General features: G+C 44.2%; 2 protein-coding genes and 2 long non-coding RNA genes across 8 annotated transcripts; 2 read left to right on the top strand and 2 right to left on the bottom strand.

Moving 5' to 3' along the window:
- Positions 1 to 125778: 125778 nt before the first annotated feature.
- On the bottom strand, positions 125779 to 246743 carry LOC311133507 (vitamin D3 receptor B-like). The gene is made up of 11 exons (XM_084167013.1): positions 246289 to 246743; positions 246092 to 246171; positions 177436 to 177583; positions 170104 to 170234; positions 167563 to 167759; positions 166328 to 166427; positions 140778 to 140961; positions 135656 to 135807; positions 134969 to 135085; positions 133988 to 134232; positions 125779 to 127634 (listed from the first exon to the last, which is right to left on the bottom strand). Exons 1-11 carry the CDS (start codon positions 246357 to 246359, stop codon positions 127611 to 127613), a joined length of 1449 nt encoding a protein of 482 aa, XP_084023139.1. The 5' UTR covers positions 246360 to 246743; the 3' UTR covers positions 125779 to 127610.
- On the top strand, positions 195290 to 201788 carry LOC311133510. Of its 2 annotated transcripts, none has more exons than XR_014613601.1 (3): positions 195290 to 199245; positions 199367 to 200682; positions 200964 to 201788. It is a non-coding gene; the product is annotated as an uncharacterized lncRNA (long non-coding RNA). The 2 variants fall into 2 exon arrangements; XR_014613602.1 differs by having other exon boundaries at positions 195290 to 200682; positions 200964 to 201159; positions 201267 to 201788.
- On the top strand, positions 202442 to 216616 carry LOC311133509. Of its 4 annotated transcripts, none has more exons than XR_014613597.1 (4): positions 202442 to 204020; positions 204347 to 207186; positions 214336 to 214372; positions 216252 to 216616. It is a non-coding gene; the product is annotated as an uncharacterized lncRNA (long non-coding RNA). The 4 variants fall into 4 exon arrangements; XR_014613598.1 differs by having other exon boundaries at positions 202442 to 204623; positions 204710 to 207186; XR_014613599.1 differs by having other exon boundaries at positions 202442 to 204964; positions 205034 to 207186.
- A 23973-nt stretch (positions 246744 to 270716) lies between the features above and the next one.
- LOC311133285 (E3 ubiquitin-protein ligase TRIM39-like) lies at positions 270717 to 277722 on the bottom strand. Its single transcript, XM_084166773.1, has 6 exons — positions 277081 to 277722; positions 274415 to 274510; positions 272463 to 272693; positions 272324 to 272346; positions 272106 to 272233; positions 270717 to 271616 (listed from the first exon to the last, which is right to left on the bottom strand). Exons 1-6 carry the CDS (start codon positions 277483 to 277485, stop codon positions 271114 to 271116), a joined length of 1386 nt encoding a protein of 461 aa, XP_084022899.1. The 5' UTR covers positions 277486 to 277722; the 3' UTR covers positions 270717 to 271113.
- Between the last annotated feature and the right edge of the window lie 7768 nt (positions 277723 to 285490).

Below are 285490 nucleotides of genomic sequence, written 5' to 3'. Positions count from 1 at the left end.
TCTCCTTCTGTCCTCTCTTTTTTTCTCTCTCTTCTTCTCTCGTGTTGTTTCTTTTCCTGGCCCAGTCAAGGCCCCCATGCTGAGGTCTGTGCCGGGACACACTAGAAAAGGGATAGCTGATCCCATGGAATAGTCTACACTTGTGTGATGAAAACATACCAATGATGGTACGCACCCGCACATGTACACACGCAAGCACACACACACACCATAATAAATAGCTGTATCCCACACCTGAGGGGTATACTACAAGTATTTAGAATGATTCAGGACAATGAACAACTAGATTAGATCAAAACAAAACATGGGCTGACGTCTCATTATACAATACTACAATACTTGCTTTATTGGTCCATTTGCACAGATATTCTTAGTTTTTTAACTGTCACAGTACCCAACCTGACACACTGCGAGCAGCACAGGGGCTGAGGAAGAGCAGCGCCCCTGGAGCACTTAAGGGTAAAGTGCCGTGCTCAAGGGCACAATGACGGTAGGTAGTATACAGGGCCATTGTCAGATAATGTGACTCAGTGTATGTAAAGTGTATGTGTTCATAGTTTGTATATTATGTAGAATAACAGGCATACTACATTCACATCATCCTGCTCAAAGGGACACGAAAGAAAGAAAAGAAAGAAAGAAAGAAAGAAAGAAAGAAAGAAAGAAAGAAAGAAAGAAAGAAAGAAAGAAAGAAAGAAAGAAAGAAAGAAAGAAAGAAAGAAAGAAAGAAAGAAAGAAAGAAAGAAAGAAAGAAAGAAAGAAAGAAAGAAAGAAAGAAAGAAAGAAAGAAAGAAAGAAAGAAAGAAAGAAAGAAAAAAAGAAAGAAAAAAAGAAAGAAAAAAAGAAAGAAAGAAATAAGTGAGGGGGAGAAAGGTGGATTTGAACATTGTGTGGCATTTGGGTCAGATACAGTACATTGATCTGTCACCTCAATCAAGTTTTTACCAGTAACAAGGCTACATTTAGCCAGAAAAAGTGAGACAATAAAACCATGTCCCGCAGCAATAGCCTCCTTTTATAGGTAGACTGGAGAAGAAATATTTCAGAGTCCTTTTCAGTCACGGGTTATCGAAGGAACATTTTGTGGGCATTGCAGTTAAAAATGCTTGTTGAAACATTGTGTTCATTTATCTGGGTCAGGAATAAGCCTACTCATGCCCAATTTGTCTGTAGTAAGTGTAGACCTATAACTAATGTAAATTGACCACATAACGTGTGTAGGGCATTGATGGAAGAGTACCTGGCTGTGAAAAATCATAACAAATATTGCACAATGCTCGTTACTACAGAGCCCGACTTTCCTCAAAAGTTCACGAGGCCATATTAGATTTGTTTACCGATTCAACTTACACCACCATGTCATGTTTAGGTGTCAAAAAGATTGATACATGAATCCTCCTCCAAGCAGTTTCAATGGCCTTGCATGGAATGTGATATTAAAGATACTGCAGATAGAAAGAAAGGACAGACAAGGAGGAAGGGAGGAGACATATTATTCCCCTCAGAGCAGGAGAGGACAATATGATGGAAATGTACCACGGTGTCTGAACGTCATGACAAACATTAGTCAGCAGCGTTACTCACATACTTACCGTCAAGGGCCTGTGTCCTCACACTGGTAAACCCTGTTCCACACTGCCCTGGCATGGACAGGTAAGGCTTAATGGCAGTAAAACAATATGAAATCCTTCATCATAATCCTTAATGAATTGTACAGTAGGTTAAGCACACAATGTTCTTAACTCCTTACCGTAATAACACTGTCTATGAGTCACCTGTTTATAATGCATTATGAATGTACTTAAAGTGCCTATCCCATGGTGCATTATAAGACTTGCTATAAGAATTCAAAACATAACACATAATAAAGTGTTAGCTACCCTATTTAGCATTGGTCAAATGAGAAAAAACAGTACTGCATCAAAAAAAAAAACAGCAAACTTCACTCAGCATACTTGCACACAGTACCACAGACAGACATTATATCATCAAAGATCCAAGCCCAATGTTTTTAAGGGATGAACTATAGTGCTGTCCAGGAACCATGTGAATTGACACCTTGCAGGTTTGATTGAACTCCACCCTGTATCTAAGCTGAGCTAAAGCGACTCAGGGTAGGAGATCTAGGATCCGATCCCCCCTGTCCAACTAATCTTATTCATTGAAAAACTGATCCAAGATCAACACTTCTATTCTGGGAAAACGTTATGAATATGGTCAATGAGTAGAGAAATTACTAAGAGAGAGAAATGTCTGCATGAGCGTTCAGTCAGACAGTACTCAGAGGGGAAACATACACACTTATTACTGTAGGTCAAATATGAATGACACTGCCCCATCACCAAACAACAGACTCCAGTACATCTGGAGAACTCTTTACAATGGCGGGTTGTGCAGTAAGATCGTACCACTGGGATAACTGATGCATTCTAGCATAATAGACCCTCATTACTAGCCTCATAATTACCAGACTGATTACCGTTGTGAAATCCGTGTAGCGAAACAGAATCTGGATGGTTGTATGAGATGACTTCATTCCATCGCCATGATAACTAATGAGCCATGACAGCTACGGTATGGACTGTCTAAAGTGTCCTTAACCTTGGTTCTATGTGTTTATATGTGTGTGTGTTTATGTGTGTGTGTGTGTGTGTATATGTGTGTGTGTATATATGGCTACACTTTGTTTTCCATCTCAAATTGTGGTACCCTAATGATATTTGAAGATGCAGGCATTTTATCTCTTTCTATCTATTTTTTTATTTAATAATGGAACATTAGTCACTATAATAATGTTTACATACTGCTTTACTCATTTCATATGTATATACTGTATTTTACTGTATTTTAATCAATGCCACTCCAACATTGCTCGTGCTAATATTTATATATTTCTTAATTGTGCATGCTAATATTTATATATTTCTTAATTCCATTCTTTTACTTTTAGATTTGTGTGTATTTTTGTGAATTGTTAGATACTACTGCACTGTTGGAGCTAGGAACACAAAAATTTCGCTACACCCGCAATAACATCTGCTAAACATGTGTATGTGACTAATAACATTTGATTTGATTTGATGTATTTAATATCCAGTGTGGTACTTCAGTATGGATAAATCTATTAACGTTGCCATTTCCCTTCATGTGTGAAAACAAAAAACAGCCACGGGAATTACCCAGAGGCAGCAGAACAGCATGTATTACCAGAAGAGTGTGTTTTCAGAGGAAATGGTGGGGGGCACACACACACACACACACACACACACACAAACACACACACACACACCTTGAAGAGACCTAAAGCGTATCACCATGACATCAAAGAGAAGGGGTGGGTTAGGACTCACTTGACAAAGCTAGCAAGGACACCTTACAACCACATTGAGACATGTATAGCATTTGTACCTATCTGATTTGCACTCATGTACTTCAGGTCAGTGACTCAAGGCCCCGAGGGCACAAATCAGGTCCCCCATCTTATTCATTATGATTTAAAAGGCAAAACTGATCATAGATCAGTACCCCTATTCTGAGAATCTTTGTGAATATGGGTTCTATATGGTAAAGGTATGCTGAAAGCTACTCATAACATTAAATCATAAGAATTACAATGTGTTTTAAGAATAGAGGGAAAAACAACGATGATATGAACTTCTCTGTTGATCTGAGTGTCTGTTGCTAAAAATAGACATGAGAAAAAACTTCTGTTGGAATCTTCACTTTCACAACCATCCTTATCCTCTCTAAGATGCTGCAACAGCCTACCACACACACACAGAAACAGAAACAGTGACATCCTCTTGCTAAAGTTAGTCTGCACAATTTACATCCTTCTGGTTAATTTAGGCAAGCAGATGCTGCCATTTCGGTTGAATGGGATCACTGGCCCATTTCTTGCATTATACTGTGTGTGTGTGTGTGTGTGATTGTGTGTGTGTGTGACTGTGCGTGCGTGTCTGTATGTTACACATGCCTGTTATTTATAACAACTCAACCTCACAATTGGGATATTGTTTAGTGTTGAGGGAGTGTCAACTGAAAGTAGCAGTGGAGTTGCTAGGTAAATTGGAGTTGCTAGGTAAATCACACAATACAAAATGTTCTGGTTACTGTACAGGATATGTGCAAACATTGGACATATTCTTCTGCACACTGATTGGTGCATGGCTTGATGGGCTGTGGTAGAGATTGTATAATGCACAGGTGCGATTGCGGTACACTGGTTAAGGATGCAGTCTCTAACCCACCACCGTGATGCTGCAACTGTATATTTAATCCCCCCCAAAAAAGAAATCTAATCAATAGGCATTTTATCTACTGGAGATTTTATTGAACAACTTGGTTTTTTAGACATTGAGAAGTTGGAAGGATGGTAGGAAGAAAAGGTAGGGAATGAATGAGTGTAATAAACGTATTGCCATTTTGCTTACGCCTATCTGACCATTTCGGGTCTTCGAGCGGCCATTTTGGATCGAGCGGTTGCGGTGGCCTGTGCCAGGGATCAGTCTTTAATCCAACCCAGCAGCAGCGTTCCCCACAGAACCCCCTGCTCAGTGACCCAGTCATTAACTTAGGCAATGATCTACGATCAGCTTACCCTCCCTCAAATCCTAACCTGCAGCATTAAGGTGAACGTAAACCTGACCTTGGATCAGCATCTAGTTACAACTTATTCCTACTCCTACGACAACAGTTATCACTTGGCCACTGTAGTGCAGCCTATAGAACCAATGGCAGATAAAAAGAGTCTAACTTGACATTTCTATAAAATTAGTTGTTTCACACTACACTCTTAGAAAAAAGGGTTCCAAAGGGGTTCTTCGGCTGTCCCCATAAGAGAACCCTTTTTGGTTCCAGGTAGAACTCTTTTGGGTTCCATGTAGAACCCTCTGTGGAAAAGGTTCTACCTGGAACCCAAAAGGGTTCCACCTGGAACCAAAAAGGGTTATTCAAAGGGTTTTCCTATGGGGACAGCCGAATAACCCTTTTAGGTTCTAGATAGCACCTTTTTTTCAAAGAGTATACTGAAAAAAACTAGGCTGAACCAAGATGTAAATATCAGAGTCAGCATGGTTTGGTTCTGGTTGGCATGGTTGGTAGTGTGAAAATGGTAAGAGAGACAATAAAAACACCTTCAAGAGGGCGCCAACCGGGCAACCGGGCGTCACCAGGGCGAAGGGATGGCTGTTTCTCTTGAGCCTAAGCAGCCACCTACCTAGGTCCCGTCCATCCCTCCCGCCGTCCATCTCTCCCTCCCTCAATCTCTCCCTCCCTCCATCTCTCCCTCCCTCCGTCCGTCCCTCCCTCCGTCCATCTCTCCCTCCCTCCCTCCCTCCATCTTTCCCTCCGTCTATCTCTCCCTCCATCCCTCCCTCCATCTCTCCCTCCATCTCTCCCTCCCTCCATATCTCCCTCTCTCCGTCCAGCTCTCCCTCCATCCCTCCATCTCTCCCTCCATCTCTCCCTCCCTCCATCTCCTTCACTACTGGAGGAATCCACAGCTGTTGGGGACATTCTGTCCCTCTTTGAACGCGAGAGATGAGTGTGGGTGTGTGTGTATGTGCGCGTGTCTAGTGCGTCTATGTATGCCAAGATTAATAGTGTGCATTTGTTACTTTGATATAGCAGTTCTTTGTGTTTGCATATACAGTGGGGAAAAAAAGTATTTAGTCAGCCACCAATTGTGCAAGTTCTCCCACTTAAAAAGATGAGAGAGGCCTGTAATTTTCATCATCGGTACACGTCAACTATGACAGACAAATTGAGGATTTTTTCTCTCCAGAAAATCACATTGTAGGATTTTTAATGAATTTATTAGCAAATTATGGTGGAAAATAAGTATTTGGTCACCTACAAACAAGCAAGATTTCTGGCTCTCAAAGACCTGTAACTTCTTCTTTAAGAGGCTCCTCTGTCCTTCACTCGTTACCTGTATTAATGGCACCTGTTTGAACTTGTTATCAGTATAAAAGACACCTGTCCACAACATCAAACAGTCACACTCCAAACTCCACTATGGCCAAGACCAAAGAGCTGTCAAAGGACACCAGAAACAAAATTGTAGACCTGCACCAGGCTGGGAAGACTGAATCTGCAATAGGTAAGCAGCTTGGTTTGAAGAAATCAACTGTGGGAGCAATTATTAGGAAATGGAAGACATACAAGACCACTGGTAATCTCCCTCGATCTGGGGCTCCACACAAGATCTCACCCCGTGGGGTCAAAATGATCACAAGAACGGTGAGCAAAAATCCCAGAACCACACGGGGGGACCTAGTGAATGACCTGCAGAGAGCTGGGACCAAAGTAACAAAGCCTACCATCAGTAACACACTACGCCGCCAGGGACTCAAATCCTGCAGTGCCAGACGTGTCCCCCTGCTTAAGCCAGTACATGTCCAGGCCCGTCTGAAGTTTGCTAGAGTGCATTTGGATGATCCAGAAGAGGATTGGGAGAATGTCATATGGTCAGATGAAACCAAAATATAACTTTTTGGTAAAAACTCAACTCGTCGTGTTTGGAGGACAAAGAATGCTGAGTTGCTTCCAAAGAACACCATACCTACTGTGAAGCATGGGGGTGGAAACATCATGCTTTGGGGCTGTTTTTCTGCCAAGGGACCAGGACGACTGATCCGTGTAAAGGAAAGAATGAATGGGGCCATGTATCGTGAGATTTTGAGTGAAAACCTCCTTCCATCAGCAAGGGCATTGAAGATGAAACGTGGCTGGGTCTTTCAGCATGACAATGATCCCAAACACACCGCCCAGGCAACGAAGGAGTGGCTTCGTAAGAAGCATTTCAAGGTCCTGGAGTGGCCTAGCCAGTCTCCAGATCTCAACCCCATAGAACATCTTTGGAGGGAGTTGAAAGTCTGTGTTGCCCAGCGACAGCCCCAAAACATCACTGCTCTAGAGGAGATGTGCATGGAGGAAGGGGCCAAAATACCAGCAACAGTGTGTGAAAACCTTGTGAAGACTTACAGAAAACGTTTGACCTGTGTCATTGCCAACAAAGGGTATATAACAAAGTATTGAGAAACTTTTGTTATTGACCAAATACTTATTTTCCACCATCATTTGCAAATAAATTCATTAAAAATCCTACAATGTGATTTTCTGGAGAAAAAAAATCTCGCATTTTGTCTGTCATAGTTGACGTGTACCTATGATGAAAATTACAGGCCTCTCTCATCTTTTTAAGTGGGAGAACTTGCACAATTGGTGGCTGACTAAATACTTTTTTTCCCCACTGTAGATGTAGGATATTCATTTGATCACTATTTAGTTGCTGATAATTATTTTCCTGCTCAGCAGGAAATGCAAACTTCTAGTGTATTCCGAGGTTTACATTTTTTAGTAATTTCCACTTTAAAATGTCAGACTCGATTTGCTCTAACAAAAAAATGATCAACTCCTATAAAAAAAAGTATATGAATTATAATCCACATAATAATTCAAATGTCCTGTTCTGCAGGATTATTTTCCTGCTGTACCAAACTGACTAAAATCCTAAATACTTTAAATCTGTGTGTGTGTCAGTCGAGTGTGTTTGGCATTGCGCATGGTGATCTTAGGATTGTGTGAGGCTGCTCGGCCATGGAAACCCATTTCATGAAGCTCCCGACTAAGAGTTTTTGTGCTGACGTTGCTTCCAGAGGCAGTTTGAAACTCAGTAATGAGTGTTGCAACCGAGGACAGACGATTATTACGCGCTATGCGCTTCAGCACTCGGCAGTCCCGTTCTGTGAGCTTGTGTGGCCTACAACTTTGCAGCTGAGCCATGTTGCTCCTAGACGTTTCCACTTCACAATAACAGCACATACAGTTGACTGGAGCTGCTCTAGCAGGGCAGAAGTTTTATGAACTGACTTGTTGGAAAGGTGGCATCCTATGACGGTGCCACTTTGAAAGTCACTGAGCTCTTCAATAAGGCCATTCTACTGCCAATGTTTGTCTATAGAGATTGCACGGCTGTGTGCTTGATTTTATGCACCTGTCAGCAACGGGTGTGGCTGAAATAGTTGAATCCACTAATTTGAAGGGGTGTCCACATACTTTTGTATATATAGTGTATTTATTTGGGCTCCCGAGTGGGGCAGCGGTCTAAGGCACTGCATCTCAGTGCTAGAGGCGTCACTACAGACCCTGGTTTGATTCCAGGCTGTATCACAATCCGGCTGTGATTGGGAGTCCCATAGGACGGCGCACAATTGGCCCAGCGTCGTCTGGGTTTGGCCGGGGTAGGCCGTCATTGTAAATAAGAATTTGTTCTCAACTTACTTGCCTAGTTAAATAAAGGTTAAATAAAAAAATATTATAGCATCACCCCACTTGCCATTTACACACATTTGTGTCTTTGTGAGTGTATGGCGTGTGTGTGGTATATATGCATGTCTGTCAATGTATTTATAGTGTCACGATTTGCATGCACACACTTCAGTACTTTGTGTGTGTGTGTGTGGCGTGTGTGCCTGTCAATATGTTCAGCCTCGTATGGAGTCCTATGGAGGGTGTATGTAGAAGAGTATGTTTACACAAACCATGCAATTGGCCATGTTATGCACATAAAACAGCATAGAGTGCATGTGTAAGCTGTACTTTCATAGCGTGTACACTAGACAACTATCAGTAGAAAAGCTATTTACCTTATTTTCAAAAGCCACAATGATGAAATAACAACTAACTTTGCAAAGGCAAAAGCCACACTTCCTCATACTTGACTACTGGGTGGCACAAAGACATTGTGCATGGAGGCGCGCTCTCTCTCTCAATCGCTCGCTCAATCATTCAGTCGCTGTCGTTCACTCTCCATTCAAGCGTTCTTTCTCTTTTACACTGTCTCTTTCAACCTCTCTCTCTTTCTATTTATCTCTCTTTCACTCTTTCACTTTCTATGTTAATTCTGTACTTCATCCTTTACAATGGTAACTGTGTTGGAACACTATTGGCCTATCAATCAAAAGGTCAGAGGTCAAAGTCATGGAGGCATCAAGTCCTTTCACGACGCCGATCCCCTCAGGGCTAAGGTGAGGGGTCGCTGACTCAGAGTTGAGAGACGCGAGAAAGAGAGAGAAAAACAGAGAAAAATAAATGAGAGAGAGAAAGAGAGAGAGATGTGAGAAAGAGAGACATGAGAGAGTGAAAAAGAGAGAAAAAGAGAGAGAGAGTCACAAGCTCACCAGTACTTAAATGTTTGACATTTTTCACAGCTAAAACAGACTCTAAATTGTTAAATGGTTTTGTTGCTGTTGTTTTTTCTCGGGAGACAGTTCAGAAGGTCATGAGAGCTACGTTTTGGGCTGTGAACATCGAAAAGTATGAAAAACAAGTGTAAAAACTGTGGTAACATGCTCAGAAGGAGAGGATCATAACAATGTCATGTAGGGTTGGCCGTTATTATGATAGTATCGGATATCGAAGATGATTGACAGCCATCGTCGATGGCAACGACATCGTGATCTGACAGACGATGTATAGCCTATTTCAACTTGACTGGCACCAAGCAATTAAGAGCTGACCGGGCAGCCCACAGCAGGGCCATGCCAAGTGGCCTATTCTAGGGATGGGCATGAGTAATTGAGTTCTTGAGTACTCGAACGGACGTCAAAGCTCGATCTTTAAGCAGAGCTCAATTTCTTTTCAAATACTGTAAAACTATTTGGTGGAATGTACTTTGTGATAAGGGCTTGGGAAATAAGAGCGTCTTGTCTGCTAAATTAACCAAGCAAGGCTATGCCATTGCACAGCCATAGACTTCTACAAGCAAGTGCCACTGCTGAGGTTACAGCCTTTTGGAAGATTGTGTTCCACAATATAATATAACCAGTTGATATTACGGTTTCAAAAAATGAATCTTAAATGGCATTTGCATTTTTAATTGACTGAACAAAAATATAAACCCAACATGCAACAATTTCAAAGATTTTACTGAGTTACAGTTCAAATAAAGAAATCAGTCAATTGAAATAAATTCATTAGGCCCTAATCTATGGATTTCACATGACTGGGAATAAAGATATGATCTGTTGGTCATTGTCCGTATCTTATATCTGCCCGTACCATAACCCCACCGCCACCATGGGGCACTCGGTTTACAATGTTGACATCAGCAAACCGCTCGCCCACACAATGCCATACACGTGGCCTGCGGTTGTGAGGCCAGTGGGACATATTACTAAATTCTCTAATGATAATGTAAAATTAACAGGTGTACAGAAAGACTCATGTGAAGGCGAAATTACAGAGGAGGAACTTGATGCAATTAAAGCCTTTAAGTCCGGGAAAACTCCAGGGCTGGATGGCATACCGAGGTATACCAAACCTTTTTTGATATACTCAAAGGACTGTTATTAGCATGTTTTAACCACTCCTATGTAAATGGTAGATTATCAGACACTCAACAAGAAGGTCTGATTTCATTATTACTGAAACAGGATACAAGTGGGGAATATAAAGACCCAGTCCATAAAAAAAATTGGAGGCCCCTTACACTTCAGTGTTGTGATGCAAAAATTCTAGCAAAATGTATAGCGCATAGAATTTAAAAGGTATTGTCGGACATTATTCATTCTAATCAGACAGGTTTTTTACATGGACGATACATTGGAGATAATATAAGGCAAGTACTGGAAACAATAGAACACTATGAAAAATCTGGGAAACCAGGCCTGCTATTCATAGCTGACTTTGAAAAGGCTTTTGATAAAGTACAACTGGAGTTTATATATAAATGCCTGGAACATTTCCATTTTGGAGAATCTCTTATAAAATGGGTTAAAATCATGTATAGTAACACTAGGTGTAAAATAGTAAATAATGGCTACTTCTCAGAAAGTTTTAAAGTGTCAAGAGGAGTAAAACAAGGTTGTCCACTATCGGCATATCTATTTATTATGGCCATCGAAATGTTAGCTATTAAAATCAGATCCAACAATAATATCAAGGGATTCGAAATCCAGGGCTTAAAAACAAAGGTGTCATTGTACGCTGATGATTAATGTTTTCATTTAAATCTACAACTTGGATCCCTCCACAGCCTCATAGAGGATCTAGATAATTTTCCTAACCTCTCTGGATTACAACCAAATTATGATAAATGTGTCCTATATTACGTATTGGATCACTAAAAAATACAACTTTTACATTACTGTGTAGTTTACCAATAAAATGGTCTGATAGTGATGTGGATATACTCGATATACATATCCCGAAATAAATAAATGATCTCACTTCAATAAACTTTAATAGAAAGTTAGCAAAAATAGATAAGATCTTTACCATTGAAAGGTAAATACCTGTATATTTATGGAAAGATCACCATGATTAACTCTTTAGTAATATCCCAGTTGACCTATTTGCTTATGGTCTTGCCAACACCTAGCGAACAGTTATTAAAATTATATGAGAAAAAAAATTCTATTTTATTTGGAACGGCAAGCCAGACAAAATTAAACGGGCCTATTTATATAATGAATATGAATTCGGAGGGCAGAAATGTTTAAATATTAAAGCATTAGATCACTCACTAAAGGCTTCAGTCATACAAAAGTTATACTTAAATCCGAACTGCTTCTCTAGCAGATTAGTAACAATGTCTCACCCTACGTTCAAGAATGGCCTTTTTAGGTTATAGGTTAAGAACTGTTGTGAAAGAGCACAGATTGAAAGATATGGCAAATAGAAATAAAACCAGATTGATATCAGAAATATATGGGAGGGGTTGAGGGTAGCGGAAGGACAGGAGTAAAAACAAACAAAATAGACTGTGTCCATAAAATGTATTTATTATGTACAGTGCCTTGCAAAAGTATTCATCCCCCTTGGCATTTTTCCTATTTTGTTGCATTACAACCTGTAATTTAAATGGATTTCAATTTGGATTTCATGTAATGGACATACACAAAATAGTCCAAATTGGTGAAGTGAAATGAAAAAAATTACTTGTTTCAGAAAATTCAAAAAAATAAATAACGGAAAAGTGGTGCGTGCATATGTATTCACCCCATTTGCTATGAAGCCCCTAAATGAGATCTGGTGCAACCAATTACCTTCAGAAGTCACACAATTAGTTAAATAAAGTCCACCTGTGTGCAATCTAAGTGTCACATGATCTCAGTATATATACACCTTTTCTGAAAGGCCCCAGAGTCTGCAACACCACTAAGCAAGGGGCACCACCAAGCAAGCGGCACCATGAAGACCAAAGAGCTCTCCAAACAGGTCAGGGAGAATGTTGTGGAGAACTACAGATCAGGGTTGGGTTATAAAAAAAATATCCGACACTTTGAACATCCCATGGAGCACCATTAAATCCATTATTAAAAAATTGAAAGAATATGGCACCACAACAAACCTGCCAAGAGAGGGCCGCCCGCCAAAACTCACGGACCAGGCAAGGAGGGCATTAATCAGAGGCAACAAAGAGACCAAAGATAACCCTGAAGGAGCTGCAAAGCTCCACAGCGGAGATTGGAGTATTTGTCCATAGGACCACTATAAGCCATACACTCCACAGAGCTGGGCTTTACGGAAAAGTGGCCAGAAAAGATTGCTGTACACCAGCAGAACCCATCCAACTTGAAGGAGCTGGAGCAGTTTTGCCTTGAAGAATGGGCAAAAATCCCAGTGGCTAGATATGCCAAGCGCATAGTGACATACCCCAAGAGACTTGCAGCTGTAATTGCTGCAAAAGGTGGCTCTACAAAGTATTGACTTTGGGGGGGGTGAATAGTTATGCACGCCCAAGTTTTCTGTTTTTTTGTCTTATTTCTTGTTTGTTTCACAATAAAAAATATTTTGCATTTTCAAAGTGGTAGGCATGTTGTGTAAATCAAATGATACAAACCCCCCAAATTCCAGGTTGTAAGGCAACAAAATAGGAAAAATGCCACGGGGGGTGAATACTTTCACAAGCCACTGTATAAGCTGGAAGTAGAGGCCTAAACATTGTTGTTCACTAGTTTACTCCAATTAGGGGAGGGGTGGTAGGGTTAGAAAGTAATAAAGGATATGTATATGTACGTATATGTATGTACAGTTGAAGTTGGAAGTTTACATACACTTAGGTTGGAGTCATTAAAACTCGTTTTCCAACCACTCCACAACTTTCTTGTTAACATACTATAGTTTTGGCAAGTCGGTTAGAACATCTACTTTGTGCATGACACAAGTAATTTTTCCAACAATTGTTTACAGACCGATTATTTCACTTATAATTCACTGTATCACAATTCCAGTGGGTCAGAGGTTTACACACTGACTGTGCCTTCAAACAGCTTGGAAAATTCCAGAAAATGATGTCATGGCTTTAGAAGCTTCTGATAGGCTAATTGACATCATTTGAGTCAATTGGAGGTGTACCTGTGGATGTATTTCAAGGCCTACCTTCAAGCTCATTGCCTCTTTGCTTGACATCATGGGAAAATCAAAAGAAATCAGCCAAGCCCTCAGAAAAAAAATTGTAGACCTCCACAAGTCTGGTTCATCCTTGGGAGCAATTTCCAAACGTTCATCTGTACAAACAATAGTACGCAAGTATAAACACCATGGTACCACGCAGCCGTCATGCCGCTCAGGAAGGAGACGCGTTCTGTCTCCTAGAGATGAACGTACTTTGGTGCGAAAAATGCAAATCAATCCCAGAACAACAGCAAAGAACCTTGTGAAGATGCTGGAGGAAACAGGTACAAAAGTATCTATATCCACAGTAAAATGAGTCCTATATCGATATATCCTGAAAGGCAGCTCAGCAAGGAAGAAGCCACTGCTCCAAAACCGCCATAAAAAAGCCAGACTACGGTTTGCAACTGCACATGGGGACAAAGATCGTACTTTTAGGAGAAATGTCCTCTGGTCTGATGAAACAAAAATAGAACTGTTTGGCCATAATGACCATCGTTATGTTTGGAGGAAAAAGGGGGCTGCTTGCAAGCCGAAGAACACCTTCCCAACCGCGAAGCACAGGGGTGGCAGCATCATGCTGTGGGGGTGATTTGCTGCAGGAGGGACTGGTGCACTTCACAAAATAGATGGCATCATGAGGAAGGAAAATTATGTGGATATATTGAAGCAACATCTCAAGACATTAGTCAGGAAGTTAAAGCTTGGTCGCAAATGGGTCTTCCAAATGGACAATGACCCCAAGCATACTTCCAAAGTTGTGGCAAAATGGCTTAAGGACAACAAAGTCAAGGTATTGGAGTGGCCATCACAAAGCCCTGACCTCAATCCTACCCAATTTATTGTGGGAAGCTTGTGGAAGGCTACCCGAAACGTTTGACCCAAGTTAAACAATTTAAAGGCAACGCTACCAAATACTAATTTAGTGTATGTAAACTTCTGATCCACTGGGAATGTGATGAAATAAATAAAAGCTGAAATAAATCCTTCTTTCTACTATTATTCTGACATTTCACATTTTTAAAATAAAGTGGTGATCCTAACTGACCTAAAACAGGGAACTTTTACTAGGATTAAATGTCAGGAATTGTAAAAAAAAATAAAAATTAGTTTAAATGTATTTGGCCAAGGTGTATTTTATTCTAAAAAGGATTAAATAGTTTTTTCCCCCCCTCATCAATCTACACACAATACCCCATAATGACAAAGCAAAAACTGGTTTTTAGAAATTTTAGCAAAACTGCTCCATTCATCGAGGGAAAGATGAATGGAGCAAAGTACAGAGAGATCCTTGATGAAAACCTGCTCCAGAGCGATCAGGACCTCAGACTGGGGCAACAGGACAACGACCCTAAGCACACAGCCAAGACAAGTCAGCAGTGGCTTCGGGACAAGTCTCTGAATGTCCTTGAGTGGACCAGCCTGAGCCCAGACTTGAACCCGATCGAGCATCTTTGGAGAGACCTGAAAATAGCTGTGCAGCGACGCTCCCCATCCAACCTTACAGAGCTTGAGAGGTTCTGCATCCTCCCCAAATACAGGTGTGCCAAGCTTGTAGCGTCACACCAAAGAAGACTCGAGGCTGTAATCGCTGCCAAAGGTGCTTCAACAAAGTACTGAGTAAAGGGTCTGAATACTTATGTAAAGGTCATATTTCAGTTTTTTTTGCAAAAATGTCTAAAAACGTGTTTTTACTTTGTCATTATGGGGTATTGTGCGTAGATTGTTGAGGGGAAAAAAACTATTTAAATCAATTTTAGAATAAGGCTGTAAAGTAACAAAATGTGGAAAAAGTCAAGGGGTCTGAATACTTTCCAAATGCATTGTAGTCCCGACACAAATATAGGGTTGTTACCCAAGCCGGCTGGTAGTTCGTTCTATCGGTTCGGTTGCCAGAGACTCGACCCAGTCGTTCAGTCTTTTTGTTCTGTATCTATGGACGCGACCCAGTCGTTCGTTCTAAATGTTCCATTGCCATACTGGCTGGCAGCGTTTTTATCCCTTGCTTGCTAGCTAGCCAACTACGGCTAACTTACAGTCACGTCAAACAGTGCAGACAGAATAACAACAGTAGCTGCATCTGCATAAGCTGTTTTCTAGTGACATTTATTTGGATACATCCATAACAATGAGCTAATGAGGCACGATTTCGCCTGGCATAGAAAATGTGCTCTCTCGTCAGAGGAGCTAGCCAACAACACGGCTAACACAATCACTTTAAACTGAAGCTGTAAAGACTGCAAACTAGCTGCAACTTGTTTTGTTTGACCTTTTTTCAATTGACATTTCTTTGTATATATCCATAAAAATGATGCCAGCTGATTCATGATTTCGACTGGCTGAGAAACGCTGCCTGCCTGTCTGTCTCGTCCCAACTCCCGACCATTACACTTTCATTACTATGGGACAGCTGGAGATCGAATTTGAAAATGTCGGAAAGACAGACAGCAAGGTTTATACAAATCTCCGCTGTTGAAAACGAAATGTTAGTCTAAAAGAAATGTGAGAAAATGTCTAGATGCTTTTTATAGTGGTTAAGTTATAGAAGTTAAGTTTATAAATTGCTTGGCTGGGCTGATGAGACAGTGGATTGTGCAGTTAGATGGAACGGAATAAATAGGCATTTTAACGTCATAGATTTAGCCGGTGGTAACTTGTGGAATAGACATTGGCTGGAACGTGGTTTTAACCAATCAGCATTCAGGATTAGACCCACACGTTGTTTAAAGCCTATTATTAGTAATGTATAGAACCTACCTACACATACAGAACCTAGACCTAATAAGAGATGGAGATTAGGCAGAAATGTGAATCATTGAATAATTATCCAGTTCTGGGGACAGCATAGTTGCTTGTTCTGGACAGGGCCGGATTACTGAACTGGCACGCAGGGCACGTGCCCCGGGACCCCCGACCTCCAGGTGGCCCCCAACCCCTAAGTAGGAAATTTGCTTTAAAACTACACATTTTTCTCTATGCATAAGGCAAAATGTGTTGAAATGCAGGCATTGGCACCAGAGCATATGAGCGGAGTGGAGCGGTGAGAATCTCAGCTCCTCGCTCACGGAGCTGTTCACCCCTCCGCTCCCCCCGCTCAAAGCCACATCAGGCCAGTCCGCTCATTATCGCTCAGCGCTCAACGCAGTTTGCATCGCACTCCACTCAAATCGCCCCCCGCTCACTCCAAAAAAGGAACAAAATCTGCATGTATTTCACTTTTAGCTTAAACCACAGCCTTACTTTATCTCCCCGAATTTGTTGCATACAGACTCATCTCGGATTATCCATTCTGTCTTGAAACGGGGATCTAACACTGACGCTAAAATGAGATGTTAATCAGTATAGTATATTCCATAGCGAATTGACACGTTGTTTGCCAATGTTTCTGCAAAAGCAGCGATGCCCATTGGAAGTGCAGCGTGAGTGTAATCGGTGAGCAGGGATTTGATTTCTGTGACAGCAGGGAGGATCATCCCCAGGTTCCCCAGCTCCTTCTGCATTTTGTCTGTGAGGTCTGCTAGTGGTGTCAGCACACTGACAAGGTGCGTCAGCTGCCGTACTTGATTCAGGGTGATGTTAGCAACATTAGACTTGAGTTTGTTTTGCCATAACGGGTCTTTTTGGAACAACCGGATGAACGACTGAATCATCCGCAGCTGGCTGCTCCATCGAATGGCGCAGGCATTTGTGGGGCGGACACCTAATTGGTCGGTTTCCTCTGTGCTCTTGCGTACACTTTTCACCAGGTGCCCGACTTTCACTAACAGCCTATTAATGTTGTCGTGCTTGTTAACGGCGTTTTTGATCGCCAGCTGAAGCATGTGAATGGGGCATCTCAGATGTAAATTTGACAAAGTAAAGTACTGATTTATCATAGTTTCTTGGGGGGGTGTAGCCCGGTTGAGCTGCGCTGGCGAAGTGTTGCATCCCTTCGCGTTCTCCTTTACTCAGCAGTTCATAGTCCATGAAAATCATTTTAAAAAATGCTACATCCAGCTCTCTTTTTCTCTCCCTTGTTATGGTTGGGCCTTTGTGTGCAGTGAATAAACTTTTGAATTCCTCAACCCTTTTCTCTTGTTGCTGCTGATGCTCCTTTCACTCTATAAAATACAAATTCATGGACGACACAAATTAATAATAATAAGCCATTTAGCAGACGCTTTTATCCAAAGCGACTTACAGTCATGCGTGCATACATTTTTGTGTATGGGTGGTCCCGGGGATCGAACCCACTACCTTGGCGTTACAAGCGCCGTGCTCTACCAGCTGAGCTACAGATGGATTCTGGGTCAGGCTTGAGCATGCTTCAGACTCGTGGTGTGAGCGAGCGAAATTGGAGCGGGACATAGGGCGACGCTCTGCGCTCTGTTCAAAATCCGTCCGCTCACACTCCACGCTCGCTCCCGCTCCACTCCGCTCATATGCTCTGATTGGCACACACAGACACACACCTCTTTCGTGCCACAGCTCCAACAGAGAGGAATAGGCTACTAAAAAGATTTGACTCCAAAATATATTTTGTCATGATTCCTCTCGACCCTCCTGTAGTATGCGAGCTAGCGGTCCTTTTTAGCTGTGTTTAATTTAATTTAATGAAATGTTATAAAGATTGGTTGGCCAATAGGGGGCGATACCATCGTCACTGTGGTTGTAAGCGTTTAGATTGGAATGTACAGGGGGTACTTATAGGACAAACGATAGGACAAAATTTGACATTGCACAACCCTAATGTCATGAGACTAGTCCTATTTGGCTCAGTTGGTAGAGCATGGCGCTTGCAACGCCAGGGTTGTGGGTTCGATTCCCACGGGGGGCCAGTATGAAAATGTATGCACTCACTAACTGTAAGTCGCTCTGGATAAGAGCGTCTGCTAAATGACTAAAATGTAAATGAGACTGACTTGATGCCTGTGCTAACTTGACGATAGTTACGGTATAACACTGGTGTGACACATTACACCGTCAAACTCAAAATCATGTCTCATGACAGCTCTGTGTCCATGGTGATAAGTAAAAGGTGATGCTTCATTCTAATGACAAGGTTGTGACATAATTACATTACAATATACAGAATTACATTACAATATACAAGTGGGAAACCAAAAGTAATCATTGTTGATGAGACATTTCAGGCATGTTTATATTTTATCTGAACGCACCTCTCAATAGCTAACAGTACATTTACGTGATTTAGCAGACGCTCTTATCCAGAGCAACTTACAGTAGTGAGTGCATACATTTTTCATACTTTTTTCTGTACGGTCCCTCGTGGGAATCGACTGCCACAACCCTGACGTTACAAGCGCCATGCTCTACAAACTGAGACACAAACTGAGCCACACGGGAATGTAGCTTTAGACACACACACACACACACGGTTACCTGTTAACCATGGTTACCTGCAAGGAAACATGTGCCGTCATCATTGCTTTGTACAAAAAGGGCTTCACAGGCAAGGCTATTGCTGCTAGTAAGATTGCACCTAAATCAACCATTTATCGGATCATCAAGAACTTCAAGGAGAGAGGTTCAATTGTTGAGAAGAAGGCGTCAGGGCGCCCAAGAAAGTCCAGCAAGCGCCAGGACCTTCTCCTAAAGTTGATTCAGCTGCGGGATCGGGGCACCACCAGTGCAGAGCTTGCTCAGGAATGGCAGCAGGCAGGTGTGAGTGCATCTGCACGCACAGTGAGGCGAAGACTTTTGGAGGATGGCCTGGTGTCAAGAAGGGCAGCAAAGAAGCCACTTCTCTCGAGGAAAAACTTCAGGGACAGACTGATATTCTGCAAAAGGTACAGGGATTGGACTGCTGAGGACTGGGGTAAAGTCATTTTCTCTGATGAATCCCCTTTCCGATTGTTTGGGGCATCCGGAAAACACCTTGTCCGGAGAAGACAAGGTGGGCGCTACCATCAGTCCTGTGTCATGCCAACAGTAAAGCATTCTGAGACCATTCATGTGTGGGGTTGCTTCTCAGCCAAGGGAGTGGGCTCACTCATAATTTTGCCTAAGAACACAGCCATGAATAAAGAATGGTACCAACACATCCTCCGAGAGCAACTTCTCCCAACCATCCAAGAACAGTTTGGTGATGACCAATGCCTTTTCCAGCATGATGGAGCACCTTGCCATAAGGCAAATGTGATAACTAAGTAGCTTGGGGAACAAAATATCGACATTTTGGGTCCATGGCCAGGAAACTCCCCAGACCTTAATCCCATTAATCCCATCTTCAAGAGGCGGGTGGACAAACAAAAACCCACAAATTCTGACAAACTCCAAGCATTGAATGGGATGCCATCAGTCAGGATGTGGCCCGAAGTTAATTGACAGCATGCCAGGGCGGATTGCAGAGGTCTTGAAAAAGAAGGGTCAACACCGCAAATATTGACTCCTTGCATAAACTTAATGTAATTGTCAATAAAAGCCTTTGACACTTATGGAATGCTTGTAATTATACTTCAGTATACCATAGTAAAATCTGACAAAAATATCTCATAACACTGAAGCAGCGAACTTTGTGAAGACCAATACTTTTGACCATGACTGTACATTCCAATGTAACCCTTACAACCACAGTGACAGGCAAACAGCATTAGAAAAGAGGATATAGGGCATACATGACATCAATAGATGCGTCAGTGGTAATCGTAAAACTCAATGGTCATCCAAACCACTTAAGTGTGTGTGTGGTCAACTGAGCTGATGTAAAACCAGGAAGAGGAAACAACGTGATCTTCACCTCTAGTCCTTTCCAGCCAACAACACTGTCCCAATTGTTAGCACTGCTCTCTCTCTCGCACAGCCGGGAAACACTGGGGATTTTTAAAGGTTAGCCAGTGGTTTTTCAGTAGAAAAAGGAGAAATACACACATACAATTGCAATAGCCTAATGTGTCAGGAGTTGTGAGATGTAGTATCCTAATGTGTCAGGAGTTGTGAGATGCAGTATCCTAATGTGTCAGGAGTTGTGAGGTGCAGTATCCTAATGTGTCAGGAGTTGTGAGGTGCAGTCTCCTAATGTGTCAGGAGTTGTGAGGTGCAGTAGCCTAATGTGTCAGGAGTTGTGAGGTGCAGTATCCTAATGTGTCAGGAGTTGTGAGGTGCAGTAGCCTAATGTGTCAGGAGTTGTGAGGTGCAGTAGCCTAATGTGTCAGGAGTTGTGAGGTGCAGTAGCCTAATGTGTCAGGAGTTGTGAGGTGCAGTATCCTAATGTGTCAGGAGTTGTGAGGTGCAGTAGCCTAATGTGTCAGGAGTTGTGAGGTGCAGTAGCCTAATGTGTCAGGAGTTGTGAGGTGCAGTATCCTAATGTGTCAGGAGTTGTGAGGTGCAGTAGCCTAATGTGTCAGGAGTTGTGAGATGCAGTATCCTAATGTGTCAGGAGTTGTGAGGTGCAGTAGCCTAATGTGTCAGGAGTTGTGAGGTGCAGTAGCCTAATGTGTCAGGAGTTGTGAGGTGCAGTAGCCTAATGTGTCAGGAGTTGTGAGGTGCAGTATCCTAATGTGTCAGGAGTTGTGAGGTGCAGTATCCTAATGTGTCAGGAGTTGTGAGGTGCAGTAGCCTAATGTGTCAGGAGTTGTGAGGTGCAGTAGCCTAATGTGTCAGGAGTTGTGAGGTGCAGTATCCTAATGTGTCAGGAGTTGTGAGGTGCAGTAGCCTAATGTGTCAGGAGTTGTGAGGTGCAGTATCCTAATGTGTCAGGAGTTGTGAGGTGCAGTAGCCTAATGTGTCAGGAGTTGTGAGGTGCAGTATCCTAATGTGTCAGGAGTTGTGAGGTGCAGTAGCCTAATGTGTCAGGAGTTGTGAGGTGCAGTAGCCTAATGTGTCAGGAGTTGTGAGGTGCAGTATCCTAATGTGTCAGGAGTTGTGAGGTGCAGTAGCCTAATGTGTCAGGAGTTGTGAGGTGCAGTAGCCTAATGTGTCAGGAGTTGTGAGGTGCAGTAGCCTAATGTGTCAGGAGTTGTGAGGTGCAGTATCCTAATGTGTCAGGAGTTGTGAGGTGCAGTAGCCTAATGTGTCAGGAGTTGTGAGGTGCAGTAGCCTAAATGGGACCCACTCTGTAATACTCCCCAGTGATTTGTATTTGGCAAGACAGCACAAACAGATCTGGGACCAGGCTAAAGTAACTTGATTTAATTCCCCCAAAGGTCTACTAAGAGACGGTACAACATGTTCAGTTGCTGGAGGGACACACACAAAAATAGCAACTAGCGCATTATTGAGTGAACAACAATCACTTCATTGATGCATATCAAATGACTAGCAACCAAATATTTTGGGGTGGTCTTCTTTCTAAAGAGAAAGGGTAATGGCCATCCATTTGATATTCATGAATGAATGTATTGTTAATGAATAACTTGGCACGTTTTGTTTGTACCCCATGTTCTTTTAAACAATAGAACATACATGTCGGAATCATGTGGACGATCAAACAAGGGTTTCAGACAAGCAGACAAAACACGAAGCAGACTTAATTCCATGTGGAAAACAGTCCTAGTATTGGAGACAAACCGCCTCCTGTTGTCACCCTGTCAAATGTATTAATTTTCCAAGCTATAGCACACAATACTTTACATAAAGCAAGTTCCTAAAAGACTATGGGCTGGTTTCCCGGACCGAGATTAAGCCCAATCCTGGGTTTAAAAGCTATTTCAATGGAGATTCCCCATTGAGTATGCTCTTTAGTCCAGGACTAGGCTTAATCTGTGTCCAGGAAAGCGCTGCCAAGAGTTTAGTCTGCATTGTGTCTTCCTTTATTCCATGTAGTGTACTAGTATGGTGATACCCCCCATGATTTAAAGTGTCATTCAAACCCTGTACACAAGACAGTGGCACTTAACAGGACAGGTGTGTGTGTGTGTGTGTGTGTGTGTGTGTGTGTGTGTGTGTGTGTGTGTGTGTGTGTGTGTGTGTGCGTGCGTGCGTGCGTGCGTGCGTGCGTGCGTGCGTGCGTGCGTGCGTGCGTGCGTGCGTGCGTGCGTGCGTGCGTGCGTGCGGCACCTAACAGAAGGTAAGGTGATAACATTTCACTTGAACCCTAAATCACAGACTCCTTTCCACTCTGACTTATCGCATTTGCACGACTAAGCACATGGCAGTCGCAACAACTGAGGTGGGCCTGAGGCTGTGACTAGCCCTTCGTAATGACACTTTCAGGTAAAGTGATACTAATACAACGTCACATTGTTTAGATCAATTGTTTTAATCTCATCTACACACAAATGCAGGCACGCAGACAGACACACACAGTGAATTAAGTTGGTTATCTGAGAGGAAGAGAAAGAGATCTAAATGGCCATACAGAAGGAGGAGTATTGTGGTGTCAATTCCTCTGGCATGGCACACGTGAAACTGTGTAACTATTTCCTCACACTATGACTATGACCTCATCCTGTCTAGTGTGTGTGTGTGTGTAATACTCTCATTTGTCCAGGTTGTTTCCTTCTCTGTCACACACACACACACACACACACACACACACACACACACACACACACACAGCTGCCCACCCATTGTTACAAAACATCAGCCATACTCATAAAGTACTGTATGTTACAGAACCACGTTTTTGCCCAGTGAATATGTCAACCTTTTCAATGATGTTACGGATATTAGTCAGCCTCATAGAAATGTAATACCTTCACTGACAATAAGGCTATTTTGTTAAGGTAATCCTGTAATTGCACAATTACATGATTACCGATTTTCTATATCAATTGTACTACTAATTAGGGCAAGCTTAACCTACAATACATTGTGTAGAATACAACCACACCACCATGCAGTTAGCTCACTCATTTCGGCAGGGAATTTAGCCTTCATTCGTTTACAGACGCACCTGACACAACATATACCTTGATATTGGTGAAATATGGAATCCTTTCTGTCACTGTCGAAAAACATATTTCAGGTCCGTCTGTCTCTATTTCAGGTCCATATTCTATAGGTTCATCTGTTAGAATGTAAGGAAAAACAATCATGCATTTTACAACATTTAGCACTGAGTGAGTTTGAGATGCATCCTTTAGGTGCATCATCACTTTCGAGTTAATTCTGATGCACAAGACAACACAACATGACTTAAAGAGGTTTGATTGTTTATAAATGCTTTATCAACAACGTTTGTAAACGCAAAAGCTCGTTGACATTTCACACGAACTAAAACATCGCCTCAATTCTCTCATTAACATGCAAACCAAGGATTCAAGATGATATTGCACATTCAAATTGTACAGAATACAAGAGTGGACCTACCTCAGTCACTAGGCTATTTCACACATTTGCGATCAGTTTTCTACCATCTTGACGAATGACGTCTTCCACGCTGATATTAATTAGCGAATAAAATGCAACAAGTGAGTAACATGTGCTCCAATTTTGCGATACATGTGTTCATCTTGAATGGTCCAAAAGCACTCTTGACAAAAAAGTTTTTTGACACAGGCTACTGTGACTAGCGAATGAAATATCTTGACAACTCCAACAAGATGGATAACTTCCCTTCGTCAAACCCGCCAGCGATGCGCGTCTATGAAGACAAGACTAAAAACTAAGCGAGAGTTGTTGACGTCATCTGTCTACCTATTGCATTGTTGAAGCTAACTTGAAGCGGAGTTGTTGTTGAGCGGCTCTGTCAATCTCACTCTCATCTCCTTTGAGGAACAGTAACATGAACCAGTTCGGTCTCAGGGCTCCACCTGCTGAAACCAACACGATACTTCGCTCGTGTGTCCGAGAGTGCGCGCGCCCATCTTATCACACATCGATCCACCTGTCTGAATCATGTCCAATTGATCCACCTGTCTGAATCATGTCCAATTGAGCTACAAGTGATCACACAGCGACACTGAAACAGCTCACTCTAAACATTGACACATACACGTGATACAGAAACAGCACATTCAAACACACACATGCTCTCTCTCTCTCTCTCTCTGTCTCACACACACACAATCTACAGATTGCATTACGATAATAACGTGTAGGCTATATAAAGGATGTGGTGTGTTGTGTTGATGAAGAGGATTTCGAGTTAACACACAGAAACAGAAAGTCATACTCAAGTAGTGATGAAAAAACTGCAGAAAAGCTGCAAAATCATTTTTTTTAAACAATACTGTGTTTGCTGTACTGTATGGTATCCTACTGCACTTTATTGTGTATGAATGTACAGTATAGCAATTAGCAAACAAACAAAAATAAACGAACTCACAAACACTATGCATACCAGTGCACTGCCCGGATTATCACATACAGTAGTTTGCATAGATAGACACTTGAGAGTGTGAGGGTAGGACAAGGAGCAGGGCAGGAAGGGAGATGAGATGAGGCCAGACAATTTACAGTGCCTGCCTCACCCTGCTGGAATAGACAACAACATGGAGGTGCCAAGCACACATACAAAACACTCCAACACAACTTTATTGAAAACAGATCATGACCTCATCACTGTTAAATGTCAAAGCTGGACATTATTTTTCTCTACTGAGCACAGAAGAGGGATAACCCCTTCAGCGTACAGTTTACTTTTAGTGTTAGTCAGATGTGCCAAAAGGATTTTCCCTTTTGAGTCTCTCTGTGTGTGTGTTTTATGTGTGTGTGTGTGTGCCTCTGTAAAAGCAAACCTCAGAAGGCCTGTGGCTGTATAGCAGTTTGTCTAAACAGCTTTTGCTGTGAAATCATGCACTGCTTATTTTAAAACACACTTTTCCTAACATCTTTTCAAAGATTACATTTAAATGACGAGAGAACAAATGGGGACCACAATTAATCAGAGGATGGACCGCAAACGGCCCTCAGGCCACAAACTTTAATATACATCATGCATTGATTAATGGGAAAAATCACTGTAAAAAATAAATAAATCAATAATAATAAGTAGTGCACTGGGCCTCTAATAGTCCTGTATTATTGGACCGATATAGCCGTCTGCAGCTCCAGCAAAAACTCCCCCCACCCCCAAACTACTTCCTGCGGCAATGACAAGCACATATCCCAAGTCAGGATTGGGGCCACAGTCAGACCCATGATTTAGGGCTGAACACCCTTGCCAAGAATACCAAAGGAGAGACACTAGCTGTGTTGTATTCCGGTTCTGATAAACTCGTTGATATCTGTTTGTTTTTAGTAGAATTGTATTTTCCCTACAGATTAATTTAGTAGAGCCAAAGTGTAAACTGTGCCAGACTGGGTCACACGATCCCAAAAGATGAACTGACCTAATTTGAGTCTTGGTAATTGGTTTAATCCTCCTTGCCTGGTTACCCATCCACATGGCTCTGGCCATACGCCACGCACACTAACGTTTCTTCTCCACCAAGAGTCTGGATTCATCTCCTCCCCAAAAACGTATCGAATGGGAACAAATTCAAACCGTTCTGATTGGTCCCAGAAACTGATGGGTTGGGCCAGAGCCTAAAGCGGTGTTTCGGAAATAGTAATTGGCTTTAATACTCTGATTGGTTAGAGACGATCCAATTCCTGATGACTTGTTTTGTACAACGCCCCTCACTTTGACGTCAGCAGAAAGGACTTCTACGATGACAGTCTCAGACTGAATGTATGTAGCGATAGATAGAGCAGAGGAATTAAATTCAGTATGATTCGTCAAGCAATAATGCCCCTATTTGACCCTTGAAATGGATCGTCCCAAATAACGTTAGAGTTATCTCCATGGGCCGGCCCAATGACATATTTTGTAGACAGGGTGGATTTGGCCAAATGGAGAACGTTTAAATCAAATCAAATCAAATTGTATTTGTCACATGCACCGAGTACAACAGGTGTAGACCTTACAGTGAAATGCTTACTTACACGCCCTTAACCAACAATGCAGTTTTAAGAAAGAATAACAAAAAAAAGCAGTAAAAATAACAATTGCGAGGCTATATGCAGGGGGTACCGGTACCGAGTCAATTTGCGGGGGCACCGGTTAGTCGAGGTAATTTAGTTAATATGTACATGTACAGTGAGGGAAAAAAGTATTTGATCCACTGCTGATTTTGTACGTTTGCCCACTGACAAAGACATGATCAGTCTATAATTTTAATGGTAGGTTTATTTGAACAGTGAGAGACAGAATAACAACAACAAAATCCAGAAAAACACATGTCAAAAATGTTATAAATTTATTTGCATTTTAATGAGGGAAATAAGTATTTGACCCCTCTGCAAAACATGACTTAGTACTTGGTGGCAAAACCCTTGTTAGCAATCACAGAGGTCAGACATTTCTTGTAGTTGGCCACCAGGTTTGCACACATCTCAGGAGGGATTTTGTCCCACTCCTCTTTGCAGATCTTCTCCAAGTCATTAAGGTTTTGAGGCGTTTGGCAACTCGAACCTTCAGCTCCCTCCACAGATTTTCTATGGGATTAAGGTCTGGCGACTGGCTAGGCCACTCCAGGACCTTAATGTGCTTCTTCTTGAGCCACTCCTTTGTTGCCTTGGCCGTGTGTTTTGGGTCATTGTCATGCTGGAATACCCATCCACGACCCATTTTCAATGCCCTGGCTGAGGGAAGGAGGTTCTCACCCAAGATTTTACGGTACATCGTCCCTTTGATGCGGTGAAGTTGTCCTGTCCCCTTAGCAGAAAAACACCCCCAAAGTATAATGTTTCCAACTCCATGTTTGACGGTGGGGATGGTGTTCTTGGGGTCATAGGCAGCATTCGTCCTCCTCCAAACACGGCGAAAGAAGATGGCTGCCGTTTTACAGCCCTCTAACCAATTGTACTATTATGTGTGTTTTTCCGCGTTATTTGTAATTTATTTTGTACATAATGTTTCTGCCATCGTCTCTTATATCCAAAGAGAGCTTCTGGATATCAGGACAGCGATTACTCACCTCGCATTGGACGAATATTTTTTCTTCAACGAGGCGTTCGCGAAGGATATCATACAGACACCCGACAAGGCCCAGATCCCCGTCATTCGCGTGAGGAAGAGACGGAGATATCGCGGACGCAGATCCGGGTGCCTCGTAAGGATCCGACGGCGAGCGAGTAAACTGCCTCTCCCATCAATCCTATTAGCCAACGTTCAATCTTTTGAGAATAAAATTGACGATTTAAGATTACGGTTATCCTACCAACGGGACATTAAAAACTGTAATATCTTATGTTTCACGGAGTCGTGGCTGAACGACAACAATGATAACATTCAGCTAGCGGGCTATACGCTACATCGACAGGACAGAACTGCAGACTCTGGTAAGACAAGGGGTGGCGGTCTCTGTATATTTGTAAACAACAGCTGGTGCACAAAATCAAATACCAAGGAAGTCTCGAGGTTTTGCTCGCCTGAGGTAGAGTATCTTATGATAAGCTGTAGACCACACTATTTACCAAGAGAGTTTTCATCTATATTTTTCATAGCTGTCTATTTACCACCACAAACCAATGCTGGCATTAAGATTGCACTGAATGAGTTGTACAAGGCCATTAATCAACAGGAAAACGCTCATCCAGATGCAGCGCTCCTAGTAGCCGGGGACTTTAATGCAGGGAAACTTAAATCCGTTCTACCTAATTTCTACCAGCATGTTAAATGTGCAACCAGAGGGAAAAAAACTCTAGACCACCTTTACTCCACACACAGAGACGCATACAAAGCTCTCCCTCGCCCTCCATTTGGCAAATCTGACCATAACTCTATCCTCCTGATTCCTGCTTATAAGCAAAAACTGAAGCAGGAAGCACCAGTGATTCGGTTAATAAAAAAGTGGTCAGATGACGCAGATGCTAAGCTACAGGACTGTTTTGCTAGCACAGACTGGAACATGTTCCGGGATTCTTCAGACAGCATTGAGGAGTACACCACATCAGTCACTGGCTTCATCAATAAGTGCATCGATGATGTCGTCCCCACAGTGACCGTACGTACATACCCCAACCAGAAGCCATGGATTACAGGAAACATCCGCACTGAGCTAAAGGGTAGAGCTGCCGCTTTCAAGGAACGGGACTCTAACCCGGACGCTTATAAGAAATCCCGCTATGACCTCCGACGAACCATCAAACAGGCAAAGAGTCAATACAGGTCTAAGATTGAATCATACTACACTGGCTCTGACGCTCGTCGGATGTGGCAGGGCTTGAAAACTATTACAGACTACAAAGGGAAGCACAGCCGCGAGCTGCCCAGTGACACAAGCCTACCAGACGAGCTAAACCACTTCTATGCTCGCTTCGAGGCAAGCAACACTGAAGCATGCATGAGAGCACCAGCTGTTCCGGACGACTATGTGATCACGCTCTCCGTAGCCGATGTGAGTAAGACTTTTAAGCAGGTCAACATTCACAAGGCCGCAGGGCCAGACGGATTACCAGGACGTGTACTCCGAGCATGTGCTGACCAACTGGCAAGTGTCTTCACTGACATTTTCAACATGTCCCTGACTGAGTCTGTAATACCAACATGTTTCAAGCAGACCACCATAGTCCCCGTGCCCAAGAACTCTAAGATAACCTGCCTAAATGACTACCGACCTGTAGCACTGACGTCTGTAGCCATGAAGTGCTTTGAAAGACTGGTCATGGCTCACATCAACAGCATAATCCCAGAAACCCTAGACCCACTCCAATTTGCATACCGCCCCAACAGATCCACAGATGATGCAATCTCTATCGCACTCCACACTGCCCTTTCCCACCTGGACAAGAGGAACACCTACGTGAGAATGCTATTCATTGACTACAGCTCAGCATTCAACACCATAGTGCCCTCTAAGCTCATCACTAAGCTAAGGATCCTGGGACTAAACACCTCCCTCTGCAACTGGATCCTGGACTTCCTGACGGGCCGCCCCCAGGTGGTAAGGGTAGGTAACAACACATCTGCCACACTGATCCTCAACACGGGGGCCCCTCAGGGGTGCGTGCTCAGTCCCCTCCTGTACTCTCTGTTCACCCATGACTGCATGGCCAGGCACGACTCCAACACCATCATTAAGTTTGCCGACGACACAACAGTGGTAGGCCTGATCACCGACAACGATGAGACAGCCTATAGGGAGGAGGTCAGAGATCTGGCCGTGTGGTGCCAGGACAACAACCTCTCCCTCAACGTGACCAAGACAAAGGAGATGATTGTGGACTACAGGAAAAAAAAGAGGACTGAGCACGCCCCCATTCTCATCGACGGGGCTGTAGTGGAACAGGTTGAGAGCTTCAAGTTCCTTGGTGTCCACATCACCAACAAACTATCATGGTCCAAACACACCAAGACAGTCGTGAAGAGGGCACGACAAAGCCTATTCCCCCTCAGGAGACTAAAAAGATTTGGCATGGGTCCTCAGATCCTCAAAAAATTCTACAGCTGCACCATCGAGAGCATCCTGACTGGTTGCATCACCGCCTGGTATGGCAACTGCTTGGCCTCTGACCGCAAGGCACTACAGAGGGTAGTGCGTACGGCCCAGTACATCACTGGGGCAAAGCTCCCTGCCATCCAGGACCTCTATACCAGGCGGTGTCAGAGGAAGGCCCTCAAAATTGTCAAAGACTCCAGCCACCCTAGTCATAGACTGTTCTCTCTGCTACCGCACGGCAAGCGGTACCGGAGTGCCAAGTCTAGGTCCAAAAGACTTCTCAACAGCTTCTACCTCCAAGCCATAAGACTCCTGAACAGCTAATCATGGCTACCCGGACTATTTGCACTGCCCCCCCACCCCATCCTTTTTACGCTGCTGCTACTCTGTTAAGTATTTATGCATAGTCACTTTAACTCTACCCACATGTACATATTACCTCAACTACCTCAACTAGCCGGTGCCCCCGCACATTGACTCTGCAACGGTACCCCCCTGTATATATAGCCTCCCTACTGTCACTTTATTTTACTGTATATATAGCCTCCCTACTGTCACTTTATTTTACTTCTGCTCTTTTTTTCTCAACACTTTTTTGTTGTTGTTTTATTCTTACTTTTTTTTGTTTAAAATAAATGCACTGTTGGTTAAGGGCTGTAAGTAAGCATTTCACTGCAATGTCTGCACCTGTTGTATTCGGCGCATGTGACCAATAAAATTTGATTTGATTTGATTTGATTTGATGCCAAAGAGCTCGATTTTGGTCTCATCTAACCACAACACTTTCACCCAGTTCTCCTCTGAATCATTCAGATGTTCATTGACAAACTTCAGACGGGCCTGTATATGTGCTTGTGTAGGTCTACAATCTTGTCCCTGACATCCTTGGAGAGCTCTTTGGTCTTGGCCATGGTGGAGAGTTTGGAATCTGATTGATTGTTTGCTTCTGTGGACAGGTGTCTTTTATACAGATAACAAGCTCAGATTAGGAGCACTCCCTTTAAGAGTGTGCTCCTAATCTCAGCTCGTTACCAGTATAAAAGACACCTGGGAGCCAGAAATCTTTCTGATTGAGAGGGGGTCAAATACTTATTTCCCTCATTAAAATGCAAATCAATTTATAACATTTTTGACATGCGTTTTTCTGGATTTGTTTGTTGTTATTCTGTCTCTCACTGTTCAAATAAACCTACCATTAAAATTATAGACTGATCATTTCTTTGTCAGTGGGCAAACCTACAAAATCAGCAGGGGATCAAATACTTTTTTCCCTCACTGTAGGTAGAGTTATTAAAGTGACTATGCATAGATAATAAACAGAGAGTAGCAGCAGCGTAAAATAGTGGGGGGGTGGGGGGAGGGGGGGGGGGGGGGGGCAATGCAAATAGTCTGGGTAGCCATTTGATTAGATGTTCAGGAGTCTTATGGCTTGGGGGTAGAAGCTGTTTAGAAGCCTCTTGGACCTAGACTTGGCGCTCCGGTACTGCTTGCCGTGAGGTAGCAGAGAGAACAGTCTATGACTAGGGTCTTTCTCTGGTATAGAGGTCCTGGATGGCAGGAAGCTTGGCCCCAGTGATGTACTGGGCTGTACGCATTACCCTCTATAGTGCCTTGCGGTCAGAGGCCGAGCAGTTGCCATACCAGGCAGTGATGCAACCAGTCAGGATGCTCTCGATGGTGCAGCTGTGGAACCTTTTGAGGATCTGAGGACCCATGCCAAATCTTAGTCTCATTCACCGGGAATAATCCTATTATCCAGGGCATTTGGTTTCTTCCAGACAGAGCTTAGGAGTGGCTGCTGATCTGACAGAGAATGACCAGGATTGTGAGAGCTGTGACTGTGGAACAATGGAGTCTCCTCAGAGGAGGAAGGGGAGGACCAAAAATAGTGAAACATTAAAAAAGTGATCCTTTTTAGATAAAACTATACTAAATATATTAATGTCACCAAATAATTGTTTGAAACACAATGTTTTGCAATAAAGGTCTACAGTAGCCTCAGCAGCACTCTGTAGGGTAGCGCCATGGTGTCGCCGGAGGACAGCTAGTTTCCGTCCTCCTCTGGGTACATTGACTTCAATACAAAACCTAGGAGGCTCATGGTTCTCACCCCCTTCCATAGACTTACACAGTAATTATGACAACTTCTGGAGTACGTCCTCCAAGCTATCAGAGCTCTTGCAGCATGAACTGACATGTTGTCCACCCAATCAAAGGATCAGAGAATAAACAAAAATATAAACGCAACATGCAACAATTTCATTGATTTTTCTGAATTACAGTTCATATAAGGAAATTAGTCAATTTAAATTAATTCATTAGGCCCCTAGTCTATGGATTTCACATGACTGGGCAGGGGCGCAGCCATGGGTGGGCCTGGGGGAGCCAGGCCCACCCACTGGGGAGACAGGCCCAGCCAATCAGAATTAGTTTTTCCCCACAAAAGGGCTTTATTACAGACAGAAATATTCCTCAGTTTCATCATCTGTCTGGGTGGCTGGTCTCAGACGATCCCGCAGGTGAAGAAGCCGGATGTGGAGTTCCTGGGCTGGCGTGGTTACACGTGGTCTGCGGTTGTGAGGCCGGTTGGACGTACTGACATATTCTTTAAAACGATGTTGGAGGCGGCTTATGGTAGAGAAATGAACATTAAATTATCTGGCAACAGCTCTGGTGGACATGCAGACAGCAAGCCATTTGCACACTCCCTCAAAACTTGAGACATCTGTGGCATTGTGTTGTGTGACAAAACTGCACATTTTAGAGTGGCCTTTTTTATTGTCCCCAGCACAAGGTGCAGCTGTGTAATGATCATGCTGTTTAATCAGCTTCTTGATATGCCACACCTGTCAGGTGGATGGATTATCTTGGCAAAGGAGAAATACTCACTAGCAGGGATGTAAATACATTTGTGCAAAATATTTGAGAGAAAGACAGTTTTGAACAACTTAATTTCTTCAAAAATGAAGGAGAAGCAAGAGAGAGAGAGAGATAGCTATATATTTGTATGTATTTTTTTTACTTTCACTTACTTAGCTAGCAAATGCAGCTAGCTAGCTAGTTTAGCCTACTCAAACACCCAGCTCAAACAGAGAGGGATACTATGTTACCTAGCTGGCTACAGCTATCCAACACTGGAACTCTTCCAAATCAAGGTAAGCTTTTGGTTTTATAAATGTATTGCCACCGGGGCACACCGGTGTAACTGCTAAACTGCTTGCTAACTGTACACTGTACTGCATGATTGTAGCGGGTTTACTAATGAGTTAGTTCTAGTAGCTATGTTGTTGACTTGACGTTAGCTAATATGGTGGCAATGATGTAGGCTGTGTGTAGAGGTTATGATGTGAAGGTTTGGCTTGGAAAGGTTTTTTCACCTGCTCACAGACAGCTGATGTTTTGTGCACTGAAGTCCACAAGCGGTCAGTCAATACAGTGATGGAGGGAACAGCAGTTACCGTACACACAGGGCAGAAAGATACATAGGGCACCTATCAGTGTTCAACACCATATTTTCTGTACTGTGTATACTTGTATGTACAGTACCAGTCAAAAGTTTGGACACACCTACTCATTCAAGGGTTTTTCTTTATTTTTACTATTTTCTACATTGTAGAATAATAGTGAAGACATCAAAACTATGAAAGAACACATATGGAATCATGTATTAACCAAAAAAAAAAGTGTTAAACAAATCAAAATATATTTTATATTTGAGATTCTACAAATAGCCAACCTTTGCTTTGATGACAGCTTTGCACACTCTTGGTATTCTCTCAACCAGCTTCATGAGGTAGTCACCTGGAATGCATTTCAATTAACAGGTATGCCTTGTTAAAAGTTAATTTGTGGAATTTATTTCCTTCTTAATGCGTTTGAGCCAATCAGTTGTGTTCTGACAAGGTGGGGGGGGGGGGGGGGGGGGGGGGTCTTTTACCTATTTAGTTGGGGGGGTTGTTTGGTCTTTTACCTATTTGGTAAAAGACCAAGTCCATATTACGGCAAGAACAGCTCAAATAAGCAAAGAGAAATGACAGTCCATCATTACTTTAAGACATGAAGGTATATTTTGATTTGTTTAACACTTTTTTTGTTAACTACATGATTCCACATGTGTTATTTCATAGTTTTGATGTCTTCACTATTATTATACGATGTAAAAAAAAAAAGTAAAAATAAAGAAAAACCCTGGAATGAGTCGGTGTGTCCAAACGTTTGACTGGTAGTGTATATGGCACCATTAAATATCAAATATAGATGATTCTATACAGATTATTATTATTAGCTATATGATATTGGAGGAGTCCTACTGTGGCTTCATACAGTGTTATGATTCCTGGGATATGTCATATTATCTCACTCACAGATTTCCTGGTAATGGGTGGAGGCCCGAGGGTATATCCCTGGGCAAACACCAATCTGTTGTTCCATCTCTGAGGGGCAATCCTCCCATACAGAGGCACAGGCTGTGTTCACCACCCTCATCTATCTATCTCAGTCTCTCTCTCTGTCTGTTCTGTTAAGTTCTGTTCTTTCAACATAGCCGCAGGAAGTAGGGGCGCTGAGGGTGCTGCAGCACCCCCTGATAAATCACAATATAATTATTATACACCATGTAACAACCCCCCAACTAAACCTCTACACCCTGTAAACACCCCCCTCCCCCAACTAAACCTCTACACCCTGTAACAACCCCCCAACTAAACCTCTACACCCTGTAACAACCCCACAACTAAACCTCTACACCCTGTAACAACCCCCCAACTAAACCTCTACACCCTGTAACAACACACCAACTAAACCTCTACACCCTGTAACAACCCCCCAACTAAACCTCTACACCCTGTAACAACCCCCCCTAACTAAACCTCTACACCCTGTAACAACCCCCCAACTAAACCTCTACACCCTTTAACAACCCCACAACTAAACCTCTACACCCTGTAACAACCCCCCAACTAAACCTCTACACCCTTTAACAACCCCCCAACTAAACCTCTACACCCTGTAACAACCCCCCAACTAAACCTCTACACCCTGTAACAACCCCCCCTAACTAAACCTCTACACCCTGTAACAACCCCCCAACTAAACCTCTACACCCTGTAACAACCCCCCCCCCAACTAAACCTCTACACCCTGTATGTCACGATCGTCTTCCAAAGGAGTAGACCAATACGCAGCGCGTTGCACGAACATGATGATTTATTAATATAAGCGTAACACGAAAACAACAAAACAAATGACGATACGTGAAGTCCACAGTGACAATGACTGACAAGGAACAAAAACCCACAACACTAAGGTGAACACTGACAGTTTAAATATGGCTCCCAATCAGAGATAACGAGCCGACAGCTGACACTCGTTACCACTGATTGGGAGTCACACGACCAAACAAGGAAACACAACCAAATACAACACAACCAATACCAAACAACCAAATGAACACACCCTGGCTCAAAATACACAGTCCCGGAGCCAGAGCGTGACAGTACCCCCCCCTAAAGGCGCGGACTCCGACCGCGCCTACACCCCAAATAGGGGAGGGCTGGGTGGGTGTTGCTCCTCGGAGGCGGCTCCGGCTCCGGGCTTGACCACCACCCTTCTTCAATCCCCCCGTAGCGCCCCCGGTCCGATCTGACCCAGCTGGTAGGATCTGGACTGACGACGCGCACCCCTGGCTTGGCGCGTGAGGCAGGAACGGACCGGACCTGGCTGACGATACGCACCCTAGGCTTGATGCGTGGAGCCGGAACGGGCCTCACCAGGCTGACGACTCGCATCCCTGGCTTGGTGCGAGTAGCAGGAATGGGCTGGATCAGGCTGACGGCTCGCACCCTTGGCTTGGTGCGAGTAGCAGGGACGAGCTGAACCAGGCTGACGACTCGCACCCTTGGCTTGGTGCGAGTAGCAGGAACGGGCTGGACCAGGCTGACGACTCGCACCCTTGGCTTGGTGCGAGTAGCAGGGACGAGCTGAACCAGGCTGACGACTCGCACCCTTGGCTTGGTGCGAGTAGCAGGAACGGGCTGGACCAGGCTGACGACTCGCACCCTTGGCTTGGTGCGAGTAGCAGGAACAGGCTGGACCAGGCTGACGACTCGCACCCTTGGCTTGGTGCGAGTAGCAGGAACAGGCCGAGTCGGGCTGGCGACGCACTCCGTCGGCTTTGTGCGTGGAGCAGGGACAGGCCGGGCTGGGCTGGCGACGCACCCCGTAGGCTTTGTGCGTGGAGCAGGGACAGGCCAGGCTGGGCTGGCGACGCACACCGTAGGCTTTGTGCGTGGAGCAGGAACAGGCCGGGCCGGGCTGGCGACACACACCGTAGGCTCTATGCGAGAAGCTTGGATGGGCCGGACTGGGCTGGCGACGCGCACCACAGACTCGGTGCGGAGCGCAGGAACGGGCCGGGCTGGGCTGTCGACGCACACCGTAGGTTTGGTGCGGGGAGCAGGAATAGACCGGACCGTACTGGGGACACACACCACTGGCTCCACACCGGGATCTGGAACGGGCCGGACCGGACTGGCAACACACGCCAGCACCTCTCGCCGTGCCTCCACACCTTCCATCCCCTCTTCTACCAGTGGCCCCCGTAACCTGGCGGCCTCCTCTGCAACCCCGCTGGACCGCTCCATAGCGGCCTCCTGCTGCCCCGACGTCGTGAGCCCCCCCCTAAAAATTCTCTGGGGGTCTCTCCTCCCCGTGGACCAGGCCTCCAACATTCTCTCCCACCTCTCGCTCCTCTGTCTCCAACCCTCTTCACTCAGCTCCTCCATGGGCTTGACCCAGTCGAAGCTGCCACGGAGATATATTTGCGATGGCTCCTGAACACGCTGCTTGGTCTGGTCTTGGTGGGTTTTTCTGTCACGATCGTCTTCCAAAGGAGTAGACCAATACGCAGCGCGTTGCACGAACATGATGATTTATTAATATAAGCGTAACACGAAAACAACAAAACAAATGACGATACGTGAAGTCCACAGTGACAATGACTGACAAGGAACAAAAACCCACAACACTAAGGTGAACACTGACAGTTTAAATATGGCTCCCAATCAGAGATAACGAGCCGACAGCTGACACTCGTTACCACTGATTGGGAGTCACACGACCAAACAAGGAAACACAACCAAATACAACACAACCAATACCAAACAACCAAATGAACACACCCTGGCTCAAAATACACAGTCCCGGAGCCAGAGCGTGACACTGTAACAACCCCCCCCCAACTAAACCTCTACACCCTGTAACAACCCCCAACTAAACCTCTACACCCTGTAACAACCCCCCAACTAAACCTCTACATCCTGTAACAACCCCCCCAACTAAACCTCTACACCCTGTAACAACCCCCAACTAAACCTCTACACCCTTTAACAACCCCCCAACTAAACCTCTACACCCTGTAACAACCCCCCAACTAAACCTCTACACCCTGTAACAACCCCCCCCAACTAAACCTCTACACCCTGTAACAACCCCCCAACTAAACCTCTACACCCTGTAACAACCCCCCCCAACTAAACCTCTAAACCCTGTAACAACCCCCCCCAACTAAACCTCTACACCCTGTAACAACCCCCCAACTAAACCTCTACACCCTGTAACAACCCCCCAACTAAACCTCTACATCCTGTAACAACCCCCCCAACTAAACCTCTACACCCTGTAACAACCCCCAACTAAACCTCTACACCCTTTAACAACCCCCCAACTAAACCTCTACACCCTTTAACAACCCCCCCCCAACTAAACCTCTACACCCTTTAACAACCCCCCAACTAAACCTCTAAACCCTGTAACAACCCCCCAACTAAACCTCTACATCCTGTAACAACCCCCCAACTAAACCTCTACACCCTGTAACAACCCCCCCCCAACTAAACCTCTACACCCTTTAACAACCCCCCAACTAAACCTCTACATCCTGTAACAACCCCCCCCAACTAAACCTCTACACCCTGTAACAACCCCCCCCCCCAACTAAACCTCTACACCCTTTAACAACCCCCCAACTAAACCTCTAAACCCTGTAACAACCCCCCAACTAAACCTCTACATCCTGTAACAACCCCCCAACTAAACCTCTACACCCTTTAACAACCCCCCAACTAAACCTCTACACCCTGTAACAACCCCCCTCCCCCAACTAAATCTCTACACCCTGTAACAACCCCCCCCCCAACTAAACCTCTACACCCTGTAACAACCCCCCAACTAAACCTCTACACCCTGTAACAACACACCAACTAAACCTCTACACCCTGTAACAACCCCCCAACTAAACCTCTACACCCTTTAACAACCCCCCAACTAAACCTCTACACCCTGTAACAACCCCACAACTAAACCTCTACACCCTGTAACAACCCCACAACTAAACCTCTACACCCTGTAACAACCCCCCAACTAAACCTCTACACCCTGTAACAACCCCCCAACTAAATCTCTACACCCTGTAACAACCCCCCAACTAAACCTCTACACCCTGTAACAACCCCCCAACTAAACCTCTACACCCTGTAACAACCCCCCAACTAAACCTCTACACCCTGTAACAACCCCCCAACTAAACCTCTAAACCCTTTAACAACCCCCCAACTAAACCTTTACACCCTGTAACAACCCCCCAACTAAACCTCTACATCCTGTAACAACCCCCCCCAACTAAATCTCTACACCCTTTAACAACCCCCCAACTAAACCTCTACACCCTGTAACAACCCCCCAACTAAACCTCTACATCCTGTAACAACCCCACAACTAAACCTCTACACCCTGTAACAACCCCCCAACTAAACCTCTACACCCCCCCAACTAAACCTCTACACCCTGTAACAATCCCCCCCTAACAAAATTTCTACACCCCCCTAACTAAACCTCTACGCCCTGTAACAACCCCCCCACCCCCCAACTAAACCTGGTAGCATACACATTAATTTACAAGTGTTTAGAAACATATTATATTCTTATTTACAGTAAAAGTGACTCCAAAATGACACAATACATTACTTACCATTAATTTCTATTGGGCACAAAATAATCTGAAACACAACCAAAACAAACAGCAAATGCAATCAACAAATTTGTAGTCACAAGCTTGATGTATTCATTGCGTGCTATGAATATGGGGCCAAATACTTCGCTTTTTACTACTTTAATACACATATAAGTGAATTTGTCCGAATACTTTTGTGCCCCTAAAATGGGGAAAATACGTACAAAAAGTGCTGTAATTTATCAACTGTTCACCTGATTTAAAGCTGACAGTCAGCACTTTAACCTCATAGTCATTGTATCATTTCAAATCTAAACTTTTGGAGTATGGAGCCAAAAGGAGAAAAATGCTTCACTGTCCCAATAATTAAGGAGGGCACTGTTGATCCATCTTGTCATTTTACATTTTCAATGGGAAATTTTACCTCACTATTTCTTGCTGTTAGCATTGCTACGGTATTGACATTCACACATTGTTACGGTATTGACATTCACATATGTAATGTTGTTAATGATCCATCAGACCCGTAATGCCTCCACTTCCCTCTCTGCATTTGACCTGGGGTCAAGGTCACTGCTATACTAAGACTGAGAGTCAACTACTGTCCCAGTAGGCTACTTCTAGCTGATAGTAACCTTTTGACATCTTAACCTCCACAGACTAAACAGTTGGACGATTTACCACTGTGACAGAAACACTGGCCATAAGTCATTAAAATGGAGGCCGATTGCCCAGTCTGGCATTTCACAGGGAGAGTTTTTGTTCCACTAAAATGTTATTAAATTGATTTGATTTTATTGAATTTAAATGAATATTATATTCTGAGAACTCATAACATAGGTCCAAGAAGCATAACACATGGTGCAACCTGAGTGCAATCATAGTCGTTAATACGCAAACGTTATCGATTTTAACTTTTTATAACTATGTACCGAGGACATTTCGTGAAACATCACTGTTTCATGAATGCATGCTATTTTCTGTAATTCTGGAAGAGTTGATCTGGAATGAGAGACCATTTCTGTTATGGAAGTACTGCATTGGTGTGTTATATGCGATACATTCTCTCTCATCTACTGTATGTCTCGTATAGCTTCAATGGTGAGAAGTGAGCATCTATCAAAGGGTGCACATCTACAATATGAATTTTTCAGTCTTCTTAGGTCCAGTAAATTTTTTCTGGCTGCTCTAGAGTAGAGATGTATTTTGGTATAGATGACATTTTTACATTTTACATTTTAGTCATTTAGCAGACGCTCTTATCCAGAGCGACTTACAGTTAGTGAGTGAGTGCATACATTATTTTATTTTTAATTTTTCATACTGGCCCCCCGTGGGAATCAAACCCACAACCCTGGCGTTGCAAACGCCATGCTCTACCAACTGAGCTACATCCCTGCCGGCCATTCCCTCCCCTACCCTGGACGATGCTGGGCCAATTGTGCACCGCCCCATGGGTCTCCCGGTCGCGGCCGGCTACGACAGAGCCTGGATTCAAACCAGGATCTCTAGTGGCACAGCTAGCACTGCGATGCAGTGCCTTAGACCACTGCGCCACTCGGGAGCTTTCAACTCTCCAGCTCTGAGTTCAAACTAACGACAACTCCTTGGACTGTAATTTGAGTTTGTCACTTCCAAGTCCGAGCAAAAAAACCTGTGAACGTCATCATTATGGACCATTATTGTCAAAAAGGGCATAAAACTCTGATTTAGGAGCTCAACACACCATAAAGACATAGGTCTACATACAGAGTAGTCCTGGGGAGTGTAAAAATAGAGAGGAACTTTAGTGTTTTGGGCGAGAGAGTGAGCAAAAGGCTGAGCCAATCATTTAATCATGTGTTTTTATCTAAATAGATTTATGTGTGGTGTACTGTAAAATCAAGGAGGATCAACAAATCAAGAGCTGGGAATGCTCTGCACTCTATTTTTGTGTTTTTGATGGCGTTTTGTCTCGTTTAAGATTAATTTACATTTTCAACTTTCGGTTGGTTGCCTGAAGATCGGCCCACACCATAGGATTACAACCAGTGGTTGTACACAAGTACACACATGTTCAACTATACAACTAAGAAAAAGTTTGTTTCATTACCGTTTTTTGTCATTACTGTTACAATTTCAAATTGTGATATGGCTGTCATAAAGATAGTTTTTTTTAAGGAATAAGGAGACGTGTGTCAATGTAAGGGAAGGGAGTGAGGGGGGAAATTATATGGACAAATTGCAAGCACATTTAGTTGATTTGTTCATTTTCCCTGCTTAGGGACCTGTAGGGCAGTGATCAGGGCTATGAGACACATGGAAAGACATTGGCCGGATTATGAAAGCAGCCCAATTCACTCAATAGCTATCTCTTTCTCCCCCTCTCACTCTGCAAGCTCTACTAACATATGGGGGGAAGGAGCACATCAGAGTTATCAAAACAAACCGGACCATTAGGAAAATCCCCCTTACCCTGTGTACTCTCACTCTTTCTGTTTCTCATACACACACACACACACACACACACACACACACACACACACACACACACACACACACACACACACACACACACACACACACTGGTGTTTTGTGTTTCCTCATTCTGAGTGGACTGACTCCCAGGGGTGGGTGGGTCTGTTTTCAATTTTCTCCCCTCTCACCGTGCCGAGTCGGAAAAAGGAGGGGTAAAACAATGATGATCTTTTCCTCTGAACACCTTTTAGTTTTTTTGTATGTTGTGTGGTATTATTTAGCACTAACAACAGCACGAGTGTGGGAAGCTATGCAAAGAGAGGAAAAACCAAGCCAAAGCCATTCATGCACCAGAAGCGCACAACGAGAGACTCGGCACGTGAACATTTGCTGGTGATGTCAGAATGCGGGGAGCTTGAATCAAACAAAAAAAATGACAACAATAAAGCCAAACTTTATCAGCTTAAATAAACACAACAACAACACCTCTCCTCATCCTCAAACTTGTCGCCCAATGTCCTTACTCTCTAACTTGAGCATGTCAAGTTAAGTACAGTGACAATTAAAGTGACATCTCATTCTCTCGTCACCCCATCTTTAATAACATAGATAAACCTATGAGAAACACAATAGTACCAAATCTGAAACATACTGTAACAGTGAAGGTATTTTTGCTTACCAGTATTAGGTTTGGTCATTCAGGGTTAGGTCCAACACGGTCAGCAGGTCAATCTCATAGCCGGTCCCGGGACAGGGGGGAGTGGGTGGGTGGATGTGAATTCAGATCTGTGCTGGACAGCGGAGTGGGGAGATAGTGAGGTTGTATGTTGAAGGAGAGAGAGGGAAGAAGTGCTTGACACAAGGGGCTTGCTCTGACTTTTTAGCCACTTTCTCCTCCTCTCTCTCTCTCTCTCTCTCTCTCTCTCTCTCTCTCTCTCTCTCTCTCTCTCTCTCTCTCTCTCTCTCTCTCTCTCTCTCTCTCTCTCTCTCTCTCTCTCTCTCTCTCTCTCTCTCTCTCTCTCTCTCTCTCTCTCAGACTCACACAGTTGCTCAGCTCTATCAGTCTGCTGTAAATGTTGTCATTGTAGCCCCTGAGCCAGAAGCTACGAGGAGAGGAAGAGAAAAAAAGAGAAAGTGTGTATGTGTGAGAGAGAGAGAGACTGTAGCAGCCAGAGGCAGACATAGACAATGGCAGGAAATGTATCAGGATGCACTGTACGGAAATACAAACAGTGAAATCAAATAACACCCATAAAAACAACTTAACTGACATATATCCTTTAGGAAGGTAGTGTTTTGACAGTTACTGTAAGTTCTTAACTTGGCATTACAGTGTAATATCCCTTGGGCATAACAGTGTATTATTATAAACTGGGTGGTTCGAGCCCTGAATGCTGATTGGCTGACAGTCGTGGTATAGCAGACCGTTTACCACGGGTATGACAAAACATTTATTTTTACTGCTCTAATTACATTGGTAACCAGTTTATAATAGCAATAAGGCACCTCGGGGGTTTGTGGTATATGGCCAATATACCACGGCTAAGGGCTGTATGCAGGCACTCCGTGTTGCGTCGTGCTAAGGACAGCCCTTAGCCATGGTATATTGACCATATACCACACCCCCTCTGGCCTTATTGCTTAAATATCCCTTGGGCATAGAAGTATAATATCCTTTGGGCATAGCAGTGTAATATCCCTTGGGCATGAAAGTGTAATATCCCTTGGGCATAGCACTGTAATATCCCTTGGGCATAGCACTGTAATATCCCTTGGGCATAGCAGTGTAATATCCCTTGGGCATGACAGTGTAATATCCCTTGGGCATGACAGTGTAATATTCCTTGGGTATGACAGTGTAATATCCCTTGGGCATAGCAGTGTAATATCCCTTGGGCATGACAGTGTAATATCCCTTGGGCATGACAGTGTAATATCCCTTGGGCATGACAGTGTAATATCCCTTGGGCATAGCACTGTAATATCCCTTGGGCATAGCAGTGTAATATCCCTTGGGCATAGCAGTGTAATATCCCTTGGGCATAGCAGTATAATATTCCTTGGGCATGACAGTGTAATATTCCTTGGGCATGACAGTGTAATATCCCTTGGGCATGACAGTGTAATATCCCTTGGGTATGACAGTGTAATATTCCTTGGGCATGACAGTGTAATATCCCTTGGGCATGACAGTGTAATATCCCTTGGGCATAGCAGTGTAATATCACTTGGGCATAGCAGTGTAATATTCCTTGGGCATGACAGTGTAATATCCCTTGGGCATGACAGTGTAATATCCCTTGGGCATGACAGTGTAATATCCCTTGGGCATGACAGTGTAATATCCCTTGGGCATGACAGTGTAATATTCCTTGGGCATGACAGTGTAATATCCCTTGGGCATAGCAGTGTAATATCCCTTGGGCATGACAGTGTAATATCCCTTGGGCATGACAGTGTAATATCCCTTGGGCATAGCAGTGTAATATCCCTTGGGCATAGCAGTGTAATATCCCTTGGGCATGACAGTGTAATATCCCTTGGGCATGACAGTGTAATATCCCTTGGGCATGACAGTGTAATATCCCTTGGGCATTACAGTGTAATATCCCTTGGGCATGACAGTGTAATATTCCTTGGGCATGACAGTGTAATATCCCTTGGGCATAGCAGTGTAATATCCCTTGGGCATAGCAGTGTAATATCCCTTGGGCATAGCAGTGTAATATCCCTTGGGCATGACAGTGTAATATCCCTTGGGCATGACAGTGTATGTTGTAGTAGACTATCACTATTGGTTTGCTATAACTATTCCCCAGGTCTTTGCTGTAAATGAGACTGTGTTCTCAGTCAACTTACCTGGTCAAATAAGTGTTAAATAAAACAATTTATTAATATATAAAGTTATTATTTATTTATAATCAATGGCTAAGGGAGGTATCTCATAACCATGATCAATAAGTTAACCAGATAACTTTCTTACTGAAAAGCCTGATCTGTCCTAGTTCATAGAGAAATATTAACTTAAAATGGTCATGGCAAAGTTTCTGGCTAACTTATTGATCCTGCTTTCTGAAACGCAACCCAGGAACGTAACTATGGCAGTGTAAAGACACAAATGGGTCATTCTGTGTAATCACAACCACGAGGCAACATCTTTCACTTCGCTAATTACATTTAATAATGAGTGAAAGTTAACAATAGGGAAAATTGAGAGGGTGTGGGTGATAGGGAGAAAACGATGGTGGCAGGAGTTAGTAGTAGTGGTTCAGAAAAGGAAATATCTTGTTGGATCTGGAATTGTTGAAATTATGTGCTTTACTGGTTTATGAAGAAATCTTTGCCTCTAAGTCAGTCTAAAATACTTTTAGAGTGGCAACTGAGGAAATGTTGGAAGTTCATGGAGGAATAGACCTCTCTCGATTGGGTTACTACTGTAGATTATCTTCAAAAGGTTACTACTATAGATGATCCTCAAAAGGTTATTACTATAGATGATCCTCAAAAGGTTACTACTATAGATGATCCTCAAAAGGTTACTACTATAGATGATCCTCAAAAGGTTACTACTATAGATGATCCTCAAAAGGTTATTACTATAGATGATCCTCAAAAGGTTACTACTATAGATAATCCTCAAAAGGTTATTACTATAGATGATCCTCAAAAGGTTACTACTATAGATTATCCTCAAAGGTGCTCTGGTTATGGATTTTGATGGACAAAGATCGACTCAGTAGCACACACGTGTACGCATACACACACAGTAATACATCTCTGCATGCACATACACTCTTGCATTGAGAAACAGTGCACACCAAGGACAACACCCCAAATGTAAACACTAGGCCACCTGTATTTTTCCTATTATTTTATTAAATCAACATTATGCTTTCATCTCACCTATCAAAACAACTCTAGCCCCACCAGACATAACTCAAGGACAGAACCAGTCAAAACAAGTCAAACAACAACTACCATGCTAAGGCTACATTAGACAATGCTAGGCTAATTAACACCAGGCACGTTGCTAATGCTAACATTAGCTGTGTTATTGTGGATTTTGGAATTTTATTGTGTTTTTTTGGAAGGGAGCACGTGACATTGGACTTCCTCTGTCAGTCGATTAAAACAGCAAACACTCCCCTGGAGAGATGAGAGGAACAGCGGTGAAGGTCAAGAACTCGCCTGACCTGGGCCTCTGTGTGGTCTGGCTCGCTGCGCTATGGCGCTAACCACCGTGGATTAAATGTAATCTTTTGGGAAAACATGCCAACCAAAGGCAACCCGTGTTTGTGGGTTCTGACCTTTTGTCCTCTTGGTGAAGCAAAATTATTATTGGTTAGGCTTCCCCCCGGTTTCAAATTCTCCCAAAACAAAAAAGTTCCATGTTTGAAATAGCAGAATGTTGACTACAGTAGAAACGTGTCCAGGGTGAGCTATAAAATAATACATTTTTTGGGTGGGTTTTATTTTTTATTTTATTTCACCTTTATTTAACCAGGTAAGCCAGTTTGAGAACAAGTTCTCATTTACAACTGCGACCTGGCCAAGATAAAGCAAAGCAGTGCGATAAAAACAACAACACAGAGTTACATATGGGGTAAAAAAAAAACATAACGTCAAAAATACAAAAGAAAATATATATACAGTGTGTGCAAATGTAGCAAGTTATGGAGGTAAGGCAATAAATAGGCTATAGTGCAAAATAATTACAATTAGTATTAACACTGGAATGCTAGATGTGCAAGAGATTATGTGCAAATAGAGATACTGGGGTGCAAAAGAGCAAAATACAGTGGGGAAAAAAAGTATTTAGTCAGCCACCAATTGTGCAAGTTCTCCCACTTAAAAAGATGAGAGAGGCCTGTAATTTGCATCATAGGTACACGTCAACTATGACAGACAAAATGAGAAAAAAAATCCAGAAAATCACATTGTAGGATTTTTAATGAATTGATTTGCAAATTATGGTGGAAAATAAGTATTTGGTCAATAACAAAAGTTTCTCAACACTTTGTTATATACCCTTTGTTGGCAATGACACAGGTCAAACGTTTTCTGTAAGTCTTCACAAGGTTTTCACACACTGTTGCTGGTATTTTGGCCCATTCCTCCATGCAGATCTCCTCTAGAGCAATGATGTTTTGGGGCTGTCGCTGGGCAACACGGACTTTCAACTCCCTCCAAAGATTTTCTATGGGGTTGAGATCTGGAGACTGGCTAGGCCACTCCAGGACCTTGAAATGCTTCTTACGAAGCCACTCATTCGTTGCCCGGGCGGTGTGTTTGGGATCATTGTCATGCTGAAAGACCCAGCCACGTTTCATCTTCAATGCCCTTGCTGATGGAAGGAGGTTTTCACTCAAAATCTCACGATACATGGCCCCATTCATTCTTTCCTTTACACGGATCAGTCGTCCTGGTCCCTTTGCAGAAAAACAGCCCCAAAGCATGATGTTTCCACCCCCATGCTTCACCGTAGGTATGGTGTTATTTGGATGCAACTCAGCATTCTTTGTCCTCCAAACACGACGAGTTGAGTTTTTACCAAAAAGTTCTATTTTGGTTTCATCTGACCATATGACATTCTCCCAATCCTCTTCTGGATCATCCAAATGCACTCTAGCAAACTTCAGACGGGCCTGGACATGTACTGGCTTAAGCAGGGGGACACGTCTGGCACTGCAGGATTTGAGTCCCTGGCGGCGTAGTGTGTTACTGATGGTAGGCTTTGTTACTTTGGTCCCAGCTCTCTGCAGGTCATTCACTAGGTCCCCCCGTGTGGTTCTGGGATTTTTGCTCACCGTTCTTGTGATCATTTTGACCCCACGGGGTGAGATCTTGCGTGGAGCCCCAGATCGAGGGAGATTATCAGTGGTCTTGTATGTCTTCCATTTCCTAATAATTGCTCCCACAGTTGATTTCTTCAAACCAAGCTGCTTACCTATTGCAGATTCAGTCTTCCCAGCCTGGTGCAGGTCTACAATTTTGTTTCTGGTGTCCTTTGACAGCTCTTTGGTCTTGGCCATAGTGGAGTTTGGAGTGTGACTGTTTGAGGTTGTGGACAGGTGTCTTTTATACTGATAACAAGTTCAAACAGGTGCCATTAATACAGGTAACGAGTGGAGGACAGAGGAGCCTCTTAAAGAAGAAGTTACAGGTCTTTGAGAGCCAGAAATCTTGCTTGTTTGTAGGTGACCAAATACTTATTTTCCACCATAATTTGCAAATAAATTCATAAAAAATCCTACAATGTGATTTTCTGGATTTTTTTTCCTCATTTTGTCTGTCATAGTTGACGTTTACCTATGATGAAAATTACAGGCCTCTCTCATCTTTTTAAGTGGGAGAACTTGCACAATTGGTGGCTGACTAAATACTTTTTTCCCCCACTGTAAATAACAATATAGGGATGAGGTAGTTGGGTGGGCTAATTTCAGATGGGCTGTGTACAGGTGCAGTGATCGGTAAGGTGCTCTGACAACTGATGCTTAAAGTTAGTGAGGGAGATAAGAGTCTCCAGCTTCAGAGATGTTTGCAATTCGTTCCAGTCATTGGCAGCAGAGAACTGGAAGGAATGGCGGCCAAAGGAGGTGTTGGCTTTGGGAATGACCAGTGAGATATACCTGCTGGAGCGCAGACTACGGGTGGGTGCTGCTATGGTGACCAATGAGCTAAGATAAGGCGGGGATTTGCCTAGCAGTGATTTATAGATGGCCTGGAGCCAGTGGGTTTGACGACGAACATGTAGTGAGGACCAGCCAACAAGAGCGTACAGGTCACAGTGGTGGGTAGTGTATGGGGCTTTGGAGACAAAACGGATGGCACTGTGATAGACTACATCCAATTTGCTGAGTAGAGTGTTGGAGGCTATTTTGTAAATGACATCGCCGAAGTCAAGGATCGGTAGGATAGTCAGTTTTACGAGGGCATGTTTGGCAGCATGAGTGAAGGAGGCTTTGTTGCGAAATAGGAAGCCGATTCTAGATTTAACTTTGGATTGGAGCACCAACACGGTTTAAATTAATCTTAGATTAGACCTAATCTAGAATTATTATTTTTTATTTTTTTATTTCACCTTTATTTAACCAGGTAAGCCAGTTGAGAACAAGTTCTCATTTACAACTGCGACATTTGTAAATCTAGGTTTGTAATTAATCAGAGATGTGTTACACCACTTAATTTAAAACCTGGATTAGTTAATGTAAGGTCAAATCACTAAACTATGATTAGTGACACATGTCATAATGGATTTACCATAGCAATACAGTGGGGGAAAAAAGTATTTAGTCAGCCACCAATTGTGCAAGTTCTCCCAGTTAAAAAGATGAGAGAGGCCTGTAATTTTCATCATAGGTACACGTCAACTATGACAGACAAAATGAGAATTTTTTTTCCTGAAAATCACATTGTATGATTTTTAATGAATTTATTTGCAGATTATGGTGGAAAATAAGTATTTGGTCAATAACAAAAGTTTCTCAATACTTTGTTATGTACCCTTTGTTGGCAATGACACAGGTCAAACGTTTTCTGTAAGTCTTCACAAGGTTTTCACACACTGTTGCTGGTATTTTGGCCCATTCCTCCATGCAGATCTCCTCTAGAGCAGTGATGTTTTGGGGCTGTCGCTGGGCAACACAGACTTTCAACTCCCTCCAAAGATTTCCTATGGGGTTGAGATCTGGAGACTGGCCACTCCAGGACCTTGAAATGCTTCTTACAAAGCCACTCCTTCGTTGCCCGGGCGGTGTGTTTGGGATCATTGTCATGCTGAAAGACCCAGCGACGTTTCATCTTCAATGCCCTTGCTGATGGAAGGAGGTTTTCACTCAAAATCTCACGATACATGGCCCCATTCATTCTTTCCTTTACACGGATCAGTCGTCTGTCACGATCGTTAGACGGAGTAGACCAAGGCGCAGCGTTGCAGGCAAACATATTTATTTAAAGAGAGTAAACCCTCGAACAAAACAACAAACGATACGTGCAGTCCTACGGTACAGACCAAAAGGAACAAACCAACTGGAACACACCGAAAGGAACAAGATCCCACAACTATTGTGGGAAAACAGCCTCTATAAATATGGCTCCCAATCAGAGACAACCAGCAACAGCTGACACTCGTTGCCTCTGATTGGGAACCACTCTGGCCAACACAGAAATACAATACATAGAATATACACACCCTGGCTCAACATATAGAGTCCCCAGAGCCAGGGTGTGACAGTACCCCCCCCTAAAGGCGCGGACTGCGACCGCGCCTCAACATAGACCAAACAGGGGAGGGCTGGGTGGGCATTCCTCCTCGGAGGCGGTTCCGGCTCCGGGCTCGCCCACCACCCTCCAATAATCCCCCCGTCGCGCCCCTGGTCCAGTCTGGCCCCGCTGGCTGGCGCTGGACTGGACATCGTAGGAGCGGATTGCTTAAGCTCCGGTGTGGAGCAGCTGACCGGTACCTGACCAGGCACCGGTGACCCAGGCACGGGTTGTGCCGGACTGACGACGCGCACCCCTGGCTTGGTGCATGGAGCAGGAACGGGCCGGACCGGGCTGACGATGCGCACCCCTGGCTTGGTGCGTGGAGCAGGAACGGGCCGGACTGGACTGACGATGTGCACCCCTGGCCTGGTGCGTAGAGCAGGAACGGGCCGGACCGGGCTGACGATGCGCACCCCTGGCTTGGTGCGTAGAGCAGGAACGGGCCGGACCGGGCTGACGATGCGCACCCCTGGCTTGGTGCGTGGAGCAGGAACGGGCCGGACCGGGCTGACGATGCGCACCCCTGGCTTGGTGCGTGGAGCAGGAATGGGCCGGACCGGGCTGACGACTCGCACCCCTGGCTTGGTGCGTGGAGCAGGAACGGGCCGGACCGGGCTGACGACTCGCACCCCTGGCTTGGTGCGTGGAGCAGGAACGGGCCGGACCGGGCTGGCGACGCACACCGTAGGCTTGGTGCGAGGAGTAGGAACAGGCCGGACCGGGCTGACGACGCACACCGTAGGCTTGGTGCGAGGAGCAGGAACAGGCCGGGCCGGGCTGGCGACGCGCACCGTAGGCTTGGTGCGAGGAGCAGGAACAGGCCGGGCCGGGCTGGCGACGCGCACCGTAGGCTTGGTGCGAGTGGCAGGAACAGGCCGGGCCGGGCTGGCGACTCGCACCGTAGGCTTGGTGCGAGGAGCAGGAACAGGCCGGGCCGGGCTGTGGAGACGGATAGGAGACCTGGAGTGAAGAGCTGCCACAACCCGTCCTGGCTGAATGCCTACCGTCACACACTCTGTGTGAGGCATCAGCACAGGACGTGCAGGGCTGTGTACCCGTACTGGCATAACAATACGTGACACTGGCGCAGGATATCCGGGACCGAGGAGAGGCACTGGAGGCCACGAGCGCTGAGCCGGCACACTCCGTCCTGGCTGCATGCCCACCTTCGCACGACACGTGCGGGGTGCTCGCACAGGACGTACCGGACTATGCCGGACCACTCGTGGCACATTACGCAGCTCCGCATACCCCGGAACCTGCCCAGTCTCATGCTGCCATGCCTGAGTATGGGGAGTTGGCTCTGCTCTCCATCCAGGCTCCGCCAACCTGCCTTCTGGCCCCCCAAACCCGGTGGCCTCCTCTCCTAATCTCCCAAAACGCCCTGTGGCAGCCTCCTGCTGCCCCGTCGCCCATGCCGTGTGCCCCCCCCTAAAAAATTATTGGGGGTGCCTCTCGCCTGTCCGACCACTGCTCGGTCGACGCCGCTTCTCCTCTCCTGCCTGGGTCTCCCCCTTCATAGCCTTCCGGTACCGGACGGCCTCCTCCTCTGTAATCTGCCCCCAACCGAGGAGGTCATCCACAAGAGTTACCTCCTGCGTGTGTTCCTGGGCACGCTGCTTGGTCCTGGTATGGTGGGATCTTCTGTCACGATCGTTAGACGGAGTAGACCAAGGCGCAGCGTTGCAGGCAAACATATTTATTTAAAGAGAGTAAACCCTCAAACAAAACAACAAACGATACGTGCAGTCCTACGGTACAGACCAACAGGAACAAACCAACTGGAACACACCGAAAGGAACAAGATCCCACAACTATTGTGGGAAAACAGCCTCTATAAATATGGCTCCCAATCAGAGACAACCAGCAACAGCTGACACTCGTTGCCTCTGATTGGGAACCACTCTGGCCAACACAGAAATACAATACATAGAATATACACACCCTGGCTCAACATATAGAGTCCCCAGAGCCAGGGTGTGACATCGTCCTGGTCCCTTTGCAGAAGGGACACGTCTGGCACTGCAGGATTTGAGTCCCTGGCGGCGTAGTGTGTTACTGATGGTAGGCTTTGTTACTTTGGTCCCAGCTCTCTGCAGGTCATTCACTAGGTCCCCCCGTGGGGTTCTGGGATTTTTGCTCACCGTTCTTGTGATCATTTTGACCCCACGGGGTGAGATCTTGCGTGGATCCACAGATCGAGGGAGATTATCAGTGGTCTTGTATGTCTTCCATTTCCTAATAATTGCTCCCACAATTGATTTCTTCAAACCAAGCTGCTTACCTATTGCAGATTCAGTCTTCCCAGCCTGGTGCAGGTCTACAATTTTGTTTCTGGTGTCCTTTGACAGCTCTTTGGTCTTGGCCATAGTGGAGTTTGGAGTGTGACTGTTTGAGGTTGTGGACAGGTGTCTTTTATACTGATAACAAGTTCAAACAGGTGCCATTAATACAGGTAATGAGTGGAGGACAGAGGAGCCTCTTAAAGAAGAAGTTACAGGTCTGTGAGAGCCAGAAATATTGCTTGTTTGTAGGTGACCAAATACTTATTTTCCACCATAATTTGCAAATAAATTCATTAAAAATCCTACAATGTGATTTTCGGGTTTTTTCCCCCTCAATTTGTCTGTCATAGTTGACGTGTACCTATGATGAAAATTACAGGCCTCTCTCATCTTTTTAAGTGGGAGAACTTGCACAATTGGTGGCTGACTAAATACTTTTTTTCCACACTGTATGTTCTAATTCTATTTATATGGAAACAAACCAGCACTGGTCATTGCTAGCTTGCTTGCTAGCTAGCTAGCAACATTTGTTTTCACTTTGGGCTAAATTTGTCACGGTTTTCTAAGCCAGAACCCAGAAGCAGACCAGGACAAGGTGAGTTGAAACGAAGGTGAGTATTTATTAACAGATTCAAAAAAACGATGCAGAATAATCCAGGGGACAGAGCGGGCGGCGGAGATGAGTTGGTGGAGGTGCAGTGGCAGATCCAATAATGGCTCGGCAGCCGCCGACAACCAGGCAGGGGTTGGGTGAAGGTTCCGGGAGATTGATGTTCATGGCTAACGATCCGGCAGGGAATGGATGTCAGGTCAGAGCTTATGAAGGGTGATGATCAGGACCAGGTGTGCAGATCGCTGATGAGATGCAGGTGCGGGAAATCGGGAGATCTCCCGCCTAGCAACGTCGCCCGGCAACCAGGCAGGGAGCGTTCAAGAACCTTCAGGAACAGGAGATTCAGGGCAGAAAACTGGCAACACAGGCAGGAACCGACTCAGGACGCAGGGTTCATGACAGTACCCCCCCTCCGACGAACGCCACCGGGCGGACTACCCGGAGCGCCAGGATGGAGGCGGTAGAAGTCACGAAGGAGGTCAGCATCAAGGATCTGACGCCGAGGAATCCAACTCCTCTCTTCAGGCCCATACCCCTCCCAGTCCACGAGATACTGGAAACCCCGGCCCCGCTGTCTGGAATCCATAATGCGGCGCACCGTGTAGGCAGGACCACCTCCGATCATCCGAGGAGGAGGAGGAGGAGGCGGAGGGGGCAACAGAGGACTGAGGAGAAGAGGCTTGAGGCAGGAGACATGAAAGGTGGGATGGACTCTGAGCGTTCTAGGTAACTTGAGTCGAACCGCAACAGGATTGATCACATTCTCCACCACAAACGGACCAATGAACTTCGGTGACAGTTTCTTAGACTCAGTCCGCAGAGGAAGATCCCGTGTGGCCAACCAGACCCTATCTCCGATGGTATAGGTGGGGGCGGGAATCCGGCGACGATTCGCCTGGAGCTGATACCGGTCAGAAACTCTAAGGAGGGCCTTTCTGGCCCGATGCCAGGTCCGGTGGCAACGACAAATGTGGGCCTGAACAGAGGGCACTGAGAGATCCCTCTCCTGAGAAGGCAATAAGGGAGGTTGGTAGCCATACAGGCACTGGAAGGGAGACATCCCAGTGGCAGATGTAGGGAGAGTATTGTGGGCATACTCAACCCAAGGCAACTGAGAGACCCAGGCGGTGGGGTTGGAGGAGACAAGGCAGCGTAGCGTGGATTCCATCTTCTGGTTGGCTCTCTCCGCCTGACCATTAGATTGGGGGTGAAAACCAGATGTGAGACTGACTTTAGCTCCAATGGCCAAACAGAGGGACTTCCAGACAGCAGAGGTAAACTGAGGACCACGGTCGGAAACTATGTCACTGGGCAACCCGTGGACCCTGAAAACCTCCCTAACCAGGATCTCGGACGTCTCAGAGGCAGAGGGAAGCTTGGAAATGGGCACAAAGTGGGCGAACTTGCTGAATCTGTCCACGATAGTCAGAATGACCGTGTTCCCCTCAGAAGAGGGCAACCCAGTGACAAAGTCCAATGCCAGATGCGACCATGGTCGCCGGGGAATAGGGAGGGGATGAAGTAGTCCAGAGCTGGGCCGATTGGCACTCTTATTCTGCGCACACACTGGACAGGCAGCAACAAACCTCCGAGTATCTTCTCCCATGGCAGGCCACCAAAATCGTCTGCGAAGTAACGCCATCGTCCGAGCCACGCCAGGGTGACAAGCCATCTTGCTGGCGTGGGACCATTGGAGGACAGCAGAACGAACCGACTCAGGCACAAACAACTGACCGGGTGGACCGTTACCGGGACCGGGCTGCGTCCGAAGGGCCGCCATAACGTCCTCCTCAATCCTCCACATAACTGCTCCCACGACACAGTTCCGGGGAAGAATCGTCTCGGTCTTGGCCCCACTCTCCTCCGTCTTGGAGAACATCCGGGACAAGGCGTCCGCCTTGCCGTTCTTAGACCCAGGTCGGAACGTCAGGGAAAAATTAAAGCGTCCGAAAAACAAAGCCCACCTGGCCTGACGGGAGTTGAGACGTCTAGCCGATTGCACGTAAGCAAGATTCTTGTGGTCAGTCCAGACAATAAACGGTTGCTCCGCCCCCTCCAACCAGTGGCGCCACTCCTCCAAGGCAAGCTTCACTGCGAGAAGCTCCCGGTTACCCACATCGTAGTTCCTCTCCGCAGACGAAAGACGACGAGAGTAGTAGGCGCAGGGATGGAGTTTACCGTCAGTGGAGCATAGCTGGGACAGGATTGCGCCAACCCCCACATCAGATGCATCCACTTCAACGACGAACTGACGGGCCGTGTCAGGTTGAGAGAGAATCGGTGCGTTGGTGAATCGCCTCTTCAAATCCAGGAACGCTCGGTCCGCCTCAGGATTCCAACTGAAGGTCCTGGTACTGGAAGTCAGGGCAGTTAAAGGAGCGGCCACACGGCTGTAATCCCGGATGAATCTGCGATAGAAATTCGCAAACCCCAGAAACCTCTGGAGCTGCAATCTCGTACCGGGCTGGGCCCAATCCAGAACCACCCTAACCTTCTCCTGGTCCATCCTAATCTCTCCCCTGGAGATGATGTACCCGAGGAAGGATGTAGTGTGGGCGTGAAACTCACACTTCTCGGCCTTCACGAACAGGCGATTCTCCAACAATCGCTGCAGAACCTGCCTGACATGCTGGACGTGGCTGGAAGGTTCCTTCGAGAAGATAAGAATGTCATCCAGGTAAACAAACACAAAGAGACCGATCATATCCCTCAGGACGTCATTCACCATACTCTGGAACACTGCTGGAGCATTGGTCAGTCCAAACGGCATCACCTGATACTCGAAGTGACCCATCGGTGTATTGAAACCCGTCAACCACTCGTCCCCCTCTCTGATCCGGACCAGGTGAAACGCATTGCGTAGGTCCAGCTTGGTGAACACAGTAGCACCCTGTAAGGAGTCGAAAGCAGAGCTCATCAAGGGCAGGGGATACTTGTTCTTGACCGTGATATCATTCAACCCCCGATAATCAATACACGGTCGAAGAGAGCCATCCTTCTTACCCACAAAGAAGAATCCTGCCCCCAGGGGTGATGACGAGGGAAGAATGAGACCAGCAGCTAGGGACTCCTTGATGTAGGTCTCCAAAGCCTCACGTTCAGGTCGGGAGATGCTGTATAACCGTCCCTTGGGATAGACAGCTCCAGGGAACAGGTTTATGGCACAATCATATGGTCGGTGGGGAGGGAGTGACAGAGCCCTCTGCTTACTGAACACTTCCCCCAAATCGTGATATGTCTCGGGAACCAGGGACAAATCTGGCGGTTTAGCCTCAATCACCTGACTGGGAACAGAATGGGAACAGGCAGTCTTGAGGCAGTTAGCATGACAATCAATGCTCCAACTAGTTACCTTGCCAGTCACCCAATCAAACGTGGGATTGTGTTCTTTCAGCCAGGGGTATCCAAGGACCAGAGGAACATGGGAAGAAGGCAGAATGAAGAATGAGATAACCTCAGAATGATTCCCTGACAACAGCATCTTAACCGGTTCAGTCCTCATCGTGATACGTGCCAGACTACTGCCGTTCAGAGTGGTAGCTTCAATGGCTTCCGGTAATCGCTTCTTGGAAAGCCCCAGCTGTTCCACCACGTCGGCATCAATAAAGCTTCCATCGGCACCTGAATCGACGAAAGCGTTAATCGCTAAACTCTGATTCCTGTTCATGAGGGTAGCCGGGAAACGGGGTCTGACAGAGGTATTGAGAGGTTGAAACTGGCTCGCTAAAAGTCCTCCCAACCTTAGCGAGCCGAGCAGTTTGACGACCGCCGGGAACAAGTGGAGATGTAATGTTCCGAACTACCACAGTAGAGGCAGCGGTTGGTCTTACGTCTATGTTGGCGCTCCTCCTTGGTTAACCCGTGCCGCCCCACTTGCATGGGTTCAGAATCTGGAGGCAGGACCTCTCCACTAATCCTGTGTGGTGGACAATGATCTACGCATTCTGGTCCACCCCCTGACCCGACTGGAAACTGAGAAGCTGATTGATTGGACGGGCCCCATTGCTTCTCCCTCCTTCTCTCTCGAACTCTGTTATCCACCCGAATAGACAAGGCTACCAAGCTGTCCAGGTCACTAGGCTCCGGATAGGAGATCAACTCATCCTTGAGTTGCTCCGACAGCCCCTGGTAAAAGGCCGCTTGCAGTGACTCCTCATTCCACCCACTCTCCACAGCCAATGTCCTGAATTCGATAACGAAGTCGGCAACGCTGCGAGTTCCTTGGCGAAGAGAAAACAGGCGCTTAGCTGCGTCCTTACCTCGGACGTGATGGTCAAACAGCTTCCTCATCTCGGCCGTGAACTCCTGGTATGAAGCCATGCAGGTGTCCTGTTGTTCCCATACGGCTGAAGCCCACTCCAGAGCTCTACCACGCAGCAATTCAATGACAAAGGCTATCCTAGCCTTGTCTGTGGCATAAGAGTGGGGCTGTAGATCGAATACTAATCCACACTGCATAAGAAAAGAACGGCATCTTCCCAACTCCCCCTCATATTTATCAGGCGTCGGAACCTTGGGCTCACGGAAGGGCACAGCTCCAGAAGCGGCAGGCGAGATGGGTGAAACCGGTAGTGGATTCTCCACCGGCAAACTGAGCTGAGCCTGGATCTTCGTCAGACTGGTAGAAAAGTTCCGAACTGACAACGCTATCTCCTGTAGTGCCGTGCTATGTTGTCCCAACATCTTCTCCTGATGGGTAATGGCATGGCGAACAGAGTCCAGGTCCGCTGGGTTCATTTCTGGCCGGATCGTTCTGTCACGGTTTTCTAAGCCAGAACCCAGAAGCAGACCAGGACAAGGTGAGTTGAAACGAAGGTGAGTATTTATTAACAGATTCAAAAAAACGATGCAGAATAATCCAGGGGACAGAGCGGGCGGCGGAGATGAGTTGGTGGAGGTGCAGTGGCAGATCCAATAATGGCTCGGCAGCCGCCGACAACCAGGCAGGGGTTGGGTGAAGGTTCCGGGAGATTGATGTTCATGGCTAACGATCCGGCAGGGAATGGATGTCAGGTCAGAGCTTATGAAGGGTGATGATCAGGACCAGGTGTGCAGATCGCTGATGAGATGCAGGTGCGGGTAATCGGGAGATCTCCCGCCTAGCAACGTCGCCCGGCAATCAGGCAGGGAGCGTTCAAGAACCTTCAGGAACAGGAGATTCAGGGCAGAAAACTGGCAACACAGGCAGGAACCGACTCAGGACGCAGGGTTCATGACAAAATTATGCAATTAATTGTACTTTTTTGTCAAATTTGTTAGATGGCTAGTTGAGTGTTACAAACATGACAAGCCACAGAAGCTAAAATTGTTAATCACACCAAAAATACAGCACATACACTGACATTTGATTAACTTAAACCTCCTCAAGTGGCAGTTTAGATTTAATACCTAAACTAAATTGAAATGAGATTTTCAAACAATGGAGCAACAAGATTACATTTGATCTTGGTTTAAAGTCAAAATTAAACTTAGTTTAGAAGAAGGTTTAACTACAATTAATTTAAAACTATGTTTAGGAGCCTCCCGAGTGGCGCAGCGGTCTAAGGCACTGCATCACAGTGCTAAAGGCGTCACTACAGACCCGGGTTTGATCCGCGACCGGGAGACCCATGCACAGTTGGCCCAGCGTCGCCCGGGTTAGGGGAGGGTTTGGCCGGCTGGGATGTCCTTGTCCCATCATGCTCTAGCGACTCCTTGTGGCGGGCCGGGCACATGCACGGTGACTTCGGTCGCCAGCTGTACTGTGTTTCCTATGATACATTGGTGCGGCTGGCTTCCGGGTTAAGCGAGCAGTGTGTCAAGAAGCAGTGTTGCTTGGGTAGGGTTGTGTTTCGGAGGACGCATGGCTCTCGACCTTCGCCTCTCCCGAGTCCGTACGGGAGATGCAGCGATGGGACATGACTGTAACTACCAATTGGATATCATGAAATTTGGGAGAAAAAGAGGTAAAAGGTAAAAAAAAAACAAGGTTTAAAGTTTGGTGCAACAAGATTTATAGATAAACTTTGATTTAACCCAGTTCAAAAGTTAATCGATGTTGGTGCAACTAATTAATTAAGATATAATTGTACTACAGAACAAATAATGTAAAACTATAGTCTACAACATAGACCAATTGTAATAAGGAGTAACTTTATGAAATAAATGTTTATTATGGTATACATTGTATTACTCTAAAATACTATTAATAAAGAAACATGGGTGTTTACATAGTGGAAAAACCTGCCCCAGTTGCTGGGGAAATGTGTGAACATTGGTGAGGATGTGGTTAATGTGGCTAGTTGAGTTAAAGCAGCTGTGTTCTGAATACCCATAACCACATTCACAAGATTACTGTAAGTATGCCAGCATGGGGAAATTAACTCTACCATACTGTACCTGCACCATACTCTACCTGCACCATACTGTACCTACACCATACTGCACCATACTCTACCTGCACCATACTGTAACATACTATACTATACTGCACCATACTGTAAATAGACCATACTGTATCATAATGTACCGTATTCTACTTACACCATACTGCATCATACTCTACCTACACCATACTGTAACATACTATACTATACTGCACCATACTGTACCATACTCTACTATACCTACACCATGCTGTACCTGTACCATACTGAACCATACCATACCATACTGTACCCCACCATACTGTACCATACTGCACCATACTGCAATATACTGCACCATACTCTACCATACCGTACCATACTGTACCCCACCATACTGTACCATACTGCACCATACTCTACCATACTGTACCTGCACCATATTGTACCATACTCTACCTGCACCATACTGTAAATAGACCATACTGTATCATACTGTACCATACTCTACCTACACCATACTGTACCTGTACCATACTGCACCATACTGTACCCCACCATACTGTACCATACTGCACCATACACTACCATATTGTACCATACTGTATCTTCACCACACTGCACGATACTGTACCTGCACCGTATTGTACCATACTGTACCTGAACCATACTCTACCTGCACCATACTATACCTGCACCATATTGTACCTGCACCATACTGCACCATACTCTGGCTGCACCATATTGTTCCATACTCTACCTGCACCATACTCTGCCTGGACCATGCTGTACCATACCCTACCTGCACCATGCTCTACTTGCACCATACTATACCAGCACCATACTGTACTTGTACCATATTGCACCATACTGAATCAGCACCATACTGTACCATACTCTACTTGCACCATACTATACCAGCACCATACTGTACCTGTACCATACTGCACCATACTGAATCAGCACCATACTGTACCATACTCTACCTGCACCATATTGTACCATACTGTACCATACTCTACCTGCACCATACTGCACCATACTTGCACCATACTGTACCTGCACCATACTCTTGCTGCACCATACTGTACCATACTCTACATGCACCATACTGTACCTGCACCATACTGTACCATATTGTACCATACTCTACCTGCACCATACTCTACCTGCGCCATACTGTACCTGCACCATACTGTACCATACTCAACCTGCGCCATACTGTAAATATACCATACTGTTTCATACTGTACTCTACTTACACCATACTGCATCATACTCTACATACACCATACTCTACTATACTGCACCATACTGTACCACACTATACCTGCACCATACTCTACTTGCACCATACTGTACCTGCACCCTACTGCACCATACTGCACCATACTGTGACTACTGTACTTGCACCATATTGTACCATATTGTACCATACTGTACCTGTACCATACTGTAACTACACCATACTGCACCATACTGTACATACACCATACTGTACCATACTCTACCTGCACCATACTGTAAATAGACCATACTGTATCATACTTTGCTGTACTCTACCTACACATACTCTACTATACTGCACCATACTGTACCATACTCTACCATATTGCACCATACTGTAACATACTGTACTTGCGCCATACTGTACCATATTGTACAATGCTCTACATGCACCATACTCTACCTGCACCAGACTCCACCTGCACCATACTGTACCATACTCTACCTGCACCTTACTGTACCTTCACCATACTGCACAATACTTTACCTGCACCATACTCTACCTGCACCATACTGTACCATACTCTACCTGCACCATACTGCACCATACTCTACCTGCGCCATATTGCACTAAACTATATCTGCACCATACTGCACCATACTCTACCTCAACTGGTGGCCCTTCCCTTTTGAAGGCCCTCAGATGAATAAAGAAAAGTAGAATACACAAGGTGCAATTTTGAAATGTAGTTGTGCTTCAGCAGTTTTTCTCTTGTTATGTAAGTCACTGATAGTCTGTCTAAACTTGTTATCATGGTCGAATTACCTGCTGGGTGTGACACGTACTGAGTATACGAAGAGGCAGGACGCAGACGCAGGAATTAACAAGGTCAAGGTTTACTAAACAATGACAAAGAGAAATAACAAAGATAGAGTAAATGACACGAAGCTAAACAATCACACACAACATCATGTAGTCCTCTGTAGCTCAACTGGTAGAGCACGACGCTTGTAACGCCAAGGTAGTGGGTTCGATCCCCGGGACCACCCATACACAAAAATTTATGCACGCATGACTGTAAGTCGCTTTGGATAAAAGCGTCTGCTAAATGGCATATTATTTATTATTATCATACAGAGCAGTCCAGGGCTAAATAGGGGTGGTGATGAGATGATGAGGTGCAGGTGCGCTGGAGGTGATTAGAGTGCGTTGGGTTTCCATTCCGGTGTTGCTAAGGTGGTTGACTGGAGACTGATGAGTAGAATCAGTTGACTGGAGACTGATTAGTTGATGAGTAGGATCAGTTGACTGGAGACTGATCAGTATAATCAGTTGACTGGAGACTGATTAGTTGATGAGTAGAATCAGTTGACTGGAGACTGATGAGTAGAATCAGTTGACTGGAGACTGATGAGTAGAATCAGTTGATTGCAGACTGATTAGTTGATGAGTAGGATCAGTTGACTGGAGACTGATCAGTAGAATCAGTTGACTGGAGACTGATCAGTAGAATCAGTTGACTGGAGACTGATGAGTAGAATCAGTTCACTGGAGACTGATGAGTAGAATCAGTTGACTGGAGACTGATGAGTAGAATCAGTTGTGCTACTGCCTGGCTGGAACAAAAGCCTGGAGCAACGCTTCTTGCTGGGTATTGCCAACCCCTGCCCTAAACTATAGCCCAAATATTGTTTCGGAAAGTATTCAGACCCCTCTACTTTTTCCACATTTTGTTACGTTACAGCCTTATTCTAAAATTTATTAAATTGTATTTCCCCTCAGCAATCTACACACAATACCCCATAATCACAAAGCGAAAACAGGTTTTTAGAAATTTTTGCAAATGTATTAAAAATAACAACAGAAATACCTTATTTACATTAGTATTCAGACCCTTTGCTATGAGTTTCAAAATTGAGCTCAGGTGCATCCTGTTTCCATTGATGATCCTTGAGATGTTTCTACAACTTGATTGGAGTCCACCTGTGGTAAATTCAATTGATTGGACATTATTTGGAAAGGCACACACCTGTCTATATAAGGTCCCACAGTTGACAGTGCATGTCAGAGCAAAAACAAAGCCATGAGGTCGAAGGAATTATCCGTAGAGCTCCGAGACAGGATTGTGTCAAGGCACAGATCTGGGGAAGGGTACCAAAAAAGTTTGGAACCACCAAGACTCTTCCTGGAACTGGCCGCCCGGCCAAACTGAGCAATCGGGGGAGAAGGGCCTTGGTCAGGGAGGTAACCAAGAACCTGATGGTCACTCTGTCAGAGCTCTAGAGTTCTTCTGTGGAGATGGGAGAACCTTCCAGAAGGACAACCATATCTGCAGCACTCCACCAATCAGGCCTTTATGGTAGAGTGGCCAGACGGAAGCCACTCCTCAGTAAAAGGCACATGACCGCCCGTTTGGAGTTTCCAAAAGGCACCTAAAGACGCTCAGACCATAAGAAACTAGATTCTCTGATCTGATGAAACCAAGATTGAACTCTTTGGCCTGAATGCCAAGCGTCAAGTCTGGAGGAAACCTGGCATCATCCCTACGGTGAAGCATGGTGGTGGCAGCATCATGCTGAGGGGATGTTTTTCAGCGGCAGGGACTGGGAGACTAGTCAGGATTGAGGCAAAGATGAATGGAGCAAAGTACAGAGAGATCCTTGATGAAAACCTGCTCCAGAGTGCTCAGCAGACTGGGGTGAAGGTTCACCTTCCAACAGGACAATGACCCTAAGCACACAGCCAAGACAACGCAGGAGTGGCTTAGGGACAAGTCTCTGAATGTCCTTGAGTGGCCCAGCCAGAGCCTGAACTTGAACCCGATCGAACATCTCTGGAGAGACCTGAAAATAGCTGTGAAGCAACGCTCCCCATCCAACCTGACAGAGCTTGAGAGGATCTGCAGAGAAGAATGGGAGAAACTCCCCAAATACAGGTGTGCCAAGCTTGTAGTGTTATACCCAAGAAGACTCAAGGCTGTAATCGGTGACAAAGGTGCTTTAACAAAGTACTGAGTAAAGGGTCTGAATACTTACGTAAATGTAATATTTCAGTTTTATGTTGGATCTGCATAATCTGGATATATGAGGCAAGCGTAGGTTGTTACAAGACCCTAAAGAACATTGGGAGGAAGAGGAGGAGGAAAGGAGGAAGAGGAGGAGAGGAGTATGAGGAAGAGGAGGAGGAGGAAAGGAGGAGGAGGAAAGGAGGAAGAGGAGGGAGAGGAGTATGAGGAAGAGGAGGAGGAGGAAATGAGGAGGAGGAAAGGAGGAAGAGGAGGGAGAGGAGGAGGAGGAAGAGAAGGAGGAGGAGGAAAGGAGGAGGAGGAGAAAGGAGAAGGAGGAGGAGGAGAGGAGGAAGAGGAGGAATAAGAGGAGCAGGATGGTGGCTTGATCTGTAGGATAAAGTTGGGATATATGTTTGTTGAAAACTCTGGAAATTGTACTTTATTCCCTAAGAATCATTACTTTGTGATCCACACAGTGGTGTAAAGTACTTAAGTAAAAATAATTGTAAGTACTACTTAAGTAGTTTTTATAGGTACAGTGGGGAGAACAAGTATTTGATACACTGCCGATTTTGCAGGTGTTCCTACTTACAAAGCATGTAGAGGTCTGTAATTTTTATCATAGGTACACTTCAACTGTGAGAGACGGAATCTAAAACAAAAATCCAGAAAATCACATTGTATGATTTTTAAGTAATTAATTTGCATTTTATTGCATGACATAAATATTTGATACATCAGAAAAGCAGAACTTAATATTTGGTACAGAAACCTTTGTTTGCAATTACAGAGATCATACGTTTCCTGTAGGTCTTGACCAGGTTTGCACACACTGCAGCAGGGATTTTGGCCCACTCCTCCATACAGACCTTCTCCAGATCCTTCAGGTTTCGGGGCTGTCGCTGGGCAATACGGACTTTCTGCTCCCTCCAAAGATTTTCTATTGGGTTCAGGTCTGGAGACTGGCTAGGCCAATCCAGGACCTTGAGATGCTTCTTAGGGAGCCACTCCTTAGTTGCCCTGGCTGTGTGTTTCGGGTCGTTGTCATGCTGCAAGACCCAGCCACGACCCATCTTCAATGCTCTTACTGAGGGAAGGAGGTTGTTGGCCAAGATCTCGCGATACATGGCCTCATCCATCCTCCCCTCAATACGGTGCAGTCGTCCTGTCCCCTTTGCAGAAAAGCATCCCCAAAGAATGATGTTTCCACCTCCATGCTTCACGGTTGGGATGGTGTTCTTGGGGTTGTACTCATCCTTCTTCTTCCTCCAAACACAGCGAGTGGAGTTTAGACCAAAAAGCTCTATTTTTGTCTCATCAGACCACATGACCTTCTTCCATTCCTCCTCTGGATCTTCCAGATGGTCATTGGCAAACTTCAGACGGGCCTGGACATGCACTGGCTTGAGCAGGGGGACCTTGCGTTCGCTGCAGGATTTTAATCCATGACTGCGTAGTGTGTCACAAATGGTTTTCTTTGAGACTGTGGTCCCAGCTCTCTTCAGGTCATTGACCAGGTCCTGCCGTGTAGTTCTGGGCTGATCCCTCACCTTCCTCATGATCATTGATGCCCCACGAGGTGAGATCTTGCATGGAGCCCCAGACCAAGGATGATTGACCGTCATCTTGAACTTCTTCCATTTTCTAATAATTGCACCAACAGTTGTTGCCTTCTCACCAAGCTGTTAGCCTATTGTCCTGTAGCCCATCCCAGCCTTGTGCAGGTCTACAATTTTATCCCTGATGTCCTTACACAGCTCTCTGGTCTTGGCCATTGTGGAGAGGTTGGAGTCTGTTTGATTGAGTGTGTGGACAGGTGTCTTTTATACAGGTAACGAGTTCAAACAGGTGCAGTTAATACAGGTAATGAGTGGAGAATAGGAGGGCTTCTTAAAGAAAAACTAACAGGTCTGTGAGAGCCAGAATTCTTACTGGTTGGTAGGTGATCAAATACTTATGTCATGCAATAAAATGCAAATTAATTACTTAAAAATCATACAATGTGATTTTCTGGATTTTTGTTTTAGATTCCGTCTCTCACAGTTGAAGTGTACCTATGATAAAAAATTACAGACCTCTACATGCTTTGTAAGTAGGAAAACCTGCAAAATTGGCAGTGTATCAAATACTTGTTCTCCCCACTGTATCTGTCATTAACTATTTATATTTTTGACAACTTTTACTTTTACTTCACTACATTCCTAAAGAAAATAATGTACTTTTTACTCCATACATTTTCCCTGACACCCAAAAGTACTCGTTACATTTTGAATGCTTAGCAGGACAGGACAATGGTCCAATTCACGCACTTATCAAGAAAACATCCCTGGTCATCCCTACTGCCTCTGATCTGGCGGACTCAGTAAACACACATGCTTCATTTGTAAATGATGTCTGAGTGTTGGAGTGTGTCCCTGGCTATCTGTAAATAAATAAAAAACAAGAAAATTGTGCCGTCTGGTTTGCTTAATATAAGGAATTTGAAATGATTTATTGATACTTAAGTATATTTTAGCAACTACATTTACTTTTGATACTTAAGTATATTTAAAACCAAATACTTTTTTACTTTTACTCAAGTAGTATTTTACTTGGTGACTTTCACTTTTACGTGAGTCATTTTCTATTAAGGTATCTTTACTTTTACTCAAGTATGACAATTGGGTACTTTTTCCACCACTGAATCCACATCATCTGGAAATACGGCGTAGGCTGTAACAAGACCCTAATGATCAGTGGGAGGAGGAGGAGTAGGGGGAGAGGAACAGAAGGACGAGGAGATGAAGTTGACTTTATCTGGAGGACGAGCTGAGACACAGTACATCACCGATGAAAAATCTAAAAACACAGAAAAATGAAACTTTGAGTTTGCTTATGTTATCATGATCCAGTGAAAGTATTTTTGCCTTCAATCAGCCATCTGGCCCAGGGAGCTGACCTCTCCAGCGACGACAACGGGACAGACAGGAAGTGGAGGTTTCCTGAAAGGTCAGGGGCCGTCCAGCCAGACAAAACAAGACGCCAGCTTTCTATGTTGCCACTTTTCCTTTGTTTAGAATTCCCAGTATGTTACCTGAAGCCTGTAGAAGGATTTGGGAGGAGGGTGAGGGAGAGGGAGCGAGAGGAGAGAGCGAGAGGAGGGAAGGAAGGAAAGCATTTACTGAGAATTTGAGGCCAGCGGTTGCAGTGGTTGTCGTGATTGGTCCTAATGGGGTTGCTCTCCTTCTCTCTTTTCTCCTTATTTCCCTCTTTCCCTCCCCCTCTCTCGCCTACATCTTGTCTGGATATATCTAAAAATAGACAGAGCAGGAAGATGCTTATGGGAGGGGTACGGGGCAAAATAAGTGGGCATTGCAGTAATTGGCCAGAGACTAACAGCTGGTGGACATGGCGTGTGTGTGTGTGTGTTAGGCCCCCCCAACACACACACACACACACACACACACACACACACACACACACACAGTAGGAAAGAGAGTAATGGGTCCCTGACAGCCAGAGCTCTAAAGAATTAAAGAATGTGTAACATGAGGCATAGGAACAGCTGTATAGGGAAGAAGGTTTAAAGTAGGGCCTAGACAATACCAGTATCGCGATACTTGTTAGCATGGTGGTGAGGAAACAAAACACAAAGCGGATTGAACTTCTTTAGGAAAACAACCTTAATGTTGGAAACACAATATTTTACATACAGCAGGTTTTCAAAGGACCAAAGAGTTTGGTCTGCTTTGTGTTTAAATCACAGCCCTAGTTTAAAGTGAGAGAGAGAGAGGGGGGGGGGGGGGGGAGAGAGCGAGAGGGAGAGAGGGGGAGAGAGAGGGAGAGAGGGGAGAGAGAGAGGGAGAGAGGGAGAGAGAGAGGGGAGAGCGAGAGGGAGAGAGGGAGAGAGAGAGGAAGAGAGAGGGAGAGAGAGAGAGGGAGTTGAAGAGGAAGTGATGGGGAGTTTAAGAACATTGTTAGACAGAGGGAACGACTGAGGGAGGTAAAAGTACATGAAACAGCCTGCAGAACAAAACAACACACACACACACACACATTTTTACATTTTACATTTTAGTCATTTAGCAGACGCTCTTATCCAGAGCGACTTACAGTTAGTGAATGCATATTTTTATTAAAAAAAAAAAAATTCATACTGGTCCCCCGTGGGAAATGAACCCACAACCCTGGCGTTGTGTTCCCACAGTTCCCTATGTGGGTGGGTGTGCTGGAAATAAAATGGTGTCATCATGGTAAGGTGGCATTACAAGCATTTTGGGGCCACGATCAGTGTACTACATGAGTTCACACTGTAACCTGGAAAAACTGATACATGCACAAAGCCATATACTTGTGGTACATTTATGAGCACACACACACACACTCTCAGACGCACAGCATGCACACACACACTCCGCTACACTATTGCATAGGAGCAACGACATACGAATACTAGTGAAATAACTAATTACAGTGCCTTGCAAAAGTATTCATCCCCCTTGGTGTTTTTCCTATTTTGTTGCATTACAACGTGTAATTTACCACCTATTGTACACCGGCAGGCGAGGTGAGTAGTCATGCTGTACTTCATGCTGTACTTCGCTCCGCAGGTAATATGACACATTACATTACAATGGAACGATTTGATTAGTGTAATGTTGGCTAGCTACATAGTTGTATTTGTATCAAAGATAAAGGTGTAGTATAGAGTAACTATCGAGGTTAGCTAGCCAGCTACATTCGTTCGCAGCGACGCCGTTTTTCAAATAAAGTCAACACCGCAGCCATTGCTAGCTAGCCAACACTACCAGCTACCAGCTAGCAGTACTGTAGCAACTAAATACAATATCCTTTTAGCCAGCTACATTCGTTCGCAGCGACGCCGTTTTTCAAACAAAGTCATCACCGCAGCCATTGCTAGCTAGCCAATGCTACCAGCTAGCAGTACTATAGCAACTAAATACAATATAATTTTAGCCAGCTACATTCGTTCGCAGCGACGCCGTTTTTCAAACAAAGTCAACACAGCAGCCATTGCTAGCTAGCCAACACTACCAGCTAGCAGTACTGTAGCAGCTAAATACAATATCTTTGTGCTAGCTAGCCAACGTTTAATTATTGCTGCGTTATGAAAGGAACTAGACACGGACACGAATTATCTGTTTAGTGTGTTAACACACTATTGGTAGTTTGTTGTAACCAAGTATTGGTGCTAAACCGTGTGTTATTGGATGCTAGCATGCTAGTTAGCTATGGCGTCATAGTTAGCTAGCTGAATAAAGTAAGTTGAGTCTATTTCTTGAAACATTGAACCGCTGTAGTTTACAACAATTCTAATTTCTAAAGTGGAAGTTGGGAGAGTTTTATTCGGGTGTTTCAGTGAAACAATTATAGTCTCTGAGGTGGAAGTTGGGAGAGTTATATTTGGGAGTTGTGGTGAGGGAGGCCCCGCTCTCTCCTTTCCCTGATGTTTAGTTCATTTCATTCCGATCTCCTCTGCATTATTGTAGCCATTTGCTACAGCCTGTCAACTATGCCTCTGCCTATCCCTGTTCTCTCCTCTCCGCACAGGCTACACAAACGCCTCACACCGCGTGGCTGCTGCCTCTCTAACCTGGTGGTCCCTGCACGCACCACACACCTGGAGTTCCAGGTCTCAGGCAGCCTCTGGAACTGCCGTTCTGCTGCCAACAAGGCTGACTTCATCCCAGCCTATGCTACCCTCCAGTCCCTCGACTTCCTGGCGCTGACGGAAACATGGATTACCACTGAAAACACTGCTACTCCTACTGCTCTCTCCTCGTCTGACCATGTGTTCTCGCATACCCCGAGAGCATCTGGTCAGAGGGGTGGTGGCACAGGAATCCTCATCTCTCCCAAGTGGACATTCTCAATTTTTCCCCTAACCCATCTGTCTATCTCCTCATTTGAATTCCATGCTGTCACAGTCACTAGCCCATTTAAGCTTAATATCCTTGTCATCTATCGCCCTCCAGGTTCCCTTGGAGAGTTCATCAATGAGCTTGACGCCTTGATAAGCTCCTTTCCTGAGGATGGCTCACCCCTCACAGTTTTGGGGGATTTCAACCTCCCTACGTCTACATTTGACTCATTTCTCTCTGCCTCCTTCTTTCCACTCCTCTCCTCTTTTGACCTCACCCTCTCACTGTCCCCCCCTACTCACAAGGCAGGCAATACGCTTGACCTCATCTTTACTAGATGCTGCTCTTCTACTAATCTCACTGCAACTCCCCTCCATGTCTCCGACCACTACTTTGTATCCTTTTCTCTCTCGCTCTCCTCCAACACTACTCACTCTGCCCCTACACAGATGGTAATGCGCCGCCGCAACCTTCGCTCTCTCTCTCCCACTACTCTCTCCTCTTCCATCCTATCACCTCTTCCCTCTGCTCAATCCTTCTCCCTCCAATCTCCTGATTCTGCCTCCTCAACCCTCCTCTCCTCCCTTTCTGCATCCTTTGACTCTCTATGTCCCCTATCCTCCCGGCCGGCTCGGTCCTCCCCTCCAGCTCCGTGGCTTGATGACTCATTGCGAGCTCACAGAACAGAGCTCCGGGCAGCTGAGCGGAAATGGAAGAAAACTAGACTCCCTGCGGACCTGGCATCTTTTCACTCCCTCCTCTCTACATTTTCTTCATCTGTCTCTGCTGCTAAGGCCACTTTCTACCACTCTAAATTCCAAGCATCTGCCTCTAACCCTAGGAAGCTCTTTGCCACATTCTCCTCCCTGCTGAATCCTCCTCCCCCCCCCCCCCCCCCCCCTCCTCCCTCTCTGTGGATGACTTCGTCAACCACTTTGAAAAGAAGTTTGACGACATCCGATCCTCGTTTGTTAAGTCTAATGACATTGCTGGTCCTGCTCACACTGCCCTACCCTATGCTTTGACTTCTTTCTCCCCTCTCTCTCCAGATAAAATCTCGCGACTTGTGACTGCAGGCCGCCCAACAACCTGCCCGCTTGACCCCATCCCCTCCTCACTTCTCCAGACCATCTCCGGTGACCTTCTCCCCTACCTCACCTCGCTGATCAACTCATCCTTGACCGCTAGCTATGTCCCTTCCGTCTTCAAGAGAGCGAGAGTTGCACCCCTTCTCAAAAAACCAACACTCGATCCCTCTGATGTCAACAACTACAGACCAGTATCCCTTCTTTCTTTTCTCTCCAAAACTATTGAGCGTGCTATCCCTTCTTTCTTTTCTCTCCAAAACTATTGAGCGTGCCGTCTTTAGCCAACTCTCTTGCTATCTCTCTCAGAATGACCTTCTTGATCCAAACCAGTCAGGTTTCAGGACTGGTCATTCAACTGAGACTGCTCTTCTCTGTGTCACGGAGGCTCACCGCACTGCTAAAGCTAACTCTCTCTCCTCTGCTCTTGTCCTTCTAGACCTGTCTGCTGCCTTTGATACTGTGAACCATCAGATCCTCCTCTCCACCCTCTCCGAGCTGGGCATCTCCGGCGCGGCTCACTCTTGGATTGCGTCCTACCTGACCGGTCGCTCCTACCAAGTGGCGTGGCGAGAAGCTGTCTCCGCACCACGTGCTCTCACCACTGGTGTCCCCCAGGGCTCAGTTCTAGGCCCTCTCCTATTCTCGCTATACACCAAGTCACTTGGCTCTGTCATATCCTCACATGGCCTCTCCTATCATTGCTACGCTGACGATACACAACTAATCTTCTCCTTTCCCCCTTCTGATAATCAGGTGGCGAATCGCATCTCTGCATGTCTGGCAGACATATCAGTATGGATGACGGATCACCACCTCAAGCTGAACCTTGGCAAGACGGAGCTGCTCTTCCTCCCGGGGAAGGACTGCCCGTTCCATGATCTCGCCATCACGGTTGACAACTCCGTTGTGTCCTCCTCCCAGAGTGCGAAGAGCCTTGGCGTGACCCTGGACAACACCCTGTCGTTCTCCGCTAACATCAAGGCGGTGACCCGATCCTGCAGGTTCATGCTCTACAACATTCGGAGAGTACGACCCTGCCTTACACAGGAAGCGGCACAGGTCCTAATCCAGGCACTTGTCATCTCCCGTCTGGATTACTGCAACTCGCTGTTGGCTGGGCTCCCTGCCTGTGCCATTAAACCCCTACAACTCATCCAGAATGCCGCAGCCCGTCTGGTGTTCAACCTTCCCAAGTTCTCTCACGTCACCCCGCTCCTCCGCACACTCCACTGGCTTCCAGTTGAAGCTCGCATCTGTTACAAGACCATGGTGCTTGCCTATGGAGCTGTGAGGGGAACGGCACCTCCGTACCTTCAGGCTCTGATCAGTCCCTACACCCAAACGAGGGCACTGCGTTCATCCACCTCTGGCCTGCTGGCTCCCCTTCCTCTGCGGAAGCATAGTTCCCGCTCAGCTCAGTCAAAACTATTCGCTGCTCTGGCACCCCAATGGTGGAACAAGCTCCCTCACGACGCCAGGACAGCGGAGTCACTCACCACCTTCCGGAGACATTTGAAACCCCACCTCTTTAAGGAATACCTGGGATAGGATAAAGTAATCCTTCTACCCCCCCCCCCCCCCCCTAAAAAAATAAAATAAAAAATTGTAAAGTGGTTATCCCACTGGCTATAGGGTGAATGCACCAATTTGTAAGTCGCTCTGGATAAGAGCGTCTGCTAAATGACGTAAATGTAATGTAAATGTAATTTAAATGGATTTTTATTTGGATTTAATGTAATGGACATACAGTGGGGAAAAAAGTATTTTGTCAGCCACCAATTGTGCAAGTTCTCCCACTTAAAAAGATGAGAGAGGCCTGTAATTTTCATCAACTATGACAGACAAATTGAGAAGAAAAAAATCCCGAAAATCACATTGTAGGATTTTTTATGAATTTATTTGCAAATTATGGTGGAAAATAAGTATTTGGTCACCTACAAACAAGCAAGATTTCTGGCTCTCACAGACCTGTAACTTCTTCTTTAAGAGGCTCCTCTGTCCTCCACTCGTTACCTGTATTAATGGCATCTGTTTGAACTTGTTATCAGTATAAAAGACACCTGTCCACAACCTCAAACAGTCACACTCCAAACTCCACTATGGCCAAGATCAAAGAGCTGTCAAAGGACACCAGAAACAAAATTGTAGACCTGCACCAGGCTGGGAAGACTGAATCTGCAATAGGTAAGCAGCTTGGTTTGAAGAAATCAACTGTGGGAGCAATTATTAGGAAATGGAAGACATACAAGACCACTGATAATCTCCCTCGATCTGGGGCTCCATGCAAGATCTCACCCCTTGGGGTCAAAATGATCACAAGAACGGTGAGCAAAAATCCCAGAACCACACAGGGGTTCCTAGTGAATGACCTGCAGAGAGCTGGGACCAAAGTAACAAAGCCTACCATCAGTAACACACTACGCCGCCAGGGACTCAAATCCTGCAGTGCCAGACGTGTCCCCCTGCTTAAGCCAGTACATGTCCAGGCCTGTCTGAAGTTTGCTAGAGTGCATTTGGATGATCCAGAAGAGGATTGGGAGAATGTCATATGGTCAGATGAAACCAAAATAGAACTTTTTGGTAAAAACTCAACTCGTCATGTTTGGAGGACAAAGAATGCTGAGTTGCATGCTGAGAAGCATGGGGGTGGAAACATCATGCTTTGGGGCTGTTTTTCTGCAAAGGGACCAGGACGACTGATCCGTGTAAAGGAAAGAATGAATGGGGCCATGTATCATGAGATTTTGAGTGAAAACCTCCTTCCATCAGCAAGGGCATTGAAGATGAAACGTGGCTGGGTCTTTCAGCATGACAATGATCCCAAACATACCGCCCGGGCAACGAAGGAGTGGCTTCGTAAGAAGCATTTCAAGGTCCTGGAGTGGCCTAGCCAGTCTCCAGATCTCAACCCCATAGAAAATCTTTGGAGGGAGTTGAAAGTCCGTGTTGCCCAGCGACAGCCCCAAAACATCACTGCTCTAGAGGAGATCTGCATGGAGGAATGGGCCAAAATACCAGCAACAGTGTGTGAAAACCTTGTGAAGACTTACAGAAAACGTTTGACCTGTGTCATTGCCAACAAAGGGTATATAACAAAGTATTGAGAAACTTTTGTTATTGACCAAATACTTATTTTCCACCATAATTTGCAAATAAAATCATAGAAAATCCTACAATGTGATTTTCTGGAAATGTTTTTCTCATTTTGTCTGTCATAGTTTGACGTGTACCTATGATGAAAATTACAGGCCTCTCTCATCTTTTTCAGTGGGAGAACTTGCACAATTGGTGGCTGACTAAATACTTTTTTCCCCACTGTACACAAAATAATCCAAATTGGTGAAGTGGAATGAAAAAAATAACTTGTTTCAAAGAATTCAAAAAAATAAATAACGGAAAAGTGGTGCGTGCATATGTATTCACCCCCTTCACTATGAAGCCCCTAAATAAGATCTGGTGCAACCAATTACTTTCAGAAGTCACATAATTAGTTAAATAAAGTCCACCTGTGTGCAATCTAAGTGTCATATGATCTGTCACATGATCTCAGTATATATACACCTGTTCTGAAAGGCCCCAGAGTCTGCAACACCACTAAGCAAGGGGCACCACCAAGCAAATGGCACCGTGAAGACCAAGAAGCTCTCCAAACAGGTCAGGGACAAAGTTGTGGAGAAGTACAGATCAGGGTTGGGCTATAAAAAAATATCAGAAACTTTGAACATCCCACGGAGCACCATTAAATCCATTATTAAAAAATGGAAAGAATATAGCACCACAACAAACCTGCCAAGAGAGGGCAGCCCACCAAAACTCATGGACCAGGCAAGGAGGGCATTAATTAGAGAGGCAACAAAGAGAGCAAAGATAACCCTGAAGGAGCTGCAAAGCTCCACAGTGGAGATTGGAGTATCTGTCCATAGGACCACTTTAAGCCGTACACTCCAGAGCTGTGTCACGTTCGTTGTGTAAAGGATCGAACCAAGGTGCAGCGTGGTATGCGTACATAGTTGTTTATTATATTACACACTGACAAAATAACAAAATCCAACAGAATGTGAAGTTCAAAAGGCTAAACATACAACAAGCCAAACTGAAACAAGATCCCACAACATAGGTAGCCAACATGGCTATCTAAGTATGATCCCCAATCAGAGACAACGATCGACAGCTGCCTCTGATTGGGAACCACACCGGGCCAACATAGAAATAGATAACATAGATCTACACATAGATATTCACACACTGACCAAACCAACTAGAGATCTCTATGTCAGGTCGTGACAGTACCCCCCCCCCCCCCCCCCCAAGGTGCGGACTCCGGCCGCAAAACTGACTCATTAGGGAAGGGTCCGGGTGGGCATTTAGCTCGGTGGCGGCTCCGGCTCCGGGCGCGACGTCAACTTTACTGTCCTCTCCTTTTCTGGCTCCCCGTTGCACACCTGGTCCGGTCTGGACCCCGGCGCGATGCTTCCCCTCTCAGTCCTCCCACGATATACCAAGCCCTGTCTGGACCCTGGTGTGGGAGGCCCCGACCTTGGAGAGGGGTTGACGTCTGGTTCTGGCTCTGCAGTCCTCCCGCGATGCACCAAGTCCTGTCTGGACCCTGGTGTGGGAGAGTAGACGACCGGACCCGGACTAGGCACCGGTGGAGCGGACTGCTCTGGCACTGGAGTGGAACCGCTGACCGGAGCTGAACTGGTCCCCGGTGGAGCGGACTGCTCTGGCTCTGGACTAGAGCAGCTGACCAGGGCTGGACTAGGCACCGGTGGAGTGGCCTGCTCTCGCATTGGACTGGAGCAGCTAACTGGAGCTGGACTGGCCACCGGTGGAGCGGACTGCTCTGGCACTGGAGTGGACCGTACCGGGCTGGGGACACGCACCACTAGTCTGGTGCGAGGAGCAGGCACGGGCCGTACCGAGCTGGGGACACGCACCACTGGTTTCGTGCGAGGAGCAGGTATGGGGCGTACCGGGCTGGCGACACGCACCACTGGTTTGGTGCGAGGAGCAGGTACGGGCCGTACAGGACTGGAGACACGCACCACTGGTTTGGTGCGGGGAGCAGGTACGGGGCGTACTGGGCTGGCGACACGCACCACTGGTTTGGTGCGAGGAGCAGGTACGGGCCGTACAGGACTGGAGACACGCACCACTGGTTTGGTGCGAGGAGCAGGAATGGGGCGCACCGGGCTGGAGACACGCACCACTGGTTTGGTGCGAGGAGCAGGTACGGGCCGTACCGGACTGGAGACACGCACCACTGGTTTGGTGCGAGGAGCAGGCACGGACCGTACCAGGCTGGGGACACACACCACTGGTTTGGTGCAAGGAGCAGGAACAACCCATCCTGGCTGAACGCTCATTTTAGCCCGGCAAGAGCGGGGCGCGGGCACCAAGCACACCGGGCTGTGAATACGCACAGGAGATACAGTGTGTATCACAGCATAACAGGGTGCCTGTATGGTCCCACACTCCTTAACACGAATGCGGGGAGTTGGCTCTACTCTGAAACCTTGCTCCGCCAGCCTCTGCTCTAAGGACTGCGTTCTCCTTTTCTCTAGGGTTAATTCCTCACTCAGCTCCTCCTGTTGCCTAGCCAGCTCCTCTCACCGTGCATCCACTGACTCCTTCTCCCTGTGGGCCTCCTGCAGCACCTCCTTCTGAATGGAGAGCTCCTGCTCCCTCTTCTCTATCAGCCCCCGTAAGGTGGTGGTCTCCTCTCTCTGAGCTGCAGGTCTTTCAGGGCTTCCTGCTGCTTCGCCCACCACCCCGTGTGCCCCCCAAAAATGTGTTATTGGGGCTGCCTCTCGGGCTTCCTTAGTGATCGGGACCTTTTGAGTCGGCGTTTCTCCGCCCTCGCTGTCTCCGTCTGCTCCCAAGGAAGGTGATCCATACCTGCCTGGATCTCTTCCCAAGTCCAGGATCCCTTACCGTCCAAAATATCCTCCCATGTCCATGTTGTCTGCTCTTCCTGTTCACACTGCTTGGTCCGTTGGTGGTGGGATCTTCTGTCACGTTCGTTGTGTAAAGGATCGAACCAAGGTGCAGCGTGGTATGCATACATAGTCGTTTATTATATTAAACACAGACAAAATAACAAAAACCAACAGAACGTGAAGTTCAAAAGGCTAAACGTACAACAAGCCAAACTGAAACAAGATCCCACAACATAGGCAACATGGCTACCTAAGTATGATCCTCAATCAGAGACAACGATCGACAGCTGCCTCTGATTGGGAACCACGCCGGGCCAACATAGAAATAGATAACATAGATCTACACATAGATATTCACACCCTGACCAAACCAACTAGAGATCTCTATGTCAGGGCGTGACAAGCTGGGCTTTACGGAAGAGTGGCCAAAATAAAAAAATAAGCAAACATGTTTGGTGTTCGCCAAAAGCCATGTGGGAGACTCCCCAAACATATGGAAGAAGATGAGACTAAAATTGAGCTTTTTGGCCATCAAGGAAAACGCTATGTCTGGCGCAAACCCAACACCTCTCATCACCCCGAGAACACCATCCCCACAGTGAAGCATGGTGGTGGCAGCATCATGCTGTGGGGATGTTTTTCATCGGCAGGGACTGGGAAATTGCTCAGAATTGAAGGAATGATGGATGGCGCTAAATACAGGGAAATTCTTGAGGGAAACCTGTTTCAGTCTTCCAGAGATTTGAGACTGGGATGGAGGTTCACCTTCCAGCAGGACAATGACCCTAAGCATACTGCTAAAGCAACACTTGAGTGGTTTAAGGGGAAACATTTAAACGTCTTGGAATGGCCTAGTCAAAGCCCAGACCTCAATCCAATTGAGAATCTGTGGAATGACTTAAAGATTGCTGTACACCAGCGGAACCCATCCAACTTGAAGGAGCTGGAGCAGTTTTGCCTTGAAGAATGGGCAAAAATCCCAGTGGCTAGATGTGCCAAGATTATAGAGACATACCCCAAGAGACTTGCAGCTGTAATTGCTGCAAAAGGTGGCTCTACAAAGTATTGACTTTAGGGGGGTGAATAGTTATGCACGCTCAAGTTTTCTGTTTTTTTGTCTTATTTCTTGTTTGTTTCACAAAAAAATATATTTTGCATCTTCAAAGTGGTAGGCATGTTGTGTAAATCAAATGATACAAACCCCCCAAAAATCCATTTTAATTCCAGGTTATAAGGCAACAAAATAGGAAAAATGCCAAGGGGGGTGAATACTTTCGCAAGCCACTGTACATTGCAACAGGCTAGTAGGCTAAGTCCATGCAGTTATGCAGTACTCATCACTTTATTTGTCTTTCCTTGGACAACAGATTTAGCAGCAGTAAGTACTTTGTAGCTACATGTACTGACATGGTGCACTTAGTACAGTCTTACATCAGTAGTTCCCTTACAGTTGCCCTGGAATGATGCCTATGCACTGTAGTACAGTGTTGCCTCGTTTTTTCATCAAGCCCCTTCTAACGTTTTGAGTCACTTGGAGCTCGTTCTCGTTACTTCTGTGTTGCTTTGCCTTTTCCTCTCGTAGTGGAGATAAGAGCAATAGAGAGCACCTGTATGTCTGTGGTTGACAGTCTAACTCTTAGCAACATTACCAAGAAAGCAGCAGTGAATAACTTGTGAAAAGCTACAAACCCACACACACCAAGCATTCAAAAGACCTTTTGGTTTTGAGCCCTCCTCTTGTGAAATCCCCCCTACGGTTGTTGTACTGAACCACCAATGTCGCCTACAGCGGTAGCTGCAACTTTATCACAGTATGTGTGTGTGTTTGTGTGTGCGTATGTGTTTGTGTGTGTGTGTGTGTGTGTTGTTGAGAGGGAACAGGGGCGACACATTGACACACCTGCATACTGCCAGAAATGCACCCCCCACCTCACCGCACACACACACCACCTGCAACACTATTCTGTCCCTCTTGCTGTCTCTGAACTCTCCCACTGTTACTCTATTATAGACAGCATTACCATCGGCAGTTATGTCATTCAAGCAATGGACACACAGAAGTAAAGCTTAAATATAGCCACTTGTGTGACACATTCCTTTTTAAGTAGCCTCACGGTGATTGAGTGTGTGTACGTGTGTGAACGTGTGTGTGTGTGTGTGTGTGTGAGTATAGGATGGAAAGTATAGAGGACAGTGGAAGACACTGTGAAAGGGTGAATAAAGAGAATGGAAATGTTTAGTAATAATTCTTCCTGAAGAGAAGTCTGGATGGGATCAAGTAGACTTTATATTCAGTCAACTGAAGTACAACAATTTGCCATGGCAATGAGGCGTTGACAAAAGGTGTCTCATCTGGGATGTGTTCAATAGGGCATAACGTAGCAAAACATAAAAATAAAAAATAGACATTGGTGTTGTTATTTGACAAGTTCAGATAGCACCTCAGTTTCACCGTTTTGAAACGTTTTTTTTTCTCCTGTTTTGTGCCTACTGAACATGACACAGGCAGTCAGGTCAGGGGTCATGGATCAGGTCAGGTGTCATGGATCAGGTCAGGGGTTATGGAGTCAATTGAAACTGGCAATATTCCTTTGATTAGGTGAAGGACACCGGTCATAAGCCTTTCTCTCTTTGCATGTGTCTGTCTGTCTGTCTGTCTGTCTGTCTGTCTGTCTGTCTGTCTGTCTGTCTGTCTGTCTGTCTGTCTGTCTGTCTGTCTGTCTGTCTGTCTGTCTGTCTGTCTGTCTGTCTGTCTGTCTGTCTGTCTGTCTGTCTGTCTGTCTGTCTGTCTGTCTGTCTGTCTGTCTGTCTGTCTGTCTGTCTGTCTGTCTGTCTGTCTGTCTGTCTGTCTGTCTGTCTGTCTGTCTGTCTGTCTGTCTGTCTGTCTGTCTGTCTGTCTGTCTGTCTGTCTGTCTGTCTGTCTGTCTGTCTGTCTGTCTGTCTGTCTGTCGCTCTCTCTGTCTCTCTCTCTGTCTCTCTCTCTCTCTCTCTCTCTCTCTCTCTCTCTCTCTCTCTCTCTCTCTCTCTCTCTCTCTCTCTCTCTCTCTCAAGTCTATGTAGGTCAGTGTAACCACAGGGCTGGAGTGGAGCTCTACAGGTGTCCTGGTCCACAGCTGTGAAGCACAGGGAGGCCTGTGGTTTTTATACAGAAACACCCTGCTACACAGCCAATACACACATGCATACATATGCATATACAGACGCACACACACAGGCGTGAACGCACGCACATGCACACACTAGTGCAAAGGCCTTCCCCTCTCTCAGCCACAGTGCTGTTGCAGGGAAAACCTCATTACGACCTGGACACACACACACACCATGCGGACACAGAGAGAGAGAGAGAGTGAGAGAAAGAGAGAGAGAGCGAGAAAGAGAGAGAGAGAGAGAGAGAGAGAGAGAGAGAGAGAGAGAGAGAGAGAGAGAGAGAGAGAGAGAGAGAGAGACTTAGTTCACACACTTGAACACAAATATCCATGGTTTACCATAATGTTCTGGGGTTTTCTAGGTCCTGCCTAGGGCTTCTGGAAACCACAGAGGTGCAGCTTGAGTACTTGACAGTAACATTCACAGGCCTGAGTGCTACACATCTTTTACATCTTTCTTTCTATCCCTAAATGTCCTCCGATCTGTTTCTATGGTTATAGTTAACAATGTACAGTCGGGAAAAATAGTATTTAGTCAGCCACCAATTGTGCAAGTTCTCCCACTTAAAAAGATGAGACAGGCCTGTAATTTTCATCATAGGTACACGTCAACTATGACAGACAAATTGAGAATTTTTTTTCCAGAAAATCATATTGTAGGATTTTTAATGAATTGATTTGCAAATTATGGTGGAAAATAAGTATTTGGTCACCTACAAACAAGCACGATTTCTGGCTCTCACAGACCTGTAACTTCTTCTTTAAGAGGCTCGTCTGTCCTCCACTCGTTACCTGTATTAATGGCACCTGTTTGAACTTGTTATCAGTATAAAATACACCTGTCCACAACCTCAAACAGTCACACTCCAACCTCCACTATGGTCAAGACCAAAGAGCTGTCAAAGGACACCAGAAACAAAATTGTAGACCTGCACCAGGCTGGGAAGACTGAATCTGCAATAGGTAAGCAGCTTGGTTTGAAGAAATCAACTGTGGGAGCAATTATTAGGAAATGGAAGACATACAAGACCACTGATAATCTCCCTCTATCTGGGGCTCCATGCAAGATCTCACCCCGTGGGGTCAAAATGATCACAAGAACGGTGAACAAAAATCCCAGAACCACACGGGGGGACCTAGTGAATGACCTGCAGAGAGCTGGGACCAAAGTAACAAAGCCTACCATCAGTAACACACTACGCCGCCAGGGACTCAAATCCTGCAGTGCCAGACGTGTTCCCCTGCTTAAGCCAGTACATGTCCAGGCCCGTCTGAAGTTTGCTAGAGTGCATTTGGATGATCCAGAAGAGGATTGGGAGAATGTCATATGGTCAGATGAAACCAAAATAGAACTTTTTGGTAAAAACTCAACTCGTCGTGTTTGGAGTACAAAGAATGCTGAGTTGCATCCAAAGAATACCATACCTACTGTGAAGCATGGGGGTGGCATGGACGTGTACCTATGATGAAAATTACAGGCCTCTCTCATCTTTTTAAGTGGGAGAACTTGCACAATTGGTGGCTGACTAAATACTTTTTTTCCCCACTGTAGATGCAAATACACTAAGTACATAAAGCAAATGTAATAATGTGTTTATCACGTTGTATAAGGATTTGAAGACAGGCGCAGGAATACATAATAGGGGTTTTATTTTCTCCACCCAACACAAGGTATGCCATGTATGTATGTGTGTGTGTGTGTATGTGTGTGAACTGATGGTCAGGAGAGCAGTTTTAAAGTGGAAAACTACAGCCCGCCTAAAGAGGGGAGGGATTTTTGTATGACGTGTGAGTATAAAAGATGGACTCTGAAATTGTGATGGCAGAATTCTCAATGAATAAACATCTCTGACTATGCAGACCGGGACTCTGTCCGTTTCTTGATTTTGGGAGACGCACAGAGACACTGAGATAGTTTGTTAAATATTCACATAACAGCTTGGTCCTTCTGAGCCGGAATCCAATACCTGCCTCTGTCATTCCAGGTAACTCTGAAAACCGTCGACGGGCGAATGATACATTCGTAAATAGAAAGTCCTGCCCTTTGACATTAAGGGTTAAGACAGGCCAGAGGATACCTGATTAATGACAGAGACGGTGACGGAATCCAAACCTACATTGAATCTCGGCTGCAAGGATAAGGTCAGAAGTCTTCATTCATTACTTGGTGAAATTGATTTGAGAACTTGCTAAAATATTGAAAAGTAGTAAATTGATCAATGCGTAGCCATTTTAAGTGAAATGTTGGTGGGTCCGTAACGATTCACAGTAATAGGCCGTTACCAAAAGAAACTACCCGGTGTTGAAATAGAACAAACTATTAAAAGTACACCTATGGGATGTAACCTGTAAGAGATTATAGAACAGTCAACAAATAATCCGGGTTAAACAAATACAAAAAGAAAAGAGAGGATATAATTGAGTACATTTTGACAGTTAAGATCACCAGGAGAGGGAGAACCCATTCCTGTTGTATGGGGCTGTCAGGAATTATCAAGATTACATTGTGGGGATAAATTCCTCCGTAGAGTAGGAGATAATTCTGAGGGACTAGTACCTATACAGGAAGGGGTGATTCCAGGTGTGGTGTAAAACTGTTTTAACTAACTTGTTATATAGAAGAAGTGGCTAGAGGAGGGAGAACCCATTCCTGTTGTATGAGACTGTCAGGAATTATCAAGATTACATTGGGGGGATGAATTCCTCTGTAGAGTAGGAGATAATTCTGGGGGACTAGTACCTATACAGGAAGGGGTGATTCCAATTGTTGTGTGAAACTGTTTTGAATAACTTGTTACAGTGAGGGGAAAAAGTATTTGATCCCCTGCTGATTTTGTATGTTTGCCCACTGACAAAGAAATTATCAGTCTATAATTTTAATGGTAGGTTTATTTGAACAGTGAGAGACAGAATAACAACAAAAAAATCCAGAAAAACGCATGTAAAAAATGTAAAAAATTCATTTGCATTTTAATGAGGGAAATAAGCATTTGACCCCCTCTCAATCAGAAAGATTTCTGGCTCCCAGCTGTCTTTTATACAGGTAACGAGCTGAGATTAGGAGCACACTCTTAAAGGGAGTTCTCCTAATCTCAGCTTGTTACCTGTATAAAAGACACCTGTCCACAGAAGCAATCAATCAATCAGATTCCAAACTCTACACCATGGCCAAGACCAATGAGCTCTCCAAGGATGTCAGGGACAAGATTGTAGATCTACACAAGGCTGGAATGGGCTACAAGACCATCGCCAAGCAGCTTGGTGAGAAGGTGACAACAGTTGGTGTGATTATTCGCAAATGGAAGAAACACAAAATAACTGTCAATCTCCCTCAGCCTGGGGCTCCAAGCAAGATCTCACCTCGTGGAGTTGCAATGATCATGAGAACGGTGAGGAATCAGCCCAGAACTACACGGGAGGATCTTGTCAATGATCTCAAGGCAGCTGGGACCATAGTCACCAAGAAAACAATTGGTAACACACTATGCCGTGAAGGACTGAAATCCTGCTGCACCCGCAAGGTCCCCCTGCTCAAGAAAGCACATATACAGGCCCTTCTGAAGTTAGCCAATTAACATCTGAATGATTCAGAGGAGAACTGGGTGAAAGTGTTGTGGTCAGATGAGACCAAAATCGAGCTCTTTGGCATCAACTCAACTCGCCATGTTTGGAGGAGGAGGAATGCTGCCTATGACCCCAAGAACACCATCCCCACCGTCAAACATGGAGGTGGAAACATTATGCTTTGGGGGTGTTTTTCTGCTAAGGGGACAGGACAACTTCACCGCATCAAAGGGACGATGGACGGGGCACTATGTATCGTCAAATCTTGGGTGAGAACCTCCTTCCCTCAGCCAGGGCATTGAAAATGGGTCGTGAATGGGTATTCCAGCATGACAATGACCCAAAACACACGGCCAAGGCAACAAAGGAGTGGCTCAAGAAGAAGCACATTAAGGTCCTGGAGTGGCCTAGCCAGTCTCCAGACCTTAATCCCATAGAAAATCTGTGGAGGGAGCTGAAGGTTCAAGTTGCCACCGTCAGGCTCGAATCCTTAATGACTTGGAGAAGATCTGCAAAGAGGAGTGGGACAAAATCCCTCCTGAGATGTGTGCAAACCTGGTGGCCAACTACAAGAAACGTCTGACTTCTGTGATTGCCAACAAGGGTTTTGCCACCAAGTACTAAGTCATGTTTTGCAGAGGGGTCAAATACTTATTTGCCTCATTAAAATGCAAATCAATTTATAACATTTCTGACATGCGTTTTTCTGGATTTTTTATTTATTTATTCTGTCTCTCACTGTTCAAATAAATATACCATTAAAATTATAGACTGATTATGTCTTTGTCAGTGGACAAACGTACAAAATCAGCAGGGGATCAAATACATTTTTCCCTCACATAGAAGAGGTGGCTAAGGGATCTTTAACAGTACCAACCATGGGAGGCAAATCCTCACAAGAGGTCCCAGAATTTACTGGGGATGAGAAATACATGGGAATTAGAGACAAACGAAATGTGTATTATGGACCTAATTGAAAAAAAAAATGGCTTTACTGGGCGACTTGATGTAATTAAACTGGATTCCATGATTAAACAAATGCATGGAAATTGTGGTACTGATCTAAATTAAACAGAAAAGAGAGTAATTAAACTAGAGACCATGATTAAACAAATGCATGTAAATTGTGGTAATGATCTAAAGAAACAGAAAATAGAGGAACAGGAGGATTCAGAGCTAAGCTCAATAATGTGGTTATAGAAGTAACGTATAATATAGTAGAAAGCCAATATAGAGTTCCATTGAACTATTATGGTTTATTGGGCATTTCAATGGCATAAGGTGAAATCTGTATGTATGAGTGGAATTCAAAGGCTGGTATGGGTGGTAACCGGATACTACTGAGTATTTGGTTTGGTGATGTTAAATGGAAGATTTGTAGCGTGGTTTGGGTTAAATAGAAAGACTCACTTATTCAACAGGAATAGGTGCAGGGAGAGATAGTTTTTGTGTTGCTGAATGAGGTTAGAGCTAGTGCGGTTTTCATTTGGTGACGTCACTTGCTCTATGAACTGGAAGTAGTTGCTTTGAAAGGATCGCGGATTTTGTGGAGTGACTTGCAATGTATGTAGAGGGTCCCTGGTTCGAACCCAGGTAGGGACAGTGGGTAAAGCTTTCGCATTGGGGCTATGGACCTAGATTACTAGGTGGATTGGGAAATGTGAAAGGTTGAATTAGATAGCTTAAGTAGATGAGTATTCTAGAAAGGTCTATGAAAATATGTTATTCAGTAGTAATGGGTTGTGGTTACAAGTACTAATGACATGATTTCGTAAGAAGGAAGATGATTAGGGCAGGTCCCCGCGCCTCCCCCGTTGTGTAGGAAGGTGTCACGGTTCAGACAGACGACCAGAGGACCACAATTGCGTCACACCAGAAAGTTTATTAAACTTAAGGGAAAAGGGAAGTAGGGAGTGAATGAAGGCTCCAGGGGTAACAGGGATCCCGTCCAATGTGCTGGGTCTGTGCCCCCCCCAGTGGCAGCGATGCGTCCTATGAAGCCGGTGGTGGGTGGTCCAGAAGTCCTGGGGGGGGGAGACACAGACACAACAGGGCGGAATGAAACAAGGCAGCAGTGCAGTTCAAGGGAAATCCAAAATACGTAGTAGCAAGGCAGAAGGCTGGTCAGAGTTACCGGGATTGAAGAGTAGTCAGGAGTCGTAATGGCAGAAGCAGGTCTGGATCTCCTGAGGCAGAAGAGTATCCAAAAAACAGGCAGGTCCGGGGTCACAAAACCAGGGTGAGCCAGAAGCGCGAGCAAACAGGTTCCGGGTGTGAGCTTTGCAGACGATCTGACACCGGAGAGCTGAAAGACAGGGCCTTAAATACTGGGAGAGGTAGTGGGTAATGCAGCGCAGCTGGCAGAGTAATTAGAGCAGAGCAGAGCAGGGACAGGTGGAGCTAGTTAGGCTGAGTAGAGAGAGTGGTGAGCAGAGTGGAAGAAAATTAAGGTGGTAACCCGGTGGAGTGAGAGGCCCATGACAGAACCCCCCCCCCAAGGGACGGCCCCAGAAGTCCCAAGAGCAACACCACGCCGGGCGGGAGGAGGGGAGCCGGAGGAGGGCTAGAACTCCTCCGAACGGTCCGAGTGAACGTCCTCATCCTCGGAGGAAGCCGGAGGGCCGTGGTCGGGAGATGGGACAGGTCCCGAGACAGGATCAGGCACAGGACAGGAAGCCGAGCGGGCAGGACGGTTAGGGACCCCTCTGGGGCGGCCCCTACGGATTGCAGGTTGATCAGGATGCCGTTGGTGGAAAGCGGTGATGAGAGTCCTATCCACAATCCGACTAGCTGGCACCCAGGTCCTTTCCTCAGGTCCATAGCCCTCCCAGTCAATGAGGTACTGGAGACCCCTACCCCTCCGTCTGGACCGAAGCAGGCGGCGGACGGTGTAAACCAGACCACCATCGACGAGCCGTGGAGGAGGAGGACCAGGCGCAGCAGGGACCAGCGGACTCTCATGGATGGGCTTAATCTTAGACACATGGAAAGTGGGGTGCACCCTCAGGGAATTAGGCAGTTGGAGCCGGACAGCAGTTGGGCTAATCACTCTTATGATAGGGAATGGGCCAATGAACCGAGGTGCCAGCTTCTGCGACTCCACCCTGAGTGGCAGGTTCTTCGATGACAACCACACCCTTTGACCAACATGGTAGGTGGGAGCAGGAATTCTCCGACGGTTGGCCCCGGTAGTGTAGCTGGCAACGGATCTGAGGAGTGTGGCTCGGGCTTGTGACCAGGTGCGGCGACATCGACGGGCAAAAGCAAGTGCAGATGGGCAAGTAACCTCCTCTTCCTGGCTGGCAAATAGAGGAGGCTGGTATCCATAAACACATTGGAAAGGGGACATACCGATGGCAGAGCAGGTCAGAGAATTGTGTGCGTACTCCACCCATGTCAATTGCTGCGACCAGGAGTGGGGGTTGCGTGAAGTCATGCATCGCAGTGCCTTCTCGAGCTCCTGATTAGCCCGCTCTGACTGCCCATTGGATTGGGGATGGAATCCGGAAGTCAGACTGACTGTGGCTCCCAGCAGGTGACAGAACTCCTTCCAAAAAGCGGAGGAGAATTGTGGACCACGGTCAGAAACTACATCCTTTGGCAGTCCGTGGATCCGGAAGACGTGTTCCAGGACCACCTGGGCGGTCTCCTTGGCGGTTGGGAGCTTGGGGAGGGGAATGAAGTGTGCCATCTTGCTGAAACGGTCAACGATGGTGAGAATGACGGTCATGCCACTTGAAGGGGGCAGCCCCGTGACAAAGTCAAGGGCGATGTGAGACCAGGGACGTCTGGGCACAGGCAGGGGCTGCAGCAATCCGGCTGGGGGCTGGCAGGACGACTTGTGTTGGTTGCAGATGGGGCAGGCTTGGACGAATTCCCGTACATCCTTCCTCAGAGAGGGCCACCAGAACCTCTGGGCGAGCAGGTTGTAAGTGCGGGTGGAGCCAGGGTGACAAGCTAGGCGGGAGTCATGTCCCCACTGAACGACCTGGGACCTCAGGTCTTCGGGGACAAAAAGGCGGTCAGCTGGGCAAGTGCTGGGACCTGGCTGGTTACGGAGAGCCTCCAGCACCTGTTCCTCAACAGCCCAGGTCAGAGCTGCAACGATGCAGGGACTTGGCAGAATCGACACAGGGTCCTTGGAGGGGGTGTCATCCTTCTGGAATTGACGGGAGAGGGCGTCTGGCTTGGTGTTGCGTGATCCAGGCCGGTATGACAGAGTGAAATTAAACCTGGTGAAGAACAGGGCCCAGCGGGACTGCCTGGAGTTCAACCGTTTGGCCGTGCGGATGTACTCCAAGTTCTTATGATCGGTCCAAACGAGAAATGGAATGGTGGACCCCTCCAGCCAGTGACGCCACTCCTCCAAGGCAAGCTTCACAGCCAGCAGCTCACGGTTCCCTATGTCGTAATTGCACTCAGAGGGGGACAACCGACGTGAGAAAAAGGCACAGGGATGGAGCTTCCTATCCTCCGCAGCCCACTGAGAAATCACAGCACCAACTCCCACATCCGAGGCGTCCACCTCCACAATGAATTGCCGGTCCACATCAGGCATCTGGAGGATGGGAGCGGAGGTGAACCTCACCTTGAGGGTACTGAAGGCTTTGTCGGCTGCTGGGGTCCAGGTGAAGGGTTGCTTGGTGCTGGTTAGAGCAGTGAGAGGGGCAGCAACGGTACTGTAGTTCCGGATAAACTTCCTATAGAAGTTAGCAAACCCCAGAAACTGTTGCAGCTTCTTTCTGTTCTCCGGAACTGGCCATGAAGTGACTGCTGATACTTTGGCAGGATCCATTTGGATACTTCCCTCTGCCACTATGTACCCCAGGAAGGCCACTGTCTTGACGTGAAACTCACATTTCTCTGCCTTGGCGTAGAGGGAATTCTCCAGAAGACGATGAAGGACTTGCTGGACATGGCGGGTGTGTTCAGACAGGTTTCTGGAGTAGATTAAGATGTCATCCAGGTAAACGAAGACAAACTTGTTTAACATGTCCCGCAGTACATCATTCACTAGAGCCTGGAACACAGCAGGAGCATTGGTGAGGCCAAAAGGCATAACCAGATACTCGTAGTGGCCTGTTGGTGTATTGAATGCGGTTTTCCATTCATCTCCCTCCCGGATCCGCACTAGGTGGTAAGCGTTTCTGAGATCCAACTTGGTAAAAACAGTGGCTCCCTGGAGCAACTCAAAAGCAGAGGTGAGCAGAGGCAGAGGGTAACGGTTTTTCACTGTGATGTCGTTGAGTCCCCTGTAGTCGATGCAGGGGCGAAGAGATCCGTCCTTCTTCCCCACAAAGAAGAAGCCAGCACCAGCAGGAGATGAAGATGAACGGATTAATCCTGCGGACAGAGAGCCATTGATGTAGTCCTCCATGGACTTTCTTTCAGGAGCAGACAACGAATAAAGACGACCCCTTGGAGGAGCTGTTCCAGGGAGGAGGTCGATGGCACAGTCGTACGGTCGGTGAGGGGGCAGAGATGTGGCTCTTGCTTTGTTAAACACCTCTCTGAGACCATGGTAGCATTCTGGGACATTGGAGAGGTCAGGAGCGGAGTTAGTAGGTACTGGCCGAGGGGGTAGTGCGGCAGCAAGCAGGCAGGTTCGGTGGCAGTCCTCTCCCCACTCCCTGATCACCCCGGTCACCCAGTCGAGCTGAGGGTTGTGCCGGCGGAGCCATGGGTAACCCAGGATGAGGGGTTGGCCTGGAGAGGGGAGCAGGTGAAACTGGATAGTTTCTTGATGGTTTCCGGACAGACCCATCGAGACCGGGGCCGTGACATGAGTGACCGATCCGAGTAAGTGTCCGTCCAGTGCCCGGGCAGGAATAGGAGGTGTCAAACGGAGGTTCTCCAGTCCCAGTTGGCGTGCCAGCTTGATGTCCATTATGTTGGCTTCGGCGCCAGAATCCACCAGAGCAGCCAGGGTGTGAGTTGAGTCAGAGAGGCGGAGGTGAACTTGCAGCAGGGGTTTGCGGTCGGAGGACTGGATGGTCATTGAACTCAACCGGACTCCCCCTATGCCCGGTGAGCTTCGGCCCTTTAAAGGGCAGGTTACCACACGATGTCCATCACCTCCACAATAGAGGCAGAGGTTTGAGGTGAAGCGGCGCTGGCGCTCTGCAGGAGTGAGAGAGGCTCGCCCAATCTCCATAGGCTCAGACTGATCAAGCTGACCTGGGTGAGTGGCAGTAGATGACAGGAGCCCAGTCGGATCTCTCCGAATGCCGGTAGTAGGTGGACCTTGGCGCCCCCTCTCACGACGACGGGTCTGTATCCTTCTGTCGATCCTGACAGTCAGTGCGATGGCTTCATCAAGAGTGGAAGGCAGTTCATGGGAGACCAACTCGTCCTTGATATAGTCAGCCAAACTATGGAAGAACGCGTCCACCAACGATGGTGTGTTCCAAGAACTTCGTCTAGCCAGGGTTCGGAAGTCGATGGAATGGTCTGCGACTGTACGTCTGCCTTGTCGAATACTGAACAGTTCACGAGACGCCTCTGCGGTGGGTGAATCCAGGTCAAACACCTTCAGCATCTCCTCAGCAAACAGGTCGAAGGTTGCACATGCGGGGGTTTGACGTTCGAACTCTGCTGTTCCCCAGAGTCGAGCTCGGCCCGTCAGGTGAGTGATGGCATACCCAACTTTAGCCCCCTCCGTGGCGAAGGTCCTTGGCTGCAAGGAGAACTGAAGTCGGCAGCTAGTCAGGAATGGCCGGACCTGGGTTGAATCGCCGTTGAACCGCTCGGGGTTTCCAATCTTGGGTTCCGGAGCAGCGGCTGCAATGACCGGGGCAGGTAACTCGGGGGCAGGGCTGGTGGGCAGACTGGCTGGGGTAAGGTTGGTGAGGAGTTGAATGATCATGGCGAGTTGTTGTTGCTGCTGCTGGAACTGCTGCTCATGCTCATCGGTTTCCATGTCGGGGAAAGTGTGCGCTGAGTCCATAATGGTCAGATCGTACTGTCACGGTTCAGACAGACGACCAGAGGACCACAATTGCGTCACACCAGAAAGTTTATTAAACTTAAGGGAAAAGGGAAGTAGGGAGTGAATGAAGGCTCCAGGGGTAACAGGGATCCCGTCCAATGTGCTGGGTCTGTGCCCCCCCCAGTGGCAGCGATGCGTCCTATGAAGCCGGTGGTGGGTGGTCCAGAAGTCCTGGGGGGGGGAGACACAGACACAACAGGGCGGAATGAAACAAGGCAGCAGTGCAGTTCAAGGGAAATCCAAAATACGTAGTAGCAAGGCAGAAGGCTGGTCAGAGTTACCGGGATTGAAGAGTAGTCAGGAGTCGTAATGGCAGAAGCAGGTCTGGATCTCCTGAGGCAGAAGAGTATCCAAAAAACAGGCAGGTCCGGGGTCACAAAACCAGGGTGAGCCAGAAGCGCGAGCAAACAGGTTCCGGGTGTGAGCTTTGCAGACGATCTGACACCGGAGAGCTGAAAGACAGGGCCTTAAATACTGGGAGAGGTAGTGGGTAATGCAGCGCAGCTGGCAGAGTAATTAGAGCAGAGCAGAGCAGGGACAGGTGGAGCTAGTTAGGCTGAGTAGAGAGAGTGGTGAGCAGAGTGGAAGAAAATTAAGGTGGTAACCCGGTGGAGTGAGAGGCCCATGACAGAAGGAGCAGGGGAGGGGAGGGGTGAGAGACAGTACATAGTTCAAATGATAGAAATATAATTAAATGTATGCTTATCAACGATAGCAAGTATTTGTTTTATTAATTAGGGCCTAATCAGAGAGAACAGTTAAATAAATTGAATAGCGGACTGAAAATTGCTATAGAGTTGGGACAATGATTTGAATTGAGAACAAAGGAAAATAATTCATGGTTCTAGTCCGCGGGTAAAAGAGTTGTACTTACTTGACTGTATCGAGCAGAAGTTTGAATAGTTGAATGAACATCATTTCTTTGACAAATTCTAATGGTTATTACTTTATTGTATAGGTTGAGTAACACCAGTGGTGTATGAAAATAATTGGTGATTTCTAAAACGATAATCTGTTTATGGTACGATGAACAATGGGATATAGTTGTGACTATTAGGATGATGGATTGATACTAACTGTAAGTCGCTCTGGATAAGAGCGTCTGCTAAATGACTAAAATGTAAATGTAAATGTAATAAACATTGGTTATAAGTATGAAGTTATTAAACAATAGGTTTATATTTTAAAAACATCAATGCAACAGGTTGCGATGATTAAATTAATAGAAAGGGGTTATAGGTTTGAGAGACAGTACATAGTTCAAATGATAGGAATATAATTAAATGTATGCTTATCAACGATAGCAAGTATTTGTTTTATTAATTAGGGCCTAATCAGAGAGAACAGTTAAAGAAATTGAATAGCGAACTGAAAATTGCTATAGAGTTGGGACAATGATTTGAATTGAGAACAAAGGAAAATAATTTATGGTTCTAGTTCGCGGGTAAAAGAGTTGTACTTACTTGACTGTATCGAGCAGAAGTTTGAATAGTTGAATGAACATCATTTCTTTGACAAATTCTAATGGTTATTACTTTATTGTATAGGTTGAGTAACACCAGTGGTGTATGAAAATAATTGGTGATTGCTAAAACGATAATCTGTTTATGGTACGATGAACAATGGGATATAGTTGTGACTATTGGGAGGATGGATTGAATAAACATTGGTTATAAGTATGAAGTTATTAAACAATAGGTTTATATTTTACAAACATCAATGCAACAGGTTGCGAGGATTAAATTAATAGAAAGGGGTTATAGGTTTATATTAGAAGGTGTAGTGAACTTAATGAAACGTGGTATTATATAGTGTCTTCTAGGATTGCTGGAAGTCTCCTATAGCATTATGTTAAGGGGATGCCTGGGTTAAAATATAATGTCTTACTTACACGGAGTATGTGATTGTATTGGCTAATGAATGAAATATGACATTTACAGGGGCAACAGGAACAATAGAAGGGGAGACAGATTTTCCTATGGTGTTGATCAAATAATTGATAATGGATCATTTGATATGAGATCACATGGAGCAGATTTAGGGGTTCAATAATCATTGTGAGATTTAAAGAGGATATGATCTGAAAGGTAATCAATTAAACATAATCATTGTATGCTCGAGGAATTTTGAGTGGTTTTATGGATTAGTTATGAGGAATTAGATTGATACAAACAATTATTGATGGGTTAGGACTGGGGATATCTGTATCATGTTTTGTGTGTACTACCATCTTTAGATTACTGATGGTAATTGAAGGTTAACAAAATGTGTAACCAGGAGAAAGAGATTAGCTTATCTCATTGGAATGTTGCCCAGGGCTAGGGGGAGCAGTAGTGAAGTTAGGCAGTATTTAGGTCATAAAAGTGAGCTACCAAATTAAGTGGGGCCTGGCTATTTGTGGTTGTTGTTTTTCAAATTGGGTTTTTCAAATAAAAAACAACACACCTAGTATGATGGTTATAAAGGGTTGTTATGTTGAATTTAGGGGATTTTCAACAGTTCATAGGTGGTGTTCACTATGCTGTGGGATAGAACGTTTTGTTGGGTGATTTCAATGGCCTCTGGGCTCTGTTTTGACTTTCTGGTGTTGATTGGTCATCCACACTGGTGGTTCTGGGGGCATGAGAGGAGGACTTTGGGATGGTTTATTTTATCAAATTGAGGGTAATTTATAGTGCTGTGAAAAGTGTGAAGAAGATTATAATTTGGTAATAATAGGATTTGAAACATTAAAATAACAGAAGAGGGAGAGAGCTTTCCCTGAATAAAAGATACCTGTTGCTAGTCAATTGTACTAATCTTGGATTACTTTTACGGGATAGAAGTAAGTTGAGATATTATCAAATGTTGTCATTTACATTTCATTTTTATTATGCTTTAATAAACAACAAGTTGGTATTTGAAACTAAATTAATGTAATGAGCTGCAGTAATCAGAGGAAGGCACAATGTAATGCGAAACAGCTATTGCCTAGATCATTGATTTAGTAATAAGATCAGGAAGATAGTAATAATAGGAAGCTGGATAGGATAATTTAAGATAGGGACTAGCTGTCCAGAAATAGATGAAGAATGATGAGCTTTTTGGGAATGATAGACTGCTGTAAAGCTTGGGTACTCCATTATGTACTGCATACTGGTAAATTAAGTGATCTTATCTATGGGAAGGCAATGGCAGCCCATGGTAAAATCATTTGGAACTCTGAGGAGGAAGAACAATTTATGAAGAGGAAAAAGTTGCTCACTTCCCAAAAAGTCTTAGCTTTTCCTACATATAACAGGGATTTTACCCAAATGGTAGAGCGTATAGAGGGATATATGACATTGGTCGTGATTTAAAGATGGTGATGAGGGAGTTTTTTTTTAGTGGGCTATTAGATATAACTGGGTTAATCACGAACATAGAGTTTTTTTATTCTTTGTTGCTAGGCAGAAGACTTAGGTGACCTAGGGTCGAAGTGCTTGCTCTTACTTCAATCCATGGCTGTCTTTGGTCTCTCTTCAAACATTGTGAAGGGAGCGGCACCAGGGTTGAGCAGAGTTCAGGCTAAAACCTGTCTCTCCTTTGCTATCTTCTTGATTGATTACAGCATGAAGGGGGGTTTGTGTTAGGTTTGAAAGATTTTAGTATGGACCTGTCATGTCCAATCATCAGTCTTCAGGTCAAGCCCGGGAGAGCCGGGGTAGAACAGAGTTTGAACTAAACATGAATGTTTTTACAAGATAAGAGATTGATTGATTGGATTACTATTGATTCTGAACTGAATGAAAGTCGAATTTAGCTGCCATAAAAGACAAAAGAAGTGGGAGGAGCAATAAAGAAGCAAGGGACAGTCTCAAAAATAAATAAGGGATGGCAATTGGATGATAAATTACCAATATTACCTACAGTGAGGGAAAAAAGTATTTAGTCAGCCACCAATTGTGCAAGTTCTCCCACTTAAAAAGATGAGAGAGGCCTGTACTTTTCATCATAGGTACACGTCAACTATGACAGACAAATTGAGGAGAAAAAATCCAGAAAATCACATTGTAGGATTTTTAATGAATTTATTTGCGAATTATGGTGGAAAATAAGTATTTGGTCACCTACAAACAAGCACGATTTCTGGCTCTCACAGACCTGTAACTTCTTCTTTAAGAGGCTCCTCTGTCCTCCACTCGTTACCTGTATTAATGGCACCTGTTTGAACTTGTTATCAGTATAAAAGACACCTGTCCACAACCTCAAACAGTCACACTCCAAACTCCACTATGGCCAAGACCAAAGAGCTGTCAAAGGACACCAGAAACAAAATTGTAGACCTGCACCAGGCTGGGAAGACTGAATCTGCAATAGGTAAGCAGCTTGGTTTGAAGAAATCAACTGTGGGAGCAATTATTAGGAAATGGAAGACATACAAGACCACTGATAATCTCCCTCGATCTGGGGCTCCACGCAAGATCTCACCCCGTGGGGTCAAAATGATCACAAGAACGGTGAGCAAAAATCCCAGAACCACACGGGGGGACCTAGTGAATGACCTGCAGAGAGCTGGGACCAAAGTAACAAAGCCTACCATCAGTAACACACTACGCCGCCAGGGACTCAAATCCTGCAGTACAAGACGTGTCCCCCTGCTTAAGCCAGTACATGTCCAGGCCCGTCTGAAGTTTGCTAGAGTGCATTTGGATGATCCAGAAGAGGATTGGGAGAATGTCATATGATCAGATGAAACCAAAATATAACTTTTTGGTAAAAACTACACTCGTCGTGTTTGGAGGACAAAGAATGCTGAGTTGCATCCAAAGAACACCATACCTACTGTGAAGCATGGGGGTGGAAACATCATGCTTTGGGGCTGTTTTTCTGCAAAGGGACCAGGACGACTGATCCGTGTAAAGGAAAGAATGAATGGGGCCATGTATCGTGAGATTTTGAGTGAAAACCTCCTTCCATCAGCAAGGGCATTGAAGATGAAACGTGGCTGGGTCTTTCAGCATGACAATGATCCCAAACACACCGCCCGGGCAACGAAGGAGTGGCTTCGTAAGAAGCATTTCAAGGTCCTGGAGTGGCCTAGCCAGTCTCCAGATCTCAACCCCATAGAAAATCTTTGGATGGAGTTGAAAGTCTGTGTTGCCCAGCGACAGCCCCAAAACATCACTGCTCTAGAGGAGATCTGCATGGAGGAATGGGCCAAAATACCAGCAACAGTGTGTGAAAACCTTGTGAAGACTTACAGAAAACGTTTGACCTGTGTCATTGCCAACAAAGGGTATATAACAAAGTATTGAGAAACTTTTGTTATTGACCAAATACTTATTTTCCACCATAATTTGCAAATAAATTCATTAAAAATCCTACAATGTGATTTTCTGGATTTTTTTTCTTCTCATTTTGTCTGTCATAGTTGACGTGTACCTATGATGAAAATTACAGGCCTCTCTCATCTTTTTAAGTGGGAGAACTTGCACAATTGGTGGCTGACTAAATACTTTTTTTCCCCACTGTAAGTGATTGTTTAGGTAGGTGGTAATATTGACACATGAGCAGAACCATGTGTCAAGAGGGGGGAAGAGGCTAGTGGTAGGATTAAATAATATACGAAGGAGAGGACAAAATAATTTTTAAAAAATAATTTTTTTTTAGATACAGTCTAGAAAGAGAATACTGATGTGAGCGGTATGTCAGAGGTTTTGTGCCCCACATGTGAACTAAAGGAGAAGGTGACCCACTCTATCTAACCAGGTGACTGGTGAGCATCCAGTCCCTAAAGAAGAAAGACTGGAAACAGGCATGTTGGGTAAGGCCCTATCAGGTGATATTGGTCACTGCCTTTGCCATTAGAATAGCAGAAAGAGCAACCTGGGTCCACGTTACCCACTGCAAAAAGGTAAGAACACATACAAGCACCACTGAACACACGCAGAGTTAGAGAGAAGAACTGGACCAATAGGGTCTGGGGATTACCTCTGTTAACGAAAATCTCCTACCCCGACCTATCATCACTGTAGTGTGTTCTCAGGGTGTGAGTATGGGGTGATACCAAGCAGAAAGACTGAGGACAGGAGAGGGTTGGCGGTTTTTGGGAATAGGGGTAACTTGAGCTGCATCATAGTCTCGGCAATGGTCTTGATATGTCAAGATCCACCACCAATTACGCTATGGCCTTACCATTGTTAAGAAGTAAAAGAGAAGAGAAGCGACCCGACATACTGACCGTCAAGGACCAGTGGCCAACAAAATGGGAGTCAGAGAAGGGCAGACTGTCGGATTCAAAATAAGGGTTAGGGACGTAGCCAATGGGTGGGGTACATGTCAATAAGCAAGCAACGTGGGATTATAGAATCCCATTGTATTTATGTTCAGCTCCCTCGGCGGATTGTTTCTGGGCTCATGTGTTTAGACATACTGGGGGATGGAGATATGAGACAGGGGGGGGGGGGGGGGGGGGCTGGACATCCAGATGGAGGATAAGAAGGTATAATGACATCCCCACGGAGATGGTAGTAACAATAGTAAAGGTCACTAAAGAGGACATGAAAAGAACTTACTGGGCTTGCGCGGATGAATACGGACGCGATACCTGTCTACGATTACATTTGGTGGAGTCGAAAGAGATGGAGGGCCCAGGTCCTGTCATTAATCCATTAATAGCGATTGACCGAGTAAATCAGTCAAAGGATGATGGAGTCAATTCAACTAACCCGTCCACGATAAAAGATTTTCTCCTCCAAGAATGGAACCAAGGGGAAGTATAGGGAGTCCCGGATGAAAATCTCTGGTTAAAGTGGATGAAGTACATTGCTAGGGCCTTGGGGGAGACCAATTGTTATGCATGCTCCATTGGGCGACCGACAATGTTGACCGCCCCAGTGCCAAAGGAAATGTTTACCTGTGTATTAGACCTGGGGTCCAATCAAAAAGAGCACAATTGCACAGGAATTGGGCTAGCAAAGTTGACTTACTCGGCTAGCCCACCTAGGTTCACTTTAACTCCTGGCGAATACCAGTGTTACAGACATAGAAATGGCACCCGTAACTTGGGTGATTTTGATGGCTGTAAGGAGATAATTAATGTGACTGATTTAGATAGGGGAGGGGGGAAAAAATATTAACCTTACCATCCCTCTGACTGATGTGTGGTGGGCATGTACTAACAAAGGGAGCATTCGACAGACATTACCAGAAGGATGGGTGGGTACTTGTGCCCCAGTATTGTTGGTCGAACCTGTAAGAATTAGTCATCAAAGACCAGTGACAGGAAGAATAATCAGGAGGAGAAGAAATATAGGTCAGGAAGGAAATAACCCAATTTGGATAGATGGTATAGGCATCCCCAGGGGTGTTCCAGACGAATACAAAGCTATGAATCAAATATGGGAGGGTTTTACCACAACATTTTTCTGCTGGGTGACAATAAACAAGAATGTGGATTGGATTAATTATATCTATTACAACCAACAACGATGTATTAACCAGACTAGAGATGCAGTAAAGGGGATCTCCGAACAATTATCCACCATCCCACTCATGACTTAGTAAAAGAGGTTGGCTCTAGATCAGGCAGAAAGGGCCGGTGTCTATAGAATGATAAGCCATTGTTGCACATTTTATCCCTAACAACACCACACCGGATGGGACAGTCACCAGAGCTCTTGCAGAATTAACTGCACTAAGTGAAGAATGAGCTGAGAACTCAGAAGTTAGTACATCGTGGATAGGGTGGTTTGATGAAATGTTTGGTAAATGGAAAACCATAGCAGCCACCATCTTAGGGGCGTATTCTTGTATTATGTGGTTGTTGTCTTGTTCCCTGTGTCCGAGGATTGGTGAGTAAGGCGTTGGTGAAATGCAGTATCACAACAATGATGAGAGATGGACCGACTCCGGACTCTGACCAGGGGAATGTGAAAAACGATCCTCCAGGCTTGGTGGATGACGAGGATTTTGACCCTGAAAGACCGCAATTGGACGAAATGTTTATTAGTTCTGACGTAATCTCTGAGATTAATCATGCTTGTAAATACATTTATCCTGAATGTGAAAACATTTAGTCAAAGGGGTGGATTGATAGATTAATTTGTATTTTAAGAATAATGACTAAAGGATTTCACCCCAAATACAGTATAAATGTGTGAACGGTGTTAGAGTTATAATGTAGTGTCAACCCACTAACAGAGGGGGAGGAGTTAGAAACTGCTGAGCAAGCATTCCAGGGTGAAGGGGACTGAGGAGCTGTTTAAAGGTGGGCGGAGCAAAGTGCCTTTGTGTGTCAGGGGGTATAAAGGCTGTGTATGTATTTTTTGGCGCCAGAGCTCTCCATGATTAAAAATACAGATTATTCTTGCTGGTTGCGGACCTTTGTTTAATTCATGATTAAACCAGAGAATTTACACCCTCTGGGAATTATTCAGAGCATTAAGTTTGATTAATTAGAGATAGAAATTCTCGTGACAACCTATGCCTCAGACAATGTTCTCTTGTGTGATAGATTTGGGATCAAACCAAACCTCACCTAATTGTTCTGATATTAAAATAACCACTCTTAAAAAGGATAATATTAAGGCACCCCAATTCACCATGACCCCCGGAGATTATCAATGTTATAGACACCAAAGTAATGCGAATCACAGATAAAATTGGAGAAGGGTTTACAACAACGTTTTTCTGGTGGGTTACAATTGATTAAAATGTTGACTGGATTAATTACATCTACAAAGGTTTGTTAATTAGACAGGGGATGCAGTGAAGAGAATCTCAGGCCAACTATCTGCCACCTCACTCAAGACCTGCAGAATAGTTTGGTTCTCGAAATGCTTTTAGCAGAGAAGGGCGGATTTACAAGATGGTGGGAGGTTATTGTTGGATGTTTATCCCCAACAATACAGCCCCAGATGGTACAATAACTAGAGCACTGGCAGGTCTCACTGCATTAAGTAAAGAATGGGCTGAGAACTGGGGGGTGAATACATCAATGACTGGTTGGTTTGATAACATGTTTGGTAAATGGAAAACTATTGTTGTAACTATTTTAGGCGTGGCAATCGCGTCTATGGGTATGCTTGTTCTTTGTGGATGTTGTCTTATTCCCTGTGTCCGAGGGTTGGTGAGCAAGGCGATGGAGTATGCAGTTTCCCAACAGATGGTGAGATACGGCCCAATCCCAGACTCCGACCTAAGGAATGAAGAATATGACCCACCAGGCTTGGTGGAGGACCACGACGATTCAGATAGTTTGAGACTGGATGTTTTCCTAGAACTATAAATCTCTAGTTTAAAAGTTATTGTAATGATCTTTTGTGTATTAAAGTCTTGTTTTAAGTATGATGTACTAGTTAACCGATGTTGCAGGATGTGATGAAGCAAATGTTCTTCACTATAGGCTTAGACTGTTGTTTCCAGATAGTGGGTAAACAGGTTAGGTACCATTGCTAAAGAGTAACGTTATTGAATGAGACAATTTGTAATGTTTTTATATGCAAATCAACTTATATGCTTCAATGTGTGTGATTCATTTCTATAACAACATATATTTTGTGAGTATGTGTAATATTTAGTCAAAGGGTGGATTGATAGAATAATTATTAATGACTAATTATTACACCCTGAAACTGTGTGAAATGTGTTAGAATGTGTGAGTGTAGGACCAGTAAAGACTATGACATTGAGCTACTATTTAGCAATGTGAGCAAGAGTTAGACCAGACAACAAAGGACAAGGAGAACTGTCTACAGACAACTGAGAAACTAAGATAAAGAGGCCTCCCAATTTAGGGAGGAGAGAAACGGTTAGGCTTTTTAAGGAGTATGAGGACGGCGATAAGTAAGGAATGCATGTGTGTGTGTGTGTATGTATGTGTGTGTCTATGCATGTGTGTGTGTGTGTGTGTATGTACAGTGGGGGAAAAAAGTATTTAGTCAGCCACCAATTGTGCAAGTTCTCCCACTTAAAAAGATGAGAGAGGCCTGTCATTTTCATCATAGGTACACGTCAACTATGACAGACAAAATGAGAATTTTTTTCTCCAGAAAATCACATTGTAGGATTTTTTATGAATTTATTTGCAAATTATGGTGGAAAATAAGTATTTGGTCAATAACAAAAGTTTCTCAATACTTTGTTATATACCCTTTGTTGGCAATGACACAGGTCAAACGTTTTCTGTAAGTCTTCACAAGGTTTTCACACACGGTTGCTGGTATTTTGGCCCATTCCTCCATGCAGATCTCCTCTAGAGCAGTGATGTTTTGGGGCTGTCGCTGGGCAACACAGACTTTCAACTCCCTCCAAAGATTTTCTATGGGGTTGAGATCTTGAGACTGGCTAGGCCACTCCAGGACCTTGAAATGCTTCTTACGAAGCCACTCCTTCGTTGCCCGGGCGGTGTGTTTGGGATCATTGTCATGCTGAAAGACCCAGCCACGTTTCATCTTCAATGCCCTTGCTGATGGAAGGAGGTTTTCACTCAAAATCTCACGATACATGGCCCCATTCATTCTTTCCTTTACACGGATCAGTCGTCCTGGTCCCTTTGCAGAAAAACAGCCCCAAAGCATGATGTTTCCACCCCCATGCTTCACAGTAGGTATGGTGTTCTTTGGATGCAACTCAGCATTCTTTGTCCTCCAAACACGACGAGTTGAGTTTTTACCAAAAAGTTCTATTTTGGTTTCATCTGACCATATGACATTCTCCCAATCCTCTTCTGGATCATCCAAATGCACTTCAGACGGGCCTGGACATGTACTGGCTTAAGCAGGGGGACACGTCTTGTACTGCAGGATTTGAGTCCCTGGCGGCGTAGTGTGTTACTGATGGTAGGCTTTGTTACTTTGGTCCCAGCTCTCTGTAGGTCATTCACTAGGTCCCCCCGTGTGGTTCTGGGATTTTTGCTCACCGTTCTTGTGATCATTTTGACCCCAAGGGGTGAGATCTTGCATGGAGCCCCAGATCGAGGGAGATTATCAGTGGTCTTGTATGTCTTCCATTTCCTAATAATTGCTCCCACAGTTGATTTCTTCAAACCAAGCTGCTTACCTATTGCAGATTCAGTCTTCCCAGCCTGGTGCAGGTCTACAATTTTGTTTCTGGTGTCCTTTGACAGCTCTTTGGTCTTGGCCATAGTGGAGTTTGGAGTGTGACTGTTTGAGGTTGTGGACAGGTGTCTTTTATACTGATAACAAGTTCAAACAGGTGCCATTAATACAGGTAACGAGTGGAGGACAGAGGAGCCTCTTAAAGAAGAAGTTACAGGTCTGTGAGAGCCAGAAATCTTGCTTGTTTGTAGGTGACCAAATACTTATTTTCCACCATAATTTGCAAATAAATTCATTAAAAATCCTACAATGTGATTTTCTGGAATTTCTTTTCTCAATTTGTCTGTCATAGTTGACGTGTACCTATGATGAAAAGTACAGGCCTCTCTCATCTTTTTAAGTGGGAGAACTTGCACAATTGGTGGCTGACTAAATACTTTTTTCCCCACTGTATGTGTGTGTGTGTATGTGTGTGTGTGTGTGTGAACTGATGGTCAGGAGAGCAGTTTTAAAGTGGAAAACTACAGCCCGCCTAAAGAGGGGAGGGATTTTTGTATGACGTGTGAGTGTAAAAGATGGACTCTGAAATTGATGGACTCTCAATGAATAAACATCTCTGACTATGCAGACCGGGACTCTGTCCGTTTCTTGATTTTGGGAGACGCACAGAGACACTGAGATAGTTTGTTAAATAATTCACATAACAAAGTCGCTCTGGATAAGAGCATCTGCTAAATTACAAATATATATATATATATATATTGTGAAGTAATTACAATGTTGTTCATCCATCCTCAGTTCTCTCCTATCCCAGCCATTAAACTCTGTAACTCTTTTACAGTCACCATTGGCCTCATGGTGAAATCCCTGAGTGGTTTCATTCCTCTCCGGCAACGGAGTTAGGAAGGAATCCTGTATCTTTGTAGCGACTGTGTGTATTGATACACCATCCAAAGTGTAGTTAATAACTTCATGATGCAAAAAGGGATATTCAATGTCTGCCAATGGGTGCCCTTCTTTATGAGGCATTGGAAAACCTCCCTGGTCTTTGTGGTTGAATCTGTTTTTGAAATTCACTGCTCGACTGATGGACCTTACAGATAATTGTATGTGTGGGGTACAGAGATGAGGTAGTCATTAAAAAAATCATGTTAAACACTATTATTGCACACAGAGTGAGTCCATGCAACTTATTATGTGACTTGTTAAGCAAATTTGTACTCCTTTCTTTATTTAGGCTTGCCGTAACAAAGGGGTTGAATACTGATTGACTCCAGACATTTCAGCTTTTCATTTTTTATTTTTTTCATTTGTAAAAAAAAATCCCAAAACATAATTCCACTTTGACATTATGGGGTATTGCGTGTAGGCCAGTGACACAAAATATCAACTTAATCAATTTTAAATTCAGGCTGTAACACAACAAAATGCGGAAAAAGTGAAGGGGTGTGAATACTTACTGAAGGCACTGCAAGACATTACAAAGTAAATTTTTTATTATACAGTATTAACCAACTAGGTCTGCCAGGTCGCAGTTGTAAATGAGAACTTGTTCTCAACTGGCTTACCTGGTTAAATTAAGGTGAAAAAAATAAAAATAAAAATAAACTAGGATATCCCCTCAAGTTGACATAACATGTAGCCTACAGTTAAATATCATCACCATCCTGATTGATTCCTCTTGTATAAGTTTTATTGAACCTTTATTTTACAAGTTAACCTCTTAAGGATTGGACCCTTTTTTTCAATTTTCGCCTAAAATGACATAACCAAATCTAACTGCCTGTAGCTCAGGACCTGAAGCAAGGATATGCATATTCTTGATACCATTTGAAAGGAAACACTTTGAAGTTTGTGGAAATGTGAAATTAATGTAGGAGAATATAACACTTTAGATCTGGTAAAAGATAATACAAACAAAAAAACGTGTTTTCTAAAAAAAAATGTTGTTCTATCATCTTTGAAATGCAAGAGAAAGGCCACAATATAATTTTGCAGTTTAGGCGCAATTTAGATTTTGCCCACTAGATGGCAGCAGTGTGTGTGCAAAGTTTCTGATTGATCCAGTGAAGCATAGCAATACTGGACTATTCGATCGGGATCTACCGTTTGGTGACCACCGCTTTAACGTCTAGAGCTCAGTATCTTTATTTTTCTTGTATATGTCAAGCATCTCTTTTAGAAAGGATAATGGCACGACCAGACTATCTGTGTGTGATTGTACTACTTCTCCACGAGCAGGCTCAGATACATTTCAGGTTCTTGGTCTGACTCATCCCATTGTTGCAATGGCTGGCGATGACATTCTTCCCAGTTACCTCAAGGCCAACATCAGTACTGAGGACATGAGAGTGGACTGGTTTAGACTATATTTGACGAACACTTGAGTTAATCTCTATGAAAATGGCCAAGATAACAATGAGTATCAGATGCCTTCCTACAGGGGAAGGACAGCAGTGTTTAAACCTCTAATAACCTCTAAATTCCTGCAACAACAGAATGATCAAATTAAGTTACAGCATCTGTACGCATCAAAAGTCCCAATGCAAAGTTAAACCACTCACCTTTCTATTTTTGAATTATTAAGATAAGAACCGATCATAATTTCAAAGTCATGCCAGTTTTTTTTTTTTAGGGGTGATGCATCATACAGAGGACCTGGCAAACCAGCCTATTCCCTACAATGTTAACTCAGACAGAAATGTGACCTGTTCAGGAAGCTAGGCGTATGTCACACGTCACTACTTCACAGGAGAGGCATTTAAACATTTTCTTAATAAAAATGCGTTTTTTGGCAGAAATGCCTTCTGGAACATGTCAACTTTCATTTGCCTTAATAACAAATGTGTATTCCATCTGTAAATACGAATAAAATGTTAAATTACAAGCCTAGTTGGTTTTGCCACGGAAAAAGACAGGAACCTTCCTGCTAGCCATGATTGGCTGAGATAATGGATGGGCTGGACATGCTGGGAGATAAGGTTGGATTGGTCTGCTATGTAGCATGCTTCTGTCTATAACGTGAGCTGCTCCATATTTGTTGATAATCCTTTTTACCACTGCTTTATTTGAAAGAAATAACGTTAACCATCGAGAACTACAAAAGTTTTGCTACTTTTCTCAACAACATTGATGCCCTGAATTTAGCAGGCGCTATCGACAGATCAGTAGGAAAAAGTTGTGATGGGCTACTTTCTGCACACGCCACAGTGTGTGAACCGGAGTGACTTGACACAACGCTGGCCAAACAAGATGTAGCTACAAACAAAACGGAGTTAAATGGTTTCAGTCTGCCGTGAAGCGCTCATCCATGTATACGAGTAAAAGTCTAGCTACATTTTCAGATATTATAAGTTTCTAATTTTGTCAGAAAGTCATTTTCATTGCAAGTTAAAGCATACTGTTAGCTAGCTATGTACACATATTTCATGAACATGTGTACATGTCTAGACAATAGTGACCCATCCACTTAGCTAGATGTGTGTGGTGGGGGGGGGGGGGGGTTCCACCCCGAGTCTTTTCCTTCACATGACCCATTAATTTAGACAAGTGTGTCTGGGTAAGCATCATCTAATAATTATGAAATATTTATAAAGTATTTTTATCTGGACACTTTCTGTTTTTGATATTGCTAGTATGCAAATATGCAAGTAACCATTTCACTGTACCGTTTACACCTTCAGTATCCTGTGCATGTGACAAATAACCTTAGATTTATTTTATATAGTGTGTTTACCAGAGACGGTAATGTGAAGAACAACATGACCTGCACCAAAGTGAGCGCTTTGGTGCAGGTGAACTTTCACCAATTGAGTCTTGATCTTTGGTTCTTTACTACACTACTCACTCTGTTTAGCACATGGCCTCACATGTGAATCCTTAAAGAGATGGGTGGGGCTAAGGCTTAAGAGGGTGTGAACGATGCTGAATGGGTGTAGACAAAGAAGAGCTCTCCAGTAGGTGTACCAAAACATTCAAGGGCCATTTTCTCAAAAGTGGGGTTAGAAGTTTATCAACTTTCAAAGCAGAAATACTTTCCCATTGTTCCTCAACTGCAGTGTATGATATAGCATTTTCTAGCTCGGATAATGGCTGGTTTATACTACGTCTACCGACAATGTCTGTAGACAGTTGTCGCAGTGACATCATGAACATTCTATTGTCGTCCGACATCAAACTTGTCGTTGTCGTTATGAAAAAGTATGAACACAAAAACAACAGGTTGCATGACGTCAGCAGCCTGCTGGTCCAAAATAGCATAACTGGTGTATTTTAACACCAATAAACCCATCTGTTTAAAAATAAATGTAGTATGTCAATCTAGCTAACTAAAAGCAACTTTCTAAACAATGTTTTGGTTTGTTTCTAGCTTGTTAGCTAGCTAGCTAACGTTAAGTTAGCTGGCTAGCCAGTTCAAATAATGACCATATCATATAGCTGACAAAGTCTTAACTTTAGCTAATTTGTAGTGATTATTACAGGAAAATGTGAGAGTGTGATTTGAAGGAGTCAGGCGCAGGAGGGTAAATCACAGAAAACAAAGTTTATTCCGTAGTACACAGTTACGCTGGATAGCGTCAACAGCACAGGACGTAATACAGGCGCACTGGAACACAATACAGGCACACGGGGAGAAATAACCCCGGCAATACAAAGTACGGATAGTTCAACCAAGCTACACTCATCTTCACATAAAACAATCACTCACAAGGACAAGGAGGCAGAGGGAACATTTATACACGGACTAATGAGGGGATATGAACCAGGTGTGTGTAATTGACAAGACAAGACAAATGGAATGATGATATATGGAGCGGCAGTGGCTAGTAAGCCGGTGACGACGAAGTCGCAGCCTCGGCGGAAGTCGTGACAGTACCCCCCCTTGACGTGCAGCTCCAGCAGCGCGCCGACCCCGGCCTCGGGGACGGCCAGGAGGACGCGGAGCAGGGCGAGCCGGATGCCGATGGTGGAAATCCCCAACAGGGAGGGATCGAGGATATCCCTCACCGGGACCCATCACCGTTCCTCCGGACCGTACCCCTCCCACTCCACGAGGTACTGAAGGCCCCCCACCCAACGCCTCAAATCCAGGATGGAACAGACAGAGTACGCCGGGGCCCCCTCGATGTCCAGAGGAGGTGGAGGGACCTCCCGCACCTCAGACTCCTGAGGAGAGACACATGAAACGAGGGGTTAATATGGTAATCAGGGGGAAGTAATAACCTATAGGTGACCTCGTTGATTCTCCTCAGGACTTTGAACGGCCCCACAAACCGCGGGCTCAGCTTCTGGCAGGGCAGGCGTAAGGGCAGATTCCGGGTCGAGAGCCAGACCCGATCCCACGGTATGAAGACCGGGGCCTCACTGCAGTGGCGGTCAGCGTTGGCCTTCTGACGACGCACAGCGCGTTGGAGGTGAACGTGGGCAGCGTCCCACATCTCCTCTGCGCGCCGAAACCAGTCATCCACCGCAGGAGCCTCGGTCTGGCTCTGGTGACACAGTGCCAGAACCGGTTGGTAACCTAAAACACATTGGAATGGTGTTAGGTTAGTAGAGGAGTGGCGGAGAGACTTCTGGGCATATTCTGCCCATGGCAAGAACACTGACACTGACTACTCCCCCGGCCGGTCCTGGCAGTAGGACCGCAGGAACCTACCCACATCCTGATTTACCCGTTCCACCTGCCCATTAGACTCGGGGTGGAACCCAGAGGTAAGGCTGACCGAAACCCCCAGACATTCCATGAACACCTTCCAGACCTTGGATGTGAACTGGGGACCTCGGTCAGACACTATGTCCTCTGGTACCCTGTAGTGCCGGAAGACGTGTGTAAACAGGGCCTCCGCAGTTTGCAGGGCCGTGGGGAGACCGGTCAGAGGAAGGAGGCGGCAGGCCTTGGAAAAGCGGTCCCCTGTCCTCGGCCGTGCCCTGATTGTATTACTGCTGATGATATCTGGAAATGTGCATGTACACCCTGGCCCATCTACTGTTGCTAGCCCCAATTCTGACTTGTGCTCTGATATCTGCTTCACTGATTTCTGCTCTCGTAAAAGCCTGGGCTTTCTGCACGTTAACACAAGAAGCTTATTACCTAAAATTGATCAATTGAAAGTGTGGGTTCACAGCTCCAATCCAGATGTGTTGGTCATTACTGAGACGTGATTAAGAAATAATGTTTTGAACACTGATGTTAACCTTTCTGGTTATAACTTATTTCGGCAAGACAGATCTTCCAAAGGTGGTGGAGTAGCAATCTTTACCAAGGAACACCTTCAGTGCTCTTTGTTGCCTGTTGCTGGGTGTTATTGTCCACCATCAGCACCGGCCTGTACCCTACCTGCCCTAAGCTCTCTCCTGGCCCCTTACGCTAAGTCTGAATTTGTCCTGCTAGGTGACCTAAACTGGGACACGCTTAAACCACCTGACCAAGTCCTAAAGCAATGGGACTCCCTAAATCTTTCTCAGATTATTACCAATCCCACAAGGTATGACTGCAAACACCCAGAAAAGGCTACTCTCCTTGATGTTATCCTCACAAATAATCCCGATAGATATCAGTCAGGTGTTTTCTGTAATGACCTTAGTGATCAATGTTTACAGCCTATGTTCGTAATGGCTACTCAGTGAAACGACCTGTCCTGATTTGTCATAGACGCTTGCTAAAAAACTTGAATGAGCAAGCCTTCCTTCATGATCTGGCCTCTGTAAATTGGTATAGAATCAGCTTGATCCCCTCTGTCGAAGATGCTTGGACCTTCTTTTTTGATATTTTCAGTGGTATTGTTAACAAACACGCCCCCATAAAGAAAAATATAATTAAAAACAGGTTCAGCCCCTGGTTCGACCGTGATCTGGCAGAGTTACTCCACCTCAAGAATTCAATTTCGCGAAAGGCTTGGCACACGCTTACTCAGGCTGACTGGCTCTCGTCAGTCTATCCGGAAGGCTAAAGCTAGTTACTTTAAGGAGCAGTTCTCTCTCTGTGGGTCTAACCCCAAGAAGTTCTGGAAAACGATTAAAGACCTGGAGGATAAACCCTCGTCCTCACAGCTGCCCATGTCCCTTAATGTTGATGATGTGGTTGTTACTGACAAAGAGCACATGGCTGAGCTCTTTAATCACTACTTCATTAAGTCAGGATTCCTATTTGACTCAGCCATGCCTCCTTGCCCGTCCAACATTTCCTCATCTCCTAGTCCTTCTAATGTGACTAGCCCCGATGCTCCTCCCTCTTTTTCCCCTACCCCGCTACAAAGTTTCTCCCTGCAGGCAGTCACAGAGTCTGAGGTGCTAAAGGAGCTCCTTAAACTTGACACCAAAAAAACATCTGGGTCAGATGGTTTAGACCCTTTCCACTTTGTAGTAGTCCTCTGTAGCTCAGCTGGTAGAGCACAGCGCTTGTAACGCCAGGGTAGTGGGTTCGATCCCCGGGACCACCCATACACAAAAATGTATGCACGCATGACTGTAAGTCGCTTTGGATAAAAGCATCTGCTAAATGGCATATTATTTAAGGTTGCAGCCCCTATCATCGCCAAGCCTGTCTCTGACCTTTTTAACCTGTCTCTCCTCTCTGGGGAGGTTCCAATTGCTTGCAAGGCAGCCACGGTGCGTCCTTTATTTAAAGGGGGAGATCAAGCTGATCCTAACTGTTATAGGCCTATTTCTATTTTGCCCTGTTTATCAAAAGTGTTGGAAAAACTTGTCAAAATTCAGCTGACTGGCTTTCTTGATGTCTATAGTATTTTCTCTGGCATGCAATGTGGTTTCCGCTCAGGTTATGGATGTGTCACTGCAACCTTAAAGGTCCTAAATGATGTCACCATTGCCCTTGATTCTAAGCAATGTTGTGCTGCTATTTCTATTGACTTGGCCAAAGCTTTTGATACGGTAGACCATTCCATCCTTGTTGGCCGGCTAAGGAGTATTGGTGTCTCTGAGGGGTCTTTGGCCTGGTTTGCTAACTACCTCTCTCAAAGAGTGAAATGTATAAAGTCAGAACATCTGCTATCTCAGCCACTGCCTATCACCAAGGGAGTACCCCAAGGCTCGATCCTAGGCCCCACGCTCTTCTCAATTTACATCAACAATATAGTTCAGGCAGTAGGATGCTTTCTCATCCATTTATATGCAGATGATACAGTCTTATACTCAGCTGGCCCCTCCCCGGATTTTGTGTTAAATGCTCTACAACAAAACTTTCTTAGTGTCCAACAAGCTTTCTTTGCCCTTAACCTTGTTCTGAACACCTCCAAAACAAAGGTCATGTGGTTTGGTAAGAAGAATTCCCCTCTCCCCTCCAGTGTGATTACTACCTCTGAGGGTTTAGAGCTTGAGGTAGTCACCTCATACAAGTACTTGGGAGTATGGCTAGACAGTACACTGTCTTTCTCTCAGCACATATCAAAGCTGCAGGCTAAGGTTAAATCTAGACTTGGTTTCCTCTATCATAATTGCTCCTCTTTCACCCCAGCTGCCAAACTAACCCTGATTCAGATGACCATCCTACCCATGCTAGATTACGGAGACGTAATTTATAGATAGGCAGGTAAGGGTGCTCTCGAGCGGCTAGATGTTCTTTACCATTCGGCCATCAGATTTGCCACCAATGCTCCTCATAGGACACATCACTGCATTCTATACTCCTCTGTAAACTGGTAATCTCTGTATACCCATCGCAAGACCCACTGGTTGATGCTTATTTACAAAACTCTCTTAGGCCTCACTCCCCCTATCTGAGATACCTACTGCAGCCCTCATCCTCCATATACAACACCTGTTCTGCCAGTCACATTCTATTAAAGGTCCCCAAAGCACACACATCCCTGGGTTGCTCCTCTTTCCAGTTCGCTGCAGCTAGCGACTGGAACGAGCTGCAAAAAACACTCAAACTGGACAGTTTTACCTCCATCTCTTCATTCAAAGACTCAATCATGGACACGTCTTACTGACAGTTGTGGCTGCTTCGCGTGATGTACTGTTGTCTCTACCTTCTTGCCCTTTGTGCTGTTGTCTGTTCCCAATAATGTTTGTACCATGTCTTGTGCTGCTACCATGTTGTGCTGCTGCCATGTTGTGCTGCTGCCATGTTGTGTTGCTACCATGTTGTTTTCATGTTGGGTTGCTACCTTGCTGTGTTGTCGTGTGTTGCTGTCATGCTATGTTGTTGTCTTAGGTCTCTCTTTTAATGCTGTGTTGTCTCTATTGTTGTGATGTGTGTTTGGTCCTATATTTATATATATATTTTTAATCCCAGCCCCCATCCCCGAAGGAGGCCTTTTGTCTTTTGGTAGCTATCTAACATTAGGCTATAACTAGCAATGCAAATGGCTCTAAGATATGAATAATATTACTACACAGTTCATACACGTAACATTAGCTAGCGAGCCAGCCAGCTAACCTTAGCTAGCTAGCTAACAGTACGCTTTAACTTGCAATGAAAATGACTTTCTGACAAAATTAGAAATGTATAATATCTGAAAATGTAGCTAGCTAGACTCTCTTACCCGTATACATGGATGAAAGCTTCTCCCGCTCTGTCACAGATGCCATGGTTGCCGTTAGTTTGAAGATGTCATCTGGAGACAGGTGTTTTATACAACAGCATTCTGTGTGTTCTCTTTTCGACTCCCTCCTCATATTTGCAGTCAAATGCCAGAATTTTCTCCATCTCCTTAGCTATCAAACTCTGCTTCCACTGGACATTCCACTGATTTCAAAACTCGGTCCTCCAGAAAGTGGGGCGCATTAGCAACACTTTTGCAGTTCTTCGTGATATCTTTCAAAAAAGCAGGGTTAGAAAGGATTACCTACACATACTGATCAGCTCATGTTATAGACAGAAGCGTGATACATGGCAGACCAATCCGAACTCATCTCTCGGCATGTCCAGCCCATCCATTATCTCAGCCAATCATGACTAGCTGGAAGATTTTTCAGTGGCTAAACCAACTAGGCTCGTAATTTAACCATTTTGTTCGTATTTACAGATGGCATGCAAGTTTGTTATAAAGGCACATGAAAGTTCACATGTTCCAGAAGGCATTTCTGCCAAAAATGTGGCTTAGTTACAGTTTTGACTTAAATCGGCTTGAAAATCTATGGCAAGACATGAAAATGGCTGTCTAGCAAAGATCAACAACCAACTTGACAGAGCTTGAATAATGAAAAAAAGAATAATGTGCAAATATTGAACAATCCAGGTGTGCAAAGCTGTTAGAGACTTACCCAGAAAGACTCACAGCTGTAATCACGGCCAAATGTGATTGTAACATGTATTGACTCAATGGTGTGAATACTTACGGAAATGAGATACAGTCTTTCTGTATTTCATTTTCAATAAATTTGTGAACATTTCTAAAAACATGTCCATATACTTATGACATCTTCAAATGGGTGGACTAGATCTATAAAGTGCATTCATTTCTAAATTGTAAATCATACACTGTATGTATGAAAATACCATCAAATAAAAAGGTGACATTCTAGAGACAAATTAAGAAATGTAGCATCAATATCCAAATACAGTGTCTTCAGAAAGTAGTCATAACCCTTGACTTATTCCACATTTTGTTGTGTTACAGCCTGAATTCAAAATATATCAAATTGATTTTTTTTCTCACCCATCTACACACAATACCCCATAATGACAAAGTGAAAACATGTTTGTAGAAATCTTTGCACATTTATTGAAAAGGAAACGCCTAAATATCTAATTTACATAAGTATTCACACCCCTTTGCTATGACACTCCAAAATACGGTGAGCTCCAAAAGTATTGGGACAGTGACACATGTGTTGTTGTTTTGGCTCGGAAATGATTTTGCACAAATATCATACCACCCCCAAAATGCTAAACTCCCCTGTTATTGTAATGGTGAGGTTAGCATGTCTTTGGGGTATGATATTTTTGTGTTTAACTTTCTCACTCATCATCATTCACAATTCATTCAGCATTATCCGTAATCATGGTAGCATCCACTTTCATGTAGACGTGTTTAGAAACATATTTTATTCTTATTTACAATAAAAGTGACTCCAAAATGACACAAATTATTTACCATAAACTTCTATTGGGCAGAAAATAATCTGAAACACAACCAAAACAAACAGCAAATGCATCCAACAAATGTGTAGAGTCACAACCTTGTAGTCATTGCGTGCTATGAATATGAGACCAAATACTTAACTTTTTACTACTTTAATACACATAAGTTAATTTGTGCCAATACCTTTGGTCCCCTAAAATGGGGGGATTATGTAAAGAAATTGCTGGATTTCTAAACGGTTCACCCAATATGGAAAATACCCTCAAATTAAAGCTGACAGTCTGCACGTTAACCTCATATCATTTCAAATCCAAAGTGATGGAGTACAGAGCCAAACAACAAAAAATGTGTCACTGTCCCAATACTTTTGGAGCTCACTGTAGCTGCCCATCTAAATCAAATTGAAGGCACACAATGTTCTAATATGCTCAGATGAGATGCTGCATGGTTGCAATACATATTCGAGTCGTTTTCTTTTTAGAATTGTGTACATAGCATTGTTATTTCTTTTACGACAGTGTGTGGGGTCTTTATTTGATCTTACCTGTAGAAACCTGTGCACCTGTGACTGATACTGATAGGCCTATAGGCTTAGGCCTAGATAGCGTCTACTGTCTGTAGGCCTATGCTCAGAAACGCACTGTACAGTCGTGGTCAAAAGTTTTCAGAATGACACAAATATTGGTCTTCACAAGGTTTGCTGCTTCAGTGTTATGAGATATTTTTGTCAGATGTTACTATGGTATACTGAAGTATAATTACAAGCATTCCATAAGTGTCAAAGGCTTTTATTGACAATTACATTAAGTTTATGCAAAGAGTCAATATTTGCAGTGTTGACCCTTCTTTTTCAAGACCTCTGCAATCCGCCCTGGCATGCTGTCAATTAACTTCTGGACCACATCCTGACTGATGGCAGCCCATTCTTGCATAATCAATGCTTGGAGTTTGTGGGTTTTTGTTTGTCTACCCGCCTCTTGAGGATCGACCACAAGTTCTCAATGGGATTAAGGTTTCCTGGTCATGGACCCAAAATGTCGATGTTTTGTTCCCCAAGCCACTTAGTTATCACTTTTGCCTTATGGCAAGGTGCTCCATCATGCTGGAAAAGGCATTGGTCATCACCAAACTGTTCTTGGATGGTTGGGAGAAGTTGATCTCGGAGGATGTGTTGGTACCATTCTTTATTCATGGCTGTGTTCTCAGGCAAAATTATGAGTGAGCCCACTCCCTTGGCTGAGAAGCAACCCCACACATGAATGGTCTCAGGATGCTTTACTTTTGGCATGACACAGGACTGATGGTAGCGCTCACCTTGTATTCTCCGGACAAGGTGTTTTCCGGATGCCCCAAACAATCGGAAAGTGGATTCATCAGAGAAAATGACTTTACCCCAGTCCTCAGCAGTCCAATCCCTGTACCTTTTGCAGAATATCAGTCTGTCCCTGATGTTTTTCCTGGAGAGAAGTGGCTTCTTTGCTGTCCTTCTTGACACCAGGCCATCCTCCAAAAGTCTTCGCCTCACTGTGCGTGCAGATGCACTCACACCTGCCTGCTGCCATTCCTGAGCAAGCTCTGCACTGGTGGTGCCCCGATCCTGCAGCTGAATCAACTTTAGGAGACGGTCCTGGTGCTTGCTGGACTTTCTTGGGCGCCCTGACGCCTTCTTCACAACAATTGAACCTCTCTCCTTGAAGTTCTTGATGATCTGATAAATGGTTGATTAGGTGCAATCTTACTAGCAGCAATATCCTTGCCTGTGAAGCCTTTTTTGTGCAAAGCAATTATGCCGGCACGTGTTTCCTTGCAGGTAACCATGGATAAAAGAGGAAGAACAATGATTTCAAGCACCACCCTCCTTTTAAAGCTTCCAGTCTGTTATTCTAACTCAATCAGCACGACAGAGTGATCTCCAGCCTTGTCCTCGTCAACACTCTCACCTGTGTTAACGAGAGAATCACTGACATGATGGCAGCTGGTCCTTTTGTGGCAGGGCTGAAATGCAGTGGAAATGTTTTTTGGGGATTAAGTTCATTTTCATGGTGTAGTATCTGAACATTTATAGCTTTGGCTGAAGTTTTCATATTGTTGGTTAAATGAACTCTACTTTGCTTTGCTGAAACATCTGGAAAGTGTTACTATAGGGGCCCCCTAAGATGGTGGACATTGGGATATGTGGAGGCCAGGGATTGGTCTATTCAAAACACGCCATTTTGTGTTACATAGGATATATACCATGTTTGAACAAAGGGACGAGGAGAGTGATCATATTTGAGATTGGTTTGTTGCTCTCCAGATTCTGCAGAAATCTGTAAATTGATGCTGAAATCTTTTGATATAATAAACCTTTATAATCAAAGTACAGTGTCAGCGGATTCCTTGTCAACACAGCATCTCAGCATCGTTGTTCGGCCACCACAGAAATTGGCGATGAGGATTTTGGGACGTGTTGCGTCTGTTTCAGTGTTCCATCATGGGCTCCGGACTGACTCTCGCTCCAGAGGCCGGCAGATAAGGGTGAGCTTCTCACAACTTTGGGCGCTGGTTAGTTCGTGTGACTGTGTGTGCGTTGGGGGGACGCACCGTGAACAACCTGTGTGCTGTGCTGCTGTGTGATGACATTCCGTTCTAAATTTCTAAATTTAGACAGGGGGGAGTATGAATATAATACAAGATCTAAGGAAAAAAGGAATTGATAACACTGGGCCCAGGGAAATTTGGCTTGAATAAAATTAAAGGAAAAAGGAATAGAATGAAGAAATAAGGGAAAAGGAACTAAGGAAAAATGTATACTAATTAGGACGTCGCTGATCTACGGAAGCCCTCAAACGAGGCGATCATTAGATGGGCCACAAATCCTGTGAATTCACTAGGTAGATTTTCAGGTCAGTTCCAAGGGACTGTGAGTTTGTAGAATACACATTCAATTGTATGTTACCTCTCGGTATATAGTTGACGAGGTATATGTCCGAAGTAGCCTCTCATTGAATATCTGCAACTCAAGGTAGCAAAAATTTAGGAAGGAAAATAAGGAATAGGAGCGACGGAAGCATGCTTTTGGAATTGTATGAATGGATGCATTCTTGTTGATTTAATAGTTTTCATGTGTGTGTGAGAGAAAGAGAGAGTGTGTGTGTGCGCAAATAAAGATGTCTCTGCTGTGTTTGAGCTGTGTGGATTGTGCAGAGAATTATTTGCTCGACTCATGCTATGATAAGATTTTATGTTAGATATATATACATATATATGTTGTGGTTGAGAACAGGGGTTTTAGTTTTTTGTAAGGAAATCTGTTAATTACGGTTAAAACCGTATGAGTCTCCATTTGAGAGAACGTTTTCAAATTTGTTAAAATCTATGAGCCCCCGGGAGGATGTTATGATTGTATAGAGAGGATTTGTAATGGATAAGACAATAACTATAAATCTGTAGATTGGATTAGAATGGGTGAAGAAAGAGGAGAGAGAAAATAGACTAAAGTAAAGTTAAGTAACTTCGAAGTAGGATTTGTGTTCTATGTTTTGTGTTGGTTTGTGCGTTTTGTTCAGTGTTACTGTTGTCTGTGTGGTAAATGTGGTTTGTTGGAAAGAACGGAGAGACAGCTGGTCTGTCTGCTGTTTGACTTAGAGAAAAGTTACTTGCGGGAGAGCTCCTCTCACCCTGAAGTCGCACTAATAAATGAACTGCGCATGTGTGGAGTTTTAGGATTTTGCAGTTGCATAGAGCGAATATGCCACTCCCCTGCCTGCACTGAGCTGCTGGGAGACGCAGACTTATAGCTGAAAAAAGAAAGGGGGAGACTTTGAGTACACACGAATAAAGTGTTCTGTTTGTTAAGTGGCTGTTGCGTAACTATGAACCTATTTGATTGAGATTCATTGAATTTATAAATGAGAGCTATGTTGACAGATTAAAAATAAATAAATAAAATAAAATGTTATTGCGCTATTTATACTATTCTTGTTTGCTTATTTCTTAGCGCGAATGTGAACATAGGTATGCATAAAATACTAAATTCTTGTCTGTTTCTTTTGTTCTCCTGTGGTGTAAGAGACGAGAAGGAGGAGACAGAGAGAGAGGAGGTGCTGACCAGTGCGTCACACGACAGCGTGGGCTGTCCCGGATCCAGTCCAATTAAGGCCAGTACTGTTCTATCCACAAAACTTACTTTCCCTTACAGGATATTATAGATGAAGGGCATTTATCTGTTTGTGTATGCCTAAAATATTTCATGTTGTGACCATTTAGCAGGGACTTGGCAACAGACTGATGAATTGATGTAATTGAGAATTGCACATTGAACTTTTTTTGTGCATGGGTTGTTTTTATTAGAGTTGTGTTGGAAATCCAGCACTGAGATTATTCTGTAAAATTAAGGTGATTGGGTGCTTATTAAGCAATTGGTTTGTGGGTGCTGTAGTGTTGCTGGATTACAGGTCTTTCTTTTTTGATTGCTCTGAAGTTGACTAGTTTCCTTTACTTTTCTTTATCGGATGTGGTAAGATTGCCACTAATCAATAATTTGGTAGAAAAAAAAATAGGAGGGAATGATAAGCAACATAGCTTAAAGTATTTTTTGGTTTACAAATTAATTAGTTTAAAATAATAATAAATAAATAAATAATTCACAATAAAGGAATATAAAAGAGTTGTTACAATGGGGGAAAAGGACATCAAAACTATGAAAGTAATTACTCCTGTTGATGTAGTACAAAATAGTAATCCTTTAGTTAATGGTATTGCAAGGTTATCTGAAAAATGGAATAAACGTTGGCCTGACATTGAACAACCATGGCCAGTGGAAGGGACTCTTAACCCAGATGTAATTAAAATAATGCAAGTGCTTGTGTCCACATATAAGGCAGATCAAAAGAAGGGAAAAAAAGGGGAACAACGTAAAGAAAAGAGACAAAGAGAGCTGGGTGTTCTTACGTTTTTGAAAATGAGGGACAAAAACTGATAAAAGATACAAAAGATAAAAGAGACAGAGGTATAGAGAAAATGGCAAAAGAGGCGAAGGTAACAGAAAAACGAATGGCAGAAGTCAATACACCTTTCTCACATAAGGATTCAGCAAAAAGACCCCCACCTTACAAGGAAGAAGTAGAGTTTAAGGACGTCTATCCTCAACTTCCAGTGATCATTCAGGAGGGTGATTATTGCATCAGAGATGAAGATGAACAAATAATAGAGAGAGGACAAGCAGAAACGACCATAAAGATGAATCCAAACTCCAAAAGTAAGAAGAAAACGACATGTCTGGAAACTAAGGGGAGAGTGAGGTTCAGGAGGATGGAATTTGAAGATGATGATGATGATGATCAGAGTGATTCAGAAGAGATCATGGGTGGATATGACCCTGTGATCAGACGGAGGTTGGCCAGAGCGGAAAGAAGGGGTGATGAAAGTTGGAAGAAGAAGGATACAGGAGATTCGATCTCTGATGAAAGTGAAGATGGAGACAGCGATGAAGATTTGGAGATAAAAGGTGCTTCATGTTCAAGAAGATTTTATCCTACAATGACTAGCACAGAAGAAATAGAAAGAGATATGGATCGATGCATATCATGCTTGGATAAGGCGAATAATTTAGAAGAAGTAAGGGAATTGGAAGAACAACTCAAGAAGCTGAAGATACAGAAGGAAAAACTGCTGAAAAAAGAATCCCAAAAAATTGGAGAGGAAATATACATTGCGGACAAGAAAAGGGAGCACAAGTAAGAAGATGATGCCAGTGATAATTCGAGGACAGAATCTGGAGTATAAGCCTTTGAAGAATACCGATATGTCAGATATACTTGAGAAGCTGCCTACTCTTCAAGATGGAGCATATCCTTGGATTTCAAAGTTGGAAGAAATTATGGTGGGAACACAGTCTGCCATAGGAGACATTAAGAGACTTTTGGCTAATCTCCTTGGGATTCCAGGTATGGAAGAAATTTTTCAGAGAGCTGGACTTAATCGATATATGGGGACTTCAGTGAATGATCCTGAGTTGTTAGCTGCAAGTAGAAATCGGCTGTGGAGAGCACTGAAAGATATGTTTCCAACAAATGTGCATTCTGACAACATTCTGATTGACCCACTAGGACAACAAGAAAAGCAGAGAGCCTATGTGTCAAGAGCTCATCAAGTGTGGAGAAATATTACCGGAAATGATCCAGATGTGAGTCAAATAGAGCAGTCAATTTTGCGAGCTAAACTGCAGATGGTGCTGCCCTCACCAGTAAGGAGCAAACTGGCAGAGGTGGTTGGACTTGGAAGCATGGCAAAAGGTGTCTATATAGATCATATAGCCCATCAAGTGGATCTATACAGGAAAAAGGAACAAAACCAGAAAGAACAGGACCAAGAAACTCTCAGAAAACTCAATCAAATACAACTGGTGGAGAATAAGAAGAAGGAGAAGAAATAGGCTTTGGTTATGTAGAATCAGTGTTCACCAAATCAACAATCACTGCTACAGCTTCAACCGAACCAGTTCCAACCGCAATTGTCCTAGCCACCACTAGTGGGACCAGTTGTTTCATATCCACAGCCAGTTTCCGGACAGCCACAGAATTGGAGAGGAAGAGGACGAGAAGGTTTAGGAAGAGGAAGAGGAGGAACATTTAATCCATACTTCCAGCAATCTTCAGAAGTGTGTTATAATTGTGGAAAGGTTGGTCACTTTGCCCGTGAATGTAATGGGCCAGGAGGAAACACCAGAGGACATTTCAGAGGAAGATACAGGGGCCAGTCAAGATCATTTGGAGGACCGGTGAACCCTTATAGGGGCCCGGAGCCAGGATTCTAGAGGTGCCCAGAAGATCCGAAAGGGGGGTGTCAGCTGGTAGCATCAGGACCGGAAAAAGATCCAACAATTGAGGTGAAAGTAAACAACCGACCATTGTAAGTGATGGCGGATAGCGGAGCTGCTTTCACCTGTGTTCGGCCTGAAGATGCTACACATCTTCCTATGTCCAATCAACTGATTTGGACAATTGGGTTTGAGGGAGTGAAACAGCTGATTCCTCTTACGGAACCAATTGAGCTCTGCTATAAAAATCAGAAAACTACAATACCCATACTGGTATAGGAACATACACCTATTGCATTGTTGGGAAGAGATGCATTGTGTAGATTGAATTGTACAATAAAATGTACGCCAGACGGCTGTCTGGTAGAAGTGCCAACAGAAAAGGTTTACCAATTGTTGATTATAACAGAGATTGACTCTTCTTCAGTATTTTGGATTGGAAATCTCAGTGCAGATTTTTTGAAGCCGGCTAAAATATGGGAGAAATTAATTGTGGCAAACATGCCAGATGCGAGGCTTCCTGAATATCCATTTCATTGTACGCTCAAGTATTTCAAGAATGCTGCCCAATCGAACTCAGAGGAATGGTTGAGTCATCAACCAAAGAAAGTTCAACTCAACTCATGTTACATAATTTTAGGACCACAAGGAGCAGCTATGAAGATAAACACAGATGATTATCTGGATAAAGAATTTGAGATTGAGAAGAGTGTGCCACATGTGACCTTGTTGGTTTCTGAAGACTATGAGCAGAAGCATATAGGAGAAATTATGACAGAAGCAGAGAAAGCCATTTCATGTACCGATGAAAGAGAATTTGGCGATTTGGAGGAGTGAAGATCAGTGATTTCTCAAAATCATGATTTCGGCTCAAGGACAAGGACAGCCACAAGCTGTACGGATGACACATGAATCTATTTGCAGTGTGAAGATGGATTCAGACCCTATGAAAGAGGAGATGTTGCAACAAGTTCCAGAAGGTTTGTGGTCTCAACACAGTACCGATATTGGACTTGTGAAATCAGCCCAACCGGTGAAAGTTGAACTTCGACCAGGAGCCAGACCTCCTTGGAAGAATCAGTATCCATTGAAAGATGAAGCAATCCAAGGGATCGAACCACAAATTGAAGGACTTTCGAAAGCAGGTGTTTTGAAGACAATAAAAAATCCTCAGAGTAACACGCCTTTGTTGCCTTTGAAGAAACCCGATGAGACTTATCGTATGGTTCATGATTTGAGAGCAGTGAATGAAGTAGGGACCTTTTGAGAGCTATGGTTAAGGATACTGGGAATGGTCAACTCCATAGCAATCTTTCATGGACACAGGAAGGCCTTGTAGCATTTGAAACGATCAAATAGAGGTTACAAGAGGCACTAGCACTCTACTTCTACTGGAGGTAAATATGCTTGTGCAGTTCTTTGTCAGCCGACAGGTACAGGGACGAATCCTCAACCTATTTCCTACTACTCTACTGCCTATTCAGAAGTAGAACTAGGGCTCCCGCTGTGTTACAGAGCAATGGTGGGAGTATATTTAATGTATGACAAAGCATCATCTGTTACGATGGGTTACCCAGTAACAATTCTTACCCATCATAGTCTCAGAAAACTTCTGAACTATGGAAAATATACATTGACTATGCCTAGGCTCAGAGACTATCATAGGCTCTTAGAGCAGGAAGATGTCACCCTAGTGAGGTGTGATATGGTGAATCCAGCCGAGAATTTGCAAACTTCAGAGGATGGTGAGCCACATGATTGTGTTCAAGAAGCAGATAAATACTTGAGGCTTAGATCAGATTTGCAAGCCCTTCCATTATGTGAGGCAGACCTGGAGTATTGGACTGATGGGTCATGTTATCGTGTGGGAGATAAATTGTGTGCTGGCTATGCAGTAGTTAAAGCCCAAGGAACTGGATTTGTTGTTGAAAAGGCTGAAGTAATACCACAGCCTGCGTCTGCACAACTTGCTGAACTTGTGGGGCTAACAGAAGTGTGTTTGTTAGCAGAAGGAAAGCGAGTGACGATATATACTGATTCTGCATATGCACATAGTGTATGTCATTTGTTTGGAGCAGTGTGGAAAGGTTGAGGGTTTAAGAAAACGGATGGTTCTCCGATACAACATCATGCGCAAATAATGAAACTGTTGCATGCTATGATGAAGCCTAAAGAGATAGCGATAGCTAAGTGTGCAGCTCATAAAACAGATGTGTCAAAAGTCACACAAGGGAACAAAGCTGCTGATGAAGCTGCAAAAGCCGTCACAGGAGCGGACAAATTGGGCAAGGTTTTTCTGGTCACTCATGGACTTGGAAGAAAAAATTACGCTTAAGGATGTGATTTTGATGCAGGAAGCTGCTTCTACGATTGACAAACAGTTATGGCTAGACCGAGGTGCCGTCAAAGATGCTATGGGTCTTTGGAGAAACCATGAGGGGTTGATAGTAGCGCCTTTAGACCTATTAGGTTTGATGATTCAGGAAGCACATGGGTTAGCTAATGTTGCAAGGGGAAAGATCACAAAGGAGTATGGTTTTTGGGCACCATATTTGCTTGAAAAGGTTGACTATGTTATAGGCAGGTGCACAATCTGTCTGAAAAATAATGTTTGCAGGGGTGTGACTGTTCTTCCTGGTTACATTCCAACACCGAGAGGTCCTATGCGTGAGTTGGTTATCGACTTTGTTGATATGATAAAACCAATTGAAGGGAAAAGATATATGCCGGTGGTTGTAGATAGATTTTCACGATGGCCTGAGGCATGTGCAACCAAGCGAAAAGACGCTAAGTGGGTTGCCAAGTTTTTGTGTAAAGAAGTCATAAGCAGGTGGGGATTTCCCGATCGAAATATCCTCAGATAATGGGAAAGAGTTTTGTGGATATATCAGTGAAATAGATTTTTCAAAAAATGGGAAAAAAGTCTGACCAAAACGTTACGAAAACTAGGGTTGAAGTAACTCCAGGAAATGTTGAATATCTGATTGTGTGATAATTTTCACATTTCTTTGCATATTGTTGTGATATTTAGTGTTTTCTTATGAATCAAAGGGGGGAAATGGAATGTGATTCATTTATATACAGTGGGGAGAACAAGTATTTGATACACTGACGATTTTGCAGGTTTTCCTACTTACAAAGCATGTAGAGGTCTGTAATTTTATCATAGGTACACTTCAACTGTGAGAGACAGAATGTAAAACAAAAATCCAGAAAATCACATTGTATGATTTTTAAGTAATTCATTTGCGTTTTATTGCATGACATAAGTATTTGATCACCTACCAACCAGTAAGAATTCTGGCTCTCACAGACCTGTTAGTTTTTATTTAAGAAGCCCTCCTGTTCTCCACTCATTACCTGTATTAACTGCACCTGTTTGAACTCGTTACCTGTATAAAAACACCTGTCCACGCACTCAATCAAACAGACTCCAACCTCTCCACAATGGCCAAGACCAGAGAGCTGTGTAAGGACATCAGGGATAAAATTGTAGACCTGCACAAGGCTGGGATGGGCTACAGGACAATAGGCAAGCAGCTTGGTGAGAAGGCAACAACTGTTGGCGCAATTATTAGAAAATGGAAGAAGTTCAAGATGACGGTCAATCACCCTCGGTCTGGGGTTCCATGCAAGATCTCACCTCGTGGGGCATCAATGATCATGAGGAAGGTGAGGGATCAGCCCAGAACTACACGGCAGGACCTGGTCAATGACCTGAAGAGAGCTGGGACCACAGTCTCAAAGAAAACCATTAGTAACACACTACGCCGTCATGGATTAAAATCCTGCAGCACACGCAAGGTCCCCCTGCTCAAGCCAGCGCATGCCCAGGCCCGTCTGAAGTTTGCCAATGACCATCTGGATGATCCAGAGGAGGAATGGGAGAAGGTCATGTGGTCTGATGAGACAAAAATAGAGCTTTTTGGTCTAAACTCCACTCGCCGTGTTTGGAGGAAGAAGAAGGATGAGTACAACCCCAAGAACACCATCCCAACCGTGAAGCATGGAGGTGGAAACATCATTCTTTGGGGATGCTTTTCTGCAAAGGGGACAGGATGACTGCACCGTATTGAGGGGAGGATGGATGAGGCCATATATCGCGAGATCTTGGCCAACAACCTCCTTCCCTCAGTAAGAGCATTGAAGATGGGTCGTGGCTGGGTCTTCCAGCATGACAACAACCCGAAACACACAGCCAGGGCAACTAAGGAGTGGCTCCGTAAGAAGCATCTCAAGGTCCTGGAGTGGCCTAGCCAGTCTCCAGATCTGAACCCAAAAGAAAATCTTTGGAGGGAGCTGAAAGTCCGTATTGCCCAGCGACAGCCCCGAAACCTGATGGATCTGGAGAAGGTCTGTATGGAGGAGTGGGCCAAAATCCCTGCTGCAGTGTGTGCAAACCTGGTCAAGACCTACAGGAAACGTATGATCTCTGTAATTGCAAACAAAGGTTTCTGTACCAAATATTAAGTTCTGCTTTTCTGATGTATCAAATACTTATGTCATGCAATAAAATGCAAATTAATTACTTAAAAATCATACAATGTGATTTTCTGGATTTTTGTTTTAGATTCCGTCTCTCACAGTTGAAGTGTACCTATGATAAAAATTACAGACCTCTACATGCTTTGTAAGTAGGAAAACCTGCAAAATCGGCAGTGTATCAAATACTTGTTCTCCCCACTGTATATCATTTTTATATATTATTTTTGATATTGATGTTTTAATTTTCATGTGTTGCTTTGCAAAAGATACTGGTTGGTGTTTTCTTTTCTTTCAGAAGCATATGGGGAATGTGTAGAGTGGGATTCAAATACTCAAACATGGACAATATGAATGGACTGGAGGAAGTTGAACAAGGAAGGTGTGGAAATGTTCAGATTCCATCATCGATGTTGCATTGAAAGTCGACACTGCTGAGGAGCTGCAGTGTAGTGGACTACATTCCAGTGTCTGCAATAATATATATATATACATATTTGCATGTGTTATACATAATTTGTGTCATATTCTTTCTGTATTAATTTTTTGAAGAATGATGTTTTCTGTTGTTGGGTACATGTGGGGACCTCAGATGTTTTGGTTTCTTTGACGCTTAGGGATATTGGGTCTAGGCAGGGACAGAGAGAATCCACAGGAGGGTCCGATGGGTCAACCAGCCTGAATGTGGACGAGTTTTTGATTGTATTTTGTTTTCGGAGGCTTTCATGTGTATTCGATTGCATCATAGCTTAAAATGCATTGATAAAAGATTTATAAATTGATCGGGTGTATTTGGTGGTCGCCTGAGGCAGAGGGGCCGTGAGAGAATTTTACTGTCTTGGATATTTGGAAAGAAAGCTGCCAGACAGGTTATTCGCTCTTACACTCCATAACAATTTGTTTACACTCCATAAAAATTTGTTCACACTCCATAAACTTGGTTTTATTGCTAAAGTTACACAAGATTTGTCATAATCCTATTCTTTTTGTTTTCGAGACTTAATTAGTCTCGAAGGGGGGAAATATGTAGTATCTGAACATTTATAGCTTTGGCTGAGGTTTTCATATTGTTGGTTAAATGAACTCTACTTTGCTTTGCTGAAACATCTGGAATGTGTTACTATAGGGGCCCCCTAAGATGGTGGACATTGGGATATGTGGAGGCCAGGGATTGGTCTATTCAAAACACGCCATTTTGTGTTACATAGGATATATACCATGTTTGAACAAAGGGACGAGGAGAGTGATCATATTTGAGATTGGGTTTGTTGCTCTCCAGATTCTGCAGAAATCTGTAAATTGATGCTGAAATCTTTTGATATAATAAACCTTTATAATCAAAGTACAGTGTCAGCGGATTCCTTGTCAACACAGCATCTCAGCATCGTTGTTCGGCCACCACAATGGCAAAGAGGGACTTTGTAATTAATTGCAATTCACCTGATCACTCTTCATGACATTTTGGAGTATATGCAAATTGCCATCATCAAAACTGAGGCAGCAGACTTTGTGAAAATTAGTATATGTGTCATTCTCAAAACATTTGACCACGACTGTACAAAAGCCCAGTGGGTATGAATGCTTCGCTAGGAAAAGACAGTTTTAAGATAATGCTTCGCCTAGAAGATGGTCGCCTCATCCAACACTTATAGAGGTATAACGGTTCACCCTTCACCAAAAAGCACCATAGAATCAGAACAGCCCTGGAATTTGTATAATGCTTTTAAAGGGGAGCCATCCAGTGGGTTTTAGTTTAGCCACCACATTATAGCTAAGTGAGAACATTATAAACACAGTATACACACCTATTCCTCTGTTGAACTCAAAGCTGAAAAAGGGTCATAAGGTCAATGGATTTATTAAAAAGTCAACAGTAGGAGTGCCCTCTGCTGGACAATAGATTAAATGATACAGAGTACAGATGGAGATAGATACAGTGAAAAAAAGATAGTGAAAACACATCAGCAATGGAGGTAGTTTGTAACTTGACATTTACTCGTACCAAAGCTTTAAAGGGCCAATCTGCAGTTGAAACAATAAAGTGTCACCCCACCTCTTTTTTGGTAAAAAGCTGAGGGATGGGCCTGGATAAATGTAACCACTCTCAAATTCATAGGCAGAGCTATGGATGCCAGTACTGACCATCCAAGACATCAAAATAATAGTTTAACCATGTTTTTAGGCTATATAGTATTGGTTTGCATTTACTTTGTTTACTAAGATTGGCGTAAGCTTCTATTGTGGGTTCTGATGGGGTACGACAGTTGAACTAAGTGTATGAGGCATTTATCAGTTATATTCTTCAAGAATCAATGGGTATCTATAATGAATTTATAAGTCCAAAAATGGATGTAGCAACTGCAGATTGCCTCTAAAAAAAAGTCAGATATATTTTTTAAATATTCCAGATGTTGTAGATATGTTTTTACAAAAGCAACAACATAAGTAGTCTGTACAGTAATTCTGTCACCTTGCAGTCTTCAGACTTTCCCCATTAATCTTCGCTAAATCAAACACATTTTATCTGTTCCAATAATACTTAACAGTATGGTTTGCAACTGAAATGTGTATGTAGACTATTTAACTATGAGTTCCCCACATTGGTGCGATATCACTAAAACACTGGATAGAGTTGACACCACATCAGTTTGGTGGCCTGCTTGTATGGTATTTCACCACGAGAGCAGTTTTTCCATACTATTTTATTGAACTTTTTTGTGTTTGATAAAACATCTGTTTCGATACCACCCATTCAGTTGATAGTTCTCTGTGTTTATACTGTAATAGTATTTTAGTTAGACTGGCCAGACTATTCACTCATGTAGCATTGTCCAAGAAGTGTTGAAACCAATAAACATGGGTCTTTAATTTATATTAAATCGATCAAATATATATGTTATGCATACAGTAAACATCAAACAGACAAACCACTACACAGTTGTTTATTATTTGATTTGCAAAACATCTGACAAAAATAACATTACATAAACACCAATGTATGTCTGTTGTAATAGATGAAATAAAAACATATACATTGCAAGAAATTTGATGAATTACTTTGATAATTGCAGCCATATAATGCTGACATGGACAGGCAGTTATGGCGAGCATATTCATCCAAATGTATGCATTGTGTTACAAATAATACCTAAAGTGCTTCTGTTGTTTCTGGCTTTCCATCGAATGTGACGTGGTGCAGTGTCTTAAAAACAGGATTATTCATTTAACAATCTAACATTTTAGCATAACAATTCTTAAAACGACTAGATTTTCTTGCCCATAACGATCGGTAAAGTAGAATCCCAGTTAGTTGCTAGAATAATAGGTAAGGAAGTACAATTGACCAATCTTAAAAATTTGAATTGTTTTAAGATACTTGGAAAAGATACTTGGAAAAGCTAGCTTGCTAACTTTCTAATCCTGCTTCGCGAAACACTCTCCAGTCGTTAAAAGGTTCATATAGGCACTCAACTCAGGCCCTGAGGGACCACAGTGTCTGCTGGCTGTCAATATCTATAGCTAATACATAGGTAACACATAGCTAGCTAATCACTACTAATTCTGAACTCCTTTCACTCCCTGCCTTGTACTCCAAAGTGTAGAGTGAGGAGTACATGGGAGCCAATTCCCCCATTTTCATTGCGAAAAATTAATTATTTGTGCATGCAGGCCACTTTAAGATGCTCTTATTTGCGTTAGTTTATATCGATTTGATGTCTAGCGAGGTCTACATACAGTACCTCCAATAGCTAGCACGACGACTGATTATCAAACTGCCTGCTTTTGCTGGACACGTCTTTTTTTAAAGTTCTGAATACAAACTGTCAAAATTGAGACATTTAGTTGGAAAGATGGTAGGAAGCATTGCCAAAAAGTATTCAAAAACTGTATTCAAAGATATTAGTAGCAGTTACTCAACATCTTTAATTGGTACTTACTGAGCAATGTGGACCACATGGTGCATGTACATACAGTTCACCAGAGGGAGTATGCTCAAAGGATTAGACTAAAGGTTGGAAGATGGAGTAGCTGGTGATTAATATTACACAATACTTGCCGCTTCATTGATAGATTAAAGTGGTTTAATCAAAGTCAATAAATGGGCAACAACCTCAAGTCTACATTGTTCAAATAGGAACTTGCCCCATGCATGCTTTTCTAGAACCAGCTTGCCTGGCTTTATACCAACCTAAACTACTTGGCTTTAAAAAACTACATAACATGACAGACACTGTGGCCTCATGTCCTGGTTAGCATATTTCTGCTGGGCGATACCCAACCGTGCCAATGTTAGTAAGAATAACAACACACTGATCGATCTGTGATGCTCTTGATAAAAGCAGCATTAAATGGATACTGATCTTTGTCCTGTCAGAACTTCTGCCCTTTCCTGAAAATCTGAAGATCTATAGAGAAGAGTTTACTCTAAAAAGGTGGGTTGGGGGATATGAGAGTGGAGAAAACTTAGTAGCTGATAGAGGGAAAGAAGGAAAGAGAGATGGATAGGGGAAAGGGGAGAGAGTGAGAAACATCTAGTAAGGGCAAAGACCATGCCAACTGTACCAAGAGGAGCAGACGCACCAACTCTCCGACCGAAACCATACGACTCATGACCCCTCTATACAGAGGTCACAATTAAGTCTCTGGCTGCGTTTCATTCCAGGAAGTTGCTCCCTCCCTTCTGTCCTTGTTCACTGTAAGCTGAATATGGCGGAAACCAGGTGGAGGTATTCCTTACATACAACTACCCAGTTGTATCAGATGGGCGAAACGCGAGTGAACTAAGAGAAAAAGGGAGGAAACCACGTATTAGAATGAAACACAACCCCGGCCTACCCGAACCCAGCCTGGACCCCCATTGGTCAGAATTCAGGCACAATTAAAACACAACCTCTGGTGGATGTTTGTGCGTTACTTTAAAAAAAGGCTATGCTTTTAGTAAAAAACGACTGTAAAAAAAAAAATACCAATGACTTCATTAGCTGTATAGTCTCCCAGTCTGCATGATGAGACATCTTTGAGGTAATCATTGATTCATTAGACAGCAATAAATACCAACACATATTACAAAAGTAAAAACAGAGGAAACTGCTTTAATGTTAAAGCATAATCTGTAGCTAAAAGAGGTAGATCATTGTTGTGTACATCCATTGTGGGACACTCCTTTTAATGTTTGAAGAAAAGAAAACTCCACGTCAATATCAACGGTACTGTATATCGATCCCTTTTACATTCTGAAAATGAATTGAAAGGCAAATCTCACTCAATCAAAACAATTCATATTCTTTTTTTGTGAGTTACATTTCAATTCATTTTTCAAACTGGATTTGTAATTGCTTTGTACAGGAACACACTTTAAAAGTACAAAATGAGACCGTTAAGCTAGCTGATGCTGGTGTACCATAGGCTGTATTGTAGGTATTCGCCCCGTTTGATATAGATGAATAAACAAGTAATGAAAAGACAAAAAGCCTACTGTAATAAACTCAAAGTCCTAGTTGAATTTCATTTCATAAAATGGTTCCTATGTTCCAGTTTGGAGTTTGATCAAAATGTCAGAGCTAAAATTGAGATGTTCTAAACCGATTAATTAAAATTAAAAAAGCTTAACCGAGATTAATGACCAAAAATCGATTGAAATAACATTCTGATTTTTCTTTCGTTCTTCAACGTATAGTTAATGTTATTGAACAGCTTCCCAGGTGAAACGTCTGGAGTTGAAATCTACTGACTGCAGGTCATGAAGCCACATTAGGCCTTTTCTTCATCAAGCATTTTGGAATATCCACTTCGTTTGACTGAATATTGAGCAGCTGCAACTGTGCAAAACCAGACATGAGAGAGAGAGACCTCTCTTTACCCTGTACTTCTCTAAAGGGGAGATTTGTGACAACATCCTGCCCTGTGGCACTTACATGATAACCAAGTCTTATACATCCATACATAATGAAAATCAATACTGTATATTTATATCTCATGAAATGAAAACAATCAACTCTCTGCATCTATACAAAGAGATATGCATGAAGGAAATCAAAAACCAAAACCGCCCCAAATTCACAAGTCATCTTACAACCGAGACCTCAAAACACACCATAACCTTCACCTAATCGACTTGAACATGAGTGGTACTGAGTAAAAATAATCATGTAGCCTATCATCACCTTAATAAAACACATATCCTGGGAGAGAGTATCTCTTCGAGGAACTTGTCAATCATTCGTATGAACTAAAAACAATTCCACCAATCATCAGGTGCCTATGAAGTGAATCCCTCACACTATATATTAAGTGTGATTTGCAGAACAATATCACTTTATACAACTTATATAGCCTATTTTTCTGTAGTCAGCCAATGGAAAATGTGCTATGTTGGCTGGGAGGGGACATAACAAAATAATGAATGTCAATAATGGTGACAGTGATGGAGTGGGCTGTGGTCCATTTGTTGGCACTACTATCTGACGTCTTAGGGGGTAGGTACTCTGCTCACCGACAATGCCTTGATGGTGATGTTTTAACGCAATGACAAGGTTTACTGTATGCTAAGAACACTATGTTCTGATAAAGTTCCTTCAACAGTAGCAAGACCCATAGTACTTAGTTTTCCCCCACTATCTGCAAGAAGACCACATAATAACGCCCTCTGTATAGTGTTGAAGCAGCACAACTAAATGCCACGGTAGTTTCTGTTTGGCCAAACACAAGGTTAGTTGAAGCAGAAGTAGCACTCGGCAGCGAGCCTTGGCCAATCGCGTACAGGGACTGAAGGACAGAATGTACAAGAGACCGCAGTCTCACGCAATAATTTCCCCTCTTCTCGAGAATTTCCATTAGTGGGGAAAAAGCTAAACTGACCCAAGATCAGAATCTAAGGCCAACTTCACCCTACACAGAGATCTATCTCGCTATAGCCTCTTAGGGTCCGTTTCCTGGACACAGATCAGGCTAAACCTAGGCCTAGATTTAATCCGTACCTGCTGAAGATCTGCGCTATAGCCCGATTGAATTTAAAGGCAATGTTCCCGTGTTTGCGGAGACTGCTTTCACGGTAAACGCTGCATATAAACGGCTCAATCGGAAATTACCTTTACATTTCAATCACACAATAACGCGATCCAGATTGAATCTAGCCCCTAGGTTTGGACATTTTCCAACTAGGTTTAATAATCTGTGTCCAGAAAAGCGGTCCTCAGGTTCCATTCACTTGCTTTACAATATGATATACAGCAGGTTGTTTTGAACACTGGAATGGGTGATAGGACATTACTATTGTATCCATGACGCCCCTGCTTTTAATTTCTCTGTATAGTCGCCTAAATAGTTAATAATAATGGATTGGATTTAAGCGCTTTACATTGTATGGGTGAACTCAACTAATCCACACAGCCAACATGTTCTACCCACTTCAGTGTCCTTATCACACAAGGCTCTTGTATGGACAAGGGAATGAGATGATTGAAAGCATAGGAGTTGGTTCGACTGTATACATGTACAATAGAACATCTGAGCCAAACAAATACACATTCTAAATATATAAATCGTGTATCTCCAGCCCGATGAAATCAATAGCTACTACTGAATACGAGTTACATTTCTTTAAACTAGCTTTGTTCATTTTTCTCTCCCTCCATATGGCTTATATTAGAGAGCAGCTGTATATTTAGTGTGTAGAACATCCTCATTCTCCCAAATGACAAACCAAAGAGGCCAAACGTCCATCGATGACAACCTTTTAGTCAATGCGTCAATCAATTCGATTTTGAGATTAGGCCACCAGCGCATTGCCAAACACTCACTCATCTCCACCTAAACATAGATTATATAGATCCATCTATATATACTTAGAAAAAATATAAACGCAACATGTAAAGTGTTGGTCCCATGTTTTATGAGCCAAATAAAAGATCCCAGAAATGTTCCATACGCAGAAAAAGCTTATTTCTCTCAAATGCTGAGGAGTATTTCTGTCTGTAATAAAACCATTTTGTGGGGAAAAACTCATTCTGATTGGCTGGGCCTGGCTCGCCAGTGGGGCTTGTATTCCAAGTGGGTGGGCCTATGCCCTCCCAGGCCCACCCATGGCTGCACCCCTGCCTAGTCATATGAAATCCATAGATAAGGGCCTAATTTATTTATTTCAATTGACTGATTTCCTTCTATGAACTGTAACTCAGTAAAATCTTTGAAATTGTTGCATGTTGCATGCGTCTATATTTTTGTTCAGTAGAAAGTTGAGAAAGCATAGTGTTTCAGAGAGAGAAAGTGAGAATAAGTCGTAAAACACGGTCATCAATATCATGTTGTTTGCATATATAATCCAAGAATTTCCTTACTAAGAGTTAGTAGTAGTAATATCTACACTCAACGGCCAGTTTATTAGGTACACCACCTAGTTCATGAAAATGGATCGCTCCTACAGACAGTGGTCACATGGCCGTGGCTTGCTATATAAAGCTGGCAGACAGGCATCGACTCATTCAGTTACTGTTCGATTGAATGTTAGAACGGACAAACCAAGTGACCTAAGCGACTTTTAGTGTGGTATGATCGACGGTGCCAGGCATACCGGATCCAGTATCTCATAAACGGCCACCCTCCTGGGCTTTTCACGCATGACAGTGTCTAGGGTTTACCGAGAATGGTGTGACAAACAAAACATCCAGTCCTCGGCAGTCCCGTGGGCGAAAACAGCTCGTTGATGAGAGAGGTCGAAGGAGAATGGCAAGAATCGTGCAAGCTAACAGGCGGGCCACAAACAGACAAATAACGGCGCAGTACAACAGTGGTGTGCAGAACGGCATCTCGGAATGCACAACTCGTCGATCCTTGTCACGGATGGGCTATTGCAGCAGACGACCACACCAGGTTCCACTTCTATCAGCTAAAAACAAGAAGAAGCAGCTCCAGTGGGCACGTGATCACCAAAACTGGACAAGAGGAGAGGAAAAACATTGCTAGGAACATGACAGCGAGTTCAGTTTACTTGATTGGCCTGCGCAGTCCCCGGACCTCAACCCAATAGAGTATCTTTGGGATGAGCTAGAACGGGCTGTAAGCGCAGCATGAATGTACCGCCGTCCAATCTGCAGCAACTGCGTGATGCCATCGCGTCAGCATGGACCAACATCCCTGTGGAATGTTTCCGACAACTTGTAGAATGCCCCAAAGAATTCAGACTATTCTGGAGGCAAAGGGGGGGTCCGACCCAGTACTAGATGGGTGTACCTAATAAACTGGCCATTGAGTGTATGTAGCCCTATGTACAGCTGCGGTTACTGTATCGATACGTAGTATTTACAGGATGCAGCCACTGGAGGGCTGCGCAGCATACAACGTCAAACCGGAGGACTCGGACAGAAAACGGTCCATCCGCGTCCTCAAGTCATTCTTTTCAAATAATTCCACATTCCAGTCGGAAATTAAATGGGTGATATCTGTGGTGAGATTAAGAACAAGCAGCTTTGAAACACTCAACCTACTAAAAACTGTAGTCTACATTTGAGGAAAAAAAGGAACAATTCATGGAATTGTTTTAAGATCCTGTCCCAGATTACTCACATGGTTTGTGGCTATATAATACAAAAAGACGTGGACAGTAGAGTAACCGGCCTAACTATGCATTTCCAATCAGATTTTGGCATTGTAGCCCTTTGAAAACGGTGATAGAACTTAAACATAGACATACATTAATAGATACACTTGAGTACAGGTGGTCTAGCAGTGTTCGGGATACATAGAAGGTGTAGCTACATTTATTTACAGCTCTCATAATTCTTCCCCTGCCCCCTCTCCAAGAAACAAAGAAACTTACCAACCAGAGCTCTGGCTTGGTTTGATTGACAGCTTGTTTTAGTGGCTAAACAACCACAGCCCCTGCACACTACTCCACAACCAAACTACTTCCAGGTTACAAACAATATTATGTATGCTGTATAGTGTATACATTTCCTTCATCAATTCCTAGTTAGCGATGATAGCACAAATGGTGAATAGTGTGAGCATAGAAGGCGTCACGTGGCTATGCTCGTAGAAGACCGGAAGCTTTGAGAGCATCGACAATGGGCGCGTTCGACATTGCAGCCGACTCCAAAAGAAGTCGTGACTGACTGATCTACAAATCACCTTGCGTCATAAATAACTACTCAATATTATTTGTAGATCAGTCAGTCAGTCACAATTTACCCATGTCACATCACTGTTTTGATGCTCTCGAACACGGCCAATACCTTTGGCAGAGGTGAAGGGCGTGTGTTTTGTGGAGCATACACACACACACACACACACACACTTGCCCTTGAGGAAAGCGATTGAGCAGAATAACTAGAGATGAGAGAAACACATGGAAATGCTTTGCTGGCACTGTTCTCACTCCAGCGACGCTCTGGTATCTATTAGCTATCCTGGATTGAAATGGCGTCATGCGTTTTTTTTAAGGTTCTATGCTGTGTATTTGTGAATAGAAAGGTATTTGTGAATACAAAGACAAAATAAAATCCGAGGTAGCTCCAACGTAATGGCTGACTGTATTAGTGAGTGAGTAGGCTTGTGTGACTGTGTGTGATCATACACTGCCATGCATAAAAGCAGCACTTTCATGACACGCACAAAAAGCACACGGTGTACTGTATATACCGGTATACAAGTTGTAATGCTGTTTGTCAATATACTGTCCCTTAAATACGAAGTTAAGCATACATGTCAAATGTAGGCAGAATTACCATGTATGGTTCTGAAGTCAATTCTGCTGTTTGTATCATTCACTCCCCACCACTTGCATGTTCCAGTCAACAGCTCCTCAGGTACCCAGTCACAGGTCTCTGCGTCTGACCTACCCAAGCTATTCACACACATACACACTCACACACACACACACACACACACACACACACTTCCATAACCCCCCCACCAACACCCTTTCTTCCATCCATCCATCCACCCCTCAACACACACATACCATCGCTCTCCCTCAATCTCTCCTCACAAACTAACACTCACACCATCCATAACACGTCTAACCACGTTCCTATAGCTCCCACCTCATATCCTCCTCCCACCCCTCCTATGACCTTTCGTCCAACTCTCCACCTCCATGAAAGGTCAAAGATCACCAAAAAGAGTTAATTTAGGAGACCTCGCTGCCGAACACCTCTAGCACCAGCGGGGTGAGTTGCATGCTGTGCTCTGGCTGGAAGGACAGCGAGCGGTACTGCTTGGAGTGCTCCTCGTTCAGGCTGCGCAGGTCCGCCAGCTTCTGGATCATCCTAGCGTACACCAGGCAGCTGCCCGGGTGGTGCAGCCGGATGTAGGCCTGCAGCGTCTCCGACAGACGGTCCTGCAGTGCCTCGATGCGCCCGTGGTCCTGCACGCCAGGACGGTCTGCAGGGAGAGGAAGGGAAGGAGGGAGACACGGATGTTAAAACTTTAAAGCGCTACCTCATTCATTATCTCCAGCACCATACCAGTGTATATTATGTGAATGGAGGGAGGACATAGGAGGTAAGACTTTAAAAGGGACACTTCACCACTTTTGAACCTCATATTCATCACCTCCAGCACCATACCAGACAGTGTCTACATTTGAAGGGAGGGAGTAGACATGGCGGGTAACTTCTTTAAAGAGGCTATACATAACCTTTGCCTCTGAGGGGTGTTCGAGCTAAACGAGGTCCCCTAAATGGACAGAAATAATGGATGGCACACCTCCCCATATCCATGAGCAAAAGTGAATGTTATCCTAACATACGCCTAAAACTAAGCATATGTGTGGTTTCATGACAATCAATCAATTAGGCTACAATCAATTAGGCTAAAATTATGTAATGCACAAAAACAGGCATGCCACACTTGCATGTATATTTTAGCCAATGGTAAATGGGAATTATATGTCATGTGCAAACACAGGCATGCATGTATATGCACACGTTATCATCAACCCCACTGACGAAAATGGACAAGATACACACGTGCGTAAGCAGCCCCTGAGACTGGAGTGTGTTAACTTCAGCACAGACACACATTTTAACAGTCCACCACAAGAGAACTGATCCTCACAAAAACTAGCAGACTCACATAAACAATTCATGACACACACACACACAGTGTCAGTATGTACCTGGGGAGAGGAGGCAGATGGCCATGAGTAGCACATGTTCCTCCTCATGGAGGTTGAGTTTCTTAAGGCCCACCTGGAATTTGACCAGGGGCTCCAGCAGCTCCAGAGTGTGGCCCGCTGCAGGAGGCAACACAAATACACGTCGATCAGATCAGATTGCAATCACAATATCTCTTTATATACTTGCCTAAACCTAAGGATGTGTGGTTTCACGAGATAAGACATGTATTAATATTATACCATGAACTGTATATCATGTGTGTGATATCATATTTCTATGTAATTTATATGAACAGTGATTGTCATCAGCTAACAGTGATTGTCATCAGCTAACAGTGATTGTCATCTCAGAGTAGGATCCAGGATCAGCTCTCTTATTTGGGAAACGCTGCACTAGATGCTTTGTGAGAGAGTCTAGGTCAGGAGTGACATTCTTTGGTTGATCTGTAAAAATACCCTGAGCTTGTTTGAAACGCAAATGAAAGCCTCGAGGGTCTGTGGATTGGTCCGACTGGCTCTGCTGCTCGAGTGTGTTAGCGTGGCAGCACGTGAGTACGTACTCCTAGTTGGAAAATGTGTATCTGTGTGTGTTGTGTGGACGTACCTGTATGTGTTTGTTATCCTTTTTCACCTTCAGCAACATCGATTGTTGGAAAGGGTGTGTGTGTTAGCGTGCCTCAGTCTTACCTTTAGTGACGTCGTTGACGCAGTACTTGAAGTCGGGGCCACCACAGCTCCAGGACATATCCTCCAGGTTGAAGGACTGGTTTGAGCGCAGCATGATCACCTCAATGGCGCTTGACTTGAGCAGGGCGATCTGGTCCTCAGCCGTCAGCTCCCTGGGAGGATTACAACCAGGGGTGTATTCATTAGTGTATACCGTTGAAAAAAAAAAAAAAAAAGTGTTTCTCATTGGACAAGTTCAGGTAGTCCCCTCCCTGTTTCAGTCCGTTTCTTCCGTTTGGTACTTAATGAACGTGACCCAGAAAGATGGCCTCTGTGAAAAGAAAGACATTCCGTTTGACAGTGGCCATAAACAGTGGGCTTACGGTCGGCTTATGGTCAGACAAGGGTTTAAAGGGAAGAATGGGGTTGTAGATTTTTTTATTTAGGAGACTGGGCAAAACAAGTGACCTAAGTGACTTTGAGCGTGGTATGATCGTAGGTGCCAAGCGCCGGTTCCAGTCTCTCAAAAACGTCCAGCCTCCTGGGACTTTCACACACGACGGTGTCTAGGGTTTACCGAGAATGGCGCGACAAACAAAAAAACATCCAGTTAGCTCACAGGCGGGCCACAAACAGGCAAATAACAGCGCAGTACAACAGTGGTGTGCAGAACGGCATCTCGGAACGCACAACTCGTCGGTCCTTGTCAGGGATGGGCTATTGCAGCAGACGACCACACCGGGTTCCACTCCTATCAGCTAAAAACAAGAAGAAGTGGCTCCAGTGGGCACATGATCACCAATACTGGACAATTGAGGAGTGGAAAAACATTGCATGGTCCAACGAATCCCGGTTCCTGTGGCGTCATGCTGATGGTAGAGTCAGGATTTGGCGCAAGCAGCAAGAGTCCATGGCCCCATCCTGCCTGGTGTCAATGGTACAGGCTGGTGGTGGTGGTGTAATGGTGTGGGGAATGCCTTGTAGAATCCATGCCCCAGAGAATTCAGGCTGTTCTGGAGGCAAAGGGGGGTCCAACCTGGTACTAGATGGGTGTACCTAATAAACTGACTACTGAGTGTATGTCCATTAGTTTGAGAGTTTGTTGTGCAATCGAGAGAAATAGTTGTCTGGGCTTTGTAAGGCACTGTATCTCACACACACACAAAATTATGCACACACGGACACACACACACACTTTGGGTGGTTTGGGAGATTAGAGATCAGATCATAAGTGGGTAAACATTCCAGAGTTAATCCAGTAGCGTCCATCCTCATCATCCCAAAAGAGAGGAGAGAAGGGAATGATGATGGTCTGGAAAGACAGGCCATAGCTCGTATGGGCGTGCCCTATCCCTGACCTCTGTGACACTGAGCGATGGCCCCCGTCGGCAAACTCGACAAGAGTTAACACTGTTCAACAACAGAGCCCTTACGTCGTGGGGTGAAAGAAAACAATCAAAGAAGTTTCCCAAGAAACTCATGACATTCAGCACAGCAAGAGTTACGAGTTTCCCAAGAAACTCTGTCATATCCCCCACGGCAGGAGTTACCTGTCATATCGGTTACGGCTGATGCGGTGTGTTCAGTGGCCTTCAAGGGTTATAAAGAGATATTATAACCCTTGAAGGGATAAATAAAGTTGTATTGATGACATTTAATTGAAACATGTTGTATTACTTCAGGGTAAACGTACTTCTTTACTGACATACGACGATGACCTTTGACCTAGTCAACAAATCACATATTCTGTGTGATGTTAAAGGCACGAGCTGTAATTGCGACAGCCTGCCTCTGACACTTGGGACTGGAAAAACATAACCACTCAAATGCATAAACGTAGCTATGGATGCAAGGACTAGTTGTAAACATATTTTGAAGCTATACATTGTTTGTTTACAAACACTTAAAGACAAAAACAATTAAGTAATACAACCTTAGAATCAGTTGTAATAAGGCATTCATTATGTACATTATATTCTGCGAGAAGCAATGGCTATATAATGGCTATATAATTGTGCAGCACTGACAAGCCTCAATGCTCTTCTTTGGTCAGAAGACTTACGTGAACATTACTAACAATGCCTGACCGTATCCTCGACCTCACTTTGCCACTTTACTCTGTCAAACATCAATGTGTATGACAGATATTCTCTGCTGATGATGGCGCCGGAGAAGATGGCTGCCGTTTTACAGCCCTCTAACCAATTGTACTATTATGTGTGTTATTTGTAATTTATTTTGTACATAATGTTTCTGCCATCGTCTCTTATAACCAAAAAGAGCTTCTGGATATCAGGACAGCGATTACTCACCTCGTATTGGACAAATATTTTTTCTTCAACGAGTCGGACGCGAAGGATATCCTACAGACACCGGACGACGCCCAAATCCCCGTCATTCGCAGGAGAAAGAGACAGAGATATCGTGGACGTAGGTCGGGGTGCCTTGTATGGATCCGACGGCGAGCAAGTAAACTGCCTCTTCCATCAATCCTATTAGCCAATGTTCAATCATTTGAAAATAAATTAGATGACCTGCGATTATGGTTATCCTACCAACGGGACATTAAAAACTGTAATATCTTATGTTTCACCGAGTCGTGGCTGCACGACGAAATGGACAACATACAGCTAGCGGGCTATACGCTACATCGGCAGGATAGAACGGCTGGCTCCGGTAAGACAAGGGGTGGCGGTCTGTGTATATTTGTAAACAACAGCTGGTGCACAAAATCAAATACTAAGGAAGTCTCAAGGTTTTGCTCGCCTGAGGTAGAGTATCTTATGATAAGCTGTAGACCACACTATTTACCAAGAGAGTTTTCATCTATATTTTTCATAGCTGTCTATTTACCACCACAAACCAATGCTGGCATTAAGATTGCACTGAATGAGTTGTACAAGGCCATAAATCAACAGGAAAACGCTCATCCAGATGCAGCGCTCCTAGTGGCCGGGGACTTTAATGCAGGGAAACTTAAATCCATTCTACCTAATTTCTACCAGCATGTTAAATGTGCAACCAGAGGAAAAAAAACTCTAGACCACCTTTACTCCACACACAGAGACGCATACAAAGCTCTCCCTCGCCCTCCATTTGGCAAATCTGACCATAACTCTATCCTCCTGATACCTGCTTATAAGCAAAAACTAAAGCAGGAAGCACCAGTGACTCGGTTAATAAAAAATTGGTCAGATGACGCAGATGCTAAGCTACAGGACTGTTTTTCTAGCACAGACTGGAACATGTTCCGGGATTTTTCAGATAGCATTGAGGAGTACACCACATCAGTCACTGGCTTCATCAATAAGTGCATCGATGACGTCGTCCCCACAGTGACCGTACGTACATACCCCAATGAGAAGCTATGAATTACAGGCAACATCGGCAATGAGCTAAAGGGTAGAGCTGCCGCTTTCAAGGAGTGGGACTCTAACCCGGACGCTTATAAGAAATCCCGCTATGCCCTCCGACGAACCATCAAACAGGCAAAGAGTCAATACAGGACTAAGATTGAATCGTACTACACCGGCTCTGACGCTCGTCGGATGTGGCAGGGCTTGAAAACTATTACAGAATACAAAGGGAAGCACAGCCGCGAGCTACCCAGTGACACAAGCCTACCAGACGAGCTAAACCACTTCTATGCTCGCTTCGAGGCAAGCAACACTGAAGCATGCATGAGAACACCAGCTGTTCCGGATGACTATGTGATCACGCTCTCCGTAGCCGATGTAAGTAAGACTTTTAAGCAGGTGAACATTCACAAGGCCGCAGGGCCAGACGGATTACCAGGACGTGTACTCCGAGCATATGCTGACCAACTGGCAAGTGTCTTCACTGATATTTTCAACATGTCCCTGACTGAGTCTGTAATACCAACATGTTTCAAGCAGACCACCATAGACCCCGTGCCCAAGGACACTAAGATAACCTGCCTAAATGACTACCGACCCGTAGCACTGACGTCTGTAGCCATGAAGTGCTTTGAAAGGCTGGTCATGGCTCACATCAACACCATTATCCCAGAAACCCTAGACCCACTCCAATTTGCATACCGCAATTTGCATACCGCAACATTCTAAGTCTAATAAATACATTTCATATATGCTATCGGAAAAGTATCCTTTGGTTGTGTTTATGAAGGTCTTGGGTAACATTAGAATACGAAAATAAATGTATTTCAAAGAACACACTAGCATTTTCATTAGTTTATGTTACTGTAGTCAATCTGCTGCCGCATGCTCACGTGTGGAGTGCAAAGGTTATTCTTCGAAAAAGTGATATTTTGAAAGTTATTTGGTAAAGGTATGTGTTTTGGAGACCTCAGAATCTGCTCTGTCTGAAACTATATAAAAATCAAAACATCGTACCTGCATGTGACTCTGTAGGATGATTTGAAAAAGTCACTTTTTGGAGCTCAGGGAAAAAAATGACATGTCCTCCTTAATCAGCTTATAACACAAATTATATTTGTGATATCAAAATTCTAACAGCATACCTCTGCTAAAAAGACTTATTTAGGAAAAGTCAAGAACGGAGGGGGGCATGACTTAAGGAATTGCTGAGATATTTCAATTTGAACATGCAAATGCAGTCAAAATGACTACCTCGGCACTTCTAGTGTTAAACGAGTAAACCCACAAATAAGGCCTTGTTTATATTCGTGACGAATAGAGTTGATGAATCCATTATTGGAAATCCTGTAATTCAGGGAAACTGTTCATACACGCACAAACACACACACATGCAGGCACAACCACACACTCAGAAATATTGCACTATGACATTTTTGGTATTTAAATGTGGTGTACGGAATAGACACCGGCTGGAATGCGGTTTTAACCAATCAGCATTCAGGATTAGACCCACCCGTTGTATAATCAGGAATATTGCACTATGACATTTTTGTTATTTAAATGTGGTGTACGGAATAGACACCGGCTGGAATGCGGTTTTAACCAATCAGCATTCAGGATTAGACCCACCTGTTGTATAATCAGGAATATTGCACTATGACATTTTTGGAATTTAAATGTGGTGTACATTTAGAGTTCAACACATTTAAAAAAGCACATACTGTAAGAAAACACACATCCTTTACCCCCTCACCCCAACCACCCATTACCCCACACACACCCACCTGAAGCCGGGGATCATCTTAGCGAAACCAATGACCTTCTGGATGCTGTAGCTGACCAGGTCGGCCAGGTGGGGCAACATGGACAGCTTGGAGCTGTCGTCGTCGTTAGAGTCCGGGCTGCTACCCTGGTCCTGGTACATCATCAGCAGGTTACTGAAGTTCATCAGCTTAGTGTCCACAGACTCTATATGGAGGGACGGAGGGAGAGAGGATTGAAAGAGAGAGTTAGAAACTCATAGGAGAAAAACAACATTCCCGTCAGATTGTTATCCATCGATTCTATAGAAAAAGGGGAAGGGGAGTGAAAACACAGAGAGAGAAGGCTAGGGCGTGAAAACACAGAGAGAGAGAAGGCTAGGGCGTGAAAACACAGAGAGAGAGAAGGCTAGGGAGTGAAAACACAGAAAGAGAAGGCTAGGGAGTGTAAACACAGAAAGAGAAGGCTAGGGAAAGAAAAAAACGGAGAGAGAAGGCTAGGGAGTGAAAACACAGGGAGGGAAGGCTAGGGAGTGGAAACACAGAGAGAGAAAAGACTAGGGAGTGAAAACACAGGGAGGGAAGGCTAGGGAGTGAAAACAGAGAGAGAAGGCAAGGGAGTGAAAACACAGAGAGAGAAGGCTATGGAGTAAAAACACAGACAGAGAGAAGGCTGGGGAGCGAAAACACAGAGAGAGAGAAGGCTGAGGAGTGAAAACAGAGAGAGAGAAGGCTGGGGAGTGAAAACACAGAGAGAGAGAGAAGGCTAGGGAGTGAAAACAGAGAGAGAAGGCAAGGGAGTGAAAACAGAGAGAAGGCTAGGGAGTAAAAACACAGACAGAGAGAAGGCTAGGGAGTGAAAACACAGAGAGAAGGCTAGGGAATGAAAACAGAGAGAGAAGGCTAGGGAGTGAAAACACAGAGAGAGAAGACTAGGGAGCGGAAACACAGAAAGAGAGAAGACTAGGGAGTGAAAACACAGAGAGAGAGAAGGCTGGGGAGTGAAAACACAGGGAGGGAAGGCAAGGGAGTGAAAACAGAGAGAGAAGGCAAGGGAGTGAAAACAGAGAGAGAAGGCTAGGGAGTAAAAACACAGACAGAGAGAAGGCTGGAGAGCGAAAACACAGAGAGAGAGAAGGCTGGGGAGTGAAAACCCAGAGAGAGAGAAGGCTGGGGAGTGAAAACCCAGAGAGAGAGAAGGCTACGGAGTGAAAACACAGAGAGAGAGAAGGATAGGGAGTGAAAACACAGAGAGAGAGAGAAGGCTGGGGAGTGAAAACACAGAGTGAGAGAAGAATAGGGAGTGAAAACACAGAGAAGTAAGGTTAGGAAGTGAAAACACAGAGTGAGAGAAGGGAAGGGGGTGAAAACACATAGAGAGAAGGCAAGGGAGAGAAAACTGAGAGAGAAGGCTATGGAGTGAAAACACAGAGAGAGAGAAGGATAGGGAGTGAAAACACAGAGAGAGAGAAGGCTAGGGAATTAAAACACAGAGAGAAAAGGCTAGTGAGTGAAAGCACAGAGAGGGAGAAGGCTGGGGAGTGAAAACACAGCGAGAGAAGGTTATGGAATGAAAACACAGAGAGAGAGAGAAGGCTATGGAGTGAAAACACAGAGAGAGAGAAGACTAGGAAGTGAAAAAACAGAGAGAGAGAAGGCTACGGAGTGAAAACAGAGAGAGAGAAGGATAGGGAGTGAAAACACAGAGAGAGAGATGGATAGGGAATTAAAACACAGAGAGGGAAGGCTAGGGATTGAAAGCACAGTGAGGGAAGGCTGGGGAGTGAAAACACAGAGAGAGAAGGCTATGGAGTGAAAACACAGAGAGAGAGAAGGCTGGGGAGTGAAAACACAGAGAGAGAAGGCTATGGAGTGAAAACACAGAGAGAGAGAAGGCTAGGGAGTGAAAACACAGAGAGAGAGAAGGATAGGGAGTGAAAACACAGAGAGAGAGATGGATAGGGAATTAAAACACAGAGAGGGAAGGCTGGGGAGTGAAAACTCAGAGAGAGAAGGCTATGGAGTGAAAACAGAGAGAGAGAGAAGGCTGGGGAGTGAAAACACAGAGAGGGAAGGTTAGGGAGTGAAAGCACAGAGAGAAGGCTATGGAGTGAAAACACAGAGAGAGAGAAGGATAGGGAATTAAAACACAGAGAGGGAAGGCTAGGGAGTGAAAGCACAGTGAGGGAAGGCTGGGGAGTGAAAACACAGAGGGAGAAGGCTATGGAGTGAAAACACACACAGAGAGAGAAGGCTACGGAGTGAAAACACAGAGAGAGAGAAGGATAGGGAGTGAAAACACAGAGAGGGAAGGCTAGGGAGTAAAAGCACAGTGAGGGAAGGATGGGGAGTGAAAACACAGAGGGAGAAGGCTATGGAGTGAAAACACACAGAGAGAGAGAAGGCTACGGAGTGAAAACACAGAGAGAGAGAAGGATAGGGAGTGAAAACACAGAGAGAGAGAAGGCTAGGGAATTAAAACACAGAGAGAGAAGGCTATGGAGTGAAAACACAGAGAGGGAAGGTTAGGGAGTGAAAACACAGAGAAGGAAGGCTAGGGAGTGAAAGCACAGTGAGGGAGAAGGCTGGGGAGTGAAAACACAGAGAGAGAGAGAGAAGGCTAGGGAGTGAAAACAGAGAGAGAGAAGGATAGGGAGTGAAAACACAGAGAGAGAGAAGGCTAGGGAATTAAAACACAGAGAGAGAAGGGAAGGGGGTGAAAATACATAGAGAGAAGGCAAGGGAGAGAAAACTGAGAGAGAAGGCTATGGAATGAAAACACAGAGACAGAGAAGGCTAGGGAGTGAAAACACAGAGAGAGAGAGAGAGAGAAGGCTACGGAGTGAAAACATAGAGATAGAAGGCTATGGAGTGAAAACACGGAGAGAGAGAAGGGAAAGGAGTGAAATACATAGAGAGAGAAGGCTAGGGATTGAAAACACAGAGTGAGAGAAGGCTAGGGAGTGAAAACACAGAGAGGGAAGGTTAGGGAGTGAAAACACGGAGCGAGAGAAGGGAAGGGGATGAAAATGCATAGAGAGAGAAGGCTATGGAGTGAAAACAGAGAGAGAAGGCTATGGAGTGAAAACACAGTGAGAGAGAAGGCTAGGGAATTAAAACACAGAGAGAGAAGGCTAGGAAGTGAAAGCACAGAGAGGGAGAAGGCTGGGGAGTGAAAACACAGAGAACGAAGGCTATGGAGTGAAAACACAGAGAGAGAAGGCCAGGGAGTAAAAACACGGAGAGGGAAGGCTAGGGAGTGAAAGCACAGTGAGGGAGAAGGCTGGGGAGTGAAAACACACAGAGAGAAGGCTATGGACTGAAAACAAACAGAGAGATGGATAGGGAGTGAAAACACAGAGAGAGAGAACGACAGGGAATTAAAACACAGAGTGAGAGAAGGGAAGGGGGCGAAAATACATAGAGAGAAGGCAAGGGAGAGAAAACCGAGAGAGAAGGCTGGGGAGTGAAAACACAGAGAGGGAAGGTTAGGGAGTGAAAACACAGAGATGGAAGGCTAGGGAGTGAAAGCACAGTGAGGGAGAAGGCTGGGGAGTGAAAACACAGAGAGAGAAGGCTATGGAGTGAAAGCACAGAGAGGGAGAAGGCTGGGGAGAGAAAACACAGAGAGAGAGAAGGCCAGGGAGTGAAAACAAAGAGGGAGAAGGCTGGGGAGTGAAAACAGAGAGAGGGAAGAATAGGGAGTGAAAACACAGAGAAGGAAGGCTAGGGAGTGAAAGCACAGTGAGGGAGAAGGCTGGGGAGTGAAAACACAGAGAGAGAAGGCTATGGAGTGAAAACACAGAGAGAGAGAAGGCTGGGGAGTGAAAACACCGAGAGGGAAGGATAGGGAGTGAAAGCACAGAGAGGGAGAAGGCTGGGGAGAGAAAACACAGAGAGAGAGAAGGCCAGGGAGTGAAAACAAAGAGGGAGAAGGCTGGGGAGTGAAAACAGAGAGAGGGAAGAATAGGGAGTGAAAACACAGAGAAGGAAGGCTAGGGAGTGAAAGCACAGTGAGGGAGAAGGCTGGGGAGTGAAAACACAGAGAGAGAGAGAGAAGGCTAGGGAGTGAAAACAGAGAGAGAGAAGGATAGGGAGTGAAAACACAGAGAGAGAGAAGGCAAGGGAGAGAAAACTGAGAGAGAAGGCTATGGAATGAAAACACAGAGACAGAGAAGGCTAGGGAGTGAAAACACAGAGAGAGAGAGAGAGAGAGAAGGCTACGGAGTGAAAACATAGAGATAGAAGGCTATGGAGTGAAAACACGGAGAGAGAGAAGGGAAAGGAGTGAAATACATAGAGAGAGAAGGCTAGGGATTGAAAACACAGAGTGAGAGAAGGCTAGGGAGTGAAAACACAGAGAGGGAAGGTTAGGGAGTGAAAACACGGAGCGAGAGAAGGGAAGGGGATGAAAACACAGAGTGAGAGAAGGCTAGGGAGTGAAAACACAGAGAGGGAAGGTTAGGGAGTGAAAACACGGAGCGAGAGAAGGGAAGGGGATGAAAATGCATAGAGAGAGAAGGCTATGGAGTGAAAACAGAGAGAGAAGGCTATGGAGTGAAAACACAGTGAGAGAGAAGGCTAGGGAATTAAAACACAGAGAGAGAAGGCTAGGAAGTGAAAGCACAGAGAGGGAGAAGGCTGGGGAGTGAAAACACAGAGAACGAAGGCTATGGAGTGAAAACACAGAGAGAGAAGGCCAGGGAGTAAAAACACGGAGAGGGAAGGCTAGGGAGTGAAAGCACAGTGAGGGAGAAGGCTGGGGAGTGAAAACACACAGAGAGAAGGCTATGGACTGAAAACAAACAGAGAGATGGATAGGGAGTGAAAACACAGAGAGAGAGAACGACAGGGAATTAAAACACAGAGTGAGAGAAGGGAAGGGGGCGAAAATACATAGAGAGAAGGCAAGGGAGAGAAAACCGAGAGAGAAGGCTGGGGAGTGAAAACACAGAGAGGGAAGGTTAGGGAGTGAAAACACAGAGATGGAAGGCTAGGGAGTGAAAGCACAGTGAGGGAGAAGGCTGGGGAGTGAAAACACAGAGAGAGAAGGCTATGGAGTGAAAGCACAGAGAGGGAGAAGGCTGGGGAGAGAAAACACAGAGAGAGAGAAGGCCAGGGAGTGAAAACAAAGAGGGAGAAGGCTGGGGAGTGAAAACAGAGAGAGGGAAGAATAGGGAGTGAAAACACAGAGAAGGAAGGCTAGGGAGTGAAAGCACAGTGAGGGAGAAGGCTGGGGAGTGAAAACACAGAGAGAGAAGGCTATGGAGTGAAAACACAGAGAGAGAGAAGGCTGGGGAGTGAAAACACCGAGAGGGAAGGATAGGGAGTGAAAGCACAGAGAGGGAGAAGGCTGGGGAGAGAAAACACAGAGAGAGAGAAGGCCAGGGAGTGAAAACAAAGAGGGAGAAGGCTGGGGAGTGAAAACAGAGAGAGGGAAGAATAGGGAGTGAAAACACAGAGAAGGAAGGCTAGGGAGTGAAAGCACAGTGAGGGAGAAGGCTGGGGAGTGAAAACACAGAGAGAGAGAGAGAAGGCTAGGGAGTGAAAACAGAGAGAGAGAAGGATAGGGAGTGAAAACACAGAGAGAGAGAAGGCAAGGGAGAGAAAACTGAGAGAGAAGGCTATGGAATGAAAACACAGAGACAGAGAAGGCTAGGGAGTGAAAACACAGAGAGAGAGAGAGAGAGAGAAGGCTACGGAGTGAAAACATAGAGATAGAAGGCTATGGAGTGAAAACACGGAGAGAGAGAAGGGAAAGGAGTGAAATACATAGAGAGAGAAGGCTAGGGATTGAAAACACAGAGTGAGAGAAGGCTAGGGAGTGAAAACACAGAGAGGGAAGGTTAGGGAGTGAAAACACGGAGCGAGAGAAGGGAAGGGGATGAAAATGCATAGAGAGAGAAGGCTATGGAGTGAAAACAAAGAGAGGGAAGGTTAGGGAGTGAAAACACGGAGCGAGAGAAGGGAAGGGGGTGAAAATACATAGAGAGAAGGCAAGGGAGAGAAAACTGAGAAAGAAGGCTATGGAATGAAAACACAGAGACAGAGAAGGCTAGGGAGTGAAAACACAGAGAGAGAGAGAAGGCTACGGAGTGAAAACACAGAGAGAGAGAAGGGAAAGGAGTGAAATACATAGAGAGAGAAGGCTAGGGATTGAAAACAGAGAGAGAAGGCTATGGAGTGAAAACACACAGCGAGAAGGCTAGGGAGTGAAAACACAGAGTGAGAGAAGGCTAGGGGGTGAAAACACAGAGAGGGAAGGTTAGGGAGTGAAAACACGGAGCGAGAGAAGGGAAGGGGGTGAAAATGCATAGAGAGAGAAGGCTATGGAGTGAAAACAGAGAGAGAAGGCTATGGAGTGAAAACACAGTGAGAGAAGGCTAGGGAGTGAAAGCACAGTGAGGGAGAAGGCTGGGGAGAGAAAACACAGAGAGAGAGAAGGCTGGGGAGTGAAAACACGGAGAGGGAAGGCTAGGGAGTGAAAGCACAGTGAGGGAGAAGGCTGGGGAGTGAAAACACAGAGAGAGAAAAGGGAAGGGGGTGAAAATACATAGAGAGAAGGCAAGGGAGAGAAAACCGAGAGAGAAGGCTTTGAAAAGAAAACACAGAGAGAGAGAAGGCTAGGGAGTGAAAACACAGAGAGGGAAGGTTAGGGAGTGAAAACACAGAGAGGGAAGGCTAGGGAGTGAAAGCACAGTGAGGGAGAAGGCTGGGGAGTGAAAACACAGAGAGAGAGAGAAGGCTAGGGAGTGAAAACAGAGAGAGAGAAGGATAGGGAGTGAAAACACAGAGAGAGAGAAGGCTAGGGAATTAAAACACAGAGAGAGAAGGGAAGGGGGTGAAAATACATAGAGAGAAGGCAAGGGAGAGAAAACTGAGAGAGAAGGCTATGGAATGAAAACACAGAGACAGAGAAGGCTAGGGAGTGAAAACACAGAGAGAGAGAGAGAGAAGGCTACGGAGTGAAAACATAGAGATAGAAGGCTATGGAGTGAAAACACGGAGAGAGAGAAGGGAAAGGAGTGAAATACATAGAGAAGGCTAGGGATTGAAAACACAGAGTGAGAGAAGGCTAGGGAGTGAAAACACAGAGAGGGAAGGTTAGGGAGTGAAAACACGGCGCGAGAGAAGGGAAGGGGATGAAAATGCATAGAGAGAGAAGGCTATGGAGTGAAAACAGAGAGAGGCTAGGGAGTGAAAGCACAGTGAGGGAGAAGGCTGGGGAGTGAAAACACAGAGAGAGAAGGCCAGGGAGTAAAAACACGGAGAGGGAAGGCTAGGGAGTGAAAGCACAGTGAGGGAGAAGGCTGGGGAGTGAAAACACACAGAGAGAAGGCTATGGACTGAAAACACACAGAGAGATGGATAGGGAGTGAAAAAACAGAGAGGGAGAACGATAGGGAATTAAAACACAGAGTGAGAGAAGGGAAGGGTGCAAAAATACATAGAGAGAAGGCAAGGGAGAGAAAACCGAGAGAGAAGGCTGGGGAGTGAAAACACAGAGAGGGAAGGTTAGGGAGTGAAAACACAGAGATGGAAGGCTAGGGAGTGAAAGCACAGTGAGGGAGAAGGCTGGGGAGTGAAAACACAGAGAGAGAAGGCTATGGAGTGAAAACACAGAGGGAGAAGGCTGGGGAGTGAAAACAGAGAGAGGGAAGAATAGGGAGTGAAAACACAGAGTGAGAGAAGGCTAGGGAGTGAAAACAAAGAGAGTGAAGGTTAGGGAGTGAAAACACGGAGAGGGAAGGGAAGGGGGTGAAAATACATAGAGAGAAGGCAAGGGAGAGAAAACTGAGAGAGAAGGCTATGGAATGAAAACACAGAGACAGAGAAGGCTAGGGAGTGAAAACACAGAGAGAGAGAGAGAAGACTACGGAGTGAAAACACAGAGAGAGAGAAGGGAAAGGAGTGAAATACATAGAGAGAGAAGGCTAGGGATTGAAAACAGAGAGAGAAGGCTATGGAGTGAAAACACACAGCGAGAAGGCTAGGGAGTGAAAACACAGAGAGGGAAGGTTAAGGAGTGAAAACACGGAGCGAGAGAAGGGAAGGGGGTGAAAATGCATAGAGAGAGAAGGCTATGGAGTGAAAACAGAGAGAGAAGGCTATGGAGTGAAAACACAGTGAGAGAAGGCTAGGGAGTGAAAGCACAGTGAGGGAGAAGGCTGGGGAGAGAAAACACAGAGAGAGAGAGAAGGATAGGATATTAAAACACAGAGAAGGAAGGCTAGGGAGTGAAAACACAGAGAGAGAGAAGGCTGGGGAGTGAAAACACAGAGAGGGAAGGCTAGGGAGTGAAAACACGGAGAGGGAAGGCTAGGGAGTGAAAGCACAGTGAGGGAAAAGGCTGGGGAGTGAAAACACAGAGAGAGAAAAGGGAAGGGGGTGAAAATACATAGAGAGAAGGCAAGGGAGAGAAACCCGAGAGAGAAGGCTATGAAAAGAAAACACAGAGAGAGAGAAGGCTAGGGAGAGAAAACACAGAGAGAGAGAGAAGGATAGGGAATTAAAACACAGAGAAGGAAGTCTAGGGAGTGAAAACACAGAGAGAGAGAAGGCTGGGGAGTGAAAACACAGAGAGGGAAGGCTAGGGAGTGAAAACACGGAGAGGGAAGGCTAGGGAGTGAAAGCACAGTGAGGGAAAAGGCTGGGGAGTGAAAACACAGAGAGAGAAAAGGGAAGGGGGTGAAAATACATAGAGAGAAGGCAAGGGAGAGAAACCCGAGAGAGAAGGTTATGAAAAGAAAACACAGAGAGAGAGAAGGCTAGGGAGTGAAAACACAGAGAGAGAGAGAGAAGGCTACGGAGTGAAAACACAGAGAGAGAGAAGGATAGGGAGTGAAAACACAGAGAGAGAAGGCTATGGAGTGAAAACACAGAGAGAGAGAGAGAAGGCTACGGAGTGAAAACACAGAGAGAGAGAAGGATAGGGAGTGAAAACACAGAGAGAGAAGGCTATGGAGTGAAAACACAGAGAGAGAAGGCTGGGGAGTGAAAACACAGAGAGGGAAGGCTAGGGAGTGAAAACACGGAGAGGGAAGGCTAGGGAGTGAAAGCACAGTGAGGGAGAAGGCTAGGGAGTGAAAGCACAGTGAGGGAGAAGGCTGGGGAGTGAAAACACAGAGAGAGAAGGATAGGGAGTGAAAACACAGAGAGAGAAGGCTATGGAGTGAAAACACAGAGAGAGAAGGCTGGGGAGTGAAAACACAGAGAGGGAAGGCTAGGGAGTGAAAACACAGAGTGAGAGAAGGCTGGGAGTGAAAACACAGAGAGGGAAGGTTAGGGAGTGAAAACACGGAGCGAGAGAAGGGAAGGGGGTGAAAATGCATAGAGAGAGAAGGCTATGGAGTGAAAACAGAGAGAGAAGGCTATGGAGTGAAAACACAGTGAGAGAAGGCTAGGGAGTGAAAGCACAGTGAGGGAGAAGGCTGGGGAGAGAAAACACAGAGAGAGAGAAGGATAGGGAATTAAAACACAGAGAAGGAAGGCTAGGGAGTGAAAACACGGACAGAGAGAAGGCTAGGGAATGAAAACACAGAGAGTGAAGGCTGTGGAGTGAAAACACAGAGAGAGAAGGCTAGGGAGTGAAAACACGGACAGAGAGAAGAATAGGGAGTGAAAACAGAGAGAGAAGGCTAGGGAGTGAAAACACGGAGAGAGAGAAGGGAAAGGAGTGAAAATACATAGAGAGAGAAGGCTAGGGGGTGAAAAAAGAGAGAGAAGGCTATGGAGAGAAAACAAACAGAGAGAAGGCTAGGAAGTGAAAACACGGAGCGAGAGAAGGGAAGGGGGTGAAAATACATAGAGAGAGAAGGCTATGGAGTGAAAACAGAGAGAGAATGCTATGGAGTGAAAACACAGTGAGACAAGGCTAGGGAGTGAAAACACAGAGAGAGAGAAGGCTAGGGAGTGAAAACACAGAGAGAGAGAAGGCTACGGAGTGAAAACACACACAGAGACAGAAGGCTAGGGAAATAAAACACAGAGAGAGAAGGCTAAGGAGTGAAAACACAGAGAGGGAAGGCTAGGGAATTAAATTACAGAGAGAGAAGGCTAAGGAGTGTGTTACGAACCCCGTGGCTTTAAACGTCTAGGGTGATGGACATGAGACCCGTAACATAATTCATGTAAATTATAAGTGTGGCATGGAACAGTGAGAACAAATATGACACAACAACCATGAACTACCGTCAAACACAAATGGTTTATTTCTGAACACACGGTAAAGGGTTGGGAAAAAGGGCTGAGCAGGACCCAAGAAATGAAACAATAGTGTAAAACACCCCTAAACTGATCTTGCCTGCCTCAAGAACCGCTAGGCTACTGCTACCATACAAAAATACAGGGGGTGGTCCGCTCAGGTCTAACTAGTGTTTATAGACAGTTCTTTCTACGGGAAATGTATGCCCAAGGGCAGCTAGCTCAAACTCCCCTTTTCCCAGAAACACACAATAGTTACCAAACAGAGTAAGCAGCAAATTAATGAGCTCTCTAAACACAGGACATCACAGTATCCATTACTCACATACCAAACAGTGGTCTAACAAAATTACCAATCATAGTAAACAGCAACTTAGTGAGTAACCAAAAACAGGACACCACAGTGTCCATACTCACATACAGAAATATTCTCTCTCTCTCTACAAACACAAGTGACTGGTTTTTATATAATGGGATGTGTGATTGAAAAAAACGAGTAACAGGTGGTGCAATGCACAGGAATGTTCACTGATTGGTCCAATCAGCAGACACCTCAACGACCACCAATCAGGAACATACAGGACACCTGTGATTAGGGCAGAATGAGAGAAACACACAAAAACACAGGATACCTGTATCCGTAACAGAGTGAAAACACAGAGAGAGAGAAGGCTAGGGAATTAAAACACAGAGAGAGAGAAGGCCAGGGAGTGAAAACACAGAGGGAGAAGGCTGGGGAGTGAAAACACAGAGAGAGAGAAGGCTAGGGAGTGAAAACACGGAGAGAAAGATACGGGTAGGGAGTGAAAACACAGAGAGAGAAGGCTAGGTAGTGAAAACACTGACAGAGAGAAGGCTAGGGAGTGAAAACAGAGAGAGAAGGCTAGGGAGTGAACACACGGAGAGAGAGGAAAGGAGTGAAAATACATAGAGATAGAAGGCTAGGGAGTGAAAACACAGAATGAGAGAACGCTAGGGAGTGAAAACACAGAGAGGGAAGGTTAGGGAGTGAAAACATGGAGCGAGAGAAAGGAAGGGGGTGAAAATACATAGAGAAAGAAGGCAAGGGAGAGAAAACAGAGAGAGAAGGCTATGGAGTGAAAACACAGAGAGAGAAGGCTTTGGGGGGTGAAAACACAGAGAGATGGCCAGGGAGTGTAAACAGAGAGAGGGAAGGCTAGGGAGTGAAAACACGGACAGAGAGAAGGCTAGGGAGTGAAAACAGAGAGAGAAGGCTAGGGAGTGAAAACACGGAGAGAGAGAAGGGAAAGGAGTGAAATACATAGAGAGAGAAGGCTAGGGGTGAAAAAAGAGAGATAAGGCTATGGAGTGAAAACACAGAGAGGGAAGGCTAGGGAGTTAAAGCACAGAGAGGGAGAAGGCTAGGGAGTGAAAGCACAGAGAGGGAGAAGGCTGGGAAGTGAAAACACAGAGAGAGAAGGCTAGGGAGTGAAAACACGGAGCGAGAGAAGGGAAGGGGGTGAAAATACATAGAGAGAGAAGGCTAGGGAGTGAAAACACAGAGATAGAAGGCTAGGGAGTGAAAACACGGACAGAGAGAAGGCTAGGGAATTAAAACACAGAGAGAAGGCTAGGGAGTGAAAACACAGAGAGGGAAGGTTAGGGAGTGAAAACACAGAGAGAGAGAAAGCTAGGGAGTGAAAACACAGAGAGAGAGAAGGCTACGGAGTGAAAACACACACAGAGAGAGAAGGCTAGGGAATTAAAACACAGAGAGAGAAGGATAAGGAGTGAAAACACAGAGAGGGAAGGCTAGGGAGTGAAAAAACGGAGAGAGAGGAGGGAAAGGAGTGAAATACATAGAGAGAGAAGGCTAGGGAGTGAAAACACAGAGAGGGAAGGTTAGGGAGTGAAAACACGGAGCAAGAGAAGGGAAGGGGGTGAAAATACATACAGAGAGAAGGCTATGGAGTGAAAACAGAGAGAGAAGGCTATGGAGTGAAAACACAGTGAGAGAAGGCTAGGGAGTGAAAACACAGAGAGAGAGAAGGCTACGGAGTAAAAACACAGAGAGAGAGAAGGCTAGGGAATTAAAACACAGAGAGAGAATGCTAAGGTGTGAAAACACAGAGAGAAGGCCAGGGAGTGAAAACAGAGAGAGGGAAGGCTAGGGAGTGAAAACACGGACAGAGAGAAGGCTAGGGAGTGAAAACAGAGAGAGAAGGCTAGGGAGTGAAAACACGGAGAGAGAGAAGGGAAAGGAATGAAATACATAGAGAGAGAAGGCTAGGGGGTGACAACACACAGAGAGAAGGCTAGGGAGTGAAAACACAGAGAGGGAAGGCTAGGGAGTGAAAAAACGGAGAGAGAGGAGGGAAAGGATTGAAATACATAGAGAGAGAAGGCTAGGGAGTGAAAACACGGAGCGAGAGAAGGGAAGGGGGTGAAAACACAGAGAGAGAGAAGGCTACGGAGTGAAAACACAGAGAGAGAGAAGGATAGGGAGTGAAAAGACGGACAGAGAGAAGGCTAGGGAATTAAAACACAGAGAGAAGGCTAGGAAGTGAAAACACAGAGAGGGAAGGTTAGGGAGTGAAAACACAGAGCAAGAGAAGGGAAGGGGGTGAAAATACATACAGAGAGAAGGCTATGGAGTGAAAAAAGAGAGAGAAAGCTATGGAGTGAAAACACAGTGAGAGAAGGCTAGGGAGTGAAAACACAGAGAGAGAGAAGGCTACGGAGTAAAAACAGAGAGAGGGAAGGCTAGGGAATTAAAACACAGAGAGAGAAGGCTAAGGAGTGAAAACACAGAGAGAAGGCCAGGGAGTGAAAACAGAGAGAAGGAAGGCTAGGGAGTGAAAACACAGAGAGAGAGAAGGATAGGGAGTGAAAACACAGAGAGGGAAGGCTAGGGAGTGAAAGCACAGTGAGGGAAGGATGGGGAGTGAAAACACAGAGGGAGAAGGCTATGGTGTGAAAACACACAGAGAGAGAGAAGGTTAGGGAGTGAAAACAGAGAGAGAGAAGGATAGGGAGTGAAAACACAGAGAGAGAGAAGGCTAGGGAATTAAAACACAGAGAGAGAAGGCTAGGTAGTGAAAGCACAGAGAACGAAGGCTATGGAGTGAAAACACAGAGAGAGAAGGCCAGGGAGTAAAAACACGGAGAGGGAAGGCTAGGGAGTGAAAGCACAGTGAGGGAGAAGTCTGGGGAGTGAAAACACACAGAGAGAAGGCTATGGACTGAAAACACACAGAGAGAAGGATAGGGAGTGAAAACACAGAGAGAGAGAACGATAGGGAATTAAAAGACAGAGTGAGAGAAGGGAAGGGGGCGAAAATACATAGAGAGAAGGCAAGGGAGAGAAAACCGAGAGAGAAGGCTGGGGAGTGAAAACACAGAGAGGGAAGGCTAGGGAGTGAAAACACGGAGAGGGAAGGCTAGGGAGTGAAAGCACAGTGAGGGAGAAGGCTAGGGAGTGAAAGCACAGTGAGGGAGAAGGCTATGGAGTGAAAACACACAGAGAGAGAGAAGGCTACGGAGTGAAAACACAGAGAGAGAGAAGGATAGGGAGTGAAAACACAGAGAGAGAGAAGGCTAGGGAATTAAAACACAGAGAGAGAAGGCAATGGAGTGAAAACACAGAGAGGGAAGGTTAGGGAGTGAAAACACAGAGAAGGAAGGCTAGGGAGTGAAAGCACAGTGAGGGAGAAGGCTGGGGAGTGAAAACACAGAGAGAGAGAGAAGGCTAGGGAGTGAAAACAGAGAGAGAGAAGGATATGGAGTGAAAACACAGAGAGAGAGAAGGCTAGGGAATTAAAACACAGAGAGAGAAGGCTAGGGAGTGAAAACACAGAGTGAGAGAAGGCAAGGGAGTGAAAACACAGAGAGGGAAGGTTAGGGAGTGAAAACACGGAGCGAGAGAAGGGAAGGGGGTGAAAATACATAGAGAGAAGGCAAGGGAGAGAAAACAGAGAGAAGGCTATGGAATGAAAACACAGAGAGAGAAGGCTAGGGAGTGAACACACAGAGAGAGAGAGAAGGCTACGGAGTGAAAACATAGAGATAGAAGGCTATGGAGTGAAAACACGGAGAGAGAGAGAAGGGAAAGGAGTGAAATACATAGAGAGAGAAGGCTAGGGAGTGAAAACACAGAGAGGGAAGGTTAGGGAGTGAAAACACGGAGCGAGAGAAGGGAAGGGGGTGAAAATGCATAGAGAGAGAAGGCTATGGAGTGAAAACAGAGAGAGAGAGAAGGCTAGGGAATTAAAACACAGAGAGAGAAGGCTAGGAAGTGAAAGCACAGAGAGGGAGAAGGCTGGGGAGTGAAAACACAGAGAACGAAGGCTATGGAGTGAAAACACAGAGAGAGAGAATGGAAAGGAGTGAAATACATAGAGAGAGAAGGCTAGGGATTGAAAACAGAGAGAGAAGGCTATGGAGTGAAAACACACAGCGAGAAGGCTGGGGAGTGAAAACACAGAGAACGAAGGCTATGGGGTGAAAACACAGAGAGAGAGAAGGGAAAGGAGTGAAATACAAAGAGAGAGAGAAGGCTATGGAGTGAAAACAGAGAGAGAAGGCTATGGAGTGAAAACACAGTGAGAGAAGGCTAGGGAGTGAAAGCACAGTGAGGGAGAAGGCTGGGGAGTGAAAACACGGAGAGGGAAGGCTAGGGAGTGAAAGCACAGTGAGGGAGAAGGCTGGGGAGTGAAAACACAGAGAGAGAGAAGGCTGGGGAGTGAAAACACGGAGCGAGAAAAGGGAAGGGGGTGAAAATACATAGAGAGAAGGCAAGGGAGAGAAAACCGAGAGAGAAGGCTATGAAAAGAAAACACAGAGAGAGAGAAGGCTAGGGAGTGAAAACACAGAGAGAGAGAGAGAAGGCTACGGAGTGAAAACACAGAGAGAGAGAAGGATAGGGAGTGAAAACACAGAGAGAGAAGGCTATGGAGTGAAAACACAGAGAGAGAAGGCTGGGGAGTGAAAACACAGAGAGGGAAGGCTAGGGAGTGAAAACACGGAGAGGGAAGGCTAGGGAGTGAAAGCACAGTGAGGGAGAAGGCTATGGAGTGAAAGCACAGAGAGAGAGAAGGCTGGGGAGTGAAAACACAGAGAGGGAAGGCTAGGGAGTGAAAACACAGAGAGTGAAGGCTGTGGAGTGAAAACACAGAGAGAGAAGGCTAGGGAGTGAAAACACGGACAGAGAGAAGAATAGGGAGTGAAAACAGAGAGAGAAGGCTAGGGAGTGAAAACACGGAGATAGAGAAGGGAAAGGAGTGAAATACATAGAGAGAGAAGGCTAGGGGGTGAAAAAAGAGAGAGAAGGCTATGGAGAGAAAACAAACAGAGAGAAGGCTAGGGAGTGAAAACAGAGAGAGAGAGAAGGCTAGGGAGTGAAAACACAGAGAGAGAGAAGGCTACGGAGTGAAAACACACACAGAGACAGAAGGCTAGGGAATTAAAACACAGAGAGAGAAGGCTAAGGAGTGAAAACACAGAAAGGGAAGGCTAGGGAATTAAAACACAGAGAGAGAAGGCTAAGGAGTGAAAACACAGAGAGAGAGAAGGCTAGGGAATGAAAACACAGAGAGAGAGAGAAGGCCAGGGAGTGAAAACACAGAGGGAGAAGGCTGGGGAGAAATAAACACAGAGAGAGAGAAGGCTAGGGAGTGAAAACACGGAGAGAAAGATACGGGTATGGAGTGAAAACACAGAGAGAGAAGGCTAGGTAGTGAAAACACTGACAGAGAGAAGGCTAGGGAGTGAAAACAGAGAGAGAAGGCTAGGGAGTGAAAACACGGAGAGAGAAGGCTAGGGAGTGAAAACACGGAGAGAGAGGAAAGGAGTGAAAATACATAGAGAGAGAAGGCTAGGGAGTGAAAACAGAGAGAGAAGGCTAGGGAGTGAAAACACGGAGAGAAAGATACGGGTATGGAGTGAAAACACAGAGAGAGAAGGCTAGGTAGTGAAAACACTGACAGAGAGAAGGCTAGGGAGTGAAAACAGAGAGAGAAGGCTAGGGAGTGAAAACACGGAGAGAGAAGGCTAGGGAGTGAAAACACGGAGAGAGAGGAAAGGAGTGTAAATACATAGAGAGAGAAGGCTAGGGAGTGAAAACACAGAGTGAGAGAACGCTAGGGAGTGAAAACACAGAGAGGGAAGGTTAGGGAGTGAAAACACGGAGCGAGAGAAAGGAAGGGGGTGAAAATACATAGAGAGAGAAGGCTAGGGGTGAAAAAAGAGAGAGAAGGCTATGGAGTGAAAACACAGAGAGAGAAGGCTATGGAGTGAAAACACAGAGAGAGAAGGCTTTGGGGGGTGAAAACACAGAGAGAAGGCCAGGGAGTGTAAACAGAGAGAGGGAAGGCTAGGGAGTGAAAACACGGACAGAGAGAAGGCTAGGGAGTGAAAACAGAGAGAGAAGGCTAGGGAGTGAAAACACGGAGAGAGAGAAGGGAAAGGAGTGAAATACATAGAGAGAGAAGGCTAGGGGTGAAAAAAGAGAGAGAAGGCTATGGAGTGAAAACACAGAGAGGGAAGGCTAGGGAGTGAACGCACAGAGAGGGAGAAGGCTAGGGAGTGAAAGCACAGAGAGGGAGAAGGCTGGGAAGTGAAAACACAGAGAGAGAGAAGGCTAGGGAATGAAAACACAGAGAGAGAGAAGGCCAGGGAGTGAAAACACAGAGAGAGAGAAGGCTATGGAGTGAAAACACACAGAGAGAAGGCTAGGGAGTGAAAACATGGAGCGAGAGAAAGGAAGGGGGTGAAAATACATAGAGAAAGAAGGCAAGGGAGAGAAAACAGAGAGAGAAGGCTATGGAGTGAAAACACAGAGAGAGAAGGCTTTGGGGGGTGAAAACACAGAGAGAAGGCCAGGGAGTGTAAACAGAGAGATGGAAGGCTAGGGAGTGAAAACACGGACAGAGAGAAGGCTAGGGAGTGAAAACAGAGAGAGAAGGCTAGGGAGTGAAAACACGGAGAGAGAGAAGGGAAAGGAGTGAAATACATAGAGAGAGAAGGCTAGGGGTGAAAAAAGAGAGAGAAGGCTATGGAGTGAAAACACAGAGAGGGAAGGCTAGGGAGTTAAAGCACAGAGCGGGAGAAGGCTAGGGAGTGAAAGCACAGAGAGGGAGAAGGCTGGGAAGTGAAAACACAGAGAGAGAAGGCTAGGGAGTGAAAACACGGAGCGAGAGAAGGGAAGGGGGTGAAAATACATAGAGAGAGAAGGCTAGGGAGTGAAAACACAGAGATAGAAGGCTAGGGAGTGAAAACACGGACAGAGAGAAGGCTAGGGAATTAAAACACAGAGAGAAGGCTAGGGAGTGAAAACACAGAGAGGGAAGGTTAGGGAGTGAAAACACAGAGAGAGAGAAAGCTAGGGAGTGAAAACACACACAGAGAGAGAAGGCTAGGGAATTAAAACACAGAGAGAGAAGGATAAGGAGTGAAAACACAGAGAGGGAAGGCTAGGGAGTGAAAAAACAGAGAGAGAGGAGGGAAAGGAGTGAAATACATAGAGAGAGAAGGCTAGGGAGTGAAAACACAGAGAGGGAAGGTTAGGGAGTGAAAACACGGAGCAAGAGAAGGGAAGGGGGTGAAAATACATACAGAGAGAAGGCTACGGAGTAAAAACAGAGAGAGGGAAGGCTAGGGAATTAAAACACAGAGAGAGAAGGCTAAGGAGTGAAAACACAGAGAGAAGGCCAGGGAGTGAAAACAGAGAGAAGGAAGGCTAGGGAGTGAAAAAACAGAGAGAGAGAAGGATAGGGAGTGAAAACACAGAGAGGGAAGGCTAGGGAGTGAAAGCACAGTGAGGGAAGGATGGGGAGTGAAAACACAGAGGGAGAAGGCTATGGTGTGAAAACACACAGAGAGAGAGAAGGTTAGGGAGTGAAAACAGAGAGAGAGAAGGATAGGGAGTGAAAACACAGAGAGAGAGAAGGCTAGGGAATTAAAACACAGAGCGAGAAGGCTAGGTAGTGAAAGCACAGAGAACGAAGGCTATGGAGTGAAAACACAGAGAGAGAAGGCCAGGGAGTAAAAACACGGAGAGGGAAGGGTAGGGAGTGAAAGCACAGTGAGGGAGAAGTCTGGGGAGTGAAAACACACAGAGAGAAGGCTATGGACTGAAAACACACAGAGAGAAGGATAGGGAGTGAAAACACAGAGAGAGAGAACGATAGGGAATTAAAAGACAGAGTGAGAGAAGGGAAGGGGGCGAAAATACATAGAGAGAAGGCAAGGGAGAGAAAACCGAGAGAGAAGGCTGGGGAGTGAAAACACAGAGAGGGAGGTTTAGGGAGTGAAAGCACAGTGAGGGAGAAGGCTGGGGAGTGAAAACACAGAGAGAGAATGCTATGGAGTGAAAACACAGAGAGAGAGAAGGCTGGGGAGTGAAAACACAGAGAGGGAAGGATAGGGAGTGAAAGCACAGAGAGGGAGAAGGCTGGGGAGAGAAAACACAGAGAGAGAGAAGGCCAGGAAGTGAAAACAAAGAGGGAGAGAAGGGAAGGGGGTGAAAATACATAGAGAGAAGGCAAGGGAGAGAAAACAGAGAGAAGGCTATGGAATGAAAACACAGAGAGAGAAGGCTAGGGAGTGAACACACAGAGAGAGATAGAAGGCTATGGAGTGAAAACACGGAGAGAGAGAGAAGGGAAAGGAGTGAAATACATAGAGAGAGAAGGCTAGGGATTGAAAACAGAGAGAGAAGGCTATGGAGTGAAAACACAGAGTGAGAGAAGGCTAGGGAGTGAAAACACAGAGTGAGAGAAGGCTAGGGAGTGAAAACACAGAGAGGGAAGGTTAGGGAGTGAAAACACGGAGCGAGAGAAGGGAAGGGGGTGAAAATGCATAGAGAGAGAAGGCTATGGAGTGAAAACAGAGAGAGAAGGCTATGGAGTGAAAACACAGTGAGAGAGAAGGCTAGGGAATTAAAACACAGAGAGAGAAGGCTAGGAAGTGAAAGCACAGAGAGGGAGAAGGCTGGGGAGTGAAAACACAGAGAACGAAGGCTATGGAGTGAAAACACAGAGAGAGAGAAGGGAAAGGAGTGAAATACATAGAGAGAGAAGGCTAGGGATTGAAAACAGAGAGAGAAGGCTATGGAGTGAAAACACACAGCGAGAAGGCTGGGGAGTGAAAACACAGAGAACGAAGGCTATGGGGTGAAAACACAGAGAGAGAGAAGGGAAAGGAGTGAAATACAAAGAGAGAGAGAAGGCTATGGAGTGAAAACAGAGAGAGAAGGCTATGGAGTGAAAACACAGTGAGAGAAGGCTAGGGAGTGAAAGCACAGTGAGGGAGAAGGCTGGGGAGTGAAAACACGGAGAGGGAAGGCTAGGGAGTGAAAGCACAGTGAGGGAGAAGGCTGGGGAGTGAAAACACAGAGAGAGAGAAGGCTGGGGAGTGAAAACACGGAGCGAGAAAAGGGAAGGGGGTGAAAATACATAGAGAGAAGGCAAGGGAGAGAAAACCGAGAGAGAAGGCTATGAAAAGAAAACACAGAGAGAGAGAAGGCTAGGGAGTGAAAACACAGAGAGAGAGAGAGAAGGCTACGGAGTGAAAACACAGAGAGAGAGAAGGATAAGGAGTGAAAACACAGAGAGAGAAGGCTATGGAGTGAAAACACAGAGAGAGAAGGCTGGGGAGTGAAAACACAGAGAGGGAAGGCTAGGGAGTGAAAACACGGAGAGGGAAGGCTAGGGAGTGAAAGCACAGTGAGGGAGAAGGCTATGGAGTGAAAGCACAGAGAGAGAGAAGGCTGGGGAGTGAAAACACAGAGAGGGAAGGCTAGGGAGTGAAAACACAGAGAGAGAGAAGGCTAGGGAGTGAAAACACGGACAGAGAGAAGGCTAGGGAATGAAAACACAGAGAGTGAAGGCTGTGGAGTGAAAACACAGAGAGAGAAGGCTAGGGAGTGAAAACACAGACAGAGAGAAGAATAGGGAGTGAAAACAGAGAGAGAAGGCTAGGGAGTGAAAACACGGAGAGAGAGAAGGGAAAGGAGTGAAATACATAGAGAGAGAAGGCTAGGGGGTGAAAAAAGAGAGAGAAGGCTATGGAGAGAAAACAAACAGAGAGAAGGCTAGGGAGTGAAAACAGAGAGAGAGAGAGAAGGCTAGGGAGTGAAAACACAGAGAGAGAGAAGGCTACGGAGTGAAAACACACACAGAGAGAGAAGGCTAAGTAGTGAAAACACAGAAAGGGAAGGCTAGGGAATTAAAACACAGAGAGAGAAGGCTAAGGAGTGAAAACACAGAGAGAGAGAAGGCTAGGGAATGAAAACACAGAGAGAGAGAGAAGGCCAGGGAGTGAAAACACAGAGGGAGAAGGCTGGGGAGAAATAAACACAGAGAGAGAGAAGGCTAGGGAGTGAAAACAGAGAGAGAAGGCTAGGGAGTGAAAACACGGAGAGAGAAGGCTAGGGAGTGAAAACACGGAGAGAGAGGAAAGGAGTGAAAATACATAGAGAGAGAAGGCTAGGGAGTGAAAACAGAGAGAGAAGGCTAGGGAGTGAAAACACGGAGAGAAAGATACGGGTATGGAGTGAAAACACAGAGAGAGAAGGCTAGGTAGTGAAAACACGGAGAGAGAAGGCTAGGGAGTGAAAACACGGAGAGAGAGGAAAGGAGTGAAAATACATAGAGAGAGAAGGCTAGGGAGTGAAAACACAGAGTGAGAGAACGCTAGGGAGTGAAAACACAGAGAGGGAAGGTTAGGGAGTGAAAACACGGAGCGAGAGAAAGGAAGGGGGTGAAAATACATAGAGAGAGAAGGCAAGGGAGAGAAACCAGAGAGAGAAGGATAGGGAGTGAAAACAAAGAGAGAGAAGGCCAGGGAGTAAAAACACAGAGAGAGAGAAGGCTAGGGAGTGAAAACACAGAGAGGGAAGGGAATGAAAACACAGAGAGAGAGAAGGCTAGGGAGTGAAAACAGAGAGAGAGAAGGCCAGGGAGTACAAACACAGAGAGGGAAGGCTAGGGAGTGAAAGCAGAGTGAGGGAGAAGGCTGGGGAGTGAAAACACACAGAGAGGGAAGGCTAGGGAGTGAAAGCACAGTGAGGGAAGGCTGGGGAGTGAAAGCACAGTGAGGGAAGGCTGGGGAGTGAAAGCACAGAGAGAGAGAAGGCTGGGGAGTGAAAACACAGAGAGGGGAGGTTAGGGAAAGGGAAGCAGGTGAAAATACATAGAGAGAAGGCAAGGGAGATCAAAACCGAGAGAGAAGGCTATGGAGTGAAAACACAGTGAGACAGAAGGCTAGGGAGTGAAAACACACAGAGAGAGAGAAGGCTGGGGAGTGAAAACACAGAGAGGGAAGGTTAGGGAGTGAAAACACGGAGAGGGAAGGCTAGGGAGTGAAAGCACAGTGAGGGAGAAGGCTGGGGAGTGAAAACAGAGAGAGAGAAGGATAGGGGGTGAAAACACAGAGAGAGAGACGGCTAGGGAATTAAAACACAGAGAGGGAGAAGGCTGGGGAGTGAAAGCACAGAGAGGGAGAAGGCTGGGGAGTGAAAACACAGAGAAAGGCGGCTATGGAGTGAAAACACAGAGAGAGAAGGCTGGGGAGTGAAAACACAGAGAGAGAAGGGCAGGGAGTAAAAACACAGTGAGAGGGAGGTCTAGGGAGTGAAAGCACAGTGAGGGAGAAGGCTGGGGAGGGAAAACACACAGAGAAAAGGCTATGGAGTGAAAACACATAGAGAGAAGGCTGGGGAGTGAAAACACAGAGAGAAGGCTATGGAGTGAAAACACAGAGAGAGAGAAGGCTAGGGAGTGAAAACACAGAGAGAGAGAGAAGGCTACGGAGTGAAAACAGAGAGAGAGAAGGATAGGGGGTGAAAACACAGAGAGAGACGGCTAGGGAATTAAAACACAGAGAGAAAAGGCTAGGGAGTGAAAGCACAGAGAGGGAGAAGGCTGGGGAGAGAAAACACAGAGAGAGAGAAGGCTAGGGAATTAAAACACAGAGAAGGCTATGGAGTGAAAACACAGAAAGAGAAGGCTGGGGAGTGAAAACAGAGAGAGAGAAGGCTGGGGAGTGAAAACACAGAGAGAGAAGGCTGGGGAGTGAAAACACAGAGAGAGAAGGCTGGGGAGTGAAAAAACAGAGAGAGAGAAGGCTAGGGAATTAAAACACAGAGAGAGAAGGCTAGGGAGTGAAAACACAGAGAGAGAAGGCTGGGGAGTGAAAACACAGAGAGAGAAGGCTAGGGAGTGAAAACAGAGTGAGAAGGGTAGGGAGTGAAAGCACAGAGAGGGAAGGCAAGGGAGTGAAAACACGGAGAGGGAAGGCTAGGGAGTGAAAGCACAGTGAGGGAGAAGGCTGGGGAGTGAAAACACAGAGAGAGAAGGCTATGGAGTGAAAACACAGAGAGAGAGATGGATAGGGAGTGAAAACACAGAGAGAGAGAATGATAGGGAATTAAAACACAGAGAGGGAAGGCTAGGGAGTGAAAGCACAGTGAGGGAGAAGGGAAGGGGGCGAAAACAGAGAGAGAAGGTTATGGAGTGCAAACACAGAGAGAGAAGGCTAGGGAGTGAAAACACAGATAGAGAAGGCCAGCGAGTGAAAACACAGAGAGAGAAGGCTAGGGAGTGAAAACACTGACAGAGAAGGCTAGCGAGTGAAAGCACAGAGAGGGAGAAGGCTGGGGAGTGAAAACACACAGAGAGAAGGTTAGGGAGTGAAAACACGGAGCGAGAGAAGGGAAGGGGTTGAAAATACATAGAGAGAAGGCAAGGGAGAGAAAACAGAGAGAGAAGGCTATGGAGTGAAAACACAGAGAGAGAAGGCTAGGGAGTGAAAAAACTGAGAGAGAAGGCTAGGGAGTGAAAACAGAGAGAGAAAACTAGGCAGTGAAAACAGAGAGAGAAGGCTAGGGAGTGAAAACAGAGTGAGAAGGGTAGGGATTGAAAACACGGATAGAGAGAAGTCTAGGGAGTGAAAGCACAGAGGGAAGACTAGGGAGTGAAAACACAAAGAGAGAAGGCAAGGGAGTGAAAACACAGAGAGAGAGAGAAGGGAAAGGAGTGAAAAAACAGAGAGGGGAGGCTAGGGAGTGAAAACAGAGAGAGAAGGCTATGGAGTGAAAACACAGAGAGAGAAGGCTAGGGAGTGAAAACACAGAGTGAGAGAAGGCTAGGGAGTGAAAACAGAGCGAGAAGGGTAGGGAGTGAAAACACAGAGAGGGAGAAGGCTGGGGAGTGAAAACACAGAGCGAGAGAAGGCTAGGGAGTGAAAACACAGAGAGAGAAGGCTGGGGAGTGAAAACACAGAGAGAAGGGTAGGGAGTGAAAACAGAGCGAGAAGGGTAGGAAGTGAAAACACAGAGAGATAAGGCTAGGGAGTGAAAACAGAGAGAGAAGGCTAGGTAGTGAAAACAGAGAGAGAAGGCTAGGGAGTGAACACAGAGAGAGAAGGCTAGGGAGTGAAAACAAAGAGAGAAGGCTAGGGCGTGAAAACACGGAGAGAGAGAAAAGGCTAGGGAGTGAAAATACGGACAGAGAAAAGGCTAGAGAATGAAAACACGGATAGAGAGAATGCTAGGGCGTGAAAACATGGAGAGAAAGAAAAGGGTAGGGAGTAAAAACACAGAGAGAGAAGGCAAGGGAGTGAAAACACAGCGAGAGAAGGCTAGGGAGTGAAAACACAGAGAGAGATGGCTAGGGAGTGAAAACACTGAGAGAGAGAAAAGGCTAGGGAGTGAAAACACAGAGAGGGAAGGCTAGGGAGTGAAAACACAGAGAGGGAAGGCTAGGGAGTGAAAACACAGACAGAGAGAAGGCTAGGGAGTGAAAACACAGAGAGATATGGCTAGGGAGTGAAAACAGAGAGAGGGAAGGCTAGGGAAAGAAAAAAATGGACAGAGAAGGCTAGGGAAAGAAAAGAACGGAGAGAGAAGGCTAGGGAGTGAAAACACAGAGAGGAAAGGCTAGGGAGTGAAAACACAGAGAGGAAAGGCTAGGGAGTGAAAACACAGAGAGAGAAGGCTAGGGAGTGGAAACACAGAGAGAGAAAAGGCTAGGGAGTGAAAACAGAGAGAGAAGGCTAGGGAGTGAAAACACACAGAGAGAGAGAAGGCTAAGGAGTGAAAACACAGAGAGGGAAGGCTAGGGAGTGATCACAGAGAGAGAAGGCTAGGGAGTGGAAACACAGAGAGAGAGAAGGCTAGGGAGTGAAAACACAAGAGACACAACATCCCCGTCGGTGAGAGACATGATGTGGTAAACCACACACACACCCAAACACACACACCCACACACTTAAATCTAATGAATGAGCGAGGTTCGTTCATGGAGGAAGAGAACACGGTGACCGTAGAAAACAGCTTAGATGAGAGACAGAGGGAGAGAAAGAGAGGGAGAGAAAGAAATAATGATTGAGAGAGAAAGGGGGAAAAACTGTAGAAAAAGACATGACGCAGGCTGTGAGGGCCGTGCCTCTCTGTGTGTTCACGCCATTATGAGCGGATGTGTTAATGGTCTCTTGTTAACTACTGGGAGACAGTGGTCTGAAAGGTCTGCAGGGGGTCAAGAGAAACCTCTGGGGATTCTGAGTAAAACAGCATGTGGGATTCACACACACACACACACACACACACACACACGTACACAGGAAGCAGTCACTAATGGCAACTAACACCAATACATGTGTGAGATCTGTGAGATCTCCTTCATCCCCTCTCTGTGAGATCATTCTTCATCCCCTCTCTGTGAGATCTACTTCATCCCCTCTCTGTGAGATCTCCTTCATCTCCTCTCTGTGAGATCATCCTTCATCCCCTCTCTGTGAGATCTACTTCATCCCCTCTCTGTGAGATCATTCTTCATCCCCTCTCTGTGAGATCTCCTTCATCCCCTCTGTGAGATCTCCTTCATCCCCTCTCTGTGAGATCTACTTCATCCCCTCTCTGTGAGATCATTCTTCATCCCCTCTCTGTGAGATCATTCTTCATCCCCTCTCTGTGAGATCTCCTTCATCCCCTCTCTGTGAGATCTCCTTCATCCCCTCTCTGTGAGATCTATTTCATCCCCTCTCTGTGAGATCTACTTCATCCCCCCTCTGTGTGTCCGCTTTACCCTTTGATTCTTAATTTCTCACCTTTTGCAAATTTTTCTGTCTGTCTGTCTCTCTGTGTGTGTGTGTGTGCGTGCGTAACGGAGGTAAGAATGTGCCGTAAGCTCACTCCACAGCTAGCTTAAAATGTTGCAAATGGTGCTATCGTATTGGATCCTTTCCTATAGTACAACTATCGGTATGTTGTCAAGGAGGGCGGTCACGTGTGTTTGCGATCAGAGGACCACTGGTTTTGAGCCCAGTAAGGGGACAGGAACAGTGGAGGAGGCGGAGCTGTTAGGAGGCGGAGCTGCACACTGATGTCGGTTTCACTTGTGTGCGTGGTTTACCTGGAGAGTGGCTGAAGGAGTCAGATGAGGCATCAGACAGAGAGTGGAGAGAAGCAGCTCTGCTTGCACTGCGTGTCACTGGGCCTTCACGGACCGGAGGCTAAAGGAAAACACACACGTAATATAATATATATAATAATATATGCCATTTACAGATGTAGGATCTTAATTTGATCACTCTTTTGTTGCTGAGAATTTTCCTGCACAGCGGAAATGCAAACTTGTAGTGCATTTGAGTTCTAAAAAGGCTTCTGAAGTTTGTAATTTCTACTTTGAAATATCAGACTTGATTTGCCCTTACGAAAAATGTATCAATCCCTACGAAAATGTATATGAACTATAATTCACATTTCTTGTTACAGCAGGATTACTTTCCTGCTGTAGCAAACTGGCTTAAATTAAGATCCTACAGCTGTAGCATAGATGTTTACATATGGGTGGCCCAGGGAATCAAACCCACAATCCTGGTGTTGCAAGTGCCATGCTATACCAACTGAGCCATACAGGACCACGTGTACTCAATATAGTGTACATCATGACCATCGGACAATTAAATGCAGCGCTTTGCACTTCGGAAGGAGTGTCACACCAGGGTCTATCACCATTAGGAACAACTGTATGTAGCTTCCTCCTGTAGGTGTAGGTGTGGGGAACCATTCATGTCTGAATCTTACTGTTGTTTGTTTACTGCTGTGTTTGCTTTGTGGTTTGTGCATGTAATGTGTGAGGTGTGCTAAGATGTTCCTGTTCTAGGACAATAAACTTCAATCTAACTTTATGTACAGTGTGTACTTTCATTTCAAGGTCAGTTATTCCACTGGACAGAGGGCACACACGTTAGTTCACAACTCAATCCAGTCTAAATCTAAACTAGACGTTGAACTGACGCCTGTGCCCAGTGGGATTGAGTGGAGTATGTTAGAGTGGAGACTGGTGTTAGAGTGGAGACTGGTGTTAAAGAGTGGAGACTGGCGTTAAAGAGTGGAGACTGGCGTTAAAGAGTGGAGACTGGCGTTAAAGAGTGGAGGCTGGCGTTACGGAGTGGAGGCTGGCGTTACGGAGTGGAGGCTGGCGTTACGGAGTGAATACTGGTGTAAAGGAGGGGAGACTGGTGTTACAAATTGGAGGTTGGTGTAATGGAGTGGAAACGTGTGTTAGACTGGTGTTATAGAATGGAGACTGGTGTAACGGAGTGGACACTTGTGTTAGACTGGTGTTATAGAGTGGACACGGACCCTGAAGCGGTTGAAGTCGGAGTAGGAGTCGTCGTAGGTCTTGTGGTGTGCCTCCACCAGCGTGGCGATGACCTGGCTCTGCTCCTCGCTCAGCCGGGGTCGCTGAGCCTCCCGCTGCGCCTCCCTCTGCGCCTCCTCATCCTTCCTCCGCTGGATCAGATCCTTCTTCCTCTGCACCTCCTCATCTGTCAGAATGACTGGGAGGTAGAGAGAGAGAGAGAGGTTTAGAAAGAGAGTGAGGAAGAGGGGGATTGAGCGGGAAGAGATCAGAGGTCAAAGAAAGAGAGAGAAAGAAAAAGATCAGGGTTAGAAAAAGGAATAGAAAGAGAGAGAGTGTGAGAAATGGGTTAAAGAAAGAGAGAATGTGTTATTGAATGAGCAGAAAGAAGGCTTAAGGGGATTAAAAGAGGGAGGAGAGCCAAATAAAAAAGTGGTGCGACAGAGAAATGCAGATACCACACCATTACTATTTGAGACTGAAATGATTGGGACATAGGCAAAATAGAGATGTTAATGCTGATGCTGTGTGTGTGTTTGAACTAGCATATGTAAGTGTGTGTGTGTGTGTTTGAGAAAGTGAGCGTATTTAAGTTGTATGTGTGCGTGAGTGTGAGCCAGCGTGTGTTCTACAACATGACAAGGCTGTGCAGCGAACACATTGTGCTGTTGTCAACACAACGCATTGTCTCCGCTCCGTTCCGCCTGTTGTTCCAGCCACTGAATTAGCTCACACTCCGCTCCACACTACAACGTATTGTTGTCATAGCAGCAGCAGCATAAGTGCATTCCACTGGCTCCTATTCATGTACAGTGTTGGGAGCGCTGTGAATTACAGTGTTGGGAGCACTGTGAATTCACTCTCCGGGAATTCACAGTTAAATCTCAGAGGGAGAACAATATCCGGAAGCTGCCCCTGCTTCACCCGCCTGGACAATATCCGGAAGCTGCCCCTGCTTCACCCGCCTGGACAATATCCGGAAGCTGCCCCTGCTTCACCCGCCTGGACAATATCCGGATTTCACGGGGAAAACAAAAGAACGACCAAACCTTCTATTTACAGACTCTGACAACAGAGTCCATTTGAAGCGTAGCGAAAACATCAGCAGGTGTCTAAAGTTCAAAAGGGAGCATAATGTACAGGCTCTTCCAGAACGCTCTAGTACTCCTGGTGGATGTTATAAACATTCTTATGAGGGAAATGACCTAGAATGACATGACCGGGTCCAAATGCTACTATTGGTAAATATGGTGTGTGCCTTGCTCTCTACAGGCGCCACAGTTGGTCTTACATTTTACATTTTAGTCATTTAGCAGACGCTCTTATCCAGAGCGACTTACAGTTAGTGAGTGCATACATTTTCATACTGGTCCCCCGTGGGAATCGAACCCACAACCCTGGCGTTGCAAGCGCCATGCTCTACCAACTGAGCTACACGGGACTATGAGATCCGCAGGGTCGAACTAATAATTGGTTAGGTTTCCTCGCCGTTTAGTTTTTACTCAAACCACACGCGGGCAGGATTAGACTCCCCGCGGGCCGGATTGGACCCTCCCGCAGGCCGGATGTTTGACCCCTGGGTTAGATAGAGCTGTGATAAGAGTCCTGTTTCGATGTGGGTCATTTGTTCAAAGGTCAGTGGGTTTTTTCTGTGTGTGTGTGTGTAATTGTGTGCACACTCATGTGTGCGTGTTTGTGTGGGTGTTTGTTATTGGCAGGCTAATTTGTGTTTTAAAGCTGACACATACTGACTTCTAATAACAAAACATTGAAATGTTCCTCCATGAGAGTTGATGAATCTCCTGTTATTATCAGTGTCATTACACCCCATCAAGAGTTGCCTAACAGCAGACTGATAGAAGGTAATTTCTCTCTTTAGTGCTCTCTTTGCTCTTTTCAACACACACATCTTCATGGTTCAAAACATCATTCATATTTCAAGAGATCATTCAGCCACTCATGGGAGGAAAATGAGTGTATTTCTTATTAAAAACAGTTGCCTAACAATGGGATGAAAGTACATTTCTCCCTGTAGTGCTCTTCAGAGTAAAATTATATTTTCCTTTGTGTGTGCCTGTGTGTGTGTGTGTGATATCATTTTTATGTGTGATTTTACACCTTAGGAGGACAACACTGCATGATTCAATTCCTCTAATCCAGTGTTTCTTAATCCTGGTCCTTGATCCAAGGGGTCTACACACCAGATTAGCACTACACACCTGATTCCACTAGTCAAAGGTTTAATGCTGAGTTGATTGTTTGAATTAGTCGTGTAGTGCTAGGGCAAAAAATAAAACGTGCACCCCTTTGGGTCCCCAGGACCAGGATTAAAGAAAGACTGATCTAGTCTGCAAGGCTATCCTCTGACAGTCAAAAAGAAAAATAGCATTTCTAATGGAAGTGATGAAGAGGAAGGAGGAGTGGGATGACGTTGCCTCTAGGCACTGATCTACAGTCAGTTTTGCATTGTTCCCCCTAATGGCTGACATTAGGATTTGGGGAAGGGGAACCTAATCCTAGATCTGTGCAGAATGGACACTCACACTCCTTCATCATGCCGATGTCCACGCAGCGTTTGAGCCGGCAGGCCTGGCAGTGGCGGCGGTTGTCCTTGGTGATAGTGCAACTGCCATTGAAGGGGCATGTGAAGCTAGCCTTACGCTTCATACTGCGTCTGTAGAGGAGGGGAAAGAGAGAGAGAGATGTAGGAATGTGATGAATGTCCTTAAATCTGGTGCTGAATGTAGCGTGACCCTTTTGCCACACTTTATACTGCATGACCTATGACATTCCTTGTGGCTATCTGAGCTGAATTATTACAATAATGATAAATAGAACAATACATGTATAACATTCATGTGCATCACAGTTACTTAAAACTACTACAACAAATGTTATAGCTATCAATTGACAGTAAGCGCATATTAGCAGACGCATTTCATTTCAAACTTCACATTTCTCTAGTATAGACTGCTTATATTGAACAATATCAGCATAAGGTCCTCGATAAGTGGTCTGTTCGGTTGGTGTCGGTTATTTCCGGTTTATCGTCCCGGCTCTACTATCAATCAGTTAGAAGTGACCGAAATGTGTAATCACGGTGTCATTCTATAAACCTTGATGTCCTTCACCTCTTCTCTGGATCCTACTCAAAGAAGCACACACATGCACACATGCCAGTACAGGCAAAGAGAGAGAGAGGGGCATGCTAAAAAGAGATGCAAAGCATTTTGGGCAAAAAGGCAAATTCAGCTCCATCATTCATTGAATCAGATTGCTCATTCATCACAAAACCCACTGATATTGCCAACAACTTTAATGATTTTTTCATTGGCAAGATTAGCAAACTTAGGCATGACATGCCAGCAACAAACGTTGACACTACACATCCAAGTACATCTGACCAAATTATGAAAGACAAGCATTGTACTTTTGAATTCCGTAAAGTGAGAGTGGAAGAGGTGAAAAAAGTATTGTTGTATATCAACAATGACAAGCCACCGGGGTCTGACAACCTGGATGGAAAATTACTGAGGATAATAGCAGACCATATTCCCACACCTATTTGCCATATATTCAATTTAAGCCTACTAGAAAGTGTGTGCCCTCAGGCCTAGAAGGAAGCAAAAGTCATTCCGCTACACAAGAATAGTAAAGCCCCCTTTACTGGCTCAAATTGCCGACCAATCAGCCTGTTACCAAACCTTAGTAAACCTTTGGGAAAAATGGTGTTTGACCAGATACAATGCTATTTTACAGTTAACAAATTGACTTCAGTCCGGCTTTTGACAATATCGATCATAGTCTGCTGCTGGAAAAACATATGTGTTATGGCTTTTCACCCCCTGCTATATTGTGGATAAAGAGTTACCTGTCTAACAGAACACAAAGGGTGTTCTTTAATGGAAGCCTCTCCAACATAATCCAGGTAGAATCAGGAATTCCCCAGGGCAGCTGTCTAGGCCCTTTACCTTTTTCAATCTTTACTAACGACATGCCACTGGCTTTGAGTAAAGTATGTCTATGTATGCGGATGACTCAACACTATACACGTCTGCTACTAAAGCAACTGAAATGACTGCAACATTTAACAAAGAGCTGCAGTTAGTTTCAGAATAGGTAGCAAGGAATAAGTTAGTCCTAAATATTTAAACTAAAAGTATTGTATTTGGGACAAATCATTCACTAAACCCTAAACCTCAACTACATTTTGTAATGAATGATGTGGAAATTGAGCAAGTTGAGGTGACTAAACTGCTTGGAGTAACCCTGGATTGTAAACTGTCATGGTCAAAACATATTGATACAACAGTAGCTAAGATGGAGAGAAGTCTGTCCATAATAAAGCGCTGCTCTGCAGTCTTAACAACACTATAAACAAGGCAGGTCCTACAGGCCCTAGTTTTGTCGCACCTGGACTACTGTTCAGTCGTGTGGTCAGGTGCCACAAACAGGGACTTAGGAAAATTACAATTGGCTCAGAACAGGGCAGCACGGCTGGCCCTTAAAAGTACACGGGAGCTAACAGTAATGATATGCATGTCAATCACTCATGGCTCAAAGTGGAAGAGAGATTGACTTCATCACTACTTGTTTTTGTAAGACGTGTTGACAAGCTGAATTTACCGAGCTGTCTGTTTAAACTACTAGCACATAGCTCGGACACCCATGGATACCCCACAAGACATGCTACCAGAGGTCTCTTCACAATCCCATGTCCTGAACAGACTATGGGAGGCGCACAGTACTACATAGAGCCATGCCTACATGGAACTCTATTCCACATGAGGTAACTGATGCAAACAGTAGAATCTGATTTTAAAAAACAGGTAAAAATACACCTTATGGAACAGCGGGGACTGTGGAGAGACACACACAAAGGTACAGACACACGCATACGCACACAAGCGCTAGCACACGCACTCTACACACACGTACATTGTAATATTGTTGTATGGTGGTATTATACATGTAGTATTGTAGATATGTAGTGGTGTAATAATGTTATATGATGTACTGTTTTATCTTTTGTTTTATATGTAATGTTAAGTGCCTTAATGTGTTTGCACCCCAGGAAGAGTAGCTGCTGCCTTGGCAACAGCTAATGGGGATCCCCTAATAAATACAAATACCCAAAACATGATGCAGCCACCACTTTGCTTGAAAATATTGAGAGTGGTTCTCAGTAATGTGTTTTATTGGATTTGCCCCAAACATAACACTTTGTATTCAGGACAAAATGTTAATTGCTTTGCCAATTTTTTTCAGTATTATTTTAGTGCCTTGTTGCAAACAGGATGCATGTTTTCAAATATTTGTATTCTGTACAGGCTTCCTTCTTTTCACTCTGTCAATTAGGTTAGTATTGTGGAGTGAGTACAATGTTGCTAATATCAACCGCTATTATCCTCAGTAATTTTCCATCCTCAGTTTCCTCCTATCACAGCCATTAAACTCAAACTGTTTTAAAGTCACCATTGGCCTCATGGTGAAATCCCTGAGAGGTTTCCTTCCTCTCCAGCAACTGACTTAGGAAGTACGCCTGTATCTTTGTAGTGACTGGGTGTATTGATACACCATCCAAAGTGTAATTAATAACTTCACCATGCTCAAAGGGATATTCAATGTTTTACCCATCTACCAATAGGTGCCCTTCTTTGTGAAGCATTGGAAAACCTCCCTGGTCTTTGTGGTTGAATCTGTGTTTGAAATTCACTGCTCGACTGAGTGACCTTACAGATAATTATATGTGTGGGGTACAAAGAGGAAGTAGTCATTCAAAAATCACGTTAAACACCATTATTGCACACAGTGATTCCATGCAACTTATTATGTGACTTAAGCACATTTTTATTCCTGAACTTATCTAGGCTTGCCGTAACAAAGGGGTTGAATACTTATTGACTCAAGACGTTTCAGCTTTTCATTTTTAATTAATTTGTAAAAATTTTGAAATAACATTATTCCACTTTGACATTATGGGGTATGGTGTGGAGGCCAGTGACCAAAAAATCTCAAATGTAATCAATTTTAGATTCTGTAACACAACAAAATGTGAAAAAAAGTCTAAGGGTGGGAATACTTTCTGAAGGCACTGTATCTGCTTCCTTCTTCTCTGACACACACGCGCGCTCACAAACACACAGACGTATGCACGCACGCACACACCCAACACAAACACCCACACATGTAATTACTGTAAATATGTTAAGAAGTATCTGCTTCCTCCTTCTCTGACACACATACAGATGTAGGATCTTAATTTGAGCCAGTTCGCTACAGTAGGAAAATAATCCTGCAGCAAGAGGAAATGTGAATTATTACGTGGATTATAATTAATTGACATTTTTGTAAGGGTTGATGCATTTTTCGTAAGGGAAAATCAAGTCTGAAATGTCAAAGTGGAAATTACAAACTTCAGATGCCTTTTTAAATCTCAAATACACTACACGTTTTACATTTCCTGCATTGCAGGAACATTCTCCTGCAATAGGGTGATCAAATTAATATCCTACATCTGTAAACACGTGCACACACATACCTGCCGGAAAACAAAGTGTAAGGCAAGGGCAGCTGGGACATAAGTACGGAAAGAATCCTTATTTTTCACTCTTTCGGTCTTTACACATGAACTGTGTTGACGCAGGCTTGTCTGATGGAAGAACAGTACTGGCTCTCCACCAGCATGTATACACGCTGTGTCTGTTTGGAGTCTGAAGTCACTAGGGCAACGGGCCTGCCTGCTCTACTCGGAGAAGAGGTGTTACACACATAAGCTGTGGCAAAATGTACCCATGCAGGAACACAGACATGCACACATTCACACACATAGAGGAGAGGTCATTTGGCGCATCTTACTTTAAATATTTGAGTGTACAGTACGTGTATGTACTTGAGTGTGTGTGCTTCAGTGTGTGTTGGTATGTGTGATGAACTGTAAATGTATGCATGTCTGTGTGCTTGAACGAGCATGCATAGTATGACACAGTATGTTTGTGTGTGCTCTTATGTTAGCGTGGACGACTGTGCATAAAGTAGCTTTCTCTGTGTGTGTGTGTGTGGGGGGGAGGGAGGGAGGGAGGGAAGGAGAGAAAAAGCGAGAGAGAGATAAGGCTGTGTACCCACAACTAAAGGACTTGTTGTTGCCAGGAGTGTGTGTGTGTCAAATCAAATCTAATTTTATTTGTCACATACACGTGTTTAGCAGATGTTATAGCGGGTGTAGCGAAATGCTTGTGCTTCTAGCTCCGACAGTGCAGTAATATCTAATAAGCAATATCTAACAATTTCATAACATATACCCAATACATACAAATCTAGGAAGGAATAGAATTTAAGAATATATACAGTGAGGGAAAAAAGTATTTGATCCCCTGCTGATTTTGTACGTTTGCCCACTGACAAAGAAATTATCAGTCTATAATTTCAATGGTAGGTTTATTTGAACAATGAGAGACAGAATAACAACAAAAAAATCCAGAAAAACGCATGTCAAAAATGTTATAAATTGATTTGCATTTTAATGAGGGAAATAAGTATTTGACCCCCTCTCAATCAGAAAGATTTCTGGCTCCCAGGTGTCTTTTATACAGGTAACAAGCTGAGATTAGGAGCACACTCTTAAAGGGAGTGCTCCTAATCTCAGCTTGTTACCTGTATAAAAGACACCTGTCCACAGAAGCAATCAATCAATCAGATTCCAAACTCTCCACCATGGCCAAGACCAAAGAGCTCTCCAAGGATGTCAGGGACAAGATTGTAGACCTACACAAGGCTGGAATGGGCTACAAGACCATCGCCAAGCAGCTTGGTGAGAAGGTGACAACAGTTGGTGCGATTATTCGCAAATGGAAGAAACACAAAAGAACTGTCAATCTCCCTCGGCCTGGGGCTCCATGCAAGATCTCACTTCTTGGAGTTGCAATGATCATGAGAACGGTGAGGAATGAGCCCAGAACTACACGGGAGGATCTTGTCAATGATCTCAAGGCAGCTGGGACCATAGTCACCAAGAAAACAATTGGTAACACACTACGCTGTGAAGGACTGAAATCCTGCAGCGCCCGCAAGGTCCCCCTGCTCAAGAAAGCACATATACAGGGCCGTCTAAAGTTTGCCAATGAACATCTGAATGATTCAGAGGAGAACTGGGTGAAAATGTTGTGGTCAGATGAGACCAAAATCGAGCTCTTTGGCATCAACTCAACTCGCCGTGTTTGGAGGAGGAGGAATGCTGCCTATGACCCCAAGAACACCATCCCCACCGTCAAACATGGAGGTGGAAACATTATGCTTTGGGGGTGTTTTTCTGCTAAGGGGACAGGACAACTTCACCACATCAAGGGGACGATGGACGGGGCCATGTACCGTCAAATCTTGGGTGAGAACCTCCTTCCCTCAGCCAGGGCATTGAAAATGGGTCGTGGATGGGTATTCCAGCATGACAATGACCCAAAACACACGGCCAAGGCACCAAAGGAATGGCTCAAGAAGAAGCACATTAAGGTTCTGGAGTGGCCTAGCCAGTCTCCAGACCTTAATCCCATAGAAAATCTGTGGAGGGAGCTGAAGGTTCGAGTTGCCAAACGTCAGCCTCGAAACCTTAATGACTTGGAGAAGATCTGCAAAGAGGAGTGGAACAAAATCCCTCCTGAGATGTGTGCAAACCTGGTGGCCAACTACAAGAAACGTCTGACCTCTGTGATTGCCAACAAGGGTTTTGCCACCAAGTACTAAGTCATGTTTTGCAGAGGGGTCAAATACTTATTTCCCTCATTAAAATGCAAATCAATTTATAACATTTTTGACATGCGTTTTTCTGATTTTTTTTATTGTTATTCTGTCTCTCACTGTTCAAATAAACCTACCATTAAAATTATAGACTGATCATGTCTTTGTCAGTGGGCAAACGTACAAAATCAGCAGGGGATCAAATACTTTTTTCCCTCACTGTATAGATATGGACAAGCAATGACAGAGCGGCATGGACTAAGATACAGTAGAATATTATAGAATAGAATGCAGTATATACATATGAGATGAGTAGTGCAAGATATGTAAACATTATTAAAGTGACTGGAAACATTATTAAAGTGACTAGTGTTCCATTTCTTAAAGTGGCCAGTGATTTCAATAGGCAGCAGCAGCCTCTAATGTGCTAGTGATGGCTATTTAACAGTCTGATGGCCTTGAGATAGAAGCTGTTTTTCATTCTCTCGGTCCCAGCTTTGATGCACCTGTACTGACCTCACCTTCTGGATGATATTGGGGTGAACAGGCAGTGGCTCGGGTGGTTGATGTCCTTGATGATCTTTTTGCCCTTCCTGTGACATCGGGTGCTGTATGTGTCTTGGAGGGCGGGTAGTTTGTCCCCGATAATGCGTTCGGCAGACCGCACCACCCTCTAGAGAGCCCTGCGGTTGCGGGCGGTGCAGTTGCCGTACCTGGTGGTGATACAGCCCGACAGGACGCTCTCAATTGTGCATCTCTAAATGTTTGTGAGGGTTTTAGGTGCCAAGCCAAATTTCTTCAGCCTCCTGGAGGTTGAAGAGGCTCTGTTGCACCTTCTTCACCACACTGTCTACGTGGGTGGACATTTTTCAGTTTGTCGGTGATGTGTACGCCAAGGAACTTGAAGCTTTCCACCTTCTCCACTGCGGTCCCGTCGATGTGGATAGGGGGGTGTTACCCTCTGCTGTTTCCTGAAGTCCACGATCATCTCCTTTGTTTTGTTGACGTTGAGTGAGAGGTTATTTTCCTGGCACCACACTCCCAGAGCCCTCACCTCCTCCCAGTAGGCGGTCTCGTCATTGTTGCTAATCAAGCCTGTGTGTGTGTGTGTGTGTGTGTGTGTGTGTGTGTGTGTGTGTCCGTACCTGAAGAAACCCTTGCAGCCCTCGCAGGTCATGGCGTTGAAGTGGAATCCGGTGGCTTTGTCTCCGCACACACCGCAGATCCGCGGTGCATTCCTGTCAAACTCATCATTGGTCAGAGTGGAGGTACTCACAGCCGTAGTCTCCATCACTACAGAGAAAGAGAGAGAGAGAAGGAAGAAGAGACAGAAAAGGAAAGAGGGAAAAAGGAACATTAGCGACCATTGACCTGCAAGGTACACCTTGGGATTAGTCAGTATGTGATCTGTCCTATGACCTCCGATGGATTAGTCAGTATGTGATCTGTCCTATGACCTCCGATGGATTAGTCAGTATGTGATCTGTCCTATGACCTCCGATGGATTAGTCAGTATGTGATCTGTCCTATGACCTCCGATGGATTAGTCAGTATGTGATCTGTCCTATGACCTCCGATGGATTAGTCAGTATGTGATCTGTCCTATGACCTCCGATGGATTAGTCAGTATGTGATCTGTCCTATGACCTCCGATGGATTAGTCAGTATGTGATCTGTCCTATGACCTCCGATGGATTAGTCAGTATGTGATCTGTCCTATGACCTCCGATGGATTAGTCAGTATGTGATCTGTCCTATGACCTCCGATGGCTGCATTGTGGGTCCTGTATGTATACTGTTGAATGTGTACAGTCGTGGTCAAAAACGTTTTGAGAATGACACAAATACTAATTTTCAAAGTCTGCTGCCTCAGTTTTGATGATGGCAATTTGCATATACTCAAGAATGTCATGAAGAGTGATCAGATGAATCGCAATTAATTGCAAAGTCCCTCTTTGCCATGAAAATTAACTTAATCCCCAAAAAACATTTCCACTGCATTTCAGCCCTGCCACAAAAGGACCAGCTGCCATCATGTCAGTGATTCTCTCGTTAACACAGGTGAGAGTGTTGACGAGGACAAGGCTGGAGATCACTCTGTCATGCTGATTGAGTTAGAATAACAGACAGGAAGCTTTAAAGGGAGGGTGGTGCTTGAAATCATTGTTCTTCCTCTGTTAACCATGGTTACCTGCAAGGAAACACGTGCCGTCATCATTGCTTTGCACAAAAAGGGCTTCACAGGCAAGAATATTGCTGCTGGTAAGATTGCACCTAAATCAACCATTTATCGGTTCATCACGAAGAGGTTCAATTGTTGTGAAGGCGGCGTCAGGGCGCCCAAGAAAGTCCAGCAAGTGCCAGGACGTCTCCTACTGTTGATTCAGCTGCGGGATCGGGGCACCACCAGTGCAGAGCTTGCTCAGGAATGGCAGCAGGCAGGTGTGAGTGCATCTGCACGCACAGTGAGGCGAAGACTTTTGGAGGATGGCCTGGTGTCAAGAAGGGCAGCAAAGAAGCCACTTCTCTCCAGGAAAAACATCAGGGACAGACTGATATTCTGCAAAAATTACAGGGATTGGACTGCTGAGGACTAGGGTAAAGTCATTTTCTCTGATGAATCCCCTTTCCGATTGTTTGGGGCATCCGGAAAACACCTTGTCCGGAGAAGACAAGGTGAGCGCTACCATCAGTCCTGTGTCATGCCAACAGTAAAGCATCCTGAGACCATTCATGTGTGGGGTTGCTTTTCAGCCACAATTTTGCCTAAGAACACAGCCATGAATAAAGAATGGTACCAACACATCCTCCGAGAGCAACTTCTCCCAACCATCCAAGAACAGTTTGGTGATGACCAATGCCTTTTCCAGCATGATGGAGTACCTTGCCATAAGAAAAAAGTGATAACTAAGTGGCTCGGGGAACAAAACATCGAAATTTTGGCTCCATGGCCAGGAAACTCCCCAGACCTTAATCCCATTGAAAACTTGTGGTCGATCCTCAAGAGGCGGGTGGACAAACAAAAACCCACAAATTCTGACAAACTCCAAGCATTGTTTATACAAGAATGGGCTGCCATCAGTCAGGATGTGGCCCAGAAGTTAATTGACAACATGCCAGGGCGGATTGCAGAGGTCTTGAAAAAGAAGGGTCAACACTGCAAATATTGACTCTTTGCATAAACTTAATGTAACTGTCAATAAAAGCCGTTGACACTTATGGAATGCTTGTAATTATACTTCAGTATACCATAGTAACATCTGACAAAAATATCTCATAACACTGAAGCAGCGAACTTTGTGAAGACCAATACTTGTGTCATTCTCAAAACGTTTGACCACGACTGACACCAATGTGAAATAGGCTACATCTCACAGACAAGAACATCAAAGTTTGTGTGTGTGTGTGTGTGTCAGGGGCGTAGGCACGGGAGCCAGGCCCACCCAATCAGATTGAGCAAAACACACACACACACACATACATATATACAGTGGGGAGAACAAGTATAATATTCTACTGTATCTTAGTCCATGCCGCTCTGTCATTGCTTGTCCATATATGTACAGTGCGGGAAAAAAGTATTTGATCCCCTGCTGATTTTGTACGTTTGCCCACTGACAAAGACATGATCAGTCTATAATTTTAATGGTAGGTTTATTTGAACAGTGAGAGACAGAATAACAACAACAAAATCCAGAAAAACGCATGTCAAAAATGTTATAAATTGATTTGCATTTTAATGAGGGAAATAAGTATTTGACCCCTCTGCAAAACATGACTTAGTACTTGGTGGCAAAACCCTTGTTGGCAATCACAGAGGTCAGACATTTCTTGTAGTTGGCCACCAGGTTTGCACACATCTCACGAGGGATTTTGTCCCACTCCTCTTTGCAGATCTTCTACAAGTCATTAAGGTTTCGAGGCTGACATTTGGCAACTCGAACCTTCAGCTCCCTCCACAGATTTTCTATGGGATTAAGGTCTGGAGACTGGCTAGGCCACTCCGGGACCTTAATGGGCTTCTTCTTGAGCCACTCCTTTGTTGCCTTGGCCATGTGTTTTGGGTCATTGTCATGCTGGAATACCCATCCACGACCCATTTTCAATGCCCTGGCTGAGGGAAGGAGGTTCTCACCCAAGATTTGACGGTACATGGCCCCGTCCATCGTCCCATTGATGCAGTGAAGTTGTACTGTCCCCTTAGCAGAAAAACACCCCCTTAGCATAATGTTTCCACCTCCATGTTTGACGGTGGGGATGGTGTTCTTGGGGTCATAGGCAGCATTCCTCCTCCTCCAAACACGGCGAGTTGAGTTGATGCCAAAGAGCTCCATTTTGGTCTCATCTGACCACAACACTTTCACCCAGTTCTCCTCTGAATCATTCAGATGTTCATTGGCAAACTTCAGACGGGCCTGTATATGTGCTTTCTTGAGCAGGGGGACCTTGCGGGCGCTGCAGGATTTCAGTTCTTCACGGCATAGTGTGTTACCAATTGTTTTCTTGGTGTCTATGGTCCCAGCTGCCTTGAGATCATTGACAAGATCCTCCCGTGTAGTTCTGGGCTGATTCCTCACCGTTCTCATGATCATTGCAACTCCACGAGGTGAGATCTTGCATGGAGCCCCAGGCCAAGGTAGATTGACAGTTATTTTGTGTTTCTTCCATTTGCGAATAATCAAACCAACTGTTGTCACCTTCTCACCAAGCTGCTTGGCGATGGTCTTGTAGCCCATTCCAGCCTTGTGTAGGTCTACAATCTTGTCCCTGACATCCTTGGAGAGCTCTTTGGTCTTGGCCATGGTGGAGAGTTTGGAATCTGATTGATTGATTGCTTCTGTGGACAGGTGTCTTTTATACAGGTCACAAACTGAGATTAGGAGCACTCCCTTTAAGAGTGTGCTCTTAATCTCAGCTCGTTACCTGTATAAAAGACACCTGGGAGCCAGAAATCTTTCTGATTGAGAGGGGGTCAAATACTTATTTCCCTCATTAAAATGCAAATCAATTTATAACATTTTTGACATACGTTTTTCTGGATTTTTTTGTTGTTATTTTGTCTCTCACTGTTCAAATACACCTACCATTAAAATAGACTGATCATTTCTTTGTCAGTGGGCAAACGTACAAAATCAGCAGGGGATCAAATACTTTTTTCCCCCTCACTGTATGCTGAGCACTTAAATTATAGTCCCACTAAGCCCAAACCAGATGGGATGGCGTATCGCTGCAGAATGCTGTGGTAGCCATGCTGGTTAAGTGTGCCTTGAATTCTAAATAAATCACAGACGGCGTCACCAGCAAAGCACCCCCACACCATCACACTTCCTCCTCCATGCTTTACGGTGGGAACCACACATCCGGAGATCATCCGTTCACCCAGACCGCGTCTCACAAAGACACAGCGGTTGGAACCAAAAATCTCAAATTTGGACTCCAGACCAAAGGACACATTTCCACCGGTCTAATGTCCATTGGTCGTGTTTCTTGGCCCAAGCAGGTCTCTTCTTGTTATTGGTGTCCTTTAGTAGTGGTTTCTTTGCAACAATTCGACCATGAAGGCCTGATTCACACAGTCCCCTCTGAACAGTTGATGTTGAGATGTGTCAGTTATTTGAACTCTGTGAAGCATTTATTTGGGCTGCAATTTCTGAGGCTGGTAACTCTAATGAACTTATCCTCTGCAGCAGAGGTAAATCTGGGTCTTCCATTCCTATGGCGGTCCTCATGAGAGCCAGTTTCATCATAGAGCATGATGTTTTTTGCGACTGCACTTGAAGAAACTTCTTTAAATGTTCCGTACTGACTGACCTTCCTATCTTAAAGTAATGATGGACTGTCGTTCCTCTTTGCTTATTTGTTTGAGCTGTTCTTGCCATAATATGGACTTGGTCTTTTACCAAATAGGGCTATCTTCTGTATACCCCTCCTTCCTTGTCACAACACAACTGATTGGCTCAAACGCATTAAGAAGAAAAAGCCATATCCCAGACTGGCCAATAAAAATAAAATATTAAGATGGGCAGTCTGAGATATGGCTTTTTCTTTGCAACTCTGCCTAGAAGGTCAGCATCCCGGAGTCGCCTCTTCACTGTTGATGTTGAGACTGGTGTTTTGCGGGTACTATTTAATGAAGCTGCCAGTTGAGGACCTGTGATGCGTCTGTTTCTCAAACTAGACACTCTAATCTATTTGTCCTCTTGCTCAGTTGTGCACCAGGGCCTCCCACTCCTCTTTCTATTCTGGTTAGAGACAGTTTGCGCTGTTCTGTGAAGGGAGTAATACACATCGTTGTACGAGATCTTCAGTTTCTTGGCAATTTCTCGCATGGAATGGTTTACAGAGAATGGTGCGACAAACAAAAAATATTCAGTCAGCGGCAGTCCTGTGGGCGAAAATAGCTAATTGATGAGCAGTCAAAGGAGAATGGCAAGAATCGTTCAAGCTAACAGGCAGGAAACCAACTGGCAAATAACGGCGCAGTACAAGAGTGGTGTGCAGACCGGCATTTCGGGACACACAACTCATCGGCCCTTGTCACGGATGGGCTATTGCAGCAGACGACCACACTGGGTTCCACTCCTATCAGCGAAAAACAAGAAGAAGCGGCTCCACTGGGAACGCGATCACCAACACCGGACAATTGAGGAGTGGAAAAACATTTCCTGACGAATCCCGGCTCCTGTTGCGTCATGCGGATGTCAGAGTCAGGATCCTGCCTGGTGTCAACGGTACAGGCTGGTGGTGGTGGTGTAATGGTGTGGGGAATGTGTTCCTGGCACACATTAGGTCCCTTGATACCAAATGAGCAACATTTCCATGCCCTGAAGAATAGATGGGCGTACCTAATAAACAAAATAGACTGTATATTTTTTTATGCTCTTTATTTGTCAGTGTTCCAAATGGGACATTATTTGTATTTTTTTTACCTAAATATGCAAACACCATCAGATAGAATTCATAGCAAGCAGTGCACTGGGTTAGTCAGATTTGATGAAATATAACAGAACAGGTGAACTGGAATGACATTCACTCTCACGAGATGGGTTGCCAAAAATAACTAACTGAAAGCCACACCCCTAATAAGTCACGAATATGACTGCATTGAGGCATATGTCACTCTGCTTCTATGGCTATATGCATCATGCCACTGCCTATTTCATTTGTTCATTTGTTAATTATCCAGTGATTTTATCAGTCAACACCCCTATATTTTTAGCTTTAATTAGCTTTAAAACAGCAACATTTTCTCTCAGCCTCAGGGCAGAATGTGTAGAATAGCATGAGATTAGCTATAACACTGCACATTTTTGTCTTTGCCCCATGGCAAAATGTGTAAAATTGCAGGAAGTTAGCTGCTTTACCCATATTTCTGGCTACGCCACTGGTGTGTGTGTGTGTGGATGTGTTTAACTATACTTGTGGGGACCAGAAGTCCCCAAAAGAATAGTAAACAAACAAACATTTTACCAAGGTCAAATGCTATTTCTAGGGGGTTTAGGGTTAAGGTTAGAATTAGTGTTAGGGTTAGAATTAGGTTTAGGAGCTAGGGTTAGTTTTAGGGTTAGGTTTTCGGGTTAAGGTTAAGGTTAGGGTAAGGGTACGGGTTAGGGTTAGGTTTAAGGTTAGGGAAAATAGGATTTTGAATGGGACTAAATTGTGTGTTTTTGTGTGTCAGAGAAGGAAGTACATTTCCAGTTGCAAATTGTTTGACGTAATAAGTCTTATTTCTTGCCCAGAATCTTATGGTAAACGCAGAACAGTGTCACAGACCACCAGTTGCCAATATCCCACAGTCACCTTTGCCAGAAACCCAAATCCACATTTGGAAACATGATGGCCTAACCCTCAGTACCTTGAACCTCCACTCACATTTTTGAACAAATGTCATTTCCAGCTTTACTATGATGTGTGTAGATGGACATGACGCAAACATTTTTCAAAGGTCAAATCTTCATCCTCCAAATGAAGACTAAAAACAGGGTAAGAGGCCACTTTATGTAGACTGGGTTGACATTTTGTCAGTAAAACAGCCTGTATCTATAATGCCATTATCGTGGAGTCTTCGATTGACACAGTGGAGAGGTGAACTCCAGTGTCTTTGTCTGCCTGGGGGCTTAGAATATTACCCAATGGATTACATTACAAGGGTTACATTTGATTACATAGTGCGCAGAGTATCTATTTCACTTAAGAGTCTTCATGAGGGGAAAAAAGCATGTCACCGCAAGAGTAGCATCCCCACCGCATGGGTATCATTTCCTCCTCCACCACCACCGAGTGAAAAGAAAGCAGAGAAAGAGATGGAGGGATGGATGGAGGAGGGATAGAGGGGAGACAAAGGAGGCTGACAATCTCAATACTGTACCAATATGAATAGAAACAAACTTACATATCATGAGCAATGAGGTAAAGAGGCAAGCTGAATAATGTAAGCTGTTTTGACAGCGCTCTCCATCACCACTTGCTGCAAAGTGAATATGCCAGAGGTGTCTGAAAACCTGGGTGCTAAACCCCTTCAAAAACACATATTGGGCTATATGTATCAAGCATGACAGAGTAGGAGTGCTGGTTACGGATCAGTTTTGCCTTTTAGTTCACAATCAATAAGATTACATGGACAGGTGGGACCTGAGATGCTTCATACATACAAATGTAAAATGTGATAATATGTGTTTGATAAGGACATTTCATTAAAGCTGGATAGGACATTGCATCTTAAAGATATTTGAGAAACATCCATTGAATATTTGATTTTTTATTAGATTAATTAGGATCCCCATTAGCCGACGCCAATGGCAACAGATAGTTCCGACACATAACAAAAAAAGACATTACAGACAAAATACTTTACAATTTACATACACTTAAAAACATTACCATGTAGTGTGCATGTGTGTACGTCTATCAGTTACACATACATGTCAGTACATACACACAACAAGTAGGTCACATAGGGGAGAGGCGTTGTGCCGTGAGGTGCTGCTTTATTAGTTTTTTTAAACCAGGTTTGCTGTTCATTTGCACTATATACGATGAAAAGGGAGATCCATGCACTCATGGCTCTGTATAATACTGTACGTTTCCTTGAATTTGTTCTGGACCTGGGGACTGTGAAAAGACCCCTGGTGGCATGTCTGGTGCGGTATACAATATATACTGTATACCGGGGTATTTGGAAATAGCCACAGGATGGTTTTTCAATAACGTTGAAACTATTTATTTGAAGTTATTACATACATTTTAATATTTGTAGCTACTTTTTAAGTAAATACCTGGAGTCAACTTATGCAATATGTTAGAAGATAAAGCAGATTGCGTTCTTCATTCCACCGGTCACATTTTTTTACATTATGAAGCTTACCGTAGTTCCCCAGAACAGTTTAGTCAAAAATGACATTCGGTAGCTCCTACCTATATATGTATAACTTTATGAGCTGTATTGCTTGACTTTGCTATTTGTTTATTTTCGTTTGTGCTCATTGCATTTTTGGCACCCCCTTTTGTACTAAGCTGGTAATACCGTAGATCCCGGGGTGAGAGAAGGACGGTATGACGATACAGTGCATTCGAAAAGTATTCAGACCCCTTGATTTATTTGACATTTTGTTACATTACAGCCTTATTCTAGAATGGAAAAAAAATCTCATCAATCTACACACAATACCTTTGGCAAACTCCAAGCGGGCTGTCATGTGCCTAAGCACTGCATCTCAGTGCTAGAGGTGTCACTACAGGCCCTGGTTCGATTCCAGGCTGTGATTGGGAGTCCCATAGGGCAGCACACAATTGGCCCAGCATCGTCCGGGTTAGGCCGGGGTAGGCCATCATTACAAATAAGAATTTGTTCTTAACTGACTTGCCTAGTTAAATAAAGGTTACATTTTTAAAATGACAAAGCAAAAACAGGTTTTTACATTTCTTTGCAAAAAAACGGAAATGTCACATTTACTTTGTTGAAGCACCTTTGGCAGCGATTACAGCCCTGAGTCTTCTTGGGTATGACACAACAAGCTTGGCACACCTGTATTTGGGGAGTTTCTCTGCAGATCCTCTCAAGCTCTGTCAGGTTGGATGGGGAGCGTTGCTGCACAACTATTTTCAGGTCTCTCCAGAGATGTTTGATCGGGTTCAAGTCCGGGCTCTGGCTGGGCCACTCAAGGATATTCAGAGACTTGTCCCAAAGCCACTCCTACGTTGTCTTGGCTGTGTGCTTAGGGTCGTTGTCCTGTTGGAAGGTGAACCTTCACCCCATTCTGAGGTCCTGAGCGCTCTGGAGCAGGTTTTCATCAAGGATCTCTCTGTACTTTGCACCGTTCATCTTTCAGCACTCACAGTGCACACAGCCCCCCAGACAGGCAGTGTTGCTGCGCAAGGTGGGATAGCTATAACGTTAGGATTCTTATTTCTTTGTACATTAGCAGATATTAAGCAAAACGGCAGAAATACTTCGAAAACAGCTACTGCAGCATTTAACTCACACGTGGCCATACTTGACTGTTCACTATATTTATGAAATGCTCACACTGTAGAGCCCTGAGTGTGACCACCCGCCAACGTGGATGGTGAATTAGGAATTTTTAACCGCCAATGCCAAAATCTACCCGCATTTGGCGAGTGTTAATTTTAGGCCCTGAACACCACCAAACAGGGGTGACAGTTTGAATAAACACTGTGACGGTCTTGACAGCTGCACACAACAATTAACACCACTCTTTACGACATGAAATGTTGGTGCTGGATTTTCTCTGGGGCACTAGTATGGCCATGTCTATTGGATGTGACACTATAAAATCTAAAGTTGTGTTACGGTGGTGACAGGACTGGGCCTTAGGGTGGAACAGTTCCATCTTCTATTTTACCCAGATTGTTTTACCGTACAGATATTGTGACACTCATCATCTGTTGTTTGCCCCCACACCCAAGCTCAACTCCCACATAGCCCTCACCTTCCACGAGGGCAGAGGTAAAGTACACACAAAGGGTCAACGGTCACAGAGAACAACAACACGCTGGGTGCACAAGGCCACCGGGAGGCCATTTTAGGGCAGGTGACTAATCGGCAAATAGTGGGATCAAAGCCTATTTATCCTTCATTAAACATAAATATGTTTAAAGAGCATTAGCCTAGGTCTATTTGGCACCTTTATAATATGGCTTATCTGTGGCCAAATATAGATAAGGACAGTATTTAGCCTACAATATGATAATTTCCATGGATGTTATGAAACAACAACAATCAAAGCATATCATAGAAAAGTACACAGTAATATAGTCAAGTATAGCCTACTGTATAGACCTAGGCCTATAACAAAATAGTTTAAAGACTTAGGCCTTTATTATCTAGTTACAAAAATGATATTACCGATGGATTATGTGTAGTCCACATGAAGGCTCTGTTTAAAATATATTTAACCTCCAAAACAGGACATTCCCAATGCAAACAGGATGACAGAATGAAAATACAGTTTTGTGCAGATGAGGTTTACCAAGCTTCTTAAATATTACTTCTTAAATATCATTCTACTCTCAGAGAAAGTTCATCAATTGCGATTCCATTCAGCCTTGACAACCCATTACACTAAACTCACAGTAGCAAACAGAGCAGCTCTAAATAATGAATGAGTGCACTATTAGCGCGAATACACTGCCATTCGAGAGGCCGACACGAAACGGTGAATAACATTAAGACAAACCGGTGCCCCCATCATAACTTTCCCAGTATAGATTAATGAATATGCATATGATGTATGGTCTGGCCAGACATGGGGCCAGTATCAATCAAAGTTGGTAATATACACAGAGTATACCAAACATTAGGAACAAATTCCTAATATTGAGTTGCACACCATATTGCCCTCAGAACAGCCTCAATTTGTTGAGGAATGGACTCTACAAGGTGTCGAAAACGTTCCACAGGGATGCTGGACCATGTTGACTCCAATGCTTCCCACAGTTGTGCCATGTTTGCTGGATGTCCTTTGGGTGGTGGACCATTCTTGATACACACAGGAAACTGTTGAGTGTGGAAAAACCCAGCAGCGTTGCAGTGCTTGACATAAACCAGTGCTGACATAAACCAGTGCGCCTGGCACCTACACTGAACAAAAATATAAATGCAACATGCAACAATTTCAAAGATTTTATAAGGAAATCAGTCAATTGAAATAAATTAATTAGGCCCTAATCTATGGATTTCATATGACTGGTAATACAGATTTGCACCTGTTGGTCACAGATACCTTAAACAAAAGATAGGGGCGTGGATCAGAAAACCAGTCAGTATCTGGTGTGACCACCATTTGCCTCATGGAGCACGACACATCTCCTTCGCATAGAGTTGAACAAGCTGTTGATTGTGGCCTGTGGAATGTTGTCCCACTCCTCTTCAATGGCTGTGTGAAGTTGCTGGATATTGGTGGGATCTGGTATATGCTGTCGTACACATTGATCCACAGTATCCCAAACATGCTCCATGGGTGACATGTCTGGTGAGTATGCAGGCCATGGAAGAACTGGGACATTTTCAGCTTCCAGGAATTGTGTACAGATCCTTGCAACATGTGGCCATGCATTATCATCCTGAAACATGAGGTGATGGCGGCGGATGAATGGCACGACAATGGGCCATCAGCAAACCGCTCGCCCACACAACACCATACACGGTACAGTTGAAACCGGGATTGATCCGAGAAGAGCACCCTGCTCCAGCGTGCCAGTGGTCATCGAAGGTGAGCATTTGCCCTCTGAAGTCGGTTACATTTTTACATTTACATTTTAGTCATTTAGCAGACGTTATTATCCAGAGCGACTTACAGTTAAGTGAGTGCATACATTTTTCATACTACGCTGAACTGCAGTCAGGCAACAGCTCTGGTGGACATTCCTGTAGTCAGCATGCCAATTGAATGCACCCTCAACTTGAGACATCTTTGGCATTGTGTTGTGTGACAAAACTGCACATTTTAGAGTAGGGCTGGGCGGTATACCGTATTTTACAATATACCGGTATTGATGCATGGACCAATTTGGGTTTTTACTTGACCTTCTATAATGGTATTTGAATGTTTGGTTTGTTAAAATGTGATACGCCGTGTGTAACGTCCATTTTTATAATCTACTTTGCTACTTGAGTGATCTCTTTCCACACAGACCTAGCCCCGCCCCCTATCACTTAAGGAGCGCATTTGTCATGTCAAACAACACATCATTCTATTTCCATAATTCCAACAGTTCACCCAAGTGTTTTGCTCTCAATCGCAAGTCAAATCGCAATTGCAACATTTGGTAAAAAATAAGGCCTAGATTGTTTGCCCATATTGTGCAGCCCTACATGGCAGTGTGGAAATCATCTCAAATTAGTGCAGGAAATGCAGAAATGGATGAAAATGCCAAAAATTATTTTGTGTTGAAGTTGAATTTAACAGTATAAAACAATCAGAATGGAAAAAGACCCATTCAAATTACTTAGAATGTACAGCACCAGTCAAAAGTTTGGACACACCTACTCATTCAAGGGTTTTTCTTTATTTGTACTATTTTCTACATTGTAGAATAATAGTGAATACATCAAAACTATGAAATAACACATATGGAATCATGTAGTAATCAAAAAAGTGTTAAATCTAAATATATGTTATATTTGAGATTCTTCAAAGTAGCAACCTTGATGACAGCTCTGCACACTCTTGGCATTCTCTCAACCAGCTTCATGAGGAATGTTTTTCCAACAGTCTTGAAGGAGTTCCCACATATACTGAGCACTTGTTGTCTGCTTTTCCTTCACTCCGCGGTCCAACTCATCCCAAACCATCTCAATTGGGTTGAGGTCGGGTGATTGTGGAGGCCAGGTCATTGATGCAGCATTCCATCACTCTCCTTGGTCAAATAGCCCTAACACAGCCTGGAGGTGTGTTTTGGGTCATTGTCCTGTTGAAAAACAAATTATAGTCCCACTAAGTGCAAACCAGATGAGATGGCGTATCGCTGCAGAATGCTGTGGTAGCCATGCTGGTTAAGTGTGCCTTGAATTCTAAATAAATCACAGACAGTGTCCCCAGAAAAGCACACCCACCCCTCCTCCTCCATGCTTTACGTTGGGAACCACACATGCAGAGATTATCCGTTCACCTAACATGCATCTCACAAAGACACGGCGGTTGGAACCAAAAATCTAACATTTGGACTCATCAGACCAAAGGACAGATTTCCACCGGTCTAATGTCCATTGCTCGTGTTTCTTGGCCCAAGCAAGTCTCTTCTTATTATTGGTGATATGATATTTTGGCTATATCGCCCAGCCCTATTTTAGAGTGCCATTTCATTGTCCCTAGCACAAGGTGCCCCTGTGTAATGATCATTACACATTACAGCTTCTTGATATGCCACACCTGTCAAGTGGATGGATTATGTTGGCAAAGGAAAAATGCTCACTAACAGAAATTTAAACAAATATTTTGTGCATATGGACATTTTCTGGGATCTTTTATTTCAGCTCATTAACAATTACATGTTGTGTTTATATTTTTGTTCAGTATACTACCATACCCCGTTCAAAAGGCACTTAAATCTTTGAATGTCACACATACACAATCCATGTCTCTATTGTCTCAAGGCTTACAAAACCTTATTTAACATGTCTCCTTCCCTTCATCTACACTGATTGGAGTGGATTTAACAAGTGACATCGATAAGGGATAATAGCTTTCACCTGGATTCACCTGGTCAGTCTATGTCATGGAAAGAGCAGGTGTCCTTAATGTTGTGAACTCAGTGTCCTTAATGTTTTGTGTACTCAGTGTATGTTTATACAGTGGCTTTGCTTACACAACTACTGCCAACTCACAAACAGGTCGTAGTACTACTGTATGACATGTAGTCTAACTGTAATAGGAGTCTACCTGCTCTGTTTACAATACAAAGCCTTCTGGGATTTCCCTTGGGAGAACAACGTGTATGTTTATGCCAATGAAAGAGCAAATCTCACTGGATCCAATGCTGGACAGATAAGGGAATGGAGCCTGTCTTTAACTCTGTTATGCTCCCAGTCCCAACTGATTTATAGACAAGGCACATAAGATGTGGACGTTTGAGAACTGAAATACTGGTGGTTGTTGTTACTGCATATCCGTGGATATCCTGCAATATTTGGCTGTTGAGACTTCTGTTTTTATTTATTGCTGGGAATTCACTACAAATCTGTTGGAATCTTGGTCAGGATGTTGATGTGCTCTACCAACTGAGCTACATCCCTGCCGACGCTGGGCCAATTGTGCGCCGCCCCATGGGACTCCCGGTCACGGCCGGCTACGACAGAGCCTGGATTCTAACCAGGATCTCTAGTGGCACAGCTAGCACTGCGATGCAGTGCCTTAGACCACTGCGCCACTCGGGAGATCACTAATTGGGCTCTTGAACGTTACATTGCAGAGATGCACAGAAAGTGACACACTTACAGCGACTGCCTGGGATCTTGGCTTGAATCTAGGCCAAATAGCTACAAAAGATAAAGTAGCCTTACTGTCATCTATATAAAATGTGTCACGGTCACTTCGTGTCACACATTTTCTATTTGATTGGCGAGCTGCTCTGGGTTAGCTCAGGTATATCTACAGCTCTTTAATAGGTGGGCACTGGGTCTGTTGGAGACTAGACTGACACCAACCCAGTTTGAGAACAGCGTTAAAGACACACACTGTAGGATTTGATTCCCACAGAAGAGTTGGGCCGGATTCCACCAACAAAAACAATATTCCAAGATGCATTCGTAATCCCAACAAAGAATGTATAATTTCTGCCTGATAGACTTGCAGTATGTGGTTGGTTGGGTCTCTGAGCCTATAGGGAGGAGGTCAGAGACCTGGCCGTGTGGTGCCAAGACAAAGGAGATGATTGTGGACTACATGAAAAAAAGAGGACTGAGCACGCCCCCATTCTCATTGACGGGGCTGTAGTGGAACAGGTTGATAGCTTCAAGTTCCTTGGTGTCCACATCACCAACGAACTATCATGGTCCAAACACACCAAGACAGTCGTGAAGAGGCACGACAAAGCCTATTCCCCCTCAGGAGACTGAAAAGATTTGGCATGGGTCCTCAGATCCTCAAAAAATTCTACAGCTGCACCATCGAGAGCATCCTGACTGGTTGCATCACCGCCTGGTATGGCAACTGCTTGGCCTCCGACCGCAAGGCACTACAGAGGGTAGTGTGTACGGCCCAGTACATCACTGGGGCCAAGCTTCCTGCCATCCAGGACCTCTATACCAGGCGGTGTCAGAGGAAGGCCCTCAAAATTGTCAAAGACTCCAGCCACCCTAGTCATTGACTGTTCTCTCTGCTACCGCAAGGCAAGCGGTACCGGAGTGCCAAGTCTAGGTCCAAAGGACTTCTCAACAGCTTCTACCCCCAAGCCATAAGACTCCTGAACAGCTAATCATGGCTACCCGGACTATTTGCACTGCCCCCCCACCCCATCCTTTTTACGCTGCTGCTACTCTATTAATTATTTATGCATAGTCACTTTAACTCTACCCACATGTACATATTACTTCAACTACCTCAACTAGCCGGTGCCCCCGCACATTGACTCTGCACCGGTACCCCCCTGTATATATAGCCTCCCTACTGTTATTTTATTTTACTTCTGCTCTTTTTTTCTCAACACTTTTTTTGTTGTTGTTTTATTTTTACTTTCTTTGTTAAAAATAAATGCACTGTTGGTTAAGGGCTGTAAGTAAGCATTTCACTAATGTCTGCACCTGTTGTATTCGGCGCATGTGACCAATAAAATTTGATTTGATTTGAACACACTAGAAGAACCCAAATTGAAAAACAGCTGTTTATTTATTGCTTAACAAAAAACTGAGACAACATCTTGGAATCAATCACTTCCATTGCCATGAATAGTCACTCTCATGAATACCTTCGCCTCTCACTGGTGTGGTCAAAGTGGAGCGGTCAATGTGGCATCAATCATTTCACAGCCTAGTGGAGAATCCAAGATAACAACATGGTTGTGTACCAAATTACATCCCATTCCCTTTATAGAGCACTACTTCTGACCAGGGCCCATAGGGTTCTGTTCAAAGGTAGTGCACTATATGGGGAATAAGGTGCCATTTAGGATGTATTCCATCTCTTGCACCCCCTTGAGCTTGACAGTAGGATTTCCTCCCACACATAAACTGCATTGATCCAAACGTTAATTCATACCTCCATTCTCTAGAATCCCTTCATCTCATTACAAATGAATTGTGAATGAGACACAGGGACACAGTACTCCTCCGAACAACTCTACTATTACTTCAATGAGATATGAGATGACTTCTGGGTCTGCGTCCCAAATGACACCCTGTTTCCTGTATAGTGCACTACTTTTGAACAGCCAAGGACTGTTGTTTCTCTACAGGGACTATTGGCCTGAGCCTTCCACTTAAGCTGCTGCCCTCTAAATGGCCTCTCACTGTTGACAGCCAGGGAGAGGAAGTGGCGGCCCATGGACTGCAGCAAGGGCAGAGCTAGCGTAGGAAGGAGAGAGAGTGAGAGAGAGAGAGCTAGAAAGAGCTGAAGAGAGAGAGAGACCCACAAAGAACTTGAAAACAAATCACATTTTTTAAAACTCACATACAGTTGAAGTCGGAAGTTTACATACACCTTTTCCAAATACATTTAAACTCAGTTATTCACAATTCCTGACATTTAATCCTAGTAAAAATTCCCTGTCTTAGGTCAGTTAGGATCACCACTTTATTTTAAGAATGTGAAATGTCAGAATAATAGTATAGAGAATGATTTATTTCAGCTTTTATTTTTTTCCCCATCACATTCCCAGTGGGTCAGAAGTTTACATACACTCAATTAGTATTAGGTAGCATTGCCTTTAAATTGTTTAACTTGGGTCAAACGTTTCGGGTAGCCCATTCCTCCTGACAGAGCTGGTGTAACTGAGTCAGGTTTGTAGGCCTCCTTGCTCACACACGCTTTTTCAGTTCTGCCCACAAATGTTCTATAGGATTGAGGTCAGGGCTTTGTGATGGCCACTCCAATACCTTGACTTTGTTGTCCTTAAGCCATTTTGCCACAACTTTGGAAGTATGGTTGGGGTCATTGTCCATTTGGAAGACCCATTTGTGACCAAGCTTTAACTTCCTGACTGATGTCTTGAGATGTTGCTTCAATATATCCACATAATTTTCCTTCCTCATGATGCCATCTATTTTGTGAAGTGAACCAGTCCCTCCTGCAGCAAAGCACCCCCACAGCATGATGCTGCCACCCCCGTGCTTCACGGTTGGGATGGTGTTCTTCGGCTTGCAAGCTACCCCCTTTTTCCTCCAAACATAACGATGGTCATTATGGCCAAACAGTTCTATTTTTGTTTCATCAGACCAGAGGACATTTCTCCTAAAAGTACGATCTTTGTCCCCGTAGTCTGGCTTTTTTATGGCGGTTTTGTAGCAGCGGCTTCTTCCTTGCTGAGTGGCCTTTCGGGTTACGTCGATATAGGACTCGGTTTACTGTGGATATAGATACTTTTGTATCTGTTTCCTCCAGCATCTTCACAAGGTCCTTTGCTGTTGTTCTGGGATTGATTTGCACTTTTCGCACCAAAGTACGTTCATCTCTAGGAGACAGAATGCATCTCCTTCCTGAGCGGTATGACGGCTGCGTGGTCCCATGGTGTTTATACTTGCGTACTATTGTTTGTACAGATGAACGTGGTACCTTCAGGCGTTTGGAAATTGCTCCCAAGGATGAACCAGACTTGTGGAGGTCTACCATTTTTTTTTCTGAGGTCTTGGCTGATTTCTTTTGATTTTCCCATGATGTCAAGCAGAGGCACTGAGTTTGAAGGTAGGCCTTGAAATACATCCACAGGTACACCTCCAATTGACTCAAATTATGTCAATTAGCCTATCAGAAGCTTCTAAAGCCATGACATCATTTTCTGGAATTTTCCAAGCTGTTTAAAGGCACAGTCAACTTAGTGTATGTAAACTTCTGACCCACTGGAATTGTGATACAGTGAATTATAAGTGAAATAATCTCTGTAAACAATTGTTGGAAAAATTACTTGTGTCATGCACAAAGTAGATGTCCTAACCGACTTGCCAAAACAATAGTTTGTTAACAAGAAATTTGTGGAGTGGTTGAAAAACAAGTTTTACTGACTCCAACCTAAGTGTATGTAAACTTCCGACTTCAACTGTATCTATTAGGTGAAATATCACAGTGTCATCACAGCAGCAAGATTTGTGGCCTGTTGCCACAAGAAAAGGGCAACCAGTGAAGCACAAACAAAACTCATTTATTTTCTCTATTGTACTTCAACTGTTTAGATCAGAGTTTATTAGTCACATGCACAGGGTCGCAGATGTAATAGCATGGTACAGTGACATTCTGAAGCTCCAACAGGTCAAAGAGAAGGGGATGAAACAATAATACAAAATAATAATAATAATAATAATAATAATAATAATAATAAATGATCACCTTCCTAATATTGAGGGCGTGCCCAGCCTGGTTCTTCCTGAAGTCCACATTCAGCTCCTTTGTTTTGCTGACGTTGAGGGAGAGATTGTTTACCTGGCACCATGCCGTCAGAGTGCCTACCTCCTCTATGTAGGCCGTCTCGTCGTTGTTGGTAATCAGGCCTACTACTGTTGTCGTCAGTGAATTTGATGGAGTTGGAACTGTGTAAGGCCACGCAGTTGTGGGTATACAGGGAGTACAGGAGGGGACTGAGGACGCACCCTTGTGGGGTCCCCATGTTGAGGATCAGTGTGGAGGAAGTGGTGTTGCTTACCTTCACCACCTGGGGGCGGCCCATCAGGAGGTCCAGGACCCAGTTGCATAGAGAGGACTTCAGTCCCAGGGCTGTGTGAGCTTTGTGGTGAGCTTAGAGGGAACTATGGTATTAAAGGACGAGCTGTAGTCGATGAACAGCATCCTCACATATGCATTCCTTTTCTGCAGGTGGGTGAGTGCAATGGTGATTGCGTCGTCCGTGTATCTGTCGGGCGGTAGGCGAATTGGAGAGGGTTGAGTGTGTCGGGGAGGGAGGAGGGGATGTGGCCTTTGACTCGCATCTCAAAGCACTTCATGATGACGGAAGTGAGTGCTACGGGTCGGTAATCATTCAGTTCAGTTACTTTCCTTTTCTTTGGCACCGGAACTTCCCTCGAGTCTTTGTTTGCAGGAGGAGCAAAATGGTTGTGGTCCAATTTGCCGAAAGGAGGACAGGAGAGGGCCTTATACCCATGTTGAAAAGGTGATTAGCAGTGCTCAAGAGTGGAATTTCCCAAAGTTGGACAGTCAATGTGTTGATAGATCCAATGAAGATCCATGAGAGCATTTGTGGTGTCAACTTGGGGCGAGAAATACACAGCCGTGGCGATAATCTCTGAGAACTCTCGGAAGGTGAAAAGGGTGACATCTGATGACCAAGTATTCCAAGTTGGAAATGCAGAAGCTTGTAAGTTCATGTAAGTTTCCCCATCAACCCACTTATTGGTCATAAAGCAAAGCCCGCCGCCGTTGTTCTTCCCAGAGAGCCTGCTTCCTATCCGCTCGATGAACTGTAAAACCCATTGATTGTATATAATCTGTTTTGATGTCGGAGGAAAGCCAAGTCTCAGAAAAACAGAGTACGTTGCAGAATCTGATGTCCCTCTAGATGGAGATCCTCGCTCTGAGTTTGTCAAGTTTATTCACTAATGATTAAACATTGGCCAGTAGTATGGTAATGGAGGACAGAACGCCGGGTGTCTCAATCTCACTAAGACCCCCCCATGTCTGCCTCTCTGTCGGCGTCTTTGCTTCCTTCTCTCTGGTAGGACTCCCAGGCTACCCGGTGCCTCACCGAAGAGGCTAGACCATTGTTCCGCCATCTCCGGGAATTCGGGAAGGTCGGGTGGACGGTGAGTACACAGCGATTCATATTCCAATAGTTCTACCCGGGTGTATGAAGTAATGCACGAAAACAAACTGAGTGAGACAATTAGAGAAAAACACTGAAAAAAAACAATAGAAAAAGAAACCTGCAACATTTTGTAGGAGCTTGAGGCTTGGCTACTGTATTCGTCAGCGCATTCTTGCCATTGGTACAATACTGTAACAATGGCAAGATGTCTCTATTATTTTGAAACGTTTGAGAGTGTACTGTTCATTTTGGATTGTTTATTTCACTTTTGTTTATTATCTATTTCACTTGCTTTGTCAATGTTAACATGCCAATGAAGCCCATTCAATTGAATTGAGAGAAAGAGAGAGAGCTGAAGAGAGAAGGGGGAGAGAGATAGAGCGAGCGAGAGAGAGACTAAGAGCTAGAGAGAGAGAGAGAGAGACCAAGAGCTAGAGAGAGCGTCAGAAACAGAGTAAGAGAGGGAACTAGAGAGAGGTCAGATACAGAGTAAGACAGAGGGAGCTAGAGAGAGGTTAGAAACAGTAAGACAGAGGGAGCTAGAAAGAGGTCAGAAACAGAGTAAGACAGAGGGAACTAGAGAGAGGTCAGACACAGAGTAAGACAGGGGGAGCTCGCGAGAAGTCAGAAACAGAGTAAGACAGAGAGAGTAAGACAAAAGGGAACTAGAGAGAGGTGAGAAACAGAGTAAGACAGAGGGAGCTAGAGAGAGGTCAGAAACAGAGTAAGAGAGGGAGCTAGAGAGAGGTCAATAACAGAGTAAGACAGAAAGAGTAAGACAGAGGGAGCTAGAGAGAGGTCAGAAACAGAGTAAGAGAGGGAGCTAGAGAGAGGTCAATAACAGAGTAAGACAGAGGGAACTAGAGAGAGGTCAGAAACAGAGTAAGACAGAACGAGTAAGACAGAAGGAACTAGAGAGAGGTCAGAAACAGAGTAAGACAGAGGGAACTAGAGAGAGGTCAGAAACAGAGTAAGACAGAAAGAGTAAGACAGAAGGAACTAGAGAGGTCAGAAACAGAGTAAGAGAGGGAGCTAGAGAGAGGTCAATAACAGAGTAAGACAGATGGCGCTAGAGAGAGGTCAGAAACAGAGTAAGACAGAGGGAGCTAGAGAGAGTCCGAAACAGAGTAAGACAGATGGCGCTAGAGAGGTCAGAAACAGAGTAAGACAGAGGGAGCTAGAGCGAGATCAGAAAGAGTAAGACAGAGGGAGCTAGAGAGAGGTCAGAAACAGAGTAAAAGAGGGACCTAGAGAGAGGTCAGAAACAGAGTAAGACAGAGGGAGCTAGAGGGAGATCAGAAACATAGTAAGACAAAGGGAGCTAGAGATGTCAGACACAGTAAGACAGAGGGAGATAGAGAGAGGTCAGAAACAGAGTAAGACAAAGGGAGCTAGAAAGAGGTCAGAACAGAGTAAGACAGAAGGAATTAGAGAGAGTCCGAAACAGAGTAAGACAGAGAGGTCAGAAACAGAGTAAGACAGAGGGAGCAAGAGAGGTCAGACAGAGTAAGTTGAGAGAGGGGTCAGAAACAGAGTAAGAGAGGGAACTAGAGAGAGGTCAGTTACAGAGTAAGACAGAGGGAGCTAGAGAGATGTCAGAAACAGAGTAAGACAGAGGGAGCTAGAGAGATGTCAGAAACAGAGTAAGACCGAGGGAACTAGAGAGAGGTCAGAAACAGAGTAAGACAGAGGGAGCTAGAGAGATGTCAGAAACAGAGTAAGACCGAGGGAACTAGAGAGGTCGGAAACAGAGTAACACAGAGGGAGCTAGAGAGAGTTCAGAAACAGAGTAAGACATATAGAGTAAGAGAGGGAGCTCGAGAGAGGTCAGAAACAGAGTAAGACAGAGAGAGTAAGACAGAGAGAGTAAGACAGAGAGAGTAAGACAGAGAGAGGTCAGAAACAGAGTAAGACAGAGGGAACTAGAGGTCCGAAACAGAGTAAGACAGAGGGAGCTAGAGATGTCAGAAACAGAGTAAGATGGAACTAGAGAGAGATCAGAAACAGAGTAAGACAGAGGGAGCTATAGAGAGGTCAGAAACAGAGTAAGACAGAGGGAGCTAGAGATGTCAGAAACAGAGTAAGACAGATGGAACTAGAGAGGTCGGAAACAGAGTAAGACAGAGAGAGTAAGACAGAGGGAGCTACAGAGAGGTCAGACACAGTAAGACAGAGGGACCTAAAGAAAGGTCCGATACAGAGTAAGACAGAGAGAGCTATAGAGAGGTCAGAAACAGAGTAAGACAGAGGGAGCTAGAGAGGTCGGAAACAGAGTAAGAAAGAGGGATCTAGAGAGGTCGGAAACAGAGTAAGACAGAGGGAGCTAGAGCGAGATCAGAAACAGAGTAAGACAGAGAGAATAAGACAGAGGGAGCTAGAGAGAGGTCAAAAACAGAGTAAGACAGAGGGAGCTAGAGCGAGATCAGAAACAGAGTAAGACAGAGAGAATAAGACAGAGGGAGCTAAAGAGAGGTCAGAAACAGAGTAAGACAGAGGGAGCTAGAGAGATGTCAGAAACAGAGTAAGACAGAGGGAGCTAGAGAGAGGTCAGAAACAGAGTAAGGCCGAGGGAACTAGAGAGGTCGGAAACAGAGTAAGACAGAGAGAGTAAGACAGAGGGACCTAAAGAAAGGTCTGATACAGAGTAAGACAGATGGAACTAGAGAGAGTCCGAAACAGAGTAAGAGAGGGCGCTTGAGAGAGGTCAGAAACAGAGTAAGACAGAGGGAACTAGAAAGGTCGGAAACATAGTAAGATGGAGCTAGAGAGAGATCAGAAACAGAGTAAGACGAAGGGAACTAGAGAGACGTCAGAAACAGAGTAAGATGGAACTAGAGAGAGATCAGAAACAGAGTAAGACGGAGGGAACTAGAGAGACGTCAGAAACAGAGTAAGACAGAGGTAGCTAGAGAGACGTCAGAAACAGAGTAAGATGGAACTAGAGAGAGATCAGAAACAGAGTAAGACGGAGGGAGCTAGAGAGAGGTCAGAAACAGAGTAAGACAGAGGGAGGTAGAGACGTCAGAAACAGAGTAAGATGGAACTAGAGAGAGATCAGAAACAGAGTAAGACAGAAGGGAGCTAAAGAAAGGTCAGATACAGAGTAGGACAGAGGGAGCTAGAGAGAGGTCAGACACAGAGTAAGCTTGAAAGAGGTCAGAAACAGAGTAAGACAGAGAGAGTAAGACAGAGGGAGCTAGAGAGAGGTCAGAAAAAAGTAACAGAGGGAACTAGAGAGGTCGGAAACAGAGTAAGACAGAGGGAGCTAGAGGGAGATCAGAAACATAGTAAGACAGAGGGAGCAAGAGAGAGGTCGGAAACAAAGTAAGGCCGAGGGAACTAGAGAGGTCGGAAACAGAGTAAGACAGAGAGAGTAAGACAGAGGGACCTAAAGAAAGGTCCGATACAGAGTAAGACAGAGAGAGCTATAGAGAGGTCAGAAACAGAGTAAGACAGAGGGAGCTAGAGAGGTCGGAAACAGAGTAAGAAAGAGGGATCTAGAGAGGTCGGAAACAGAGTAAGACAGAGGGAGCTAGAGCGAGATCAGAAACAGAGTAAGACAGAGAGAATAAGACAGAGGGAGCTAGAGAGAGGTCAAAAACAGAGTAAGACAGAGGGAGCTAGAGCGAGATCAGAAACAGAGTAAGACAGAGAGAATAAGACAGAGGGAGCTAAAGAGAGGTCAGAAACAGAGAGTAAGAAAGAGGGATCTAGAGAGGTCGGAAACAGAGTAAGAGAGGGAGCTAGAGAGATGTCAGAAACAGAGTAAGACAGAGGGAGCTAGAGAGAGGTCAGAAACAGAGTAAGGCCGAGGGAACTAGAGAGGTCGGAAACAGAGTAAGACAGAGAGAGTAAGACAGAGGGACCTAAAGAAAGGTCTGATACAGAGTAAGACAGATGGAACTAGAGAGAGTCCGAAACAGAGTAAGAGAGGGCGCTTGAGAGAGGTCAGAAACAGAGTAAGACAGAGGGAACTAGGGAGAGATCAGAAACAGAGTAAGATGGAACTAGAGAGAGATCAGAAACAGAGTAAGACAGAGGGAGCTAGAGAGAGGTCAGAAACAGTAAGACAGAGGGACCTAAAGAAAGGTCCGATACAGAGTAAGACAGATGGAACTAGAGAGAGTCCGAAACAGAGTAAGAGAGGGCGCTTGAGAGAGGTCAGACACAGTAAGTCAGAGGGACCTAAAGAAAGGTCCAATACAGAGTAAGACAGAGGGAGATAGAGAGAGGTCAGACACAAAGTAAGCTAGAGAGAGGTCAGAAACAGAGTAAGACAGATGGAGCTAGAGAGAGGTCAGACACAGAGAGTAAGAAAGAGGGATCTAGAGAGGTCGGAAACAGAGTAAGAGAGGGAGCTAGAGAGAGGTCAGAAACAGAGTAAGACAGAGGGAGCTAGAGCGAGATCAGAAACAGAGTAAGACAGAGAGAGCTATAGAGAGGTCAGAAACAGAGTAAGACAGAGGGAGCTAGAGAGATGTCAGAAACAGAGTAAGACAGAGGGAGCTAGAGAGAGGTCAGAAACAGAGTAAGGCCGAGGGAACTAGAGAGGTCGGAAACAGAGTAAGACAGAGAGAGTAAGACAGAGGGAACTAAAGAAAGGTCTGATACAGAGTAAGACAGATGGAACTAGAGAGAGTCCGAAACAGAGTAAGACAGAGGGAACTAGAAAGGTCGGAAACATAGTAAGATGGAGCTAGAGAGAGATCAGAAACAGAGTAAGACGAAGGGAACTAGAGAGACGTCAGAAACAGAGTAAGATGGAACTAGAGAGAGATCAGAAACAGAGTAAGACGGAGGGAACTAGAGAGAGATCAAAAACAGAGTAAGACGGAGGGAACTAGAGAGACGTCAGAAACAGAGTAAGACAGAGGTAGCTAGAGAGACGTCTGAAACAGAGTAAGACAGAGAGAGCTATAGAAAGGTCAGAAACAGAGTAAGACAGAGAGAGTAAGAAAGAGGGATCTAAAGAGGTCGGAAACAGAGTAAGACAGAGGGAGCTAGAGCGAGATCAGAAACAGAGTAAGACAGAGAGAGCTATAGAAAGGTCAGAAACAGAGTAAGACAGAGGGAGCTAGAGAGGTCGGAAACAGAGTAAGAAAGAGGGATCTAGAGAGGTCGGAAACAGAGTAAGACAGAGGGAGCTAGAGCGAGATCAGAAACAGAGTAAGACAGAGGGAGCTAGAGAGACGTAAGAAACAGAGTAAGACAGAGGTAGCTAGAGAGACGTCTGAAACAGAGTAAGACAGAGAGAGCTAGAGAGAGGTCACACAGAGAGTAAGACAGAGAGAGTAAGAAAGAGGGATCTAAAGAGGTCGGAAACAGAGTAAGACAGAGGGAGCTAGAGCGAGATCAGAAACAGAGTAAGACAGAGAGAGCTATAGAAAGGTCAGAAACAGAGTAAGACAGAGGGAGCTAGAGAGGTCGGAAACAGAGTAAGAAAGAGGGATCTAGAGAGGTCGGAAACAGAGTAAGACAGAGGGAGCTAGAGCGAGATCAGAAACAGAGTAAGACAGAGAGAATAAGACAGAGGGAGCTAGAGAGAGGTCAAAAACAGAGTAAGACAGAGAGCTATAGAGAGGTCAGAAACAGAGTAAGACAGAGAGAATAAGACAGAGGGAGCTAAAGAGAGGTCAGAAACAGAGTAAGACAGAGGGAGCTAGAGAGAGGTCAGAAACAGAGTAAGGCCGAGGGAACTAGAGAGGTCGGAAACAGAGTAAGACAGAGAGAGTAAGACAGAGGGACCTAAAGAAAGGTCTGATACAGAGTAAGACAGATGGAACTAGAGAGAGTCCGAAACAGAGTAAGACAGAGGGAACTAGAAAGGTCGGAAACATAGTAAGATGGAGCTAGAGAGAGATCAGAAACAGAGTAAGACGAAGGGAACTAGAGAGACGTCAGAAACAGAGTAAGATGGAACTAGAGAGAGATCAGAAACAGAGTAAGACGGAGGGAACTAGAGAGAGATCAAAAACAGAGTAAGACGGAGGGAACTAGAGAGACGTCAGAAACAGAGTAAGACAGAGGTAGCTAGAGAGACGTCTGAAACAGAGTAAGATGGAACTAGAGAGAGATCAGAAACAGAGTAAGACGGAGGGAGCTAGAGAGAGGTCAGAAACAGAGTAAGACAGAGGGAGGTAGAGACGTCAGAAACAGAGTAAGATGGAACTAGAGAGAGATCAGAAACAGAGTAAGACAGAAGGGAGCTAAAGAAAGGTCAGATACAGAGTAGGACAGAGGGAGCTAGAGAGAGGTCAGACACAGAGTAAGCTTGAAAGAGGTCAGAAACAGAGTAAGACAGAGAGAGTAAGACAGAGGGAGCTAGAGAGAGGTCAGAAAAAAGTAACAGAGGGAACTAGAGAGGTCGGAAACAGAGTAAGACAGAGAGAGTAAGACAGAGGGACCTAAAGAAAGGTCCCATACAGAGTAAGACAGAGGGAACTACAGAGAGGTCAGACACAGAGTAAGACAGAGGGACCTAAAGAAAGGTCCGATACAGAGTAAGACAGATGGAACTAGAGAGAGTCCGAAACAGAGTAAGAGAGGGCGCTTGAGAGAGGTCAGAAACAGAGTAAGACAGAGGGAACTAGAAAGGTCGGAAACATAGTAAGATGGAGCTAGAGAGAGATCAGAAACAGAGTAAGACGAAGGGAACTAGAGAGACGTCAGAAACAGAGTAAGATGGAACTAGAGAGAGATCAGAAACAGAGTAAGACGGAGGGAACTAGAGAGAGATCAGAAACAGAGTAAGACGGAGGGAACTAGAGAGACGTCAGAAACAGAGTAAGACAGAGGTAGCTAGAGAGAGGTCAGAAACAGAGTAAGATGGAACTAGAGAGATATCAGAAACAGAGTAAGACAGAAGGGAGCTAAAGAAAGGTCAGATACAGAGTAAGACAGAGGGAGCTAGAGAGAGGTCAGACACAGTAAGACAGAGGGAACTAGAGAGGTCGGAAACAGAGTAAGACAGAGGGAGCTAGAGCGAGATCAGAAACAGAGTAAGACAGAGAGAGCTATAGAGAGGTCAGAAACAGAGTAAGAGAGGGATCGAGAGAGGTCAGACACAGAGTAAGCTAGAGAGAAGTCAGATAAAGAGTAAGACAGAGAGAATAAGACAGAGGGAGCTAGAGAGAGGTCAGAAACAGAGTAAGACAGAGGGAGCTAGAGAGAGGTCAGAAACAGAGTAAGACGGAGAGAGTAAGACAGAGGGAGCTAGAGAGAGGTCAGAAACAGAGTAAGACAGAGAGGTCAGAAACAGAGTAAGAGAGGGAACTAGAGAGAGGTCAGAAGCAAAGTAAGACGGAGAGAGTAAGACAGAGGGAGCTCGAGAGAGGTCAGACACAGAGTAAGACAGAGAGAATAAGACAGAGAGAGGTCAGAAACAGAGTAAGACAGAGGGAACTAGAGAGAGGTCAGAAACAGAGTAAGACAGAGAGAGTAAGACAGAGAGAGCTAGAGAGAGGTCAGAAACAGAGTAAGAAAGAGGGACCTAGAGAGGTCAGAAACAGAGTAAGAGAGGGAGCTAGAGAGAGGTCAGACACAGAGTAAGACAGAGAGAGTAAGACAGAGAGGTCAGAAACAGAGTAAGACAGAGGGAACTAGAGAGAGGTCAGAAACAGAGTAAGAGAGGGAGCTAGAGAGAGGTCAGACACAGAGTAAGACAGAGAGTAAGACAGAGAGAGGTCAGAAACAGAGAAAGAGTGGGAGCTCGAGAGAGGTCAGAAACAGAGTAAGACAGAGGGAACTAGAGAGGTCGGAAACGGAGTAAGAGAGGGAACTAGAGAGAGTCAGAAACAGAGTAAGACAGAGGGAGCTAAAGAGAGGTCAGAAACAGAGTAAGACAGAGGGAACTAGAGAGAGGTCAGAAACAGAGTAAGACAGAGGGAACTAGAGAGGTCGGAAACGGAGTAAGAGAGGGAACTAGAGAGAGTCAGAAACAGAGTAAGACAGAGGGAGCTAAAGAGAGGTCAGAAACAGAGTAAGACAGAGGGAACTAGAGAGGTCGGAAACAGAGTAAGACAGAGGGAGCTAGAGAGAGGTCAGAAACAGAGTAAGAGAGGGAACTAGAGAGTCAGAAACAGAGTAAGACAGATGGAACTAGAGAGAGATCAGAAACAGAGTAAGACAGAGGGAGCTAAAGAGAGGTCAGAAACAGAGTAAGACAGAGGGAGCTAGAGAGGTCGGAAACAGAGTAAGACAGAGGGCGCTAGAAAGAAGTCAGAAACAGAGTAAGACAGAAGGAATTAGAGAGAGGTCAGACACAGAGTAAGACAGAGGGAGCTAGAGAGTCCGAAACAGAGTAAGACAGAGAGGTCAGAAACAGAGTAAGTTGAGAGAGGGGTCAGAAACAGAGTAAGAAAGAGGGACCTAGAGAGGTCAGAAACAGAGTAAGAGAGGGAACTATAGAGAGGTCAGAAACAGAGTAAGACAGAAGTCAGAAACAGAGTAAGAGAGTGGGAGCGAGAGAGGTCAGACACAGAGGAAGCTAGAGAGAGGTCAGAAAAAGAGTAAGAGAAGGAGCTAGAGAGATGTCAGAAACAGAGTAAGACCGAGGGAAATAAAGAGGTCGGAAACAGAGTAAGACAGAGGGAGCTAGAGCGAGATCAGAAACAGAGTAAGACAGAATGAACTAGAGAGAGGTCAGAAATAGAGTAAGACAGAGGGAGCTAAAGAAAGGTCGGAAACAGAGTAAGACAGAGAGAGCTAGCGAGAGGTCAGAAACAAAGTAAGACAGAGGGAGCTAGAGATAAGGCAGAAAGAGAGTAAGACAGAGAGAGTAAGACAGAGGAAGCTAGAGAGAGTCAGAAACAGAGTAAGACAGAGGGAGCTAGAGAGGGTTCAGATAAAGAGTAAGACAACGGGAACTAGAGGTCAGACACAGAGTAAGACAGAGAGAGTAAGAGAGGGAGCTCGAGAGAGGTCTAAAACAGAGTAAGACCGAGGGAGCTGGAGAGAGGTCAGTAACAGAGTAAGACAGAGGGAGCTAGAGAGAGGTCAGAAACAGAGTAAGACAGAGGGAGCTAGAGAGATGTCAGAAGCAGAGTAAGACCGAGGGAGCTAGAGAGAGGTCAGAAACAGAGTAAGACAGAGGGAGCTAAAGAAAGGTCGGAAACAGAGTAAAACAGAGAGAGCTAGAGAGAGGTCAGAAACAGAGTAAGATGGAACTAGAGAGAGATCAGAAACAGAATAAGACGGAGGGAACTAGAGACGTCAGAAACAGAGTAAGACAGAGAGAATAAGACAGAGGGAGCTAGAGAGAGGTCAGAAACAGAGTAAGACAGAGGGAACTAGAGAGAGGTCAGACACAGAGTAAGACAGAGAGAGTAAGACAGAGGGAGCTAGAGAGAGGTCAGAAACAGAGTAAGACAGAAGGGAGCTAAAGAAAGGTCAGATACAGAGTAAGACAGAGGTAACTAGAGAGGTCGGAAACAGTAAGAGAGGGAGCTAGAGAGGTCGGAAACAGAGTAAGACAGAGAGAGTAAGACAGAGGGAGCTAGAGAAAGGTCAGACACAGTAAGACAGAGGGAGCTAGAGCGAGATCAGAAACAGAGTAAGACAGAGGGAGCTAGAGAGAGGTCAGACACAGAGTAAGCTAGAGAGAGGTCAGAAACAGTAAGACAGAGGGAACTAGAGAGAAGTCAGATAAAGAGTAAGACTGAGGGAACTAGAGTGAGGTCAGAAACAGAGTAAGACAGAGAGAGTAAGACAGAGGGAGCTAGAGAGAGGTCAGAGACAGAGTAAGATGGAACTAAAGAGAGATCAGAAACAGAGTAAGACAGAGGGAACTAGAGAGAGATCAGAAACAGAGTAAGACAGAGGGAGCTACAGAGAGGTCAGAAACAGAGTAAGACAGAAGGAGCTAGAGAGATGTCAGAAACAGAGTAAGACAGAGGGAGCTAGAGATGTCAGAAACAGAGTAAGATGGAACTAGAGAGAGATCAGAAACAGAGTAAGACGGAAGGAACTAGAGAGACGTCAGAAACAGAGTAAGACAGAGGGAGCTAGAGAGGTCAGAAACAGAGTAAGCTACAGAGAGGTCAGAAACAGAGTAAGACAGAGGGAACTAGAGAGGTCAGAAGCAGAGTGTTACGAACCCCGTGGCTCTAAACGTCTAGGGTGGATGGACATGAGACCCGTAACATAAATTATGCAAATTAGGAGTGTGGCATGGAGCAGTGAGAACAAATGTGACACAACAACCATGAACTACCGTCAAACACAAATGGTTTATTTCAGAACACACGGTAAGGGTTTGGGAAAAAGGGCTGAGCAGGACCCAAGAAATGAAACAATAGTGTAAAACCCCCTAAACTGATCTAGCCTGCCTGAAGAACCGCTAGGCTACTGCTAGTCATACAAAAGTACAGTGGGTGGTCCGCTCAGGTCTAACTAGTGTTTTTAGACAGATTTCTTCCTACGGGTAATGTACGCCCAAGGGCAACTAGCTTAAACTCCCCTTTTCCCAGAAACACACAAAGCTACCAAACAGGGTAATCAGCAATTAAGTAGTACACACTACACAGGACACAACAGTATCCGCACTCACATAACAAAACAGTAGTCTAACAGAATTACCAATCATAATAAACAGCAACTTTAGTGAGTAACCAAAAACAGGACACCACCGTGTCCATACTCACATCCGGAAATATTCTCTCTCTCTCTCAACAAACACAAGACTGGTTTTTATACAATGGGATGTGTGATTGAACAAACGAGTAACAGGTGGTGCAATGCACAGGAATGTTCACTGATTGGTCCAATCAGCAGACACCTCAACGACCACCAATCAGGAACATACAGGACACCTGTGATTAGGGCAGAAGGAGAGACACACAAAAACACAGGATACCTGTATCCGTAACACTCCCACCCTTAAAAGAGCAAACCACAATGGTTTGCGACACACGTACTATCACAACACCCAAATTCACAAATCATCCTATCGGGATAACAAAAAAAAAACCAAGATCATTACACACGAGACAAAGCATCTGCCAACACATTATCCAACCCCTTTTTGTGGCGGATCTCCAAATTATAATTTTGCACGACAAGTGCCCAACGCATAAGGCGTTGGTTCTGGTTGTACATCCGGTGGAGAAAAACTAAGGGGTTATGATCAGTATACACTATCACTGGTAATGCACTGGAACCAACATAAACTTCAAAGTACTGCAGAGCTAACAACAAAGCTAGAGCTTCTTGTTCAATGGTGGAATAGTTTGTCTGACATTTGTTAAATTTCCGTGAAAAATAACAGACAGGATGGTCCACTCCACTCTGGTCTTGCTGCAGTAGAACAGCCCCAGCACCTCTGGCACTTGCATCTACCTCCAGTTTAAACGGTCGTTCAAAATCTGGCGCAGCAAGAACAGGAGTACTACACAAGAGTGCTTTAGCAGTGTTGAAAGCAGTACAACAATCTTCAGACCATACAAATTTTCTCGCCGGACTGAGCAAATCCGTTAATGGAGCAACTACAGCAGAGAAATTTTTACAGAAACTACGGTAGTAGCCAACCATCCCTAAAAAACGGCGTAGCTCTCTTCTGGTGGTAGGTGCGGGAAATGCGTTTATAGCCGAGACCTTGGCATCTACAGGGCGCACCTGACCATGGCCGACCTGTTTACCAAGATACGTAACAGTGGCCTTCCCAAACTCGCACTTTGCTAAGTTCAGGGTTAGAGAAGCGGTTGCTAGACGTTCACACACTACCCTTAGAGTGTTAACATGATCAGACCACTCAGTTGAATAAATTACCAGATCATCAAGGTAAGCACTACAATTAGGAACCCCAGCCAATACTGTGTTAACCAGGCGTTGGAAAGTGGCTGGTGCGTTCCGCATCCCAAATGCCATGACAGCATATTGTAGGAAGTGATCTGGGGTCACAAAGGCAGAGATGTCGGAGGCACGTGGGGTTAACGGCACCTGCCAGTAACCTTTTAGAAGATCTAGTTTGGTTACATAAGTAGCAGCACCAACAGTATCAATACAGTCATCCAGTCTGGGTAACGGGAACGAGTCGGGCACTGTGACAGCATTGACCTTCCGATAGTCCGTACATAATCTGGATGTCCCATCAGGTTTAGGAACCAGAATGCACGGAGAACTCCAAGGACTTGAACTTGGCATAGCCAGGTTATTCTCCAGCAAATAACCGACCTCACCCCTCATTATCTTTCTCTTAGAGACGTTGACACGATAAGGATGTTGCTTGATAGGTGCAGCGTTTCCAACATTAATGTCATGTTCTAACACATTTGTACATGTAGGAACATCATTAAAAAGACATGGAAAGCTGTGTAATAGTCTCACAATCTCATCTGACTGTCTGTCCGTTAAATGAATCAGGCTTGACGGGAGAGACAGCAGCATCTCTGAATTGGGCAATCTAGCACACTGCTGCTGAGTATTGCGCAACTCCAAACCATCTCCGTCCACATCATTAACATGACCTCCCACTACAGCCGTAGCAGCCACAGAGACAGCCGACTCGGCCAGTTTCTCTGGACTGTCTACCTGAGTGACGGGTCTGGTGTGGTATGTCTTCAACATGTTAACGTGGCACACCCGAGATTGGCGTTTTCTATCAGGAGTCTGTATCACATAGTCAGTTTCACTTAGTTTCTTTTCAATGACATAAGGACCAGAGAAACGTGCTGACAATGACGCTCCTGGCACAGGCAACAATACAAGAACTCGGTCACCTGGCTGCAGTGAACGAGAAACAGCCTGTGTGTCATAGTGTCGTTTCATCCGTTTCTGTGAGGAAGACAGCGCTTCCTTTGCTAGAGCACAGGCAGCATGTAGGCGCTCACGAAAGCGACTAACGTAGTCCAACACATTTTCTTTCACACACAACTCTTGTGACAAAAACTGATCCTTAAGGACTTTCATAGGTCCTCTCATGGTGTGTCCAAACACCAGTTCAGCTGGGCTGAACCCTAGGGATTCCTGTACTGTCTCACGGACAGCAAACAACACTAGAGGAACTCCCTCATCCCAATCTTTCTCAGATTCCAAGCAATATTTACGGAGCATAGACTTCAGGGTCTGATGCCAACGTTCAAGCGCACCCTGAGACTCTGGGTGATATGCGCTTGACACACGGTGTGTAACTGACAAGGATTTTAACACTTGTTTGAAAAGTTTAGAAAGGAAATTCGTACCCTGATCAGTTTGTATCACCTTAGGTAACCCAAAAGTTGAGAAGAATTTGATCAACGCTTTACTCACCACCAGAGCAGTAATCCTTCGCAGAGGAATGGCCTCTGGGTACCTGGTGGCCACACACATAATTGTCAACATAAACTGGTTACCAGCTTTTGTTTTTGGTAATGGTCCAACACAATCAACCATCACATGTTCGAAGTGTTCACCTATGGCCGGTATGGGACAAAGAGGCGCGGGGGAAATAACCTGGTTCGGTTTCCCAACTACTTGACAGGTGTGGCAAGTCCGACAGAACTGAGCCACATCTTGTTTTAAGCCAGGCCAAAAGAAATGTCGCAAAACACGATCATAAGTCTTGGTGACTCCCAGATGTCCGGACCACTGGTGATCATGAGCGAGGGATAAAACATTTTGTCGAAAGGCTGTAGGAATCACTATTTGGTAAACAGCATTCCAATCTCCGCCAGCGTCAACATGGGATGTCCATTTACGCATGAGGAGATTACCATCAATGAAGTATGCCATGTTTTTCTTCTTTAGCTCCTCCTCTGAGACAACACTAGAAAAACATTTAGCCAGGCTAATGTCAACCTGTTGGTTAGCGATCAGCTGCTCACGAGTAACTGGTAACTGTATTGCCTCAGCAACAAGTTCCACATCCTTCTTCCTTTCTCTGGGCTGTTGGTCAGACTGCACCAGCTTACCAGAGGTAGCACCCGAACTATCCTCTGGGTCACACTCTCTGAATAGAATCGTGTCTGACAAATCTAACTCTTCACCCACTTGTCGTGCTTGAGCACGTGTGACAGCACAAGCGGGGAACACATCTGGATAACCCTGTGCCAGCTCCTCGGAGAGAGACTGGTCACTTTTATCCAATACCTCCAATATGGGTATTACCTTTCCTCCGGCAATATCGTTGCCCATTATAAATGTCACACCTTTTACTGGCAACATAGGACGTACACCAACTCTGAACAATCCACTGACTAACTCAGAGTGTACGTTCACAAAGTGCAATGGCACTGGGACGAAACCCATTTCAATTCCTTGTACTAACACACTGGAACCACAATATGTATTATTAGACAAGGGCAACACATCAGATAGTATGAACGACTGCGCCGCACCAGTATCTCTGAGGATTCTAACTGGACGCTGAGACGCTTCGTCATCTGATATAGAAACAAACCCCTCAAAAATGAACGGTTCATAACTGTGATCTGGGACAGGGACTTTCAAACCACATTCAGTATGAGGCCTCTGTCTTGATTCCGGCCTTACAACCGTACGAATCAGCCCAACACCCGTTGGCGGCCTGGCGTGCTGAGGCATCCCCGGTTTGCGTTTTAGCAGAAAGCAATCATTAACCATATGTCCCACCTTATGACAATAGAAACAGTGACGCACATCTTTTGGGCGTGCTGGATGTACTGCTGGTCGACTAGGATTAAAAGTTAGCAACTCCGCAGCCCTGCTCTCCGTACGAGCCGAAAACACGCTCTTATGCGTCAACACAAACTCGTCTGCCAATACAGACGCTTCCGACAGTGAGGATACTTTCTGTTCGTTCAGATAAACTACAATGCGTTCCGGTAAACCATTTTTAAACTCTTCTAACAAGATTAACTCCCGTAGAGAGTTAAAATCAGTTACCTTACTAGCACTGTGCCATTTGTCAAACAGATTTCCTTTGTCTCTAGCAAACTCCACATAAGTCTGAGTAGGAGACTTTTTATGAGACCTAAATCTCTGTCGATATGCCTCAGGAACAAGCTCATAGGCACGAAGAACAGTAGCTTTGACCACTTCATAATTCAAACTGTCTTCAAGAGGTAGCGCTGCCAGAACCTCTTGGGCTTTACCTGTTAGTTTACACTGAAGTAATAGGCACCATACCTCTTCGGGCCATTTCAATGCTACCGCTATACGTTCAAACACACTGAAATAGGAATCAACCTCTGACTCCCTGAACACAGGTACCAAGGTGATCTGCCTACTAATATCAAACGTAGCAGATGACACAGCTGGTGAGGATGGCTCACTAGCAGGCATAGTATTAGCAGAGACTAACCTCGCTGTTTCTGCCTCTAGTTCCATTTTACGCATCTCCAGTTCCATCTTACGCGTCTCCTGTTCTGCCTCTAGCTTACGCGTCTCCTGTTCTGCCTCTAGCTTACGCGTCTCCTGTTCTGCCTCTAGCTCCATTTTACGCATCTCCAGCTTGTCTTGCCTGATTTGTGCCCGCTCTTCCGCCTCCATTTGGAGCCGTGTCGAGCGGACATCCATCCTGGCATCACTGTCAGTCAGTGGGGAGAGTGGGTCATAACGGGGCAATGTGGCTGGAGCCTTAGTCTCGTCCTCAGACATTGATGGGCTTACAGGCGTAGCAACCACATCCCCTACAGGAGCAGCAGACTCAGGCGGCGGTAACTCAAGCACTCGCTCGTTTAACAATATCGCTAGCACTACTTCCCTAACTTCTGCTTTCACTAAACCCCTCGGTATGGGTACAGAAAAGTGGTCAGCCAAAGCCTGTAGATCCACTCTACGGCAATTATCAAAAACCTCCCACGTAGGGTTTTCCAAAAATGCCTCCAACTCAAAAGTAGCCATACTACTAGCAACACGAGCCGTCGACTACTGAACACAAAAAAAAACAGGTAGTACAGCTGCCAAGCTCAACACTGAACCAGACACTTGCTAATTTGCATGAGTAGCACGGGATGGATCCCGGACGAGCCCCCACTTTATGTTACGAACCCCGTGGCTCTAAACGTCTAGGGTGGATGGACATGAGACCCGTAACATAAATTATGCAAATTAGGAGTGTGGCATGGAGCAGTGAGAACAAATGTGACACAACAACCATGAACTACCGTCAAACACAAATGGTTTATTTCAGAACACACGGTAAGGGTTTGGGAAAAAGGGCTGAGCAGGACCCAAGAAATGAAACAATAGTGTAAAACCCCCTAAACTGATCTAGCCTGCCTGAAGAACCGCTAGGCTACTGCTAGTCATACAAAAGTACAGTGGGTGGTCCGCTCAGGTCTAACTAGTGTTTTTAGACAGATTTCTTCCTACGGGTAATGTACGCCCAAGGGCAACTAGCTTAAACTCCCCTTTTCCCAGAAACACACAAAGCTACCAAACAGGGTAATCAGCAATTAAGTAGTACACACTACACAGGACACAACAGTATCCGCACTCACATAACAAAACAGTAGTCTAACAGAATTACCAATCATAATAAACAGCAACTTTAGTGAGTAACCAAAAACAGGACACCACCGTGTCCATACTCACATCCGGAAAAATTCTCTCTCTCTCTCTCTCAACAAACACAAGACTGGTTTTTATACAATGGGATGTGTGATTGAACAAACGAGTAACAGGTGGTGCAATGCACAGGAATGTTCACTGATTGGTCCAATCAGCAGACACCTCAACGACCACCAATCAGGAACATACAGGACACCTGTGATTAGGGCAGAAGGAGAGACACACAAAAACACAGGATACCTGTATCCGTAACACAGAGTAAGACGGAGAGAGTAAGACAGAGGGAACTAGAGAGAGGTCAGAAACAGTGTAAGAGCGGGAGCAAGAGAGAGGTCAATAACAGAGTAAGACAGAGGGAGCGAGAGATGTCAGAAACAGAGTAAGACAGAGGGAGCTAGAGAGAGGTCAGAAACAGAGTAAGACAGAGAGAGCTATAGAGAGGTCAGAAACAGAGTAAGACAGAGGGAGCGAGAGAGGTCAGACACAGAGTAAGAGAGGGAACTAGAGAGAGGTCAGAAACAGAGTAAGAAAGAGGGAACTAGAGAGGTCAGAAACAGAGTAAGAGAGGGAACTAGAGAGGTCAGATACAGAGTAAGAGAGAATAAGACAGAGGGAGCTAGAGATCAGAAACAGAGTAAGACAGAGGGAGCTAGAGAGAGGTCAGAAACAGAGTAAGACAGAGGGAACTAGAGAGAGGTCAGAAACCGAGTAAGACAGAGAGAGTAAGACAGAGAGCGCTAGAGAGAGGTCAGAAACAGAGAAAGAGTGGGAGCTCGAGAGAGGTCAGAAACAGAGTAAGACAGAGGGAGCTAGAGGGAGATCAGAAACATAGTAAGACAAAGGGAGCTAGAGGGGTCAGACACAGTAAGACAGAGGGAGATAGAGAGAGGTCAGACACAGAGTAAGACAGAGGGAGCTAGAGAGAGTCCGAAACAGAGTAAGACAGAGAGCTCAGAAACAGAGTAAGACAGAGGGAGCGAGAGAGGTCAGAAACAGAGTAAGACAGAGAGAGTAAGACAGAGGGAGCTAGAGAGAGGTCAAAAACAGAGTAAGACAGAGGGAACTAGAGAGAGATCAGAAACAGAGTAAGACAGAGGGAGATAGAGAGAGGTCAGAAACCGAGTAAGACAGAGGGAACTAGAGAGGTCGGAAACAGAGTAAGACAGAGGGAACTAGAGAGGTCGGAAACAGAGTAAGACAGAGGGAGCTAGAGATAGGTCAGAAAGAGAGTAAGACAGAGGGAGTAAGACAGAGGGAGCTAGAGAGAGTTCAGATAAAGAGTAAGACAAAGGGAACTAGAGGTCAGACACAGAGTAAGACAGATGGAGCTAGAGAGAGGTCAGAAAAAGAGTAAGACAGAGAGAGTAAGACAGAGAGAGTAAGACAGAGAGAGTAAGACAGAGAGAGTAAGACAGAGGGAGATAGAGAGAGATCAGAAACAGAGTAAGACAGAGGGAGCTAGAGAGAGGTCAGAAACAGAGTAAGACAGAGAGAATAAGACAGAGGGAGCTAGAGAGAGGTCAGAAACAGAGTAAGACAGAAGGGAGCTAAAGAAAGGTCAGAAACAGAGTAAGACAGAGGGAACTAGAGAGAGATCAGAAACAGAGTAAGATGGAACTAGAGCGAGATCAGAAACAGAGTAAGACGGAGGGAACTAGAGAGACGTCAGAAACAGAGTAAGACAGATGAAGCTAGAGAGAGAGGTCAGAAACAGTAAGAGAGGGAACTAGAGAGAGGTCAGATAAAGAGTAAGACAGAGAGAATAAGACAGAGGGAGCTAGAGAGAGGTCAGAAACAGAGTAAGACAGAGCGAGCTAGAGAGAGGTCAGAAACAGAGTAAGGCCGAGGGAACTAGAGAGGTCGGAAACAGAGTAAGACAGAGGGAGCTAGAGAGAGGTCAGATACAGATTAAGACAGAGGGACCTAAAGAAAGGTCCGATACAGAGTAAGACAGATGGAACTAGAGAGAGTCCGAAACAGAGTAAGAGAGGGCGCTTGAGAGAGGTCAGAAACAGAGTAAGACAGAGGGAACTAGGGAGAGATCAGAAACAGAGTAAGATGGAACTAGAGAGAGATCAGAAACATAGTAAGACAGAGGGAGCTAGAGAGAGGTCAGAAACAGTAAGACAGAGGGAACTAGAGATGTCAGAAACAGAGTAAGATGGAACTAGAGAGATCAGAAACAGAGTAAGACGGAGGGAGCTAGAGAGACGTCAGAAACAGAGTAAGATGGAACTAGAGAGACGTCAGAAACAGAGTAAGATGGAACTAGAGAGAGATCAGAAACAGAGTAAGGCGGAGGGAGCTAAAGAAAGGTCAGATACAGAGTAAGACAGAGGGAACTAAAGAGAGGTCAGACACAGAGTAAGAGGGAGCTAGAGAGTGGTCAGAAACAGAGTAAGACAGAGAGAGTAAGACAGAGGGAGCTAGAGCGAGATCAGAAACAGAGTAAGACAGAGGGAGGTAGAGATGTCAGAAACAGAGTAAGATGGAACTAGGAGAGATCAGAAACAGAGTAAGACTGAGGGAGCAAGAAAGAGGTCAGAAACAGAGTAAGACAGAGGGAGGTAGAGAGGTCAGAAACAGAGTAAGACAGAAGGGAGCTAAAGAAAGGTCAGATACAGAGTAAGACAGAGGGAACTAAAGAGAGGTCAGACACAGAGTAAGAGGGAGCTAGAGAGTGGTCAGAAACAGAGTAAGACAGAGAGAGTAAGACAGAGGGAGCTAGAGAGAGGTCAGACACAGAGTAAGCTAGAGAGAGGTCAGAAACAGAGTAAGACAGATGGAGCTAGAGAGAGGTCAGAAACAGAGTAAGACAGAGAGAGTAAGTGGCAGGGCTTGAAAACTATTACAGACTACAAAGGGAAGCACAGCCATGAGCTGCCCAGTGACACAAGCCTACCAGACGAGCTAAACCACTTCTATGCTCGCTTCGAGGCAAGCAACACTGAAGCATGCATGAGAGCACCAGCTGTTCCGGATGACTATGTGATCACGCTCTCCGTAGCCGATGTGAGTAAGACTTTTAAGCAGGTCAACATTCACAAGGCCGCAGGGCCAGACGGATTACCAGGACGTGTACTCCGAGCATGTGCTGACCAACTGGCAAGTGTCTTCACTGACATTTTCAACATGTCCCTGACTGAGTCTGTAATACCAACATGTTTCAAGCAGAACACCATAGTCCCCGTGCCCAAGGACTCTAAGATAACCTGCCTAAATGACTACCGACCCGTAGCACTGACGTCTGTAGCCATGAAGTGCTTTGAAAGGCTGGGCATGGCTCACATCAACAGCATTATCCCAGAAACCCTAGACCCACAACAATTTGCATACCGCCCCAACAGATCCACAGATGATGCAATCTCTATTGCACTCCACACTGCCCTTTCCCACCTGGACAAGAGGAACACCTACGTGAGAATGCTATTCATTGACTACAGCTCAGCATTCAACACCATAGTGCCCTCTAAGCTCATCACTAAGCTAAGGATCCTGGGACTAAACACCTCCCTCTGCAACTGGATCCTGGACTTCCTGACGGGCCGCCCCCAGGTGGTAAGGGTAGGTAACAACACATCTGCCACACTGATCCTCAACACGGGGGCCCCTCAGGGGTGCGTGCTCAGTCCCCTCCTGTACTCTCTGTTCACCCATGACTGCATGGCCAGGCACGACTCCAACACCATCATTAAGTTTGCCGACGACACAACAGTGGTAGGCCTGATCACCGACAACGATGAGACAGCCTATAGGGAGGAGGTCAGAGACCTGGCCGTGTGGTGCCAGGACAACAACCTCTCCCTCAACATGACCAAGACAAAGGAGATGATTGTGGACTACAGGAAAAAAAAGAGGACTGAGCACGCCCCCATTCTCATCGACGGGGCTGTAGTGGAACAGGTTGAGAGCTTCAAGTTCCTTGGTGTCCACATCACCAACGAACTATCATGGTCCAAACACACCAAGACAGTCGTGAAGAGGGCACGACAAAGCCTATTCCCCCTCAGGAGACTGAAAAGATTTGGCATGGGTCCTCAGATCCTCAAAAAATTATACAGCTGCACCATCGAGAGCATCCTGACTGGTTGCATCACCGCCTGGTATGGCAACTGCTTGGCCTCTGACCGCAAGGCACTACAGAGGGTAGTGCGTACGGCCCAGTACATCACTGGGGCCAAGCTTCCTGCCATCCAGGACCTCTATACCAGGCGGTGTCAGAGGAAGGCCCTCAAAATTGTCAAAGACTCCAGCCACCCTAGTCATAGACTGTTCTCTCTGCTACCGCACGGCAAGCGGTACTGGATTGCCCAGTCTAGGTCCAAAAGACTTCTCAACAGCTTCTACCCCCAAGCCACAAGACTCCTGAACAGCTAATCATGGCTACCCGGACTATTTGCACTGCCCCCCCACCCCATCCTTTTTTACGCTGCTGCTACTCTGTTAATTATTTATGCATAGTCACTTTAAATCTACCCACATGTACATATTACCCAAACTACCTCAACTAGCCGGTGCCCCCGCACATTGACTCTGCAACGGTACCCCCCTGTATATATAGCCTCCCTACTGTTATTTTATTTTACTTCTGCTCTTTTTTTTCTCAACACTTTTTTTGTTGTTGTTTTATTTTTACTTTTTTTTGTTAAAAATAAATGCACTGTTGGTTAAGGGCTGTAAGTAAGCATTTCACTGTGATGTCTGCACCTGTTGTATTCGGCGCATGTGACCAATAAAATTTGATTTGATTTGAAGACAGAGGGAGCTAGAGAGAGGTCAGAAACAGAGTAAGACAGAGGGAGCTAGAGAGAGGTCAGAAACAGTAAGACAAAGGGAACTAGAGAGGTCGGAAACAGAGTAAGATAGAGGGAGCTAGAGCGAGATCAGAAACAGAGTAAGACAGAGAGAGCTATAGAGAGGTCAGAAACAGAGTAGGACAGAGGGAGCGAGAGAGATCAGAAACAGAGTAAGCTAGAGAGAGGTCAGAAACAGAGTAAGACAGATGAAGCTAGAGAGAGGTCAGAAACAGTAAGACAAAGGGAACTAGAGAGGTCGGAAACAGAGTAAGACAGAGAGAATAAGACAGAGGGAGCTAGAGAGAGGTCAGAAACAGAGTAAGACTGAGGGAACTAGAGTGAGGTCAGAAACAGAGTAAGACAGAGAGAGTAAGACAGAGGGAGCTAGAGAGAGGTCAGAAACAGAGTAAGACAGAGAGAGCTATAGAGAGGTCAGAAACAGAGTAAGACAGAGGGAGCGAGAGAGATCAGAAACAGAGTAAGCTAGAGAGAGGTCAGAAACAGAGTAAGACAGATGAAGCTAGAGAGAGGTCAGAAACAGTAAGAGAGGGAACTAGAGAGAAGTCAGATAAAGAGTAAGACAGAGAGAATAAGACAGAGGGAGCTAGAGAGAGGTCAGAAACAGAGTAAGACTGAGGGAACTAGAGTGAGGTCAGAAACAGAGTAAGACAGAGAGAGTAAGACAGAGGGAGCTAGAGAGAGGTCAGAAACAGAGTAAGACAGAGGGAGCTATAGAGAGGTCAGAAACAGAGTAAGACAGATGAAGCTAGAGAGAGGTCAGAAACAGAGTAAGAGAGGGAACTAGAGAGATATCAGAAACAGAGTAAGACTGAGGGAACTAAAGAGAGATCAGAAACAGAGTAAGACGGAGGGATCTACAGAGAGGTCAGAAACAGAGTAAGACAGAGGGAGCTAGAGAGTGGTCAGAAACAGAGTAAGACAGAGGGAGCTAGAGAGTGGTCAGAAACAGAGTAAGACAGAAGGAACTAGAGAGGTCAGAAACAGAGTAAGACAGAGGGAACTAGAGGTCCGAAACAGAGTAAGACAGAGGGAGCTAGAGAGAGTCCGAAAGAGAGTAAGACAGAGAGAGTAAGACAGAGGAAGCTAGAGCGAGATCAGAAACAGAGTAAGACAGAGAGAGTAAGACAGAGGAAGCTAGAGAGAGGTCAGAAACAGAGTAAGAGAGGGAACTAGAGAGAGTCCGAAACAGAGTAAGACAGAGAGAGTAAGACAGAGGAAGCTAGAGCGAGATCAGAAACAGAGTAAGACAGAGGGAACTTGAGAGAGGTCAGATGCAGCGTAAGATGGAGAGAGTAAGACAGAGGGAGCTAGAGAGAGGTCAGAAACAGAGTAAGACAGAGGGAACTAGAGAGAGGTCAGAAACAGAGTAAGACAGAGGGAACTAGAGACAGGTCAGAAACAGAATAAGACAGAGAGAGTAAGACAGAGGGAGCTAGAGAGAGGTCAGAAACAGAGTAAGAGAGGGAACTAGAGAGGTCAGAAACAGAGTAAGAGAGAGAGCTAGAGAGAGGTCAGAAACAAGGAATGGAACAAAATATAGTTAAAATCAGAGTAAGAGAGAGTGAAGGGAATAAAGCAAATCAGATTTAGAAACAGACAAACAGAGAAAGATAGGTGTCGGAGGCAAACAGAGCGAAATAGAGATTGAGTAGGATAGATAGAGTGAAAAAAGAGAGAGAAAATCCGAATCGGAGAGAGAAATGGAGAGCGAGAGGTTGAGGGAGCGGTGGCAGTGGTGACCTCCTTGTCTCAGTGACATTGTGTGTCACAAAGCCCCAGTGTGCCCGATGCGGATACAGAGCAGGAGCTGGAGGCAGCCCAGGAAAAGGACCAGAGGGCCAACAGCATAAGGAAACAGAGTAGTGAAGTAGTTTTTGAGTTATTTAAACGGCGGCTAAAAATATAGCTAGCTACACACAGCCTGTGGGCCGGGGAAAATAAAGGGCTAAAAATAATACGACAATTATTCATCTTCTTTAGATCTATCAGCGATACAATGAAAATGCTGCGGCCTGCGTTTGTATTCCAGAATTGATAGTGATGAAAAGGGAGGCTTTTACTTATTTTCTTCCAATTATTTCCTGAAATTGCCCTATAGCTGGTGGTGTGTGTATGATGTGTAGGACTTGTCATGCGGTGTCTGTCTAATGTGTGCGATGTGTGTTGACGGAATGTGATGGAGACAGAGGCCATCTTTTTTTTTTCCATACCCTGGACAATCCGGCCATTGTGTACATTGACTGTACAGGAAGGAGCTGGCCGATCTAGGGCACACAGGGGCCACGAAGGGGGCCAGGGCGACATATTATAGACCGACGGCGGCAGTGTCCGATATGCCCCTTCACGCAATGGGTCAGGGGGTCAAAGGTCACTCACTGTACAGTGTCACAATACGGTCTCAGGTAGGGCTGTGGCGGTCATTACATTTTGTCAGCCGGTTATTGTCATGCAATAGATGCTGGTCTCACGGTAATTGACCATTAATTAACATAAACATGTTTAGCATCTCCAGGCCTCCACGCATTCAAGCTGCTGATGCGGGTCTTTGGAACATCTACATTTAGAAAAGTTTAGTAAATCAATTTAATATACACCATCACAATAAATCCATTATTTATTTTAGTGAGATCTAAAGAAACATTATGATATGAAGAAAATGTATTTCAGAAGAACAGAATATGAGTTGGCCTACTGTATGTTATCTGGCTATGCTCCATGCTATAGGCTGCAGGCTTGTTCATTTAGCTGACAATATATGCTTATAAGTGCTGTGCCATTATTTTATATTATATGATTTTATAGTAAGAAGATTATTATTGAACTTAGCTGAATAAAATAGAAAGGATATTTTTCCCATTCCGGAGCAAGTGCGCATGTGAAGTGGTTATGTTGAGCGTAAAATTGATCATTTGAAACAGGTCCTATACGCTAGATTGAGTTATTTGGCAACTTAAGTTGTGAATGATACAAACCTTAGAATGTCTTAGAAATCAAAACATATATGGGCTGCATGATGCGACTATAGGCTATTGATGATTTGAGAAAGTCGCAAAAAAAGCTTGGGCTCTGCCTCTTCTTCCACTCTGTTGCACCCTGTTCTCTCATCAAGTGATCATATTTTCACCCATCTGATTTTTTTCAATTTAATCTTGTCTTTATTAATATGTAAAATTAGTTTCGATTTAGAATGGCCCATTATGAAATGGGCAGGAACAGGTGCAGAGGGGAAAATACATGTCATCCGTATGCACTCGAATAGCGACCAGGCTACTTCGGTTTTATAGCGGAACATGTGCTTAACATGACAAGCTGAGAAATAAATATAAGAACACTTATTTCACTACACACATCAACTTTGTATGCTATGGGCTCGCCAACCCTGTTCCTACAAAAAAATCATGTGGAATCTTACTAGGCTATTCCAAAGCAAATACAAATTCACAATAATTGTAGGCTAACTGTATGCCACCCTGCAAATGTTTTTATTTAACCTTTATTTAACTAGGCAAGTCAGTTAAGAACAAAATCTTATTTACAACGACTGCCTACCCCGGCCAAACCCGGATGACGCTGGGCCAATTGTACGCCACCCTATGGAACTCCAATCACGGCCTGTTGTGATACAGCCTGGAATCGAACCAGGGTCTGTAGTGATGCCTCTAGCACTGAGATGCAGTGCCTTAGACCGCTGCGCCACCTGGGAAGAATTAAATTAACCAAGAGCATCGCCTAGGGCTATATGTTCTCTCCCAGACTCGTGGATATACATTTTGGAGCTCTAATATACACAATTGTTTTGAATTAATCATCACCTTAGAAAGCGCTGTCCCATTCGTTGTGTTAGGCTTTGAAACATCATCCACAATGACCATGTTTTACTCAGTTTCAAACTGCTGTTGAACTTCTTCAAATTTATCATCACAGTGAGGTGAGTTTGATGTGATTTTGATGTGATTTTCGATTGCTTTTGCATCGATGTCAGAGTGGTTATAGGGACAATAGAGCGCTGAGTACCAGGCCATTAGCGACCTGATGGTCGTTAGCGAGTTGGGTACTACCAAAGCATATCCAGAGTGCATAAGAGGAGATTACCATGACTCAACGGTCACGTGGAATTTTGACTCATGACTGCCGGTGTGGCGGTAATACATCACCGCAACAACCCTAGACTCAGGTCAGGGATCTGATTGGTTGGAGGAACTAGTTCCCAATTCACACTATAGGGGCCAAACCGAGCCAAGCCAAGCTGTGCTAGTATGGCCTTGTAACTCACCCACCTGAGTTGTTGGAAAGGACAATGTGAAAAGAAAATATCCAGTCCTGCAACGTACAGTTCGGTTCGGCCCCATTTCAGGCTGAAAATATATAAGTTAGTCCCTAAGACACAGAAAATGAATTAATAACAGTTCTGCAAAAAACACACACACAAAGATGTAGGATCTTAATTTGAGCCAGTTTGCTACAGCAGGAAAATGAAAGCACTCCTGCAACAGGGTGATCAAATTAGGGTACTACATCTGTAGACAAATGAACAACAATGGCATACTTCATCATCAACTTTTAATCAGAGACTGAACTGATATGGAGAAAGTCAAAGTTACTCCAACCATATCGCTATAATAGTAAAGGTTAGGGTTGAAGGTAGGGTAATCTGATCCCAGATCTGTAGTCAGGGGTGACTAAAACCTGAATTCAACCTTGGTCACCACATGTGTGAAAATATGTCTGATAAATCAATTATTCTAACTGATCAATCAAGTGTCAAGGAGAAAGAAAAACCTAACCATGGAGCACTGGGGTTGCACAGCACTGGTATGGTCTAGTGAAATAACTTATGAGAGAAATAACGTGGGTTAGGATGAGCAAGTGGCGAGACTCACTATAATTATGTGCTAGACCCAGTGGCGGCTCCTGAAAAAATTCTCAGGGGGGGCAATTTTTCTGATGATTTAGGTGACCTACACACATTTTAAAAAAGATATGTCCAGCAACAACATGAAGACAGGGGCAGCATATAAGTCAATACCAGAAGCATTTATTGACTGATCTCAAAAGTGTTGGCTTACCAGGGTTGGTGGAGCCCTCAGTTTCATCTTTGCCTCGCAAAGCTAACTCAAACACTCCGCAAAACTTCACACACTGGATTAGCCGGCTGAGGATGTGGCGGTTCTTGCTAATGTCGTAGTAAATATATTTGTTATAGTGAATATGGAATATGATATGTTGAGTAAAATGTTGTGCTAAGATCTATTTAGGTCAGGAGCTGGTTATAAGTTCTGTTCCTATCCAATAACAATGGACAAAAGGGTCCTATCTTGTCAGCCTTGTCAGCAGGTGGCCAAGGACAACACCCACGCCATAGGCCTCTCAGTTCTTCCAACTCACGAGTTCTTGCTCTGAGGACACACACACACACACACACAAACACACACACACACACATCATCACTGTTAAACACACACACACACACACACACACACACACACACACACACACACACACACACATCATCACTGTTAAACACACACACACACACACACACACAAAAATCCCCTCTCTTAGGCTGAACATTTGAAGACAGAGAACCCGACTCAGAGCCAATGCAACAGTGACAGTAGCCTGGAGGGGACCTCGCCCAACTCATCAGGACCAATCAGAAGATCAGAACTACTAGATTCAACCTACTTCATTTATTGCATAAAATGTCTGCACACAATGTTTCGGGGCTCTCTTCAGATAATAATAATAATAATAATAATAATAATAATATGCCATTTAGCAGACGCTTTTATCCAAAGCGACTTACAGTCATGCGTGCATACATTTTTGTGTATGGGTGGTCCCGGGGATCGAACCCACTACCTTGGCGTTACAAGCGCCGTGCTCTACCAGCTGAGCTACAGAAAGTGGATACTCATGGATGCGCATCGCAATTGTAAAATGTCAACACAATTGGAGACACCACGTCATTTTTGGAGACATGTTATTGACAGTAAACTATTGTAGATGCGACTGCTAACTAAATAAAACATTTTAGCTGGCTAGCTAATCATCTTAGCTAAATGTGGGGCAAACAATTCAGTTATTTACCGTTAATTTGAGGGATTGGGGTGAAAGAAATCGAGTTACATAGTGATACTTTACGATATACTGTATTGACAATATCGCAATATTTTAGCGCTAGTTGGCTGTACCTGCACCAAAACACCATTATTGTTCCTTCATAGCTTGTTCTCAATCTTTTCACATTGGGAGCCAATTTGTTTTCAGCACTTTTATTTCCATGACTGATCAAAACTCGTTCTCATGGCTTTCTGATCCCTCTGCAACAGACATATGGTGCGCAATAAAATCACAGTATCGAATCGCAATACGTATAGAATCATGAGACTCGCAATGCATATATCTTATCGTGAGGTTCCTGGCAATTCCCAGCCCAAGTTCATTTGCCACAACAAATCTCTTCGCTAGCAAACGCGATGTCTTCTCCAAAACGGCAATGTGTCTCCAGCAATGTTTACTTTTTTGACGTTCTATGGCATCTCCACTTTCCAAGCATATATGACCACATGTAATATTTTGGTAAGTGATGCAAATAGTGAACTATGTAGGGCCAGGATGTAAAATATATGTAGCTGCAGCAATTTCTCTTATCTGATATGGTAAGTAATGGGGCTTAATGTATAGCTCCCTAAGAGTTTGACGAACGGGTCCGTGCACGCGATTCCAGATATCTTTACCTCTGAATAAACTGCCTTTATTATACCATATCCACCCTGTCCAAAGTCTCTACTTGGTCTCAGTTCTCCAGTAAACTTGTGATTATCAACACTAACCTCATCGTTGTGGCGGCGGACAGCTAGCCTGTATCCCTCATCCAGTTGAGTGGCAATGTTATTTTTTCGTTCGTACCAATTTTTGGAAAATCCTCGGGTGTAGGACTTTCCGCCTTTAGTAGAAACCTGTTGAATTATTAAATTTGGTCTGGGAGGTCCTAATTGTTTCGTTGCCAATTTATCTTCATTTGTTCGCCGACAAAAAGGAACTTCTTTCAAAGACACAATCCGCTCTTTTCTTAGTTACGTTCATGGTTACGTTACGTATGACGAAAGCGCGTAAGTGCAAGCCCTCAGACACCCATAGAGATTGTATTGAAAGCTCTGAAATTTGAAAAAAATAGATTTTACATGGGAGTCTATGACAGACTTCTGGGCGATTTTCAACCTGACTGAAATCGCCCCAAAAGGGGGGGGAGCCATTTGAAGCACGACTTTAGCCTGATTGGACATTACAACACTGATAACTACTGTTGCCGTGATATAATTGATTAGAAAAAAAATCCCTTCCTTTTCCCGTTTGGCAGTGCGTCGCCCATATCGCCCTATTGAACACACCGCCCCTGGCTAGACCCCAAAATCGTGTACAACATCAGATTTCAAGTGGGTGGTGAAAGCCACAAAATGAACGACATACCCAATCTGAAAAAAACAGGTGTCTGTTCAGAAGTGTGCAACATTCACATAGGAATATGTTTTGTAGAACAGACGTGATGTTCCATCGTGTAGAATTAGGCATAACATCAGGTCTATTCTTTCTATTTCTATGTGCAACATGCTGAGCAGCCAAGGTGGAAAAATCTTCCTTTCTACCCTTGAGCAAGGCATTTAACCCCAGTGGTGTAAAGTACTTAAGTAAAAATACTTTAAAGTACTACTTAAGTAGTTTTTTGGAATATCCTTGGTGTCCAAGATGGCGTAGCAGTGCGGTCGTGTCCTCTTGTGTGTCCGTGTAAATAGCCTGTTTTTTTCTTTTTTTGCATTTTTGTTGTATATATTCCCCTATCACACTTTTCATCCTTCTACTAAATATACTTTCCTGCAACACGCCTCACTCAATGTGGAATGGATTCTATAATTGACTTACCTTTTATCTAGAATCTCCAGTTGAAACTAGCTAGCCAGCTAACTAGCCAGCTAACTAGCTACTTACTATTAGCCACCGTTAGCGGTTTTTCACCCAGAACATCGAATTTTCTGCCGGAATAACTGAATCACTGGACCTTAACACCGGATCGCAACCAGCTAAACACAACCGAATGGATGTTGCTGTTGGATAATCACCACTGCCCCCGAAGCAAGCACCAGTTAGCCTTGAGCTAGCCTCGAGCCAGGACCATATCCCGGCTATCTACCTCTCTGTCTCCAGGACGGGAGTAGCCAGCTAACTAGCTACTTGCTATTAGCCACCGTTAGCGGGGGGGTTTTTCACCATTGTCCGTGGCCTGCACTAGCCAGCTCTAGCCTGGACTATTATCGGCCAGTCTGCACAGCGCGTTATCGACCCAGAACATATCGGATTTTCTGCCGGAATTACTGAATCACTGGACCTTTAACAACGGATCATTGCAACTAGCTAGCTGCTACCGAATGGATGTTGTGGTTGTCTAATCAGCCTTGAGCTAGCCTCGAGTCAGGCCCATCTCCCGGCTATCTACCTCTCTGTCAACTGGACGGGACCTCCTAGTGTCGACACGGAGCCCCGCCGATCCATCACGACTGGTCTGCCGACGTAATCGTCTGTGGTTTCAACAGGCTTCCCGTTGCGACGACCACGAAGATCCATCTGCTAGCCCCGGCCTGCTAGCACACCCAATTCAACAGCCGTGCTTCCTGATCGCCTGTGCTGTAGCACCAATTCGAACTGCTCTCGGACTCACATTGCTGCTCACTGGACCTTATGATCACTCAGCTGCACAGCTGATGCCTGCTGGACTGTTCCTTTACACGGTACCCTGTCCTGTTTTATCTGTTTAGCCTCAGCCCCAAACTTTATCGCCATTACCAGTTGTCTTAGCTCTCTCAAATAACACCTGTGATTGCTTTATGCCTCTCTCCCATGTCAATATGCCTTGCCTATTGCTGTTCCAGTTGGTTCTTATTATACAATTTCACTGTAGAGCCCCAAGACCCTCTCAAACTGCCTCAAATAGCTCATTTGTTCCACCCCCCATACACGCAGAGACCGGCTCAATCGGTGCCTCCAGTGATGCTCTCTTTCATTGTTACCCAACGCTTAGGTTTACCTCCACTGTACTCATATCCTTCCATATCCTTGTTGGTACATAATGCCCTGAATCTATTCTACAACGCCCGGAGAACTGCCCCCTTTATTCTCTGTACCCAACGCATTAGAAGACCAGTTCTTAAAGCCTTTAGCTGTATCCTTATTCTAGTCCTCCTCTGTTCCTCTGGTGATGTAGGCCCAGGCCCTGCAGCCCCCAGTATCACTTCTACTCCCCAGGCGCTATCATTTGTTGACTTCTGTAACCGTAAAAGCCTTGGCTTTTTGCATGTTAACATCAGAAGCCTCCTTCTTAAGTTTGAGTTATTCACTGCATTAGCACACTCCGCCAACCCTGATGTTCTAGCAGTGTCTGAATCCTGGCTTAGGAAGTTCAGAAATGTCCATCTACAACTACAACATTTTCCGTCTAGATAGAACTGCCAAAGGGGGTGGAGTTGCAATCTACTGTAGAGATAGCCTGCATAGCTCTATCATACTATCCAGCTCTGTGCCCAAACAGTTTGAGCTCCTACTTCTAAAACACCTTTCCAGAAATAAGTATCTCACTGTTGCCACTTGCTACAGACCCCCCTCAGCCCCCAGCTGTGCCCTGGACACCATATGTGAATTGATTGCCCCCCATCTATCCTCCGAGTTCGTACTGCTTGGTGACCTAAACTGGGATATGCTTAACACCCTGGCCATCCTACAATCCAAACTAGATGCCATCAATCTCACACAAATTATCAAGGAACCTACCAGGTACAACCCTAAATCCGTAAACATGGGCACCCTCATAGATATCATCCTGACTAACTTCCCCTCTAAATACAGTGGGGAAAAAAAGTATTTAGTCAGCCACCAATTGTGCAAGTTCTCCCACTTAAAAAGATGATAGAGGCCTGTAATTTTCATCATAGGTACACGTCAACTATGACAGACAAATTGAGAAAAAAAAATCCAGAAAATCGCATTGTAGGATTTTTAATGAATTTATTTGCAAATTATGGTGGAAAATAAGTATTTGGTCACCTACAAACAAGCAAGATATCTGGCTCTCACAGACCTGTAACTTCTTCTTTAAGAGGCTCCTCTGTCCTCCACTCGTTACCTGTATTAATGGCACCTGTTTGAAATTGTTATCAGTATAAAAGACACCTGTCCACAACCTCAAACAGTCACACTCCAAACTCTACTATGGCCAAGACCAAAGAGCTGTCAAAGGACACCAGAAACAAAATTGTAGACCTGCACCAGGCTGGGAAGACTGAATCTGCAATAGGTAAGCAGCTTGGTTTGAAGAAATCAACTGTGGGAGCAATTATTAGGAAATGGAAGACATACAAGACCTCCCTCGATCTGGGGCTCCATGCAAGATCTCACCCCGTGGGGTCAAAATGATCACAAGAACGGTGAGCAAAAATCCCAGAACCACACGGGGGGACCTAGTGAATGACCTGCAGAGAGCTGGGACCAAAGTAACAAAGCCTACCATCAGTAACACACTACGCCGCAAGGGACACAAATCCTGCAGTGCCAGACGTGTCCCCCTGCTTAAGCCAGCATGTCCAGGCCCGTCTGAAGTTTGCTAGAGTGCATTTGGATGATCCAGAAGAGGATTGGGAGAATGTCATATGGTCAGATAAAACCAAAATATAACTTTTTGGTAAAAACTCAACTCGTCGTGTTTGGAGGACAAAGAATGCTGAGTTGCATCCAAAGAACACCATACCTACTGTGAAGCATGGGGGTGGAAACATCATGCTTTGGGGCTGTTTTTCTGCAAAGGGACCAGGACGACTGATCCGTGTAAAGGAAAGAATGAATGGGGCCATGTATCATGAGATTTTGAGTGAAAACCTCCTTCCATCAGCAAGGGCATTGAACATGAAACGTGGCTTGGTCTTTCAGCATGACAATGATCCCAAACACACGGCCCGGGCAACGAAGGAGTGGCTTCGTAAGAAACATTTCAAGGTCCTGGAGTGGCCTAGCCAGTCTCCAGATCTCAACCCCATAGAAAATCTTTGGAGGGAGTTGAAAGTCCGTGTTGCCCAGCGACAGCCCCAAAACATCACTGCTCTAGAGGAGATCTGCATGGGGGAATGGGCCAAAATACCAGCAACAGTGTGTGAAAACCTTGTGAAGACTTACAGAAAACGTTTGACCTGTGTCATTTCCAACAAAGGGTATACAACAAAGTATTGAGAAACTTTTGTTATTGACCAAATACTTATTTTCCACCATAATTTTCTAATAAATTCATTAAAAATCCTACAATGTGATTTTCTGGATTTTTTTTTCTCATTTTGTCTGTCATAGTTGACGTGTACCTATGATGAAAATTACAGGCCTCTCTCATCTTTTTAAGTGGGAGAACTTAAACAATTGGTGGCTGACTAAATACTTTTTTTCCCCACTGTACACCTCCGCTGTCTTCAACATGGATCTCAGCGATCACTGCCTTATTGCCTGCGTCCGTAACGGGTCCGCGGTCAAACGACCACCCCTCATCACTGTCAAACGCTCCCTAAAACACTTTAGCGAGCAGGCCTTCCTAATTGACATGGCCCAGGTATCCTGGATGGATATCGATCTCATTCCATCAGTAGAGGATGCCTGGTTGTTCTTTAAAAAGTGCTTTCCTCTCAATCTTAAATCAGCATGCCCCATTCAAAAAATTCAGAACTAAGAACAGATATAGCCCCTGGTTCTCCTCAGACTTGACTGCCCTTGACCAGCACAAAAACATCCTGTGGCGTACTGCATTAGCATCGAATAGCCCCCGCGATATGCAACTTTTCAGGGAAGTTAGGAACCAATATACACAAGCAGTTTGAAAAAGCTAGCCTTTGCTTTCCTAACAGAAATGTGCATCCTGTAGCACTAACTCCAAAATGTTTTGGGACACTGTAAAGTCCATGGAGAATAAGAGCACCTCCTCCCAGCTGCCCACTGCACTGAGGCTAGGAAACACTATCACCACCGATAAATCTACAATATTCGAGAATTTCAACAAGCATTTTGCTACGGCTGGCCATGCTTTCCACCTGGCTACCACTACCCCGGCCACCAGCTCTGCAACTTGCCCATGCCCCACCCCCCCACCCCCCCCGCTTCTCCTTCACACAAATTCAGACAGCTGATGTTCTGAAAGAGCTGCAAAATCTGGACCCCTACAAATCATCTGGGCTAGACAATCTGGACCCTTTCTTTCTAAAATTAGCAGCCGAAATTGTCGCAACCCCTATTACTAGCCTTTTCAACCTCTCTTTCGTAACGTCTGAGATTCCCAAAGATTGGAAAGCTGCAGCGGTCTTCCCCCTCTACACTCTAGATCCAAACTGTTACAGACCTATATTCATCCTGCCCTGCCTTTCGAACGTTTTTGAAAGCCAAGTTAACAAACAGATCACCGACCATTTCGAATCCCACCGTACCTTCTCCGCTATGCAATCCGGTTTCCGAGCTGGTCATGGGTGCACCTCAGCCACGCTCAAGGTCCTAAACGATATTATAACCGCGATCGATAATAGACAGTACTGTGCAGCCCTCTTCATCGACCTGGCCAAGGCTTTCGACTCTGTCAACCACCGCATTCTTATTGGCAGACTAAATAGCCTTGGTTTCTCAAATGACTGCCTCGCCTGGTTCACCAACTACTTCTCAGATAGAGTTCAATGTGTCAAATCGGAGGGCCTGTTGTCTGGACCTATGGCAGTCTCTATGGGGGTGCCACAGGGTTCAATTCTCGGGCCGACTCTTTTCTCTGTGTATATCAATGATGTCGCTCTTGCTGCTGGTGACTCTCAGATCCACCTCTACGCAGACGACACCATTTTGTTTATCTGGCCCTTCATTGGACACTGGGTTAACAAACCTTCAAATGAGCTTCAATGCCATACAACACTCCTTCAGTAGCCTCCGACTGCTCTTAAACAATAGTAAAACTAAATGCATGCTCTTCAATCGAACACTGCTGGCACCCGCCCACCCGACTAGAATCACTACTCTCGGCGGGTCTGACCTAGAGTATGTGGACAACTACAAATACCTAGGTGTCTGGTTAGACTGTAAACTATCCGTCCAGACTCACATTAAGCATCTCCAATCCAAAGTTAAATCTAGAATCGGCTTCCTATTTCGTAACAAAGCCGCCTCCACTCATGCTGCCAAACATGCCCTCGTTAAACTGACTATCCTACTGATCCTTGACTTCGGCGATGTAATTTGCAAAATAGCCTCCAACACTCTACTCAGCAAATTGGATGTAGTCTATCACAGTGCCATCCGTTTTGTCACCAAAGCACCATATACTACCCACCACTGTGACCTGTACGCTCTTGTTGGCTGATCCTCACTACATGTTCGTCGTCAAACCCACTGGCTCCAGGTCATCTATAAATCACTGCTAGGCAAATCCCCGCCTTATCTTAGCTCATTAGTCACCATAGCAACACCCACCCGTAGTATGCACTCCAGCAGGTATATCTCACTGGTCATCCCCAAAGCAAACACCTCCTTTGGCCGCCATTCCTTCCAGTTCTCTGCTGCCAATGACTGGAACGAACTGCAAAAATCTCTGAAGCTGGAGACTTTTATCTCCCTCACTAACTTTAAGCATCAGTTGTCAGAGCACCTTACCAATCACTGCACCTTTACACAGCCCATCTGAAATTAGCCCACCCAACTATTTCATCCCCATATTGTTATTTATTTTGCTCATTTGCACCCCAGTATCACTATTTGCACATCATCGCTTGCATATCTATCATTCCAGTGTTAATACTATTGTAATTATTTTGCACTATAGCCTATTTATTGCCTTACCTCCATAACTTGCTACATTTGCACACACTGTATATATATTTTCTGTTGTATTTTTGACTTTATGTTTTTTTACCCCATATGTAACTCTGTGTTGTTTTTATCGCACTGCTTTGCTTTATCTTGGCCAGGTCGCAGTTGTAAATGAGAACTTGTTCTCAACTGGCTTACCTGGTTAAATAAAGGTGAAATAAAAATAAATAAAAATAAATCTGTACTTTACCATTTATATTTTTGACAAATTTTACTTCTACTTCACTATATTCGTAAATAAAATAAAATGTACTTTTTACTCCATACATTTTCACTGACACCCAAAAGTACTCGTTACATTTCGAATGCTTAGCAGGACAGGACAATGGTCAATTTCACGCACTTGTCAAAAGTGTTGGAGTGTGCCCCTGGCTATCCGTCAAAGAAATATATAAAAAGATTGTGCCATCTGATTTGTTTAATAAGGAATTTGAAATTATTTATCATTTTACTTTTGATACTTAAGTATATTTCAGCAAATACATTTACTTTTGATATTTAAGTATATTTAAAACCAAATACTTTTAGACTTTTACTCAAGTAGTATTTTAATGGATGACTATAACGTTTACTTGAGTCATTTTCTATTAAGGTATCTTTACTTTTACTCAAGTATGACAATTGGATACTTTTTCCACCACCGTTTAACCCCAAACAACTGCTCCTTGGGCGCTGATGACGTGGACATCAATTAAGGCAGCCACCCGCACCTCTGATTCAGCAAGGTTGGGTTAAATGCGGAAGACACATTTCGGTTGAATACATTCAGTTGTGCAACTGACTAGGTATCCTCTTTCCCTTCCATTTCCCACTTACGTGTTAGGCCGTAAATCTGACCACAACGTTCCATTTGGAGTGAGTGGTGAAAGCAATAAAATAAGACATACACATATGCAACATTCTGAACGTTTCAACTCCGTTGAATACACCCCAGGCCCAGTCAGTCGATCCGGCAGCACCAACTAACTGGTCGACAGTAAAGAAGGGCTTAGCATGCGACCGAGTGACTCATCCTCTCCACTTCTGATTTCTTCATTCAAATGACTGAAATAACATGCATGCGTCACAACCATAATGATGCATAATTATCTATGGCCAAGACTAAGGAATGGTATCCGGAAGCATATTAGGAACTGTATCCGGATCAGTTGGATGTAATCAAAGATGATCTGGGCCCGTATTGATAAAAACAGTCAGAGTAGAAGCGCTGATCTAGGATCTGGTCCTCCCTGTCCCTATAGCCTAATTTAATGAATTATATTCTAAAAGACTGATCCTAGATTAGCACTCTGCTCTGATACTTAGGGCTCTGGAGGACATGGGACTCACGGGACAGCTGACCCTAGACCAGCACTTAAACGCTGTTCATTACCAGCAACTGGGACTGTGAGAACCAATAATTTATTACATTATGTAAGCCATATTACTATAGAGCCTAATTATCGTACTGAATTACTGAACAACTACCTACTACATTATTCAACAACACCAGGTACTGGTAGTGTTTGTAAGAGGGAATTCTACTCTTGGAGGAAGTAAAGGGATCGTTCATCCCAAAAAAAATTATGAATCTTCGATTTTTTCATACCTCAAGAAAAGGTCCAGAAATTCCAAAATGAATTAGAAAGTTTGACACATTCTAATTAGATTAAATTAGAGATGGGGCCAACCTTTCACATTTCTTTTGTTTTCATTTCTCCTAATACATATAGCAACATCATATAGGCCTACACAACAGATGGCAAGGAACAGGTTAAGCATTCAGCTACACCCAGGACCAACTTTGTAAACATCTGACAAACTTTGACTAACTGGCAAACTATCCCTTTAAAACTCATGCAATCCCTTTAAAAAATGGTCAACTAATAGGCTTTAGGCTAGGTGCTGGATGAATGCTAAAACTGAAAAGTAGTATATCAAACACCTGAAGGCATTCAGTGAAACGGTACATTCCCTCCCACAATTCCATCCAATTTAACACAGTCAATAAATCAGGAGTGCATGGTGGTTTGAATCTTGTACGGAGGGGTCTACATTTCCAAACATTGCTGTTTGCTGTATCTTCTAGCCATTGGCCGTTGCAAGCTCCTATTGCAAAGAGGAGAGTGGTGCAGTTGTGGGCATGCCAAAAAACTGACCAACCCTCACAAAATACCTCCTTTCCTTGTCTCCTTATTGTTACTGACCATATAAAAGTGGACAGGTAAAGAGAAACTAGCCATTGGTTTCACCTATCCAGTCATTTCAGGATTGTGGTCAAGCAGTAAAGGAGTCAAGGAGGCAAGGAAGGGGCCACGCAAAAGGTTTGAAACCCACCCTAGAGGTTAGATCCACTTCCACGAACGTCAATAGAAGCTGAGAACGAGCGAGGCCGGGCATTCCTCAAACCTGATTAGGTGGTGATGTTAGAAACCTAGCATTACCGCTAACTAAAGGGTCATTATGGAATATCCTAATAGAGGGAGGATGAGAAGAAGGGAAGGAAAGGGGAAGAGGAAAAGGATGCAGACAGGATTTTCTAAAAGTGATAATTTGCCTTTAAGGGAAAATTGCAGAATTAGGTTGCTGTTAAACATTCTGATTGGTTTCATCCTTCCAACTAAAAGTCTCAATACAACATATCACTTTACATTTGTATTTTGGGAGAAATGTATATTTTATCAGAATTTGTGATGTCGAAAAGCGTTCGGAAAATGACATCAAGAGAAGAACACACGAGTGAAGGCACTGTCAACATAAAACAGTAAAGACTCACATCATACCAAGTCCTCAATGCTTTTGTAAAAATATTTTGGCAATCTGATTGGTTTCATCCTTCCAACTAAAAGTCTCAATACAACATGTGATTTCTTTATTCTGTATCAGCTAAAAATATCTGTATCACTTATACAGCGCACAGGCTTTTAGCATGGCCCCTTTTACACCCCTGCTGGCTTACCCATAGAAGCCTTTAAACACATCACTTATTAGCAGTTCAGCACATCAGCATTTCTCATACTGTTACACAAAATCAAGAAAAACCTTTCCCATCATAGAAGACATTGAACGTCTAACCAATCTGGCTAAAACTCTGTTGTTGGCCGATGGTAGCTATAGCTAGCCACATGCTAACCTGAATGCTAATGTTACTAGCAGCAGTAATAGTAAATCCAGGTATAATGGCTAAAACAAACATTGGCTACCACGATATCCTGCAAGTTATATTGGCAAATAAAGATCAGGCAGTTAAACTAAAATAAAGACATACCATGAAATAAACAATTACATTAATCCGATTTGTATTTGACCATTCATTTCTGCAAAACGTGCAATGTTGATGGAGTTGATGTAGCTTGCTAGCTAGCTTATTGCATCCCCAAACACCATGCTAGATCCGAGTGGGCCAGTTCGTTTTGCATGGCCCGTTGTCCTTAGATAGCTGGTCATCTACTAGCAACATAACATGACAAATCTCTTTGGGCACTTCAGTACCTACTTACCTTATTCACTCTATCACCGAAGCCACCAGCAGGCCGTTTATTTTTTCACGTCAAAGCCACAATGTATTGTTGGTACTGTATTTGAGTTTTTGATCAATGTAATTCAAAATGCGAAAATAGAAGTGTATAATTATTTTAACTTTTGAAAAAGTTTAGATGGAATATAATTTGTGGTATCTTGCAGCCTTTCTTTTAACTAAAGAAAAAGGGGAAAAGGATGCAGAGAGGATTTTCTAAAAGTTATAATTTGCCCTAACTTTATAAGAAGGGGAGGGGGAAAGGATGCAAACAGGATTTTCTAAATGTGATCGTTTGCCTTAACTACTCACAGACAAGCAGGAAAGAGGAGGAGTAGAAAAATTCATGGCATCATGTCTCAAGAATGTCAGCAATGAGCTTACGGACCACATCCCGACACACAAGAGTCAAGGCCGGAATTACATCCAGACCTATAACAAAGCTGGAAAAATTAGAGGGGACGGAATGCCGGTGGAGTGAGAGAGAAGGGGGCCTTCTCCAAAACGACGGAGCCCAATGAGCGGCTGGCTCCCTATCACATCACATGACGCAATACCAGAAATGGCTCGGAAATCGCTACCGACTGCCAAGATATTCGCAAAAGGAAAGAGAGCGAGAGAGCGACAGAACGAGAGAGAGAGAGAGAGAGAGAGAGAGAGAGAGAAAACACAAGGCAATGTGTTTTACTGCCTACTCTGGCTGGGTCACTACGAGTACAGAACAGACATAAAACAAATTAGACCTGGAATGACCCTCTCCATGGAAAGAGAGAGGTAAAGAGAGAGAGAGAGAGAGGTAGAGAGAAAGAGGTAGAGAGAGAGAGGTAGAGAGAGAGAGGTAGAGAAATTAGCAACTTTACAAGGCAAAGAGAAGTGATGGGAGGAGGGGGAGAAACTGAGGAGAAAAAAAGAGTCAGAAACAGAAGCATACAGAGAGGAAATAAGGGATAGATGTGTCAGAAAGAGGGATAGGGGATGCAGTAAAGAAACCCTAAAAAGACAATGATCGACTGATGGGGGGAAAAGAGAGAAAAATAACAATAGACAGAGAGAACCTAGAACAACAGAACAGGCCTGGATGGACACGAGTGAGTGAGTAACTGGCAGAGAAGACTAGTCCTGTCCTCTGATTTCACTCTCAATCCCCCTCTCCCTCCTTCATTTCCCTCTGTCATACTCCCTCCCATGTCCAATATCTGCAGTTTTAAAAGCTAATTTCCTGCAATTCTACACATTATTCCATTGAGCGAGGAGAAAATGTGCAGCCATTGTTCAGCCTATGGTTCACGCTCATGCCCGGTTAGTTACTGCTAGCTAGTGATAGTGATGCACAAGCTAGGCCTATTTGAAACATTGCCATCTTCTGGCAGCATTTACCCGCCAGATTCAGAAGCTCGAAAACCCCATTAGAAAAAAATGCTTGAAAACCCCATTAGATTTTTGCCCAAAGATTATTTATTTTAAAAATACTAAAACTAAACATAATTTATGTTTAATTTATTTTAGTTCATTTTCTAAGATAGTTATTCAAATGTTTTTTTAATTATTTTATTTTACTAAACTGTTTTCCCCCCAATTGTTTTAAATATTTTTTTCTTTTTAGTTTACTATAATAACCTTGGTCTCCACACACACACCCCTCTCCAGGAACCACAGCGAGGGGAGAAAGGCAGGGGCAGCCTGCCCTTTTGCTGGGCCCCTCGGAGGAAGAGGCCCGCTTGCACACACACACACAAATACACACAACCCCCCCCCCCACACACAAACCCCCCCCCGCCCCCCCCCCCCACACTCTGAACTAGCAAGGACAGGACCGGACAGACAACAGACATGTGGGTGACGTGGGTGTGTAAGCACTTAGCTCTGGTACCAGTTACATAACCTCAACCCAACGGCAACATGTACTATGTCTCAATCACCTGCAGGTAATGATGCCGTAACACCATGCTGACTTTGTATCATCATTATGGACAAATACTAAAGCATCCTATTTCCACTAACTCACTCATACCAAACAAAGCCAGGTGGGTCTCTTCTTTTCTCAACCCACTGGTGGTCCCTGCATGCAACACGTTTCCAAGAAGTCGTATAATTCTACATGACTAATCCGGCTATACTTACACACAGTATACATTACCTGTGACGTGTCGAGTGCTGGAACCATCGATCACTGGACATTTCAACGTGGGCCCAGCACTAATGGAGGAACTTAACGCGTCATTACTCCCAACAACAACGTAACACGTGCCCTATAGACAGCATACGGTACACACCCACACAAAACCCCAGCTTACTGCGTCAAGTAAAGGGTAGCTCTATAGAAGGCCTAAAGTGTTACACGTGGGCGAAGAGGAGGCAACCAACTACAGTGGTCACAGAGGGGGTGGGCTGAATGACTGTACTGCTGTCGCAGGGTGGACAGAACGCTAATAGACTGTACCAACACGACTGCTCAACCCTCGTACACAACCTGCCATTGTTGTGGCAGTGACTGGCTGGAACGTGAGCCTGCATTACAATGCCCTTGGCTACTGTTCTAGGTTCAGCTCTGGTTGTCCAGCTTTTTGGCTTACGACCCCATTTTGATATCTGAAAATTCTTGGGACCCCAACCATGAGAAAAAAAAAGATGTAATTAACAGCCAATGTTTACTTTTTTATTTGGGGCGATAGCAGTCAATTGAAAAATATTCTAACAGTATTTCCAATTGTCAACTCACTATCACATACTTTTAATGTGGGGCTACGACAGTTAATTGCAAATTAGTCTGACATAATGTATCTCACCTCCACTACTGAGATCGGTGTGCATGTCGCGTCGGAGCGTCTCAAAGTCAGGGGGCGTGGTTGACAGTGCGCACCTCATCTCTGTTGTCACATCCAACCTGGATCAATATTTGGTTTTAATGCAGACGAGAGCACTGATGGTGCTTTCAAAACAACTGGGTACTCTGAAAATTACGAGGTCAAATCATGACATCAGTGATCTTCAGGTCAGAAGTCGGGACTCTAGAAAGAGGCCAGAGTTCCCGAGTTAGAATTCCGAGTTGAATGACCATTCATAATTTTTTCCCCAGTCTGAGCTCGTTTTTTTTTTCCAGAGTTCCCAGTTGTCTTGAACGCACTGAAGTCGGAAGTCTGCGATTTCAGAGTTCCCATTTCCGAGATCCCAGTTGCTTTGAACGTGGCATTAATGCTCAGAGGGAGACGGCAGTGTACATTCCCTTTGAGTCAGGAACCAAAACTCCTCCGTAGTGACCCGTGAATGCATTCGGTCACATGACAGCTCGAGCAGCTGTTCGATTTCACTTGCCGGCATGTCCAACTGAGCCAGGATCACAGTCAAATGGATTGGGAAGTAGGTCCCAAAGTAGGGTTGGGCGTTATCCAGATTTTCATATCCTTATACCGTCCTTCTCTCACACCGGGATTTACGGTATTACCGGCTAAGTACACAAGGGGGCACCAACCCCCGCAAAAAAGGCCATTGGCAGTCTATCACAAGAATGCTAACAAAATTAGCACAAGTAATAGCGAATTTCCATGGAGGCTGCTAGCTAAATATGTTAACGAGCGCAAACAAAAATAAACAAATTGCAAAGCCAGACAATCCAGCTCATAAAGTTATACATATATAGGTAGGGGCTACCGAATGTCATTTTTGGTGAGTTAGGACATTTACAAGCGAATGTGAACGAGAGACATTGTGCAAATGAACAAAGTTTTGAGGCAAGCTTGTCTGAAGGAAGAACAGTACTGGGTACACACTGTGTCTGTTTGGACTCTGGGAGTCGTTAGGACAATGGGCCTGCCTGCTCTGCTCGAAGGAGATAGAGGAGGAGCAGATGGGCCCAGAACTGAGAGAAAAAACAACAAGGAAATCAAGCTGCAGTGGCAGCTGTACAGATAACTCATCCAAAGGTCTTTGACCTCTCAAACACAGCAGAAAGCTAACAAAATATGATGCCCCGTGACCTTATTAATTCAGCCACTTACTTAGATAACTAGCAGGTTAAACTTAGGGGTTGCGTTAACGTAGAATCCTTCATTCTTCACGCAGGAAAAAAAGATAAAACGCATCAAAAATATTTTGCTGCGTTTTGTAAACGCAGATCTAAAACGCTTCTTATCGTAAATTCTGCTCAGCATCAGACACATTTTGTGATTCAGTTGCACTTCTCCACTCGGATGAGAATTCACAAACGGGCATCTATCTGACTGATGTGGAGCTACTTTTCTCCAGTACTTTTCTCAGTGTAGCCAGCCTACATTTCTCCAGTAAAATGCAATAAATCTGTCATTCATTTTGACGTTTTTGCAGAGGAGATCTTAGTTTGGTGCAGTATTACTACCGACCTGTAGCACTCACGTCTGTAGCCATGAAATGCTTTGAAAGGCTGTTCTTGGCTTACATTAACACCATTATCCCAGAAACCCTAGACCCACAACAATTTGCATACCGCCCCAACAGATCCACAGATTATGCAATCTATATTGCACTCAACACTGCCCTTTCCCACCTGGACAAGATGAACACCTACGTGAGAATGCTATTCATTGACTACAGCTCAGCGTTCAACACCATAGTGCCCTCAAAGCTCATCACTAAGCTAAGGATCCTGGGACTAAACACCTCCCTCTGCATCTGGATCCTGGACTTCCTGACACGCCGCCCCCAGGTGGTAAGGGTAGGTAACAACACATCTGCCACGCTGATCCTCAACACAGGGGTGCGTGCTCAGTCCCCTCCTGTACTCCCTGTTCACCCATGACTGCTTGGCCAGGCACGACTCCAACACCATCATTAAGTTTGCCGACGACACAACAGTGGTAGGCCTGATCACCGACAACGATGAAACAGCCTATAGGGAGGAGGTCAGAGACCTGGCCGTGTGGTGCCAGGATAACAACCTCTCCCTCAACGTGACCAAGACAAAGGAGATGATTGTGGACTACAGGAAAACTGAGCACGCCCCCATTCTCGTCGACGGGGCTGTAGTGGAACAGGTTGAGAGCTTCAAGTTCCTTGGTGTCCACATCACCAACGAACTATCATGGTCCAAACACACCAAGACAGTCGTGAAGAGGGCACGACAAAGCCTATTCCCCCTCAGGAGACTGAAAAGATTTGGCATGGGTCCTCAGATCCTCAAAAAGTTATACAGCTGCACCATCAAGAGCATCCTGACTGGTTGCATCACCGTCTGGTATGCCAACTGCTCAGCCTCCGACCGCAAGGCACTACAGAGGGTAGTGCGTACGGCCAGTACATCACTGGGGCCAAGCTTCCTGCCATCCAGGACCTCAAAATTGTCAAAGACTCCAGCCACCCTAGTCATAGACTGTTCTCTCTGCTACCGCACGGCAAGCAGTACCGGAGCGCCAAGTCTAGGTCCAAAAGGCTTCTTAACAGCTTCTATCCCCAAGCCTTAAGACTCCTGAACAGCTAATCATGGCTACCCAGACTATTTGCATTGTCCTTTTTTTTTATTTTCTTAAAAACTGCATTGTTGGTTAAGGGATGTGTTAAGGGCTTGTAAGTAAGTATTTCACTGTAAGGTCTACACCTGTTGTATTCGGCGCATGTGGCAAATAAAATTTGATTTCAATATTTCTCAATGAAAAAATGTGCATGAAAATGAGTCGTCTCTCGTTGAATGACAACAAAGTATTTATTGAAAAATCCCTACTGTTGACCAATCACCAACGAAGGGGCGTAGACATCGGCTACCGACTTCGGCTTGCCTCAAGAAAAAATGTTGTGCCCAAAGAGCCGAAAAAACCCTTACCGAAGTCCATAACGAACAAAAACGTCGACATAATATATGCACAGACTCTTCTAAACAGTTTTTCGGCTGGGAAGCATGTGGACGCCTTTACACTTATCCACACAGTCAGATCTGGAAAAAATGAAGGAGTAGGGGCTAGGGGAAGGGGATAGGCCAAGGAGTTGTTTTCCTTCATCCTGCTTTCTTCTGATCCTATCATGTTTATCCAAGTCCTCCCATTCTCTAGACTACAGCTGCATGTACTGTACATTGATTCTACAGGTCTCAAAACATGTCCGTTAGGCGACTTGACTTCTCTACTTCCCTCATCATCACCTCTTTGACAGAGGAAGTGTGATTGAGCGAGGGAGTATGTTGGGGAGAGATTTGGCACCCCTACCAGGTTCAGATAATCTTATTACACGGTCTTGTACAGAGCAACCAGGAACTGCACGTTCCACAACAAGAGTGGCGGTTCCAAGTGTTGCTGTGTGCCACAGACTTAATTAAGGGCGCCGCAGTGTACGGTGCATCTTATCAGTATGTTATCATTCCAGTTTCAACTGTTCTGCCTGCGGCTACGAAACCCCTACCTGTCCCAGACCTGCTGTTTTCAACTCTAAATGATCGGCTATGAAAAGCCAACTGAGAGACCTGAGCCCTAGGACCATACGTCGGGACTACCGGCCGTGGTGACTCCTTGCTATCCCCAGTCCGCCTGGCCTTGCTGCTATTCCAGTTTAAACTGTTCTGCCTGCGGTTATGGAACCCCTACCTGTCCCAGACCTGCTGTTTTAAACTCTAATGATCGGCTATGAAAAGCCAACTGAGATTTATTCCTGATTATTATTTGACCATGCTTGTCACTTATGAACATTTTTGAACATCTTGGCATGGTTCTGTTATAATCTCCACCCGGCACAGCCAGAAGAGGACTGGCCACCCCTCATAGCCTGGTTCCTCTCTAGGTTTCTTCCTAGGTTTTGCCTTTCTAGGGAGTTTTTCCTAGCCACCGTGCTTCTACACCTGCATTACTAGCTGTTTGGGGTTTTAGGCTGGGTTTCTGTACAGCACTTCGAGATATTAGCTGATGTAAGAAGGGCTATATAAAATAAAATTGATTGATTGATGAGCTTATAAATGCTCACGATTGCCTTAAGATAGTGATGGCAGCCGATGGCACTGGCAGGAGGACCATTACATTAAAGGCAATTTCCACCTCCAAAATGGGTTACATATGATAGGACAAAACGTTATTGTCCCCGAGGAAGAAATGGTATTGGACACACAGTACTGCTGTATAAAACATAAACACTATTAAAAAACAACAAAAACTACATTTAAAGAATAGGCAAAAAATAAAGGAAATTCACATGAGCGCCACAATGCCTATTCCACCCATGCTCTACCAAGGTTTTCCAGCACACAGCTTTGACCTACTACAGTAGCTATGTTTGGTATTGTACTTCAAACTATGTATAGGCAGGTTACTTAGGATTCAAACTCGGGGTGTGCCGACATGGCCATACTCGTAATCGTATCCGCAAGTTGACAGTTAATAGTCGTGATCTGAAAAAACTGAAGTTTTTTAATATGCCTAAATAGATGTTGGCAAAATACCTCACTGCACATTTTCTCTGCAAAAAAAAGCTGCAGATTAGGAGCAGCGCGCGGAGAGGTGGGTCTGTGTGTCTTCAACTTGTAGCGGGCAGCCAAGTTTGTCACTCAGTCAGAATGTGCATCAGCGTTTCATATTTTTTCCCTACCCTTGCCCCACTTGTTAGATATTATGCACATTGATAGCTTCATAGCAAACGTCCTTGTCATGTGATTTATCAAAGTAGCAGCCCAATGTTCATCTCCCAGGACAAATTAGTTAGCAACAGCAAGCTAGCTAAATGTCCATTAATGTATGTTTCAACATGTCCCAAAATTAATATAGTTGGTTCACAGTTACTTTTGCTATTCTAACCTGCGTGTAATCAACGCGTCTCATGGGGATAGACAAAATCAACATGCACACAATACCGCACGGACGGGCCAGTTTCGTCAAGGTGTTACCCCTGTCATACACATCATAGAGATCTATCTCTAGGAGGTAACATAGAACTTTGGCCAGCAGTAGGCCTATCCCTTGAATTGATGATGCTGATGTCATATTGTGCATCATCAAGAAAACAGGGGGGGGGTCACACTTTACATTACAGTGCTCTTAGTTTTTATATTTAATGTTTTTTAACTAGGCAAGTCAGTTAAGAACAAATTGTTATTTACAATGATAGCCTACCCCAGCCAAACCCAGACGACGCTGGGCCAATTGTGCGCCACCCTATGGGACTCCCAATCACGTCCGGATTGTGATAGAGCTTGGAATCGAACCAGGGTTTGTAGTGACGCCTCTAGCACTGAGATGCAGTGCCTTAGACCACTGCTCCACTCGGGAGCTCTTATGACTCGGTGTAATTATTCACAGTAAGTGTACACACAGTACAGGGTAAATGCTATTGTCATGACTTATTGTTACAATGTACTTACACTGTAGGTAGGATTAAGGTATGGGTTAGATTAGGTATACTGTTTTAATACAGTAGAACAATGAGTAGGCCTAATGCTCTTTGCTTTACTGTACTTACAGAAACACGGTCATGTAAAGTGTTAACCAACAAGGACATACTAATTTGGTTGAAGTGGTTTACTGGTCTAAACCTTTTCAATCATCTAGGCCTGAGTAAAGATCTATCAGAGTCAGCATGAGAGGAATAACATAACACAAATCACAGAGAGCTCAAGCACACATACAGTACCCTGATATCGCTTCACAAATCTTAATAGCTCGGGGGCTGGATATCAAATTCACATTTTCGTTGGATTCATTTGAGCCAACGAAAGCGTGCTACCTACAATAACATGACCTGTTGGGTCAGTTGACTCAATTCCCTTCAACTCAGCATTGTGAGTAGCAATTAGAGAGAGGCAGTATTTTGAATTCTCATCATTCCTAATAGTGAAGACGTGTACGGCATCACTCGTCAACACCTTTGGTTACAAAGGCTGCGTAGAAGGAAAACAAAGGACACTACCCACTTCTAAATGGAAACCGGGGCCATGTTCAGTAGGAGCAAATGGGACAAAACGTTTTGAAACAGAAAAGGTGCTGCATGTGAACGTGTCCATTAAGAGCAGTGATTTGTTTTCAGTTTGAAATCGTTTTCCGACATTGTGTCCTACTGTGACTAAAAACACAACTATGACAAAAAAAAGAATGTGAGGTAAGGTTACTTACATGTCACCTATTTCCAGGATCGTTTTAGGCATATGGTGACACATTTATGAAGAAAAACAAATATAAGCCCTTACTGATTTGATTCAAACATCAGTGGCAGTGCTGTTTAAGTTCGGGAGAAAAACTTTTTTTTTTAATCAGCATGGTCTTATTTCTATTAAAGCATATTGAATGACTGTCATTCATATTCCATTCACCCAGTTCAATGTGCATCAATACGTTTAGGCTACTACATGATACTCAAATGTTCCCTATACCCATCATGAGGTTGCTACAACCTACGAATGAAAGTTTATAACGTAGAAACAAATCGAGAGACAAACAGTTGCAATCGAGAGTTTCTATTGGACAAATTCAGGTAGGTTTATCCCCGTTTCGTTCCATTTTGCAATGGTCATCTCAGTCTCTGGACTTGAACCCCGTTGAAAACCTGTGGTTTGAATTGAAGAGGGCAGTCCATAAGCGCAGACGAAGGATATCAAGGATCTGGAAAGATTCTGTACGGAGGAATGGTCTAAGATCCCTCCCAAAGTGTTCTCCAATCTCATAAAATATTTTAGAAAAAGGCTCAATGTCGTTATCCTCGCAAGGGGACGGTGCTGAAGTATTGGAAACAGGGGTCTAATAATTTTGACCCATATATATATATAATTTTTTTTTAATTACTTGTTAAACAAAATCTATTTTTCAGTGCAATAGTTTTTTTTTTGGTGCATACAATATATCTCAGTATTTGTATTATTTATTTTATACAGTATTTTTTGCTCATCTCTATCAACGGATTCAATAATTCCGCACCCCAGTGGATTTGATTTTACCTACGTATTAAACCCATTAAAAACATGGTAGACGTTCAATTGGAGAAAAAATTTGCCATTGTGAGACATGAGAGGCCCATTTTGATGGTCTAGTAACAGAAGCCTAAAATGTAACTCCTGATATGTCAAATAGTAGTAGTCTGGCACATTTGGGGCAAGGGTGTCTGCAATACACTCAAGCTTTTAATGAGCTTATCTAGCTATATTTTTTCTAAGCTGAGAGATAATAAATATTTCAAAATGTCGAGCTGAGCTTTATTGCATGAATGTATATGAATGCATGGATTTAAAATCAGATCAAAGTAACTTACCTGAGATTTTGGCATGCACTTGTTTGTAGATGGCGGATAAAGACTTGACAACTCTCTTAACCATTAATATATCTCTAATCCTGAAAAAGTAGAAGTTGGCTTAATCAATTCAGACTTTGTTTCAGACAGTTTGGTTGCATGAATAATACATTTCAGTTTTAGCTTTCAAATTCCTTCTCTACATGCGAGTTTCATACCTGTGTACAACTTTTCCCAAGACCAAGTTGCCCTTAATCCGTTTATCGTCGTCAATATCTAGAAAATACATTCCTCTCCATGTTGACTTGTAGCAAATAGGCTCGATACTGTGTAATAACTAGTTATACAAAGATCCGCATGTGATCGACTCGAAACGTCAAAACTATCACGCCCAAACGAAGGTTTTAAATGTTGGCTCGCGAGCTGATACTGTCGCTAGCGTGTAGCTGGCTGGTTTACAGTAATTGCGCGATGTATCAGTTGTATTCATACCGAACGCGACTGCAATGAACGAAAACGCCTAGTAATACAGGTTACGGTATTTACCTTGTTGGCATACTCTACAAAAGGCGAATTCTATAGAATAACTACGATAGTCGGACGACAAAATCCACTGCCTGGCCAGACCCTAAATTAATGGCCATTACTTTTTTGTTATGCCCCGCCCCTGGACGTCTACAGTATAGAATGTTGTCCCTAAGCCTCTCCAATAACCAATCAAAGGTGGAATTTGCGTTTATCCCGCGTTTTGGTTGGTGGCATTTTACACCAGCCCTGCTATGCTTGGTCGAGCCAAATGCTCGTAACGTGTGTGAGCTACTCCCTTTCCCCCAAACACAGGGGTGTGTCATGACGTCAGAGGTAACGAAGAGGTAAACAACTTTGACCGCGTGAGCTTTAAAGCAACATTGTTTCACCGCAAGCACTGATCTGATACAGTGCTACTATAACATTGTAACATGATAATATAATAATAGATGCACTGAAAAGGAAACGATATGATTATCTGCCACAAATATGTGCTATGTACTATCCTTTGTTATGTAGCCACATGGTTTGTGAGGTGGCAGCATTGTAATAAAGTATCGAGTTACAGGTTAGGAATTTAACATAGTAGTGTAGGGATATATGACACCGATAATTTCATCGTCTCGGTGTTTGTATTATTATTTGAATCTTCCTCAGCATTGTGCGTATGCAGAAGCGTGTGCGTGTGAGAGCGAGAGCAAGAGAGGGGTGTGTCTGCAGTGCGCTGCGGATGTCGTGTCAGCTGCCTAAAGTAGCAGAAACATGCTTTGATGCCAAGATTGTTATGTAAATGGTAAAACCATAGCTCACCTTGATATTCTCTCCCTCTCCTTTCAGACAGACCGGGATACCCACGGAAGGAGGGTACAAACAAATGAAATCCAACGTTACATCCTGCAATTTATATTTTTAGGTGGTTTCAGTTCGGTTCACTTGCATTTGCATTATTTATTGTAGGCTTTATATTGTGTCAGTGACATACACATTGTGTGTGTGTGTGTGTGTGTGTGTGTGTGTGTGTGACAGGATTGGGGGAGGCGGGTTCAGTTGAAGGTCTGGGGTGTGTGGACAGTGTAAACATAGTAAATGCGACAGAAATAAAGGAAAGAGCTTCGAATCTAAACTCCCTAGTCCTTACAAAGTCACCGGAATTAAAGGCAGGGCACGGAATACGGATTACTAGAATGTATGATTTGTTAAGGAATAGGGGGCTACATATTTAAGAAATGTTGGGAATGTTGTCTTTCAATGAAATGTGATTACATTTAAATGTCAGGTCAATGTAACAATACAGTAATATGTTGAAGCTTTCATGGACTAATCAAACTGGTTAGTATTTTTATTCTGGGGTCTATTTTGATTACCTATTCACCTAATCAAATAAGATATTGTGTCTTCATATTGTGTGTTTATTAATGCAATATACACTGAGTATACCAAACATTAGGAACACCTTAATACCTAATATTGAGTCGTCGTCACCCCCCCCCCCCCCCATTTGTTTTTCAACAGGACAATGATGGAGTGCTGCAGGAAAGTGATGGAGTGCTTTATCAGATGACCTGGCCTCCACAATCCCCCGACCTCAACCCAATTGAGATGGTTTGGGATGAGTCGGACCGCAGAATGAAGGAAAAGCAGCCAAGTGCTCAGAATATGTGGGAACTCCTTCAAGACTGTTGGAAAAGCATTCCAGGTGAAGCTGGTTGAGAGAATGCCAAGAGTGTGCAAAGCTGTCATCAAGGCAAAGGGTGGCTATTTGAAGAATGTCATATATATGATTTGTTTAATACTTTTTTGGTTACTACATGATTCCATATGTGTTATTTCATAGTGTTGATATCTTCACTACAATGTAGAAAATCATTTCTCAGACACACGTACACCCCATACACTCTTTTTAATGTAAATATACATTGAGTGTACAAAACATTAAGAACAGTTGCATCCCCTTTTCCCCTCAGAACAGCCTCAATTCGTCGGGGCATGGACTCTATCTACAAGGTGTCGAAAGCATTCCACAGGGATGCTGGCCCATGTTGACTCCAATGCCTCCCACAGTTGTGTCAAGTTAGCTGGATGTCCTTTGGGTGGTGGACCATTCTTGATACACAGGGGAAACTTTCACGATTGAAAAACCCAGCAGGATTGCAGTTGTTGACACAAACAGGTGCACCTGGCACCAACTAACATACCCTGTTCAAAGGCACTTACATTTTTTGTCTTGCCCATTCACCCTCTGAATGGCACACATACACAATCCATGTCTCAATTGTCTCAAGGCTTAAAAATCCTTCTTTAACCTGTCTCCTCCCCTTCATCTACACTGATTGAAGTGGATTTAACAAGTGACATCAATAAGGGATCATATCTTTCACCTGGATTCACCTGGTCAGTCTATGTCATGGAAAGAGCATGTGTTCTTAATGTTTTGTATTCTCAGTGTATATCAAATATATTTGACTATAATGAGATGGATATATTTAAAATGATAAAATGCATTGTGCTTGAAGCCAGTGTTTACCAGACATTGGTGGGGGGATTTTCCTCTAAAGAGGACAAAATGCAGCGATATCTTCTTTCAAATCTACTCGTGCCATATTGTGTTTCTCCAACGCCCATCAGGTATATTGCAGTCTCATCACCTTCCCACTTATCTCAGGATCGATCCAACCATCAGCACAAGGTCCGTGCTATCGGGGATCTTCGGGACATTCCTACCCCATTGAAGTTGAAATGTAAAATGGTTAGGGTTAGGTAAGAGTTTTGGTTAAGGTTAAGGTTAGGGTAAGGGTTTAAGGGTAGGGACGTCTGAAGGACCCCAGATAGCACTGACCATCAGCACAATGCTGGGGGCTCTCTGTCCCCTTCTCTTATGCTCCCCCCTGCTGCTTCGGCACCACTGACTGAAGGTTTTACTTCCATCTGGAACCTGGGACATTTTCTGCAACATATCAAATTCCATTAGATTCCACAGCCTCAGCCTGACATCTGTGTGGTTTAAAGTAAAGGGACATCACATCAATTCAAATCATACAATGGAATCAATCCATCCATAGATATAATTAACCTATGCCACAAGCAAAATGCCACCTAAATGCCAACCTGCTAGGCCTACAAGTAGGCACCGTGTCTAGGCTTACCTATGAATGTATTATTTTTAACCTCATCCAAAACATTAGAAATGCTGCATCTGGCATTGAGTGAGTGTGTTGATACATTAGGGTTTATCTCATAACTAAGTGTGAGTGTTAAAGTTTAGAAGCCTTGGTCGTGTGCAGTGGAGAGTTGATCCTTGTCCTGAGGCTTGGGTCGCCTTCAAACTGGCACCGGCTCAGGATCAAGCTATTCTGTTAATGGGGATTTATTTGGCTCCATGACACCTCTGTCAGACATATTTTCTGGCAAAGCCATTTTGTGTCCTCAAATGCTCAGGCAATCATCCAGTAGCCAGGTTGGCCGGTAACCAGGTTGGCAGGGAATAACCTAATGTGGAATGGAGTGATGAAATAAGCACTAGCTGGCCAGAGTTGAGTGGGTGGGGCTAGGGCTGGGGCACGTGTGACACGAAATATAAGTCAAGTCTGTTTCTGGAACTCACTTCCAGATCACTTCAAACTTCTACAAGATTTAGATACATTTTTCACGGGAAGAGGGAAAAAAAACTGTTTTTAAAGAACAGCAAGCATATGTGCCACTGTGAACCATTTGTTATCATGCTGTTTTGTTTTCTTCTTATTTGAAAGCCCATCTAGGGTACCATAAACTTATTTTTCAAAGTAATTTTAATTTAGGGACTGACTGGGAATTACTACAAAAGCATTATGGTGTTTTGCATCTTATGTTTCAACGTGTCAGTGTTTTAATTGTATCTGTCCCTATTCAAATACATGAGTATGAGAATATATAGCTCTGTATGTTGAGTCTCATCTCAATCATACAAAATTGGAATGTTAAAGTACAACCTCTGTCTTGCATTGGACATCATCAAAACCTCAAGAGAGGGGAATGATATTACATGAATGAACTGTATGAATTGAAGATCTATACTCCTATAAGCACCAACATGTAGACATTCATTGATTTGTCAACACTTGCGAAAAACATGAGCACATGACACGTTTACTAAGGTTAGATATCTCTCTAGGGTAATATCATTATGATATACAGTGAGGGAAAAAAGTATTTGATCCCCTGCTGATTTTGTACGTTTGCCCACTGACAAAGACATGATCAGTCTGTAATTTTAATGGTAGGTTTATTTGAACAGTGAGAGACAGAATAACAACAAAAAAATCCAGAAAAACGCATGTCAAAAATGTTATGAATTGATTTGCATTTTAATGAGGGAAATAAGTATTTGACCCCTCTGCAAAACATGACTGAGTGCTTGGTGGCAAAACCCTTGTTGCCAATCACAGAGGTCAGATGTTTCTTGTAGTTGGCCACCAGGTTTGCACACATCTCAGGAGGGATTTTGTTCCACTCCTCTTTGCAGATCTTCTCCAAGTCATTAAGGTTTCGAGGCTGACGTTTGGCAACTCAAACCTTCAGCTCCCTCCACAGATTTTCTATGGGATTAAGGTCTGGAGACTGGCTAGGCCACTGTAGGACCTTATTGTGCTGCTTCTTGAGCCACTCCTTTGTTGCCTTGGCCGTGTGTTTTGGGTCATTGTCATGCTGGAATACCCATACACGACCCATTTTCAATGCCCTGGCTGAGGGAAGGAGGTTCTCACCCAAGATTTGATGGTACATGGCCCCGTCCATCGTCCCTTTGATGCGGTGAAGTTGTCCTGTCCCCTTAGCAGAAAAACACCCCCAAAGCATAATGTTTCCACCTCCATGTTTGACGGTGGGGATGGTGTTCTTGGGGTCATAGGCAGCATTCCTCCTCCTCCAAACACGGCGAGTTGAGTTGATGCCAAAGAGCTCCATTTTGGTCTCATCTGACCACAACACTTTCACCCAGTTCTCCTCTGAATCATTCAGATGTTCATTGGCAAACTTCAGACGGCCCTGTATATGTGCTTTCTTGAGCAGGGGGACCTTGCAGGCGCTGCAGGATTTCAGTCCTTCACGGCGTAGTGTGTTACCAATTGGTTTCTTGGTGACTATGGTCCCAGCTGCCTTGAGATCATTGACAAGATCCTCCTGTGTAGTTCTGGGCTGATTCCTCACCGTTCTCATGATCATTGCATCTCCACGAGGTGAGATCTTGCATGGAGCCCCAGGCTGATGGAGATTTACAGTTATTTTGTGTTTCTTCCATTTGCAAATAATCGCACCAACTGTTGTCACCTTCTCACCAAGCTGCTTGGCAATGGTCTTGTAGCCCATTCCAGCCTTGTGTAGGTCTACAATCTTGTCCCTAACATCCTTGGAGAGCTCTTTGGTCTTGGCCATGGTGGAGAGTTTGGAATCTGATTGATTGATTGCTTCTGTGGACAGGTGTCTTTTATACAGGTAACAAGCTGAGATGAGGAGCACTCCCTTTAAGAGTGCGCTCCTAATCTCAGCTCGTTACCCGTATAAAAGTCACCTGGGAGCCAGAAATCTTTCTGATTTAGAGGGGGTCAAATACTTATTTCCCTCATTAAAATGCAAATCAATTTCTAACATTTTTTACATGCGTTTTTCTGATTTTTGTTGTTGTTATTCTGTCTCTCACTGTTCAAATAAACCTACCATTAAAATTATAGACTGATCATTTCTTTGTCAGTGGGCAAACCTACAAAATCAGCAGGGGATCAAATACTTTTTTCCCTCACTGTATGGATATATCTGTCTTTTCAGGGAAAACATCCTTAAAGAGATTCTCCGGTACTTTTGTATACATTTTAGCCAGTAGTTCAGAAAATAGCACTCACAAGCCAAAAGTGGTCCCCAGAAATTGCACGCTACATCACATATATGCACATTTGCACCACATCATTGCTCTCTCTCTCTCGCTGTGCTGTGTGTGCATCTTGCTAGCTCTCACTCGAAATGCTAGGGGGCTGGCCCACATGGGGGAAAATGTAGGGAAAATGGTGCAGCACAGCTTCCAGAAAAACATTCGCTTTCAAACTAGGGATTTTGTGGCTAATTGGGTAAAACAGTATGTTGTTTTATTAAATTGATAATTTGAAATATCATGGTAAATCCTTGTATGTAACAATGTCAAATGGATATTTTTATTTAATTTAGAAAAGCCTTTACTATGTTCAAATATTATTATTTGACTCTCGCAAAATTCGAATACTAATGTTGTTGGGATATTTCAATATTCAAATAACTGTGCACATCACTATCATTGACACATCCAGCCCAAAGCGGGAGGTTTAAAAATTACTAAGTAGTTGCCAAAGTTCCAGAGCATGTCTTTAAAACGTGACAGTGTATCATCACATGTTTTCTATGTTCAAAACAGAATGGTAAACACATATTGACTTTGTAGAAAAGGCATAGTTTTCCCTATAAAAATCTAATTCATTAACACAGCCACAGTATAATACTACCTTTATTGTGTTGCATGTCTTTAGTGAACTTGGGAGTGAAGACACTTCATTCCCAGATGGTTATAGGAAAGATTTATCTACAGTGCATTCGGAAAGTATTCAGACCCCTTGACTTTTTCCACATTTTGTTACGTTACAGCCTTATTCTAAACTTGATTAAATTGATTTTTTCCGTCATCAATCTACACACAATACCCCATAATGACGAAGCAAAAACAGGTTTAGAAATGTTTGCAAATGTATTAACAATAAAAAAAACTTTACTCAGTAATTTGTTGAAGCACCCTTGGCAGCGATTACAGCCTCGAGTCTTCTTGGGTATGACACTACAAGCTTGGCACACCTGCATTTGGGGAGTTTCTCCCATTCTTCTCTGCAGATCCTCTCAAGCTCTGTCAGGTTCGATGGGAAAGCGTTGCTGCACAGCTATTTTCAGGTCTCTCCAGAGATGTTAGATCGGGTTCAAGTCCGAGCTCTGGCTGGGCCACTCAAGGACATTCAGAGACTTGTCCCGAAGTCACTCCTGCGTTGTCTTGGCAGTGTGCTTAGGGTCGTTGTCCTGTTAGAAGGTGAACCTTAGCCCAATTATGAGGTCCTGAGCACTCTGGAGCAGGTTTTCATCAAGGATCTCTCTGTACTTTAGTCCTTTCATCTTTCCCTCGATCCTGACTAGTCTCCCAGTCCCTGCTGCTGAAAAACATCCCCAGAGCATGATGCTGCCACCACCATGCTTCACAGTAGGGATGGTGCAAGGTTTACTCCAGAGATGTTGCTTGGCATTCAGGCCAAAGAGTTCAATCTTGGTTTCATCAGACCAGAGAATCTTGTTTCTCATGGTCTGAGAGTCCTTTAGGTGCCTTTTGGTGGGCTGTCATGTGCCTTTTACTGAGGAGTGGCTTCCGTCTGGCCACTCTACCATAAAGGCCTAATTGCTGCAGAGATGGTTGTCCTTCTGGAAGGTTCTCCAATCTCCACAGAGGAACTCTGGAGCTCTGTCAGAGTGACCAGCGGGTTCTTGGTCACCTCCCTGACCAAGGCCCTTCTCCCCCGATTGCTCAGTTTGGCCGGGCAGCCAGCTCTAGAAAGAGTATTTTTGGTTCCAAACTTCTTCCATTGAAGAATGATGGAGGCCACTGTGTTCTTGGGGACCTTCAATGCTGCAGAAATGTTTTGGTAGCCTTCCCCAGATCTGTGCCTCGACACAATCCTGTCTCGGAGCTCTACGGACAAATTCCTTCAACCTCATGGCTTGGGTTTTGCTCTGACATGCACTGTCAACTGTGGAACCTTATATAGACAGGTGTGTGCCTTTCCAAATCATGTCCAATCAATTGAATTTACCACAGATGGACTCCAATAAAAGTTGTAGAAACATCTCAAGGATGATCAATGGAAACAGGATGCACAGTCTCATAGCAAAGGGTCTGAATACTTATGTAAATAAGGTATTTCTGCTTTTTACTTTTAATACATTTGCTAAAATTTCTAAAAATCTGTTTTCACTTTCTCATTATGGGGTATTGTGTGTAGATTTGAGGGAAAACATTTATTTAATCCATTATAGAATAAGACTGTAACGTAACAAAATGTGGAGAAAGTGAAGGGGTCTGAATACTTTCAGAATGCACTGTATAGCCTACTATCCATTTCCATATTAGCAAGATGTACCAGAGGGGTATACTACGTACCATGTTTGAGGAGTTAGCAAGGTAACTTTGGTCAACTCTGAGTTAAACTCGGGATAACCGGTAACACGAAAGTGGCTCCCCTTTAAGCCTGGTAAATTTCTATGTCAACAAATGCTTCAGAACTAACCCACTGGGCACAGACGTCAGTTCAACATCTAGTTTCAATTTACATTTGGTTGAGTGCCTTGTGCCTTGTTGCAAACAGGATGCATGTTTTGGAATATTTTGTATTCTGTACAGGCTTCCTTCTTTTCACTCTATCAATTAGGTTAGTATTGTGGAGTATGTACAATGTTGTTGATCCATCCTCAGTTTTCTCCTATCACAGCCATTAAACTCTGTAACTGTTTTAAAGTCACCATTGGCCTCATGGTGAAATCCATGAGTGGTTTCCTTCCTCTCCAGCAACTGAGTTACAAAGGATACCTGTAATCTGTGTTTGAAATTCACTGCGCGACTGAGGGACCTCACAGATAATTGTATGTGTGGGGTACAGAGATGAGGTAGTCATTAAAAAATCATGTTAAACACTATTATTGCACACAGAGTGAGTCCATACAACTTGTTAAGTACACTTTTACTCCTGAATTTATTTAGGCTTGCCATAACAATGGGGAAGAATACTTATTGACTCAAGACATTTCAGCTTTTCATTTTTAATTAATTTGTCAAATTTGGGAAAAATATAATTCCACTTTGACATTATGTGTAGGCCAGCGACAAAAACATCTCAATTTAATCCATTTTAAATTCAGGCTGTAACACAACAAAATGTGGAAAAAGTCAAGGGGTGTGAATACTTTCTGAAGGCACTGTATGTGGGCTCCCGAGTTGCGCAGTGGTCTAAGGCACTGCATCTCAGTGCTTGAGGCATCACTACAGAACCCCTGGTTCGATTCCAAGCTGTATCACAACCGGCCGTGATTGGGAGTCCCATAGGGTGGCGCACAATTGGCCCTGCGTCATCCGGGTTTGGCCGGTGTAGGCCGTCATTGTAAATAAGAATTTGTTCTTAACTGACTTGCCTAGTTAAAAAAGGAAGAAAAAAAAAGAATTTACACTAGTGAGAGAACATTCAATAATGGGGTTGTCATTGTTGGTTAGGATCTTAGGTTGATGTAATGGTATGGTTAGAGTCTACTGTTCCATTCTTAGGCAGAAAAATAAACTATACTGAACAAAAATATAAACGCAACATGTAAAGTATTGGTCCCATGTTTCATGAGCTGAAATAAAAGATTCCAGAGATTTTCCATACGCACAAAAAGCTTATATCTCTCAAATCCTGTGCACAAATTTGTTTATATGCCTGTTAGTGAGCATTTCTCCTTTGCCAAGATAATCCATCCACCTGACAGGCGTGGCATATCAAGAAGCTGATTAAACAGCATGATCATTACACATGTGCACCTTGTGCTGGGGACAATAAAAGGCAACTAAAATGTGCAGTTATGTCACACAACACAATGCCACAGATGTCTCAAGTTTTGAGGGAGCGTGCAATTGGCATGCTGAGTACAGGAATGTTCAACAGAGCTGTTGCCAGAGATTGTAATGTTAATTTCTCTACCATAAGCCACCTCCAACGTTGTTTTAGAGGATTTGACAGTACGCCCCTGCCCAGTCATGTGAAATCCATGGATAAGGGCCTAATTTATTTATTTAAATTGACTGATTTCCTTATATGAACTGTAACTCATTAAAATCTTTGAAATTGTTGCATGTTGCGTTTATATTTTTGTTCAGTATATATAATTTATATGCTTTAATTGTGGAATAAGGAATGACAGTTACAGTATGGTTTTGTATTTCCATGTAATTGATCAGCAGTCATGTACATGCCTGTAGACTACTCGAAACACAATAGGAGCAAATTATTAACAAACCCTTAACACACCTGGTGGAATTAAAAAATATACTGTATATAATAAACTCAGGAAACAGAATATTCCACTAAAACTAGGTGACAGCTCTTGTACTATCAACATTTTGAGCATGAAGTTCAATTAATTAAATCTCTTAAATATCCCTAACTTGTTTTACAAAAACAATTGGTTGATTCAACTTAATGGTTAGAGACGTTATCCACTCAAACGGTGCTGTTCTTTTACAGAGGCCATGGCAAGATCCTTATTTCTGTGAACGCCAGCCTCTATAAGAAAAGCAGGGAAAGGCTGTCTCAGTAATAGTTTGTGTGAATGTGTGTAGGTGTGTGTTATGAATAGGGTCAGAGAATGACAGCTCTCTTCTGTCCCAATCCAGCTGCACTCTGATCCTCTTTGGTCTCTATCTCACTGTGAGGGGAATCTTTGGGTTTGGTGGGGATTCTGCTGAGTATTCAGAATAAGCTCCACCAGGGCACAATGGCAGCATCGGATCAAAGTGTAGGGGAGGGGGAGAAGCCTGCCACAGAGGCCAAGGCCACAGAGGCCAAGGCCGCTGGGCCAACGCTAATCACCAAGGCCAAGGCAGCCGAGCCCAGCAGCAAAGGCACCTGCGCAACCGTCTTGCAGCCTGGTGACATAGGAGGTAACCAACCCGAGGAGGGGCCTGCAGCCGTCAAGACCGAACCTAGCAGCAGCACCGCCAGGATATTACAAGCACCGACACCTCCGTTAGTGCCTGACGACCTCGGTGATGAGGAGCCAGCGCAGGTTTGTCTGGGGAAATACCCAACCAGCCTATACTGTGGGAGAAAACATGCATTTTGTAGCGCGTGGTTCAAAGGCAGAGAGTGGCTGGAATATTCCTGCAAGGCAAATGCAACTTTCTGCTATCTTTGTCGAACATTTTACATCGGCTCCAATGCTAACGCCGATAAGGCATTCACCCAAACTGGATATAATAACTGCCGACATGCCATTGATAGCAAGAAGAGGCTGGGGAGGCACGCATCAAGCAAAGAACATTTTAAATGCATGGTACTTTGGACAGAAAGACAAGCAAGTAATGGACATTGAGCGGAGATTTCAACACTTATGAATTCTTGCAAGAAATCGTATGTATTTGTCATCGATTGTGTACATTGTGGAATTTCTTGCTGTCAACAAGCTTCCTCTCAGGGGAACTTTGGATGCGATGGATGCAAGAGGGGAGAGGGGGTGGACTATTCCTGGCAATGTTAGATTATACGCTCAGTAAAGACAAGGAACTTGCTAGTGCCTTAAGCACAATTCCCCGCAATGCCACATACACCTCTCATGACATCCAGAACAAAATAATTTGGCTCATGAGTGAGGTAGTCACAGAGGAAATTGTGAAGGAAGTAGGTGATTCATGGTACACACTTAAAGTGGATGGGACTAAAGACCCAACCGGGTGCGAGAACATTTCAATTGTACTCCGTTGCGTGGGCGAAAACAATCGTGTTTGTGAGCGGCTACTGTCAATAGCAACAAGTAAAGAATGTGATGCTTTATCGCTGACTAGGTCCTGTCAGAGCTAACAAATGTTGGCCTTAGCACCGAGAAGATTCTTAGTCAATGTTATGATGGGGCCAGTGTGATGTCTGGTAAACATGGGGGCATGCAAAAGGTAGTGCAGGACAAGCTGAATCAGGAAGTGCCGTATGTGCATTGATTTAACCAACAGCTGCATTTAGTCGTAGTGCACGCTATGTCCTCTGAGGGTGCATTTGAGGACTTTTTTAATGAGTGTAATTCCCTTTACAAGTTCTCAGAAAACCAATTGGCTGCGCAATATACAGGAGAGAAACGGCTGCTAGAGAAGCGATGGACTGGTCATCTAGCCACGGTGAGTGTCATTATAAAGTCTCTGGACAGCATCATCCACCTGCTCAGAGAAATCGAGAGTACCCGCACCTACGGTACAGAGGTGCGACTTGAGGCTGTGGGCCTATTGAAAGCTGTTTCCAAGCCGAGCTTCAGATTCATTGCCTTCATGGTCCACAAATTCCTCAGCCTGCTCGACCCCCCTAACAAGTTACTTCAGGCTGAAGCAACTGATCTGTACACTGGCATCCAAGTCGTCCGCAGTGCCCACAATTGCGTGGAAAAACTGCGACGTGACAGTGAGTTTGTTGAGTTATGGGAGAAATACAAGCACACAGACACCCCGACTCCAAGCAAATGGCAAAGAGTAGTGAGTAGTAATCTGAAAGAATATGTGGTGGAAACAACAATGGGCCAGCTAGAAGAGGATAATGAGAGGGAGTGCAACATACTGTTTTCAGCACTCTGGATGTTGTACTGGGAGAAATGTCAGCAAGATTTAATGAACGAAACAGCCAATTTGTTGAGGCCCTGTGTGCCTTGCACCCAGAGAATGAAACCTTTATGGATGTGGAAAAGGTGAAACCACTGCAGGAGACTTTGTGGAAGCTGAGTTTACTGTCGCACGGCAGTTTCTACAGACTGAAATCGCCCGATCTGGAGAAGACAAATGGACTACGCAGAGCATTTTGGATAGATACTCCGGGCCTCTAACAGCAATGCCTACTGTGATAATCGCATTGAAGCTGGGATTAACATTTGGAGCATCCACAGCAACTTGCGAGAACTCTTTTTCAACATTGAAAAACGTATTCAGTGAGCACAGATGGAGAACAGATGATTGAACTGGCATTTGAGAGGGATCTTACAAGCAAATTCCGTGGGAAGTGGAACGAGAGACTGCTAATGAGGTTCAACACAGCATCAAGGTGGCTGCAACTCTTTTGAATCTGGGTAAGAACAGGCATCCTGGCTGGGCTTGTATTATTTTGTTATTTGCTAGCTTTTGGAAATGCGTGGCAAATGTCAGAAATAGGTTTAGACGTGATTTTCTTTATTGGCGTTGCTGCCAAGTCTACTGCTTGATTTCTGTGATGTTATTGGATTGGAAATGTTTGGTTTATAATATAATCTGATTGTTTTTAATGTTGTTTTATATGGTAGAAGAGGTGTTTTGCATTACATTGATGAGGGTGGGCTGACCTTGACCAATGGTTGAGTAACGATGTACAGTGGGGAAAAAAAGTATTTAGTCAGCCACCAATTGTGCAAGTTCTCCCACTTAAAAAGATGAGAGAGGCCTGTAATTTTCATCATAGGTACACGTCAACTATGACAGACAAATTGAGAAAAAGAAATCCAGAAAATCACATTGTAGGATTTTTAATGAATTTATTTGCAAATTATGGTGGAAAATAAGTATTTGGTCACCTACAAACAAGCAAGATTTCTGGCTCTCACAGACCTGTAACTTCTTCTTTAAGAGGCTCCTCTGTCCTCCACTCGTTACCTGTATTAATGGCACCTGTTTGAACTTGTTATCAGTATAAAAGACACATGTCCACAACCTCAAACAGTCACACTCCAAACTCCACTATTTCCAAGACCAAAGAGCTGTCAAAGGACACCAGAAACAAAATTGTAGACCTGCACCAGGCTGGGAAGACTGAATCTGCAATAGGTAAGCAGCTGTGGGAGCAATTGTGGGAGCAATTATTAGGAAATGGAAGACATACAAGACCACTGATAATCTCCCTCGATCTGGGGCTCCACGCAAGATCTCACCCCGTGGGGTCAAAATGATCACAAGAACGGTGAGCAAAAATCCCAGAACCACACGGGGGGACCTAGTGAATGACCTGCAGAGAGCTGGGACCAAAGTAACAAAGCCTACCATCAGTAACACACTACGCCGCCAGGGACTCAAATCCTGCAGTGCCAGACGTGTCCCCCTGCTTAAGCCAGTACATGTCCAGGCCCATCTGAAGTTTGCTAGAGTGCATTTGGATGATCCAGAAGAGGATTGGGAGAATGTCATATGGTCAGATGAAACCAAAATATAACTTTTTGGTAAAAACTCAACTCGTCGTGTTTGGAAGACAAAGAATGCTGAGTTGCATCCAAAGAACACCATACCTACTGTGAAGCATGGGGGTGGAAACATCATGCTTTGGGGCTGTTTTTCTGCAAAGGGACCAGGACGACTGATCCGTGTAAGGAAAGAATGAATGGGGCCATGTATCGTGAGATTTTGAGTGAAAACCTCCTTCCATCAGCAAGGGCATTGAAGATGAAACGTGGCTGGGTCTTTCAGCATGACAATTATCCCAAACACACCACCCGGGCAACGAAGGAGTGGCTTCGTAAGAAGCATTTCAAGGTCCTGAAGTGGCCTAGCCAGTCTCCAGATCTCAACCCCATAGAAAATCTTTGGAGGGAGTTGAAAGTCCGTGTTGCCCAGCGACAGCCCCAAAACATCACTGCTCTAGAGGAGATCTGTATGGAGGAATGGGCCAAAATACCAGCAACAGTGTGTGAAAACCTTGTGAAGACTTACAGAAAACGTTTGACCTGTAACATTGCCAACAAAGGGTATATAACAAAGTATTGAGAAACTTTTGTTATTGACCAAATACTTATTTTCCACCATAATTTGCAAATAAATTCATTAAAAATCCTACAATGTGATTTTCTAATTTTGTCTGTCATAGTTGACGTGTACCTATGATGAAAATTACAGGCCTCTCTCATCTTTTTAAGTGGGAGAACTTGCACAATTGGTGGCTGACTAAATACTTTTTTTCCCCACTGTAGCTATAGTGTTGCCATAAACAACTCGTTGCTATGGAATACTAATTTCTCTGTTATCAAATGCAGCGTAGTACGGCACTCTTGTGGGAAGACAGCTTGGTAGCTGCGTCCAAGCTGCATTGTACCGATAAGTCGTGGTGGTACATTGTACATTATTGTTTGCTTTTTGCGATTGGAAATGCATTGTATTGGCATGGGGAAGTATTATTACGGTAATTAGCAACTGTTTTGCATTGCATTGATGGGTATTGTGCATGTAGCTCTGTAGTGTTGTCATAACAATGCAATTTCTCAAGCCGGTTATGAATTGTCCATTTTTGTAAAGCGGTGCAGTAGCCTGTATTCTTGCGGCAAGACAGCCGTGCGTGGCTGCAAATACATTGTGTGTAATTGTACTATCGATTATTATCCATCCTGTGTTATCAGCAAGCAAAAATAGTTGTGCCCCCTTAGTCATTTCTGATGCCCCCTTGCCAAGTTAATCCTGCCGCCGGGCCTGGTCCCATGACCAAGTCTCACACTGGTCAGATCCTCAGACAAGATGAGAGATGGGTGGGCAGTCTTGGGGTCCATTGTCACAGCAGCTAAACAGAGAGAACAGAGACTCTGTAGGGGGTTTTCACACTGCAAATGTTTTGGCTTAGGCCAGGGGCAAGCAACGTTTCATAGTTTCGCATAGGTGAACACTTAATACTGTAGGTGAATATCTTAGTTACATACAGATATTTCATTGTTCTGAACGACCTCCATTCCTGATGTGTTTTGTATTTCCGAGGTCCTACTGTATTTGATTTGTACTTATTTAAAGGGGAGGTTCAGGATTTAACAACTTGATGCGAGATGGTTCCTCACCCTGAAAGTAGTCTACGGGCCAGGAGAAACTATAGTCCATGGTTCAGTTTTCTTTTAACAGCCACTACAAAATTCAACTAAGTTTAGCTACTGCTAGCAGGGCTAATTGTTAAATCACCTTTAAGAAATGTTAAACCAAATATGGAGTTGACTTGGCCATAACATTTTCAAAATTGGACAGTTGTCCCTATCAACATTGACTTTTAGCTAGCGGTGGCTAAAGTTAGCTGAAGTTTGTAGTGTAGTGTTGTGGCTGTTTAAAGAAAACCGAGCCATGGATTACAGTTTCTCCTGGCCCATATACAACATACACTACTGTCAGGGTGAGGAACCATCTAACATCTAGCTGTAAAATTCTGAACTTCCCCTTTAATGTTTTGTAATTGAACTATACCCAATCAAAAAGTGAGGACCGTGTATGCATATATATAAAAAAAATTAAATAGTAAATTAATGTATTATCTTAGGTTAGTAAAATGAACATGTCCATTGTTGTTGCCATCTGATGCACATTCAAATGTCATAAGAAAACAACACTGCAGAGCTCTCCCTGTCCTCGGCCGTGCCCTGATTGTATTACTGCTGATGATATCTGGAAATGTGCATGTACACCCTGGCCCATCTACTGTTGCTAGCCCCAATTCTGACTTGTGCTCTGATATCTGCTTCACTGATTTCTGCTCTCGTAAAAGCCTGGGCTTTCTGTACGTTAACACAAGATGCTTATTACCTAAAATGTATCAATTGAAAGTGTGGTTCACAGCTCCAATCCAGATGTGTTGGTCATTACTGAGACGTGGTTAAGAAAGAGTGTTTTGAACACTGATGCTAACCTTTCTAGTTATAACCTTTTTCGGCAAGACAGATCTTCCAAAGGTGGTGAAGTAGCAATCTTTACCAAGGAACACCTTCAGTCCTCGGTTGTCTCCACCCAGTCTGTCCCCAAACAATTTGCTGGATTTAAGCATTAAACTTTCAAATAGCTCTTTGTTGACTGTTGCTGGGTGTTTTTGTCCACCATCAGCACAGGCCTGTACTCTACCTGCCCTAAGCTCTCTCCTGGTCCCTTACCCTAAGTCTGAATTTGTCCTGCTAGGTGACCTAAACTGGGACATGCTTAAACCACCTGACCGAGTCCTAAAGCAATGGGACTCACTAAATCTTTCTCAGATTATTACCAATCCCACAAGGTATGACTCCAAACACCCAGAAAAGGCTACTCTCCTTGATGTTATCCTCACAAATAATCCTGATAGGTATCAGTCTGGTGTTTTCTGTAATGACCTTAGTGATCACTGTTTTACAGCCTGTGTTTGTAATGGCTACTCAGTGAAACGACCTGTCCTGATTTGTCATAGACGCTTGCTAAAAAACTTTAATGAGCAAGCCTTCCTTCATGACCTGGCCTCTGTAAATTGGTATAGAATCAGCTTGATCCCCTCTGTCAAAGACGCTTGGACCTCCTTTTTTTATATTTTCAGTATTGTTAACAAACGCCCCCATAAAGAAAATGAGAATTAAAAACAGGTTCAGCCCCTGGTTTGACCGTGATCTGGCAGAGTTACTCCACCTCAAGAATTCCATTTGTTGAAAGGCTTGGCACACGCTTACTCAAGCTGACGGTCTCTCGTTCAGGCAAATGAGAAATAAGTGCACTCAAGCTATCCGGACGGCTAAAGTTAGTTACTTTAAGGAGCAGTTCTCTCTCTGTGGGTCTAACCCCAAGAAGTTCTGGAAAACCCTCCTCCTCACAGCTGCCCATGTCCCTTAATGTTGATGATGTGGTTGTTACTGACAAAGAGCACATGGCTGAGCTCTTTAAATCACCACTTCATTAAGTCAGGATTCCTATTTGAGTCAGCCATGCCTCCTTGCCCGTCCAACATTTCCTCATCTCCCAGTCCTTCTAATGCGACTAGCCCCAATGCTCCTCTCTCTTCTTCCCCTGCCCCGCTACAAAGTTTCTCCCTGCAGGTGGTCACGGAGTCCGAGGTGCTAAAGGAGCTCCTTAAACTTGACACCAAAAAATTATCTGGGCAGATGGTTTAGACCCTTTCTTCTTTAAGGTTGCAGCCCCTATCATCGCCAAGCCTGTCTCTGACCTTTTTAACCTGTCTCTCCTCTCTGGGGAGGTTCCCATTGCTTGGAAGGCAGCCACGGTGCGTCCTTTATTTAAAGGGGGAGATCAAGCTGATCCTAACGGTTACAGGCCAATTTCTATTTTGCCCTGTTTATCAAAAGTGTTGGAAAAACGTGTTAATATTCAGCTGACTGGCTTTCTTGATGTCTATAGTATTCTCTCTGGTATGCAATCTGGTTTCCGCTCAGGTTATGGATGTGTCACTGCCACCTTAAAGGTCCTAAATGATGTCACCATTGCCCTTGATTCTAAGCAATGTTGTGCTGCTTTTTATATTGACTTGGCCAAAGCTTTTGATACGGTAGACCATGTTGGCAGGCTAAGGAGTATTGGTGACTCTGAGGGGTCTTTGGCCTGGTTTGCTAACTACCTCTCTCAAAGAGTGCAGTGTATAAAGTCAGAACATCTGCTATCTCAGCCACTGCCTGTTACCAAGGGAGTACCCCAAGGCTCGATCCTAGGCCCCACGCTCTACTCAATTTACATCAACAATATAGCTCAGGCAGTAGGAAGCTCTCTCATCCATTTATATGCAGATGATACGGTCTTATACTCAGCTGGCCCCTCCCAGGATTTTGTGTTAAACGCTCTACAACAAAGCTTTCTTAGTGTCCAACTAGCTTTCTCTGCCTTAACCTTGTTCTGAACACCTCCAAAACAAAGGTAATGTGCTTTGGTAAGAAGAATGCCCCTCTCTCCACCGGTGTGATTACTACCTCTGAGGGTTTAGAGCTTGAGGTAGTCACCTCATACAAGTAATTGTGAGTATGGCTAGACAGTACACTGTCCTTCTCTCAGCACATACAGTTGAAGTCGGAAGTTTACATACACTTAGGTTGGAGTCATTAAAACTAGTTTTTCAACCACTCCACAAATGTCTTCTTAACAAACTATAGTTTTGGCAAGTCAGTTAGGAAATCTACTTTGTGCATGACACAAGTAATTTAACAATTGTTTACAGACAGATTATTTCACTTATAATTCACTGTATCACAATTCCAATGGGTCAGAAGTTTACATACACTAAGTTGACTGTGCCTTTAAACAGCTTGGAAAATTCCAGAAAAATGATGTCATGGCTTTAGAAGCTTCTGATAGGCTAATTGACATAGTTTGAGTCAATTGGAGGTGTACCTGTGGATGTATTTCAAGGCCTACCTTCAAACTCAGTGCCTCTTTGCTTGACATCATGAGAAAATCAAAAGAAATAAGCCAAGACCTCAGAAAAGAATGTGTAGACCTCAACAAGTCTGGTTCATCCTTGGGAGCAATTTCCAAACGCCTGAAGGTACCACGTTCATCTGTACAAACAATAGTACGCAAGTATAAACACCATGGGACCACGCAGCCGTCACACCGCTCAGGAAGGAGAAGCTTTCTGCCTCCTAGAGATGAACGTACTTTGGTGCGAAAAGTGCAAATCAATCCCAGAACAACAGCAAAGGACCTTGTGATGATCCTGGAGGAAACAGGTACAAAATTATCTATATCCACAGTAAAACGAGGCCTATATCGACATAACCTGAAAGGCCACTCAGCAAGGAAGAAGCCACTGCTTCAAAACCGGCATAAAAAAGCCAGACTACGGTTTGCAACTGCACATGGGGACAAAGATCGTACTTTTTGGAGAAATGTCCTCTGGTCTGATGAAACAAAAATAGAACTGTTTGGCCATAATGACCATCGTTATGTTTGGAGGAAAAAACGGGGTTGCTTGCAAGCCGAAGAACACCATCCCAAGCGTGAAGCACGGGGGTGGCAGCATCATGCTGTGGGGGTGCTTTGCTGCAGGAGGTACTGGTGCACTTCACAAAATAGATGGCATCATGAGGAAGGAAAATGATGTGGATATTTTGAAGCAACATCTCAAGATATCAGTCAGGAAGTTAAAGCTTGGTCGCAAATGGGTCTTCCAAATGGACAATGACCTCAAGCATACTTCCAAAGTTGTAGCAAAATGGCTTAAGGACAACAAAGTCAAGGTATTGGAGTGGCCATCACAAAGCCCTGACCTCAATCCTATAGAAAATGTGTGGGCAGAAGTGAAAAAGCGTGTGCAAGCAAGGTGGCCTACAAACCTGACTCAGTTAAACCAGCTCTGTCAGGAGGAATGGCCAAAATTCACCCAACTTATTGCGGGAAGCTTGTGGAAGGCTACCCAAAACGTTTGACCCAAGTTAAACAATTTAAAGGCAACGCTACCAAAGACTAATTGAGTGTATGTAAACTTCTGACCCACTGGGAATGTGATGAAATAAATAAAAGCTGAAATAAATCATTCTCTCTACTATTATTCTGACATTTCACATTCTTAAAATGAAGTGGTGATCCTAACTGACCTAAGACTTTTACTAGGATTAAATGTCAGGAATTGTGAAAAACTGAGTTTAAATGTAGTTTGCTAAGGTGTATGTAAACTTCTGACTTCAACTGTATCAAAGCTGCAGGCTAAGGTTAAATCTAGACTTGGTTTCCTCTATCGTAATCGCTACTCTTTCACCCCAGCTGCCAAACTAACCCTGCTTCAGATGACCATCCTACCCATGCTAGATTACGGAGATGTAATTTATAGATTGGCAGGTAAGGGTGCTCTTGAGCTGCTAGATGTTCTTTACCATGGCATTCGGCCATCAGATATGCCACCAATGCTCCTTATAGGACATATCACTGCACACTATACTCCTCTGTAAACTGGTCATCTCTGTATACCCGTCGCAAGACCCACTGGTTGATGCTTATTTACAAAACTCTCTTAGGCCTCACTCCCCCCTATCTGAGATACCTACTGCAGCCCTCATCCTCTACATACAACACCCGTTCTGCCAGTTACATTCTGTTAAAGGTCCCCAAAGCACACACATCCCTGGGTCGCTCCTCTTTCCAGTTCGCTGCCGCTAGCGACTGGAACGAGCTGCAAAAAACACTCAAACTGGACAGTTTTATCTCCATCTCTTCATTCAAAGACTCAATCATGGACACTTACTGACAGTTGTGGCTGCTTCGTGTGATGTATTGTTGTCTCTACCTTCTTGCCCTTTGTGCTGTTGTCTGTGCCCAATAATGTTTGTACCATGTCTTGTGCTGCTACCATGTTGTTTTCATGTTGGATTGCTACCTTGCTGTATTGTCGTGTGTTGCTGCCATGCTATGTTGTTGTCTTAGGTCTCTCTTGTTGTGATGTGTGTTTGGTCCTATATTTCTATTTATTTATTGAATCCCAGCCCCTGTCCCCGCAGGAGGCCTTTTGCCCAGTTAAGTTTGTTCTTAACTGACTTGCCTAGTTAAATAAAGGTTAAATATATATATTTTTTTAAACATGTAACAGTACAATCATACTCACTGTATTGAGCAAACATTTAACCAATTTCCTGCATCTTCCCACAAAATATGTGCAGGTTTTCAAGGTGCTTGGCCACATGGATCAGTGCTCATGAAACCCTCTCTGGATCCGGCAGTGTGCACTGAAAGAATATTCAGGAGTCAGTTCTACCGTGGGGTCGGGTTAAGAATAACCTTAGCACCCTAGGTTAAGAACCAGCGAGAAGAGAGGGAGACAAGAGGCTTACCTTCTCACTGTGGCCTTATAGTTCTGTAGAACAAAGACCAATAATAAATCATAACACATTAGGTGAAATCAGTTCATCAGTAAATGTATCTCAAATAATGTCTTCTTGTCACAGAGCTGTTGGTTCTTACCTGCAATAATGAGATATCTTCTGGTTTCAGCTCCTCCTCTACGACGCTGATTGTCTGAAAGGAGCAGCATACTTCAGTCTTGTTTAGTCAGATGTGCTTTCAAATCTCAGTATTGATGCAGTTTTCTCCTGTTCTTCAGAGTTGCTATCTTGTAGTGGTAGAAAACGTTTGATTAACTTTGAGTCCTATATCGTATCCAATGTCGAACACAGCAGGGCTCAGTTTCCCAAAATCATCTTAAGGCTAAGTTCATCGTTACAACCATAGGATCCTAAAATCCTCTCAATCACCTTAAGATGATTTTGGGACACCGGGCCCTGGTATATTACACATATAGCTGATGCAAGCTGAATGATACAGTGTGAGGGACTTTACCCAGGACAGCTGTCATGAGTTCACTGTCATAAAAAGTAAGTCAAATGCATTGTAAAGTACTTTGATGACCTATCACTAGCCACACACACAAACAAACATGAACACACACTAGGGTTGGAACTGGAACAAAAATCACTTTGGGACCCTCCAATGCAAAATCCTTGAATTCAGCACAGTTAGGTTCAGCCAAAGATTCTTAATTTACTGAATATTCCTCTCTGGTTGAGCGTTATTGGTGACCATTGCCTGACCCTGGCCTGTGACTCTATCCCCCTCTACAGGCTATAACTACATCCCTACAACACCAGGATAAAATGGAAAAACGTGCATTTCTGAAGAAACTTTCTGTGCTTTCTCCAGCTGTCAAAAAGTATGCTATACTAGTGTGAGAATATTAAATAATGGGATTATCAGTGGGTTAGGATCGTAGTTTGGTGTAACATTATGGTAAGACATTATCAGCTATTACTGTGCTACGTGTAAGCTGTTCCACACTTACAGACAAAACAAAAAAACAATAGCATGTATTTGCTTTAATCGTGGAATAAGGAATGACAGTTACAGTATGGCTTTGTATTTCCATGTAATTGATCAGCAGTCATGTACATAACTGTATTCTTAAGACAATAAGAGCTAATGATTAACAAATCAAACGTATCTAAGACAAAGAAATAACAGGTTTATACTCCACTAAGCTTAGACTAAATCAAATCAAATTTTATTGGTCGCGTATACATATTCTGCAGATGTTATCGCAGGTGCAGCGGAATGCTTATGTTTCTAGCTCCAACAGTGCAGTAATACCTAACAATACAAAACAATAAACACAAATCCCAAAAAATAAAAATTAAGAAATATCAGAACGAGCAATATCAGAGTCCGGAATATATATATATATATATATATATATATATATATATATATATATATATATATATATATAAATAATGGTGTTTATAGACAGTATGGACAGTATATGAATAGAAAAGGTGTGTACAGCAGTAGTTACAGTGAGGGAAAAAAGTATTTGATCCCCTGCTGATTTTGTACGTTTGCCCACTGACAAAGAAATGACTTAGTACTTGGTGGCAAAACCCTTGTTGGCAATCACAGAGGTCAGACATTTCTTGTAGTTGGCCACCAGGTTTGCACACATCTCAGGAGGGATTTTGTCCCACTCCTCTTGGCAGATCTTCTCCAAGTCATTAAGGTTTCGAGGCTGACGTTTGGCAACTCAAACCTTCAGCTCCCTCCACAGATTTTCTATGGGGACTGGCTAGGCCACTCCAGGACCTTAATGTTCTTCTTCTTGAGCCACTCCTTTGTTGCCTTGGCCGTGTGTTTTGGGTCATTGTTATGCTGGAATACCCATCCACGACCAATTTTCAATGCCCTGGCTGAGGGAAGGAGGTTCTCACCCAAGATATGACGGTACATGGCCCCGTCCATCGTCCCTTTGATGCGGTGAAGTTGTCCTGTCCCCTTAGCAGAAAAACACCCCCAAAGCATAATGTTTCCACCTCCATGTTTGACGGTGGGGATGGTGTTCTTGGGGTCATAGGCAGCATTCCTCCTCCTCCAAACACGGCGAGTTGAGTTGATGCCAAAGAGCTCCATTTTGGTCTCATCTGACCACAACACTTTCACCCAGTTCTCCTCTGAATCATTCAGATGTTCATTGGCAAACTTCAGACGGGCATGTATATGTGCTTTCTTGAGCAGGGGGACCTTGCGGGCGCTGCAGAATTTCAGTCCTTCACGGCGTAGTGTTACCAATTGTTTTCTTGGTGACTATGGTCCCAGCTGCCGTGAGATCATTGACAAGATCCTCCAGTGTAGTTCTGGACTGATTCCTCACCGTTCTCATGATCATTGCAACTCCACAAGGTGAGATCTTGCATGGAGCCCCAGGCCGAGGGAGATTGACAGTTCTTTTGTGTTTCTTCCATTTGCCAATAATCGCACCAACTGTTGTCACCTTCTCACCAAGCTGCTTGGCGGTGGTCTTGTAGCCCATTCCAGCCTTGTGTAGGTTTACAATCTTGTCCCTGACATCCTTGGAGAGCTCTTTGGTCTTGGCCATGGTGGAGAGTTTGGAATCTGATTGATTGATTGCTTCTGTGGACAGGTGTCTTTTATACAGGTAACAAGCTGAGATTAGGAGCACTCCCTTTAAGAGTGTGCTCCTAATCTCAGCTCATTACCTGTATAAGACACCTGGGAGCCAGAAATCTTTCTGATTGAGAGGGGGTCAAATACTTATTTCCCTCATTAAAATGGAAATCAATTTATAACATTTTTTACATGCGTTTTTCTGGATTTTTTGGTTGTTATTCTCTCACTGTTCAAATAAACCTACCATTAAAATTATAGACTGATCATTTCTTTGTCAGTGGCCAAATGTACAAAATCAGCAGGGGATCAAATACTTTTTTCCCTCAAGGATTAGCCTTGACTAGAATACAGTATATACATATGAAGTGGGTAAAACAGTATGTAAGCATAATTAAAGTGACCAGTGTTCAATGACTATGTCTTTAAGGTGCAGGGCAGAGTACTACTTGTCAGTTTTCTACTCTCTTATGCCATATCAACAGTTTGAACATGAAGTTCAAATCGTCCAAGTCACTATAATATCTTGTTTTCAAACAGTAGCTAGGTGGCTTGATTCAACATTGTATGGTAAGAGACATTATCAGCTCGAACTATATTTTTTCCACTGTTATGGCACGATCTTTAGAGGCTGCCGTTTAGAGAAGTTACAAAAGCAGGGAAAGACTCTCTCAGTAAAAGTTTGTGCGATTGTGTGTAGGTGTGTTTTATTAATAGGGTCAGAGAATGACAGCTCTCCTCTGTCCCAGTCCAGCTTCACTCTGATCCTCTGGGGTGTGTGTCTCACTGTGAGGGGAATGGTTGGCTTTGGTGGGGATTCTGCTGAGTATTCACCTTCAGAATCATAATATAGACACCAGAGTCCATTGCGTATACGCCCCTTCCTCGGTACAGATTCTGTGATCACACCCAGGGCCCATGATGCATTTTCCCCAACCTCAACATCCCAGAAGTTTGTCCCCGAGTTAAAGCCCTCAGAGCCCAGGACAAATGCACGATCAAACCTCTCTGGGATGTCAGGAAGCTGTTGAGCCACACCGAATATCACACTGGTCAAATCCTCAGACAGGATGAGACTTGGATGAGCAGTCTTGGGGTCCAGAGTCACAGCAGCTAGACAGAAAATAGACTATCAGACCTGGGTTCAAATAGATGATTTATGTATTTTAGTTTTTTCAAATACATAGCCCAAAACAACTACCTCTATTTGAAGTATTGGAATGCCTACTTGTAAAACTCTACCAAAAGGTTTTTGAAAGTGTTGTCAAATACTTTCCTGTTTCCAAATACATTCCAATATTCTCAAATCACTATATCTAAATCAGTGGATGCTGCTGAGGGAAGGATGGCTCACAATAATGGCTGGAACGAAGTGAATGAAATGGCATCAAACACAGGGAAACCATGTGTTTGATACCATCCCACTCATTCCGCTCCAACCATTACCACGAGCCTGTCCTCCCCGATTTTTCAGTAATTGAAACACTGTATTATATGTAATTGATCCAGGCCTAGCGTTTCACAATTGCATACTTTAAAAGGGGCATTATGTATTCACTTCAGTTAGTAAATAAACGTGTTAATTGTAACAATCATACTCACTATATTGAAAAACCTCTTTAAGAATTTCCTGTATCTTCACACATGATCTATGTAGGTTGCCAAGGTGCTTGGCCACATGGATCAGTGGTTCTGAAACCTTCTCTGGATTCGGCAGTGTGCACTGGGCCCTGGTAGAATATTCAGGAATCAGTTGTACTGTGGGGTTGGCATAACTTTGTTAAGAACCACAGAAGAGAGACAAGAGGCAGATCACTTACCTTTTCACTGTGGCCTTATAGTTCTACAGAAGAACAAAATACAAAATGAATAATACATGTAAACAGCGTTATACATGATATCACATCAGTTCATCAATAAATGCATCTCAAATAATATCAACAAGTTATTGGTTCTTACATGCAGGAATGATACATCTTCTGCTTTCAGCTCCTTCTCTACGGCTCTGATTGTGTCTGAAAGTGATGATATCCCTCTGCTCATCTCCTCAGTCTTCTTCTTCATCATCTCACTCTTCTTCTTCTCTTCCTGCTTCAGAGTAGCTAGTCTGGCTGCCTTGTCCTCTCGAAGCAACTCGTGAAGCTTCTCAAACTCCTCCTCAATCTGCCTCTCTGTGTCCTGGGCCTGTAGCTGGAGGCCGTGAGAGAAATATGTCAAATATACTTGAATATACAGTGGGGGAAAAAAGTATTTAGTCAGCCACCAATTGTGCACGTTCTCCCACTTAAAAAGATGAGAGAGGCCTGTAATTTTCATCATAGGTACACGTCAACTATGACAGACAAAATGAAAAAAAAAAATCCAGAAAATCATATTGTAGGATTTTTAATGAATGTATTTGCAAATTATGGTGGAAAATAAGTATTTGGTCAATAACAAAAGTTTCTCAATACTTTGTTATATATCCTTTGTTGGCAATGACACAGGTCAAACGTTTTCTGTAAGTCTTCAGAAGGTTTTCACACACTGTTGCTGGTATTTTGGCCCATTCCTCCATGCAGATCTCCTCTAGAGCAGTGATGTTTTGGGGCTGTCGCTGGGCAACACGGACTTTCAACTCCCTCCAAAGATGTTCTATTGGGTTCAGGTCTGGAGACTGGCTAGGCCACTCCAGGACCTTGAAATGCTTCTTACGAAGCCACTCCTTCGTTGCCCGGGCGGTGTGTTTGGGATCATTGCCATGCTGAAAGACCCAGCCACATTTCATCTTCAATGCCCTTGCTGATGGAAGGAGGTTTTCACTCAAAATCTCACGATACATGGCCCCATTCATTCTTTCCTTTACACGGATCAGTCATCCTGGTCCCTTTGCAGAAAAACAGCCCCAAAGCATGATGTTTCCACCCCCATGCTTCACAGTAGGTATGGTGTTCTTTGGATGCAACTCAGCATTCTTTGTCCTCCAAACACGACGAGTTGAGTTTTTACCAAAAAGTTATATTTTGGTTTCATCTGACCATATGACATTCTCCCAATCCTCTTCTGGATCATCCAAATGCACTCTAGCAAACTTCAGAAGGGCCTGGACATGTACTGGCTTAAGCAGGGGGACACGTCTGGCACTGCATGATTTGAGTCCCTGGCGGCGTAGTGTGTTACTGATGGTAGGCTTTGTTACTTTGGTCCAGCTCTCTGCAGGTCATTCACTAGGTCCCCCCGTGTGGTTCTGGGATTTTTGCTCACCGTTCTTGTGATCATTTTGACCCCACAGGGTGAGATCTTGCGTGGAGCCCCAGATCGAGGGAGATTATCAGTGGACTTGTATGTCTTCCATTTCCTAATAATTGCTCCCACAGTTGATTTCTTCAAACCAAGCTGCTTACCTATTGCAGATTCAGTCTTCCCAGCCTGGTGCAGGTCTACAATTTTGTTTCTGGTGTCCTTTGACAGCTCTTTGGTCTTGGCCATAGTGGAGTTTGGAGTGTGACTATTTGAGGTTGTGGACAGGTGTCTTTTATACTGATAACAACTTCAAACAGGTGCCATTAATACAGGTAACGAGTGGAGGACAGAGGAGCCTCTTAAAGAAGAAGTTACAGGTCTGTGAGAGCCAGAAATCTTGCTTGTTTGTAGGTGATCAAATACTTATTTTCCACCATAATTTGCAAATAAATTCATTAAAAATCCTACAATGTGATTTTCTGGATTTTTTCCCCTCAATTTGTCTCTCATAGTTGACGTGTACCTATGATGAAAATTACAGGCCTCTCTCATCTTTTTAAGTGGGAGAACTTGCACAATTGGTGGCTGACTAAATACTTTTTTTCCCCACTGTAACTACCATTCTTACATTCAGTCCACAAACTCACTTCTGTGCAGTTGTATTGTACAGCATTATTCAGCAAACTCACCTTAATTTGCTTTGCGGTTTCACCACAGGTTAGTTTTACTTCTTTAAAGGCCTTCAACTTCATCTGTAAAGGCTTCAATGTAGTTGTGAGTTCCTCCTAGAATGAAAAATGGACACTACTTTGAAGAAAGTATATTCCTGTTTTTATTACTTTATATTATTGTACTTTTAAATTTAAATTTAAAAACATGGCTCAAATCTATCCAAACCTGTGCACATGAGTTATCTGTGGTTCCTCATATGTAAGACAACAGTGTTTTTATTACGAATAAGTTGTTGTTGTTGTTGTTAGAATTGTATATTATAGGATGTCATGTATTTGTATTTTGTATTATTTTAGTGTGTATTTGTATTGTGGCTGTGCTACTTAGACTTGCTTTCAATGAGAATGACAGATGTATAACTCACATTTCTATGTGAATTTGCACAAAAAGTGAGAATTAGTCACACAGTGTTTCAAGTGAGAATAAGGCAGGTCTGATGTCGAAAAATAAAGGATATTCTTGCCTACTTCACCCATATTACATTTGTGCAAAAAAAAAAGGTACTGTGTAGTTCCTGTTGTTAGCTACACCACTACATGGCAAAAAAGTTATTAACTACTGAAAACACTATACCAAGATTTGAATTTAATTCAACTGCCACAAAGCTACTGCAAAATGTAATTAAATTACTAATTGAATTACATGTAGTTGCACTACTCCCAAACACTATAAGCCATAATACATTTATGACTACAACCTTATTCTGTTGAGGTTTGGACATTTTATACCAACATATTTATATATATATATATATATATATATATATATATATATATATATATATATATATATATATATATATTTATTTTTTTAATTTAATTGATTTATTTATAGGGGACAATGCACATTAATCAACATCAATATTACAATAATGCAACAGCCATGTCAATGTGCCGGGGTTAGCCAAAAGCTAACCCGTAGTCCCAGGGCAGGTAAAAGCAATTACGGTAGCTCTGTTCTATGTGTGCTATTTCTATGCTTCTCGTTCTTAAGACTGAAATGACATTTTTGCATCTACCTATCAATTTTGAGATTTGTTGGTATTTTGGTCCATTAATATTAGTATGTTCAAAAAGTAAACATAAAAATGTCAAATATTTGTTTAATTTATTTAGTTTATCATACTACCGTCATTAACATTTTAATGAATTTTAACCACCTTACAATGGACATACATCAATAATTGCAAAACGTTCTACATTTCATAGAGAATGTTATAAACTGGACTATATTTAGCAATTTACTTTGAAGAGAGATGGTGATTGGGTCTAAATTCAATGCACTTGTCTTTAACTGCCATTTCCCAAAAGTCAGATACTTCCCACAAGCCAACCCATTTTTCTCAACTTCAGAAGCATCTGCATTCACCACATTTTGTGTGCTTATCCTTAGATATATTCTCCAGACTTGCCCAGAGGGAATTTTTGATATGTTGTCAATTTTTAATTTTAGATAAGATTTTATTTTTTTAAATTCACAACAATTTCATGTTGTGTACATGTCTTTAGTATTTTACAGATAGAAAGCTGAAAAAAGTATTTATCCACATTCTGCTCTGGACAAGTCCAGTCCTGAAGCGAAAAATATTTTGGCTGACTTCATCCAGTGTCCAGAAAAATGGATTTGCACAATATGCAAATACTGTTTGTGCATATTTAAGGAGATATCACCTAATTTGCATATTTTAATACAATATTTCTGAGAAATGCTAATACAAAAAGTATAATATTTGTGTCTACATTCAACTTGTAGAACTTGATTGTGATATAATTAAGGGGGAAAAATATGCTGAGGTGTGGTGGCTGGCCTTCAGTTTAGTTTTTGCGTCTTTTACTTTCGGTTTTGTACACCAGCTTCAAACAGCTGAAAATACAATATTTTTGGTTATACCATGGCATTGTTGAATACTCTTTTCTGATTGGCTTGAAGGGCATTCTAGAGCATGCATACTTGCACGGTAGAATTCAAAGAATTACATGTCTATAGTTAATTCTTACATGTTATATGTTTGAGCTGCTTTTGAAAGCAAAAGTCAAATTGAAAACATTATTGGCATTGTTGAATTCGATGTTCATAATAGCAAGCTAGGACTGATGGTTTGGTTAGCTAAACTAGGAAGTCTGTTTGTTTGGTTACCAAGGCAACTACTGTGTATCTCGTAAATTTGCTAGCTACTTCAGTGGATGTTGAATGTGTTCAATTATAGCGATGGTATAAAAGGAATAATCAATTCGTGGCTCGATGCATTCTCTGGAAAATAATGCAACTCCGTGGAAGGTCAGTTGCACTCCGCTAGCGCGTCGTGGCACACACCTTCTTGCACAGAACGCATAACCTCTTGTTGATTATCCCTTACTTACTGGAAATATATTTCACAGCGGCTTAGAATGATTGTACAATGATTTTCTACACTTGCTTGTTTTGTCACAAACTGAAATTAGGCTAACTAATATCTGACTCCAGTGATCTGTTCTTGCAATTTATAGTTTGACATTTACGATTTAGATATCATTTTTCACGAAGTAGTGAAAACTTTTTCAAACTTTACTTTATTTAGCTTAACTTTTTCCTGTGTGACGTAACTGTATACTATACAGTATATTTTCAGAGTAACTTCCCCTACCTTATAATCCTGTGCAGCCTCATCGACGGGACAGAACTTGTGTTGTGCATGTTTTTTAGAAGTATGACACACCAAACACACTGGCTGTTTATCATACAGACAGAAAAGTTTGAGTTTTTCGCCATGCAGACTGCAGAGCACCTCAGACCCTGCTGAAGCTCTCCGACTCCTCTCATCTGAGAAGCCCACACACAGATTCTTTAAAACCAGGTTACAAGGAGGTTCTTCCTTTGAGGATCTTCTACTGCAAATGGGACATTCCCGAGATGCCTTTTGTTTCCAGAATTCCTTCAGACAGTCTTTACAGAAGCTATGGCTACACGACAAGAGTACAGGATCCCTGAAGATGTCACAGCACACAGGACAGGATAAATCATCTTCTTGGGGAGAATGTTTGGAAGCCATTTTCTTGAAGAAATCCCAACCTGTCACGATATTATGTAATGGCCTCTGAAGGAAGCAGTATACTTCAGTTTTGTTTAGTCAGAAGTGCTTTCAAATCTCAGTATTGATGCAGTTTCCTCCAACTGTTCAGAGTTGCTATCTTGTAGTTGTAGAAAGTTGGAGGCCTCCTAGGTTATATCGTATGTAGAACTTTTAGCTGACACAAGTTGTAGAAAATGCCCCAACCACTTCCTGAATGACACTTCAACCAATCACCTGTCACCTCCACTTCCTGCAGGGGCGGAACTGCTTCTTCTTTGACATCATGGCGTTCACACGTTTTGTTTGTGGATGCCGCCACCTACTGTGCGGGAGTGTGTGGTCAATTTACATTTACATTTTAGTCATTTAGCAGACGCTCTTAACCATTTACATTATCCAGAGCAATTTACAGTAGTGCATACATTTTCGCATTTGTTAGTACTGGTCCCCCGTGGGAATCGAACCCACAACCCTGGCGTTGCAAGTGCCATGCTCTACCAACTGAGCCACACAGGACCACAGTACATTTTGTGACACAAAAATGTAAAGGAAGGGGGAAAGGTAAAAATGGCCCCACCAACTAGCCCTACACCTATATACCACTATTCCTTAAAAATTAAAATATTCCACTACTTTAACCCTAACTGATCCTACACCTGGCCGTCTGCCTGGGAGGGCTGGTCTCTTTCTTCAACACATCTTAACTCTTCTGCAGTAAAATCTCGTACACCCAAGTACTTCTCTGCAGCTGCCATCACAACATCTATTTTCTGTGATTTACGTTCCATTTCTGCTCTACAGTTGATAGCCATAGCAATGAATGCTAAGAAGCCAACCTTACTGAAGCACAAATTCACTCTGTACCCATCCCTTGACCTATCATCCTGTACTCTGTTCACTGCCTCAGCATATAACACCTTTCTTCTACTCTGACAGTGGCACCCTCAACCTGTCTCTCGCACTGGATACTTCTGATACCCAGCAACATGGGCACCCCCACAATTGACACCGTTTTTCCCACCGATACTACACATTAATTTGTCCGATGCCCTCCTGCACAATTCTCACATCTCTGAATCTCTGTCCTACACACTACTGCAACATGACTATAAGCTTGGCATCTGAAACACCTTAGTGGGTTCGGCACAAAAGCTCTCGTGGGATAACTGATATATCCTAACATGACTTTGTCAGGTAAAGACTCTGCTTTACAAGTTGAACAGACAGTGTCTTCTGAGATTCATCACGTTTGCCACCGGGTCTGCGTAGCACCAAACGGCGGGCGTCACAGACACAGGGAATCTTCCATTTCAGTTGCTCCACCTCAACACTTAACCGCCACCCCAGTAATCACTCCTTTCAAAGGTACCCTGCTCCGGAGAGCAAAGCAAGTCACAGTCCCCTGTATCTCAGTTAGTAGAGCATGGTGCTTGCAACGCCAGGGTTGTGGGTTCGTTTCCCACGGGGGGCCAGTATGAAAATGTATGCACTCACTAACTGTAAGTCGCTCTGGATAAGAGTGTCTGCTAAATGACTAAAATGTAAATGTAATGTAAATGTCTTGTCCCAAGGCAGCTACCTTCACCCAAACGATTTAACACTCAGCCTGATACTATAAAGGCAGAGATACACTTTCTCCAAACATTTCACTCCCACTGGGCCAGAATCATCCTTTGCATGACCATCGGGGCTCGGCTCGGGGGTCTTTGCCACCGCAGGTAATTCATCCTCACTCTCGTCAGGTTCAATTTCTGAGCTATTAGAGACACCAGAGTAAGGTTAGTACTGCCATTCTTCCTCAACACACATCTTCCCTCTGCACTCAGCTCTTCTCCTTATTCCTCGCTGTCCATTACCATGTCTATCCGTTCACCAAGCTCTTTCCGCACCTTGATCCACTACATTGTTTGCAGAACACACACTGATGTCCTTTCTCCAATACCCAACTTCTGTTCCTTAGCCCAATTTACTAGTCTAGGCAATCTCTGGCCTCTTCATGCTCGCAAGCAGTGGTGTAAAGTACTTACAGTTAGTAAAAAATACTTTAAAGTACTACTTAAGTAGTTTTTGGGGTATCTGTACTTTACTTTACTATTTATATTTTTGGCAACTTTTACTTCACTACATTCCTAAAGAAAATAATGTACTTTTTACTCCATACATTTTCCCTGACACCGAAAAGTACTCGTTACATTTTGACAGGAAAATGGTCCAATTCATGCACTTATCAACAGAACATCCCTGGTCATCCCTACTGCCTCTGATCTGGCAGACTCACTAAACACAAATGCTTCGTTTGTAAATTGTGTTGGAGTGTGCCTCTGGCTATCTGTAAATAAAAATATATATAAATAAAACAATTGTGCCATCTGGTGTGCTTAATATAAGGAAATTGAAATGATTTATACTTTTCTTTTGATACTTAAGTATATTTTAGCAATTCCATTTACTTTTGATACTTAAGTATATTTAAAACCAAATACTTTTAAACTTTTACTCAAGCAGTATTTGACTGGGTAACTTTCACTTTTACTTGAGTCATTTTCTATTAAGGTTACTTTACTTTTACTCAAGTATGACAATTGAGTACTTTTTCCACCACTGCTCGCAAGACAAACGACCAGACAGGTTTTTCTAGTCGATCACCAAACATTTCAGTAAAAACCCAACCAATGATAAAGCCTTGTGTTTTTTTTATTTGTTTCGTGCTGTTGACGGTAGGTGCACTTGATTCAGCTGCCCTAGCGCCGGGAAGAAAAAGTGTTCTCATTTTGTACCATTGCATGTGTCTGAAGGTAGAACTCCGCCTAGCCGGCAGGCCCAAAGAGCACCTACCGCTGAACAATCAGATAGCTCAGATCACCGTGTCTGCAGTTTCCTTGCGCAATAGACTGTAAAAAGATGCCTCGAACGCATAGAAAAGTTTATAATGTGAGATTTTGTTATCAGAAAGTTCATGTTTAATTTGTCATTCAGCACTGTCAACACTGTTCAACAGTGTTATAAGCTATAAAATGCTCGTTTCGATAAGCTTGCGTTATTATTTCCGGCTTGTGTCTTTTAATATCGAGGAATATTTAACTTTATCTGCTCATAGGAGTAACAACATGAATTGGTGCATGACGCAGAAGTGATGCAGTGCGACTTAAGTTTCGCCATCAGCTGGAAGACTGTGTCCCCTTTCCTCAGCAGAGGAAGAGATGAGGGACGGTGAGTCGGTAAAAAAAAAGTTATATATATTATGTCACTCAGCTGTGCCTGCTTAATTTGAGCTGGATCCTGCCGGAACAGGATCCGTCACCTCTCCGTTTTGGACTGTTTAGTTCTGGAACCTATTTGTCAGAATCCGGTAAATCTCGTGGCATAAAAAATAATTTTCACTTTTTGCAATGTAAAAATTATAATAGAAGCCATCAAAGTTAATTTGAGTTGCCTCTTCATTAATTCTCCTGCCCCCACCAAAAATGGTAATGTGAAAAAGTTGATTTTCAGCCGGGGCCTAATATTCTAAGAGTTAATTCGGGTTGGGCCCCGGGTTTATGGTTTGCGCAACATTGTAACCTATGTTTGAGACCAACGCTTGGCCTTGGCTGTGTTAGAAGCGCGGCAGTATCTCTCACATAACTAGAATGAGATTAACTTTCTATGATCTCTCTCCCTCTCTGCTCTGATAGACATGCGCCTGCAACTCTCATCTCTCCAGCGTTGCACTTCATCATTTATTACCTTATAGAATCATAGCCACACTTAGGGTTCTGAAGGAACTGCAGCACCCCTGATACATTTAAATACATTTGCCAAAATTATAGAATTACTGCTGTCTGTTCAGAAATAAATGAAATCATTCAAAATAGCCTACTACACCATAAGAAGAACTATAATTTATCAACAGAGGATCAATAGCTTTTTTTTTTTTATAGCCTAGCTGTGGATTGTAGCCCAATAACAAGGAATGGCCTACAGTCGAGAACGCGCTGCAAATCTGTCAGTTAGCAAACAGCATGCAGACAAAATAGGCCCTTCGCAATATTTCAAATACAATCGAGGGAAACACAGGTTGGAAAGCAAATGGTTCCTGCTGAAAAGTGAAAACTCTATGCTGTAGGCTACCAAAATATTTGATCAACTTCCAAATATTGTTTTACAAGAGAGAGAGAGAGAGAGAGAGAGGCTTTTGGCATGAGCGCATTGGCCATCACCAGTGAGTGAGATGCGCATCATTGGGTGAGTCAGTGAAATAAGTTAGTCCTAAATAAAAACTGTGTTTGTGACAAATCATTCACTAAACCCTAAACCTCAACTAAATCTTGTAATGAATAATGTGGAAATTGAGCAAGTTGTGGAGACTAAACTGCTTGGATTAACCCTGCATTGTAAACTATATTGGTCAAAACATATTGATGCAACAGTAGTTAAGATGGGGAGAGGTCTGTCCGTAATAAAGTGCTGCTCTGCTTTCTTGACATTGCTATCAACAAAACAAGTCCTACAGGCTCTAGAGTTGTCGCAAATTAAAGTTGGCCCAGAACAGAGTAGCACGGCTGGCCCTTAAATGTACACAGAGAGCTAACATCAATGACATGCATGTCAATTTCTCCTGACTCAAAGTAGAGGAGAGATTGACTGCATCCCTACTTGTCTTTGTGAGAGGTATTGACATGTTGAAAGCACAGAGCTGTCTGTTCATACAGCTAACACACAGCTCAGACACCCATACATACCCCACAAGATAGGCCACCAGGGGTCTCTTCACAGTCCCCATGTCCAGAACAGACTCTGGGAAACACACAGTACTACATAGAGCCATGACTACATGGAACTCTATTCCACATCAAGTAACCCATGCAAGCAGTAAAATCGGATAAAAAAAAAAATGATTAAACTACACATTATGGAGCACCGCGGACTGTGAAGACACACACACAGGCACACACACACACACACACACACACACACACACACACATACAGGCACACGCATGTACAGTACATTAAAATATTGTTGAATGGTGGTATTATACATTTTGTAGTGTAGATATGTAGTGGTGTATTAATGTTATATGATGTACCTTTTGTTTGTTTTTGCCTTGGCAGCATCTAATTGGGATCCCTAATAAATACAAATACAAATCAGTGTGGCAGCCTGAGTAACATTCAAGTGATTGTTCAAGAGTTTGAGTTTATACCTTTTCCCTTTGTTAATTACCTTTGAATGTGTTATACTGAATGTAAGTTGTGTTCTCTTTACAATGTATCTGTCATTTGAGCATCTTTAGCCAACTAAGATTGAAATTAATAATGAATAATTCACAGCTTCAAAGCCATTCATACTGACCATATAAAAAGCCTAGTTAGGTGCCCAAAATTATTTATTTACTGAATATAGAGAGCAATAGTAATGGCGTCGTTTTGTATGAACTAACAAATGCTAACTTCGCCATGGCTCGTTGGCCAAAGCCTATGGGGAAATTAATGTGTTTATTTATTTTTTTATTTTTTATTAAAAAAAAAAAACACAGGCTTAGGACATTTTATACGTTTTGTTCTCTGAGTTAATCTTCATCAGCTAACGTCACTTTTTGTGGCGTTTATCCCAAAACCCCATTCTTTCCCAAATCATTTACCCCGTAGGAATGAATGGCTGAACAAACCAGAGGTTTCGTTTCCAGTTTTTAGGTTGAGCATGACCAAAGACAGTACAGTATAAACTCTATGGCATTACAGTAATGTGACCCTGGCCTACCCATGCACCTTGACTTGCTGTTTCGTTAATGCGCCAGGTGTATAACTACAACAAGTTAGCAAGTCGGACATTTCGGAGTTTCCTAGTTCCGACTCCAACTTGAACGCGGCATCTATCCCACTCAACAGGCTGTATACGTCAGCTGCAACATAACAAGGGCCAGAAACAATGCCATCATGCATATGCAGGAAGCACACTTGCAGCACAGCTAGCTAGGCTACTAGAACTTGCGTAGTTGTATGCCGTATTATGTCCTACAGAAACCGGGATTCGTCTTCTACGTTTACGAACCGTCTTGCCTTTATTGGTTGAATTTAGCTAGCTAGCTAACAGATAGCATAACTATGCTTACGTTTGCTGGCTTGTGACTTTTGCATGCTAGGAGGAGAAACCCTCAGCTAACTGTTAAAATAGTGAAAATAGAATCGAGGACGAATTAATTCATAAGATCGGTGTTATTTGCTAGCTGTACGTAGCTAACTAGCAGCAAACTACGAGGGGAGAGCTAGCCAGCTGGTTAGCTCCCATGCTGCTCTATGCAGTAGCTGGCGGGCTAGATTATTAGCTAGTTTGCTAGCTAGCCATGACTTTTAGTTTTGGCCAGCATTTAGGCTTGCATGTTTTTGCAATTCCACGTTGTAAATGGCTGCTGTCAAAGTTGCAACTATAAGCTTGAATAGCGTTACTAAAGCACGAGTAGCTAGCTGACAAGATATTGTACGCAGTATAACAACACTGCTTTCAGATGTATAAGCCGAGAGCGGTCCTATGGTGTAATGGTTAGCACTCTGGACTTTGAATCCAGCGATCCGAGTTCAAATCTCGGTAGGACCTCGTCCTTTTGATAAAAAATATCCTTAGTCACACAATTTATAAATTGCCAATCTTATTAACAGTATAATTACTGATGGTTATATCTCAGATATAAATGTGGATTTGTAGTCTCATATCAATACGTCTGCTCTGCTATCCCCATAAATAGTCTACCACCACAGGCCTATTACGAGTATTTTGATGGATCTAATAAAATCCCAAGGAAATATCACAAGATTTCTCAGAGGGAATTGCAATAAAGCCAGACAGAACTCATTTTTTTACCCTTTTATTTACTCAATTTTCAAAAAAAAAAATAGATTTTTTTTGTTCTTACACCATTTGTTAGGCCTATAAACTTTTTCAGACACTTCAAATATATTATTGTCATATAAACTCCATATGGAAAATACAAACACGTAATTAATCTAAATACTGCAATGTTTTGTCATATAAAACACTCGATAACAAAACAGCAAAAATAGTATAAAATAACCAAGTCTCAATAATACAGTGTAGCTATACAAAACAAAATACGAGTGCTTGGTTATTGCCTTTGGCTTCAGTGGAATTTATTTGCGTGCCCTGGCAATTAGACAATACGAATTCGTACTCCTTTGGTGTTGATGGAAGCCTTTCTCTACTGTGATATTATAGTTGTCCTCAGATACCAGTAAGCTACTTCTTTCTCCAAGATAACACAGTAAAAATAAGATCATCATACGGTTCTTTTTTTCTTGCTGTATCCCATATTGTGAAGCATGTTGAGCTGGGACTATTTTTAAGTTACAGTTGACTGCATGGTTCACTAGCAGGTTGAATTCATTTGCATATGAAATATAGTTTGGTATCAAACAAGTTTATGGGGGGAAGGATTTAGATTATTTCCTGAATCTCAATGCAAGACCAATATCACTTACATTGTGAGCTACGCTCACATTTAATAATTGCTACACTAAAGTGCATAACGCACAATCATTAATAATACATAAACATAATGTAGAAAAGCTATTTTAAGGTTTGGAAAATATTATTTGGGATACTGTGTGTGAAATGAAACATTGGTTTAAAAAGTGCACAGTTCATATGGCTCTTTATCAACTCGCTTTCTTCATCTTCCTCTATAGGATCACTTAATTTTTCCTCTCTTTGGCATGTCAGCCCTGTCACTACCGCAGTACTGGCATGGTAGAAACCATAACAAAGACTATGGTCATGTTCATTAGGGCACGCAAGGAAAAACGTTTTCAAAAGGTTTTCCAACAGAAACCGAAAATCAGCAAGTCCAGGTAGTCCCTCCCTGTTTCAGTCCGTTTGGCACATAATGAACATGACCCAGGAAATGCTGACATTCCAGTCCAACTATAAATGCAGTAAAATGACTCCCAATCCGATTCCTATTTCTGACAATACACACACACACACATAC

The sequence above is a fragment of the Coregonus lavaretus genome, assembly GCF_964263955.1.
Source record: "Coregonus lavaretus genome assembly, chromosome: 8".
Classification (NCBI taxonomy): Eukaryota; Metazoa; Chordata; class Actinopteri; order Salmoniformes; family Salmonidae; genus Coregonus; species Coregonus lavaretus.
Note: the sequence above shows the minus strand (reverse complement) of the source record. Positions and strands in the feature narration are given on the sequence as shown.

Excerpts from the sequence above, each read along its gene's own strand:
- LOC311133507 (XM_084167013.1), bottom strand. The coding sequence starts at position 246,359 with ATGTATTTTCTAGATATTGACGACGATAAACGGATTAAGGGCAACTTG. Across the intron at positions 166,428-167,562 it reads CCGACTTCAACCGCTTCAGG|CCTCCGGTCCGTGAAGGCCC; the intron begins GTCCGTGTCCAC and ends GTTTTCCTTTAG. Across the intron at positions 127,635-133,987 it reads TAGAGGTGTTCGGCAGCGAG|TTCACTCGCGTTTCGCCCAT; the intron begins GTCTCCTAAATT and ends TTTTTCTCTTAG.
- LOC311133285 (XM_084166773.1), bottom strand. The coding sequence starts at position 277,485 with ATGGCTTCCAAACATTCTCCCCAAGAAGATGATTTATCCTGTCCTGTG. Across the intron at positions 274,511-277,080 it reads AGGCTGCACAGGATTATAAG|GAGGAACTCACAACTACATT; the intron begins GTAGGGGAAGTT and ends TTTTCATTCTAG. Across the intron at positions 272,234-272,323 it reads TATAAGGCCACAGTGAAAAG|GGCCCAGTGCACACTGCCGA; the intron begins GTAAGTGATCTG and ends ATATTCTACCAG.